We start from the raw sequence: 205,560 nt of genomic DNA, 5'->3' as shown, positions 1-205,560 counted from the left end.
CAACAAAGCTTGCCGAAAGCGTTGCAAAAGCTTGCTGTTCAAGCACTGTTGAAGCCTGTGCGAAACTGGCCTTACCGTTTCAAAACAGGGATATTGTAAAAAGTTCAAAACTTTATTGTTCACACGTCTGTTGTAGGTCAGTGGCCCACTGGTAATAAATCATGAGTGAAAGTCTGAGATACACCTTAAAAAAAACAACACAACACTACAGTTGTGAAAGGCTGGCTGAGCACACAATCCAACCATGCATTTATAAGCTGGGCTCAGTGTAGAAGGCAAATAGAACATGCGTATTATGCTGGTCTCAAAAGTATTGATTTAGATTAATGTATCTGAACAAAAAAAAGGAAAGTTTTTATTTTCGATCGATTTTATAGACATTAACCAAAAAGGTGTACAGTATGATTGACAGATATAAAGTACATGGTAGCTGCAATATTATACAATTAGCTATGTAAAATGGTCAAATCTGAATGACAATACCTTAAAGAAACATTGCAGTGTATCAGTAAAACAATAAAGTGACCCTGTCCCTATCTGGAAAAAAATAAATAAAACTAGCAGCAGCCTGTTAAAAAATAAAATAAAAATAAAAAAAACATAGCTGTTTGGTGGGTGACAACTCCAAACTTTACTTTTTTGGATACCAGTTCCAACTGTAGTTCAACAGGGGTCTTCAAACTATGGCCCTCCATTTGTTCAGTAACTACAATTCCCATCATGTCTAGTCATGTCTGTGAATGACAGTTATACAATGCCTAATGGGATGTGTAGTTCTGCAACAGCTGGAGGGTCGTAGTTTGAAGATTCCTGTTCTAGAACTTTATGGAGTGTCAAGGGCTTGGTCCCCCTCTGTGCGATGTGGTCCCCCCAAGGCTGCCCCTACCTCACTAATGTGTTCTGTAGTGATGTTGTAGCTGGCAGGTAGGAGAACTGTGCACAGGGGGACCAGGTAGGGGAGCGACTATTGTAATTCGCCACCCCACAACAGGAAAAAAATTATTAATATTCTTTTGACAGGCTGCAGCTGTGTTTTTTTTTTTTTTCAGGCAGCGAATGAGTGACTTAAATAGTTCAGTTGCAAGAGTAGTTCTGGAACATTTGATAATTTTTTCCTTGCTTCTTGGACCTTCAGTATTAGATGCAGATAGCAGTAAGGACCAGTGCAATGAGAAGCAGTAGACAAAATAATAAGGGAAGAGTTAACACATAAATGCTGCACTCATGACTTAACTGTACTGCTTTTCATCCAATTAACTGTCTCCTATGTGTAAAGTGCATATACGTCAACACAGATAACTCACTTGCAGCATTTCTCAATGTGTCCTGGTAACAACTCCTTCATGTTTTCCAGGCCTCTATGTAGAATTGCGGCTATGCTATTACATACATACATACATATATATATATATATATATATATATATATATATATATATATATATATATATATATATTTATAGAGAGAGATTTTATAATTATATATACGGTATATATATATATAAAATCTGGCAATGGAGATGCTGTTAGCCGTGGATGGGCACATTTACTGATATCCCACCTACAAAGCTGAAGATGAGAGATCCATGTGTATGGTTAGGGCTACACTGGTGATTAAAGCTCACTAGTACCAAGCTATTAAACTACTTTTTTTTTTTTTAATGTCTGAGACATCAACATATGATATCGAATAGTTCAACACATCTACCTGCTGCTGGCACTGTAGGATTGAGGTGGCGCTGAGTGGGTGACCCATAGGCCATAGTTATACCTCATTTATCTATTAAACTACACGTTGGCAGACATCTCATTGATTTCAGTATAAAAAAAAAAAATTGTGTCATTTTACACATGTATGCCAACCTGCATTGCAGTATACAATTAACAGCTCCTTTCACCTTAGAGACTGAAATATTGAGAGACAAAATATACAGTATGTGTCCGATAATGCCGTATTAACTGCATAAATCAGGCCTATTGCAGTCACCCGTGATTCCACAAACAGCGGAGGGCACAGCAGACAGCAGCGACTGACAATCACCAGCTCTCTGCTCAGGGATCAGTGAGAACTGAGTGATCAGCGGTATTTGATCGCTCAGTTCTCAATCTTAGAGCCAGCAGGGGGCCGATGCTGCATCCACCTAGGCAAGTAGAATTCTTAAAATAAACGTCTCTTAATAAAAACACACTATTCTGTTATTGGTATTTATACACAGCACTGAATAGTAAAATGTGTGAATTCCAAGAAAACAAAATTAGGCAGGGTTATGTTAGATAATAAAACCGGTTTCTGTCTTTTTTTTTTTTTTTTTATAGCTATAATTGTCTGCTAAAACAAATCATTAATTCAGCTAAAGAGCTGTGCTCAGATGGAAGTGGCAACACCAGTCAAGGCAGCCAAACTAATATAAAGAAGAATTTGAGCAGGGGTTCAAAGACGTGTGGCCAGGGGCAAAAGCAAGTGGTTGAGCTATAACTCCCTGTCACAATTAACAGGCAGTATCCTCATTGAACACATAACATGAATGTGGCAGCCCCTCAACCTCTCTGCAACTGTGTGCAACGCACATAGTAGTGGAGTGGTGGTTCGGCCTTTTTTTGTAGGATTAAAACAGGAGGTGAAGAGGCGACACATCTGCCTGCCAACCACACATTGCATTTTAGAGGGGTGGCAAGGTCTGCCGCAAACAAGAACAAGCTTTTAGGTTCTGAAATACAAATGGTTGTTCAATAGCTGATTTATATAATAAAAAAGGGAGAATCTAAACAGCAGCTCTAATGTGTTGCTATGAGACTATTCAATTTTGATTTCAAACATCTCGATTCTGTTGACAATTTAAATGTAGTAAAAATGTTAGCAGTAATGCTAACCTGCAGGTCCGTTGTTATGCCTGTCCTTGTGGGGCCCAATGGACCCCTAGCTCAGGCAGTATATGAGGGCTCAACTTTGGCCCAAGTTGTAATTAAGTTATACCCTAAGGCTGGGTTCACACTACTGCGAATTGGATATAGGTTTCTCCGCATCCAATTCGCATGTCAGATTATGACATGTCTGGAGCGGCTCCGGTGCGAATTGCACAGGAGTCCTGTGCGTCTTTCTGGTCTGTTTCAGGTCAGAATTAAGCCAAAAGTTCAGGCAGAAATCAGACCTGAAACAGTAAATGGAGACACACCGGACCCCTGCTGTGAGCCGCTCCATGCTGCGGTGTGAACCCAGCCTAAAATTAAGCCCTGTCGCTGGTCAGTTGACTGTGAAATGGAATGTTCACTGCCTACAGAGTCTGTCTTTTTTCAGCTGAATAACAGGAGGCGGGAGGAGGTAGGCTTTAATCTTTATTTGGGCAGAAGTCAAGGGCCAAAGTCTAGACCTGAGATCCAATGCTCCCTTCAGGGACAGCTCAATTTGATGAAAACTTTTTTTTTTTTTTTTTACATTTTTTAAAAACATGTCATACTTTTCTGCTCTTGGTTTTGCACAGAGCAGCCCTGATCCTCTTCTTCTCAGGTCCCCCTCTGGCACTCTTGGCTCTTTCCCCCTTGATTAGTGCCCACAATAGCAAACTGCTTGCTATGGGGGCACTAGTGCATGCTTGCTCTTGAGCCCTGCACCAATTCGTCCATGAAACAGAGCTGCGGCTCAGCCCCGACCTCTGCTCTCTCCTCATTGGCTCACTTGGCTGTGAGAGATAACTGTGTGATAATGTAGATGGATGACAAGTACGGTGGCGAGGAACAGGGGGTGATAGAGGGGAAATGGCTTACATATTTATAGCCCCCTCCCCTTTCTCTTTCTAGCAGTGTTGCCAGATATCAAGTAAAAAAAATGAAAAATACCTGTCTTTAAATTAGTCCAAGTGAATTAATATGTTTTAAAGACAATAAATAGCATAATATATTAATTTGCATTTCTCAAGGAGAATTTAATCAGAAACAAAACTACTAAAACAAACCAATTTAGCCGTCCTGGCTTTGCAGTTCAAAGTGAAGGTGCTCTTTAAAGTTTGAGAGTACTGAAAACAAGCAAAAACAAACATACTGTCCAGTGGCAGCAACCTGCACATATAGTCCTCTCAAGCGACATATACACAAGGCTGAAGCTGTGATATTCAAAATAAATACAGAATAAGAATATGGTCAAAAGGAAACATGGCACATCATGTGCGTTTCAACTAAACGGCTTCAAAGACATTAGAAAACATTTTCTTTTAGTAATAAAACCCCATAAAGTGGAATATAATTATATCATTATGTACATATATATATTTATTAAAAAAATCTCTGACTACATACGTAAGCGGTTTAACTGTACAAAAACCCTCAAACCTAAGTTTTGGTGGAGAGAGAAAAAAGGCATACACCACAGAATAATTGTTCCTCCTTTATCACTGGTCTCTGCAAGACATCAAAAATCCTTGCAATACTTGTATGGTTCTTTAACCGTTGGGCTGCAGTTCCTGCAAATTCCACTTGTAGCTTGGTGCCTTACACAAGTCCATTCTTGTCAGCTGTGAAGACTACACAGAAAGCCGCAGCAGGTTTCCTTTCTTGCAAGCCATTGGAGTACCTTGGAATTGAAGCACCATTTCCCCCGTATGCAGTTAAAAAAAAAGAAAAAAAAAAAGAATGCAATATGCATCATACTTCAAGAAACAAAGAGTACGGTGATCCTTTGTGCTTCTGAACACCCTCTCGACTCCGCTCAACTTTTTTAATGATTTCCGATACAATACATACAGTAGACGTCAATCCCATTAGGAACAGCAAGTCTGAAATGTAGAACAATTAGATATGATATTGCTAAAACCGTAATGTAGTTGGGTACACAGTGATAGGAGCATTTGCAGTTTAACTTCAATTATATATATCAAAATGGCAAAACTTTTTTTACTTTTCGTTTTGGAGACTCAAACACGTGAGAAGGTGAGAGGAAATCTGTCCAAACTGAGGGCGAATCTCTTCTGTCAGAAGTCAGCTTCCCCTTTAGAAAATTTCCCATCACCACCTACTCTTAAATCTTGGATTTTTTCATCTTTTTCATTCTGTGACATAAATCACCATGCAAATAGAGAGGATCTACCCGAAAGAACAGATAGCATTAAAAACATAACAGAAGAAAGTGCCAGCACTTAACCAATCAACCTCAGGATTTTAGGAGTTTTTTTTGCAAGAGCAATTTACAGCTACACAGAGTAAACCTTAAGGCCCCTTTCACACAGGGCTGTCTGTTTTTACTCCGCTTGCTCAGCATGGAACGTTGATCCCCGCTGAGCCGGCAGATGACAAGTCCATCTCTGCACTCTGCAGGGACGGACCTGTCAGATATCTGCTCTCCCCTATGGGGGGGGGGGGGGAATGGGATGATTACAGACAGACAGGTGGATGGAAAATAGGGTTTGAATCAGTCTGGATTTTGCAGAGCGTATCGGATGTCAGCGGATATGTCGCCTCGGACATCCGACGCTCTATGGAGCGAACGTTCAGATCCGCTCCGGTCCACATGTGTGAAAGGGGCCAAAAGAAACTTTTTTTTTTCCCCCATTTTGGATAGAGCAAAGGAGAGTTATAACTGTAAGGTTTATTTTTGCCATCTTTGTCCTATTTTGGAGATTTACCGTCACTTCCTGCCCCATAGCCCAACAGGAAGTGAAAGGAAAATTTCTGGAAGGCAAGCCCTTGGGAACTCCAGGTCACCAGAACTAGTGTCCCCAGTGAAAGAGTCCCCCTTTATTACTTTTCTAGGGACAAACCAAAATTTGGGATTTTATTTTAACTTTGCCTTTCAGTGATAATGGTAAACAGGACAGATAGAGAGGGTGAATCTTGCTAATGGGGGCGCAGACAGAAATATACAATGCCTTGAAAACGTATTCATACCCCTTGAAATTTTGCATGTTTTGCATTATTTCAACCAAAAACTTAAATGTTTGAAATTTTATATGATAGACCAACACAAAGTGGCACATAATTGTGAAGTGGAAGGAAAACGATAAATGTGTTTCAAAATTTTTTGCAAATAAATATGTGAAAAGTGTGGCGTGCATTTGTATTCAGCCCCCCCCCAAGTCAACACTTTGTAGAACCACCTTTCACTGCTAAAACAGCTGCAAGTCTATTTGGGTATGTCTCTACCAGCTTTGCACATCTAGAGAGTGAAATATTTGCCCATTCTTCTTTGCAAAATAGCTCAAGTTCTGCCAGATTAGATGGAGAGCATCTGAACAGCAATTTTCAAGTCTTGCCACAGATTCTCAATTGGATTTAGGACTGGGCCATTCTAACACATGAATTTGCTTTAATCTAAACCATTCCATTGTAGCTCTGACTGTATGTTTAGGGTCCTTGTCCTGCTGGAAGGTGAACCTCCACCCAGGGGAGGGCTGGGCCAGGGGGCAGGGATGCAATTGCCCCCTGGGCTGCTCTGATATGTGGTGGAAAAGGCTGCTGTGTAGTCAGCTCAAAACCGCAACATGCACAGTTCTTGAGCTGGCCGAGTCCAGTACGGTGAGCCAGCGATGTCTTCATGTCAGGGCTGACAGCACAGCCCCGCCCCTCCCTACTCCACACCATTGGCTGGCAGAGGCTGGACCTGCTCTCTGCTCATTCTGAGCAGTTGGCTGGAATCCAGTGAGGCTCCTGGGAGGCTGGGACCATCCAAGTGAGCTCCTCCTCTCTGCAGCCAAAGAGTTTTTTTCTAGCAGCCTGTGCCAGTACCTTGCCCTCCTAGGGCTAGGTGGTATGGCTCTCACTGACATGCTGCTGTTTGGCTGCAGTGCTGGTGTACTGGCAGTCATCCTGCATGTTGCCCCTGGGACATAGAGGATGCACATTTTTACTGCATGTTCTGAAAGTGCACAAAACATCCTGCATGCTGCATGTTGGTGCACTTTCAGAACATGCAGCAACAATGAGTAACCTAAAAGAAGTCTGAGGGGGTGTGACACCCGCACTGCAGCCAAACCGCAGCACACCAGTGTGAGCCTAAATGCTTGTATTCACTTGCAGCAGCCACTGCCACTCCTCTGAAAAGTGATCCATGCTCAGGTCACTTTTCAGAGGCATTTGACAGGCAGAGAATAGTTGATATCACATTTCATCCCTGCCTGCTTTAACCCCCCTAAATGCCAATCTCTGCAGGTAATGACACAGTTCACTTTGTACTCCACCTTATTTCCATTACTCTCTGTAGGTATTAGATGTGGTCTCACCTTTTTGTTTGCACATCTAATGCCAAAGGGTTCTTTCACACTGGGGCTATGTGGGCGGTAGTGGTACAGCGCTGCTCGTTTTAGTGGCGCTAGTGGGGCACTTTTAACCCCCACTAGTGGCCAAAGAAAGTGTTAAAAACGGGCGTGTTGCATTCATTTCAATGGGCTGGGCACCTCTCCCAAACCGCCCCAATAATGCTGCTTGCTGGACTTTTCAGAATGTCCTTCAAGCGCACCGCCCCAGTGGGAAACCTGGGGTGGCATAAGAAGCGCTTTACAGGTGCTATTTTTTAGCACTAAAACACCTGTACAGTGCCTTCAGTGTTAAAGGACCCTAAAGAGAGTTCTGGAAATAAGGTGGAGTTCAAAGTGAATTTCTACACCTAAGTGGAGCCCCCCTTTCAGAAGATTTGAGGATATTATTAAACCCAGAGACTGGTGGACTTAGGCCACAGTAGACAGATTGAAATTCTGCCGGTTCAGCAGACATTTCAATCTATCTCTGTGCAGACTGGTTGTACAGAATTTGACTCCATCAACTGACAGTACAACCAGCGTGTCTTTATGTTTTTTAGCGATCAGTGCTGGCTGCTATAGCTGCCAGCAGTGATCACTGTATTCTGATGGAAACTTTCACCTCAGAGCACACACCGACACACGGCTCTTACGGAAGCTTGGTAATTCAATTTCTGGGCTTCCCTAACATTACAGCCCTGTGGGGCTGTGACCAAGTATGGGCAAGAGCTGGGATATGACATTACTTACCTCATGTCCCTGCCACTCCTAAACCTGCTCCACTGCAGCACCTGGCCCACAATGCCCTTAATCTGGCCTGTGCTCCGGAATGCACCTGCATGTGCATTTCTTACTATCCGCAATTGAGACAGGAGGAACCTGCACCCTGGTGAATCTGGTGTTCATGCTGGGGAGACAGCAGGACTTGCGTGTTTAGCCTGCTGCGCTCACTGTGACTCTCAGCTACTCTGCTTGCTTGGCTTGCCCAGTGGTGTGGTGCTCACTCACCAGAGAAGCTCCGGACTCCACAGGTAGTGCTTAGTGTGGTGGCAGTGACAGCACAGTCTTTAATCTTCATCTTCCTGCAGTCTCATTGGTCTGTGTACTGGGTGTGGGGAAGGGGCAAGCTCTTTTTCTCAGTCTCTCTGGGGGCAATCATGCAGTCTCTTTCTGAGAGACTGCTACATTCTCTGAGAGACTGCTCCACTTCACACTGCCTGTACAGAGACTGACTGCTTCACAGTGCCTGCACAGAAAGTGACTGCTCTCTCTGTGCAGGCAGTGTGAAGCGAGGTCTGTGCAGGCAGTGTGAAGCGGGGTCTCTCTCTGTGGAGGCAGTGTGAAGCAGTCTCTCTCTGTGGAGGCAGTGTGAAGCAGTCTCTCTCTGTGCAGGCAGTGTCAAGCAGTCTCTCTGTGCAGGCAGTGTCAAGCAGTCTCTCTCTGTGCAGGCAGTGTCAAGCAGTCTCTCTCTGTGCAGGCAGTGTCAAGCAGTCTCTCTCTGTGCAGGCAGTGTCAAGCAGTCTCTCTCTGTGCAGGCAGTGTCAAGCAGTCTCTCTCTGTGCAGGCAGTGTCAAGCAGTCTCTCTCTGTGCAGGCAGTGTCAAGCAGTCTCTCTCTGTGCAGGCAGTGTCAAGCAGTCTCTCTCTGTGCAGGCAGTGTCAAGCAGTCTCTCTCTGTGCAGGCAGTGTCAAGCAGTCTCTCTCTGTGCAGGCAGTGTCAAGCAGTCTCTCTCTGTGCAGGCAGTGTCAAGCAGTCTCTCTCTGTGCAGGCAGTGTCAAGCAGTCTCTCTCTGTGCAGGCAGTGTCAAGCAGTCTCTCTCTCTTTGGGGCAATGTGGAGCAGTCTCCCTCTCTCTCTGTACAGGGAATGTGGTGTAGATGGGTGGTGAGCTGATTCAGTGGTTCAATGGGCCACTTGACTGGACTTGCCCCCCAGGCCTAAGGCTGCCAGCCCTCCCCTGCCTCCACCCCAGTCTCAAGTCTTTTGTAGACTATCAGACTTTCTTCTAAGATTGCCTCCATCCATCTTTCCATCAACTCTGACCAGCTTCCTTGTCCCTGCTAAAGAAAAAGCATCCCCACATCATGTTGCTACCACCACACTTCACGGTGGGGATGGTTTGTTCAGGGTGATGTGCAGTTAGTTTTCCGCCACACATAGCATTTTGTTTTTAGACCAAAACATAAAATTTTGGTCTCATCTGACAAGAGCACCTTCTTCCATGTTTGCTGTGCCCCCCACATGGATTCTCGCAAACTGCAAATGGGACTTCTTATGGCTTTCTTTCAACTATGGCTTTCTTCTGGCCACTCTTCTCTAAAGGCCAGATTTTTGGAATACAGGATTTATTGTTCTCCCACCTGAGCTGTGGATCTCTGAAGCTCCTCCAAAGTTACCAAGGGCCTCTTAGCTGCTTCTGATTAATGCTCTCCTTGCCCAGCCTGTCAGTTTAGGTGGACGGCCATGTCTTGGTAGATTTGCAGTTGTGCCATACTCTTTCCATTATTAGATGACGGACTGAACAGTGCTCCGTGAGAAGCTCAAAGCTTTAGATTTTTTTTTTTTTTTTATAACCCAAACCTGCATTAACCACTTGCCGACCGCCGCACGACGATGTACGTCGACAGAATGGCACGGGCAGGCATAAGGGCTTACATGTACGTCCTTGCCTGCCCGCCGGTCGGGGGCCTGATCGGGCCCCCGCCCGGTGCCTGCGGCGGTCGGTATTCGTTCGGGAGCGATCCCGGACGAGGGGACGGCCATTCATTCATGGCCACCCCCTCGCGATCGCTCCCGACGAATGAAAATGTCCCGTGACATCATTTCCTCTCCTGTAATGTAAACACAGGAGAGGAAGTGATGTATTCTCTCCTCTGTGTCGGTATTTTTCGTTCCGGCACCGAGGAGAGAGGTTCGGTGAGTTGCACCAACACACCACACATACAGTAGAACATGCCAGGCACACTCACACCCCCCCTTTACCCCCCAATTACCCCTGCCCCCCCAGTCACAGTGACGCCAATTGATTTTTTTTTTTTTTGCATTGGTGTCATTTGTGACTGTAATAACTGTTAGGGCAGTTAGGGTTAGCCCCCTTTAGTTCTAAGGTACCCCCCTAACCCCCCCAATAAAGGTTTAACCCCGTGATCACCCCCCGTCGCCAGTGTCACTAAGGCTGGGTTCACATTGCAGCGGTTTATGAGAACGGATGTGATTCGCACCGCACTGCAGTGCAAATCACATCCGATCTCTGTGCGATTCGAGTTCAGCCATACAGATAGTATGGCTGAATTCGTGTCGCACCCGCCGCAAACTCGCACGGGACCCTTTTTTGGTCCGCAGCAGAATCGGATCGCATGGGTGTTCACACCATGCGATCCGAGTTTGCAGATCGCACTGCGATATGCGAACTGATCTGGGGGTGTCATTAACATTTCACTGACACTCCCAGCAGTTCGCATAGGGCAGTGTGAACTGCCGCCGGGAGGCATGTGATGCGGGAACCCGCCGCGGATTTGTGGCGTTCCCGCATCGCTCCAGTGTGAACCCAGCCTAATAAGCGATCGTTTTTCTGATCACTGTATTAGTGTCACAGGTGACGCTAGTTAGGCAGGTAGGTATTTAGGTTCGCCGCAGCTTTTTATAGCGCCAGGGACCCCCATATACTACCGCATAAAGCCCCCTGATTGCCCCCTAGTTAACCCTTTCACCAGTGATCACCATATAACTGTTACAGGTGACGCTGGTTGGTTAGTTATTTTTTTTATAGTTTCAGGGCACCCGCCATTTATTACCTAGTCTCACTAGTGTACCCCTAAATTTAGGGGTGTCTACTTTCCAAAATGGGGTCATTTGGGGGGGGGTTTGTGCCATCTTGGCATTTTATGGCCTTCAAAACTGTAACGCCCTTAGAAAGCCTGAAGGCGGTGCTTGGTTTTCGGGGCCCCGTACGCGGCTAGGCTCCCAAAAAGTCCCACATATGTGGTATCCCCGTACTCAGGAGAAGCAGCAGAATTTATTTTGGGGTGTCATTTCACATATGCCCATGGCATGCGTGAGCAATATATCATTTAGTGACAACTTTGTGAAAAAAATAAAAAAAAGTTTGTAATTTTCCCGCAACTTGTGGCAAAATATAAAATATTCCATGGACTCAAAATGCCTCTCAGCAAATAGCTTGGGGTGTCTACTTTCTAAAATGGGGTCATTTGTGGGGGTTTTGTGCCATCTTGGCATTTTATGGCCTTCAAAACTGTAATAGGTAGTGAGAAGTGAAATCAAAAATTTACGCCCTTAGAAAGCCTGAAGGCGGTGCTTGGTTTTCGGGGCCCCGTACGCGGCTAGGCTCCCAAAAAGTCCCACATATGTAGTATCCCCGTACTCAGGAGAAGCAGCAGAATTTATTTTGGGGTGTCATTTCACATATGCTCATAGCATGTGTGAGCAATATATCATTTAGTGACAACTTTGAATAATGACAAAAAAATTTTTTATTTTTTTTACACAATCGCTTGAGGCAAAAAAATAAAATATTCAATGGGCTCAACATGCCTCTTATCAATTTCCTTAGGGTGTCTACTTTCCAAAATGGGGTCATTTGGGGGGGTTTTGTACTGCCCTGCCATTTTAGCACCTCAAGAAATGAGATAGGCAGTCGTAAACTAAAAGCTGCGTAAATTCCAGAAAACGTACCTTAGTTTGTAGATGTGACAACTTTTGCGCAAACCAATAAATATACAATTATTGACTTTTTTTTACCAAAGACATGTGGCTGAATACATTTTGGCCTAAATGTATGACTAAAATTGAGTTTATTGGATTTTTCTAATAACAAAAAGTAGAAAATATCATTTTTTTTCAAAATTTGCGGTCTTTTTACGTTTATATCGCAAAAAATAAAAAATCGCAGAGTCAGTCAAATACCATCAAAAGAAAGCTCTATTTGTGGGAAGAAAAGGACGCAAATTTTGTTTGGGTACAACATTGCATGACCGCGCAATTACCAGTTAAAGCAGCGCAGTGCCGAATTGTAAAAAGACCTCTGGTCATTTACCAGCAAAATGGTCCGGTCTGAAAGTGGTTAAACTTCTGCACGACTTTATGCCTGACCTGTCTGGTGTGCTCCTTGAAGTTCATGATGCTGTTTGTTCACCAAGGTTCTGTAACAAACCTCTGAGGGCTTCACAGAACAGCTGTATTTATATGGAGATTAAATTACACACGGGTGGACTCTGACTCTGGGACTTCTGAAGGTAATTGGTTCCACTAGATTTTAGTTAGGGGTATCAGAGTAAAGGGGGCTGAATACAAATGCAAGCTGCACTTTTCACATATTTATTTGCAACGCATGTTGAAAACCATTTATCATTTTCCTTCCACTACACAATTATGTGGCACTTTGTGTTGGTCCATCACATAAAACTGGGGTGGTGTGCTTGTGTGACGAGAAAAAAAGTCCTGCAAGCAGCATCTTTGGGGCAGTGTAGGAGCGATGTACACCGTCCCTGCCCATTGGAATGAGCGCCGCAACACTGACGCTTTTAACCCCTTCTTGGGGGTTTATGCATCCTGCTAGCGGCTGAAAATCGATGCTTAAACAGTGGTAAATCGCCGCTAAAACTAGCGGCGCTTTACCGCTAACAGACCCGCCGCCCCAGTGTGAAAGTAGCCTAAAAAAAGTTTTGCCTTTAGTTACACTTTAACACACCAATGTTTTAGGGCCACAGTGGATCCCTTTCTCAAGGTGACAGAAAGGGGACAGCTGTGGGCTCCAAAATGTTGTTGAGCTTGAAATATCGTTGACAGTGTCACTGATGGCTGTGCACTTGTACACAAAGGAACGGAAGGGGTGTGGTACTGAATGGATGTTACTAAGCAATAAAAACCTGTCTGGGTTTTTAAAACTTCCATGCTATCTCAAAAGCCAAAAAAAATAGGGGTTTAACTTTATTTCCCCCCCTATTCTAAAATATCTACAGCGCCTATAAAACGTATTTTTCCTTTCTACCGAAAGATAAACTCCAGGCAGATATAAAAGACAAATTAATGCAATAATTAGTATGTACTTAAATGTTTTTTTTTATAATGGCAAGCACTTAAGTACTTGAGTTTGATGTGGTATCAGTTTCTTGTAATCCAATGTACAGCAGAGCCCAGACTGGGGGGAGGGAGAGGTTACATAAGCAGACAGTCAGTCAATTGTTCTGCAATGCTAATGTGCTAACAAAGGACATGCTGAAATACTAAAATGAAGCGAGAGCAGAGAAAAAGAAGAGCTACTGCTTCTCCTTTCATTGTCTAATCGCAAGCTGAAGAAAAGACAAGACCTGTAAGGCCGCGTACACACGCGGGGACTGTTCGCTCAACTTTGTCCGTCAAACAGTTTCAGCGAACAGTCCGCTCAAAATTAGCATGGACGGACTTGCCCACACACGACGAACGAACAGTTTGCTGAAACCGTGCGCGATGACGTGAACGGCACGTACGACAAGACGGAAAATACGACGTCCTATACACTGCATTACAACTTTCGGCGTGTAAATCCTTTCTGAGCATGCGCGGAACTTAGTTTGACGAACAAGCCTACACACGAGGGGACTGTTCGCTGAAACCAAGTTTCAGCGGACAGTTTTTCGGAATTTCCGAAAAACTTTGTTCAGCAGACTGTTCGCTGAAACTGTCCGCTGAAAGCCCACACACGGGCGGACTGTCCGCCGAAACACTGTTCAGCGGACAAAGTTGGGCGAACAGTCCCCGCGTGTGTACGCGGCCTAAGTGTTATTGAACTGCAACAGAGAAAAAAATATTGGGTGTCTGCCTTGCCAGACAGGGCTATGCTGCATGGAGGAGCTGTGTAGTTTCAGGACTAAATAGACAGCAATACAAATACTTTGACATGGAAAACAGCTTTCAGATGCATTTCATTCTATGTAATCCGCTGTTTGCCTGGAGTTCAAATGTAATTACTTGCCGACTGCAATAGCTATATATAGGTTGCGGTTTGCAAGTGGCTTACTGGGGTTATGGCTAAAGGAATCAGCCATAAACCCCTGCTTTTTTTTTTTTTCACCCAGCGGCTGTTTTTTTCATGAAAGCGCTCCAAGCAGCTCACGAGCCATTGGAATGCTTTCAGAAGGGGGGGGGGGTGTGTTCGCTTAAGGAGCTTACTCTTTTCACCAGCACGCCTGAGAACTGATGAGACAGTGCTGCCAGCTGGTCATGGAGGTGATGAAAGACCAGATCATCTTTGATCGCCTCTGGCTTTTGGAGGACCGGAGCGACATCATGATGTCACTTCCGGTTCAGGGTGGGAGTCGATTTTTTTTATCTTCTGCTTTTAAAAGGTAAAAGTAGAGATTTGGGTTTATTTTTACTACATATGTCTCCATAAAGAGGACCTGTCAACTTTTTTTCTATTTACAAGGGATATTTGCATTCCTTGTAATAGGAATAAAAGTGATAGAATTTTTTTTTTAAAAAGGGACAGTGTGGAAAAAAAAAAAGTTTAAAGCCTCCATACCTCTGTGCACAGAAGCGAATGCATACATAGAGCGAGTACGCATATTGAAAGGGTTTGCACCACACATAAGGTATCACCGTGAACATTAACCACTTCCCTACTATAATGTCCTCTGCTTCCCGGCAGAATAGGGGGCACGTGCCGCATCACAGAGAAGCCGTGTGTCCGGTGGAAGCGATATCCGCCAGGCATTTGCGATCGCTCGTTACAGAGCAGGACCGTGGATCTGTGTGTGTAAACACAGAGATCACGTCCTGTCAGGGGAGAGGAGAGAAATGGTGTGTTCATACGAAGTATGAACAGCGATCGGTCTCCTCTAGTCAGTCCCCTCCCCCTACAGTTAGAATCACTCCCTAGTTAACACATTTAACCTCTTGATCGCCCCCCTAGTGTTAAACCATTTAATATACGCTTATTGCGATTTTTTTTTAACCAAAAATAAGTAGATGAATACAGATCAGCCTGAACTGAAAAAATTTTTTTTTTGTGTGTGTGTGTTTTTCTAATTTGGGATATTATTAAAAATAGTGTTATTTTTTCCCAACATGTCGATCTTCTTTTGTTTATCGCGCAAAAAATAAAAACCGCTGAGGTAATCAAATACCACCAAAAGAAAGCTCTATTTATGGGGGGGGAACTGATTAAATTGGGTAGCGAATTGCATGACCACGCAATTGTCACTCAAAATGTTACAGCTCTGAAAACTGAAAATTGGCCTGGGCAGGAAGGGGGTGAAATGCTCAGTATTGAAGTGTTTAAAGTGAGAGCAATAATTCTAGCACACACATTTAAAATCTGTGAATGAATTACAAGTTTCTTCTGCCACCATGACTGACTTGTATTTCTCAAAGGACTACGAGTGCAGTACTTAGCATACTTGTAGTCCACTGACACCAAACTCCAGCTCACCAATTTACAGCCCATATAGAGTAGAGGAAGAGTTGTCAGGGGCCTGACAATGCCCCTACGATCTGTTTATTGTGGGTGCAATGATTTACAGTATCCTGTAAAAAAATAAAAACTCATGCACATTTTTTCCTGCAAAAACTTGCATTTCTTCAAATAAAGGTAAATCCAGCCTTTAAATCAAAAGGCTTCAATAGTAAAAAGTTTAATCTTTTTCCAATACCTTGGATGCTGAGACTTTCAGTCTGGAAAACTTTCTGTAAAGGTGGGAAATAAATGACGAGTAACTGGCCCATGATAGAACCAAGAACCGCATAACAGAACATCTTATTGCTGCACAAGCCAATTTCAAAGACCGATTTTGTCTGTGGAAGACATAAAGAACAACGACAGAAGAATATAAACCAAGATTTTTTTTTTTCAGAAGAACATCACTTACAATATATATATACATATATATATATATACACACATACACACACACACACATACATACATACATACATACATACATACATACATACATACACACACACATATACATACACACACATATACATACACACACATATACATACACACACACAGCCTCATACCCAAGCCTATTCTCAATGCCCAAGAAGACGACCCACAGCAAGATTGAGCTGGGCAGTTAGAGAATTTATGAGATTAAGTATTTTTTTCCTTTACTCTCTTTAAAATTCCCCAAATAATCTCCAAACATCTGGAGTGGGATTTGTGGTGTACACCAAAAATATTTTTTTAATCTCTAAAACCATTCATCTCCACTGTAGCTTAACACTCAAGTATTTTTAGAACATCAGCACAAACACAGCGACCTGACAGGCATTATTAAGAGGTTTAGAAAGGGTCATGCAGAGACTGCCTGAGATAAATATATTATTGTATTGCTTATTTACTGTATATGGGACCGGCGCTATAGAATAATGTGTGTTGTCATTGTTTAGCAAGTGAAAAATGTACACAGAACTGAAATACAGCTACACATATTTAATATCCATGGTTTGTAAAAAAGAAATAAAAAAAAAAATGGATGTATTTGTTTTAAAGTGGTATTAAACCTAAAATACATTTTATTTTTTCCCTTTTGGGAAAAAAGGTTTTACATAATTGAAAAAAGTTGCCCATTGTAAGCACCCTTGTAAGTGTTAAATGGCTTGTCCCAATCCTCTAACTGCTACTTGGTGGATTAGGGCCTGTACACACTGCCACAGTGGTTTAATGTGCGGAAGCCGTCCAGTGAGTCAGCAGTAGGGGCTCACTGAAGTGCATCACACAGTTCCCTTTATTATTTTGTACTAACTTTACTTGATGTGCAGAAAAGTGTTACTTCATTCAGGTCACTGTACAGCAGTGCATTGTGCTGCTGTACAGTGACATGTGATCCTACCCTGTACGCTGCGGAAAAAAGCAGTATGTCTGCATTTTATTGCAGCCTACACCTCTGGGGTGTGTTGCAGTGTGAATAGGACACAAAGAAAACAATTGTTTTCTGTGTATCCTAGCAGTGACCCGCTTTCATCCAGTGCAGTAAACCGCAGCCTATCATACTATGTGTGATGAGGGTCTTAAAGGAAGTTGAAAAGTCAGACTTGCTGGCTGGATCACCAGGTAAAAATAAAGGGGGGAAAAAAAGCCTTAAAAGGGAAATCGAATGCATGACATGCAAGACATGGGACATTCTGCTGCTATACAAATCAATAAGGTTCAACTTTGCAAAGTTTCATTGGGTGTATAGCTAAAACTCCCCTCTTAGACAGCTGTAACTGGAAAAGGTGTCCCTCACCTCTATCTTGGGGCAACTTTAAAAGTTAGAATTTCCCATCAATTTCCCTGTCATGACAATGGTCAAAGTACAAATAAAAAGGGGGAATCTGCTTAGTGGGGAACAACAAATACCTGGGAGGGATTTGAATCCTTCCCTACTCAAAAAAAAATAAAAAATAAAAAGTTCTGGCTATACATACACTTTAAACTCAGATGAACTCCATAGCCCTGCATGAAACAGAAGCTGGACCTTCATTTTAAACATGTTGGAAAGATTTCTCACCTGTGACCTTGAGCTTAAGGCATTGAACATGTCAAAGAACACGAAGCACGTGAAAGTCATTGTTGTGTCTCTTGGAGTGATAACATTATCCCGCAACTGTAAAAAAAAATAAAAAAATAAAAAAAAATGGTCATGGATAACCTTGTTTTCATGTGGGATGCAGACTTATAAAAAAGAAAAAAAAAAAGGAGATATATATAGGTTTCTGTAGTCCTAACACACTTCCTGTCCCACGTTAACACTGCACCTCCATAGCTACAGCAGAGTCGAAGAGCATGGTCAACCCTGGGACAGGTAGTGTGTTACTGGCAGAATCACCAGGTGATAATAAAGGAAATAAAATCTAAAACAAAACAAATGCAGCTACCACATCTAAGGGCTGGTAAGCTTCAAAATACTAGACATTTACTCTTGTGTTTAGGATACACTTTAAATAGGACAGTGCAATAAAACTTCAATCACTATAGGATTTGTACAGCAGCAGCACTATTATTGCTGTTTTTGTGTCTTTGGTGCGTTTCTCTCCACCTCCCACCCCACCCATTTTGTCCATAGTTTGCAGTCCCCAACAAGGCACTCACTGCTTCACTCTGCTGTACAGTCTAGTTTCACTTTTCCTGCTGAAAATGGGGTTAGGCAAGTCATTGTCTTATTACACTTCAAAAAGACTATAAAAAAACACTGTTCTTATCTGAAGTAAATCTACATTGGATTCATCTTCTGTGTCTCAATTGTTAAGCTGCCTGTGAATTCTGCCAAGCTAGCAAGTGACCATACCATCTTCTCAGAAGGAGTCTCTGGAGATAAGTCATTGCACAGATGATGGTTTTAAAGCACAAACACAATTTGGGGATTAAGTATTTTTTTGATTTTTTTGTGTAACTTTGAATTTATTAGAGTAATGAGTTTATCGGGTATGAACTTCTTTACACAATAGCACTTTATGGTGGACTCATATTGGTATGTGTTGTATGTTTTATGATTTATAGAGAGCGCACCATTTTTTAATTTTTAATATTACTCATATCTTGTATTCGGCTATAGTGGGAGCTGCAGTCTCGATTATCATAAGACACCAAGCGCAGGTAACTTGACTATTTAGCACTAGAATAAGTATAAACTTGAAATTGTACAATGCACCATCACTTGACATTTTTCAATTTGTGCCATTTTGGTTGTGACCTAAACCGTGCAATTATCTCTAAGAACATGCAAAAAAAATTAAAACAAAAACTAAATCGATAACCAACACTAACGACAAACCCCCATTTGTGCAAACATAGAAAAATGACAAACCTCTCTCCAGAAGACAAATAACGTTCCGCACACTATGATGATGGAAGAGATCAGAATTTTTATGATCAAGTTTTTGGTCAATATGCTATCCTTTGGGTTTCTTGGTGGTTTTCTAATAACGTCCTTGTCAACAGGCTCTACCCCAAGACTTAAAAACAAGAAAAAACAAAAAAAAGGTTAGAGTTCATCAGAGACCAAAAACCTGCTACACAATTTAAAATAATGTGAAATCCAAATTTCCTAATCGGCACTTTATAGACATCATATTCCATTTAAGAAAAGCAAGCAATGGCAGAAGGTGAATGTAAAATGCAAAATAAAAATAAAAAATTGGATCAATAGTAGAGCCCGAGTAAAATCTGCACTAAATCATATAAATACTCTTAGCCCTTGTACACAAGGTCGGACATTCCGACGGAAAATGTCCGATCAGACCGTGTTGTCGGATAATCCGAACGTGTGTGGGCGCCATCGGACTGTTTCCGTCGGAATATCCGACCGACAACGTTTTAGAGATGGGCTATAAAATTTTCCGACAACATGATCCGATCAGACAAAGTCTGATCGTTTGTAGAGGATTCCGATCGGACAAAGTGCCACACGCATGCTCAGATCAAATTCCTAGACCAAATCTATTGGCTACTAGCCTGAACGTAGTCCCGTCGTAACGAAATAACGTCATCACGATCTGAACGATCGGATTTTCCGACAACTTTGTCCGACCGTGTGTATGCAACACAAGTTTTGGACAAAATCCGATGGATTTGGTTGTCGGAATGTCCGACCGTGTGTACAAGGGCTTACACAAACCTGTGTGTGACTGTGATAAATAGCAAAACTGTGTATAAAATGTCAGGAAATAATCCGACATTGCAGAAACTATTTGGGACCCATTAGGAATCTGTGGCGTGTGCTGGGATAAACCCAGCAAAGTATTCGAATTCTCAGAAGCACAGAGAATGGACTGTGCCAAGAAACAAGCGGTGTACACCCTTATTAATATTTATATCTACCTAGCTGATGGGAACCTCATGAATACAAAAAGGTTCATTTAGAAGAAGCAACATTATCTGTAATACAGAGAATAAAAGGTTTATATATTGGCCCTGTTCAGATCTAAGGCAACGCTATGAGAAATGTCTGTTCAAACATTGGCGATGCTATATGAAATCAACATATCTATACATGTTTGAAAAACAAAACAGTTGCAGGCCTTAGGCTCCTTTCACACTGGTGTACTTTTGCCATGCTTTTCCAGTGCAACAAAAGTACACAAAAAACGATTCCCCTTTAAATGCTATGTAACTGTTCACATCACTGAGCTGTGGTGCTCTGTGTTTTGAAAAGTCCTGTAGGTTGCATATTTCGTCCAGTTTTTCAAAAAAGCACCAAAAAGGGACCTTCCATTGTAAGTCAATGGAAATGCATCAAAAGCACGCTTTAACTGCATTTTTGGGGCATTTTCTGTTGAGTCATATGTCCATGTGTCACAGGTGCATGCTGGGAGTCCAGAAACTAGAAAGCGCACACAAAAAATACATTGACCACTTAAGGACCAAGCGTCTCTTTTTAGATGTGGGGTGTACAAGTTAAAACAGGTTTTTTTTTACTAGAAAATTACTTAGAACCCCCAAACATAATACATTGCCATTTTATTCTCTAGGGTGTTAGAAAAACAGTCGTTGCAATACTTTTAGTCACACCATATTTGTGCAGCGGTCTTTAAAAAAATACACTTTTTTTAATAAAAAATAAAGACAACAGTGAAGTTAGCCCAATTTGTTTTTTTATATTGTGAAACATAATGTTACACCGAGTAAATTGATACCCAACATGTCACGCTTAAAAATTGTGCCCACTTGTGGAATGGCGACAAACTTTTACCCTTAAAAACCTCCATAGGCGACATTTAAAAAATTCTACAGGTTGCATGTTTTGCTTTCCAGAGGAGGTCTAGGGCTCTACCGATCGCAGCAATACCTCACATGTGTGGTTTGACTACCGTTTTCATATGCGGGTGCTACTCGCGTATGCGTTCACTTCTGCACGCGAGCTTGGCGGGACGGGGCATGTTTAAGAACATTTTTTTTTTTACTTATTTATTTTACCTTTTATTTTTACACTGTTTTAAAAAAAATTTAAATAAAAATGGTGTCACTTTTATTCCTATTACAAGGAATGTAAACATCCCCTGTAATTGAAAAAAAGCATGACAGGACCTCTTAAATATGAGATCTGGGGTTAAAAAGACCTCAGATCTACACAAAAAATAAAAATTGTTATTTAAAAAAATAAAAATAAATAAAATGGCCCTTTAAGAGCTATGGGAGGAAGTGACGTTATGACTTCCGTCCTGCAGTGTCATGGAGACGGGTGGGGGCTTCCCCTCACTCATCTCCATGCACAGCACTGAGAAGGATCCGACCGCCTCCGCTGCTGCAGTAAGCAGCGGAGAGCACCAATAAAAGTGATCTTGTGGCAAATCCACCACAGAGACCACTTTTATCCTGTACCGGACCGCCGGCCGAACGTGGGGATATCGCGGTTATAGCAGCTAGCCAAAGAAGGGAGGTACATCAGCGTGCGGCGGTCCGGAAGTGGTTAAAAGTATTAACACTATAAAAGTTTTTGAAAAACATACCATTTTTATTTTTTTTTGAATACCAGTAAGGGTGGTGAGCAGCAACTTATTATTAGGACTGTGATAGTGGTGCAGACAATCTGACACTAAATGACACTGAGTGGGAACTAACTGAAATCACCAGTGACACGAATACAGTGATCAGTGATAATACTATACACAGTCACTGTACTAATGACACTGACTAGGAAGGGGTGATCAAGGGGTTTTCAAACACAATTTTTTTAAACTTTAAAATTTGTGTTTTAAAAACAATTACGCAAATATCTCCCCCTGATGCTCACTCTGACCAGCCACCCCCTCTCAGGGGAGGATGCCATATGCCATTTGTAGAGATCAGTAGGTCTTTCCAGAGCTTGAGGGAGACCCTTTTAGCTCTTTTTTGGACCCCCCCCCCCGACCATAGCCCGATGCACAAAGCAGAGGTACTACCAGAAGAAATCACATCCACTGCTTGAACAATAGTCCAGCTACTGCCGCTGCTATTAATGCTCAGCCTGATGCAAATAGGAAATGTGTCAAATAGGAAATGTGTCAAATAGGAAATGTGTCAAATAGGAAATGCCTGCATCACCAAAACCTCTTTCATGCTCTTCTTTGCTCTTTTGTCCCTCCGACAACTTTGCAGCCAGCATAAACAGAGTTTTTCTTTTTTTAAAACACACTCCAGCGCTGGAGGACACCAATGCCGTGCTAAGCCCCGCCCCCACCATCGCATTGCGCCCCCCTTCCTTTTTCAAAAAAAGGTTTTCCCACACAAGCACGGGCCTCCGATCCTACGGGATCAGCTGAGTGAGGGTGGGATGGTGTGGAGGAGACCTGGAAGCCGCCGCTGTGTAGGGGCGGTGAAAGAAAATGCCACTGCCGATCGTTTCTATTTCTCCCCTATACTAAGCCTTTTGAAAAGGGAAAGAGTTCAGCTCAGGTGGGGGTGTCTGGAGGAAGTGAAACCCCCCAAACTTACCGGAGGTCTGCCTGCTAGCTGGAGGAAAAAAGTCTGCTGCTCCTGTGACAGAGCGTGACTTTGAGCAAAGCATGAAAAGGCACGTGCTCCATACAGCCCCCAGTGGTGACACTTAGGCATGACAACATTTACTTTAACCACTTGCCGACCGCCGATGTACGTCGACAGAATGGCACGGGCAGGCATAAGGGCTTACATGCATGTCCTTGCCTGCCCGCCGGTCGGGGGCCCGATCGGGCCCCCGCCCGGTGCCTGCGGCGGTCGGTATTCGTTCGGGAGCGATCCCGGACGAGGGGACAGCCATTCATTCATGGCCACCCCCTCGCGATCGCTCCCGACGAATGAAAATGTCCCGTGACATCACTTCCTCTCCTGTAATGTAAACACAGGAGAGGAAGTGATGTATTCTCTCCTCCGTGTCGGTATTTTTCGTTCCGGCACCGAGGAGAGAGGTTCGGTGAGTTGCACCAACACACCACACATACAGTAGAACATGCCAGGCACACTCACACCCCCCCTTTACCCCCCGATCACCCCCCCAATTACCCCTGCCCCCCCAGTCACAGTGACACCAATTGCTTTTTTTTTTTTTTTTGCATTGGTGTCATTTGTGACTGTAATAACTGTTAGGGCAGTTAGGGTTAGCCCCCTTTAGTTCTAATGTGCCCCCCTAACCCCCCAATAAAGGTTTAACCCCGTGATCACCCCCCGTCGCCAGTGTCATTAAGGCTGGGTTCACATTGCAGCGGTTTATGAGAACGAATGTGATTCGCACCGCACTGCAGTGCAAATCACATCCGATCTCTGTGCGATTCGAGTTCAGCCATACAGATAGTATGGCTGAATTCGTGTCGCACCCGCCGCAAATTCGCACGGGACCCTTTTTTTGGCCCGCAGCAGAATCGGATCGCATGGGTGTTCACACCATGCGATCCGAGTTTGCAGATCACACTGCGATATGCAAACTGATCTGGGGGTGTCATTAACATTTCACTGACACTCCCAGCAGTTCGCATAGGGCAGTGTGAACTGGCGCCGGGAGGCATGCGATGCGGGAACCCGCCGCGGATTCATGGCGTTCCCGCATCGCTCCAGTGTGAACCCAGCCTAATAAGCGATAGTTTTTCTGATCGTTGTATTAGTGTCACAGGTGACGCTAGTTAGGCAGGTAGGTATTTAGGTTCGCCGCAGCTTTTTATAGCGCCAGGGACCCCCATATACTACCTCATAAAGCCCCCTGATTGCCCCCAGTTAACCCTTTCACCAGTGATCACCATATAACTGTTACAGGTGACGCTGGTTGGTTAGTTATTTTTTTTATAGTTTCAGGGCACCCGCCATTTATTACCTAGTCTCACTAGTGTACCCCTAAATTTAGGGGTGTCTACTTTCCAAAATGGGGTCATTTGGGGGGGGTTTGTGCCATCTTGGCATTTTATGGCCTTCAAAACTGTTACGCCCTTAGAAAGCCTGAAGGCGGTGCTTGGTTTTCGGGGCCCCGTACGCGGCTAGGCTCCCAAAAAGTCCCACATATGTGGTATCCCCGTACTCAGGAGAAGCAGCAGAATTTATTTTGGGGTGTCATTTCACATATGCCCATGGCATGCGTGAGCAATATATCATTTAGTGACAACTTTGTGAAAAAAAAAAAAAAAAAGTTTGTAATTTTCCCGCAACTTGTGGCAAAATATAAAATATTCCATGGACTCAACATGCCTCTCAGCAAATAGCTTGGGGTGTCTACTTTCTAAAATTGGGTCATTTGTGGGGGTTTTGTGCCATCTTGGCATTTTATGGCCTTCAAAACTAATAGGTAGTGAGAAGTGAAATCAAAAATTTACGCCCTTAGAAAGCCTGAAGGCGGTGCTTGGATTTCGGGGCCCCGTACGCGGCTAGGCTCCCAAAAAGTCCCACATATGTGGTATCCCCGTACTCAGGAGAAGCAGCAGAATTTATTTTGGGGTGTCATTTCACATATGCCCATAGCATGTGTGAGCAATATATCATTTAGTGACAACTTTGTGTAAAAAAAAAAAAAAATTTTTTTTTTTGTCATTATTCAATCGCTTGAGGCAAAAAAATAAAATATTCAATGGGCTCAACATGCCACTTATCAATTTCCTTAGGGTGTCTACTTTCCAAAATGGGGTCATTTGGGGGGGTTTTGTACTTCCCTGCCATTTTAGCACCTCAAGAAATTAGATAGGCAGTCGTAAACTAAAAGCTGCGTAAATTCCAGAAAACGTACCTTAGTTTGTAGATGTGACAACTTTTGCGCGAACCAATAAATATACAATTATTGACTTTTTTTTTACCAAAGACATGTGGCTGAATACATTTTGGCCTAAATATATGACTAAAATTGAGTTTATTGGATTTTTCTAATAACAAAAAGTAGAAAATATCATTTTTTTTTCAAAATTTGCGGTCTTTTTACGTTTATATCGCAAAAAATAAAAATCGCAGAGGCAATCAAATACCATCAAAAGAAAGCTCTATTTGTGGGAAGAAAAGGACGCAAATTTTGTTTGGGTACAACATTGCATGACCGCGCAATTACCAGTTAAAGCAGCGCAGTGCCAAATTGTAAAAAGACCTCTGGTCATTTACCAGCAAAATGGTCCGGTCTGAAGGTGGTTAAAGGAGATTTCATAAGAAAATTTAACAATTAAAATTCCACTTACCTTTCTCGCCGCAGGGTTTTCTGTGGCAAAACCAACAGACCCAATCTTCACCCTTCACGGTGGGTTCCGTTAACAAACCTTCAGGAACCGGGGACCCTCTGGGAACCCACAATCCTGGACCTGTAAAAAGCACCCCGCCAGTAAAACTTTATGGCCTTAATACCAAAAGTACTGGATCCCAGGGTCCAGCTCTCTAAAAAGAGAAGCGTTACAGGCAAAACCTTGTCTCTTCGGACACGAGACCGTACCATTCAATTTGGCCTAAAAGACACTTCGAATGGATCCGGCTGCATACCTAGCCCCAGCAAGGATTGCTCCAGAGGAGCTCAGCACAGCACATTCACTTCACTCGTGACCAACACCTTAGATACTGGCGGAAAAACAAATTACTTCCAGTAGTGGGAGGAGTTATATAGGGAGGCAACTTCCTGTTTAGGGTGTGCCAGTGTCCAGCACCTGAAGGTTGACTATAACCCACATAGTAACTACTATGGCTCTGTGTTCTGTACGATAAAAAAAAAAAAAAAAGTATATATATATATATGTATATATATATATATATATATATATATATATATATATATATGTATATATATGTATATATGTATATATGTATATATATATATATATATATATATATATATATGTGTGTGTTTGGGGGGGTTCCAAGTAATTTTCTATCAAAAAAATGCTCATTTTAATGTTCATACTTAATCAAATTCTTCCTTTAATTCTCCCATAATGAACAATGAGACAAGGAAGAATACGACTGGCTGTTATTGGCATTTAACAATCTTTCCTCCGGGCACATGAAGGCTCGGTGTCTCTTTAAATTTAACAGTCCAGTATACAAGTCAATCTTACCTTTGGGCAGGAGGACCATCCATTATAATATTTATCCATAATATCTGCATGGCATTGAGGGGGTTGGGGAAATTCATTAAAGTTGCAAGAGATATTAAAGTCAGCGCAGCAATACTCCTAAAAGGAGGAACAAAATATTAGCAAAAGTGTAAAAGGTTGGATTTAATAATCTCTGTTTCAGCTGCTATTCAATGGCAATTGACTACAGATAATCGCAATACAGTCCCTGTGTGTTCTTCATCACAACAAAAACATTTTTCACTACATTTAACAGAGCAGAACTGATTTTCTATGGTAGAATAACATGGGGTCAGTTTCATCATGTGTACAAGTTGGTGACGGCAGTTCAGGTTTACACAATGTAGGACAAATGGTAGTGTGACGGCAGAAATGTCAGACTATAACAAAAGGAACAATGCTCTACTTACGTGCTAAGCTGAAAGCGAACAAAGTTTTTAATGTTATTGTAGATTCCTTTCCCTTCTTCAATGGCTGACCTGTAATTACAGCCGTTTGACATCCTGTTATTTTCTAGGAAAAGAAATCTTACACAACACCATCTGCACTCGCTATATTACAGCAACAAGAAGATGACACCAGCTGTAGTATACATACATAGAAAAAGATCCACATCTTGTCAATGTTATTTTCATACTAACAAATGACTGTCATGAACTACTGTATACAACACAACATAATATCAGAAAATATACGAAAGCAATATTACGGCTCTTTCACATGTGCAGACGTTAAGATCCGCCTGTCAGTTTTTTCAGCGGATCTGAACGGATGCTCCATATAGCTGTATGGAGCAACGGATGTCAGCGGTGGCATGTCCGCTGACATCCAATTCTCACCGATCCAATCTGCAAAATACAGATGGCTGGAAACCCTATTTCCCATCCGTCTGGTGGATCGGATGAAAAAGAACAGGCGGACCGTAATCATCCAATCCCCCCATGGAGAAGAGCAGAGATCTGACAGGCCCGTCCCTGCACAGTGCCTCATTTACACTTAAGGTCAGGCGGCTGTAAAAATAGGGAGTTGAGCTGCAGTTTCTCCAACTTCAAACGAGCCTCAGCAGCTTAGCAATACTGTATGGTTGCTTGAGCGGGAAGAAATGATACAACCATTTCTATTACTGTGTAGTTGTTCTCAACTCATTACCATACTGTGGTATTGGGATAGTGTGGTATTATACTCACATAATTGTATGAAAATCATCCTCCACTAGGATCATATCAGCAGCCTCTTTACAGACGTCTGTTCCAGTCTTGCCCATGGCAACCCCAATGTCTGCAGCCTTTAGTGCGACAGCATCATTCACTCCATCACCAGTCATGGCAACCACTGCGCCAATATTTTGTAGACTCTGGGGGACAGTAAAAACTATTTATTACACATAACTTAGGCAAAATCTGTAAAAAAAGCAGTTAGTTGCTTAGTTGGCGTTTTGCTACTTGGGTCACAGTATGGGATAGAGAATAGCCCCCGCTTTACTGTGACTATTGACGGACTTATCTGAAAGAGAAAGGGACTGGTTTTATAGGTCACAAGAACCCACAATAGTCACAAACAGCAGCATTGCATGACTCAAGTAGCAATTCCTATTCAATTCCCCTTCAAGGATTCTGATTAATTCAAGGATGTTAAGAGAATTCTCAATTTTCTGCAAGACTTAGGAATTACCTTATCTGTAGTTACTACTGATACTGAAGGCCATTACATACCTTTACAATTTTTAACTTGTGCCTTGGACTGGCTCGGTAGAAAACAGACACCTATAAAAAAAGATTTTAAATTGAGATTACTTAGCATTCAGTCATGCTCGGGTTGTATATCATTACAAAGTTTACTGTATGAACTTATCAATTGGCACATAACATTTTATAATTTAATACTGTGGTTCTTTCCTAATGTGACTTACAGGAAGTATGAAAAACAAGGAGCGCATTAAGAAATTGTCAAATTTTGTTAAATATGTAAAAATAAAGCACGCTTAGTATGTGGGTGGCCGGCATTCCGCAATTGTGGGGGGGGGTCTGCTTCTAATTTTGACTATCCTATCATCCTGGATCACAAACCTTCCTCACTGTGCTTTCTGCTGCACCATTGACATGGTTATATCTTCTTAGTCCACTCCATAAAATTATCCGAAATTTGTGCTTAAAGTAGAACTATAGGCAACACTTTTTTTTTTTTCATTTTGGATAGTGTAAGGAGGGTTATAGCCCCTGTCACTTTATTTTTTACCTCTGTTCCATTGCAGAGCTCTCCCTTCACTTCCTGCCCCATAGCCAAACAGGAAGTGAGAGGAAAGCTATGCAAATTAAGGCAATCCATTGCTCCCATCCTCAGGCCCTCAGAACTAGCGTCCCCACTCAAAAATTTCAGGGCGGATCTTAAACAGCAAGGAGTGTGGCCTTGACAGAAAGAGGTGGGTCATATTTAAATTGAGGGGTGCGCAAGTTTAGTCAGGCCTAGGGCAGCACAAAACCTAAATACATCACTGCCTGCAACTCCACAGCCATTGTGCAATTTGTGACAGAAGATGCTGGATAGCGTATATCAACAGATTGCATTTGTGTTATAGGGCTCTTATAGATAAGCGCTATTGTTGCCTCCTGATGTCTTTTTTTGTTTATTTCTTTTATTAAATTGCAGAATGGCAATTTAGATTGCGGGACTGCCCTGCAACAATCGTTTGGCTCACAATAGCAGTGCGTCCGCACTGATCGTACTGGGCAAGTTAGACAGGCGGTGCCACCCGTCAAACTCTGCATATAAGGAATGGATGGTTGCACACCGAGGTAGTGACGAATCTCTTAATTGTAAATTCCATAACATGAATAACACCACAGGACAGGGAAACAGGTACAGGTAGACACGTTTCACACAGTGACGCTGCGTTTATTCATTACCCTGAAATGTACCATTGTCATCCCTTAAATAGGGCTCCCCCCTCGTGTAAAACACAGGCGAGAACGACGTCAGCGGAACATCTAAAATCACTCTCAGCTGTGCACCTTGTTAGAATAATGGAATCACATGAAGTCAATCAGAACTTTGGCTACTACATGCCGAGAGCAACAACAGACATCATCGCCAGTCAAAAGAAGAAAAAGGGAACGTGGGAGGGACCAAAAGAAAACAATGTCTAAATAAACATCCCATCTAACGTCCCTGTCTGGCCCTATAAACAATCTCTATATGAATGACAGAAATAAGGACACATATGATAAAGGCAAACAATTATTGAATAAAATGCTAAATGCATAGAATTATATTGTTGAAAACCACAAACAAAATTTATCAACATAAAATTGTTAAGATAAGAAAAAAGGAAAAAAATTTGTGGACAAAAACAAAAATATAAAACACACACACACACAGTAGGTCTCAACTACTAAATTATCATAAATTAATTTGTATTGAAGACACCAACCATATATTGCATTTAGTTGAGGGCTTGGATTGGGAGGCAAATGCATCCTGGCTGACATCAGCCTTTACTCCTAAATACCTCATCATTTAGCTATTGAGGCAGTCTCCTTTTATCGTGAGTGTATGGTGGATCTATCCATTGAGCATCGGTCATGCATACTGGATATTTTTGAGTACCTTTTGTCACACAATTTTTTCATTTTTGATAGAGTTTTCTACCTCCAAAGATGTGGGGTCATGATGGGAGCCAAGTTTTCACTTTCCCTCACCAACCTATATATGGGTTGGTTGGAGCGCTCCCGCATCTTTGAAACAGAGAACCCCTTCCGACCACAGATTAGGCTGTACTACCTGAGGTATACAAACGATCTGCTACTAGTCATGAGAGATGGAGTCACTAGTCTTGCACGTTTTCTTAATTTTTTAAAATTCAAACAATAGGAATTTATCGTTGACAGGCCAAGCCGATCATAACAGAATTTGTTATCTGGATGTCAGCTTCACTCATAGATTCCAGGGTCGCAACCTCTCTATATAGGAAACCCCTGTCGGATAATACGCTGCTCCTTCTTGCTTAGTCTGGATATCCAAGGCACACCATTAAAGGAATCCCGGTGGGTCAATTCCTAAGAGTCAGGCGAATATGTAGTAGTGATATAACCTTTGAACAGGAGGCATTGTCCCTATATAGACGTTTCTAGGTTAGGGGCTACCCTGGATGGATGCTTGAACTGGCTTGGACTATTGCTAGAAACAAAGAAATGATCTGCTTGCCCACACCAGTAGTCCTCATATCTTTTAAGAAAGCCACATGGGACAACAAATTAACTAACTATCCCTACCCCATACAGTAGAGAATTTGATTCTATTAAACTATTAAGCATTTATCGATTCTGTATGTGGATGATGCCTGTTTTGACATTTTAAAAATAGGGATCAACATAGTTTCTCGTCGGGCAACCAGACTGGGCAGATATTTGTCCCCAAATCTTTTTTTTTTTAACAATAAACTCGTGAGCTCCCTCACTTGGTTGCACTGTAAAGGTAACTATAAGTGCGGTGCTACTGAATGCCCTTGCTGTCCATATGTTCTTGGAGGCAATGCATTCCACTCTGAGGTCACTGGAAAGGAGTGCATCATAGACTCATTTTACAATTGCAATACCAGTCATGTGGTGTAACTCATCACATGCAGTTCTTGCCACGTACTGTAGGTGGGGAGAACCACAAGATGTTTACAAGACAGATTTTATGAGCATGTGTACAGCATTGATGAGAACAAAAACACAAATGTTGGGAAGCACATCAATCTTTTCCATGGAGGTAACAAGTCAAGTTTAAATGTGCAAATTATACACAAGATCAGGGCACCCAGTAGAGGGGGCGATGTTCATCGGTCATTGTGCTGTAGAGAGGTATATTGGATCTTCCATCTGCAGACTCGCATCCCCAAAAAGGTATGCACACCGAGTGGAATGCAAGTCAATTTTAATTGATAGTTTGCTATGCCTCTCTTTCACCTGACTGGGGTACAAATCACCTACTTAATAAATGCAGTGGACACATCTTGACTTGTTCATTATACTTTCTGTGGACATCTACCTTTTTCATTATATCACAAATCTTTTTCCTTTTATAACAATTTTATGTTGACACATTTTGTTTGTGGTTGTCAACATAATTTAATTCTATGCATTTAGCATTACATTCAATAATGATTTGCCTTTATCATATGTGTGATATCCTTATTTATGTCATTCATATAGAGCAGGGATATGCAATTAGCGGACCTCCAGCTGTTGCAGAACTACAACTCCCATGAGGCATAGCAAGAATCTGCCAGCCACAAGCATGACACCCAGAGGCATGATGGGACTTGTAGTTTTGCAACAGCTGTAGGTCTGCTAATTGCATATCCCTGATATAGAGTATTTATAGGGCCAGACAGGGATGTTAGATGGGATGTTTAGACCGAGACTGTTTTCTTTTGGTCCCTCCCACGTCTCCTTTTTCTTCTTCTGATTGGCTATGATGTCTGTGTATCTGTGTATGTCTATGTTGTTGTTGCTCTCAGCATGTAGTAGCCAACGTTCTGATTGACTTCATGTGCTTCCATTGTTCTAACAAGGTGCACAGCGGAGAGTGATTTTAGATGTTCCGTTGCCGTAGTCCTCAACTGTGCTTTAGACGAGGGGGGGGGGGCACTATTTAAGGGTTGTCCGTGGAACATTTAAGGGTAATGAATAAGCGCAGCGTCACTGTGGGAAACATGTCTATCTGTACCTGTTTGCCTGTCCTGTTGTGTTATTCATGTTAAGGTCCCATCACTCACCTGGAGCGCCATTTTCTTTTCCTACTGTCAAACTCTGCAGTCTGAACTAAAATGGCAATGGCTGTAAATCAAAGCACTGTGGCCACAACTCAGTCGTCAGTATGACAGAGCCCTTATAAGAAATGATTGAATGTAATGAGGATATTTACCAACCTTTGGTACTATCTGAGAAAGCTGCTGAATGTCCATTGCATCTACCTCTTCTCCAGACAGAGACTGCAAGCCATTGGAGTAGAAGCCCAGACGGCCAGCTGCAACAAAGAGAAACAATGTTCACTAATGCAGTCTTTGTGTTTTCTGAACTACACGTTCTAGAGACAGTAATCATATTATGTAAATACATTCATAGCATGTGCATGTGAGTATAAGACTGAATTGGTACAAGGCTCAGGGCAAGCACAAGTAGCCACATAAGCTAACTCTGTAGGATTCCAGCAAACCATGGAAAGTTCTTCCATCCAGCAACTCCTTAAGCTGGCTATAGACATTCTGCCAGGTGAGCAGTGACCAGGTGAATTTCGATCTATGGACTGGCCACATGCTGATCTATGGGAATTCTCGTTCCAAAGATGATCTAACAATCTGCTTATCTTAATTGGGACTGTTGGAAAAACAGAGTAGCAGGGAGGATTCCTTCTTCCACTTCAAACGTGTGGATGGGGGAATCCATAAATGTATTTTTTTGATCAGTGAACAGTCGATCCTAATGCTCCCAGAGAATGTTCAATTTAGTGTGCAACTCATTTAACCAATCGCTATGTTTTTGAGTGGAGACTGGCGCAGCAATGGTAATCCGGCCCAAACACATGTGAAACTATATATATTTATACACACTGGGGAAAATAATTTTTGATCCCCTGCAGATTTTGTAAGTTTGCCCACTTACAAAGAAAGGAAGGGTCTATAATTTTTACCATAGGAATATTTTAAATGATAGAGACAGAATATCAACCAAAATATAAAACATGACACAAATGTTATAAATTGAGTTGCAGTTCAGTGAGTAAAATAAGTATTTGATCCGCTGCCAACCAACAATAATTATGGCTCCCATAGACTGGCTACAGTATGTGCTCATGTTGTACACAGGTTAGTCCTGTGTACAATTCAAGAAGGTGCTCCTAACGATAACTCGTGAACGTCAAGGAAGGAGTTCAGTTCCTCCTAGAGTAGTCTACCTTAGAGGAGAATAGGCCACTATAATAGGAAGCAAAGTGAGCATTGAGGGTCATTGGGTCAACCACAGGGACACCGTTGGTAACATGTATATGGGCAATGAAGGATATTGGTTACTGCTCTTTAGCCAACCAGGCCAATAGCCATATGTTTTTTTTTCACCCTGTTCAAAAATGCACTGTGACTGCGCCAATTGTTGTTTCTTGGCTTTTGTCACCCCGAGAAGCATCACTTTGCAGTATGCAGCTTGCACATCAAGGTAACTGATCGGGTTTTTGGAACGAACATATTGGGATTCAAAAGTCTGTGCTTTAGCCTTAGCCTCTTCAGTGGTGAAAGCAGCGTTTTTTCGGGCTCGGGAGATGGAGGACTGGTAGCATCTCCTAACATAAGCCTTGAGGGCGTCCCAGGTATTGTCCATGGGGGTAGACCCTAGCTTTGTCAACCAGAATTCATTTATGTATTTGGAGATCTCAGTCTCTTTTGTGGCATCAGATCCAGTAGCGAGATAGTCGCCTTAGTCTCTCCGATGGAAGTATCTTGGTTTGGAAACTACAGAGCACAGGAGCGTGGTCCGATATATCCCTCGGGAGTATATCTACCTCGCGGACCCGGGAGACCAATCCACCACTGACATAGTTGAGATCTATTCATGACATAGCACGATAGGACATGGAGTGGCAGGTATATACCCTGTCCGTCGGATGCCTCCACCGCTAGACATCTGTCAGGCCGTAAAGAGATGCCCACTGACACAGAGGAGAGTTCACACCAGCCCCCCCCGAGACAGCCTATCCAGAGATGGGTTCAGAGTCATATTGAAAATCGCAAGCGATAATAAGATTATCAGTAGGGTATACAGATAGGAGTCAGGTATTTCAGGATAGCAGGTGAAGAGCAGTGCACCTGAGGGTTACCTGCACTGAGCCATAGGCCCCTTTCACACAGTCAGTCCGACCCAGTTGGACCCCCCCATTCACCTCTAAAAAGTAGCAGATGTAAATGGACTTGTGTCCGTTTACAAACGCCTACCTCCAATCCGATCCGCAAAAAAAAAAAAAATAGTAGAGTGGGCTCTATAGAGTAGAGTGTACTGCCAAGCACCTGCTCTGCTCATTGTGGCCCGCGACCGGTTACCAAGTCGTTTAAGTGGCCCTCGCTCTTCAAAAGGTTAGGCACCCTTGCCATAAGGGAATAACAAAGTGCAGATGTCAGGGGAACAAAAACATTGTGGACCCAGAGAGAGGTACACATCACTCGTCACAAAAGCATTGCAGTGGAATCATAATACACCCAATCTTTAAGCCAGGCAAGGACTAGGCTAGACCGCCAGAGAAGCTACTGCAATAAACACAGATTAACATGAAAAAAAAAAAAAAAACACCCAAAGCCCCCTTCCCCCCCACCCTGCACGTCCGTTGGGGAACTAATCCCATGACCATGCTCTAACAAATCCCAAACACTAGGTAATTCTATGGGGGCAAGGAGAGAAGGCGGTGACCATCAGGAACCGAGTCAAATCTGTTTAGTCAGTTCAAACCTCAGGCAGCAACCCCAAAACCTGAACAACAACATAGAATGGGGGGGGGGGGGGGGGGTAGTAGTAGAGATCAATGCAGTCACACTTAGCATAGACTAAGGGCACAAACTTGATAGGTAAAATGAATTAACACCATATAACCAGAACCAGCAGATCTCCAGAAGGGGAGTGTAACTCCCGATTCCCCTGATTGGGAAGTTGCAATACCATTAGGTAGGTCCTGCAGGGCCCAAGTGGGTCGGTCAAAGATTTGGAGCATTAGCAGCATTCAGTCTGAGAAAAAGTTTGAGAAAAAGGCCGTTGCTTAAGGGGACATTGCCATGCAGTATAGGGTGTAAGGACAGTTGGTAATCCTGAAAGGAAACGGCGGTGCCGGTTGGCCCCGTAAGACAAGGGATGCAGTCACACTAGCACACTGTGAAGGCGGTCAGGGAGTGAGCCTAGCATTCTTGGATCCGTAAAAAGGGGAGAAGCCGCCAAAAATCAGGACTGTGTCATCTCCTCAGGGGAGTCCGATCAGCAAGGGGAGTCAGGCTCACATCCAACAGTAACATATGGGCGTAGAATGACAACCCTGGAAGAACTTGCCGCAGTTGAATCAAACCAGGGGGCAGCCTCCACGGGGTGGGCGGGAGTCAGCAGGTTGCATGAGCATTATGATGCATCCAGTGGTGGGAAGCCGCCACCATAGATGACCAGGGGAGAAGGGAGACTAGCTGGTAAACATGAGAACATCAGTATAAAGGCACCAAGATACAGTTACCGGGCTCTGGGTAGGGTCTCCAGCCATTGGGAAGCTTCCTCAGAAGATGTGAAGTAGCGGGTAGAGTCATCGTCTACTATGTGCAGGCGAGCAGGAAACCGCATGCTGTATTTCAGGCCTTTGGTGCGGAGTTGAGCTTTAACGTAATCAAAGGTTCTGTGGAGCCTCTGGGTTTTGATCGAATAGTCCGGAAAAAGCATAATCGCTGTGTTCTCGTAGCGGAGCTCAACCACCTTCCCGGTCTTGAGTTTGGTAAGCGAAAGATAAAAGGTGCGTGGGGGTGCTCCTGGCTGTCCCCGCAATGGGGGCATCCCGTGGGCCCTCTCAACCGCATAGTGTGGCGAGAACGCTGCTCCAAGCAGGAGGGTGCAGAGCATGTTCCCTGAAGGCCACGGGATCATGGCCTGCGGCTCCCTCTGGAAGGCTCACCACCCGGAGATTGTTCCCGCGACTCCTATTTTCGCTGTCCTCCGCTCGGGACTCAAGGGCCTTCTTCCTCACCTGAAGAGTGTGAAGGGAGGCTTGGTGATCCCTAATAGAGTCCTCAGAGTCACCCACGCACCGCTCGGCCTCCCCCAGCCAGTCGCGGAATTTGTCCATGTCTCTTCGCATCAGCCCAAAGTCAGTCTGCAGCAAGTCAATCTTGGTCGCTAGAGTAGTTTTACAGCTGGAGGTGGCCTGCATTTGAGCCTGAAAGCGGTCCTCCTCTACTGTCGATTGATCTGGTGGCGGAGTCTGGGTTGGCATGTGCACGCTGTCAGGATGTGCCTGCTTCCTGTGCTGTGGAACAAAATATTACAGCGCACACATGCAAAAAAGACATTTACCTCCTGCTTCCTCTGCTTTGGAGACGCCTTGGGAGAGGAACAGCTCTTTCGTCCAGAACCGGATTTGACCCTTCTCATACCAGGAGACCACCAGGTAGTGTTGGCAGAAGATATCGATTGTAAATCCCGTATTGATAGGATAAAATGAACAGGTAGGAGCAGAGCTCCGATCACACGAGTCTGCTGAGCCTATCTCAATGACATTCCTTCTACTTTCCCCAGACACCCATCAATTTCTGTCTGTAGGGAACAATAAAGGATGTGGTGTAGCACAGAAAGCCACATACACAGACTGCACTATGGTAAGAAAATTGAAACGTCATGCAGAGCAATTCCTGTGGACACTCAAGTCAATGTTGTTCATCCAGTAGTTTGCCAAAATCAAAAGTGTCTGGTTGCTAATTGTGAGCACCTATTATGATTGAATGGCTCAAACGTGACTTAAAAGCTACCCTTTGATGTTTATATAAATCATGTAATAAAATTTATATGCATATATTTTTCATGTTGAAGTGTGTATATATACACACATATTATATTATATACAAACACACTATATATACAGTGTGTATAACAGCAACCCAGTTTCATTCAAACATAGTAGGGCAAGACATAAGGCACGTTTTAGTTTGGCTTTTTGAGCCTCATTTTATTCACAGACTGTGCTGAAGGTTTAAGGAGGAATACTTGGCTCATAAAAGTGAGTTCAGTGTGGATCATAAATTGCTTTGTAAAATAAGCTATCATAGGCTTATATATCATATCAGGCACCTGGTTCATTTTGCTGTACGCATTCAAAGAGACTAATTGACCTTGGCAAGTGCAGTCATGTAAAAGCACTCAGTATAAGAAGAGCTTCCAGTAAGTGATTCCACTTAATGTGATCTTCACAACTTAATATGCATTGTGCATGCTTGGAAGGAGAGGATTCACAATGAAATTGCCAGCCATCTCTACAACATTATTACAGCTAAGAGGACACCTATGACTGCAATTAAACTGTAATGCATGAAAGGCCCAAGTGTTTAATTACTTCTGTGTAATTACAGTACAGCTATCAATTCCTGCTGGAAGGGTAAAAATGAAGGTATATTTGCTTACCTATGGCCACAGCTGTTTCCTGGGAATCTCCAGTGATCATCTTAATGGCAACTCCAGAGTGTATGAGTGTAGCGATTGCTTCCTTAACACCTGTTCGCGGAGGGTCAATTATCCCCACCAGACCCAAAAACGTCAACTGACCCAATTCCGGACCAGAAGCCAGAGCAATTACTAAAAAGATGCAAAGACAATTGTAACTGAAATTACATGAATTATCTTACATGAATGTTTCTAGAACATTTAGCAGCAAATACTTTAATGAACTTTATCAAGAAGGAATGTTTATCAGGAATGGATTTAAACAGAAAACTACCAAAACTATTATTTTTAAAATACTTATCCGATACTTGTATTGGATCCACCAACCCAGAATATATAATAAATAAAGCTGCCCTGTGAGGAATAACATAGCTCAAAGAAGAAAAAAAAATCTTCACCAAATGTGATGCATTCATGCGTTCCTGACAATCGGCCAATGGGGCAGATACAGTACAGTTCAGGTATCAAGCTGCCCACTTTTTATTTTTTTTTAATTTTGTTATTTTTCCATACATTTTTATTCAAGAAAACAAGGAATAGTACAAAACCAACTATTTTATTGTACTATATTATTAATTTTTCATATAGATGGATAGATGTTCAAAAATGAAAATAAAAATAGATTATTAATAAAAAATTGTACCCAACACTAATTTTATATAGATTGCGCTTCATATTCCACTGCAGCCTGAAGATGGCAGTGTTCATCTGCAGGCTAAAGGCTTACTTTAGACAATGAACCATCCATCTTGCATGTTATCACCATATCATAGGGGACGTAAGGGTCAATTCACTAAGGTATAACGCAGTCACATAACTCACTAGCATACACTACCGCATATGGTAAATTACCGCAAGTCCAATTCATTAAAAAAAAAAAAATAAATTATTACCGTATGCGGTAAAATAATAACGTGCCGGTAAATAAATATTGCTTATAAAATTCTTAAATCCAATTTACAAACAGGGACCAGAGAGTAAAAAAAAGTGTACGATATTTACCACGAGGGTTAAAAAAAAAAGAATCCTGTTACTTTAAAGCATGTTATACAGCACAATGCTTGTGCTCTGTCATTTGGCCCCTTCTATCACTTGAAAATACCTGGTTGATCCTGCCTGCTTCTGTCACCCCCCCTATAAACTGGCCACAGTTTATCATGGCTACTGAGCCCTAACACCATGGTTAGTTTAAATGCCTCCATCTGCAGCTCCCCTCTGTCCTCTCCCCTCTGTCCTCTCCCCTCTCCCAGCCTGTCAGCTCTGTCTGCTCCCCAGCCCTTCTGCTGCTAAAATAAAGGTGTTTTCTTCTCCTCTTCTCCACTGACGTCAGCTAGGGAATCCTCAGCACCTCCACCTGCAGCTGTCAGATCAGGAGAAGAGACCAGCTTGCAGTCAAGTGAGTGCCAAGTGGCACTCTGAAATATGTTTTTAGGCAGCATATTTTTTTTATAAAATCACATACACTGTGGAACATCATGTTATCTAATAGAGGGAACTATAGGACAAAAAAAAGCTTTACAGCCACGGATGAAAAAAAAATAAAAAAAATAAAAGTGTCGGATTCCCCCCTTCGGGTTTGGTATAGATCTTAAAAGGCAACCCCCCACACCCAAAAAAATAAATGGCATTCCCCCCAAAATCCCATACCAGACCCTTAGCTCAGCACTGACTTGGGGGGACCCTGTTTTTTTTCCATAATTTTAAATTGTTGGCTTTTGTTTTTTCACATTCAGCTGTCAGGCGCGAGGAGTCATCCGTTAAGGATGCGCGGCTGCCTTCCCGGCCTGCACCTTAGCAGCCAGCTCAATGCGATAAATTACCGCATTAAATAATGTGGCCATTACCACTAAATTGAACAAGTACTGCATTCGGCATTTAATGCAAAATTCTTAACAAACTGAACACTGGCACAATTGTTTTAATTAAAAATTTTAGAGTCAAACAAGTGAAGCTGCCTCTGAATTATTTAATCTTCCATTTGGGCTGTTTAGTTGGTGTGGCTCACAAACAGCCCAATTATTGGTAGAAACAACCTACACACATATGGGCACCTATACACTACCTTTATTTTTATATGTGCAGATCGCAGGAGTCACAATTCCTACCAACTTTTTCCATAAATCCAGATAGGCTAGCCTGTGACTTCTGTGTCCTGTACAGCTTATTAGAGGGGGGGGGCAATGGACAGCCACTGAGAGGTCATGATGGGACTTGCACCATCACTTCATCTCTTCTCAACCTGAAGCAAGCTAACAGAAAACATACCTCGTAGCCCTGCAGAGCCTAAATATGCCGTCTCTTGTTGGTAAAGGTCTCTTTGCTGCTGGTTTAGAGGTAAAGACTGGCCTTTGCTGCTATAGCTTGTGCAATATCGAATTATTTGCTCATAAGCACCCTTCATAAAGCATATTTCTGGTTTATCCTGAAAAAAATAAAAAAATAAAACACATTTTGTTGGTCTTTTTAAAACACACGTAGTTAACACATTCTTGACCCCTTGTGACCATGCTATAGCCGAATGACTGCTACAGCGCAGCCGCACTTTGCCAGGAGGCCGCCATATGATTTCCTCCCGTGCTCGCGCGCCCCTGCAGCGCACATTGGCAGCAATCTGTGATCGCTGCATTCATCTGATGCAGCTGATCACAGATTGGGGTAAAGAGTCAATCACAGCCACTCTTTATCACATAAATAGCTGTGTCCAATCACAGCTGATCACGTATGTAAAAAGGATTTGCCGGTTACTGGCAATCCTCCCCTCATGCCGACAGCGCGCAAGGCAGGAGAGCCAAAAAACTTCAAATCCACACAGGGGACATCTGCACTGACAATCAGAAAACTGATCATCAGTGTCCCGATTATCAGTGCAGCCTCAACAGTGCCCACCAGTGCAGCCTCATCAGCGTACATCAGTGGAGAAAAATTACTTGTTTACCAAATTTTATGAACATTTTCAGTCTTTTTTCATTTGTTTAGCAAAAAATAAAAAACCCAGTGGTGATTAAACACCACCAAAAGAAAGCTCTATCGGTCTCAAAAAAAAATGATAAAAATTTCATATGGGTACAGTGTTGCATGACAGCACAATTGTCAAACAAAATGTGACAGCGCTGAAAGCTGAAAATTGTCCTGGGCAGGAAGTGGGTGAAAGTGCCCAGTAGGGAAGTGGTTAAACGGTTAATGTACAATGTGCGTTTTTCTTGGCATTCATAATATATCCAGTTTAAAACCATGCATACACAGTTTGCTATATCATAACATTAGAGGTGCCATTTACTGTTTTATGTGTAAAATGGTTTAAATTGACACATCCAATATAACATCTAACATTTCAGTAAAATTAGAGAATGAAAAAGTGCAGTGTCTCCTGTGTTCAAGGGGATTGTACCTAAACATTTATTAAAAAACCTGTGGCATGAGTATTAAAGATGCACAGGCGGAGCCAATGGCACCAGTCAGTCATGCTGTTGGAGTTTTTCACTTTCCTAAAGATGCACAATTTTATACACACACATAAATATTATATATATATATATATATATATATATATATATATATATATATATATATATATATATATATATATATATATATATACATATATATATACACACACATACATATATATATATATATATATATACACACACACACACACACACACACACATATATATATATATACATATACACAAACATACATATACACACACACACAGTATTAAAGGGGCTGTAAAGGTAAAAAATGTTTCACCTTAATGCATTAAGGTGAAAAAACATCCGACAGCGACGGTCTCCCCAGCCCCCGTTTTACTTACCTGACCTCTCGAAAGTCCCTCGCTCACCTCCGACATCCTCTTCGCTGCTCAGCCTGGCTGTTGATTGGCAGGAGTGGATGGATTGAAAGCAGCGCAGCCATTGGTTCGCGCTGCTGTCAATCACATCCAATGACGCGGTGCGCTGGGGAGCAGGCCGAGTGATAGTGAGTGGCTATAGCCACCGGCTGTATCATGGGAGCGCGCTCGCAAAGTGCTACTCACCCTGCGAGGGAGCTCGCATGAATGTGAGTAGTACTTGCGGGGGGGGAGCAGAGACAGCCGCCGAGGGACCCCAGAAGACCAGGTTCGGGGCCACTCTGTGCAAAACGAGCTGCACAGTGGAGGCAAGTATAACATGTTTGTTATTTAAATAAAAAAAAAATAAAAAAATTCTCTTTACAACCCAAGTACAGAATTGCACAACTCTAAAGAGACAGAAGAAAGAAATTGTAAGCGTTCGTCAAATTGCATACTTGCTGAGTTTTGTGTACACATTTTACAGCCATCCATTTCTGCTCAGAGCTGAACGGGTACTCTGCTTTTCGGATATAATCATGACGGAGTCCTTCAAGTCCCATCTGTGTACAAGAGACAAATGTTACAATGGCAACAAATAATCAAAAGATACAAATACTCAGGAAAGACAGGAACATCTTGAGTATGCTGTCCAATTCTGGTTACCAGTCCTGAATGGCGACTCCAGATTTAGGGTCTCTAAAGACATGTGGCCTGACAATGAAGTTGGATGAGAAGTGGTTTGATTTTAAAAGAAATGTTCACCTTTGTAAAAAAATAAATAAATGCACATCTTTTTGCAGGTAAAAAAATAAATAAAAACAATCTACCAGGTTTATTTTTTTTCTTTACTAGGAGCCTGTAAAGCATTGCACTTGTGATCGGTAGATCGCAAGTGTAATGCAGGACTCTTGAAGACTGCTCATACCTCGTACGGGAAGACAGATACAAAGTGACAGGAAGAGATAAACTACTAGAGAGCTCAACAGTGTCCTGGTAGTTCAAGGAGAACTACAAGTCAACAGTTGCAAAGACTGTAGGTACTTGTAGTTCTCACATTCACAGTACTCTGAATGAATGACGGGGTCAGGTGGACAGAGCCCCGTATGGCTGCATCTTGTTTAAAAATTGTGACAAACGGGAGATTGGGGGCTGCTGCTTCTGTAACATGTTACACCCCGAATATGGGTGTAACATGTAACCCGTTATGAAAGGTGAGGTTAACCTTTAACTTCATTACTGTTAGGGTGGTGAGGATGTTGAATTCCCTTCCACAGGTTGTGGTGTCAGGAGAGAGTGTAAATATGTTCAAAAAACTTTTAGATGGGTTTTTTAGCAAACACAATGTAAAGGGATATGGAAAACAGTAGATACACACTCTGGTAGAACTGAATGGACTGATGTCTTTATTCAACCATAACAAATTATATCTCAGTGCAGCAAAGATGAAAAAAGCCTGTTGGGAGCTTGCTCGCACAGTGTGTTACACACACACACACACACACACACACACACCTTACACAAATTTGCATAAACAAAAACAAAAAAACAAATGCAGTGCTCACCTTCTAGTGTACTTCATTCTCTAATCCACTGAATTTAAACATTTCCCTGGATTGCGGCAATAAAGCATCTGTTGCCCCTGCTGTACCATGTACTTGTATGAGAAAGTATCCTTTTCTGGTTGTATTGCTTCCTTTATGTGAAATCCCATGTGTTCCTGTCAGTCTTCTCTGCTTTCCTATTACAAACTGACCACACTAAGCAGGAGAACAAACTATGGTAATTTCTCTTGCTGTGCTGGGAACTCAGTGTACTCTCCTTCCAATGATCAGACTTGTCTTGACATGCACCCGCTGCACAGCCATTCACTGGGAAGCTCAGTGTGTTGCTGCCTTTCTTCCCCCTAGCTCTTATGCAGCTGAGAACAGAGGGAATGTGATAACTTATAAAAAACGGGAAAAAAGCTATTTATAATTTTTTTTATATCTATATACAAATGTTTTGCCTTTCATTTCTGTTTTAAACTGAATGGGTTGTTTTACAATGTGGTCTTTTAAAAATCATTTTTAAAGAGGAATTCTGCCCTCAGCAAAACAATTAAAAGTTAGCAGCTATAAATACTGTAGCTGCTGACTTTTACTATTAGGACCCTTACCTGCCCAGGGTTCTCGCAATGTCGGCACCCGAAGCTCATTTTTGGATCGGCTCTCAGGTGCTGCCACTGCTATTCAAGTTAAGGGAAACCAGGCGTGAAGCCTTCCAGCTTCCAAGGGTGGATCCCTACTGCGCATGCGCACTGTGCTTTCTAACAGGAAGGACCAGCGGTGAAGGAAGGAGGAGGTGGCTGAACCTTCGAGGGATGGGTGCTGTCTCCCGAAAGTGGGGAATGGTAACTGTCAAAAACAGGTACCAATCCCCCTCTCCCCTCTGAAAGGTGCCACCAGATGGGTAGGAAGCATACAAGCAGAAGTTCCACTTTTGGGCAGAACTGCGCTTTATGTACACTAGGAGGTGAGCACTGCATTTTTTTTTTGTTTGTGCAATTAACAATTACGTCATTATGTATCCAAGCTCCTAAACATGAAGAACTGATAGTGTTTTGCAGTGCATCACTAGTCCCGTTTAATATATGCACAAGCAGGGCTAATGTCACACTATTTGTATGTTTTTTTTTTTTTTTAATACAAGAGAACAGCTAAAATGACAAACCCTGCATTTTCCCAAGATGCAAGTTACAAAAATACAAAAAAAAAATGCAGTGGGTATTTTTTGTGCAGTCAAAGGACATTGAAATTGAATACAAAACTTATGCCATCGTTACCATTTTGAATGGCACTAGTACAAAACATGAACACACACTATAATGGCTCAGATTTTAGCATGCGTTTTAGGATTTAAGGAATTCTATAATCACTGCATACACTTCATTTTGTGACGTCAGCACTGCAATAGCAATACAAAGAATAGTTCCGTTTGACAATACAATATAAGCTTACACGAAAAATCCAATTTCAGGATACGAGTACTGCCTGTCTGCTATCCATCTATTTCCACAACTTTCGGGATTCCCTGCATGCTTTGCAGCTTCTCCCTCTACTGTTTATTTTCAATTTCTATGGACTACTTTATTATTATTATTATAATAATTGAATTGATGTCATTCTGAATTTAGATGGCAGTAAAATAAATTGTGTATACAATAACAAACAGATGCAGTTATAATTAATCTCCTTTAGTATTGATTATACTGTAATGTATTATATTACTTTTACCACAAGATGGCAGTCACCGCATATAATTAATTATACACAAGGTTACGGTCTATGCACAGCCATCTTTAGACACAATCCAGAATACCGGGGGAAGAGTCCGTTGTTTAGGCAAGCTCTCGCACTCCAGAACTGTTGATGAATTTGGGTAGATTTGTCCAGCCATGTTAGATATGTGTGTAGCCAGTCTATAGTGTCAAATACAATTGTATATGTAGCCATCCCATAGTTCCCAACCTTTTGAGATGGGAATGAGGGACACCTATCAACAAAAGTATGCAGGCATAGGACACACCCCTTGCCACGCCCCCCTTAAAGGAGAATTGGACAAAAAAAAACAAGCAGGTAAACAATAATTGACTTCAGGTCTGCTCCACGTAGAATATATTAGGGCTGAAACAACTAATCGATTAATCGACAACTAATAGATTTATGAAAATAGTAATGGATTAATTTCATAATCAATTCATTGGCCAGTAACATAATAGGGTTAAACAAACCTAAAATGAGCCTTTATAGTACAAAAATATAATCACTACTGTAAATATTACTTTCACTGTACTACAGTAAAAACAATAACCCCTTCCAGTAGTGCTTATCTGCTTTTTTTGTACTATAAAGCAGGGGTCATCAACCCCCGGGCCGCGGCCCACTGCCGGGCCGTGGCCTGCTTGCAGCCGGGCCGCGAAGGCTGCACTCTGATGAGCGGCGGCGGAGCAGGCAGAGAGATGACATCATCTCTCACCGCCCGCCCGCATTACCGCTGTTCCGCGCTCAGAGCGGGGCCGCTATATGGAGGCGAGCGAGCAGTGAGATGAGATCATCTCCGCCCGCCCGCATCGCCGCTTTTCCGCACTCACAGCGGGGATGCTATAACGCTGGAGTTGAGGCGGGGGAACAGAGAGATGAGCTCATCTCTCACTGCCCGCCCGCTTTACTGATACACTATTGAAGCTGAGGCAGGTGAGAACATTGCTCACTACTGGCGCCCCACTGCTGTTCTTCCTTACTATCCATTAGTGCAGGCTTGCCTCTGAACTAATGTGCACACCTGTGCTGCCACCACTGCAGTGACAACAGTCATGTGGTGGCAGGTGACAATCCACATTTGGTGGCAGGTGTCATGGCAAATGACAAGCTGCATCTGATGGCAGGCGATGCCGCAAATGACAAGCTGCATCTGATGGCAGGGGACGTGGCAAGTGACAATCCAAATCTGGTGGCAGGTGACGTGGCAAGGGACAAAATGCATCTGGTGGCAGATGACATGGCAAGTGACAAGCTGCATATAAAGGCAGGCGACATGGCAAGTGACAATCCGCATTTGGTGGTAGGTGACGTGGCAAGGGACAAATTGCATCTGGTGACAAGTGACATGACAAGGGACAAGCTGCATCTGGTGGCAGGTGACATGGCAAGGGACAAAAAAGCATCTGGTGCCAGGCGACGTGGCAAGGGACAAAATGCTTCTGGTGACAAGCTGCATCTGAAGGCAGGCGACGTGGAAAGTGACAATCTGCATCTGGTGACAGGCGACGTGGCAAGTGGCACTCTGGCACATTCTGCGTTATGGTGAGTTGAACTATTTCATTATATATTACAATGTAATAATAGAAATAATGCGCTTCAATCATCCTGACATCATATCAATGATGGTGCCGGGATGATTGAAGTGCCAACGCCAGCCATCGCCCGATAAATTGCCCGCGAAAAGCTGCATACGCCCCCCTGGGCCTTGGCACAATTTTCTTCAACTACGCCGGTCCCCGGTGCCAAAAAGGTTGGGGACCACTGCTATAAAGGGCTAATTTTAGTCTTTTTAACCAAATTATGTTACTAAACGTCTAAGGCCTGGTTCACATCTATATATGTTTATTGGTGCTTTTTGCAGAAACGCACTACAGTTCATTTACATGGTTTCCTATGGGACACGTTCGTTCACATCTGTGCTTTTTTCAGCCGCTGCATATTTGGAAAGGGTCAGGGACTTTTGACGCAAAATGGTGCTTTTTTTGGTTCAATATACTTCAATGGAGAAGCTGCAGAAAAGAATAATGCGTTTTTGCAGAAATTTGTGTTTTTTAATCTGCCCAAAAAAATGCAAAAAAACGCAAATTGCAGTAAAATCAAGTGCGCAAAATCAAATCGCACAGAAAAAAGCACTGCAGAAACAGATCAAAAGCAAAAACTGCATAGGTGTGCACCGAGCGTTATGCTGGCCACACGGATCAATTTTCAGGTGAGAATATTTAGATGAAAAATCTTTGTACATTCGCTGAATGAAAGAAATTTTCACTTCATTTCTGAACAAAAACCACATACACTGTCTGAAAATTCCTTTGACCGAGAAGTTTTCTATTTCCAAATTTTTCCTGTCACTGTGGTTGAAAATGAACGTCAATTTGACCCACTTTTTTTTTTTGTTTTTTTTTATTTTTTTTAAGGTTATAAACCTCTTAACCGATTAATCAAAATAATAATGGGCCAACTAATCTATTATGAAAATAATCGTTAGTTGCAGCCCTAATATGTATAAAACATTGACTATGTTCGGCTCGGAGGTAAAAATTCTGCCCAGGAGCTCTGCATTCTCCTGCAACAGGTACAAGTAATAGGCATACAACACATAAAACACAACACAAAACAAAACACAACACAAACACAAGGAAGAGTAGAAAGCATTGGGAAAGCACTTTGAAGAACCATGACAATTCTGAGCATGCAGCTTGGCTTTTATTATGGACATGGACTGGTGGTGGTCCATATTCATAAAGATGTGTTCCATTTAGTGCTTGATCATTCAGATTCTAAAATCACTACAAGTGTCAGTGCCTCCATATTTGAAACCTAGGATTACAGAATATGGGCAAAGGCTGTGCTGTGTGCATCTATGGATGCACACAGCTTGGCACGGGAGTGAGTCTGCCGTGTGCCCCCTAGGGTTGCACCAATATCAGTACCAATACTAAGCATTTTCACAAGTACGCATGCAAATGCTCCAATACCTGAAATAAATACCTTTACAGTGTAATTTGAGTCTATACAAACTGAATGGGCTAAAATCGCACTGCAAAGAATTGCATGCGATTTGAACAGGAATGCTGTGCGATTCCTGTCCAAATCACATGTGGTTTCCCGCACCATTCCTGTGTGAACCCAGGCTTGTCGGGTTCACACAGGAGCAGTGTGGGAAACATGCAATTTGGACAAGAATTGCACCGCATTCCTTTTCAAATCCTATGCGATTATTTGCAGTTTGATTTGAGCCCATTCATTCTGTATGGGCTCAAATCTCACCACAAAGGTAACAGTACACTGTACTGGCGAGTACTTGAGCACCAGTATTGGTACTCATGGATTAAAAAATAAAAAGGCATCTGTGCAACCCTAGCGCCCCTCCATAGCAAGCGCATGCAGAAGGGGAGCAGAGCGTGCCAGTGGGGGACCCCAGAAGAGGAGGTTCAGAGACGTTCTGTGCAATACCATTGCAAAGAGCTAGTAATTAGAACATGTTTAATATTTTAAGAGAACAAAAAAAAAATAGCTTTACACCTGCTTCAAGTCTGATTTGTTTGGCTAAGCCCAGTCTCCTTTGCATAACCTTGTTAAGCTGAGAATTCTAGATTGTAAAAGTTACGTGTCTCTTTTTAAATAATGCTGTGAGGCAGCTGAAGGGAAACCACAAGTACAGATATAAACAATACTAAATCTAATTTTCTATCTGCTACAACATTTCTATAACAGAAATTTCAACATCTGTGTCTGTCACAGCTCGTTCTACCACATTCTAAGGCCCACCTTAGACCTTTGCAGATGGACGGACATGCAGATACAACCTGACTCAGTAATAGCTTAGTAATTGCCATACATAAACTAGCAAGATGCAGCTTACACTGGATTCTGACAGGCCTAACATATTACAAAAAGATACAAAGCAATGTCTAACCCGCCCTTTCTCCCCCCACACAAATTTTGTGACTTGGTTAAAGTGAACTAAAAGCAAAGTTCACCCTTTGAAAAATAAATAAATAAGTGTATGTGAATATATACACACACACACACACACACACACACACACACACAATCTCACATTTTTGTGAATATTTTATTATCTTTTCACGTGACAACACTAAATAAATGACACTTTGCTACAATGTAAAGTAATGAGTGTACAGCTTGTATAACAGTGTAAATTTGCTGTCCCCTCAAAATAACATAACACAGCCATTAATGTCTAAACTGCTTGCAACAAAAGTGAGTACACCCCTAAGTAAAAATGTCCAAATTGGGCCCAAAGTGTCAACATTTTGTGTAGCCACCATTTTCCAGCACCGCCTCAACCCTCTTGGGCATGGCATTCACCAGAGCTTCACAGGTTGCCACTGGAGTCCTCCTCCACTCCTCCGTGACGACATCACAGCTGGTGGATGTTAGAGACCTTGCGCTCCTCCACCTTCTGTTTGAGGATGCCCCAAAGATGCTCAATAGGGTTTAGGTCTGGAGACATACTTGGCCAGTTCATCACCTTTACTCCCAGCTTCTTTAGCAAGGCAGTGGTCATCCTGGAGGTGTGTTGGGGTCATTATGTTGGAATACTGCCCTGGAGAACAGTCTCCGAAGAAAGGGGATCATGCTCTGCTTCAGTATGTCACAGTACATGTTGGCATTCATGGCTCCTTCAATGAACTGTAGCTCCCCAGTGCCAGCAGCACTCCTGCAGCCCCAGACCATGACACTCCCACCACCATGCTTGACTGTAGGTAAGAAACACTTGTCTTTGTACTCCTCACCTGGTTGCTGCCACACACACTTGACACCATCTGAACTGAATAAAACTATCTTGGTCTCATCAGATCACAGGAGATGGTTCCAGTAATCCATGTCCTTAGTCTGCTTTTCTTCAGCAAATAGTTTGCGGGCTTTCTTGTGCATCATCTTTAGAAGAGGCTTCCTTCTGGGACAACAGCCATGCAGACCAATTTGATGCAGTGTATGGTCTGAGCACTGAAAAGCTGACCCTCCACCCCTTCAACCTCTGCAGCAATGCTGGCAGCACTCATATGTCTATTTCCCAAAGATAACCTCTGGATATGACGCTGAGCACATGCACTCAACTTCTTTGGTCGACCATGGCGAGATCTGTTCTCTGTCTTGTTAAACTGCTGTATGGTCTTGGCCACTGTGCTGCAGCTCAGTTTCAGGGTCTTGGCAATCTTCTTATAGCCAAGGGCCTAGGGCATCTTTATGTAGAGCAACAATTTTTTTTTTAGATCCTTTGTCATGAGGTGCCATGTTGAACTTTCAGTGACCAATATGAGAGAGAGAGAGAGAGAGCGATAATACCAAATTTAACACACCTGCTCCCCATTTAGACCTGAGCCATTGTAACACTAATGAGTTGCATGCCACCGGGGAGGCAAAATGGCTAATTGGGCCAAATTTGGAAATTTTCACATAGGGGTGTACTCACTTTTCTTGCGAACAGTTTAGACATTAATGGCTGTGTGTTATTTTGAGGGTACTCACTACTTTACATTGTAGCAAAGTGTAATTTCTTCAGTGTTGTCACATGAAAATATATAATAAAACATTTACAAAAATGTGAGGGGTGTACTCAGTCTTGTTATAGAGTAAAATATTATATAGTTTTTTTTTCCACTTGAGGCTAGAAAGTATTGCACCCACAAACCCACTAACATTTTATGGGTGGGGCTGCAGACTATCACTATGAATATGAATGTAATGACGGGAGAAGAGGTCAGCCCTCTCAGCGGTGACCGGGCACCGCTGCGAGGGCTTACCAACACATTAAGCCTTTGTCTTGCAGGGTGTTTTTTTGGAGGCTGCCCCACTAAAACAGTTTAACGGTGGGGCTGCATCGTAATGTGAAACATGGCAAAAAAGATTACGTTATTCTTTAAAAGGCATTCATTAGTAAAATAGGCCATGTAGCATTCAGCATGGTCTTGACGTCAATGTGGCTCCAGCCACTCAGTGCCTGAGCTTGCAGTCCCGGAAGAAACAAAGGGAGAAGAGGTCGGCCCTCTCAGCAGTGACCGGCGCAGCTGAGAGGGCTTCAATATAAGATGAGTATTTTATAATGTGCTAGTATGCAATGCATACTAGCACATTAAGCCTTTGTGCCTTATGATTTAGCATTTGAAAAAAAAAAACTGTATACTAAATGTACTTTTAGCCAGTAGAAGTATACCTTGTTATACTCATTGAAAACCGTACACCTGGCACATATCTACCACCCAAGACACCCTCCTAATCAGCTACCAAAAATAGATTTTTTTCCTTTTTCGGGGTGGAATGCAAAAAAATCTTTTTTTTTCTTTTCCCTTTAGGAGTTTAGATTCTTCTGTTACCTTTGTGCTGGTCATAACCTGAGCTTTTAGTCAATCTTCAAAGGTCTTCCTGTGAAGTTCATTCTTTATATACTCCTATGGTGAATCTACTCTTGCCCCAGGTGCAACAATTGGGGGGGCGCATAAAATTATTACTGTGCCCCGGCCATGTGCAGCATGCCTCCCTCAGTAGGGAAACTAGACTTCCTTGGTTTGTAGTGGGGTCAGTGTAGGAATCGGGTAGACCAGTGTAGGAATCAGGTAGGCCAGTGTAGGAATCAGGTAGGCCAGTGTAGGAATCAGGTAGGCCAGTGTAGGAATCAGGTAGGCCAGTGTAGGAATCAGGTAGGCCAGTGTAGGAATCAGGTAGGCCAGTGTAGGAATCAGGTAGGCCAGTGTAGGAATCAGGTAGGCCAGTGTAGGAATCAGGTAGGCCAGTGTAGGAATCAGGTAGGCCAGTGTAGGAATCAGGTAGGCCAGTGTAGGAATCAGGTAGGCGAGTGTAGGAATCAGGTAGGCGAGTGTAGGAATCAGGTAGGCGAGTGTAGGAATCAGGTTGGTTAGTACTACTGTACGGGGACTCGAAGTGCTAAAAATCTGCAGGTTCGTGGGCAAAAATTTCTTGCCTTGTCCTGGGTGCCGACAATTCACGCTTCACCACTGACTGCATATATAATTTGAGGAAAATATGTGCATAAAGTAGTTTACCATTTGTCAATAAAAAAGAAATGTCCCTGGATTTCATTTTCAAAATTTGATCACCTTAGTATAGAGGTACGGGCAACAATGCTGTAGGAAATGTGTGCAGGAGCCTGACATTGCAATGCTCTCCAGGCTCCCATTTTAAAAAAGAATACACATTTTTACCTGCAAAAAAGATGTGCATTTATTATTCTGTAAAGGTGAACTTGGCCTTTAAAGTTGTTCATTAGCGGCAGCAAACGTTTTCTTTTACCAGACTCGTAAAACAACAGTAAACCATGGTTATCTATGACTCAAGCCTGCTGTGGGGAGTGGTGGCTTCCCTTTTGAACTCAGAGTAATTACCAGTAAATACCTCGCAAGCAATTAAAGCCAACAGCTCAGTACAGTTTTTTTACATTAGCTGCAACAAATTTTATATCTCTTTGCACACTGGTAATAGAATTATTATCTGTGAATCACGCCCAAAGACTAAAATGTCACAGTAGCCGTTTTAAATATTTTTTTAATTTGCCGGAGTCAATAATTTACCTTCATAGACAGCGCAATCAAAGCCCCTTCTGTTGGCTTGCCTATTAATGTATTATTCCTGATTTCTGCATCATTACACACACATCCTGCCTGTAACAAGAAAATGTTTAAATAAAATTTATTTTAAGCATACAAAGGGAGTAACCACGTATATATTCACACTCTTGGCTTATTAATGTATCTACATACTTATTAGATTAGATATTATAGTTATAGTATTAATAGTAGTTTTCAAAGTGTAAGCATGTCACTGGTGTAGATTACAGGCTATATTTTTCACATTTGTATGAACTTTTTAAGCAAATGAAGATAGGAGGGATCATCATTTTCTTTATTTTAGCCATGCGCTTTTATCTGGCTTGTGAAAAGTAATAGAACTATATTCAGAGATCAGGGGTTTACTACAGTGGGTCCCATCCATAGCAAAATCCCTAAGCATATCTGAAGCTTAAACTTTGTTTACATTTATTTATTTTTTGAACCCCATCTCATTTCTATTGCGGTCTGTGTTCCCGCAGGGTAGATTCCCCACAGGAACTTTAACAGTTGCCCCATTGGAAGGTTCCCCTTTATTCCGGTGACAGCAACTTACTGGGGATTTCACTTCACTTTGGAGAAAATTCTGTGTTCTGTTATGACCTAAAGTTTTGCCTATAGTTCTACTTGAAAAGGAACATCACAAAAACAGAACATAACATGGCAAATACAGTAGTTGTATTTAGAGGTGCAGCGAATGGAAATTTTGGAAATTTCGAAACCAAAAAATGCAGGATGCACTTGGGCGAAAAACCGAAAATGACAGTTTCCAAAAATATTTATATGTAATTGTATTATATTTGACTTTTTAATTAATATTATCAATTTAAATTAATATGAATTGATCATCAGCCATAATAGGCATTTTTAGTGCAAGTAAAGCTCAAGAAAAATGTATCCCTTTAAATTCTATGTGTACACACTGGTCCATTGGGCTTCCAATGTGGTGCTAAAAATCCTGCTTGCTGCATTTTTGGTCAGTTAACCACTTAAGCACAGGACCATTTTGCAGCTAAAAGGACCAGGCCCCTTTTTGCGATTCGGCACTGCGTCACTTTAACTGACAATTGCGCGGTCGTGTGACATGGTTCCCAAACAAAATTGGCAGCCTTTTTTTCCCCACAAGTAGAGCTTTATTTTGGTGGTATTTGATCAGCCCTGCGTTTTCTATTTATTGCACTATAAACAAAAATAGAGCGCCAATTTTGAAAAAAATGCTATATTTTTTACTTTAATAAATATCCCCAAAAAATATATAATTTTTTTTTCCCCTCAGTTTAAGCCGATACGTATTCTTCTACATATTTTTGGTAAAAAAAAAAAAAAAAAAAAAAAAAAAAAAAAAAATCGCAATAAGCGTTTATTGATTGGTTTGCGCAAAAGTTATAGCATCTACAAAATAGGGGATAGTTTTATGGCATTTTTAATATATATATATATATATATATATATATATATATATATATTTTGGCGGCGATCAGCGATTTTTATTGCGACTGCGACATTATGGCGGAAACGGACAATTTTGACACATTTTTGGGACCATTGCCATTAATACAGCGATCAGTGCGATTAAAAATGCATTACTGTAAAAATGTCACTGGCACTGAAGGGGTTAACACTAGGGGGCAGTGTAGGCGTTAAGTGTGACCTAATGTGTGTTTCTTACTGTAGGGGGCGTGGCTTGGCATGTGACATCACTGATCGTCGTTCCCTATGACAGGGAACAGACGATCAGTGACAAGCTCACTAGGAAGCACGGGGAGAGGTTTGTTTACACATACCTCTCCCCGTTCTTCAACTCTGTGACCCGATCGCAGGACACCTGCGGCGATCGGGTCCGCGGGTCCCGCGGCCACAGAGCTCAGGACCAGGTTGCGAGTGCGCCGCTGGCGCGCTGTGCCATTCTGCCAACGTATATCGGTGGGAGGTGGTCCTTAAGTGGTTAAAAAAAAAAAACCCGCACCTCCTAGTTTGAATGCATTAAAAAACGCATCTTTAATGTACCTGTGTTGTTTTTGAGTCACATGACCTATGAAAAACACACTATAAGCACATGCGTTTTCGGTGCCATTATCGGCACATTTTTCTCTTAATCGGCCTAAAGCTGATCACACCATTTTGGGTGGCTGAAATTTTGGTGCATCTCTAGTTGTATTGATAGTTTTTTCCTTATGTGAATCCTTTATTTCATGTCTTTATTAATGCACTTCTTCACAGATTGCAGACCAAGCCGGCCATCAAAAGCAATAGTGACAATGGTTGGAACAAATCAAAGCACTAATCTTTTATTCATAGGTTCATTTTTTTGCCCTCACAATTTACCTTGCGTTATGGATGCGAGCGATACAGCTAGCCGAGGCACAAGACAGACAATCTAGATATTCGTAATAAATAATGTATTATCCATACAAGGGGTCATTGTGATAAATGTCTTACAAGAGAATGTGTAGTTGCAATTCATTTATTTAACTGCAGTTCTGTCTCTAGGTCAAACGCTTGACCTGGCATTAATCAGATTGCCTATACAGTAAAGATCTAGAGACAAAAGATAAAACAGGGAAAAAAAAAAACACAACTTACTTCAACTACTTTGCTGATGGATGTACTGCAAAAACCATGAATAATATCACCGTCAACAGTAACTTCACCAAATCGATTGTAGCCAACACCAGAAACCTTGTAAACACATAGCAAAATTTATTAAACTTAATATAGTTGAAAAAGGACCAACAGTCAGAAAGTCCAACCTAGAACGCATTTTTTTTTTCAGTCTATATGTATTTAGACGTTATAAAATGTTATAGATATTTGCTTTCAAAATAAACATTATTATGGGGTTTAGCATAAGAGAGAGACCAGAAGTTAAAGCTTGACTGGTGATTTGCTTTGGCTGACTGAACCCACAGTAAGCTGGTTTATACACGGATCAAAAATCAGCAAGTTCAGCAGGGACTGGTGCCTGGTGGACAGAAGGGAGGCCATACAGGATTCATTGTTTTCATTCAACCACCAGATTGAACAAAACAAATGAGCCAATTGCCCAATCCACAAATTCGATACCAAGCCTTCCTGCAGTAAGATTTTTTTCTCCCTTGGTAGAATACAATGATCAGTGTTGCCAGCAACTGCAGGTGGCACTGATCATACAGGAAAAACATGGCAGGCAGGCTGTACACAAGTCAATTGATAGCTGGTCCCTGTCCGAATTTTGATCCATGTGTGGGCTGGCTTAAGTCATCTGAACAGTGACTGCAGCCAATCAGCCACTGGTGTTGCCTGTCGGAATACAACAAACAGCAGCGGGAAATTCATACATCTGCTCTGTTTAGTGTGGATGGGAGAATTTTTTTTTTTTTTATTTTTTTTTTTTTTAGGAAAAACAAGTGTTCGTCTATATGGCCAGCTTTAAGCAGCCCTGCAGGAATTCTTTTAAATTTTCCATCTATTCAATTTTCTGCCCTTGTTTTAACTTGGGATAGTTTTCTGCCAGTAAATACCTTATACAGCCCACTTCCTGTTTCTTGCCTGGTAAAAAGCCTAGGCTTATGACATCATGCACAGCCCTCTTCTCACTCTTGTGAGAGTTTGCCAGGAAGGGATGGGGGGTTGAGTCAAAAGATGGCCAATGTGAGCTGCCTTTGTGTGACTGTATACATCCAGGACGTGAACAGGCAGCAGTTTCAGCTGCCCACATTTAAAATGGCTTCAGCCAGACTTGGTGGAGGGAGATTTCTGCAGCATATTTGGCAAGTACAGAATCAGAGTATATATAGAATAATAATCAAAGTGGTTGGAGGAAGGCTTCAGAATGGCAAAGATGTTTTTATTACACATTATGTATGCAGCTCCTCTTTAATACTTCACATGTTAAAGCGGGAGTCCGCCGGGACTCCGCGTTTTTTTTTTTTTTTTTTTTTAAAGCCAGCAGCTACAAATACTGCAGCTGCTGACTTTTAAAATAGTGACACTTACCTGTCCAGCGCGCCCGCAATATCGGCACCCGAAGCCGATCTCTAGATCGTCTCTCGGATCCTGCCGCCGCCATCTTGGGTATGGGAATCAGGAAATGGAGCCTTTCGGCTTCATTTCCCAGTTCCCTACTGCGCATGCGCGAGTCGCCTCTGGGATCTGTGCGTTTCCCAGCAGGCAGCGGGGCACTTGCGGAAAGGGGCGGGCACTTGTGGAAAGGGGCGTAATCTACTCCCCTTTCCGCAGAGAGCTATCCCGGAAGTGGGTGCAGATACCTGTACTGTACAGGTATCTGCACCCCCCTCCCCCTGAAAGGTGCCAATTGTGGCGCCGGAGGGGGGGAGGGTTCCGATGAGCGGAAGGTCCACTTTAGGGTGGACCTCCGCTTTAATGGATTGAAAAATATATAAAATTAGGTTGCAATATTTCATATTTACCCAACTAAAATAGGAAACATTCTCACCATGAAAAAAATCTATATGCGCAAAACCATTATACATACCATTAAATATTTTTTTTACAATACAAAAAATAAGAATTTTGTCAATATAGTTTTCCATTATTATTTTACAATTCATGTCCAAATGTGTTTGAGTTTACAAAATTAGACTCTATATAGGATAAACCACACTACAATAAGCATGACATTTTTAACAAAAAAAAAAACAAAGATCTATAAAATAAAGAAATATGTAGAACTATAGAAAAAAGATTTTTGACCATAAAATCATTTTTTATAGTGCAGTACATTTTATAGGGTTCCGGTCGCACTGTACGCGGCAATTAAATGGCCCACCACTGCCATTGTGCCGATGTATATTGGCGTGTAGGGGTCAGCAAGTGGTTAAAGAAAGTCAATGTAAAAAAAGAATAAAAAATGTGTGTGCAGTCATTGCTGCCCTTCACCTAAAAAAAGCTAATTTCCTGAAGTCTTGGGGATTCTCAGACCTTAATAAATGACTGACCTTGAACAAGCATGCAGCCACTGAAGGAAAAACATCTAGATAAAGGACTCAAACTCAGAAGCTCAATTTGACACCCAAGAAACTAACATTTTCAGGAGAGGCCAGCAGCATTTACCTTTCAGAATATAACCTGTGTATTTATTAATAGCTTGTAATTATAAAGAATGTATAACACAATTCTGTGCAACAGTTTATTAATGCACGGCTAAAATGTGAGATTTTAAAGCTTGCAGGAATATTTGTTACTTAATTATTTAAGTGCATTTAAAATGCCCCATCATATCAGTCAACAGGCAACTCTAATTTCATATAGTTAAAAACCCATTGACCTGTTTAACACATACCTCTGCATGAATTCCATCAGATGTAAAAATGTGAGTTACAGTCATCTCATTCTTTGTTAATGTTCCAGTTTTGTCGGAGCAGATAACATTACAGCAGCCTGAAAGAAACATTTGTCACAGTGACAACAATCTGGATCCAGAATGTGGGAGAAAAACAGCTTTGCAATTATATTAAGAAACGACAAGCTGCAGAATACTAACAAGATCAAAGCCTGTTAAGAGGGTGACATATTCAAGGTCTTAAAAAACACATTTAACATTTTCACTACTTTGTTACTAATCATGAACACTATGAGCTTCTAACCCAGCATTTCTCAACCTTTTATAACTATGCACAAACGTAAAGTACCCCATTTTAAAATGTACAAAAATAAACTACACAACATAGCAACATCCACAGAGTTAGGACACCCAAAAGGTAGAGGCGATTTATTCTTCCAAAGCAAATAAACCATTGCACATTGGTACCAACTAGTATTCCAGTGTTTTTCTTCTCCCACAATCTCTCTCCTTCAGCTAATGTGACCCCAGTGCAGAGAGGGGCAGAGGAGGTGCAAACAAGGATACTGTGCAGGTGCCCAATGTACTCCTTATCAACCAATGATATCACTGGTTGTTGGGCCTCCGGTGGCTGGAAAGTCGTATTGGTGCACAGAGAAACCTGTGGCTTTGTGTAACTAAAAGGCAGGCTTCATTCACCCACTACTTGTATGCAACTTTTGGGCAATATTTAGGAATTTTCTCAAGGCACCCTGGTTGAAAAAGGCTGTTCTAACCTAGCCCTGCCTCAAGCACCAAATCAAAAGCTTGAATATTAGGTGGCAGGGGTACAAAGAAAAGGTAAGTATATGCTGTTGGGGATAGGGGGATTAAAAAAAATAAAAAAAAACCTGCTGCTTCGGCCTGCACAAGGTTTCCTTAAAGTGATACTTAAGGTTCCTTGAACTCCCCCCGCACGAGCTTGGTGAGCGGACACGTGTGGGCGTGTCCGGTACCTTAGGTCTTGGGCGGCGGGCTGGCCGGCGTGCGCTGTGAAGACGAGAGGAGACTCTGGTGTAGAGTTCCCTCTCCCCCGCTCTCCCATCTTTGCTTGCCGCTCTACGCCTCCATCCCAGACTAGCTGTCAGAGCGGCTGATGAGATGAGATGAGTGGCACTGGAGAATAGTCCATAACAATAGTGCTGCCTGCTTAGTCTTCTGAGGAGGAGAGGGGAAGATTTGGATGACCTGGATGGATTTATGGAAAGCTGTGAACCAGCAACCAGCAACTAAGATAAGTGTCCTTCCTTCCTTTTGCTCTTAATTTGAAGTGAACTACTGACTGGAACTGCTGTATTTTGTACATATGCTGATTTACACAAATACAAACATGTTGCTATAGTAGTGAATCTGTTGCGGCAGGCCTATTGCTGGGGCTGGAGGTCAGAGGTAAATCAGCATTGCCCTCTTTGTGTTGGGTGAGTGGGACTAATCTACACAAGGAGAGACGTTACAGTATTTTTTTTTTTTTTCTCGCGATATATTCTTCCGGCTTCATTAGCTGATAGTGGGGCTTGGGACTCACAGATTCACCCGCAAGGTGGGTTTGTACGTGGTCATCTAATTTAAGAATGTCAAGAAAAAGATCCCCCGAGGAGCAAACACCTGCAGAGGGTCAACAAATCACCCGTGCCGCTAAGGACAAAACCAATCAAATGGCGGCAATGTCAGCAGCGGCGAAGTTGGAGCGATACGCTCATTCTGGCCCAACCTCACCCAGCAATTTAAGTTCTCAGCAGGCAAATCTACACAATAAAGACACCAAAAATTCTGCTGCTGACAGAAGGAGCCAAGGCCAGTCTCTGACCAATCCCACCGTAACAGCTGCTAAACTGGGGGGTAACAAGGGAGGGGGGAGGAGGCAAATCTGCATTAGCAACAATAAATCTGGAAACAACGCTAAGTAGTTCTCAGGTATCGATGGCAGACAACCAGGAGGAGGAACCTACATTAAGAGCCATTCTGAATGCAATTAAGGATTGTAAAGACTCGATATCCAGTTTTGATGAACAGTTAAGATATATAAAGGAGGAACTATTGTCTATGAGGCAGGAATTGAATAGGACTATCCTAAGAACCACTGAGCTTGAGGAACGAGTGGGTGCGATGGAGGATGAGCTGAGGCCTGTAAGGCTGGAAATTGATTCACTTAAAAAAATAGTTACTACACAAGCGGATAAACTTGATGAGATGGAGAATAGGAATCAAAGAAACAATATTAGGGTGTTAGGCCTCCCTGAACACTGTGAATTTTCTTGAAGGGTGGTTCCGAGATTCTTTTGGGGCAGCAACATTTACCCCAACGTTTGCAATAGAACGGGCACATCGTACCCCGGTAAAAATTCGCCATATGGGGGAGCGCCCTAGGCCTATAATGCTTAAGATCCTTAACTATCAGGATAAAGTGTCCCTATTGCGAGAGGCCAGAATAAGGGGAGATATTAGATTTAAGGGAGCTAGGGTCTCTTTGTATCCTGACTTTTCCCCTGACCTCCAGAAAAGAAGAGCCGAATTCATACCAGTTAAACGAGAAATGGTTAAATACAAGTTAGATTATGCGCTCCTCTATCCTGCACGCTTAAGGGTGACTGCATTAGGAAAAACGTTTTTTTTTTAATACGCCAGGAGAAGCATCCCAATGGTTAGATGAAACTAAAAAGGATTTATAAACGCACACTGCAGGGCAGCTAGGTGGATTTCAAGGGATTTAGGGGTACACATTTTGGGGGGGTAGGTAGGAACAGGGGGTATGCTGGTTACAGTTTGCTGTATTTGATATAGTGCACAATGTAGGTGGGGGCAGGGGCTGAGTAATAAGGGTGTGTGGAGTGTAATTAAGTATTTGTAGTGGGGGACAAAGGGTCCCCATGAGCGGGGGTAGATTTTGGGTGAAAGCACCCAGTAGGATTGGTATGGGTGAGTGGTGGGAGTGTTGTGAGAAGGCCACAAATATACCCCTAGGGGGTAACCCTATGGGGCGAGGGGGGGGGGGTGGGAGAGGGGGTTTGGTAAAAGGGGAGGAGGGAGAGATGGGATGGGAAGGTGGGGAAAGGGAAGAGCAATAAAAATAATACAAGGATACACAAATTTTGAGATGCACTATTTAGAGGGGGACGTGAGAAAATATTATGTAGTATATAGGATACACGTATGTAAAGCTGAGGGGAAAAAGGGAAGGAAAGAATTTTTTTGGTATTACTATATTTGTATATTTCTTCACTTTTTTCTTTCTTTTTTTTCTTTTAGTTTTTCTTGGTTAAAACCACCCAATGTGTGGGGAAGAAAAGGGGAAGGTCCTCTTTTTTTCCCTTTTTTTTTTCCGGCATTAATATATTCATACACTTTCTTCATCGTTTTTTCTGCTAATTTCAAAACTGCCCAATTTTTAGGTTATTAAGCAGTGATGCAGGGGAAAAGAATTAGGATAGTATCGTGGAATGTGCGGGGCCTGGGAGATCCGACCAAAAGAAAAGTAGTTTTGTCAGCTTTAGAGGGTAAAGGACCCGGATTATTATGCCTCCAGGAGACCCACTTAACGGGCGATACGATTCGGTGCCTACAAGGTCGGAAATTCCAGACCCAGTTCCATTCCATATTCTCAACCTATGCAAGAGGGGTTAGCATCCTGGTTGACAGGGCGGTCCGTTTCTCTTGCTATAATAGCTGTATAGATGTAGAGGGTAGGTATATTTTTTTATATTGTCAAATTGAAAGTAATCCCTACGTAATAGCCAACATATACGTCCCTCCTCCATCTAAATTGGAGATTTTATACAAGCTATTAGCCTTTGTAATAGATAAACCTGATATCCCGGTGATAGCAGTAGGGGACTTTAATGAAGTCTTGGATAAATCCTTGGATAGGTTCCCAACTGGAAAAACACCAACGGTGAAAGACGAAACGAGGTTAGCTCGTTTCCTACTTGAAGCTGGCCTATGCGATGCATGGCGCACTCGGTACCCGGGGGAGCGACAATACTCCTGTTACTCCGCAACTTTCTCTACATTATCAAGACTTGATATGGCTCTGGTTAATAACAGTGCGATGTTACGAGTGGATGAGGTAGAATATGGCCCGAGAGGAGTCTCGGACCATTCCCCCCTAATATTGACACTTTGTGTAGGTAAGAAACAATATTCTGGCCAATGGAAAATGGACCCCGTATGGTTGGAATTAATGAAGGATACAGATCGGGTGACAACCATGTTAAAGGAGTTCATTGATGTTAATATGGGTACAGCATCAGTGGGGGTCATCTGGGACTCTCTAAAGGCCTTTTTAAGAGGTCTTTTTATTCAGCAAATCGCTAGAAGCAGGGCCGAGATGAAAAAACAGGAAGAGGAAGCTACCAAGGCGGTATTAGAGACAGAAAGACAGCATATTATGAATCCGAATCCTACTACACAGAAGGCTTGGCTGGATAAACAGCAAGAATTTAAGACAATTACTAGGTATAAGGTGGACAATAGACATATACTGCAGAAGCAAGCAAATTTCGGGGAGGGAGAAAGAGTGGGGCGAATGCTGTCACTCTTGGTTAAAGTAAATACGGCACCCTCAGCGGTAATATCAATTAGAACCCCAGAGGGAGAGATTACCTCTGAACCATCCATTATCAATAACATATTTTATCATTACTATAGCTCACTATATAAATCCCAAGGGGGAAGTGAAGGGGGAGCTATGGCGGCCTTTTTGGGGAATCTGAATATGCCAACAATAATAGCAGAAGACTTAGCAGTTTTGGAGGCCCCAATTACTATGGAGGAACTCCAAAGAGCGGTGGCAGAGATGCCTAACTCAAAGGCACCAGGACCCGATGGTTTACCAACCGAGGTCTATAAGAGATACGGGGAGGTCCTGCTCCCACAATTATTGGAGACATTGAAGCAGTCCTTGCAGTGTGGAGCCTTGCCTTCCTCGATGTTGGAAGCCACGATAGTGGTGATTCCTAAAGAGGATAAAGACCCAATGGACCCTGCCTCATATCGTCCGATCTCGCTTTTGGGGTCGGATGTTAAAATATTAGCAAAGGTGCTCGCAACACGCCTAAAAAGAATTGTCCACAAGCTCATTCACCCTGATCAATCGGGTTTTATCCCGAATAGATCTACTAGTATCAATATCCGTAGACTGTTTTTGAATGCCCAGATTCCAGTAGATAATGGAGGCTCCAGAGCAGTTTTGACTCTGGATGCAGCCAAAGCATTCGACAGCCTTGAATGGGAATACCTATTCAAAGTGCTTATCAGATTTGGGTTCGGACCAAATTTCCTTAAATGGATAAAACTGCTTTATACAGACCCAAGAGCGAAAATTAAAATAATGAGCTTTCTGAGACTTTTCTATTGGAACGAGGTACGAGGCAGGGGTGCCCTCTCTCCCCCTTATTGTTTGTTTTGGCAGTGGAGCCATTAGCCATCGCTATTAGGGCTAGCCCTGATATACAGGGATTTAGGAGAGGACAGGTAGAGGAAAAAATTGCATTATTTGCTGATGATATTCTGCTTTTCCTGGGGGATGCTCAGGCCTCGGTGAAAGCGGCAATGAAGATGATTAGAGAATTTGGTCTCATATCAGGACTGACCATTAATTGGGATAAATCCGCTTTGTTGCCGCTGGAACCGGGGTTCATTTGCGCTCCCCAGGATATTCTGAATTTGAAACAGGTTGAGAAGTTTAAATACTTAGGGGTAGTCTCAACGGCTGGCGGATGCGTTACGAGAGGACGTAGCGTCCGCCCGAGGGGAGGGGCCTGCCAGCGCTAAGCTCACCGCACCGCACCGCTGATCAACACCAAGAGATGGCTAGGAGCGGGGAGGTGAGAGATCCCAGCCCAGCCATACGGAAGCCCTCGGTGCGGTGCTGCTAACACCTCGCGTTCGGAGCACGGAGCTTCCCCAGCTGCCGCATTACATCACATCGGCCAGTCCACCCCCTCCCCCCCCCCCCCCCCCATCGCTCTAGTCCACAACGGACCCCCTCTGGCTACACAGCAGGACTCTGGAGGCATATGGAGGAGACTCTTTAGAGCCTGGATCGGATAGGAGAGAAGCGTGACACAGCATGGACAAGGACGGTAACATTTTTTAAACCACAAAAGTGTTGCAGTGTAATTATATCTACTCAGGGGAATCAAATATCATACCTGGGAGGTTAAATGTTTGCTGGTTAAGCAGATAAGGAAGTCCGACTGTGGATATGATTCTCTGGCTGCATGCTCCCTCCGACTGTTTTGAATGTAAAGTACCTATAGTGAGAAACCATTGCAAGGCTGTATAAACCAAATTAGGATCGTGCTTGCATTGTATTGGCCAACGCTCAGTTTACCAGGAGAGGCTAATTTGGAAGGTGTTCTCCCTAAACAGTGGTGGAGCCGCACGATCAATATGTATTACCTCTCCAAAATCTATCTTAATAAGGCTGCATAGACTATCACAGGTACATGCGACATGTCTACATGCGATACAATACGGGAGAAAAACAGTCGCATAGTTCAAACGAGGGGATAAATACCTGGTGTCAGGATAAAACTCGCTTAGATAGGTAGAGGAAGTGTATGGTTTCTATTCTTGAGATAAATGTACCGGCTGACGAGATGGTTTATGTTAAATGAGCAATATAAATGAGAAAATCAGTATATATACATCAGAGCGCGGAGTTAATGGTGTAGGATTGTAAAAGGCCTTTTTATCCTCACCCTCTTGCGGTTTCGGATATTCATAAGAGCGGATCAGATTTTTTGATTGGACTTTAAAAAAAAAAAATAAATAAATAAAAACCCAAGAGGAGAAGTTATGGCTGGAGGAATAAGCGCATAGAGATTTGCAATGCTATCATAAGTTCATCTTCTTTTTTCTCTCTTCTTCCTGTGTGTCTCTCCTTCCCTTTGCCCCTCGCCGTCAGGATATACTGTTTCCGCAACAGGAAATCGAGCAGATCACCCGAATCGCTCCAAATTTTGTATATTATACAGGAAGAGGGAAAATTGCATGACTTGACCATAAGGTTCTTTTTATTTTTCCCCCTGTGTATATTAGATCACGATAAATTTTTCCTTGATATTAGGATATCGTTTCCTCCCTTTTAAGGGATTGCCCTGTCCTTAGCGGAGAATAGAGGGGAGCTCCCAAATGGCTGGATGGTCCACCTTCCCCCGAAATAAGATATAGACGACCTTTGCCCTCGTTCTGCGAAATCAAACAAGACACTCTATGCAAGGCCGGCCATTGAAAGATAGGAGGTGCTAGGCACTTGACAAGCCTCAAGGTGACTCGTCAACACCAGGACCCATAGGTTTTTAACCTAGGAGAGGATTGGCGCGGTTGGAGGAAGATATCAAGACAAAATATAACGGGGTGCAGTGTATCATTCGGTGAGAAGAAGCTATTGATAAAGGTCCCCCAAGGGGTGTTGACAGGAGTACACAGACATAGCGGAACGGAAAGTGACTGGGAGAACAGCAAAACGGAAGAAACAAGGATAGATGATCTTCCACCCTCAAAAGGAGAAATGGCGGAGATGCTCTCAAAATTAGAAAATGCAATTAAAACGGACATCAGGGGGCTTCGAGAAGACCTAGGCGGTCTGCTGGAGAGAGTAGAAGCTACAGAAAACCGTGTAGATCTCCAAGCCATAGAACTAAACAAAATTAAAGATCAACTAAGAACACTTCAACTAACACAAAGGAATACGCTGTACAAATTGGAAGATCAGGAAAATTGAAGTAGAAGGAAAAACTTGAAATTGCGCTCAATCCCGGAAACAAAAGGTGAAGATCTAAGAGCAATACTAAATAATATTCTCGCCCCCTGCTGGGGAAATGAGATGGGAGCTCTACCAAGGATTGATAGAATACATAGAATTGGTAAAACAAGAATTAGAGATACGGATAAACCAAGAGACATAATAGTGCGGTTCACATTTTTTGAGGAAAAAGAAGTAATTTGGAAAAAGTTAAGGGGAAAATCCCCTCATGTACTTGAAGGAAGAGAAATACAGATATTCCCGGATATGGCACCCGAAACGTTACTAAGGAAAAGACTCCTGAAACCTTTGATAGAGGAATTGCAAGCTCAGAACATAAAATATAGATGGGGGTTTCCCGCTTGCTTAATAGGGAACAAAGACGGTAAATCAGCGAAGCTGGTCTTCCCGGAAGATCTGGAAGATTTTTGTGAGAAACTGGAAATACGCCCGCCTATACTCCCCGGGTGGCAGATGGAGTAATGGGCTCATCATAGGGGGGAAAATGGGTTCGGGGAAGGGGTGGGAGGGAAAAGGGGAAGGGAATAAGGAAAATACAAATGTAAACAAGAATGTGAGATTCAATACCTCCCGTCTTTTGGGGAGAGGCGGGAGAGGCGCAGGTGGAAAAGCCCCAAACCCTCTCAACAAATAGATTAGGAGATGGTAGGGGTTTGTACGGCCATTAACCTAACAAAGGCCACTAATAGGCCAGGGGAGTTGGGGGGGGGGGGGAGGTAAGGAGGGAGGTGGGTAGGGGTTGTAAAAAAAGGTGGGAGGGAGGGGTGGATAGGGGAGGTTGGGAAGGGATAAGGGGGGGAAAGGGAAGTAAAGGGGAGGAAATGTGGACCACCTTAGTAAACAAGATAAAAAGCACCTAGGTAGGGTAGAGAAACGTAGGACAATTAGATGGGTAATAGTAATAAAGATGGTTTGAAATTCATGTCCTACAATGTGAAGGGCCTGAACACCCCAATCAAAAGACATAAGATTCTAGCTGAACTGAAGCGTTATGAGGCCGATGTTATATCTCTACAGGAGACGCATATCTCCCTCGCATCAAACATTAGATTGTATTCCAATAACTACCCGGTCTGGTTCTATAGTGATACTATTTCAGCCAGAAGTAGAGGGGTAGCGATAGGGTTCTCCAAAAGAATAAGGTTTCAGTTAAAGGAAAAAATGTGTGATGCAGAGGGAAGATATTTGTTCCTAAAGGGTACATTAGAGGAATTGGAGTGTACTTTGGTTAATATCTATGCTCCTAATAGTAACCCAATTAGTTTCTTAAATAAGATATTATATAAACTTATGGACTTTAAAGTAGGGTATGTAATTTTGATGGGAGATTTGAACTTCTGCCTCAACCCGGATGTAGATAGTTCTTCGGAGGTACAAAAGATGAGAAGCTCAGCGCACAAAAATATAGTTTCAAAGCTATATAACAACCAATTAGTGGATGTTTGGAGAGCAAAAAATCCGCTGTCACGTGATTATTCCTTTTATTCATCAGTCCATGGAACGTATTCACGCATAGACTACATATTCTTAGACCATAGGCTTTTGGAACATGTGATGGATTCAGGGATAGAAGTGATGACTCTGTCAGATCACGCCCCGATAAAACTATCCCTAAACATCTCAAGGATAGGGAGGAATTTCCCTGAATGGCGGCTGAATGAAGAGTTAATGCTTAGGGAGGAGGATAGGATAAAAATTGCGAGCGAGATCGATCAATATTTTACATCTAATGATACTGAGGGAATTAAAAGAAACACGCTGTGGGATGCACATAAGGCCTACATTAGGGGAATACTGATATCTTTACAATCTAAAAAGAAAAGAACGAGAGCCGAAAAAATCAATAAATTAATGATAGAGATACACTATTTAGAACAAGACCATAAAAAAATAAGTCTACCCCAAAAAGACCTGGTATTTAAAAAGTTACTAACGGCAAGGATGGAGCTGAAGGACCTTTTGGACCAGGAAGCTGCAAAGGCATTTAAAGGGTTGGCCAAGGAACAATACTTATGGGGAGATAAATCAAGTAAGTTTTTAGCTAGAATGTTAAAAAAGAAAAAGGGGAAAAACTTCATTGGGGAAATTAAGAATAAAAATGGAAAAGTGCTCTATACTACCAAAGATATAGCAGAAACTTTCAGACTATACTTTGAACAGATATTTGCAGACAGCAATAAAAAGGTCAAATACGGAGACAAAGAGCAGAAGATCAGGGAATTTCTTGGGAAAACTACTCTGACTAAAATTACCCCCATGGAAAGGGATATACTTGAAAGGCCAATCTCGGAAGAGGAAATAGTTAGAGCACTATTAAAATCAGCACCAGGAAAATCTCCGGGACCAGACGGTTTCACAACATTATACTATAAAACATTCAGAGAGGCCCTTGTTCCTCAACTATGTCGATATATGAACGGCCTAGGAGAAGAATATAGAATGAGTAATGAGGATTTAAAGGCTACAATTACTTTAATACAGAAGGAGGGCAAAGATCCTACACAGTGCACCAGCTACAGGCCGATTTCGCTGTTAAACGCGGATACAAAGCTTTACGCTAAAATTCTAGCTGAGCGAATGAAGGGGTTAATGTCTGCACTGGTTCACCCAGACCAGACGGGCTTTATAGGGGGACGAGAGGGAAAAGACAACGGCATAAAGACACTCCTTCTGCTTCAAAGGATGCGACAGAGTGGAACCCCCAGTCTGCTTCTGTCGTTGGACGCACAGAAAGCCTTCGACAGAGTAGACTGGGGGTTTCTGTTTAAGACACTAGAGGAGATGGGGCTAGGATCTAAGATGTTACAGAGGATAAAGGTACTGTACGAGCACCCAAAGACACGTATAAAAGTAAATGGGGGTATGTCGGAGCCTTTTGAAATGGAGAGAGGTACAAGGCAGGGCTGTCCGCTTTCACCCCTTCTGTTTGTGCTCTCTTTGGAGCCACTCTTGGCGGCAATAAGGGGGGACCCTGGGATAGAGGGGGTGAAAGTGGAAAAAGCCGAATATAAATACTCCGCGTTTGCGGACGATATCTTAATATACCTAAATAACCCAAAGACATCGATGCCTAAATTATTTAAGCTACTCGACCAATACGGGGAGGTCTCAAATTTTAAAATAAATAGGTTAAAATCGGAGATAATGAATATTAACATGAACAAGAGAGAGGCACAAAAGGTACAACAAAATTGGAAATTACCGTGGAAGAGCGAGCTTAAGTATTTGGGGATAAAATTAGCAAAAACAGTGAGAAAAATGTACCGAAGTAATTATATCCCGTTACTGGACGAGATACAGGCAGAATGTAAAAGGTGTAGCTATAGGGCACTATCATGGCTGGGAAGAATAAACTCATTAAAGATGATAATATTTCCTAAGATCTTATATAGGTTTCAGATGCTCCCTATTTCTCTGCCCAACGTTTACTTGGCAAAATTAAAATCTATATTAATGAAATTCGTCTGGAAAAATAAAAAAGCTAGGGTGGCCCAAGCGACACTTCGACAACCAAAGAACAGGGGTGGAGTAGCTGTACCAGATGTGCAGACATACTACGAAGCTGTTGTAGCGTCTAGAGTGAGTGAATGGAGTATAAGAGATAATATGGAGAAAAGATGGGTGAGTTTGGAACACGATTTATGCAGAACTAAATTAGATAAGCAAATTTGGAATCCTCCATGGGAGAGAAGGGTATTTTTGGAAGGGAATAATATTACACAAAACACATTGCGGATTTGGGATAAGATATATAAGCAATTTAACGGAAAATACAATTCACCACTTATAGCATTAAAGAATAATCATTTTTTTTTACCAGGGTGTCAGGAAATAGGAGGAAATTGGGTTAGAGAGGAGGTAAAATTAAAAGATGTAATGAAAGGGGAGAGATTAGCACCATACCACGAATTGGCACAAAAAAAAGAGATGATGATAATTGATGAGTGGAGGTACGCTCAGCTTTCTAGTTTCATTAAAAAGCTCCCTGTACGGGATAGAAATGCGGAAGATCTGACCCCTTTGGAACAATTATGTACATTAAAGACATCAAAGAAAATTGTTTCGAGATGGTACAGAACGTTGATAGAGGGAGTAGAGCTGGGGGTACCTGCGTACATCAAAAAATGGGTGAGGGAATTAGGATCACAACCAGAAAACACAACACTAAGGAAAATTTTTAAATTAGTGCATGGCTCGGCTGTAGACGCTGGAACGGCGGAAATGAGCGCCAAATGTTTGATGAGATGGTATTATACCCCAGAGAGGAAAAGTAAATTTCAGCAGGACGCTGCCAGGGAATGTTGGAGAGGCTGTAGAGAGGTGGGTACGATGGCACATTTGTGGTGGAGTTGCCCAAAAATAAAACCCTATTGGAACCAAATCATAGCCCACATTAAGGAGATTACAGGCAAAGAGGTGAAGGCTGACCCCTGGGTAGTGCTATTTCATGGGACAAGAAGTGGGCTTAGACAATATAAGGAATCAGTGATACCCCATTTGCTGAATGCAGGTAAAAAATTAATACCGAAGAAATGGCAAGAGAAGGAAGCCCCGTCAATGTGGGAATGGGTGGATTCAGTAGAAAAGACTTACAAAATGGAATGTCTGAGAAGTAGTCGGGAAGAGCAGAACATTACCCCAATTATAGGGAAGTGGAAGAGCTGGGTAGATTTTAGGAAGAAATGGCTCATTTTAGAGGGGTTGAGGAAGCCCTAAAAAAGGCACAGTCAGGTACTATAAGGTGCTAACTAGATAGAAATTAAAGTACGTATGGTAAAACAGGAAAAGGTGGTCCACAGATAGGCAGGGGGGGGGGGGTTAGGGGAAAAAAGGATGAAGAAAATGGGAAGGTGTGACAGAGAGGGTTGAGTAGTTTAATATGTGAAATAGTAAGTTTGGTACTAACACTCCCAATAATAAAAAAAAAAAAAAAAAAAACTTTTCACCACTATGATGTGACTGTTGGCAGGGACGCTGAGCGGAAAGCTGAGGTGGTCCCATAGCATTTAAATTGATTTACACTGAGTGGAAAGAAAAAAAAAAAAAAAAAAAAAATACTTAGGGGTGTGGATTACTAGGGACGTAAATTCTTACCTGGAAGATAATTTATCTCCTCTCCTAGTAAAATTAAAACAAAAGGCCGATATCTGGAGTCGCCTCCCCCTCTCGATGGCGGGCCGCTGCAATCTGGTCAAGATGGTATGGCTCCCTCAAATTTTGTACTTCCTTCATAACTCACCAGTATGGATTGGGGAAGGATGGTTTAAGAAAATAGAATCCTTATTCAGACTTCTTATATGGAAAAAGGGCCCCTCGAGGATTAGCTTACGGACCTTGCAGTTGCCATTGGAATAAGGGGGGTTGGCGATCCCATATCCTAGACTTTATTACTTAGCGGCCCAGCTACAGCACTTAGCTGGAGCAAGGGCAATAAGTGAAGTTAATCCCTGCCACAGGCTATTAATGCTAGGCTGTCCGCACAATATGCTTGTGGAGGCGTTAGAGGCAAATTAATTTAATATGCACTGCCCAACAACTACTCAGGTCGTTAAACTCTGGAAAACAGTTAAGGCCTTATTAGGATATCAGAAGATATCCGTGTTGGCTCCCTTATGGGACAATAGAAACCTAGATGAGCTATTTAAAGTTGAAAGATGTAGGGAATGGGAAACTCAAGGGATACATAGGCTAGCGCAAATTGTCCAGGGTTCAGCTATTAGATCATTTTCTGACCTAAGATCTGAATTCTCTCTATCAAACCGCTCATTCTACAAATATCTCCAGATCAGACACGTAATTCAGGCCCAATTTAGATCGCAGGAGATACAGTTGATCCAGGTCCCGGTGATATCTCAAATCATGTCTCGAGATACGCTCAAAGGCTTGATTACGTTTATATACGCTAGGCTGGGGGACAAATTGTTAGATCGAAGCGGTATGATTAAAAGTAAAATGAAATGGGAGAGCGATGTGGGTCCAGTGTCCATACCCGATTGGGATTGGATAATGGAACAGGGAACCAAGGTTTCTATTTCTCCGGCACAGAAAGCTTCTCAACTCTTCTTTTTTCACCGGGTATATTATACACCCAGGAGAATGTTTAAAATGGGATGGAGGGATAATGATCAGTGCCCCAGATGCGGACAGGTTGGAGATTTCATTCATATGTTTTGGAGGTGCCCGAAACTTTTTAGATACTGGACACGAGTTATAGATCATGTGAATGAAATTTTCGGGTTGACATTAGAGGCAACAGTGAGGACTTGCTTTTTGGCTATACCGGAGGGATACAATATCTCTAAAAATATATTTGCACCAGTTACTAGATGCCTTTTTCAGGCAAGGAGGTTAATTGCCCAGAACTGGCAAGCATACTCTAGCCCACTACCAGAAATATGGTTGGCCAATATAAGAAAAACTATTGGTAATGAAAGGGTTTTCTTTTTTAAAGGTAATGGTAAGGAGTTCAAAAAGATATGGGGCTCTGGATTGGGAAGACTAGGGATTCCCCTATAAGTAACCGGGATAGAACAGGCGCTTTTTAGCTTGTACATTTTTACTACCTACTCTTATTATGTATTCTATTGCTTAAGTGTGTCTTCTTATGAGCTGGGGATGGGGGGGGGGGGGGGGGTGGGGGGGTGGAGGAGGGGAGTAGGGAGAGGGAAATTTGTATTAGATATGAGGTATCAGGACAATAGATATCGTCACGGGGTGTAGTCCACAAACACTAGGGGATCTTCTATTACCTCTGTATTTAAATTAAACGACAAAATTTTTTTATGTGATTACATTAAGTTAAATATTTGTACAACCAAATATGCCACGATGATGTGGAATTGAGAATGAGACACGAGTGAGCGACAAGCTGAACCTAGTCTCTGGTATAGAAACACTGATGTGGCAAAAAAAAAAGAAAAAGAAAAAAAAAAAAAGGTTCCTTTAAAAAAATAAAATAAAATAAAATAAAACAACATGTCATACTTACCTCCACTGTGCAGCTCGTTTTGCACAGATCAGGGGTCTCCAAACCTTCAAAACAAAGGGCCAATTTATGGTCCTTCAGACTTTAGGGGTCTGGACATTGTGTGTCAGCGGGAGGAGTAAACTTAAACCGTTGTTGATGTGAGTGGGGTGGAAGAGTGCCCCACCCTTTGGGTCAGTGGGGTGGAAGAGTGCCCCACCCTTTGGGTCAGTGGGGTGGAAGAGTGCCCCACCCTTTGGGTCAGTGGGATGGAAGAGTGCCCCATCGTTTGGGTCAGTGGGATGGAAGAGTGCCCCATCGTTTGGGTCAGTGGGATGGAAGAGTGCCCCATCGTTTGGGTCAGTGGGATGGAAGAGTGCCCCATCGTTTGGGTCAGGGGGATGGAAGAGTGCCCCATCGTTTGGGTCAGGGGGATGGAAGAGTGCCCCATCGTTTGGGTCAGGGGGATGGAAGAGTGCCCCATCGTTTGGGTCAGGGGGATGGAAGAGTGCCCCACCGTTTGGGTCAGTGGGGCTACTGTGGCCCCTACATATGTAATGAGTGCATGAACAAAGCTGGTTACAAGCCTACTAAAATGCGAGTGGAATGTTTTCCTTTTAACATGAATAAAAGTCTTGATAATGGACCAGACAAGTGCACTCTCTCTTTCTTATAAATATTGTGTTTAAACCCAAAAGCAAACATTATATTGCAGCTTTCCAATTCTTATATGTAATGCTGTATTCATTTTCTTTTTTAGGCTTCCCTTCTTTTATTTTCACCCGTGATCTGTTTAGTACGTTTTTTGTTTTTCAACAGAACAAAACTCTCCTGAAAATGTATCAGTTAGGAGTGTTTGGACAAACAATTTCACTGACAGGGGTGCTTGATCAGCTTTTATTTATTCGTGTAAAACCTCTATCCCAGAATGAAGAAAACTGCCTGTATAACTAGAGTGTGACTGAAGTTTGGCTTCAATTTGTTTGTGTATCTAATCTGCTAATACATCTAATACTCCCCTCCCCCAGATTAACAATGCTGTTGTCCAAAAGTGCCCCTGTACTCATTCATCCAGAATGGAGGCACTCTAATACAGAGGGTGAGGCAATAGAGGGAGAAAAGGCCGTACAAGGAAAAAAATAAAGTCATCACATCTAAGGATTGGTAAGTTGCAATATACAGTATTATATTTTTAGTTTAATAACACTTTAAGTTTTATTCAGACCATTCCTGTGCAGCTGTCAGAGGGCTGCAAGAACTGTCATCTTAAAATATTAAAAAAGCAGCGTCTCGATGAACATTAAGGCCGGCCATAGACGGAGCGAATTTCTTTCCTGCAACCACGGGTTGCAGGAAATAAATTCACTCAATTCCCCCCATCAACACTGGCAGGGGAATCCCTCCTGCAGAGCCATTGTGTTCTCCTAGCAGGGGGAGCGGGGGAAGTCTCCTACTTCCTGAGAAAACAGTGATTGTTCCTAGAGACTATATGAGCCGCTAGCAATAATCGCATGTAAAATCTGGCAGGCTGGTTGTACCCAAGTTGATCTATAAGTACATTCAGCCTGTCCATACATGGAGATTTGAACCGTCTATTGCCGGTTTAGGATGGACTGATGAGTGCAGAAATGTTGAGGTCTTATTGCTTTTATGGTTATATATTAACACATCCTGTTAATAAAAAATAAAAATAAAAAGAAGTTTGCAGAACTGTCATGGTGAGCACAACACACAACTGCAGTGCAGGCTCATATTCTGTTCTTTCTTAAGGTGTCTGAATTACAAATCGATAAACTCTGCAGCATAAACAACCTTCTTTTAGACATCTACAGCAATCAATAACCCAAGTAGTGCAAACGAATATCCAAAGAGCTGTGGAAGACATAAAAACAGCCCAAGTAATAAGATTTAATGTCTACTAGAGTTCAACAAGGTGCTATGAAATCATCTGTTTGATGTATAATCATCGGGTATCTTCATGAACTGTGAATTAATGTCTCCTTCCTGACACCATGCCAACTGTTTACACTTTCAGGCCTCTGAAAGTTGAGTAGTAAATAGCAGATACTAAGCACTACTACTTATTGAGGCAGGAACAGACAAGATAAGTGATATTGTTTAATTGGCAGTAAATGTTAGTCAACATTGCAGCAGATTAATGAAGCAAAGCTTCTCTGAGAATTAATCTAGCCTAAGGGTGATGAAATGCCTGCAAGTGACTACAAAGTACTGCAGGTGTTTCATCACAAATGGCGACCCATCACATTTGGCTACCCGCTGGACTGCGCGACACCGCCATATGCGTTCCACCCGAGTCCAGTTTCCAGCCCCACCATTCAAGTGGACATAGAGTTAGATTAGAATTATGCCGAGCGAAGCCAGGAAATGCCCGAAGCGTGGCGAGCGAAGCGTGGCGAGCGAAGCGTGGCGAGCCCACGAGGGGCCCTGTGTTGGAACACATATGGCGGCGTGCATGAGCACTCCGTCGGGTAGCAAAAAAATTTGATAGGTAACCAAATGTGACATGACACAGGCAGTAGACAGACAGTCCAGAGCAATAGAACATATGAAATAATCAAAGTCCAAAAAAAAGTACCACTCTATTAGGGCTGCAACTAACGATTATTTTCATAATCGATTAGTTGGCCGATTATTGTTTCGATTAATCGATTAATCAGTTAATAACCTTTTTTTTAAAAAAAAAAAAAAAAAGCGGGTCAAATTGACGTTCATTTTCAACCACAGTGATGGGAAAATTTGGAAATAGAAAGCTTCTTAGTCAAAGGAATTTTCAGACAGTGGATGTGGTTTTCGTTCAGAAATTACATTCATTTTAAAAACAGAATGTTAAGTGAAAATTTCAAACAAAATTCTTTCATTCAGCAAATGTACAAAGATTTTTCATCTGAATATTCTCATCTGAAAATTGATCTTAAGGCTCGGTGCACACCTATGCAGTTTGCCTTTGATCTGTTTCTGCAGAGCTTTTTGCTGTACATTTTTGATTTTTGCGCACGTGATTTTACTGCAATTTGCATTTTTTTGGGTAGATTAAAAAACACAAATGGCTGCAAAAACGCATTACATGCTTTTCTGCAGCTTCTCCATTGAAGTATATTGAACCAATAAAGCACCATTTTGCATTAAAAGTCCCTGACCCTTTCAGATGTGAACGTGTCCCATAGGAAACCATGTAAATGAACTGTAGTGCCTTTCTGCAAAAAGCACCAATAAACACATAGATGTGACCCAGGTCCAAGACTAAGTTTAGTAACATAATGGGGTTAAAAAAAAAAAAAAAAAAAAAAAAAAACTAAAATTAGCCCTTTATAGTACAAAAAAAGCAGATAATCACTACTTTAACTGGTTACATTTTTTACTGTAGAACAGTGAAAGTAATATTTACAGTAGCGATTATTTGCTCTTTTTGTACTATAAAGGGCTCATTTTAGTTTTTTTTTTAACCCCACTATGTTACTGGCCGATTAATCGATTAATTTCATAATCGATTCGTTGACGATTAATCGATTAGTTGTTTCAGCCCTAAACTCTATGCAATACTCTCAGCCCAGTCAATCAATGAAGCAGCGCCTGCAAACACTGGGGGATGCTGGGTGAAGGCTCTGAATTAGGATTGAATAAATGCAATGGACGGAGATGAGACCCACAAGTTGTGTATTAAAGTTGTGTATTAAAGTGTTACTAAACCCACAACAGTAAAACCTGTCTGCATATACAGCATAGCATGCTTGTTATACTCACTGTGGAACTTAAGGGGTTAATCCTCTGCATTGTGTAAAAAGGCTGGTTTATCCTGTATGCTCAGATCCTTGCCTCCTGCACTGTCTATCTGGGGAAGGCCAACTAACACAGGCAGAGTAGCTGACCTGCACATGCTCAGTTGTGTCTCATGCTGGAGAGAACATTTACTTGTCCTCAGGAGATAGCCAGGTCACATGATATTGACATCACACCTGTGGGCGTGTATACCGGCTGCAGTTGAAATCTCCTCCTTCCTGAACTCTCAGCACTGGAGAAACTCTGCAGTTTATCATGTAATCTTGGTATACAGATCCAAAAGGGTATATAATGGCAGTATTTTAATGTAAAAAGAAGATTTATAAGCTGTGAGCACTGTAGGGGGGGCAGATGAACTATTTTCATATTGCTGGGTTTAGTAACACTTTAATGTTTGTCCTGTAAAGTATCCTGAGCAAGAAATAGCTACTGCAAATTGTGGATCTGAAGTGATAACTGCCATGATTATTTTGGAACAGGAAGGGTCTTTGCTATTAAACATTAGAGGTCGACCGATATATCGGCCGATATTTGCAGTTTTTTAATTAATCGGCATCGGCCGATTGTGCGGATAAAAAGGCCGATTTAGAACAGAGGGACTTGGAAATTACTTCTGTAATAGAAGTCAGTGTAAGTTTGCCAGAGTGTTGAGAGGAGGACTTTCCTCCTCTCTGGGCAGTATGCCAAGAAAAGAACAAAAAGATACAATGTTTACACTTGAATGAATGAAATCATCTCTGTGTGTAGAAGTTCTCAGTTTAACCATTTAAAGACTAAATCTTTTCTGACACTTGTTGCTTACAAGTAAAAGTCCTGTATTTTCTGCCAGAAAATCACTTAGACCCCCCAAAAATTATATATATTTTTTTTAGCAGAGATCCTAGGGAATAAAATAGCGGTTGTTGCAATATTGTATGTCACACGACATTTGCACAGAGGTCTTTCAAATGCATTTTTTGGGGAAAAAAATACACTATTTAAAAAGAAAAAAAAAATGTAAAAAACAGTAAAGTTAGCCCATTTTTTTTTTCGGCCAAAAGTTTTGACTACCTGTTTTTATTTAATATATAGGTTTTTTTTTTTAAATCTAAATCATACATACAAGTAAACTGATTGGAGGTTTGTTTTGTTTAATAAATGTTTAAATGTAAGAAATTTTCTGTATCACTTATGAAGGCCGCTTTCACATTGGAGCGGGCAGGCGTTGATGGTAAAACGCTGCAAGTTTTAGCGGCTCTTTACCATCATTTTAGCGGTGCTATTTGGCTGCTAGTGGGGCACATAAAACCCAGCTAGCGGCCGAGGAAGAGGTTAAATGCGCCCGCGAAGCACCGCTGCCAAATCGCATTGCATGCGCTTCGACAGTGGTGCCCATTCATATCAATGGGCAGGAGTGGTGGAGGAGCGGTATACACCACTCCAAACGTGCTGCTTGCAGGACTTTTTTTTAAGATCCTGCCAGCGCATCGCCTTAGTGCCCGTTCACACTACCGCGACTTGTCAGGCGACTTAGTCGCCTGACAAGTCGCGCTCCCTTCTGTACTATGGAACCGTTCTAATAAGAGCGACTCAGAAAAAGGTTCCTGTACTATTTTTGGGGCGACTTCAGGCGACTTGCATTGACTTCTATACAGTCGTCGTTTTGCAAGTCGCTGCTGAAGTCGTGTGCAGGTCGCGTCTGAGTCGCGCTGCAAGTCGTGTCGCCCCTGTGTGAACGGGCACTCAGTGTGAAAGCACTCTGTCTTTCACACAGACTGCAGGGGAGCCGTTTTGCAGGCACTTTACAGGTGCTATTTTTAGCCCAAAAGCGCCTGAAAAATGTCTCAGTGGGAAAGGTGTGTTATATTTTATGAGATCAAGGGGGATAAAAAAAAAAAAAAATCGGCCTAACATATCGGCTATCGGCCGCCATGATTTCTAAATATCGGCATCGGCGTCGGCCAGAGAAAAACCCATATCGGTCGATCTCTATTAAACATTTACATTTTCTACCTAGCTATACAGTCTGCTTGGGCTGCATTGCCACTTACAGCCTCAGACACTGAGAAGGATAAAAGGAATTGTGTGATTACAGAGCATGTAATCACCATAGTCAGAAAACCACAAGATGGTGGAGGATCAGATGGAAAAAGTTGAATACTTTGTTAAAGTAACACATTTTCCATCTACCACCATTGTGGTGGGCTTAGACAAGCAGATGTCTCACGGTAAAGAATATCCTCAAATGGCATCTACAGCCCCAGGATCGAGTGTGATCCTCTTTTCAGGAAAAAAAAACAATAAATGCGATACACAAGCACACTCTCACAATTTTTATTTTTATTGTTTTACATGAAAAAGCCAACTAGCAACTAGTGTGCGTTTTATGTATTTTTTATAATTGTCATCTTTGGGAGAAGGATGTACTCCACACCTATAGTAAATCCCTATTCACCACCTCACTGTGTAGCAATCACAAAGATTTTACAGACTGTTTCATGATTGGAAGTGTTCATTTACACAACACTATATGGCCTGCTGCCAAAAGCAATATTTGATTTGGCAACATTGATTGCTTTTGTTTTGTACAGCCAGTTTCCTGGTCCCCATAACAGACTGTAATCTAAGACAGCAGGGAGAAACATCAGGTCTTCAAATCAGTTACTGTATCTTTTCTGTTATCACTTCTCTCTCATTACCGCATTTAAAGTGTTACTAAACCCGCAACAGTAAAATCAGTTTGTATATGCAGTAAAGCATTGTTGTTATATTCACTGTGGAACCTAAGGGGCTAATCCTTTGCATTATGTAAAAAGGCTGTTTGAGCCTGTATTCACGTATCCTTCCCTCCTTTCACTGGCCCCTGATAATTTCCGGATAACACAGTCTATGGAGTCAGGCTGCACATGCTCAGTTTGGTGCGTAATGCTAAATGTTTTTTTTTTTATTTCTTGGGAGAGTGCATGTGATCGGCACAGGACCAATCAGCACAATCAGCCAATCAAAGAACAGTCAGAAAACGCCTTCTATAAGCTTTAACCAGTGCTCGGCTGGACATTGATAAAAAGGTCACAAGACTGCTATATACTGCTGATGAGAAAAAGGTATTTAGCTGTTTATGTTTACTAAAATAATTGCATTTCCATGTTCTGTGTACTGTGGGAGACCAGTTATAGTGAATGCAGGGTCCTGGGTTAAGTAACACTTTACATTACTCAAACTTGCATTTGGAAAGCAGTTACCAAGTGGACTAATTGACACCAGATATGAAATCCATTTACTGCATACATAAAGGTTGCTTTTAGACTGAATCTGACAACTACTGTATTGGTTGCAAGTAACCTTTATTTCTGGGTGAAATACAAAATCTCAGGAATATACAGTGGGTATAGGAAAAAAAAAATCCAATGGAAAGATAATACACCAACATGTCCGAAAAAATGTAAAAAACATAATGAATGAATTGGAAAAAGGTTCACCTCCTTGTGCCATTATTTTGTTGAACCACCTTTTGCTTTAATGACAGCCTTTAGTCTGTCAGGATATGTCTCTACTAACTCTGCACATCTAGACTTTGCAATATTTGCCCAGTCTTCTAGCAGAACTGCTCAAGTTCAGTCAAATTTGAACTTGTTTGTCCATTTGTGGACTGCAGTCTTCATTCCACAGACTTTCAATGGGGTTTAGGTCTGCGCTCTGACTAGGCCATGCAAGGAGATTCACTGTGTGGTCATTTTTGCTGTGTGCTTTGGGTCACTGTCACATTGGAAGGTAAACCTTCTTCCCCTAGGCAACTTTCTGGCAGAGGGCAGCAGGTTTGCCTCAAGAATTTGATGGTATTTTTTGCCACATCCATTTTTCTTCTATCCTGACAAGTGCGCTTGTCCCTGCTGCAGCGAAACACTCCCATAACAGGATATTACTACTTTAACACTTTACTGTAAGAAAGGTGTTATTTGGGTGGTGAGCTGTATTGGATTTCCACCAGACATATCATTTGTTGCTGATGCCAAATAATTGAATTTTAGTCTCATCTGCCCATAACACCCTTTTCCATAAAGCCTCAGAATCTTCAAGGGGCATTTTGGCAAAGCTCATTTGTGACTGCATGTGGCCTTCCTTGAACTTGTGATTTTGTTGTCACATGCACACAATGACCGCTCTTTGTTATAAATCCCTGCAACTGCTTCAGAGTTACTGTGGGCCTCTTGGTAGCCTCTCTATTTCATCCAGTTTGGAGCGACAACCTAATCCAGGGAGGGTCTGTGTTGTACCAAATAAAACTTCTTTACAGACTTCACTGTGCTTCTAAGCATTGATAAAGCCTTTGTAATTTTTTTTTGTACCCATCTACTAACTTGTGCCTGTCCACAACTTTCCCCTGAAGATCTTTTGCCAGTGCCGTGCCACCCATAGTTGACGGTTTGCTTCAGTTGCACTATCAAAGACTGAAATGCTGCAAAAAAAAGCGCTTTTCATGCTGAGCTAATCAAAATGATTACAGCTGATCACAGTTGAAGGTCAAATGGCTTTATGTGCCATTGAGAAGGTGATTGGCTACTACTGATTGAGTTTACAAGCCATTTTTTTTTTTAGGAGAGAGTGATCCTTTTTCCAACTCCGTGCTTCCATTTGTGATTTTTTTTTTTTTTTTTTTGTATTTTTCTTCTGACATGTTAATGTTATAGCTTTCACTTGGATGTTATAAGTTGCACTAAGTAAATACTTCTGGCCAAAACGAAAAAAAAAAAAAAGCTTTTTCTTCATTTCTGCCTGCAAAGCAACAAAATGCAAATTTAAAGAGGGGTGATTCTTTTCTATATCTACTGTATACGATTTATAATGATTCTACAATATCCAAGAGTCCAACTTGGGATCCAGACCTATCAGACTTAGTCCTCACTGTAGAAGAATGTAATGCGAGTGTGGTGGTTGTGGCGCTGCTCTGCGGTAGTGAAAAAACCTTAAGTGACATGTGTTAATATAAATGATAATCTTCAATAAACCAATTAAGATGCCTTGTGTTTAAATCAATGTGTAAAGTGGCACATGCTGATAGATCTTGATAAATGGTAATTTTCAATAATCCAATTAAAGTGCTTGTACTAGAAATGACAAAGGGCTGTTGCTAAAACCCTAAAAAACAAATGCATTAAGTGACACGTGCTAAATAACCCAATATAGAAACTTTCACAGATCAAAATAAAGTAAATTGACACGTGCAACTGTAACCTGGCTATATTAACATATTAGTCCATACATAAAAAAAATAAAAATAACCGAAAAAACTTGGAGCTAAAAAGAAACCAGTCCTTCAAAAATGATCAAGACAGAAGAAAACAAATCAGGTGACTTCTGACTGTTCCTCTCTGTGCCTTGTGAAATAATGAACTTTATAAGTGCAAGTGCTCCAATCTGTGCTCTTCTTGCATATTTACCCTTACCAGAGAGCTCTCCCTAATATGGGGGGTTGTGCTTTCACAGGCTCTCTGCTGTATGCTGCAACAGACCTCCAGTGTAGGTGACTCTTTATAGCCCCCTCTTCTCGTTACTCAGTATATATGGAAAGAAAGTAATAATCCATAGTGCAAAAAGGTTTATTTCCCACAAAAACATAGGGTATGCACTTAAGATATGTTAAAACATTGTAAGTGCATACCTTATATTTTTTAGGGAAATAAACCCGATTTAAACGTTTTTAGGTGCTCCTTCTTCAACCTTGACTTCCACCACTGCCATTCTCAAGAGAGAGCGGAGAGCGGGAGGCCGGATAGTAATGCATAGAGGGCAGGAGACACAGCCGCACAATGTAGGGCGGGAGGCACAGCTGCACAATGTAGGGTGGAATCGGAGCTGCATGAGTTAACTTTCCTGATTATCAAGCAGGTGATTGCTTTGCTAGGACCCCAGGTGGTCCTAGCAACCAATCATCAGCTAGTTAAAATAAAAAAGTTAACCCTGTCAGCTCCCGCTCCCACCCTCCATTCAGTGGGACTGTGCCTCCTGCTCTCCGATCTTTGTAAGGTAGGAGAACATTGGCAAGATCACATGGCTGTGAAAGGGGGGGGGGGGGTTAGATGTAAAGGGGAGAAATGCCGTAAAGTGAGGGCAGTGCTGTGGGGGAAGATGTGAACTGAGCCGGGGGGGGGGGGGGGGGATAATTTGATGTAAAAGGGGAGCAAGTGCTGAGGGGGTGATGTGAAGTTGCAGTGGCCAGTAAGCTGAAGGGGAAACTGATGTGAAGTGGGGGACTGAGAACACCAATGTAAATTCAGGATTGTAATATAAATTAAAATGAGGGGGCTGTGATGGGAAGGATGTGAGACATTGCACAAACATGCAATGTGGACATCTGCTAGAAGAAAAATTTTACTTAATGGACCTCCATGAATTTTACCACTGGGTATATGGGTTTTATTGAAGTTTAAAATAGCAACAATGGATGAAATCCTTTTCATAGGTTCTAAACTTATGTGCAGAAAATTAATCTTGTGGGAAGTGTTAACTCACAAAGGCAGGTATAATAACTCAGCTTACGTTTCCGATTATATGTTAGAACACTGGTATTATACTATATCTGCAAGTTCAAGTTAAAGTGAAGCTATCACAAAACATAAGTAGGTAATACTATACAGGGCAGTAGAAGATGTAAGAAAAACTCTAGACTGCCTTAACAAGAGAAATCTATACAGTACTGCATAGGGTCACATAAATGTAGAAGGTCTCGGGTTGTCAGCTAGAAAAAGATATTTGGCCATTATGCTGACTTATTTGCTTCAATACTTTGAGTCAGTGAGCCAGTGCAAATGCACATCTCAAAAAAGTCAGAAACAAGAGGTCTTTAGAGCAGTGGTCATCAACCCTGTCCTCAGGGCCCACTAACAGGCCAGGTTTGCAAGATAACTGAAATACATCCCAGGTGATATAATTTGCTGCTCAGTGATTGCAGTATTCTAGTCTGCATCTCCCCCAAAGGTAATACATAAAACCTGGCCTGTTAGTGGGCCCTGAGGACAGGGTTGATGACCACTGCTTTAGAGCATATTTGTTCTCGGCTAGTGACTGAAAGTGCTGAAGGATTCAGAATGACAGTCAGGCAACAAAAATTGGCATAACAGCAAGCCGACATTGGCAACCTCCATGTTATCTGGAGTAAAGGTTTCCTTTAAGAGCGGTTCCATAAAAAGCCTACATGCACCTGGGAGGTAAATCAAAGAGGAACGGGATATATAAAAGTAGTACCGCTCATGGATTTGCATTTCTTTTTCATAGGTTCCTGTATTAGTTGCGCATGTTTTATTGAGGACAGATTCCCTCTAAGTCAATATTAACACTCTAATGTATTTTTAAACACTATGTCCCTATAACTGTAAAGTACCGACTACTCAGTGAATCATTGATCTTCATTTTCAGCAGCACTGAAGACTGCAGATAGTACACTAGGCCTGAAGGGATTCATAAAACGCAGAACATGATATGCTAATTTCATTTGGGATTCATACCAAGTGTTTCTACAATGGGTAATTTCTTCACGATAGCTCTTTTTTTCACCATTCTCATCACGCCAAGCGCCAGTGTTACAGTTACCACAATGGGCAGTCCCTCAGGAATGGCTGCTACTGCCAGACTGTAAACAGAAAAAAAGGAAACAATTCGATTTTATCTTATGCTGTTTTTTTTTTTTTTTTTTTTTTTTTTATTAAGATACATTTCAGTATTTCTAACTATCTAACATAACACATATAAATCACAAAACACAGATCAGACAGTGGACATTTAATTGTATTGCTTGTTTACATGTGTGGCTAGCATAGCTTCTCCTTTGAAAGTGATGTGTGGTGAATCACTTTTCAGAGCGTATTTGACAAGTGGCGAGGAGGCAATGTCATCTCCTCACTACCCGTTTTAACCATCAAAGTGATGCATCAATGCATTAAAATGCGTGCATTGGGCACGATTGCAGTGCGGCCCCATTCACTTGAATAGGTTATGTTCAGCGGTAATACCATCTGCTGAATGGGATGTGCCATTTAACTTTTGCCATGGCCATGGAATGGGTACAGCCCCGAGTGGCTGCATTGCTTTATTTAGGTGGGCAGTTGGGGAGTGGCAAAAAAAAAAAAACCTTTGTGCAGCACTCTCAATCTCCCCTAAAACGTACCAAACTTCCTCCAGAGACCTGAGTGAGAGCCTCGGTTCTTCTCCGAGGACTCCCCCTCCTCACTGTGTAAGACAGCAATGAGACCCATTGTCAATCGCAGTCAGTGAGCCAATGAGGAGAGAGGGGGCGGGGCTGAGCCGTGGCTGTGTGTGAATGGACACGCAGAGCCACAGCTCAGGAGAAAGCCAGCTGGGAAACCCCAAATGCAAGCGGCTTGCTCTTGGCAGGAAGGATGGGCCAGGAGCACTGGTGGGGGACACAAAAAGAGTAGTATCGGGGCTGCTCTGTGCAAAAACATGGTACAGAGCAGGTATGACATGTTTATTTATTTTTTGATGGAAAAAAAGTTTTTTGAATGAACAATGCATTTTAGTTTCAAATAAACTGGTTACAATTGATTGAAAATCAACCAGTATATGATGATAAAAAAAAAAAAAAAATTAAACAGGGGTTACAGTCGGTAAAATCCGCAAGTCAAAAGGTCAATATATTCAAGGGAAGAATTTGAGATGCCTATATCCACTGATGATTCCAACATCTGGCTTTACTAAAGGTAACAATTGTTTATGCATTATATGCTAGGGTTTGTGACAGGTTTAATTTAGAGATTGTTCCTGTCTACAAAGGAATTGCTGGTGCAGATATGCAAGTCCCCTACCTGACTCCAATAGTGAACATATCGAGGATATGCTTCCCTTGCAGCCATCCTACCAGCATTATAACACCTAAAAAAAAAAAAAAAAAAACACATACATCATAAAAGAATGATCATCTCTGGAAATATAGCAGGTGGTGTTGAATTTATAACTAACCATGAGAAATACAGCTTATGAACAAATGAAGATAAAGATGAGAGGCATTATAATAAATGTGTTATCTCTCTAAGAGAGATGCCGTGCTTTAATTCATAATAATGTTTGATGTTCTATACAGGAAAATGGAAAGCAGCCAAGATGACTGAGCCAAAAATACCTCCTGACATCCTGAAAACAAGATATTATTTTCTGCTGTGATAATTGACTGACAATGACTGTGAACTACAGATGATAAACACTTCACATTGCTAGGGAGGGAGGCATAAGGCTGTACAGCATATATACTCACCTATTATACCAAATGAATACAATGAGAGCTGCTTTCCTAAAATATCCATACTCTTTTGCAGCGGAGTCTTCGGTGCCTAGAGAAAGAAAATGTTATCTCCATTATGAATCAACAAACTGATGCATAAACGCAACGTGAAAATGGCCCGTGTGTGTTTTCCTAATTGGCCATCTGGCAAAGCAGAAATAGGAAATGTGGGGCTACCCACATGCCCAAGGCTGCATAACAACATGGTTCACATAGGCAACAAATGTCTTACTGTTTGCTAATATGACTGGCATATTGCTGCACAGAGCACATGATTACTGAATGCAATGACTAACCCCCACTGTCAAAGCCGAAGTACTCTAAAGGACAATATAAAAGTTTAAAATGATTCTAAAAAGGTGTGCTTTTTTTCTTTTTAAATTTTATCCTCTTCAATCATCTTTTTGGATCCCGCCAGCAGTCCTGGCTCCTTATTACTGCTGAGTGCCCCCAATAGCAAGCCTCTTGTTACGGGGGCACTCGAACAGGCTCGCTCCTGAGCTATGCTCCTCTGAATGGACATGTTCTTCAGAATGAAGTCTGAAGTGGAAAATGTACATCTGACAAATACACACTGCAATAGGAGCTTCTTCGATTTCTCTCTATGGAATTTGTGCTGAAGGATTAGTATGATTTAGCTGCAAGGGTGTCCAGATAAAATGTTTCCGAAGGTCAGGACTTCACATGATCTGCTCTCCCAGTACAAACAATGGAGGCAAATGTATCAACTAGTTATAATTTATGAAGTCAGCAGGAGTTTATTGCCCACTTCCTTTTAATGGAATATAAGAGAGGTGTTCACGTCAAACCGGGACTTTTAATTTTACAGGTATTAAAAAAAGGGATGCCGGCGTGGAGGTACTACACGCAGTAGTAAGTGGCAAGTGTGTCCTATGTCTGACAGGCTGCACACGTCACGTGCCAGAGACTGTTAATCAAGATGGCAGACAACAGTGTTGGTGCGTGCATGGAACAGCGAGTGGTGAAGTTTCTTATGAACAAAGGTGTAAAACCCGCAGATATGTACAGAAGACTTCAAGCACAGTACGGTTGACATTTGAATGGTGTAAACGTTCCAAAGATGGCCGTATGTCCATCAGTGACGATCTCGGCCCTGGTGGTTCCCAGCCCACAGCAGTCATTCCTGTGAACATTCAGAGCGTGGCGTGTCTGATCCTGGATAATAGACACAAAAATTTCAAACAATTGCATTTGCAGGTAAAGTGATGGCAAGTATTTTCTGGGACAAACCCGGCATTATTCACGTGGTCTTTCTATCCTGTGTTGCCACTATCAACAGTGACAATTACGCTCTTGTTCTGAGTGATGTGCATAAGTAACTGTGGAAAAAAATTGCATGGTTTGATTGATCACTAAGGGCGTTCTGTTTCTCCAGGACACTGCACAAGTTCATACTGCTCACAGCACTACGTGCACAACTCGGCTGGGAGGTATTGTCACATCCCCCTTACAGCCCAGGACCTCGCTCTGAGCGATTTCCACCTGTTTGAACTGTCAAAAGAGTTCCTCAGAGGTCAGCATTTCAGCACTAAGTGAAGCAGGCTGTCCTAGGATGGTTTAGGCATACTAACAAATCTTTCTATGCCAAAGCTTTCCAGGCATTAGTTGGGATTAGTGTATAAATGTAGCATGTCGAAAAATAAATGCAGTTTTCACTTCTTGAAATTTGTTCTTTTATTAAAGAAACGCAAAAGTCCCAGTTTGACTTGAATGCTTATCTTAATTGCCGCCACAATGCTGAGCTGTCGATATCAGCAAGTTGTCGGATAACTTATTTGTGAACTTGAGCACACCAGTGGCATGATTACATGAGGTTGCCATGTTGAGGAGAAGTTCTCTAAACTGAAGAGAATATCACAGCCTACTGGTGTTGTGTCTTAACCAAGGGCATTTTACCAAGAAGCATATTTTGCTGATGCAGAATTGTTATGTAAAAGGGCAGCGAAGGTATTGTTAATGCAGTCAACAGCTACATAAAATTAAACAAAATCACAAGACAGGCTCCAATAAGCAGTGGAATATGACAGCTGCTTGGAATCCTAGGAGTTTTAGTATGAAATTTAGATTACCTGGTCATTCGTATAGATATGAGCCAAGAGCTACTTTAGGCGACGTGTTTTGTGTCTTTATAAACAGCACCTTCTCAGCTCCCCTCTCTGGCCACACCTGTCTCCCATCAGAGAGAACAAGGCTTAAATAATAATTCCAGGCATTGGTATGTTAAACATATTTACATTGGTCCAAGATGGACTAATGTAACTATGTATATACCATACCTGCCCAGTGCCCATGGAAGCTGGAAATCAGACACCGCTACTCAAGTGATCTCAAATTGCTTTCAGGTCCTGTGCCGAGTGGCTGCACCGCTGCTAACTGAACACCGGAGGTCGGCCACATGGCACTGTTCAGAGAATTCTTTGCATTTCTTGAATGAATGCAAAGCTCTCTCACCTATTTTGTACATCAAAAAGGTAGGCTGTACAATTATAACTACAATCTGAATGTATTCTTTGTACAATATAACGCAAGATAGATAGATAGTTATGATGCAGGAAAAAGCAAGACCCCTTGCTATTTACATTAAACAGGACTCTCAAAGCATGAATACCATTGCCTCCATTAATGTAACATCAGACCTCAAATGCAGCCTAACTCTTGTCCAGGCTACCATCACTGAACATCATTTGAAGGTTGCATAGAGTTAATCAACTGCTAATGATGACAAACACAAGGGTGTCTGCTAAAGGAGTAAATGGGCTGCACATTATGACAGGTGGTTAATTATTCTTTAGGGATGATCCCCCTAAAGTGTTGCTAAAGCTAAAAATATATTTTTTTACCTTAATGTATTCCTTGAATTAAGATAAAAATGTTTTATTCTCCCCCTTCCCTGCGTGAAGGGGAAGAGAGGAAAAAAGATCCAGCTACATGCACAGCTGCATCTCTTCTCCCCTTTCTTTCTCTGCACACAAGGACTCATACAGCAACAGGAACCATTGGCTCCTGCTGCTGTCAATCAACTGCAGTAAGGAGGAAGTGGTGGTGGGCCAAGTCTCACCGTTTGCGTCTATGGAGCATGACTGGCTATGGGTAAACACTAAGAGGCGGGGACACAAGAAGAGGACGATTAGGGCCGCACTGTTTTTTTTTTGTTGTTTTTTTTTTTACTTTAAATGTACCACATTTCACAGACTGCAGGATCCGTGACATTCCAAAAATTGTATCGCCATGGCAGCCTGAACAGTGTAATTCTGCATCTAAAGCTCAACATTACAATAAGAGAGAGGAATCATATGGGAGACAGGATGCATTTCAAATGTCAGTTACCTGTTAATATTAAACCTTCCATTGGTTCATAGGCATAACTCACCTCTTCTGCTTGCATCATTTTAAAGACCTCCCCAAATTCTGAATTTTCTCCAGTGCCAATGACTATTCCCTGCACCAAGCAAAAACACAGATGACTCAGTGAGTTAGATGCATCCATGAAAGATTGGAAGAAAAAAAAAAAATATATATATATATAATAATAATAATAATATATATATATCAGAAATATGGAGAGTGCCATTTCTGACTACCTGAAAATGCTAGCCGACTGGCTGTTCCTGGTTTCAACATTTACATTACAAATTGAAAACTAGCACATGAACATTATAATATGCATACTTGTTCCAGCATTTAAAGTGGAACTTCAGTCATTTTTAATCTTTCCATCTATTAAATCTTCTGCCTCTGTTTTAACTTTGGATAGTAAAACATTTTTTTTTCTACCAGTAAATACATTATACAGCCACTTCCTGTTTGTCTGGAAAAAAGCCTAAGCGTATGACATCTTGCACAGCTTTCTATCTCACTCTCCTGAGAGAGTTGGGGGGGGTGAGTCATCAGAGGGCCAATGAGAGCTGCAGAGCTGGAGGTGTGTCTGTGTGAATCCAGGAAGTGAACAGGTAGCAGCTTCAGCTGCCCACAGTTGAAATGGATGCAGCCACACTCAGTGGAGGGAGATTTCTGCAGCATATTTGGAAAGTATAGGATCACAGTATGTATAAAATAATATGTAAAATGGTTGGATGGAAGCTTCAGAATGGCAAAGATGTTTTTATTACAAATTATGTGAGCTGACTGCAGTTCCTCTAAGACATTATAGAACAACTTAGTGTAGTTGTAGCTTTATTTCAACTGTGGGCAGCTGAAGCTGCTGCCTGTTCACTTCCTGGATTTACACAGAGGCACACTCCCAGCTCTTCAGCTTTTATTGGCCCTCTTATGACTCATCCCATCTCCCTTCCAGGCAAACTCTCAAGAGAGATCTTTGCATGATGTCATAAGCCTTGCCTTTTTACCAGACAAGAAACAGGAAGTGGGCTGTATAAGATATTTACTGGCAGAACAAAAATGTTTTGCTGTCCAAAGTTAAAACAACAAGGGTAGAAGATTTATTAGATGGAAAGATGAAAAATGACTGAAGTTCCGCTTTAAATATGCCACATAAAATCAGCTTCAATTGTAACCATGTATTGCCTTTCATTAAAGGGATATTTCACTGAAGATGTCATGGTATAATTTATATATGGAATTTTCTTTTCAACCTGTATGGGTAACAAAGTCACAATGTCTTGCACATACAACATGTGTTAGCTGGAGAACACAGCGCAAAGTGTGAATTACAGTTAGACCCCTTTCACAATGAGGTGCTTTACAGGCGGTAAAAATAGCGATTACATAGCGCCTGTAAAGAGCCTCTCCTCTCACTCCAGTGTGAAAGCCTGAGTGCTTTCGCACTGGATTGGTGCGCTTGAAGGCAGTAAAAAAAAGTCCTGCAAGCCGCATCTTTGCAGCGCAGTAGGAGCGATGTATACACCTCTCCTAATGCGCCCCTGCCCATTGAAAACAATGGGGCAGCACCACCAACCCGCCGCTTTGCGGATGCTTTTAACCCTTTTTTTGGGGCACTAGCGAGGGTAAAACCGCCCCGCTAGCAGCCGAATAGTGCTGCTAAAATGACAATGCCCGCCCCAGTACGAAAGGGCTCCAACATATGCATCTTGTTAAAACAGGTGTTAAAGGTTAATTTCACCTTTCCTAATATGCTACACCCATAATCAGGGTGTTACGAATGGACTGCCTCCCTGATCTGACAGCTCCCCCTTTTTCACCCCTAGCTATGACAATTAAAAAAAAAAAAAAAAAAAAGTGTATCTGTCAGCTTGTAGTTTTCTGTGTATAGGTTCCCTTGTAATTGAAGATGGCCGTGTTCATACATAGGTCCGAAAATAATGGAACATACTTGTTTCGGGTTGAGTTCTGTCTTGCCATTTGGAATGTTATCATTTGAAAACAGTTTTCTGGCCATAAACTGATAGATATTTTTTTCTTTTTTCCATTCAGGTTGCGAGAAATATACAGCGCCGATAAATGAATCTCCTGCTGTGGCCATTGTATTTTGGCAGCTGGTCCTGCCAGCCATCAAAATACCCGCATAGCGGGTGAATCTGACTGGATGCAGCAGCTGTTCAGCAAAAAACTTTCCAGCAGGGCCCTTCAAAAGGAGTGGGGACAGCATTGCAACCCTCTGAGCAAATATTGGGCAGCTCATCAGGAATTAGTTGAAATTCACAGAGCGTATGGTCAACTTTAGATACTTAACTGCCTTTGTAACAGATAAACACATCACAGGAACTTTCATAATTTTGGTTTCAGATTTAAAGGCCAAGTTCTCCTTCTGAAAAAATTAAATGCACCTTTTTGCAAGGAAAAAAAAAAGTGCATTTATTTTATTTTTTTCTAAGGAGCCTGAAGAGTATTGCACCTGTCAGACCATAGGGTGCAATGTCAGGCTCCTCAGGCTACCTGTCTGGCTGTACCTCCGATACAGGAAGGCAGTTATTTGAGAGCAGGAAGATCACTCACCAGCCCCTTCGCAGTTCACTTAGAACTACAAGCCTTGTAGTCTATTTACTCACAGGAAACTGAACGAATGACATGGCTGTGTAGGTGGAGCCCCGCAAGGCTGTGCGGTTTCAAATTGTGACAGCTTGTGCGGGGATCCCCTGCCTGCTGCCGGGGGAGTAAATGGGGGTGAGAGGATGCTGAACAGGTTACACCCTAAATACGAGTGTAACGTGTTCAGAAAGGTGAACCCCCCATCCCTTTAACCCCTTATGCAACTACCTTATGCAACTACCATCCACAAAATGGAAATTTATTTTGGGGTAATCTGCCATTAAATCCTATTCAGTAATCGATAATCATCCACTGGAAGTCTGAATCCTCACCCACTATAGCCTTTTGGATCACTACCATTAATCATGCAATACCGTTATATAAGTTGACATATGAGGCCAGAGGATGCCCAAAAAAATTCCTTAAGATTTGGGGCTCTTGGGTCAGCTCCGAAAGTACCATACCACCACTTCCTTGAAAGACTAAATGAAGCCCCCTGATTATTGATTAGGTCCAATTAAGCAGAATAGACATGTGACCTTTAGGTTGTCACATACCCACTAAATGTATACCAGTTTACCAGATTATGTATTGGTTTGAGCGATGTTTGCTCCATATAAAGTTTGTTTTCTGTATTGTTTGTTGTGTATGAAAATAAAATTCTACTTTAAAAAAAAATAAAAAAATAAAAAAAGAACCCTATTCATTAAAAGGCAAACCAAGGTTTAGCTTAAAAAAATAGTTTGATTTTTTTAGCTTTAATAATTAAAATTATATATATATATATATATATATATATATATATATATATATATATATATATATATATATATATATATATATATATATATATATATATATATATATATACACATATACACACACACACACACACACACACACACACACACAAGATATACAAGATATACAGTATGTGTAAGTTTCCCCAATTTTCCAAGCTTCTATAATTACTATTCATTTTTGAAGTAGTTGAGAAAATATTTACATAATCAATTTAAAATTACTTTTAAATGTAGATAGCCCTCTAAAATGTCTGCATTACACAAACTACTGTGCAAGTCAAATTTATAGAACTAAAAAAAGGAACCCATGTATGATAAATCGAGCTGAAGTGCCCAATGACAAATCAACCAACATCCACTTGCTACTTGTTTCTGCGGTTGTTTCTAGAGAACCTCCGATCTCAATAAGAAATTAGAAATGTACTTTCTAGGAGACATACACAATTGTAAGTTGCTGCTCAAACAATGAGCAGTATACAGGATGAGAAAATTGGACAAATGATTATCCATTTTTCTTTTGCATTCCAGTCTCATATCAAAAATGAAGAAGTTACTGAATTAACAAAAATTCTCATACAACAAAATACTTCAGAAGTAATGCAATGTATTGTGTTGAAATGTATTCTTTTGTGTTTCCGAACATGCGTGCTCTTGGTCTACCAATTTTTTTTTTGGCCAAATACATTACATATTAAAAACTAAAATAGTTCTGTTATCGCACAAAAAAAAAAAATCTTTGCGTTTGTCCCTTCAGATAATTTTGCATGAACGGTTGTGATCGGCTCTGTAAAGTGGTGTACTGGTGACCAGATTTTCGTACAATCACTTCAAAAGCCGTATTTCTGCATTCGATTTTCTCATCTCGTGTACTAGGTATTAAGCCACATTACTGGATGCATGGCTAGAATAGGATTTAACAATGAAATATACATAAACACTCTCACCTTTGCTTTGCCATATCTAACCAAAGTTCCCATAAAGGCGATGTTGCTTCTGGATGTTAAATCCCCATTAGTAGCTGCTGGTTGTGGGGTGGTAGATTTAGAAGACGGAGAAGTTTCGCCTGTTAAACTGGACTCATCCACAGACAGATCCATTGCCTTGTAAAAGAAAAATGAAAGCACTGATAAATCCGTACAGGAACACATTCAGCACCTATAAATGAAGTAGAAGGCTTTAAAAACAATAAAACGCAGTTATGGATTTTGAAACTATTATTAGCGCATAATTGCAAATATTTAGTGCACGTGTATTTTTAAATGCAACTGGTAAACCACCCAAATTTATTTTGAAGTCTTCTCTAATATCCTCTACTAAGTCAAGAGATGAGAACAGACTGAGCAGAGAGATGACCTTATCAGTGTGCTGCTGTTTCTTTGTTATTTGAGAGAATAATAAGGTTTCAAACTTTTACAAGTAAGGTGAACAATGCCTGGATTACACCAAAGCTTTTAAGCAGATACACAGTTCAAATTCATGTAATAAAACTGTTATATATCAGCTTGCCTAGGGTAAGGCTGGCTGCACACAGTCCAAAACCAGTGCAGTTTAGCAGGAATAATCTGACTTTCGGACAGTGCGCACATTGGTCTAGCCAACAGAAGCCGATCTAACACCCGGCATTTGTGGATGGGTCATGCAGGAAAACCAGCATCCATTCAGCACTTGCAGCCAATGGCTGCGACCCTGATCTGTCAATCCTGGTGGTCGTGGGAGGGCCTCCCTGCTGTCAGAATTCAATAGAACAGCAGGGGATATTGGTGCACTAACATCACTTGTGTTGATACCACGGTTTTCGGGGGTTTTTTTTCTCAACCTACTGGGAATCCAAGTAAGAGTTTTGTTAAAGATGACAAGCAGAAGTTCATTAACACGCAATAGTGTAAGCTCCCTGAGCAGGGCTCACCTATTCTTTCTGTATTGAACTGTATTGTAATTGTACGGTCTCCCTTTATATGGTAAAGCGTTGCACAAACTGTTGATACTACATAAATCCTGTATACAAAAAAATAAATAAAATGAATGAATTAAGTCTAAACTATATTTTTTCTATCTATTAGAGAGCTGTACGATTCTGGCCAAAATGAGAAACACAATTTTTTTGCTTAGAATAAAAAGATCACGATTCTCGCAACGTAAAATCTTTCACATTATACAAAAAAAATTTTTACGAAAAAATTGCATTTGAAAGACAGCTGCACAAATACAGTGTGACATAAAATATTGAAACTAACTATTTTATTCGCTAGGGTCTCTACTATAAAAATATATATAAAATGTTTGGGGTTTTTTTTAGAAAAAAAAAAAATTATAATTTTAACTTGAAACCAACAAATGGCAAAAAAGGTTTACTGTTTAAGTGGTTAAACTTTCCTCCTTTACACACATAGGCCTCTTTCACATGAAAGATCCGTTCAGGTCCACCTGTCAGTTTTTTTGGCAGACCTGAACGGATGCTCCATAGAGGTCTATGGAGCGTTGGATGTCAGCAGCGACATGTCCGCTGACATCCGACCGGCTCCGATCCTAAAAAGTGTGACGGAGGAAAAAACTACTTTTCCATTTGTCATCGTATTCGGATCGGGCGACGACGGACTCTACGGTCCGTCGTCACCCGATCTCCCATAGGGAAGAGCGGCGCTCTGACAGGTCCGTCCCTGCGCAGTGTGCAGACACGTAGCTGTCATCTTCCTGCTTGACGGAGCAATCCCCTCTGAGCAAGCGGATGTCCACGGGGTGGATCAGCACGGATCTGCCCCGTGTGAAAGAGCACTAAATCTATTCCTTTGACAAATTGTTACAACGTTTACACTTAGTTCCCCTGCTAAAGAATGTTGTGATTCTTAGCAGACTGCCCGTTTTTTTTTATTCCTTTCTTTTGACGGCTGTGGCTTCAGAAGGGCAGAGAGAATTTTTTGCATAGCAAGAATCATGAAACTTTTGTCAAGATCACAATGGGGAAAAATAAAAAATCAAAAAAAAAAATCGCGATAACGATTCTTGACGATTAATCGTGGAGCTCTACTAGCTATAGAGACCTAGGTTTCCCAAATTAAAAACAAAATTTCCAAGTCTTTATTTAATAAAATAATCCTTTAACGAGTAATACAACATTCAAAAAACAAACCTTTTTTTCCCCATAACCATATTGTAATCTAAAAATAGATTTTTTACACTTTGCTTATTAAAATAAAGTGAAATACACTATGTATTGACAACGTATTATAGATTCCTCATGATAAATATATACTAACTGCTTGTTCAGCTAGCTACATAATATACAAGCCCAGCACGATGGGAATCCACTGCTCCTCAGCAGTTCACCAGTTAATAAAAGCAATTTTGCTTCTTTAGTTGGCAGACAAATTTATTTTCTTCTGGTGTCCCCTGGGCTTCTCGTACTTGACAATTTGATGTATCTGAAAGCAACGGGCTAGATGCACTTACTCTGTATGCATTCTGATCAGCTATGAAGAGTCACAGGAGAAGGAATTTGTACATATAGAACAACATTCCTGCTCTGTAACTCAACTATCCAATGTTCATTTCTCAACTATAATCAAGTTCTAGGAGTGTCCAGGGTAAAAAAGCAGGAAACATGGATCAAAACAGTTTTCATTTAGATAAAGATCTGGTAAAATGCATCTCTTAATGAAAATACTGCCTAAGGTTGCCATAGACAGAGGACAGCAATCAGACAATCCAACTCCTGAATGATTGTCTTGCAGAATGATTCCACTAGCCTTGTAGACATGTTCTTGGGGTTACTTGGGGCGCGGATTTAGATCACATTGACTAGATTGCATCAGCTCTGTTTTCTTAGATATGGTTGAATTTATTTTTTAGTCCCTTTTTGAATGGATTTTGTTGATCAACTTGGTCTGTTACCCAATTTGTATTTTTGCATATAAGTCAGTCGATATAGTGCGCGTGTTTATTTACTTACAACTGTCATTTTACATCAGAAACATCTAACGTTATTAAAGTGAAACTTTACCCATAAACAACTTGTTTCAAAAATAATGTTCTTTAGCAAGAAACCTAAAGTCCACATTAATAATTATGCTACCAAAATCAGCACGTGCTGTAAATTGCCTCCAGCATTGCTCATTTCTTCTTGCTGGAGGCTGCCATTTTGCTGAAGCCCCTGAACCACAGTAAACTCAAAGCGGAACTAAACCCATCAATTTAACAAAATTTTAAAAACCAGATACATTCCTGAAATGCCACGATTGCCAACTGTCACATTTGCTCAATTCCTCAGCCAAACTGTCAAACCATTAAATGGCTGGTGGTGTAACTGATCACATGTGCAACACCATGACAGTTATAGGTCAGACAGAAGCAGCTTCCTTGACTGTAAAGGCTTAATTGCACTTTAAGGCTGTCAGATAGGCCTCTACAAATTCAGTAGTGCCTGAAAATGGAGAGCAACTGAGCATGTGTAAAGCAGGGTGAGGCAGTGTATTACTGAATTTTAAACAGTATAAGCATTTATGTTTAATGCTTTACATGGCTATACCTGCAAAAGGGGCCAGCCTGAAGTGATCCAGCAGGACTTCATTTTCTGACTAAAGATTCACTTTAGCAGTATTATAGTTATGATTGTATAGGTGTGTATATTGACACTTATGTGGTTTCATTTTTGTCGATCCAGCACCGTAGAGGTTATGTCTACATCACGATCATCCAGACATATTTTGCTTATATTTACATCCTCAATTTTGGCAGGCCACCAGAGTGAAAAAAAAAGTGGCATATGGCATTCATGCTGCATCTATAAAAAACTAGAAGTAAAAGGCAAACATCAGTGCCATATTTTTGGAATCAGTGGGTCAAATAAACCCAGGAACAGGTCTAACATTCAAGGCACCAAACTGTGCGTTGGCTAGGGCAAAAAAAATCGATTTGAATCTTGAATCGAGTTGAGCGGTAAATTAGATAAAAATTTTCAGCAAAATCGATTTTTTCACCGACACCGCGCAGGTCCTGAGGAGCTGCGGGCAGGAGTTTTTAGGTCTAGTCTGCGAGGTCAGGCGCCACAGAGTAAGCTGAAGCCACGGCCTCGCCTAAAAAGTGCTGCCCGCAGCTCCTCAGGACCAGCGCAGTGTCCTTAAAAAAAAAAAACTCAGATTCGAATCGTGAATCAGGTTTTTTTAAAAAAATAAATAAATGTCGTAGATTTTTTATTTTTTTTTTGAGAAAACCTCCCAGCTCTAGCGTTGGCTGGTGTTAAGATATAAAAATGCACAATTGTACATGCTGAGCATGCAAGTTTAAAGCGGATCTCCAAGCTGGTCTAAAACGAATTTTTACCTTCACTACCAGATATGCCCACTGTATAAGCTGTTTGTAGCCTCTGCTATATACAGGATACAGCGCTGTGCTCTGGCAGGGGGTGGGAAGTCCCCGTCCCACTCCCAGGAACAAAATATTCTATAAATACAAAGCTTCCCCTGATTGGCTGAGGTGGAGAGGCAGACAGTTGACATCACAGCTTGGTCCAAATAAGCTTTAAAGCGGTAGTAATCCCGCTGAGGGTTTTATTTTTCCACACCTGCAAGGCAAAAGGCATAATGAGCTAGTATGCACCGCATACTAGCTCATTATGAAATACTTACCTTAGAACGAGGCCCCGACATCTCGCCCGATCTTCCGGGTATCACGGCTCCAGCGCTGTGAGTGGCCAGAGCCGCGATATTGTCCCTCCCGCCCAAAAGCACGCGGGAGATTTCTTTCCGGCAGGATCCAGCGTCTGCCGGACTTTCAGCCGAGAATCCCCTTGCAGTCAGCGACGCATTGCGGGGGGAATATCTCCTAAACCGTACAGGTTTAGGAGATTTTTTTTTACCTACAGGTAAGCCTTATTATAGGCTTACTTGTAGGTAAAAGTTGTAAAAAAAGACTATACAACCACTTTAAGCCAATAACTCCTCTTCCCCAGATGCAGGCCAAATCTTGGGTAGACCAGATCACTGACTGGAAAAATCGATCCTGGGCGATCACCAAGATTTTTTGGCTCAGGAAAGTTCGTATAGGTTAGGGTAGCTCACAGAAAAACAGTTATCCAACCTGACCATTAACAGCTGTTCCTAGGTAATGTGTGAAAATTTAAAGTACAGGTTCACCTTTAAAAAAAAAAAAAAATGCAAGTTTTTGCAGGAAAAAAAAAAAAAGAAATAATAAAAAAAAAATAGCATTTTTTTTTTTTTTTTTTACAGGAGCTTGAAAAGTACTGCACCCACAATCAATTTTCACCGTGTTACACCCTAAATACAGGTGTAACATGTAACAAATTGTTTTGTTACTATACAAGTGACTAGACAATTTCACTAGATACAAAGATGGAGAGATAGATACAAAGATACATACAGTGGATATAAAAGGTCTACACACCACTGTTAAATTTTCAGATTTCTGTGATGTAAAAAAATAAATAGATGAGACAAAGATAAATCATTTCAGAACTTTTTCCAGAGCCGCAGAGCTGTAGGTGTGCCTCTCTGTAAATCCATGAAGTGAACAGCCAACAGCTTCAGCTGCCCACAGTTAAAATGGTTACAGACAGACTCCGTGAAGGGAGATTTCTGCAGCATATTTGGCAAGTACAGAATCACAGTATAAATAAAGTAATATGCAAAGTGGTTGAGAGGGAAGCTTCAGAATGGTAAAGATGTTTTTATTATAAATTACGTGAACTGCAATTCCTCTTTAATGTGACCTATATACTGTATAACTCAGTTGAACAACAAACTGAAATCTTCTAGGTGGAGGGAAGTAAAAATAAAATAATGGTCGCATAAGTGTGCACACCCTTAAACTAATACTTTGTTGAAGCACCTTTTGATTTTATTACAGCACTCAGTCTTTCTGGGTCTTGACTTGCCAATATTGGCCCACTCTTCCTTGCAAAAACACTCCAAATCTGTCAGATTGTGAGGGTATCTCCGATGCACATCCATACTCAGGTAATCCCACAGGTTTTCAATTGGATTTAGGTCTGGGCTCTGGCCGGGCCATTCCAAAATATAATACTTCTTCTGGTGAAGTCATTCCTTTGTTGGTTTGGATGTATGCTTTGGGTCGTTGTCATGTTGAAAAATGAAGTTTCTCTTCATGTGCAGCTTTCTAGCAGAAGCCTGAAGGTTTTGTGCCAATATTGACTGGTATTTGGAACTGTTCATAATTTCCTCTACACCTTAAAGTGTTTGTAAACACTTTACAGCCACTACAGGTAAGCTTAGATTAAAGGCTTACCTGTAGGTGCTTGAAATATCTCCCAGACCTGCATGGTCTAGGAGATATTTGCAAATTGCCTACGGTGATTTCTTCTGAGCATGCTCCGGAGTTAGAAAGGGCACGCTGTGCCGTTTCTAGCTCGGGACATGCCATTAAAAGGTGGCTCCTGTGAGCATGCGTGGGAGTGATGTCACGTGGCATCACGTGACTAAGGCCAGTCACAGAGCTAGAGTTTGCGGGCCTGGAAGGAAGAGGGCTGAAGAATGGATGCTCGCCACTAGGAAGACGGGGACTTGCAGGCTTCTCCTGCAGGTGTCACATAATGGGCTACGCCTATGCAATGCATAGTAGCCCATTATGCTTTAACTTTGCAGGGAAACCCATCAGGGTTTACTTCCTCTTTAACTAAGACCCCTGTTTCAGCTATAAAAAAAAAAAAAAAAAACAGCCCCAAAGCATGATGCTGCCACCACCATGCTTCACGGTGGGTATGGTGTTCTTTTTAGTGATGAGCAGTGTTGTTTTTGTGCCAAACATATCTTTTGACTAAAACACATTTTCCCCACATGCTTTTAGGAAAGTTCAAGTGTGTTTTTGCAAAATTTAGCCAGGCTTGGGTGTTTTTCTTTGTAAGAAAAGGCTTAAATCTTGCCACTCTACCTCATAACCCAGACATATGAAGAATACGGGAGATTGTTGTCACATGTACCACACAGCAAGTACTTGACAGATATTCCTGCAGATCTTTTAATGTTGCTGTAGGCCTCTTGGCAGCCTAACTGACCCGTTTTCTTCTCTTCTTTTTCATCAATTTGAGGGACTCCAGTTCTTGGTGTTGCTGTTGTGCCATATTTTCGCCATTTGGTGACAACTGTCTTCACTGTGGGCTGACATTTTAACCCGGTGTGCAGACTTTTTATATCATAGAACAGGGCTCGACAAATCCCAGGCGCCAAGTCGCCATTGTGAATAGAAATTGTGCCCTGGCGGCTGGGCTTTTGCCAGTGACAGGTGTCTCTGCTACAGGGCGGGCTGTGGGGTCTTGGTCGGGAAAATGGAGGCTCCTTTCAGGCCCTGTAGGCCCTCCAGACACAGAGCACGTCTAACAACGTGATTAGCGGCAGTAGTGGGGATGGAGAAGGAAGAGAGCGGCGCAGCAGCCGCTGACATGGCGAGAGGTTCCTCCTCCCTTCTCCACACTTTGTTGGCAGAGCAGCACTGCGGAGTGTGAAACTGTATGGAGATAGAGAGAGAAAGAGAAAGAGAGAGAAGCTGTCAAAATTGAGGTTGGATGTCGGGGGTGGGCAGGACCCAGCGATCCAACACCAGCCAATGGGATGGGATCTGGGCGGGCCACTAAGTGTATGTGGGCCCCACCCCTTAAACAGCCCAATCATTGGCTAGATAGCTGCTGGGTCCCGGCCACCTACGACACCGCGCTGAATTTGTCAGCTCCTCTCTCTCCATACAGTTTCACACACCGCGGCGCTGCATCCAGTTTCACACAGTTACACCATCAGCTGTGAAACTTGCCATTGCCAACCAGTGCCACCTGCCAATGCCAATTAGTGCCACCTGCCAGTCAGTACCAGCCATTGCCCCTACCACCTTCCAATGGCAACCAGTACCACCTCAGTGCTGCCCATCAGTGCCACATATCAGTGCCCATTAGTGTCACCTGTCAGTATCCATCAGTGCCCCCTCTGTGTTGCCCATCAGTGCTGCCTATCAGTACCACCTGTCAGTTCCCATCAGTGGCACCTCAGTGCTGCCTATTGGTGCCCATCAGTGCCACTCAGTTCCAACCTCAATACTGCCTCATCAGTGCAGCCTATCAGAGCACACCAGTGGAGAAAAAAATAAATAAAAAATATTTGCAAAATCTTATAACAAAAGAAAAGTTGATTTTTTTTTTAAATATAGGTTATAGAACAGGGATATGCAATTAGCAGAACTCCAGCTGTTGCAAAACTACAAATCCCATCATGCCTCTGCCTCTTGGTATCATGCTTGTGGCTGTCGGAATCTTGCTATGCCTCATGGGACTTGTAGTTCTGCAAACAGCTGGAGGTCCGCTAATTGCATATCCCTGTTATAGAATATAGAATGTTCTTTTTCGCTTGGCATCAGGCATGAGCAATTCTTATTGCCCGATGCCCCAGACATTCAAGTTCTGGGCCCTGGGCAAAGGATTTAAAAAAAACTGGCTCCTAACTTTTTCAGCTAGCTCCTAGATTCTAAGCAAATTTGTCAAGCCCTGTCATAGAAAGATAGATAGAATGGGACTGGGAGCACAGCCAAGCAGGAGATACAGTATGTATAAGCTAAAAGATAAAGTAAAGTGGGACTTGTAGAGCTTGAAAGGTGAACATTCTGTGATAAAGTTTATTTTGATGAGGCACAAGCTCATCTTCCTCGGGAAGAAGGTAGACAAGCCTGCGCCTGGTCAAAATAAACCTTATAACCCTTCTCCATTCAAGCCCTGCGAGTCCCACCTTATCACTTGGATTATACCTATATAAAAATACAGTATCATTTTTGTAAGATTGCATTTCATTATTTTATTGTCTAAAGACTTTATCACCTTTAAAAAGTAGGACATGTCCCTCCTAATAAGTCATACACTGCCCTGGCTTAGAAGTAAAACGCAGCTGTCAAGGTTAGTAATTTATTTTAAATACATTTCTTAAAGGTTTCTATAAAAGACGGTCATAAATCCATTCCCCGTATCTGCTGCCAGTCTCTCCTTCAAGAATCCTCATTCTGGCCTTTAAGAATTGCAATTTGAGAACTGCCCATTCTGTGCCTTTCGCAAGGGTTATGAAATTGCACCTTTGAAAAGATTGTGTGCTGAAAGTTGTTTATTTGGAAAGTTTTTCAACATTTCCACTAAATTATTGTATAAATAAGTCTGATCTACTGCACAGTATCAATTTTCTGCTCAGTTGGTTTTGCAACTACACATAGCAGGTGAAATTGCACTCAAATTCAATAGGCTGAAACTTTAGTGTTAAATAAGGTACAATGTCCGAAGGCATAGATAGAACAGAAACTCCAGTCAAATCATTGAAACACGGAGAGAATGATCAGTGTGTTTGGGTATCACACAACTACTTACTTTAAGTCTAGCAATGTCAAACTTTGTCTTATTCCAGATTTTTCACACCGCTAACATTTGAGTGGAGTGGTGAGATCTTATAGCATTTAGCCATACTAAAGTGCACGTCTGTATTATTTAAGGATTATTTTTTTGCAAAAGGAAAGGTGATGAAACTATTTTTAGGGCACCTAAAGTCCTAAATAGAACATTATTCTACATAAAAATGTTTGCATGGTTCCAACAAAAGTGGCTTTAAGCAGTTCGCCTCAAGATAATGATTGTGCTTATGGGTTAGGCCTCATTCACACGACCACTCAGCCTGCATTCTGATCTGCGCAACGGACCACATGGCTGCTGGTCAGCGATTTCAACGATCAAAAAAAACAAAAATAATTGTGCGCCACCAACAATTTTAACTTTACGCCACAGATTTTATAAAACACAATACTAATTTATCTTTATCTAGACTGATGCCTCTTTCAAAGTAATACCATATAATCCAAATACACTCTCCCCTCTGTAATAGAGAAAATGGCAGCGCTAACTTACATAGATCAATGACACAACCATACTGCAAAAAGTTCCTGAACAAAGTTGGGATGATTAAACGCATCAGTACAATGGCTGTACGGCAAGTGGAAGGGGCGCAATACGTTCTCTCTCCTATGTGATTGATCTGTGTAAGTTAGCGCTACCATTTTATCTATCAATGACACAAATATACTGCAAAAAGTTCCTGAACAAAGTTGGGATGATGAAACACGTCAGGATGTGGCTATATGGCAAGTGGAAGGGATGCAATACGTTCTACCGGAAGCTGGACGGTGGTGCGATTGATGAGCAGTCGGTGAGACACCGAGTCCATCGACCTGGCTATGCCTGTCTAGTCACTGTAGCGACTTTGCACTGTATTAACTCTATAAAGTTTTTTGAAAACTGACGTTTTATTAAATTTCCAGATTACAACAGAGATACAGGGAAGTTAAAAGAGAAAATCAGTAATAAGAGAAAGTCACATGTAAAGATACTTGTCATGGTATGCATTGATACACACTCTGCCTTTACATTTCACTTGCAGTGACAAGTAAACCCGACTACAGAGGCCGGGTGATTGTGAAACATTAACGTGAGAAGAAAAACAAACCATAGCATTACATAACCATAGAGGCAGGTGTAAGGCAGGATTCCGTGCCTGAGTAATACCGCTGATCCAAACGATAATCAATTGTGTGACCTAGATTGGCAGGAGAAGGGAGGATAGAGGATAGTAAAGAATGTAGGTAAGGACAAGAGAGCAAACAGACAGACACAGGACAAAGGAAGAGTAAGTGATAGAGAGGGAGAGAAGGAAGCACGCCCACTACACCCCCGAACCCACGCACCCCCCTAGGGGGATATCCATCCTGGCTCAGTTGGCATTGGAAGCCTCCATCCTATCCCATAACTCCCATATCTTGTCATGTTTGTCAAGAGAATTATTTAGGGAGGCTGTCATATATTCCATCCGCTTAACGTCCCTAATTCTGGTATGCAGTTCAACCAGTGAGGGAGGTTCCCTTTTTTTTCCCATTGTAGGGCTATTGAGCATCGCCCCGCCCGTCAGCACTTGGGCAAATAGCTTTTTAGAGGTTCATGAGAATGAGGTAGGAGGGATGCCCAATAGGAACATTTTAGGATCCAATGGTACTTGCACTGCAAAAACAGCTTGTAGTAACGATTGAACCGTTTCCCAGTACGGGATAATACGCGGGCAGGTCCAGTAGATATGGTACAGCCTGCCCACCTCTCTGCGACAGCACCAGCAGTGAGAATCGGCCGATGGGTATATAGAATGGAGCAGTTTCGGGGTTTGGTATCAGTGAAGCATGACCTTGTATTGGTTTTCTTTGTATAGGGTACATATGGAGCTCTTAGATGCCCATGACCAGATAAGTTTCCATGTCTTCAAAGGTATGACCTCCCCCAAATCCCGATCCCACTTGTCCATATACGTATGCCGCGGACCTGCCAGTGACGAGTCTGCTATCAAAATTTGATAAGTGCGCAATATCATACCTTTGGGGGGACGAGCACTCTAAACATAATTTTCTCAAACTCAGTTAAGGGGGAGAATTGCAGGGTCGGCGTGAAGGACTGTGCAAAGTGGCGAATTTGTAGGTAGCTAAAGAAAGCTTGTCTGGGCAGATGAAAAGCATCTGTCAGTTCTTGGAAAGACCTTAATGTTCTAGTTCTAGAGTCTACCAACTGGCCATATCGGAACAGGGTCCTATTGATCCAATGTTGGGACATCTGTGAAGTCAAGCTGTCGGGTACGTTGGGGGAAAAAAAAAAAAAAAAAAAAAAAGGAGGTGGCCAGGGATGCTGTCGAAGTAAGTGGATATACTGTTTTGGCACATCGCCACAGTGTACACACAAGCACCATTGGTCCCAGCAGTTGGGTCCCACTGAGGTTAACATCCGTACTCCATAGCATGGAGTTTGGATGGGTTGGGGCCAGCCACAGCTTTTCGATTTGAGTCCATCGTTTATAGGCATGGAGTGTGCTCCAGGATGCAATTGGGCTGCTAAATAATATTTGGCTATGTTGGGGAATGCGAGTCCCCCTTGGTTTCCGGGGGGCATGTAGTATGGACCTAGTGATTCGATGCCTCTTATAGTTCCAGAAGAATTTTATTAGGTCTCCCTGAAGTGTCCTAAGGTGTGCTGCTGGGATTGGAATGGGGAGCGTCTCATAGAGATAAAAGGAGTCTGGGAAGGATCACCATTTTAATGGTCGCTAGACGACCAAGGAGGGAAAGCTTTAAGATTTTCCATTTGGCAAAGGGAGGCCCTAATAGTGTAAAGCTGTGGGAAATTGGCCTTGTATAAGGTGTCAGAGGTGGGGGTAAGGTAGACCCCTAAGTATTTTAGGAAGGACGATTTCCACGCATAATCAAATGATTGGGAGATGGCTGAGAGTGTCTGCAGAGCTATATTGAGAGGGAGTCAGTCTTGGAGCTATTGATTTTGTAGCCCGAGAGGGTACTATATTTTTCCAATTCTACATGCTGGTTCAGCAGGGAAATCTGTGGCTGGGCCAGGGTTAACAGGACATCATCCACGAATAGGGATATCTTAAAATCCCTCGTACAGACCGGAATACCATGGATATTTGGGTTCTGCCTTATATGGGCAGCTAGGGGCTCAATGCACAGGGCGTATAGAGGGGGGATAGGAGGCATCCCTGTCTAGTCCCGTTAGATATGGGTAATGTGGGAGAAAAGGCAACTTGAGTCCTTACTAGGGTCGAGGGAGACGAATATAGGTGAGTGATGGCTTGGAGAAAAGGACCCTCCACCCCCACCCTCCGGAGGGTGGCGAACAGGAAGGGCCAGCCCAGCCTATCAAAGGCCTTTTCTGAATCTAAACTGGAGGAGCAGTGCCTCCGTCTTGTTCATGTTCGCCACCTCCACAAGGTCGATCACTCTCCTGGTGTTGTCCCCTGCCTGTCGACAGGGGATGAACCCCACTTGGTCCGTATGTATCAGTAGAGGCATGAAATTGTTTAGCCTGTTAGCCAGCAGCTTAGTAAAAAATTTCAGGTCTGAATTCAGGAGAGTGATCGGCCTATAGTTCGAGCACAGCGTATGGTCCTTTCCTGGTTTGGGGATCATTGTTAAAAAGGAAGTTTGCATATCTCTTGGAATTGTTGTGTTAGTCATAAAGGAGTTAAATAGCTTTGTGATCCGGGGAAGAAGTGGTGGTATAAAGGTTTTATAATAGAGGTATGGAAGGCCGTCTGGACCCGGGGCTTTGTTGTTCGGGAGGGTATTGATTGTTTCCGCTACTTCCTCCTCCGAGATAGGAGAATTCAGGCTATCCAGGGCAGTGGGGGTGAGCGACGGGAGGTCGCAGTCTGTGAGATAAGTGCCGATAGCTTGGGCTAAGGCAGGTGGGGGAGGATTGTGTGGGAAGGTCGGGTCATTATATAGGATGGTGTAGTAATCATGAAAAAGTTGCGCGATTCTAGATGGGTGAGATTGCAGGGAGCCGTTTGCGTCTTTAATGTAGGTAGGCGAGATGGCTGCCGCCCACTCATGCAGTTGCCTTGCTAGAAGGGTGTGTGATTTGTTTGCTTTATCATAGTAGGTTTGGCGTAGGCGGAGAAGGGCTTTCTCCGTCTTCCCAACTTCCAGATTGGGAGGGTAGGAGAGGACAGCAGACGAGCTTCCAAGTTTCGGAGCTGGCTAAGCAGGAGCTGTCTTGCCTTGTTTGCATTCCGCTTTAGGGCAGTAGAGTGCGCTATGCACTGACCCCGGAACACCGCTTTGTGTCCTTCCCATATGGAGGTGGGAAGATACCTGGGGGGTGGCGTTTTCAGTAAAGTAGAGCTTGCTCTAGTTCTGTTCTAGAGGGGTCATGCTTAAGCAGAAACTCACTGAGACGCTAGTGGCATACCCGGGAGGAGCCTTGGACGAGTTATCAGGGATAGAATGATCGTGCATGATCTGACCACGAGATGGTTTGAATATCCAAACTCGTGCATGCGCGTAAAGTCGGGGGGCGTTGAAGAAGTGGTCTAGGCGCAAGTGTGAGTTATGTGAGTGGCATTAGAAAGTAAATTGCCTAGCGGACGGGTACATAGCACGTCAGGCATCAAACAGGGCGTATTTTCTAGTTAGTTGGCGAAATAAAGTAGATTTCTTATCAGCTTTTGGAGAAGCTTTCCCAGGGCCGAATGATAGCTTATCCCGGTTTGGGGAGTAGGTTAGGTTGAAATCCCCTCCTATAACCAGATACTGGTGGGGGGCTGCATACAGTCGTTTATATACTTTGGAAAGAAAGGGGATCTGGTTAACATTTGGTGAGTAGATATTACATAGAACTCTATAAAGTTTTGTTGGCTTGTGAATATTAATTTGAGGCAGATGGGAAATAAATGGTGTTTTTAACATATTACATTATTGGAGTTTTTTTCCCCTTCCTTATGAGCAAAAATGTTATGCATATGAACAAGTTGGTCTGGAGTCCTGATGATGGATTGGATTTATTAAAAAGAGATGATGCGCATTTTGCCAAACATGAGGCAATACAATCTGGTGAGTGTCCTACTGGGAGCTGGCAACACTTGAGCACATGGTGTGGTGGGAAGATTGCACATTGAGAAGATTTTCACAGTGTCCATCAGGCCTATAAAACTGTGGACTAATATGTGTATTTATAGAAGAAAAAATAAAAGTACTTTGTTTATTTCCCATTCTTGGCAACACCAGAAGCACACTAAAGGATGGATTTTCTTGCAGACCAAAAAATTAATCGATTTTAGGGGTTGTTCCTGATTTAGCCAATCCCCTGTTGGATGGAACCTCAGTCCTGTAAAAAATTACATTCTTACTTTTTAAAGCACAACACTGGCAAAATGGGGAAAAAAATCCATCCTTGCAGTGGGTCTTCCCATGGAAGGCCTTTTATGGTATTATAAACATACTGTGTATCTGAGACTTGAAAGATCAGTCAGAAAGACCTGAAATGTGAGATGGTCGATAGGGTCCATGGAATTTAATTTTATACCACCTTAATTTGGAATCACTGGAATAAGTCAATAATATGTTTATTACAGGTACTTGTATTGCACTGTCAATTTTTACAGCACTTTACATGTATATTGTACATTCGCAACAGTAACTACCCTCAAGGAGCTTACAATCAAAGGTCCTCATTTCACATCTATACACAGATACATACACTAGGGCCAATTTAGATAGCAGTCAATTAACCAACTAGCATGTTTTTGGCATTTTGAGAGGAATACCAGAATAACTGGACGAAAACCCACACAGGCACAAGAAAAACATGCAAACTCCAGGCAGGTAGTGCCATGGTTGGGATTCCAACCAAGTGTGCTGCTAGGCGGAAGTGCTAACCACTAAGCCACTGTGCTGCCCATAATGTGGCAGCCTAGATAATTGTAAACATTTTAAAACACGGTAAAGGCTGCAAAATCCTTTTCACAATTAGGCACATTCGATTTCTTTCATGTTGTCAGATTCCAAATATAGCAACACTCTTTACAGTTCCAAAGGTATAGATGCTGTCATAAAAAAACAGATCATTAACCACTTGCCGACCGCCGCACGACGATGTACATCGACAGAATGGCACGGGCAGGCATATGGGCGTACCTGTACGTCCCTGCCTTCCCGCGGGTGGGGGGCCCGTTCGGGCCCCCCCCTGTGCCATTGGCGGTCGGTATCCGTTCAGGAGCGATCCGGGATGAGGGGGCGGCCATTCGTTCATGGCCACCCCCTCGCGATCGCTCCCGACGAATGGAAGTGAGGCGTGACATCACTTCCTCTCCTGTAATGTAAACACAGGCAGAGGAAGTGATGCAATCTCTCCTCCGTGTTGGTATTTTTCGTTCCGGCACCGAGGAGAGAGGATCGGTGAGTTGCACCAACACGACACTACACAGTAGAACATGCCAGGCACACTCTCACCCCCCCCCCCTTCACCCCCCCAATCACCCCTGCCCCCCCAGTCACAGTGACACCAATTGCATTTTTTTTTTTTCTGTTTGCATTGGTGTCATTTGTGACTATAATAACTGTTAGGGCAGTTAGGGTTAGCCCCCTTTAGTTCTAAGGTACCCCCCTAACCCCCCAATAAAGGTTTAACCCCGTGATCACCCCCCGTCACCAGTGTCACTAAGGCTGGGTTCACATTGCAGCGGTTTATGAGAACGGATGTGATTCGCACCGCACTGCAGTGCAAATCACATCCGATCTCTGTGCGATTCGAGTTCAGCCATACAGATAGTATGGCTGAATTTGCGTCGCACCCGCCGCAAATTCGCACGGGACCCTTTTTTTGGTCCGCAGCAGAATCGGATCGCATGGGTGTTCACACCATGCGATCCGAGTTTGCAGATCGCACTGCGATATGCGAACTGATCTGGGGGTGTCATTAACATTTCACTGACACTCCCAGTAGTTCGCATAGGGCAGTGTGAACTGCCGCCGGGAGGCATGCGATGCGGGAACCCGCCGCGGATTCGTGGCGTTCCTGCATCGCTCCAGTGTGAACCCAGCCTAATAAGCGATCGTTTTTCTGATCGCTGTATTAGTGTCACAGGTGACGCTAGTTAGGCATTTAGGTTCGCCACAGCTTTTTATAGCGCCAGGGACCCCCATATACTACCGCATAAAGCCCCCTGATTGCCCCCTAGTTAACCCTTTCACCAGTGATCACCATATAACTGTTACAGGTGACGCTGGTTGGTTAGTTATTTTTTTATAGTTTCAGGGCACCCGCCATTTATTACCTAATAAAAGGTTTAACCCCCTGATCACCCGGCGGGTGTCATTTGTGACTGTAATAACTGTTAGGGCATTTAGGGTTAGCCCCCTTTAGTTCTAAGGTACCCCCCTAACCCCCCCAATAAAGGTTTAACCCCGTGATCACCCCCCGTCGCCAGTGTCACTAAGGCTGGGTTCACATTGCAGCGGTTTATGAGAACGGATGTGATTCGCACCGCACTGCAGATCACATCCGATCTCTGTGCGATTCGAGTTCAGCCATACAGATAGTATGGCTGAATTCGCGTCGCACCCGCCGCAAACTCGCACGGGACCCTTTTTTTGGTCCGCAGCAGAATCGGATCGCATGGGTGTTCACACCATGCGATCCGAGTTTGCAGACCGCACTGCGATATGCGAACTGATCTGGGGGTGTCATTAACATTTCACTGACACTCCCAGCAGTTCGCATAGGGCAGTGTGAACTGCCGCCGGGAGGCATGCGATGCGGGAACCCGCCGCGGATTTGTGGCGTTCCCGCATCGCTCCAGTGTGAACCCAGCCTAATAAGCGATCGTTTTTCTGATCGCTGTATTAGTGTTATAGGTGACGCTAGTTAGGCAGGTAGGTATTTAGGTTCGCTGCAGCTTTTTATAGCGCCAGGGACCCCCATATACTACCGCAAAAAGCCCCCTGATTGCCCCCTAGTTAACCCTTTCACCAGTGATCACCATATAACTGTTACAGGTGACGCTGGTTGGTTAGTTATTTTTTTATAGTTTCAGGGCACCCGCCATTTATTACCTAATAAAAGTTTAACCCCCTGATCACCGCTAACACCCACGCACAAAGCATACACCTCCCTTAGTAATATAGTATCTGATCAGATCTATATTAGCGTCGCCAGCAGTTTAGGTTTCCCAAAACGCATTGTTAGCGGGATCAGCCCAGATACCTGCTAGCACCTGCGTTTAGCCCCTCTGCCAAGCCCAGACCAGCCCACCCAAGTGCAGTATCGATCGATCACTGTCACTTACAAAACACAACACACATAACTGCAGCGTTTGCAGAGTCAGGCCTGATCCCTGCAATCGCTAACAGTTTTTCTTGTAGCGTTTTTATACAGTCGCTGACAGCCTAGGTGCTTTTTTACATGTGAGTCTCACTAGTGTACCCCTAAATTTAGGGGTGTCTACTTTCCAAATGGGGTCATTTGGGGGGGGTTTGTGCCATCTTGGCATTTTATGGCCTTCAAAACTGTAATAGGTAGTGAGGAGGCGGTGCTTGGTTTTCGGGGCCCCGTACGCGGCTAGGCTCCCAAAAAGTCCCACATATGTGGTATCCCCGTACTCAGGAGAAGCAGCAGAACTTATTTTGGGGTGTCATTTCACATATGCCCATAGCATGTGTGAGCAATATATCATTTAGTGACAACTTTGTGAAAAAAAAAAATAAATAAAAGTTTGTAATTTTCCCGCAACTTGTGCCAAATATAAAATATTCCATGGACTCAACATGCCTCTCAGCAAATAGCTTGGGGTGTCTACTTTCTAAAATGGGGTCATTTGTGGGGGTTTTGTGCCATCTTGGCATTTTATGGCCTTCAAAACTGTGATAGGTAGTGAGGAGTGAAATTACAAATGTATGCCCCTAGAAATCCTGAAGGCGGTGCTTGGCTTTCGGGGCCCCGTACGCGGCTAGGCTTCCAAAAAGTCGACCACATGTGGTATCCCCGTACTCAGGAGAAGCAGCAGAATGTATTTTGGGGTACAATTCCACATATAACCATGGCATGTGTGAGCAATATATCATTTAGTGACAACTTTGTGTAAAAAAAATATATATATATATATATATATATATATTTTTTGTCATTATTCAATCGCTTGAGGCAAAAAAATAAAATATTCAATGGGCTCAACATGCCTCTTATCAATTTCCTTAGGGTATCTACTTTCCAAAATGGGGTCATTTGGGGGGGGTTTTGTACTGCCCTGCCATTTTAGCACCTCAAGAAATGAGATAGGCAGTCAAACTAAAAGCTGCGTAAATTCCAGAAAACGTACCTTAGTTTGTAGATGTGACAACTTTTGTGCAAACCAATAAATATACAGTTATTGACTTTTTTTTTTACCAAAGACATGTGGCTGAATACATTTTGGCCTAAATGTATGACTAAAATTGAGTTTATTGGATTTTTCTAATAACAAAAAGTAGAAAATATCTTTTTCAAAATTTGCGGTCTTTTTACGTTTATATCGCAAAAAATAAAAAAATCGCAGTCAGTCAAATACCTTTAAAAGAAAGCTCTATTTGTGGGAAAAAAAAGGACGCAAATTTTGTTTGGGTACAACATTGCATGACCGCGCAATTACCAGTTAAAGCAGCGCAGTGCCAAATTGTAAAAAGACCTCTGGTCATTGACCAGCAAAATGGTCCGGTCTGAAAGTGGTTAACAGTGTTTTGCATTGGCTTCTTAGCAGTGGTAAAAATTAAAGTGGTTTTAAATCTCAGTCATGAAGTTTGAGTAAAGCACATATATCTGTAGTGTTTACTCATTTCTCTCCAAAGCTCTAAGTGTCCTTCCTCTCGGGTGCTTCCTTCCCCTTAACTTCTTCTGAGATGTTTTCCTCACACATGGCATGGCGTGTGTGCGTGTGTAGCTCAGAACCAACCTTGTCTATTCACAACAGTTCTTTTGCTGTGTGAAGGGGGGTGTTCCTTTCCTCCAATTAGCTCTCACACACACTAACTGCAGTCTCTCTGCCTTCTCATCTGTGTTACTGACACAGATGAATAAAGATTTTAACATGCTCTGCACTTTTGAAAGGGTGTAGAGAACAGAAGTCTGCAGATAAACAAGTAAAACCTATGTAGGAGGATTTGTTTTATCTCTGTATATCATCTATGGCTGTTCATGTCACTGGGTATGTGTAAGGGTTTACAACCACTTTAACAATAAACCGACAAACTAATCCAAGTAAATTCTACATTAGGATGCAAAAGACAAAGAACAAACCTCTTTAAATAATGCCATTTAAATTAAACTATGACTGACTAGAGAAAAGGATGCAGTCAGGAAATAAAAAATGACTGGATTTCTTCCATGATTTCACCCAACTGCTATTAAAAAAAACACTATTCAAGTAATAACAGGCCGATAAAGAAAATGAAATACATCTTACACAACCAGAACTTCATGATCAAACAGTCAAGAAGACCGTTTTTCAACTCACCCCCTTCCTCTAACAAATCAGTTTTTTTTTTCTCTGGGTGATAGTACTTTGTGGCAGGCACCCGCTTCCATCTTGGCAATTCTTGCCTAGACAAGAATTACCTCAGCTTGGCCCGCTTCTGGCAAGCCACATCAATGCACAGGGATCAGAGGTCAGAACTCAGAAATGCTTCCGTTTGAGTTACCTGTATTAATGGACTCCTGAGGCTTCATTTTATGTGAGCCGACATTTTTATGTGACCTATGCCACCATCCTACCGTAGAATTTTCTACAAGAATTTGGAAGTCATTACACATTATATGTGCTCTACTATGTTTTATAGCTGGAGTGAAGTTATAGTACCGTATTTATCGGTGTATAACACGCACCCCAAGTTTAGGAGGGAATTTTAAGGAAAAAAAAAACCCATACATTCAAATGCCCATCAATGCAGCCTTATCAGTGTCCATCTGAAGCCTTGTCAGTGTCATTTGCAGCCTTGTCATGCAGCCTGTGCATCATTGTCCCCTCAGTGTTAGGTTCTATTTTTAAAAATAATAAAAAAAGCAGCCGAAAGTCCGCGAGTACGCCGAAGATGGCCGAGAACTACCGGGCACCGCCGAGATACACAGGACATCTCGGCGGCGCCCGGTAGTTCTCGGCCATCTTCGGCGTACTCGCGGACTTTCGGCTGCTCTAGGCCCTTCTTGCTGGTTTTTGGCCGCCGAGTAGGGCCAGGAGGAGGCCGAAAGCCATTGAGAAGGGCCGAAGGCGGGCGAAAGCCACGAGAAGGGCCGAAGGCGGGCGAAAGCCACGAGAAGGGCCGAAAGCTGCCGAAAAAGACCGAAGGCGGCCGAGAAAGGCCGAAGGCGGGCGAAAGCCGCCGGGAAAGGCCGAAGGCGGCTAAAAGCCGCCCAGAGCCCAGAAATCGCGGAGGATCGGCGAATAACACGCACCCGCGATTTTCCCCTGATTTTAAGGGGGAAAAGTGCGTGTTATACGCCGATAAATACGGTATATCTTAAAAAAAATCTAAACATTTTCTGTTTTTAGAGGTGAAGGGTTAACACCTGTCAAGTTTTGTAGCTTTTTGTCTACCAAGTTTTGGTTCTAAGCGTTAAACTTTTTGCTTCATATGCCTATAGAACATTGTTCCACAATTGTTGAGCAGTAATCTTTTTGGGGCACTTTCCATGGATACCACCCTTGTTGAGCATTTTCTTTCTGATCCGTTACGAACCAAGGTGTTATCAAGGTCAGAAGATACTTGCAGATCCTTAGCTGTTGTCTCAGAGATTTTTAATATACATTTTCCCACTGTCCAGCATGCCCATCCACTATTAAGGGACTGAATTTCCTCTATATGAAAACTATCTGTACAAAAGTCCCAAGTCTTTGATAACCTTTTATATAATTTTCCAGACTTTTGAGCTCCAATTGCTCTTCTGAAATTTCTTTTTAAAGAGCTTTACAAACGTGGAAAGATTTGGGTATTTTTACTGGCAGGACAAGTTGAAATCTAATTTGTTCAACACTTAACACAACGGATTTAAATATATCACCTAATTACCCTTTTCAAGACTCTATGAACCCTCTGCACACTGCTATATACCCTCTCTCGCAAACTTTTAAATTTCCCAGATGTCATTAGAGGTTTACTTCAGTTTCTCAATGTCGTTGACTGTTTAAATCAAGGGTTAACTTTTTTTTACTAATGTAAAACAATGTGTGTGTTTGTTAAATAAGAATACTAAAACTTGAATACTTCTGGCTATGAGTCTACGATGCTACAGCTCTTGGAGAGCCTGTACACTTTGTTATCTGTTATAAATGGTTTTTCTTTACGGTCAATACACACATTTACGAAAACAAAAAAATTCAACCACAATTCAGAGGTGCTTACAACACATCTTGACAACCAGCGTAAATTGCAAAATACCTCTAGTAAATCTGCCAGGACACAACTTTTTTTCTTATAAGATTTACCCTAAATCCATCCTAACAGCTATGCAAGCAGCAACTTTCTAAACGTCACTATGTACAGTACATAAGTATAGGCACAACCACGTTGTGGCTTCAATGGAGTCTGCTGATGGGTGGTTTAGACATCAGACATTGTATTCTAACGGCACTACCTGCCTGGAGTTTGCATGTTCTCCCTGTGTCTGCATGGATTTCCTTTGGGTTTTCAGGTTTCCTCTCATATTCCAAAAGACATGCTGGTAGGTTAATTGGCTCCTGTCTAAAAATGGCCCGAGTATGTATGAATGTTAGTTAAGGGCCTTAAATTGTAAGCTCCATGAGGGCAGGAACAGAGGTCAATGTACAATACATGTGCACAGCACTGCGTAAATTGATGGCGCTATACAAGTCCCTGAAATAAATTGGGAGGATGGAAGACAGATCCTAATCTCCACTACACTAAAGCAAAGACACTTCAGGGAGATCAAGTCTAAAAACTACCAGTTCACAGTTTGTCTTTTTTTATTTTTTACCCTGGTCATTCTATGCTTTCTGTTTTAACAGTTGAAAATATTTAACTTTGGAGCAGTGTGTTGCCACTCGACTGTACAAGCATGGAATACTGTTCACTGGTGGGAGTCACAAATGCATCTAACTCCCAGTGATCTTAAAGCAGGGATAGAGCCTAGTTTAAAGGATTAACTAATCTGCATATAAGCAGCTCCTCCAAATTCAGAACTTAACACAAATTGCTATCAACATGCAATAAGAAATCGTATTAGCTCTGCCACTAGAAAGTGTTGTTTAGACAAGAGCTCTCCTTTACAGTAAACCTTTCCTCACAATGATCTATCGAATTTGGCAGACTAAACGCAAACCAGGTTCCCACAAACTGTACATGCCTTTCATTATATTCCAAAGTATCCAGATATACCTGAAGATACTCCAATACACACATCCTGACTTGATGAGAAATACCCTCCTTCCACAACTCCCAATAATAATAGGTGGCTGTTTTTTGATCGCTCTAAAAATCTATGCATAGTGGAATGTTTTTTCCAGATATGGCAATCAGGCTGATCAGAGGCGATATGTTGCCTCCTGGACACCTGTATTTTTGTTGATGAATCCCACTGCACCATGCTACAAAATGTGCATTAGATGAGATTTTGGCATGGTCCTATTAACTTGAATGGGATGCGGTACTGCGTACCATGAGTAATATGCTTTATGAAATTTGCCACACCGTGACTGTGGCAGTGGGTACAGACATTTCTCTGGCTAGTGGGCGATTAGCAGGCAGTAAAAATGCAGATCAACCTCCTGGTTTCACTGTCCCCTGTATGCCTGTGTGAATGAGGCCAAGAGGCCACACATGATTTAAAGAGGAAGTAAACCTGAGGTTTTTTTTTTTTTTACCTGCAAAGTAAACACAAAAAAAAAAACTAACACATTATAAAACACTTGCCTGCAAAGGAAGCCCTTGTTGTCCCCGCTCAAGGCCGCATCCATCTTCACGCTTCTGCCTTCCGGGTCTGCAGATTCTGGCTGTGATGCTGGCTGGAGCCGCGTGACGTCACTCCCGCATATGCGTGCGGGAGCCGCCGTTTACAGCATAGGCTTCTGAAGAAACGACAGGGACAGCCATTCCTTCAGAGCGCATGCGGTGCTCGTTTAGGAGATATTTACAGTACCTATAGGTAAGCCTTATTCTAGGCTTACAGTGCCTTGCAAATGTATTTACCCCCTTAGCATTTTCGTGTTTTGTTGCCTCACAACCTGGAATTAACATGGATTGTTTGAGGATTTTCATCATTTAAAAGGGATTGTAAAGTGAAATAAAAAATAAAATAAATCACAAACATGTTCTACGTACCTCCACTGTGCAGCTCGTTTTGCACAGAGTGGCCCCGAACCTGCTCTTCTGGGGTCCCTCGGCGGCTGTCTCTGCTTCCTCCCTCAGATGCTTCTCACGTTCATGCGAGCTCCCTCGCATGGTGAGAAGCATCTGCGGGCACGCTCCCGTGATACAGCCGGCGGCTATAGCCGCTCGCTGTATCACACGGCCCCGCCCCCAGCGCTCCGCGTCAGTGGATGTGATTGACAGCAGCGCGAGCCAATGGCTGCGCTGCTTTCCATCCATCCACTCCAGCCAATCAGTGGCCAGGCTGAATGGTGGAAAGGACGTCAGGGGACGAGCGCGGGACATTCGAGGGGTGAGGTAAGTAAAACGGGGGGGCTGGGGGCGCCGGGACTGTCAGATGTTTTTTCACCTTAATGCATAGAATGCATTAAGGTGAAAAAACATTTACCTTTACAACCCCTTTAATTTACAGAACATGCCCAAAACTTTGAAGAATTTTTTTTTTTTTATTGTGAAGCAAACAACAGGACAAAATAATAGAAAGAGTCAATGTGCATAATTATTCATCCCCCTAAAGTCAATACCTTGTAGAGCCACTTTTTGTGGCCATCACAGCTCCAAGTCGCTTTGGATAAGTCTCTATGAGCTTGCCACATCTTACCGCTGGGATTTTTGTCCATTCCTCCTGGCAAAACTGCCACAGCTCCTTCAAGTTGGATGGTTTGCGCTTGTGAACAGCAATCTTTAATTCGGAGCACAGATTTTCTATTGGATTGAGGTCTGGGCTTTGACTAGGCCATTCCAACACAGTTACATGTTTCCCCTTAATCCACTCAAGTGTTGCTTTTGTTTGGGGTCATTGTCCTGCTGGAAGGTGAACCTCCGTCCTAGCCTCAAATCACACACAGAGTGGTGCAGGTTTTGCTCAAGAATATCCCTGTATTTAGCACCATCCATCTTTCCCTAAACTCTGACCAATTTCCCAGTCCTGACTGCTGAAAAACAGCCCCACAGCATGATGCTGTCACCATGGTGTTCTTTGGGTGATGTGATGGGTTTGCGGCAGACATAGCATTTTCTTTGATGGCCAAAAAGTAAAATTTTTGTCTCATCAGACCAGAGCACCTTCCTCCATACAGTTTGGGAGTCTCCCACATGCCTTTTCGCAAACTCAAAACGTGCCATTTTGTTTTTTGCTGAAAGTAATGGCTTTCTTCTGGCCACTCTGCCATAAAGCCTAACTCTATGGAGCGTAGGACTTATTGTCGTCCTATGTATAGCTACTCCAGTCTCTGCTGTGGAACTCTGCAGCTCCTCCAGGGTTACCTTATGTCTCTGTGCTGCCTCTCCGATTAATGCCCTCCTTGCGGCCGTCTCTTGGCATGTTTGCTGTTGTGCAACGTTCTTTCCATTTGGTTATGATAGATTTGATGGTACGCCTAGGGATCATCAAAGATTTGGATTTTTTTTTTTTTATATATAACCCAACCCTGACTTGCAGTGTTTGGTTAGTGGTGCCTCTTGCTTAGGTGTTGCAGCCTCTGGGGCCTTTCAAAAAGGTGTGTACATGTAATGACAGATCATGTGACACTTAAGATTGCACACAGGTGGATATCATTTCACTAATTATGTGACTTCTGAAGGTAATTGGTTGCAGCAGAGCTTTTTTTGGGCTTCATAGCAAAGGGGGTGAATACATATACGCACATGCAAATTATAAATTTTTTATTTCTGAAAAATAGTTTATGTATACATTTTTCTAATTTTACTTCACCAACTTAGACTATTGTGTTCTGATCTATCACGTATAATTCAGTTTAAAAAAAAAAAAAAAAAAACATTGAACTAAAGTCTGTAATATAACAAAATAGGTAAAAAGCCAAGGGGGTGAATACATTTGCAAGGCACTGTACCTAGAAGTACAAAGAATACAGGAAGGTTTACTTCCTCATTAGGTTTCTCTGAAGTGGTCAATAATTCCATATTAGTTTGCTCTGAATTTTGGGGGTCCCAAAGCATTCTCGAAATTGATAAAAGGTAAGAGAAAGCGCCTAATAAAAGGTGCTGGCAATAAATTCATGCCGACACAATATAGAAGAAAAATTCAGCAGCTGAGCTTCCTACTTTCTGTACCACAACAAGTTCAACATACGGAACCCCTTTCCTCCCATCTTGTCCATCATCATAGGCATCTAAACATTGATAATTAATCTGCTCAGCTGCAATTTTATACAGTTAGCGCATACATTTACATTAAAGTAAAACAGTTGTTAACTCAACCCAGAATGCCTTCAAAAATGTTATGTGTAATGGGTAGGTATGGTACAAATTGCTCTAGAAAATACTATTACCTTGCGATAAACACAAAACAGAAAACATACCTCAAATAGCCGCAGATCAGCAGGAACCCTGTCTCCAACGGACAAGCAGACAGTGTCTCCAGGCACCAATTCCCTGGCAAGGGTGTGCTCCAGTCTCCCCTCTCTTATACTGGAAAAAAGATGAATGTATAAGTCTCCGACGCCTTGCTATAACCCCTTAACTAGGACAGTCATAATACAACAGCAAAGGCAATACATTCACTAAAATAATACAGCAGAGGATTTCAAGCCACTTTATAGGACAGTTTAAGACCAAAACGTAAACTATAAAATGCAACAAACATGAATTCCATAGAGTTTTAAAAAAGCAAAACAACAAGATAACCCTACCAGTGACATCCTGGTGGTACCAGTTTGCTTAGTTCTTCCAAGGATTTCTCTGACCGGTACTCCTAAATTTCAAGGAAGTATTATAAAAAGGTATTAAATGCATTGTATAAATAAGTTCAATCCAGTTTTGCATAATAGTTTAAAAACTAACAATCGTTATTTATTAAGTAGAGATATTCTTAGTAAACTGCTAAGGAGAGGAGTCTGCCCAACAGTGCAAGACTAAAAAGGTAAGGCTGGAGTTCAAAGCGTTAAAATATAGGGTAGTCATTTTTGCTGTAAAGCTGAACTTTTTATTTACATTGGGCCAGCTTGGTTACCTGTAATTAGAAAGTCGCTTGCTCAGCACCATAGAGAAAGCGGCTTGTATTCTTTTCAATGCATATAAGGCTTTTCAGATTTTGGGGAAGGGGAGAAGAGGGGGTCTGATGATGCCATAATCTACCTTTGTACGGTCAGAGAATGCAAAAGTATATAACACACTTTATCAATGGAGGAGGAATCGAGTGAGCAACGTCTGTGCTCATTGTGCCAGAACAGCAATTTGGGCTGTGGAACTGCTCTGTGTCTCTCCTCCCCTGACGTCCTGACATGAGGAGGGCAATATAGCTGGCTGGCAGCAGCATCCAAGTTTACTTTCTTTTACTTGTAAGTGAAATATAACATACAGTATATAAAAAAAGTTGTAAAAAAAAGGAAATATGTATATTTACTATAGCTAATCAAACAAGCAGGCAATTGTGAGGACAGGTAGGGTTGTGAATAGCAGTACTTTCCGGTTAAACTTAGAAAGCGGGCCTATGCAGACGAGTTCCAAGACAATCCAAATGTGGCATGCCTGGTCATGTGACATGCAGCAGTTGCACGCTGTTTGTACCAACGTAAACAGAGACCTTAATATGAGCTGCCCCTCTGGCTTTAGGCTACACGATATGAACAGGAGGACCACAGGACCTGCAGTTGGCAGCCGACGAGCAAGTTTCTGCTGACTTTCACAGTCCCACTGCCCCTGCTAATGCCTGTCTATTTCATTAAAGCTGACCTAACTACAGTTTTCACATTAATCTGCTTACAAAGCTTGAGTTCTTGTTTTTTGTCAACATGAACCAAAACGACCTAATCTTTTGCACAGAAGGTTGATTTATTTATTTTTTAACCATCATTTGCTCAGATTTTCCACAGAAAGTTGAAATGGTTTGGACAGATCTCATTTCCCAATAATCCCTACAAAAGGCAAACAATTATATAATCATCTTTTTACCATACATTAGCTGCATGATGATGAAAACAATCTATGCACATAGGCCATGATAATAAAGCTTTAGAAACGGATCCTGTTCCATTAAAGCATGAATAACAGCACAGCGCTTGTGCTGTGTAATTTGTAATTGTAATTTGGCCCCTTTTTTACCTGAAAAAAACTGGCTGATCCTGCCTGGCTATGCCCCCCCCCCCCCCCGTAAACTGGCCATGGTTTATCATGGCTGCTGAGCCCTGACACTGGTCAGTTTGTGTGCCTCCCTCAACTGCAGCTATTCTCTCTGCTCTTTCTCATCCTCTTCCCTCCCTGCCGGTCAGGTCTGTCCACTCCCCAGCTCTCCCCTCCTATCATAACTACAATAAAAACATACAATCCCCGCTGTAAAACATGTGCCCCAGTGTCTGTTTTATATTTAAAAAGATGCAGATGTGTACCTATATCAGAGCATCTCCCAGCGCTCACTTGACTCCGCAGCTCTCTCTCCTCCCCCGGTGACGTCAGCGGGAATTCTCAGCTCCTCCCACTGTAGCTGTCAGCCAGGGAGAGGAGAGAGCTGAAGAGTCACATGAGCGCTGGGAGACGCTCTGATATAAGTTACAGATCGGCATCTTTTTTATATAAAAAACACAGACACTGGGGCACATAATGTTATTTTACAGAGGGGATGGTATGTTTTTATTGTAGTGGCTTAACAACTCCTTTAAGTAAAAAAACAAAACCACGCACAAAAACCACCTTTCCCTTACTGAAACCACCCAACACCTCCTCCATGGGGAAAAATAGCAGACCATTTTGTTTTTTTCCCCACCATGGAAGGATGTTTTTTTTTTCTTTATCCAGCTTACCCCCTCACTCCTGTTGTACCCTGGCTCTTGAAGTCTTCCGAGTAATGCACATCACACATCCCAGAATGCATTAGCTTCCAGGCAAACTAGGTGTATGTCACCAGGGGACTGGCTGCATGAACCTGGATGTGGCAGCGAAAAAAAAAAAAAAAAAAAAAAAAAAAAAAGAAGAAGGATGGTGGCAGGGGACCCGCTGTGTGTAAGCCGAGTAGTGAATCATAGTATAACAATTCTGGATTCGCTGGGCAGGTGAGGATGTGAAAGCAGGTACCTGGTTTTGGCAGGCATTTGCTCCCACTTCCATTCAGATTATCGCAAAAGTTCAGCCAACTCTTCCTTGCCCCTGCAGCCCTCTGGGACACATCACAGGTTCCAGAAGATTGCGGGGCCATTCACAAAGTGCAGCGTGGCTCACGCATACGCAGCAGGAAACCTGCCGTGGAGCCGGAAGGCACATGCAGGCAAAGACGATTGAAGAATCAGCTTGGATGAGGACATCGCTAGATCCCTGGATGGGCAAGTGTCCTTATATTAAAAAAAAGTCAGTAGTTGCAGTATTTATAGCAGCTGCCTTTTTTTTTGGGGGGGGGGGGGGGGGGGGGGCTGGGAGCTTCACTTACAGCAGAAGTAATGATAAAACCATTTAGAAGTCATATTAGAGACATCAAGCAAATTGACATAGCATAAAGACACAGGAAAAAATGCACCTTACCTGAACAAAGGCAACTGTGACGACAATAAGTATTGCCTGCCAAAATACAATACAAGACAAGGTTAAGCTATATAAACCTGTATGATTATCTGTGCCAATGGCAGGATTAACTACTTTCACTTGAAATTACTGTAACATGCTGGAAATGAGTGCCACTTCTCTGTTAGCAGATTGCCACTTTAAAATCGAAAGAGAAGCCAAAACTCTATTTAACATTTAAACGTATAGAGATCATTCATCAAACATGTCCATTCAACTGCTAGTAGTTTGCCCAAAACTCCATTACAGCTATACAGGGAGCTCATTAATTAGGCCAATAAAATGGAGCATGCTTTTCGAATCCTAGTGGTACGAGCTCTCTCTGCTGAGCAGAGTTCTTTATCAGACATCAGAACCACTAGATTCTGCTCCGGGCACTTTTAGCGAGCTTGAATACAAAGCTGCACAAAGGGCACCTTGAAATAATGCAAATGTAATCAAAAATATACAATTACTTCATCAAAAAAACACATACATTTCTAACATTTTTTTGTCACTTTCATGCCCGCTAACGCTGCAATAAATCACACAATGAAATAATTTGAATGTAAGAGAACAAAGTGTAAGAAAATGTTGATTCCTGAATATTCATTAGCCTGTCCAGAAATAACGGCTGAACAATCGTGAAGTGCTTTGATAAATGGCACAGAAGTATGAATTCTTGCTTAGCTGAATAGCGAATAAATAAGCCAAGGCTAAGAAAACCACAGCAGTCATTACGGTGTGCTCGGGGAGACTCAAAACACTTCAGGGACAAAATGTTTTCTGCAAGTTTTCACAAGAAATTGGCCATGTCCTCAGAAAAGATTGCTGCAGGCTTATAAAAGATCTGCAATTATTTCGAAGAGGCAAGGGTCCAATCTTTTTTTCTTTTTCAAATCAGATAAAAACACTGCTCTATGATTAGCTAAGAGAATGTGTATGCGTGCTGTCATTGTTCATTGCACCTACTGAAAATGAGGGATGTTTAGCCGTCAAGCCGGTTCAACGACAAACATGTTCAGCGTCGCGGACTTAATTCGGAAGTTCAAATCAGAAGTTGATTTTGCTGGATTCTTGGTCAGTGACCCAGCAAATATTGAAGTTAAAGAGCACGAGAACCAGAAAACTAGCACTTACAAAAAGGAAAGGTAACCAATGACAGCCCATGCTCTCAGCACAGACTTCCTACAAATCATACTTCATTTCTGGGTAGACGTAGTTAATCGCTTATTTTCCTATAAAAACCAACAGCCAGCTATTATTACCAATGCCAATAAACCAGTAATCAGAGAATTCATGGTTCACTTACCACGGTGATACTGACGGCATCATCAAACTGATGCATTAAAATGCTGATTACAGCAGAGGCCAGCAGGAGCATAAGAAGTGGATTTTTAAACTGTAAAAAAACAAAAAACAAACAAACAGATAAATAAGTGGTGGTACTGAAAACAACTTTATTAGGGTCTACAGGCAGCAACAGTTTAAGGGGGGGGTTCTAATCAACTAAACCAAAACGTAACCACATTTCATATTACACCCCGAATACCTGAGCAATGTATTTCTTCCACAAAGGTTCATCTTCCCCGATATCAAATTCATTCCATCCATGGGAGGTTCTCCTATGGCACACTTCAGCATTGTTTAAACCACTCTGAAGATCAGCCTGCAAAGTAAACCCACACAAACGTAAATCTTTTACATTGCCTAATGTGCAATTCTAATTTAAAAAAGTTAACATCAAACAAAAAAGGGAAATGTGTAGGGCTATTAAAGGTTTTCAAAATTCAAATTCAGAATCTATTCAAAACATAGGTCAAGTCAGATCTTTCTGAGTTTAAGCACCCCAATACCGTGCCATGGTCGAAGTATGGCTACAGCACGGCTATTGTTCTGGGAAGGAGTCCACGTTAGTGTCCGTGCCCATTTCCATGTGAAGCCTGTTAAATCCTACACCCAGGAGGCTGTATGACACCCCACTAATTATCACCCCCCCCCCTCCTCCCACCAATTCCATGCCATCCCTGCTGCAGCCCCTCTCTCCTCTATTCCTGGACTTACAGGAGACACTGAGGGCATAGGCTCCCGTTGCTGTCAGTCAAACTCCTATGAGGAGGGGGTGGGGCATTACTTATCAATGTTGTGTGCGTCTGTGGATGCATGTAGCCCAGATCAGGAGAACACACACACACACACAGGTGCCCCATAGTACTAGGCTTGCTAAGGGGGCAACCGTAGAAGGAAGTGCACTGACATGGAATCGCCAAAGAAGATGTAAGGAACTGCTCTGTGCAATATAATTGCACAGAACAGGTAAGAATAAATTTTTTTTTTTTTATGTAAAAACAAAAAAAGCGAGACACATTTGCATTTAATATCACCAATGCAAAAAATACCTTCTATCCCTCAAAGCCTCTTCCAATTAGTTTTTCTTTTTTTCTGCTGTGACGTAACTTGATTTCCTCTTAGGCCCCTTTCACACTGAGGCGCAGGTAAACTGTCAGTAAAACACTTTTGCTTTTGAAGCGCTTTCCATTCATTTCAATGGAAAAGGGCGTTTTTTCACCACCCTGCCAGCGCACTGCCCCAGTATGAACGCATTCATTGATTTTCATGAAAAAAGGTTTGTGAGCTTTTCAGGAGCTTTTTTTTTAGCGTGAAAGAGCCTGAAAGCGTCTCAGTGTGAAAGGGGTCTTAATGGGCATACAACGCCCACTGAGAGCAGACGAGTCCTTGATTACATTAAGGATTAAACTGGACTCCCCTTTTGGATATCGTATATGGGCCTGAGAACCGGAATCGTATTTAAAGGCGCAGTACCCCTGTAGGGGTGTATTTCTTAGAAGAACCATATCGCATATGGATCTGAATATTGGAATCACACAAAGACTGATCTGAAGGCACTGTACCCCTGTAGGGGTGTATCTTTCTGGTGAGTGGGGAACCTTGTGGGGGAGCACGCAGTCACCTGAAGAACATATTTGCAAGCACTAAAGTCACTTTCTTTCTCCTGGATTTGCACAATCGAGGATTTTTTTGATTTTCCATTTATATTTTTTATTTTTCACGTGTGGACATTAATAGACTTTTTTGCTTTTTCCTTTTTTCTGTTTTCGTTCTCCTTAATTTTGGCTTTAACGTTTATTCATCATTGTTTTGAAAAAAAAAAAAATGTTATTTTTATTATCTTTTTAATTTGAATTCAAATTTATTTTTTATTATTTATATGCACATAATTTATTATTTTTTGTTTATGATATACAAGTAAGCTGGTTGATCCATATCCCACGCACACACACCCTTTTTGGGGTCTTTTTGCGATTTTGCACAATTAGATATATGAGGTGGAGTTTTTGTTTACAAATTTTATAGCCATACTGTGTGGTTTTTTTCATAAGTTTGCACTTTAGCCTGATCATTTGATTGTCTGTAGTTGATTAATTCAACACACAGTGGAAATTGTGGGAATTTAGCGTAACTCGCATTAAGTATCATATGTGGCACTTATCTTTGCACAAAAGCACTTTATATGGGTATTTGTAGGCCTTTTTTCACAATTTACTGAATTTTTATTGCGATTACTCGATTACTCTCAACTAATATAGAAAGGTTTATGTATATTAACAATCTACTGATTTGAGGTGACACTTGGTCTGGTGGAGACAAGGGTGGTCGTCCTCTTCTTCAATATTAGGTAGCGCCGGATACCCCACATTTTCTTGAGATTATTAACTATTTTGAAAAACCCTTGCGGGGATTTCTTGGTTGGGGGGCTGCAACACATACATACATACATACACATATATAATGTTCTTTATTCTTTCTGCTTCCTGTACTACATAAGCGCGGCTGTGTTCAATCTTTTTAATTTGTTCATTCTCTATGGCCTCGCTGTAAGCAGGAACATAGCCACCCTCTCTCGCTCGCTTCCAAGATGGACTAGGCTATGTACTATAGGATTTGTAGTGGGCATAAAGTAACGCACATGACCATAAACTAACATGTACTGCTTGTTCCAAATAAATAGGACTTGAGGGAGAGGAAATTTCAGAGATCACCATGAAAATTAGAAGGGGGTAGAAAAACACAGATTACAGGGCCTTTAAAGCAGAAGTTCCACCCACATTTTTCACTCCTCACCATACAGCACTAATGTGCATCCCTAAAATGAATTGGCTTTTTTTTTTCCCTGTTCACTTACCCGATTTATGCCTGTATCCAATTTCACTTCCTCCTTTAGGGGCCACGGCACTGAGTGTCATTTCCAGCTTTGCACTGGCTCCTGGGAGATCTTGGTCAGCTTGACAGGAGCCTGCAGGGTGTGCAAAGCATACTTAACATCCCCATTCTGTGCAGTGCAGTTTTGTTCAGCTTGACATGACGCTGCTCCCATAACATTTAACATTGGCGTCTATGGACAATCTTGGTCAAGCTGACCAAGATTTCTCATAGAAGCCCATGTTAAATGGTACTGGAGCCGTGCCATGATAAGCTGAACAAAACTGCACAGAATGGGGACGTTAAGTATGCTGGGCACACCCTGCAGGCTCCTCCCAACATCACACACGTTCACCAGAATAGGAAGAGAGACGTCCATGTCCGAGCGGCAGCAGCCACCGCCCATGGAGGCCAATGACGCCCTCCCCGCAATAAGGTGAACCAGATGGAAAAATTAAAACATGCCAGTGTCAGTGTGCATGGCATGAAGGTGTAAAGCCGATTCACGGTAGAGACCAGCCCGCCCCCCGATCCCACACACACACACACACACACACACACACACACACACACACACACACACACACACAGGGGGATGGCGATTGCCATTTACTCACCTCCATCCCTACAAAAATGTGGACTAAAAAAGGGAAAACCTAGGACTTTAGATGAGACATGTGGGTCACATGTCTCCATCCCTGAATATGTATGAAGGGGGGGGGGGGGGGATTTTGGGACTTTGAAAGAGGTAAGTGCATATGGCTATAAGAGGAGTCAATATCCCAGAACAGGTTTTCATTGGTAAAAAAAAAATAAAAAATAAAAAAACACACACAAGGAACATGGAACATGGCAAAATGACATACACGCAGCAATGAACAAAAATTGTCAATCACACGTTACAGACCATATATGGAAACAAACATTGATGGCAACCAACGTGTGATACGAAACTAATCCTGTATGTAATAAAAACATTTAAAATACATGGTGGGTGAACACAAGATCATGTGATGAGTAAAAGGATTTGCAAGGGAGTAAGTGCATCGAAATAATCCCAATGTGTTTCGGGGGTTAGCTCAAGAGTAATAATTCTAGCCTTAGACCTCCTAACTCAAAACATGCAACATGTAGAATATTTTAAACACCACCTATGGAGATTTTAAGGGTAAACGTTTGTTGCTATTCCACAAGCAGGTGCCATTTTTAAACATATGACATGTTGGGCATCAATTTACTCAGGTCTAACATCTTTGACAATCTAAAAAAAAAAAAAAAAAATTATATATAAAATGTTTGGTGGTTCCAAGGAATTTCTTCCCAAAAAAACGTTTAACCACTTCAAAACCAGGCACTTAAACACCTTCCTGCCCAGACCAATTTTGAGCTTTCAGCGCTGTCGCACTTTGAATGACAGACAATTACGCGGTCATGCTACACTGTACCCAAATGAAATTTTTATGATTTTTTTCCCACAAATAGAGCTTTCTTTTAGTGGTATTTGATCACCTCTGCGGTTTTTATTTTTTGTTAAACAAATAAAAAATACCGAAAATTTTGAAAAAAAAATAATTTTGTTTTGTTTGTTTGTTTCAAAACTTTGTAAATAAGTAAGTTTTTCTCCTTCACCGATGGGTACTGATGGGGTTACACTGATGGGCAATGATAAGGAGGCACTGATGGGCACCGATGAGGTGGCACCAATGAAGTGGCACTGATGAGGTGGCATTGATGGACACTGATACGTGGCACTGATGGGCACTGATAGGCGGCACTGATGGGCGACACGGATGGGCACTGATAGGAGGCACAAATTGGCACTGATAGCTGGCACAGATTGGCATGGATGGGCATGGGTATGCGGCACAGGTGGGCATGGGTAGGCAGCACAGGTGGGCATGGATGGGCACTGATAGGTGGCATGGATGGGCACTGATAGGCGGCATTGTATTATAATATACTGTACTAATGGATGCCATTAGGGGGGGGGGGGGCTGTGCTGATAATCGATCAGCACAGGCCCCCCCCTGTCAGAGGAGCAGTCGACTGGCTCTCCTCTACTCTAGTCCGACAGACGCGAGTGGGGAAAAGCCGATCACCGGCTCTTCCTATTTACACTGTGATCAGCCGTGATTGGACACGACTGATCACGTGGTAAAGAGTCTGCGTCGGAGACTCTTTACCGAGATCGTAGTTGCAGGGTGTCAGACTGAGGGCGCGCAGCGGGTCATAATCCTGATCACGTCATATGACGTCCGATCAGGATTATGAAACCACTTTACCACCGTCATTTTGTTATAGGGCGGGCGGCAAGTGGTTAACTTGTAAACACCAAATCTCAGAACGAGTCTCGGGCCTGAAATTGTTCAAAATTAAATTGGGTATACTGTGAATACTCTGTATTATAGGAGGTTGTAAGAGCCCGACACCAAAGTGCAAGTGGAAGAGTGAGTGGAAGTGAAAAATCAGTGTGGAGGAAAAAAAGATCAGGTCAAATAAAAAAAAATAAAAAAAAATAAAAAAAAAGGTAAAAAGAAAAAGGGAAAAGAAACAACAAGAGTAGGCTTCTGTGGATATGAACAGAAAAAAAAAATGACCATGTAAATACCTGTTGGTGATGTGGAAAAGTAGATTCCAAATGGTGCTTCCAGATACTGGCATGTTCGAATTTTCCCATCTGGGTCACCTTATGGAGGGAGGGAAGGCGGCTTTAACCTCCATGGGCGGTGGCTGCTGCTCGGATGTGGACATCCCTACCTACTCCGGGCTCATGTGTGTGACGTTGGGGGGAGCCCCCACAGGGTGTGCTGAGCATACTTAACATCCCCATTCTGTGCTAGCCAGTCCACATGGCAGCACCTTTTTGTGCAAACCATTTGGAATCTACTTTTCCACATCACTAACAGGTATTTACATGGTCAGTTTTTTCTGTTCATGTTCAGAGGCCTGCTCTTATAGTTTATTTTTTCCCCTTTTTTTGACCTGCTCTTTGCTCCCTCCACACTATTTTCACTTCCAATCACTCGTCCGCTAGCACTTTGGTGTCGGGCTCTTACAACTTCCTATAGTACAGATCATTCACAGTATATCCAATTTCATTTTTAGATATGAAGCCCACTCACATCAACATCTGGATTTGTCTGGCAGAGACAATTTGGGCAGCCTCTGATTACTCATCTCCCATGTTCCAGACTTATCACAACGCAAGGGATGAGCAAATATCTTTCCCCTTTCTTTTTTTGTACATATCCTCCCAGCTGAGGGGTACAACATTGGATCATACTGAGCTACTCATGTTTTGTTTTATAGATATGTGTGCATCTCCCCCTGAAGAGTGGTATTACCCAGGAAACGCATCGGGTTTATATGGATGCACTTACTGGATGCACTTACTCCCCTGCAAATCCTTTTACTCATCACATGATCTTGTGTTCACCACCCATCATGTATTTTAAATGATTTCATTACATACCACAGGTTGGTTGGTTGCTATCAAAGTTCATGTAATTTTGTCATGTTCCTTGTTTTACCAATAAAAACCTGTTCTGGGATATCAACTGATTTTATAACCATATGCACTTACCTCATCCAAAGTCCCAAAATCCCCCCCCCCCCCTTCATAAATATACAGGGATGGAGACATATAACCCACGTCTCATCTAAAGTCACAAATTGTTCTCTTTAGTACACGCTTTCTTGTAATAACCGATGCGGCTAAACAGCAGCTCGGCTGTTATTAAAAGGAGTGGGAGGGAACATCCCTCCTGCAGCTCGCCTGGGCTCTCCTGTCCCAATGGGAGACCCAAGCCACTAGCCGACAAGTCCATTGGCTGGTGTAGTAACCCGGAAGTAAAAGCACTTCCAGTTTACTCGGCATTTAAAAAAAATTCACAGTATTCAAAAAAGCCAATCTTGGTGTTTTGAATACTAATCAAGTGCAGACACCAGATCCCTCCATAAAGAGTACCTGTCACTGCCTATTACTGTCACATTACATTCCTTGTGACAGCAAAAAAAGTGATCAGACGTGATCAGACAAATAATTCTAGCCCAGGACCACCTCTGTATCTATAAACAGGCAGCCGTTAAAAACATTTTTAAATGGTCGCAGTTAAGTTCTGCTTTAAACTTAGCTTGGAGAGACTTTGAGGTCTTGTGATCAGCCTAGGCCAAGGATTCAAACTTACAACATGATTTCTGTGAAATGCCATAGATAAAACCCAACCTGCAATTAAGGGCTCAACACAGGTAGTAGCAAGCAGCACAAGCCTCCCAGTTTTATACTCTTGCTACCTGAACTTTTTGCCCAGATTAGCTTCCCCTAAGCCTTGGGCATTAGGTTAGGAAATTAATCAGGCATGATAAATGCAGTAAGATTATAAATATATACACTTCATTAACCGAAAGAGTCCTATCCAGCAAATACATCCGCCTATGCACTCCAGGATTACAAGCATGCATGTACTGACTGCTTACAGCCACACATTGATTGTCTCTTATAGTGGTATCAACCCTAAAACCAAAAATTTCATTTACTGCAGCTATCAATCCTAAAATGCTGCATTAATTTTCTTTTTTTTTAGGCTCCCCACCCCCTGTTTTCACCTGGTGTCCTGGCCAGCAACACCTCCTGTAGTAGAGTGCCCCCATTCTGGATGAAGGAGCACAGGGGGTCACCTTTGGACAGCAGTATTTGCAGTCTGTGGAGGGGAGTGTTAGTGTATTTAAATCTTCTAGTAAATCTAATTAATTGAAGCCAAACTCCTGCTCACACTTTATACGCAGTTACAGCATTTTTTGGGGGGGGGGGGATAAAGGTTTTACATAAATAATACTGATCATTGTAATCTCCCCTGTCAGTGTTGAATGGTTTGTCGCATCCCTGTAACTGCAAAATAATAAAATGTCTGCTTTTTTTGTTAATACTGCTGTAATCAACAGGGCGAACTATGGGCTACCTGCTAAAAAATTTCATCCACAGACTTTTCTTCAAAATGCAGGTGCCCCTGTGATATGAGTATTAATATACCAAAGGGGTCGGGGATTGATAAAAAAAAAAAAATAAAAATAAAAAAAAAAAACAAATTCATACGCATACATTGAATGGTCACAGATAAAACTCAACCTGTAACTGCTACCGAGAAGCTAGTGCAGAAAAAAAAAAAAAAATGTACCCTCTCTGTGCTGAAGAAGGTGCATTAGGCAGCACAAACTGAAGACAGACCTTTTTTTCCTATTATTCAGTGCAACCTTCTGACATCATTTGTGCCTTTTTTTTTTTTTTGTGAAAAGAAAACTGAACAATCCTGCTGATTCAACTACACAGGTTTTGACCACTGCCACCTATTTAAATAGTATCCAAAGAATTAAAAAATATTTACAAAAATTGTATTCCTAAAAAATTTTGCATCAGTTTAAATTGCACACAACGAAAATAAATAAAAATGTACTCCTAAAAGTGACACGAAATTATATCCTTATTCTCCATATAAAAAAATCCACACACATCCACTACTTTATGGCCCTGCAACCATTTTCCTTTAAATCGTTTCTTACTGAGATTTTGTGCTCCTTGTAAAGTCCTCCATAAGCTCCTGATCCTCTGCGCTTCCTCCCCTCACTTCTGTTTATTTAGAATGTGCACTGCTCTAAATACATTACAAATCCCTATAAATCCCACAGTCCATCTCAAGAGTGAGCAAAAAAAAAGAAAAGGAGAGTGGCTATGGTCCTACATCCAGTGAACCATGGAGAGCAAGTGTAGCCACCATCTAAGAGGAAGTTGCATGACAGCAGCAAATAAAAAATAAATGTAAATTACATACTTGAACAGAATTAGATTTTTTTTTCCACCAGACCAGACCTATTATTCCAGGTAGTCTACATTATACAGATACTGTAAATGCAATACAGAAGGTTTAAACTAAAACATAAACCGCAGACAGAGAAGGATAGTTCTACAAACTAAACAAAGAGCAAATCATATCGGAGTTCCTGCATGATTCGCATTATCACATTAAAGCGGAGGTCCGCCCACCGCTGCAAAAATTAAAAGCCAGCAGATGCACATACTGCAGCTGCTGACTTTTAATAATCGGACACTTACCTGACCTGGAGTCCAACCATGCCGGAACCGCAGCTGATGTTTCCATTGCTGTCGGGTGCATGCCGCTTCCATTGCGAGCAAGGGAGCCCGGAAGTGTAGTCTTACGGCTTCATGCCGGGAACCTGACTGCGCATGTGCAAAACTCCGCTCCTCTCTCCTACTGTCCCAGTGGCCGGGGAAAGAGGAGGGAGCCCGGGCGGGGACGTCAATACCCGTGGCTGAGGCTCCCAGAAGTATGAACAGGATACTTGTGAATGACAGGTATCCTTTCCCCCCACCCCCCCACCACCCCGAAAGGTGCCAAATACGGAACTTCGAGCGGAAGTTCCACTTTTGGTTGGAACTCCACTTGAATTCAAGAAGAAGAAGTGGAGTTATTTTTTTAATACATCTTCAATTCCATGACAGAACCAATTTGAATTTACAACGAAACAGAAGATCTGCAAACAATTAGAAAACAAAATCCTACCTTAAGGATCCAAGCAACTTCACTGACTGGTAATTCACTCGCTTTTTTCGAAGATAACACAGGAATCATTGTATCATTTTCAGGATTCGAGGATTCATGAAATTTTGACGCCTGCAAGAAAAAAATAAAAAACACACAATTGTAGTCTTCAGCATATTGTTCATTAAAAGTAGTACAATTATAGGATCATCCAAAAGATTTTAAGCAAAACTCAAAATAAAGAATATGAAAAGAAAAAAAAGAGTTGATAAAACCCCAATCAATTGCGTTAGATAAAATTACACTTGGCAACTCAACATTTTATCACATTATAATCCTTCCTTTTATTCCATAAAAATTATTGGCATAAAGCAAGCTTGCCAAACTTTCAAGAGCCTCATTCATAGTATTTATGCACTTGTGTATTCCAGGCTGAGCTACTGCAACTATCTGCATCCAGTTGTGATATTAACTACCAGAATATGCTGGATTTGTGCTTTGGTCAGGAAGGGTGTAAAATCTTCCGGGGCTGAAATGGTTAATGAAGACATAACCACTGACAGCAAAGTCAGTTTTTGGACCTCTGCAGACTACAATGAAATTAGGCAATGTAGCCATGTTTAGGACTCAAACCAGCCTGTGACTGTCCAATGAAGGAGCAGCAGCACACTGTTGAAGTAGTCCTCCTTATAATACAGGATTTATATAGCACCAACAGTCTGCAGTGCTTTACAATATAAAAAGAGACAATACAATTCAATGCAAGAGGGTTAGGGGGTTCCTGCTCCTGTGAGCTTACAATCTAACCCAAAGTAGGCATATTCAGTGTGGACAAGGCACTGTGCAGAGCAATGGAGCCTTAGCTGGCTGTTGTCTCTCGAAATCCCTGCCAGCAGTGCTATACTGAGGGGTTATTAGGGGCGGATATAAAGACAGAACCAGGAACTCGTACTAAATGTATGTAAAAATACATTTAATGATTTATTAATAAATATATGCATATCAAATGATTACCTGCCTGGATACAGCTTTATTGAGACCGTTCAAGCAGAAACATTACATGCCTCCTTCTGTCTGAGCACTTGCGGTTCTTTAGCATTATTAGATTGCCTTAAATAGGAAAGTGCACCACACAGCTATAAGATTGCTGAGATGATTAAACATGCAGGGAAAGCTTTATTAGTTGCAGATTTGGATAACATAAAAGGAATCTAATCTCAAATCTGAAAACATTTCGTGCTGATCATCCGAAAATGTGAGGTTTTGTACACACTGGGGAAATAAGTAGTGTTCACATAATCTGCCATCAGTAGTCTTGCAAGGGCATCATTCCTGGCATTAATGTGCCGATAGTCTTTTAGAAATCCACAGACCCTACAGCTGATAACATGACTACTGCAGGTACTGAATTATCAAATCCCATAACCCGTCTACCCAAGTGACAAAGACTGCATAATTCACTCACTGCCTCCAGCCATTCTGCTGAGCCAGCACACCAAATGCTTTTTGCATTCGTTCTACCTGTTCCAGCATCTGGCACCATACATCTTCTTACAGCAATGAGTTTTCTAACCTGACTTGATATATTTCTATGTCCCTGCAAGCTTTAATGCTCGTTAACTATTTAAAGGATGGAAACCAAGTATGCACATTGCCTTTCACAGACCATCCACTGAGTAGCATGTGGCATCTGTGCCACGCGGAAGTTATCAGAGTGATGAGCGCTCCAGTGTGTCCTGCATAGATTTTTTTCTAACATGCTAGAGAAAGAACTCACCAAATCTACCATCCACTGACCCAGAGTTCAAACTACAACACTTTGCAAAAAGGGTCACACTCCCTTAAAGCAGAACTTTACTCATAACTTGATAAAAAAATAATGTTGTTTAGCAAGTAACATTATACATTCCACATTAATAATTATGCTACAAAAATTAGTATGTGCTGTAAATTACCTCCAGTGTTGCTCCCATTTCTTCTTGCTGAAGGCTACCATTTTACTGAAGCCCAGAGCCCCTGAACAGCAGTAAATCTTAAAGTAAAACTAAACCCACCGATTTAACGGTTTAAACGCTGGTATTGTCACATTTACCTGTGTCCTCAACCAAACTGCGAAACCATCAAATGGCCGGTGTCATAATTGATCACATGTGCAGCACCATGGCAGTTGCAGATCAAACAGAAGCAGCTTCCTTGGCTGTGAAGGATAGGAGAGATTAACTCTGCTTTAAGGCTGCCAGCAGATCGGCCTCCACAAATTTAGCATTGCTAAAAATTTGTGACCAACTGAGCATGTACAGAACAGGGCGAGACAGTATTACTTGGTTTTAAACAGTATAGGCACTTATTTTTAATTTTTTACATAGCTACACCTGCAAAAGGGGCAAGCTTAAGCCATCAAGTAAGACAAATTAGAACTATAGGCAAAAAGCAGAGTTAGGCCGCGTACACACGGGCGGACTGTTCGCCCAACTTTGTCCGCTGAACAGTGTTTCAGCGGACAGTCCGCTCGTGTGTGGGCTTCAGCGGACAGTCTGACGAACAAAGTTTTTCGGAATTTCCGTAAGACTGTCCGCTGAAACTTGGTTTGAGCGGACAGTCCACTCGTGTGTAGGCTTGTTCGGCAAACTAAGTCTCGCGCATGCTCAGAAAGAATTTACACGGCGAAGGTTGCATTGCAGTGTATCGGACGTCGAATTTCTCGTCCCGTCGTACGTGCCGTTCACGTCATCGCGCAAGTTTTCAGCGGACTGTTCGTTCGTCGTGTGTGGTCAAGTCCGTTCATGCTAATTTTGAACGGACTGTTTGTCAAACTGTTTGACGAACCTAGTTGGGCGGACAGTCCGCCCATGTGTACGCGGCCTTAGACTTGCCGGTAACTACTTTTCTGAGAGTCTTCCTGGACAGCCGTGAGACCTAGGGCAGGACAGGAAACATGTTAACACCCATTAGATAAAAGGGGGGTCCTCCAGGCCTCATGTCAGTATTTCTCAAGAACCGTAGGACGTACCTGTAAAAACGCATGTATAATACACATAACTTCAAGGACAAAACCGAGTGGGAATCCAGCTGTCCTGGAAGACTCTCAGAAAAGGAGGAGTTACTGGTAAGTCTAACTCAACTTTTCTCTAAGCGTCTTCCAAGACAGCCATAAGATGATGAGCCAGAATTTACCAGTCTAGGGAGGGACAACTGCCTGAAGGACCTTTACGACCAAACTATATAGAACTACAGCTGAGGTGGGAGAGTCTGTCCATAGGACAACAATCAGTCGTACACTGCACAAATCTGGCCTTTATGGAAGAGTGGCAAGAAGAAAGCCATTTCTCAAAGATATCCATAAAAAGTCTAGTCTAAAGTTTGCCACAAGCCACCTGGGAGACACACCAAACATGTGGAAGAAGGTGCTCTGGTCAGATGAAACCAAAATCGAACTTTTTGCCCACAATGCAAAACTATATGTTTGGCGTAAAAGCAACACAGCTCATCACCCTCAACACACCATCCCCACTGTCAAACATGGTGGTGGCGGCATCATGGTTTGGGCCTGCTTTTCTTCAGCAGGGACAGGGAAGATGGTTCCAGACCTGAATCCAATCGAGAATCTGTGGAAAGAGCTGAAAACTGCTGTTCACAAACGCTCTCCATCCAACCTCACTGAGCTCGAGCTGTTTTGCAAGGAAGAATGGGCAAGAATTTCAGTCTCTCGTAGTGCAAAACTGATAGACACATACCCCAAGCGACTTGCAGCTGTAATCGCAGCAAAAGGTGGCTCTACAAAGTATTAACGCAAGGGGGCCGAATAATTTTGCACGCCCCACTTTTCATGTTTTTATTAGTTAAAAAAAAGTTTCAAAAATCCAATAGATTTCGTTCCACTTCACAATTGTGTCCCACTTGTTGGTGATTCTTCACAAAAAATAAAAATGTTATATCTTTATGTTTGAAGTCTGAAATGTGGCAAAAGGTTGAAAAGTTCAAGGGGGCTGAATACTTTCGCAAGGCACTGTATATAGTTTGAATACCATGTCATAGATATAAGTTATAGATCGTTGAAATAAAAAACACAAAACCTATTTCCACCCTCCATGTCGCTAGTTCCTCCATGCTAAAGCTGCCAATGGGGCCCGATCTTGTGACTGAAAAAGCGTGGCGTCAAAGTAGGCAAGTATAGGCATCTTTTTATTTCACAGGGTAGAGTCCTAGAATGGGAGTACGAGTCCATAGAGCAGTCTTTAGCCACCTGAAGTCAATCCAATAGCCAGAATTTGCGTAGTTGAATCACTAAAAGCCAATCTGCGAGGAGTTGTGACAGGTACATCATTAACATTTGCGTTTAGTTAACAGTAACTGGAAACTCATGATCTGTCAGCAGTTTGTCACTGTCTTTGCCAAAATGATTTCTACACATCAACCATATCATTATTTCTCTCTACAACCACGTGGAATGCAGAAAGATAAAAGGTTGTTTTATTTTTAATTTTTTTTCATGAGGGAAACATGGAATCTGTCATTTCTGACCTCCTTGTTATACAAATGTTTCTTGCTTGGCTGTCATACTGACCTTCTTGCTTTCGTATTTAAAGTGATAAGTCTTGTTTTTTTCCTATAAAAATAACAAACATGTTATACTTACCTGCTCAGTTACATAGCAACTTAAAAGCCCCGATCCTCCTCTCCTTGGGTCCCTCTTCTGTGCTCTTGGCCCCTCCCTCCTGTTCACTGCCCCCACAGCAAGCAGCTTCATTCAGATACGGACCCCTGACCCGGCCCCACCCCCCTCTCTCCCAATTAGCTAGTTGACCTTGACAGCAGCAAGAGCCAATGGCACCCGCTGCTGTGTCTCAGCCAATCAGGAAGGAGATTCCCGGATGGCTGAGACACTCGTGGACATCACTGGATAGAGAGGCACCTCAGGTAAGGGGGGGGGGCTGCTACACACAGAAGGCCAGACCACTTTATGCGATTCGGCACTGCGTCGCTTTAACTGACAATTGCGCGGTCGTGCGACGTGGCTCCCAAACAAAATTGACATCCTTTTTTTCCCCACAAATAGAGCTTTCTTTTGGTGGCATTTGATCACCTCTGCGGTTTTTATTTTTTGCGCTATAAACAAAAATAGAGCGACAATTTTGAAAAAAAAGCATTATTTTTTACTTTTTGTTATAATAAATATCCCCCAAAAATATATAAAAAAAAACATTTTTTTCCCTCAGTTTAGGCCGATATGTATTCTTCTACATATTTTTGGTTAAAAAATAAATAAATCGCAATAAGCGATTGATTGGTTTGCGCAAAAGTTATAGCGTTTACAAAATAGGGGGTAGTTTTATGGCATTTTTTTTATTAATAATTTTTTTTTTACTATTAATGGCGGCGATCAGCGATTTTTATTGTGACTGCGACATTATGGCGGACACATCGGACATTTTTGACACATTTTTGGGACCATTGTCATTTACACAGCAATCACTGCTATATAAATGCAGCGATTCCTGTGTAAATGACACTGGCAGTTAAGGGGTTAACCAGTGGGTGGCAGTGTAGGGGTTAAGTGTTCCTAGGGGTGTGTTGCTAACTGTTGGGGGCTGGGCTTTCATTTAGTGAACACTGATCTCTGCTCCAATCACATGGAGCAGAGATCAGCGTCACTAGTTGCTAGGCAGAACGGTGAGATGCCGTTTACAACGGCATCTCTCCGTTCAGCTGCCCCGTGAGACGAGCGCGGGTATGCCCGCGGCGATCGAGTCCGCGGGACCCGCGACCGGACTCCCAGGGGTCCCGACCAGCACGAAAGCGCTCCGGCGGTGGCACGTTCGCGATGGCAGGGCGGCATTAGAGATTGGACGTACCTGTACGCCAATATTCCTGCCCGTGCTATTCTGCCGACATACACCGGTGTGCACTGGTCGGGAACCGGTTAAGTACGGTAACTGTTCCAGAACAGGTAAGCAAAGCTCTAAGTTAGGCCTAATTCGCTTAGCTTTATCCCAAAAGAAACAAAACAGTTTGCTCTAACTGCTTATCAAGTATTAGCTGAAGTTTGGCTTCAATTTGTTAGTGTATCTAAATCTGCTAGTACGTCTAACACCCCCCTCCCACCCAGACTGTCCATGCTGCCACCCCCTGCGCTTCTTCATCCGGAGTGGAGGCACTCTAATGTAGATGTGTTACTGGTCAAATCACCAGGTGAAAACAGAAGAAGAAAGCCTAAAAACAAACAAACGCAGGCACCACATCTTAAAGCGGGAGTCCGCCGGGACTCCGCGTTTTTTTTTTTTTTTTTTAAAAGCCAGCAGCTACAAATACTGCAGCTGCTGACTTTTAAAATATTGACACTTACCTGTCCAGCGCGCTCGCGATGTCGGCACCCGAAGCCGATCTCTAGATCGTCTGTCGGGTGCTGCCGCCGCCATCTTGGGTATGGGAATCAGGAAATGGAGCCTTTCGGCTTCATTTCCCGGTTCCCTACTGCGCATGCGCGAGCCGCGCTGCGCAATAAGGACGCTCCCCGCTGCCTCTGGGATCTGTGCGTTTCCCAGCAGGCAGCGGGGCACTTGCGGAAAGGGGCGGGCACTTGCGGAAAGGGGCGTAATCTACGCCCCTTTCCGCAGAGAGCTATCCCGGAAGTGGGTGCAGAATACCTGTACTGTACAGGTATCTGCACCCCCCTGAAAGGTGCCAATTGTGGCGCCGGAGGGGGGGGGAGGGTTCCGATGAGCGGAAGGTCCACTTTAGGGTGGACCTCCGCTTTAGGGAGTGGTAAGCTGCAATATATATCATGTTTGTGTTTAATACCTCTTTAGGCTCTATTTTTTTGTTTGTCTATTTTCACATGCATTAGCTCACTGACATGCATCAACGTCAATATACATCACTTGCACCAGTTTAAATGTTTTCTGCAAAATAACATGAACAGAAATTCACGGACTTGCTTGAAAAGTATTGTTCTCAGAAGCATGAAGCTATTAGCAGCTTTGAGCTGCACCATATATTACCATTATATAAACATATTTTTGCACATTTCAGAGTTTGTGCTGCATGTGTTGGCCATTTTTTACACTTCATTACCGATGTCATCTGTTCAGAAACGCCGTGACTTTGGGGTGTTAATGGAACACAAGTAATCGAGGCAGCTCAATTTTGCTCATTTGTTTCCTAAGCAACCCTGTGTGGGGTGATGTTGACATGGAGCACTGAGCAAAGGGCAGCAGGAGGAGGATTGTAATGTTCACATTCGTTTTCTTTATGGTCGGTTCAAGTTGTTGTAGGTACGTGTTTGTTAAACAGGGATGGCATCTGTTGTATGTAAACCTTATAACCCATGGTGGTGATTATTGCAGCAGAATCACCTTTTTATTTTTTAAAGCGACACTAAATGTTTTTTATTTTCTTTAAAATAAAAAGGATTTACTTACCTGCTCCGTGCAATGATATTGAACAGGGTGGTTCCTTGCCTTCTTTTTTTGGAAATAAACCCCCCCCCAACCTCCACGCTGGCGCTGTTCATTTCGTTCTGCTATAGGTGCCTCCTAGCAAGCTGGATACATTAACACCGCTGTGTGCATACATAGACACACGCACAGCGCCAGTAAGCCATGCTCCTGCTTCCTCCTTACAGGAGTTTGAACAACAGCACAAGATTGTTACACGTTATTGTTGTCATGGACGTTTCCCAGGTAACAGATTTATAGGTTGTGCACTTGTTGCCTCTACAGTATATTAAAGGGGTTGTAAAGGTTTGTTTTTTATTTTCTACATAGGTTCCTCTAAGCTAGTGCATTGTTGGTTCACTTACCTTTTCCTTCGATTTCCCTTGTAAATGTTTTTTTTCTTTGTCTGAATATCTCCCTTCCTGTTTCCCCTCAGTAAACTTCTCACCATCATCTGAGCTGGTGGTTAGTCAGCCAGAACAGCTTACTGAGGAGGAACAGGAAGTGAGAAATTCAGACAAAGTAAATAAAAGAAAAAAAAAACATTTATAAGGGAAATCGAAAAAAAAGGTAAGTGAACCAACAATGCACTAGCTTAGAGGAACCTATTTAGAAAATAAAAAACGAACAGGGAAATCTTACAATGGGGACCCTAGTTATGGTGCTCAGGAGGTGTCCAAAGGATTCCCTTAACCATTTCCCGGCCGGCGCACGACGATGTACGTCAGCAGAATGACACGGACATGGCTGCTGTTCCTGCTTCTCAGTGCATGGGGAATGCCAGCACTGCTGTGTACTTCCGATCTCATGCCCGCAAGCCGCATGGTAGCAGAAACTGCTCCTTTCCCCACTGACAGCCTGGCTTGAATGTGTGGGGAAGAGAGGAAGCCGCGCTCGTGGAGGGGCAGAACTTGTGTTCCAAGCTGGCCCACAGGCAGTACCCTGCGGGGTCACTTCTGGGGCGTGACATCAGCAGCAGGCGCCAGACACGCTAGACTCCCACTACAGGGGAGGGATGGACTCCTCTGCCATACCTGCACAGGCAGCAGAAGCAGGCCCTAAACCAGCACCTCAGGTAGGCCTGAAGTGGTTTTTACTTGCTTGCACACCCTGCGAGTGTTCTCCCCCTTGTAACCAGTAGGGACTAGGTGAAGGGGGCACATTTTCCTTCACTCCTGCAGGGGGTGTTCTGGAATGTATGTTGCGTAAATTACATTGGGGTTATTTGTTCTCTTGCAGGCCAAGACTCAGGACAAGGCCCAAGCGCAGTCACCAAAAAGGAAATGTGCAGTTTGCGGAAACAAATTGAGCTCCTCACGGAGAAAAGCAGTTTGCCACACCTGTATAGACAGCCTAGTTAAAGTGGTTGTAAACCCTTACAAACCACTCTGACCTACAGGTAAGCCTAGATTAAGGCTTACCTGTAGGTCCAAGAAATAGCGCCTAAACCTACACGGTTTAGGAGATATTTGCCAAAAGACAGACACTGAGCGCACTGCTGTTAGCGGCGATATGCCGCGAGTGGGGGCTCCCATGCACATGCGCGGAAGTGACGTCATCAAGGCTCCGTCAAATGACAGCGCCGGAGCAGCGAGAACCACCAAGAAGATGGAGGCTCCCTACACAAGGGGACAGCGGTGACTTTGCTGGATCCTGCGTCAGGTAAGTGACACATAATGGACTACTATGCGATGCATTGAAGTCCATTATGCTTTACCTTTGCAGGGAATCAAAGAGGAAGTAAACCCATCAGGGTTTACTTCCTCTTTAAGGATGACCCAGTAGTCTGTTAGAGAGGAGCTTACGTCTACGGTTAGCTTGTTTAAAACTCTGATTGAGAAGATTCAAGTACCATCAGAGGGTTCATCTCCAGTTAGGACTTAAGCCAGTCCTAGCTCTCCAAAGCAGAGTGCGGAGAATGAAGATTCTAAGGCTGAAGCCAGATCTATCCATTCTTCTCTGGAAGAATCAGGGTCAGATGCAGGGCCCAGGGATAGAGAATCCTTAAAGGGCTCAGAGGGACCCCAGAAGAGCAGGTTCGGGGCCACTCTGTGCAAAACGAGCTGCATAGTGGAGGCAAGTATAACATGTTTGTTATTTTTTTTTTTTTTTTTTAAATCACTTTACAATCCCTTTAAACCAGCTCTGGCCTCCACTTGTGTAGCCAGAAATTTAGAAGTATGGTTGAGGGATGACTTTCTTCTACACTGAAGCCGGCCCTGAGACCCGATCATGTTATTGGACAAGAGCAGCACCTTCTGCTTTTAAAAAGCATCCTTTAGCCATTTTGTTTTTAACTTTATTGAAATGTCACAAGAGGGTCATTTACTAAACATGGAGTGTGCAAAATCTGGTGCAGCTCTTCATAGAAACCAATTCACTTTCTGTTTATTTTTTTATTTTTACCAAAGCTTAATTGAACAAGCTGACCGTTAGAAGCCGATTGGCTACCATGCTCCGCTGCACCAGTTTTAATAAATCTCCCCTTTGGTGACATTTCATTCATTTCTATGCAAGGCAAGCTGAGCTGGTCACCACACATGGTGTGAGCGAGCCCTTGGAGTGGGCTTGTTCTCCGAGTTCAGACAAATATAAATGCATATAATCAGGCGGGGGGGGGGGGGGGGAGGATAATCAATTTATCTCCAGTTGCAATGATCAGGCAAACATACCACCTAAAAAGGAACACCAATGCAGTTTGCAATGGCCTCTGGGAGATGCCAACGCTTCCATGTTACAACACAAAGGAATGCTCCGTGGAGAACAGAAAATGCCATTTATATTTTCCTTTTTTTTTAAATCCTATTTTAGCTTGGAAATCTATAGGCAATAACTGCAGAGAAGTTGGTGAGGGAGCAGGAGAAAAAGGATGGCTACTGCACCTGAATGTTAAACAGTAGGTATAATGGAATAATAACTTCAAAGCAGAGACCAAGCAGTGCGATAACAGAATCCTTTAACACCAGGGATTGTAGCTGCTTCTATTAATTACTATTACTAGACAGCTATTTGCAGACAAACTATCCACACACTGAGCATGCATAATAAGGTTGGTGGATGAGTGTACGGGTCACACTAGTTTGTAACAACGATATTAGGTCATTTCATATTTATTCCATTTACTTTTAATCACTGTAGGGCTCCCTTGACAATCGGTGTGAAAGTTCATTACAGCCTGACAATATTACCCAGTCAGTTCTTCTATTCCTAAAACATTTAGGAATGCAGTGACAAAATATAGCATATACAGTGGGGCAAAAAAGTATGAGATCTTTTGTGTGGAGCCCCAGATCGAGGGAGATTATCAGTGGTCTTGTATGTCTTCCATTTTCTAATTCTTGCTCCCACTATTTATTTCTTCACACTATCACAGATAGTATGGCTGAATTCGCAGCGCTCCCGCAGCAAACTCGCACGGGACCCTTTTTTTGGTCCGCAACAGAATCGGATCGCATGGGGGTTCACACCATGCGATCCGATTCCTGTGCGAGTCGGCAGATCGCACTGCGATATGCGGACGGATCTGGGGGGTGTCATTAACATAACATTGACACTCCCAGCCGTCAGCATAGGGCAGTGTGAACTGCCGGCGGGAGTAATGCGATGCGGGAAAACGCCGCGGATTCGCGGCGTTCCCGCATCGCAGCGGTGTGAACCCGGCCTAAAAGACAACTGTCCACAACCTCAAACAGGTGCCATTAATATAGGTAATGAGTGGAGGACAGAGGAGCCTCTTAACCACTGGGCACTTAAACCCCCTCAATAACCAGACCAATTTTCAGCTTTCGTGCTCTCGAATTTTGAATGACAATTACTCGGTCATGCAACACTGTACCCATATGACATTTTTGTGCTTTTTTTTTCCACACAAATAGAGCTTTCTTTTGGTGGTACTTATTAATCACTGCTGGGTTTTTATTTTTTTGTGCTATAAAAAGAAAAAAAAAAAAAAAGACTGATTCCTATTACAAGGGATGTAAACATCCCTTGTAATAGGAATATGGCGTGACAGGTCCTCTTTACAGTGAGATATTGGGTCAATAAGACCCCACATCTCACCTCTAGATCGGGAAGCCCGAAAAAAAAAAAAAAAAAAAAAAAAAAAGATTCTGACTTCGATCGTAGCGGTGAGTCAGTAAAAGCACCGAAGAGCGGCGGGAGGGGGGGACATCCCCTCTCGTCTCCCATAAGAATGATCAAGCAGTGGAACAGCCGCTATGATTGTTCTTATGGTGTAGGGAATCGCCGGCTGAAAAAGCGGATATCTGAATGATGCCTGTAGCTGCAGGCATCTTTCAGATATCCCCGCACAAAGTCAAGGGAGTCATATGATGGCCGGCGGGTGGGAAGTGGTTAAAAAGCATTTTATTTTATTTTTCAACACAAAGCTATCCATTTATACAACATTTCTAAAACATAGCATGTACATAAAAATAAAACCCAAAAATAGATTATCCTACTGCTCCCGAGTATGGCAATACCACATGTGTGAGACTTCCACAGCATGGCCACATACAGAGGCCGAGTACAGCAGAGCATGGCTGGGTATCACCGAGTATTGCAGGGTTAATTGTCAGTGAGCAGTGCTGTGGGCACTACAGATCTAGCCCACAGCGCTACTGCCACCGATCTCTCCCCCTCTCACACTATACCGAGCGGTACAGAGAGGGGAGGGAGGAACCGGCTTCATGACATGACGCCGGTTTGTTTACAAGTGATCGCTCCATCATTTGAGCGCCCGTTTACCGTGATGCGCCGGGTCCTGTGGACTGGGCGGTCATGGATGTTCTCAAGTGCGTGCCCCAGGGGGCGCACGAGAGTGGAATTCTGGGAGGATGTCATAGTACATCCTCCCAGAGTTAAGCAACCGCCCTGCAGATGTAATTCGGCTATGGGCCGGTTGTTAAGTGGTTAAAGAAGAAGATACAGGTCTGTGAGAGCAAGAAATCTTGCTTGTTTGTAGGTGACCAAATACTTATTTTCCACCATAATTTGCAAATAAATTCTTTCAAAAAAAAAAAAAAAGAAAAATCAGACAGACAATGTGATTGTCTGGATTTGTTTCCACATTTTGCCTCTCATAGTTGAGGTATGCCTATGATGACAATTACAGGCCTCCCAAGGTTACATACGTCTTGTTATAAGTTGACAACATGCAGTCTCTGTCTCGCAGTTGTGCGATTGTTTTGTTATACAGGCTTCCTATGGAGACAAGTGGCAATTTCATAACAAAATCTTCAGGCATGGTTCACTGTTACCGTTAAGAGTTCCACCATCAAAAGCGCAATGCAGGCATCATTTTAATGCTCGTATGTATTCAGAAAGTGGTTACAAAGAGGCTGTAGGATATACGCAACAAAGGGTGAAAAGAAAAAAGAAAAAAGAAAAAAAAAAAAAAAAAAACACATTGCACATAGCAAATAGAAGGTCATTCAGTTGGCTTTAGAGCCTGTCTAAAAGGTAAATACGATTCTCCACTCCCCACCTCACAGACCTGGCTCCCTTGATTAAGGTGGACCTTGCATAAAATGTTTTTATAAGTAACCCATGTTACAGACTGACAATGTAGAAGCAATAAAAAGAAAAAAGGGACAAGGTGTTGGCCCCTTATTCATTCACTTCCTGTAATAAAGACATAATAAAGATTATAACAATAGTAAAATTAAACACAACATCAACTCCGATGTCTACGATTGTTATAGCAGCGCTACTATCATAAAGTCTATGATTAGCTTTCATGTGTATATAACACACAGGGTGAAAAAACTGTTGACAGATGATGCGAGACAAGTCCCAGAAACCACAGATAACCTGTGTCACACAATAGGTCTCCCCACACCCACCAAAAGGATGGATATATCGGACGCGGATAGAGATACCACAGCTAACCTCAGGATCAGGACAGGTGTCACAGATTGACACGTGGATTCCACGGATAGAAAAAAGGCTCCAATAGTGTAATTCCATTTACATTTATTCAGTAAGAGTCATCAGCCCAAAAGCAATTTAAAACTATTGTTTGTGGGCTGATGACTTACTGAATAAATGTAAAACAGGATTACACTATTGGAGCCTTTTTTCTGTCCGAGAAACCAGTGGAATCCACATGTCAATCTGTGACACCTGTCCTGATCCTGAGGTTAGCTGTGGTATATCTATCCGTGCCCGATATATCCATCCTTTTGGTGAGTGTGAACCCCAAAGGGGAGTGTGATACACGGACTTCGGTGTGGGGAGACCTATTGTGTGACATAGCAAGATCATCATCTGTGGTTCTGGGACTTGTCTCACATCATCTGTCAACAGTTTTTCCACCCTGTGTGTTATATACACATGAAAGCTAATCATAGACTTTATGATAGTAGCGCTGCTATAACAATCGTAGACATCTGAGTTGATGTTGTGTTTAATTTTACTATTGTTATAATCTTTATTATGTTATGCGTTTGCATTTAAAGCAGTTGCTGAGGTGCCATTGGTATGCAGTGGTAGATTTATTACTGCAACTGAGATAGTTCTTTTATGAAAATCGGACACATCTATAGCGCTGAGATAGTGGATATAATATATACTGTAATTTTATTTTTGATAACGAATAAGGACAATATACTTTTACATTCATGATAAGTATGGTATTATTTCAATGAAGATTGCAGAATTAAACTAAATAAATTACTTTTGAAACGAGCCGCTTCAGCCCCGGAAGATTTGGCTGCTGAATGACCAGAGCATTTTTTTGCGATTCAGCACTGTGTTGCTTTAAAGGCTTCTTTCACACTGAAGCGCTGTAGGCGCTGGCGGTAAAGCGCCGCTATATTTAGCAGAACTATTTGGCCACTAGTGGAGCGGTTTTAGCCCCTGCTAGCGGCCAAAAAATGGTTAAAACCACCCGCAAACCGCCACTGCAGCGGCGCTTTGCAGCACTGCCCCATTGTTTTCAATGGGAAGGGGCGCTTTAGGAGCGGTAAATCCACCGCTCCTACAGCGCTCCAAAGATGTGGCTTGCAGGACTTTTTTGACCGTCCTGCAAGTGTACCGCCCTGAGGGCTTTCACACTGGAGACAGCGGCCATTTCAGGGCGCTTCGCAGGTGCTATTTTTTAGCGCTGTAGCGCCTGACAATTGATCTTTTTTTTTTTTCCCCTCACACATAGAGCTTTCTTTTGGTGGTAATTGATCATCTCTGCGGTTTTAAATTTTTTGCTCTATAAACAAAGAAAAAAAAAGCAACAATTTTGAAAAAATAAATAAATACATTTATCAGTTTAGGCCGATATGTATTCTTCTACATATGTTTGGTAATAAACAGAATTGCAATAAGCGTATATTGATTGATTTGCATAAAAAGTTATAGTGTCTACAAAATAGGGGATATATTTATAGCATTTTTTTTATAATTTTTTACTAATAAATGGCGGTGATCTGCAATTTTTATCGGGACTGCGACATTATGGCAGACATATCGGACACTTTTGACACATTTTCAGGACCACTGGCATTTATACAGAGATCAGTGCTATAAAAATGCACTGATTAATGTAAAAATGTCACTGGCAGGGAAGGGGTTAACACAAGGGGCGATCAAGGTGTTAACTGTGTTCTGTCTGAAGGGGGGATGGGACTGTCTAGGGGAGATGATAGATCGCTGTTCATACTTTGTATGAACAAACAATCAGTCTTTTCTCCCCACAGAGAACTGAGATCTGTGTTTACATACACAGATCCCGGTTCTCTTTGTGTCTACGAGCGATCATGGGAGCCTGGCAGTCATCGCGCCCACCAGGCATTCGCATCGTCTCCGGGGGGCGAGCGCGCCCTTAGTGGCCACAGGGCGAAGCGACGCAAGGTAGCGTAATTTCGCCCAGCTGTGCAGTAAAACTGTGGCGGCTGGTCGGCAAGTGGTTGTACTGTATATGGGACTACGATCATCTGCATCAGCAACAGGAATGTTGTACACCTTTTATTAAAAAAGCCAGAAGGAAGCAGCTCTTATTCTGACATGTTCTGCGCCATGTTTCTTCGAGAAGCTCCGTGCATACCACCAAAACATGCCAGACTGGAGCTGGCTCTTTTAATAAAGGAGGAATATTATTTTGCATCTCAGTGTGCAGTATTCTCGTTGTTAGTACAATTGATTGCTTCAGTGAAGATGAGCTAAGCCAGCACCTGCAGATTTGACTGTAGAGTCTGATCTTACTTGAAGCAGCAAGAGAAATATTGGATATATGGGTCTGTACAGATTGGGTTTTATGGATTACTTTAAAGCAGGGATAGGCAACCTTTCAGAGGCAAAGATCGACCTGAACATGAAAGATCAAAGATTACCGGGTTTGGCGCCCTTATTTAATTTATTTAAGGAAACTTAGAAAAATATAATAAAAACAAATGTCACTGTAAAAATATATTTTAAAAAAATTGCCCTACCTTTAAATAAAAAAAATAAAAATACAGTATCAGTAAGGCAGTAGATGGAGTCAGTTTTATTATTATTGTACTTTTTACAATATATTTTAAATATAAAAAAAAAAAGTCTACACACCCGTTAACCACTTGCTTACTGGGCACCCTTCCTGCCCAGACCAATTTTCAGCTTTCGGTGCTCTCACACTTTGAATGACAATTACTCAGTCATACAACACTGTACCCAAATGAATTTTTTGTACTTTTTTCCCCACAAATAGAGCTTTCTTTTGGTGGTATTTGATCACCTCTGGGGTTTTTATTTTGTGCTCTATAAATGAAAAAAGACTGAAAATGTTGAAAAAAAAAAAAAAAAAAACGCATATTTCTTTGTTTGTGACAAAATTATGCAAATTACAAAATTATGCAATTATTAATGTACAAATACCCCCCAAATGACCCCTTTTTGGAAAGTAGACATTCCAAGGTATTTAGTAAGAGGCATAGTGAGCTTTTTGATGTAATTTTTTCCCACAATTCTTTGCAAAATTAAGATTTTTTATTTATTTTTATTTTTTTTCCCACAAAATTGTCATTGTAATAGGTTATTTCTCTCACGTGGCATGTGTATACCACAAATGACACCCAAAAAAAAAAAAATCTGCTACTCCTCCTGAGTATTACGATACCACGTGTGGGACTTTCACAGCCTGGCCACATAGAGAGGCCCAACATGCAGGGAGCGCCATCAGGTGTTCTAGAAGCATAAATTACACATCTAACTTGTTGACTACTTATTACACTTTTGAAGACCCTGGAGCACCAGGACAATGACATGTGGCACTGATGACAGATGGCACCGATACGTGGCAATGACAGATGGCACTATGTGGCACTGATGACAGATGGCACTATCTGGAACTGATGACACTGACGACAGATGGCACTATGTGGAACTGATGACACTGACGACAGTAGGCACTATGTGGAACTGATGACACTGACGACAGATGGCACTATGTGGAACTGATGACACTGACAACAGATGGCACTATGTGGAACTGATGACACTGACAACAGATGGCACTATGTGGAACTGATGACACTGACAACAGATGGCACTATGTGGAACTGATGACACTGACAACAGGTGGCACTGGGAACAGATAGCACTAACAGGTGGCACTGGGAACAGATAGCACTAACAGGTGGCACTGGGAACAGATAGCACTAACAGGTGGCACTGGGAACAGATAGCACTAACAGGTGGCACTGGGGGCAGGTGGCTCTGGGGAGGATGGCACTGGCGGAGGATGGCACTTTTTTTTAACTTACGGCTGCTGCAGCCGTTCATCTCTCTCTTCTCACGCGCTGTCTGTGTGAGGAGGGAGAGCGGCGCTGAGAGATGATCTCATGTTTACATATGAGATCATCTCACATTGGACACGCTGATTGCGCTGTAAACGACCGCTGTGATTGGCTGTTTACAGCGATCTGTAACTGGCTGTGTCCGAGGGACACGGCCAGCACAGAACTTCCCCGATGCACGCTCGCGGGAGCGCGCATTGCGGAAGTAAACAGGAGGCCGTTCAGGAACGGCCTCCCGGGAGTTAGCGTCCGCTCTGCAGCCGCATTTCGGCTATAGGGCGGGCGCGAATCGGTTAAAATGTGAGGTTTCTGTGAAGTAAAAAAATAAAAATAATGAGACAAAGATAAATAACTTCAGAACTTTTGGGGGGGAGGGGGGGTGTAGAAATAAAAAACTAAAATAATGTGGTTGCATAAGTGTGCGCACACTGGGGACGTAGCTGTGTTCAGAATTAAGCAAATTACATTCAAGCTCATGTTAAATAATAGGAGCCAGTACACACCTGCCATCTTTTAAAGTGCCTCTGATTAACCCCAGATAAAGTTCAGATGTTGTAGGTCTTTCCTGACATTTTCTTAGTCGCATCCTACAGCAAAATCCATGGTCCGCAGACAGCTTCCAAAGCATCAAAGGAATTTCACCGTTAAAAAGTATCAGTCAGGAGAAGGGAACAAAAGAATTTCCAAGGCGTTCGATATTCCATGGAACACAGTGAGGACAGTTATCAAGTGGAGAACTGGACGTCTCTCCAAAATTGAGAGAGAGAAAAAAAAAAAAAGAAAAAAAGGAGTTGCAGGAATATCTGACAGATACTGGCTGTGTGGTACATGTGACAACAATCTCCTGTATCAAAATATATGTTTGGTGCAAAAACAACACTGTACATCACCAAAAGAACACCATACCCACAGTGAAGCATGGTGGTGGCAGCATCATGCTTTGGAGACCTTTTTCTTCAGCTGGAACAGGGGCCAAGGTAGAGGGGATTATGAACAGTTCCAAACACCAGTCAATATTGGCACAAAACCTTCAGGCTTCTGCTAGACAGCTGAACATGAAGAGGAACTTCATCTTTCAGCATGACAATGACCCAAAAGCATACATCAAAATCAACAAAGAAATAGCTTCACCAGAAGAAGAATAAAGGTTTGGAATGGCCCAGCCAGAGCCCAGACTTTAATCCAATTGAAAATTTGTGGGGTGATCTGAAGAGGGCTGTGCACAGGAGATGCCCTCGCAATCTGACAGATTTGGAGTGTTTTTGTAAAGAAGAGCGGGCAAATATTGACAAGTCAAGATGTGCCATGCTGATAGACTCATACCCCAAAAGACTGAGTGCTGTAACAAACAAATACTTTGTTGAAGCACCTTTTTTTTTTTTTTTTAAGGGTCCACCAAAAATATTTCAGTTTGTTGTTGAACTGAGTTGTACAATTTATAGGTCACATTAAAAAGGTGGAAAAAGTTCTGAAAGGAGTGCCGTCTTTTTTTTTTACATCACAAAAACCTGACATTTTGACAGGTGTGTAGGGGTGTGGTGTGTGTGTGTGTGTGTGTGTGTGTGTGTGTGTGTGTGTGTGTGTGTATTAAATGCTGGAGCAGGAAAATACCAAATTGGTTTCAGTAAATGCTATCCTCACCACCCCTCCTCCTGTACATGTCCCAGGGGTCGACAAGGAGAGCTCACTCTCTACCTGTAACCTGCACATGTGCAAGGTTGCCAATCCCAGCTTTAGCCACTTGCCTACTGGCCACTTTTACCCCCCTTCCTGCCCAGGCCAATTTTCAGCTTTCAGCGCTGTCACACTTTGAATGACAATTGTGCGGTCATGCAATACTATACCCAAACAAAATTGTTTTCATTTTTTCACACAAATAGAGCTTTATTTTGGGGGTATTTAATCACCACTGGGTATTTTAACGAATAAATTCCAAATATTGTGGGGGGGACCTTCATAGTTTGTTATAAAATAGGCTGATGAAGCTGCACTGATAATCAGGATATGGATAATCAGTGCCCTGATTTTCAGTGTACATGTCCCTTTTAGAGAAGCCGGTTATCGGCTCTCTTCTCTGCTCGTGCTGTCAGCATGAGGAAAGGAGTGCCAATAACCGGCTTCTACTTACATCTGTGATTGGACACAGCTAAATCACATGGTAAAGAGCCACCAATTGGCTTTAGCTGTCCACGCTGTAACCGTCAATCAGCAAAATGCGGTTAAAGAACTCTACAAACATCACTTACTTCCCCCATTAGTGACATATCCCAATACAATGCCATAAATCTTTCAACCCTCATGGGGTTTCCACACCTCCAGACATGCATTCACACATGTAGAAAAAAGTTAAAGTGTCAGAAGCCATGTATAACTAGTCCTCAGCATGGGCTAGTATAAAATAACACCACACTGGCCATGTGCGATACCTTCAATTAAAAAAAAAAAAAAAAAAAAAAAAAAAAAACTTTAAGATACTCTGGATACAGATAATAAAATTAAAAGACCCATTTAGCAACTCCTATTTACTGCCTCAGTTGTGCGTAATAATGGCATGTTTCACGGGCATAACCCCCCTTCTTCAGAACCTGGTCAGCATTGTGTGCAGCTAAGCCAACAACTAGGGATTGCTGATCAGGTCCTTGGTTATCTGTATCCAAGTATTGAGGACTTGGATTTTATCATTTAGGCCCCTTTCACACTGGGGCGTTTTTTTAGGCGTTACAGCGCTAAAAATAGCGCCTGTGTAGCGCCTGAAAAAAACCGGCCCCTTTCACTCCAGTGTGAAAGCCGGAGGGCTTTCACACTGGAGCGGTGCGCTGGCAGGACAGTGAAAAAAGTCCTGCTAGCCGCATCTTTGGAGCGGTGAATATCAATGGGACAGCGCGGCAATACCGCCGGCAAAGCGCCGCTGCAGCGGCGCTTTGCGGGCGGTTTTAACCCTTTTTCGGCCGCTAGCGGGGGTTAAAACCACCCCGCTAGCGCCCGCAGACCGCCGCTAAAACGACGGTAAAGCGCCGCTAAAAATAGCGGCACTTTACCGCCGACGCCCGCACCGCCCCAGTGTGAAAGGGGCCTTATAGTTTTTTTTTTTTTTTTCCTCAAGTACCTTTGAGAGCATTGTTATTACACAAGGCTTGCTGCAGCCTATTTTATATTGTTGCAAAAAGATTTTCCAGCCTGACAAACGCTGCAAGGCCATGGATCATACCTTGTATCTAGAGCCCTATGGGACCATTTGAATAACCTCTGGGTGTCTGTCAATATTAACCAGTGCGACTATATCCTAACACTTGAGTTCAATTATATACAAACTGCGATTGCTCAGCAGGTCATAAGAGTCGGCGATGTGAGGGGACAAGGCAGAGTGTGGATCACACAGACACCCAATGATATCAAAGCAGGGCATGCGGATGCAACATACTTTGCCAGCTATCTGGTTCTGAAGATAAGCTGATTTGTATATTAGTAGCTCTTACAGCTTTAGAAACAGACAAATTTGTTAAAAGGTTATATTTAATACTCTGCCATTAGAGACTATAGAAATGTTTTTGTCTCATATTTGTTAATGTCTTTTTTTTTTTCCATACAGCAGAAAGCAGAAACAGACATGTCAGGAAGTGAAGCATTTCTATGGAGACATTGGTGTCTCTGAAAAACGGGGTCACTCCCTTTGTGATTAAGAAAACAAAAAAGGGGGGGGGGGGGGGGAAATGTGCTCTCTCATAGCAGTAAATGTTCATACATTAAAATCTAGCTTTACAAAAAAGTCAAACAACCCAAAAAGAACAGACTGACATCCGGGACATGGCAAAAAAAAATAAACAAATTGCTTCTAAAATATTGTGGTTGATGAAAATGAACTACAAATGACCGCTTAGGTGGTACTTCATACCCACTCCCATAACACCTTTCTCTACATCTGGCGGATATACCTAATCGTGAGGTCACTGTGGAGGAGAATGCATCAAGTGACAAATGAGTGGTATTTAACGTGGGACCCCCTACCCTCACGTGTGACTTTCAAAAAACAACTTTACAGGCATTTGAGCACTAGCAATGGGAGCAACATCTTGCTGCTTCAGCTACAGAGGGACAGTTTCCACAGAGACAGGCAGGCGGCCTCCAAACCATTCTGCCACTGGCATTTGTGGCCAATCGCCAGCAGGAGGATTTCTAGCGGCAGAGTCACCCGTTTGACACGAACCTTAAAGACACCAACTTGTGCAGAAAGATCTGGAATATGTGAATGTAGATTAAAAGAGAAAATGAACGAAAACCCCAAGATTCTACATCTACACTTAGTACAATGTTAGTACCAATAGTTTCCTCCCTACCACTGGATTTTGGCCAATGGCAAAGCTCCACTTTTATAAAAGCTGAAGAAAATAAAGCTTGAATAAGTCAGCCCTGTGTGTGCAGCTGAATTGATTTGTACAATGAAGGACAAAGTGCTAATTCTAATAAAAATGTACTGATTATCTTTATGTCAGAAGGTGGTGTTCTACAATGACCAGACACAAACATTGAAACAAAATGAACTCAAATCTTTGGAGGAGCGACTTCAAGCTTAAGGCTGGGTTCACACTGCTGCGGGGGGAGATCCGGATGTGATTCGCACAGCAAATCACATCCGATCTCCGTAGCACTGCGAGTTCAGCCATACAGATAGTATGGCTGAACTCGCAGCTGTCCCGCAGCAAACTCGCACAGGACCCTTTTTTGGGTCCGCAACGGAATCGGATCGCATGGGGGTTCACACCATGCGATCCGATTCCTGTGCGAGTCGGCAGATCGCACTGCGATATGCCGACGGATCTGGGGGTGTCATTAACATAACATTGACACCCCCAGCCGTCCGCATAGGGCAGTGTGAACTGCCGGCGGGAGGTGAGCGATGCGGGAAAAGGCCGCGGATTCGCGGCGTTTCCGCATCGCAATAGTGTGAACCTAGCCTTAATCATATCACTTACCTGTAATGAAGGCTGTCCCAGGTTGCGAGTCATTGGGTTCCTGGAGAAATCTCCTGTGCCAGGATCCCTTTTCTCTTCCCATCCTTTGCTGCAATGATTAAACAGATTCAGGTCTTCAGGCAGAACAGTACAGGTGGTCTGATGAGAACTTGTCCCTTTCTTCCACCTCCCCCATTGAGAAAATTGCTTTCATTGATTACACTGCTTGTAACACTGTCTGGTCAGACTCTTCCCTCCAGTCACAAAATGTGTTGCAGACAGTGTAAAAGACCTTCTCTCAATGGAGGATCAGGAAAGAGGAGGTTGTCCCAATTGGACCTTCTGTACTGCGGTTTTAACTGAAGACGCAAAGCTAGAATGGTGTTAAATCACTGCAGAGCCAAAAGTTCAGACCCAGGAAGAGGACAGGTATCCTTGCAGTAAACATTTCTCCAGCTGCCTGAACACCACAAGACATCCTTCATTAGACGGAAGTGATGCGAGTAGAGTTGTAAGGATTTTTTTTACGTTTTTCTAATTACGTCATTGATATTCTCACAACAGACCCCCAAGTGCTTATTCAGCTTGTTCGTGTAATTGTAGCTCAGAATGGGCTGAAAACTATTTGCACATGAAAATAGAAGATTTAAAAGATTCCCAACCATATAATAAATACAGGAAAAGAGAAAGGGGGGGGAAGAACCATAATGCACAAGTTACAAATCAAATGAATAAAGTGCTAGTTGGGAAGAAGAGGAGCCAATTTTGTTACTATGAATCCCAGCACAAATAAGAGTCCGACTAACGATAGACTGGACGCAAGGGATACATGGTTTGGATTCAACAAATGGACCCTCAAAGCTGTCAGCAATGTCAAGCAGAGCACGAGGGGAAGCCATTCAGCAAGGCTGAATGTTATTTTCTGTAGGTTGGCTGCTACTACTAGCTCTAAAATTGCAGTGGTATTTTTTGTAAAGGCAACAACTGAAGCCCAAAACCAAACAGTTTTTTTATAGTTTTGAAATGAATTTGAAACAGGGCTAATCCCAACTTTTTACTGCCGACTGTGTCCTCAGGCGATTTGCCCAACAGAAGTGAGAATTTTTCTCCCAACATAATAATAAAAAAAGATTTGGCGCTGGAGTATTGAACAGATCCCAACTTCCCCCTCTGTAGATGTATACTTACCAAGAACCAACACCTGCAACCTCCTTTGTTGACATCCAGCACCACAAGTCTTCTCTCTGGCCATCTCTATGCAATCAGACTCCATAGACCAGTGATGGCGAACTTTGGCACCCCCAGATGTTTTGGAACTACATTTCCCATGATGCTCAGCCACTCTGCAGTGTAGTTGAGCATCATGGGAAATGTAGTTCCAAAACATCTGGGGTGCCAAGGTTCACCATCACTGCCATAGACTTTTATGGGGCTCTACTGCACAGGTGCAACCATGGAGAGAGAGGACTGGATGTTAAACACATACTTGCAATGCACACCGGATGGACTTATATGGTGTGAACAGGAAACAGAACAAATATTCACTCAGTGTCCTTGGGTTAAGCCTGTCCTGATATATCCAATCTACACAGCTCACCACATCGGTTGTGTGTGGGGCCCAAGTCCTAGTTCACCTTGGAGCGATGTTCTTCACCACAAAAATTGTTAAATCTTTTCAAGTGTGCCATGAAAACTTTTAGATCATTTTGGTGCGCCGCAAAAAAGTTTGAGAAACACTGCTAGCCAGAACCTAGACTTCCTGCACTGTAAAACACGGGTTTTACTCAACAGCCAGTCCTAAAAAGGTATACATTTCAAGCAAGGATAGGCATGCTCTCCTAGGGCCCCATTTGACAGCATTCTGGCCTAGCAACTTACTCTTCAGGCAACTGGCACTGAAGATTTAGGAGTCAGGGAGGAGTCTTATCTGTTCATCCATACCTATAAAATATCAGAATTTATTACTAAGTAGGTGATCATGGGTAAGGCAAGAGCAGATCCCGTAGAGCGTTTGGCATTTTTTTCTGCCTCTAAAAACGCCCCTTCATCTTGGCCTTCCTGTCCATGCACACATTGGAGTTTTGAGTACAAAAAGAAATACACAAGATGTGTTCTATACACACTCCAGCCCTGTTTTGTGTTTGTTTACAAAATGACAGACAAGTCTTAAAGATGTGCTCAAACAGGAAACGGCTGAAAAACACGGCAGTGTAAATATCACAGAATAGGCATTTATTTCTTTTCTGCTGCTTTTGCAGCCTACGTCGAGATCAATTCTACCCGCAGAGCTTGCAGATCACAAGACATTACCAGAGACTCTGTACTCTTGATTCCTCTTTGGAGGTTGTGGATATCATTTCAAAACATGGAGGAAAGGAGAGTACGGTATACAGATCAATAGATCTCTTTGCTCTGGTAATAGCCGTTTTCTCGAAATGGAACACAGTGGGTTTCAATTACAACTGCTTCTGTATACATCCATAGGTTCCTACATAATACTCTAAAACAAACACAAATCCAGTTTCTATGTGATGCACAGGCCTTGTAAAGTGTAAAAAAAATAAAAAATAATAAATAGGCATGTTCCCCTCCCAAACACTTCAGCTCACATCGGGGAAGATTTCAATAGAGCTGTGGGCTGGACTAGGTGTGGCCATGTGCTAACCGACAGGCTACAGCAGGGATCACTAGATGGCAATGGCAGACCATGATCCGGATACGGACCGAGCTACTGTCCAATCCAGACCTGCGGTTGCACCATTTAGGAGCAGCTTCTTAGCCCCTGCACTCTGCCACTGTCATTCTCAAGGCAGAATAGCAATGAACAGAGAGCGTGAAGCACAGCTGCACTGGATGGAGAGCGGGAGTGGAAGCTGCACAAGTTAAAAGGGGTTGTAAAGGTAAACATTTATTCACCTTAACGCATTAAAAGGTGAAAAAACATCTGACAGTGCCGGACCCCCCAGCCCCCCCCCCTTTTACTTACCTGACCCCTCAAAAGTCCTGCACTCGCCTAAAACATCCTCTTCGCCGCTCAGCCTGGCCGCTGGTTGGCTAGAGTGGGTGGATTGAAAGCAGCCATTGGCTCGCACTGCTGTCAATCACATCCAATGATGCAGCGCGCCGGGAGCGGAGCCGAGTGATACGGTGAGCGGCTATAGCCGCCGGCTGTATCATGGGAGCGCATCCGTTAGTACTTCTCACCATGCGAGGGAGCTCGGCTGAACGCGAGAAGTACTTGCGGGAGGAAGCCTAGACAGCCACCGAGTGACCCCAGAAGACCAGGTTCGGGGCCACTCTGAAAAAAAAAAAAAAATTCCCTTTACAACCACTTTAACTTTCCAGTTTAAGTAGCAGGCATCAGCTTGTTAATATGGAAAGTTAACCCTGACAGCTCCCACTCCCGCTCTTCATCCAGTGCGGCTGTGCCTCATGCCCTCCGCTCTTTGTAACGTAGAGAATGAGTATGGGCAAGAGTAAATGACTGTGAAGTTGGGGTGTATGACGTGAAGGGGCAGTGCTGTATGTATCCAGGGGTGATAGCTGTGGGAGATATAAGGGGGGGGGGGGGGTTCGAGTTCATACTAATGTGAAACCAATGTGAACGGGGGGGGGACTGAGAACACTGATGCAAGAACAGGGTTGTGATAATAAAAAGGTGCTCCTGTAAATACATGGAGGCAACTCGGCTATAAATACAGAAAGCTACAAGGTGGTCACAGTAACAAAGTGGAACTCCAGTCAACATACAGAATTAAGTGTGAGAATCCGTCAGGTTTTAATTGACTGTGCTACTGGTGATAATGGATTACCATAACTGGAAGTAAGGAGGAAAAACTTCAAGAGGGCCATAGATGTAAAAACAGTAAGAAAAACAGAATGTGCTACCGAAAACAAACATAGGCTTCACACAGTACATTTCATAATGGTGGTAGGGAAGGACTTCTATACAACATGGTTCTCAATGATTTTCAAGATCTAAAAGTGGAAGAAGAGCCCAACTATGATTTTTATTTTATTTTTTTTTATTTTTTTTTAATGTTCCCTCCCCACTCCCTCCTATCCTGTATGAAATAAAAAATGAGAAAGAATATCTGTGTACTTACCCATTTTTAATCCATCCCAGTCACGTGATATGCAGCTCTGGCTCTCCCAAGTCAGTGAGCAACTGCTGCTACTTTTGTTGATGGCCAATACTCTTCAAATTAAGCTATTGTATTTATAAAACTAAATTTTCAATATTTTTAATCTGCAGCTTTTATGAAAATATCGGAAGAGGCCACCATCGGGTGTTTCCTGCAGTACGATGACAATGCTATCCCTATACATGGACTTTAAAAGTAGGACAGTCTCAAAAAAGAAATGATTCTGTATGTTTGGTTTTCTAATATCCAGTTATTTGTATATTAGCAGACCTCAATGCGAAGTTAGAATTTGTAAGGAAACAGCTGCACCGTGACAAGCTATAATACAATATTTTACTTTGACGTCCTTATAAAAGCCACTGGCTACATGTAAGATCTTTTCTTTTCGTGTGCCGCCAATCCTGCAATCAAACAAAATAAAGACTTTAAAAAGACTTCTTTTATCCTCTACACTACAGAGTCTCTACCCTGCCTCCTGGAAGATGCCAGCCGGTGGCTGAACTTTTACTATCACCTTCTGCACCCACCCTTGACAAATATAGTTAATCACCTATGATCTGGCTTTGTTCCTCATTTTAGCAGCCAGTGCAAACATGTGAAGGGAAAGAATGTTTCTCACTATACAAAGTAACACAAAACTGAACAAAAAGTACTAAAAGCAGAACCAGAGTCAAAAAGACAAAAATGAATAGCCCATTCAAAACAATAAAACAAACATTTGTTGCAATATTCACCATCAGTACTTTGTCTGCCACTAGATGTCCTCAGTCCTGATAGCATCCAACCACCTCCTGGACAGAGGCTGAGGTTTGATAGTTCTGAACTGAGAAAGGCTCAAAGCTGAGCACTTCTGTGTTTATTCCTCATAGGGATAATCAGCAAATGGATGTCTGTACATCTCCTGCTGCTCTCCATCCTGACATTTGTCATGAGGGACCCATATGGCTGCTATTGGCGCACTTTAAAAGACACAAAGGTAGGCAAGGAAAGATGGCTGCTAAGTTTACTGTTATATTAACAAGCACACCTGTGGCACTACCTAAGAGCTCCCGAGTTTGTGGGAACAGTTTGGGAATGTTCCAACATGACTGCACACCAGTGGACAAAGCAAGGTTCATAAAGACAGGATGAGCGAGTTTGGGGTGATTGAAGTTGACTGTCCTGACCTCGACCCGACAGAACACCTTTGGAATGAATTAGCGTGGAGACTGCGAGCCTGACCTCACAAATGCACTTCTGAAAGAATGGTTAAACATTCTTTTAGACACAATCCCAAACCTTGTGGACAGCCTTCCCAGAAGAGTTGAAGCTGTTATAGCTGCAAATGGCAGGTCAATTCAATATAAACCCTACGGAGTAAGACTGGGATGCCATTAAAGATTATGTGCGTGTAAAGGCGGGTGTCCCAATACTTTTGGTAATATAGTGTACATGCCAATACACACACTTTATAAAATGCCATTTGAAAATGTAATAAATTTGCAGGAAACTGCTCCAGGCATTCTCAACCTGACACAAACACTTTTCAGCCATCATCTGTCACTCCCAAATTAAAAACTGTTCAGGAGTACAGATGACCTATTTCTATTCATGGTTGCAAAGTATGTTATGAGTACATGATCCTAAACCTGCAGCATTTCATTTAATCAATAGGAAGGTATGCTGGAGATTAAGTCCCATAGTGTGTAATCAGCATGGAATGGCATGTAAAAGCCTTTGACCCATTTCAAACCATTTGACCTCTCTGAATACAGTGCAAGGTAACACTCCATTAAGGAGAAGGGGGGGGGGGGGGGGGTGCGGAGACACATTTATATAACCGAGCACTTTTTCCATGTCTGCTGAACATCTAAACACAAAATCAGATGGTGGTGGTAATTTAGGCCTGGGGGCGAGGTAATATTTGTTGTGCTTTGTCTACTGACACTCTTTACCTGTGCATTACACTCTTCTGACCTGTGTGCTCTGTGTTACACACTCCTTACCCTTGCCCTCTGCATCTTATGCACTCCTAAACCCTGTGCATTACCTGTTCTTTGTGTCACTCCTGACCTTATAACTTGTAAGTTGCACAAGCCTGACCCCTGCACTCCCTCAGTACAATTTAGCCACATTGGCAATTCGCCCCATCTAATTTAGTTCTGGGTCCCCAAGGCCGAGGACAGACCACACCCAAAGTTAACTTCCTAGCTCAAGTCCCAGTTTGTGAACAGGAGGTTGGCAGCTGCTTTAGTGATCACTGCAAGAGTCAGCCACAGTCTGTATCACATGTTTTTACATAGGCTGGCCAGGGGAGGTAAAAAAAACGCAGGTAGCTGAGATGCCAAGGACCAAAATACAGCTGAATGAGGCTGTCCATATGCTGTAAACACAACAAATTTAGGCTCCTTTATTATGAGGCAGCAAAAACAGGTGGTTGCTCTGCCTTTCTACACCCCGACCGCCCACCTACAAGTGGATATGGCGCCGCTGGGATAAGGACTTTGCATCACGTTCATAATTAAACTGCAAAATATAAAAAATAAATACACCCCACAGCCATTTAATAGGCTGCAAAATCACCTCCTGAACGTCGTACAGTGGCTGCTTAGCAGCAGTATGAAAGGCAATCCAAAGTTGCACCAAATCAAACAGTCCACAAGTGTTATAAAACTGCTAAACCCAATGCGATTAAAATGCAATATGGTAATTAAACTCAAAATTGCATGAAAAGTGTCAATTATGACAATGCAATAATATCACTATATAAAATCCAAAACTGTACATTAGATCCTTATTTGTGCTGTAGTCTACCATTAAACTGCTTTTATTGGCACATCTGCAACTTAGGCTGCCCGTACATTATGCAATTTTCTTTCCTTCAACCATGGGTAAAGAAACAAACAACAAAAATGCTTCATTTCCCAATCAACACATTTAGTGTTGATGGGGTAATCCCTCCGGCAGCACCATTGTATTCCGACAGCATGAGGCTTCCCTGCCATTGTACTAAAGTCAATAGATCAACTTCCAGACAACCAGCCTTTCCATAGATGGATCGAAATTTGGCCGGTGCCTGCTAAACTGCATGAATATCAAAATGTCTATGGCCGGCTTTACATCATGGCTTACCAGCATAGCTACAGCAAGAGAAAAAAAAAAAATGTACTAGTCAAATCTCAACCTTGTTACTGAACTAATCAGATTATCAACCAGAAAAATGTCAGGAATGTTCATGAAATACAGACAAGGATGTATAAAATGACAATAACCAAAATTCACATTTCATAAATAAAATAAAAACTTAGACAGTTCTCTAAAATATATTTCATATGCAAGATTTATACAAAGAAGTACATTGTTAAGCTTGAAACTGAATCCCCATCTGCAACTCTGACCTTTCTTTTTGTACGGATGTATTATTTTTCTTTTCACTCACTGCATTAGCGGTTTATCTAAAAATAAGACAAAAAATAAATAAATGACACTGTTCACATTTTGGTGGTAGCTAATGATCAGCTGCGGTGATGTCAGCCATTCGATCATTGCGCATTGCTCTGCCATAAAGATGCTGCAAGTCAGACATACAGAGGACAGCGCCACTGACAAGCAATCCAATAACTATCCACTTTGGTCACCAATGTTCACTAACAGCATTAATCCTCAAAAGCAAATTACATTAAAGTGTTTGTAAACCTCAGATATAAAATATGAACAAAGTATATCTCTCTATATTGTGTACTTGTCACTATTAAGAGCACCAAGTGCCATTTCTGTCTGCTGCTTTGTTCCTGTGCTATCAGCGTGAATCAAATTATCCTGAGAGAAAAATGTTGACAGGGGAAGGACCTCCAATAGATTGACAACTTCAGCTTCAGTGGTGTGCAAAGTGTCATTTTAACTCTCTGCCTTGTTTTCTGAAAGCTCAGAAAACGCTTTATAATTTTAAATTCTGAATGTCTGTAGAGAAGAGAAGACTGCAAATAGACAGGTACAATTAAAGAGGGAGTCCACCAAAAAAAAAATAATAATAATAATTAAAAGACAGCAGCTACAAATACTGCAGCTGCTGACTTTTAATAAATGGAGACTTACCTGTCCCACAGTCCAGCGACATCAGCAGCTGAAGCCGAGCAATTGCTCGGCTCTCGCGTGCTACCGCCTCATTGAGGGAATCAGGAAGTGAAGCGTTGCGACTTCAGTTCCCTAGTGCGCATGTCACGCTGTGTGTTGTAAGTGGTCCCCGCTTTCTCCTGGGACTCGTGCGTTTCTCAGGAGACAGCGAGGGGTTGCGGGAAGGGGCATCACGGGAGTCTATTCCCGGAAGTGGGTGCAGATACCTGTATTAGACAGGTATCCGCACCCCCCTGAAAGGTGCCAAATTGTGGCACTGGAAGGGGGGGGGGGAATCAAATGAGCGGAAGTTCCACTTTTTGGTGGCACTCCACTTACATATTGGAGGATTTGATTCATCTCTATATCACCTGAGGACATTTCCTTTACTGGTTATATGTAAGGGTTTACAACCACTTTAATAGTTAAAGTAGAATTCCATTTAAAACCTAACTAGCCTTAAAACTGCCCCTCGGCCCTCCTTACACCTATGACTAACCTGTGTGTGTAAAAAAATAAATAAAAAGGGGGGAGGGGGAGGATGCATATACTTACCCATTTTCAGTCCAGTCATGTGCTCTCCCCTGCATCAGTCCACAGCAGCTGCAGGGAAGAGGTCCGACAACAGCTAAAACTTAGCGTGGAAATACAACGCAGATGTCATTAGGAATTATTGGCAACCCCGTACATCTGCTAAAGTGTAGCGTTACTCTGCAGGTTGGGAACGCACGTGTTCCCCAGCCACAGAGATGTGAGCCTAGCCCATGGGTGCTCCACCTGTGGCCCTCCAGCAGTTGTGAAACTACAAGTCTCATCATGCCTCTGCCTTTGGGAGTCTTACTTGTAACTGTCAGAACTGCAATGCCTGATGTGACTTGTAATTCCGCAACAGCTGGAGGGCCGCAGGTTGAGTACCGATGGCCTGGCCTAAGAGGTCATCACACCTGTACTTCCTCACCTCTCAACTGTGTAACCCACTGCTGGTCCTCTGGTTTTAATAGGTATGGAGAAGTGCGCTATACAGGGACTCCCTTCCATATTACATTTTACATGAACAGGTAATACATGAGCATAAATTAGCTGTCTGTAAATGCTCACTAGATTTGAACATTCTTTTGTAGCTGGTCAATCACATTTGGCCCCTTTGTTTCTCAATCGGAAATGTCGGGGCTCCATTTCAGCCCTATCTACAGATACTACCCTTATCACCGATATTAAAATTTCACCAAGTATGTGTGCCTTGTAACAAATGACCTTCCCTCAACTGCAGCAGTAAGTGTAAATGATTTCTGAATCCAAATTTTAGGCAAGTATAAATGAGGTAGAAGGGGAAAGGGTAACTTTTACAGACATATTGCGGCACATGCATGCAGTGTTCCTTACAATGTATGTCAGCCCTGCCGAAAATGGCTACAATACTTAACAAGCCCTCAAAGTTAGAAGGTTTTAGCCCCGAGACATGTCGTACTCTGGTTCATTTAAAGAAACAGAATGGACTTTTATACTCCGGGCTGCTGTTATTTTTGTGGTGTTCTTATACAACTGGAACAGTCAAACGTCCAACTTTTCAAGTGGCAACCTTTTCTCAAGTGCTACAAGAAGGAAGATCCATAGAGTGCTTACCAACCTGGTGGTGATATACTAAAGAAGGAGCATGCAGCTTCAACAAGCCAGCACTTATTCTTCTATCCAGAGAGGGTAAACCCACGCAAACATTTTATTGAGCAGGCATCCGTATCGATTCGTTCAGCTTATTACAAATCTTTAACACCATACATTCACACTCTGTCACTCAAGTATAGAAGTCCATTACGTGTGCATGAGATAAAGCTCATAGTAAGGTGTTAATTACACTCACCTCTGTGCTCCTAATCATTGAATCTGCAGCTTCAACATTATGGTGCAGAAATACTCCCAGCAGCTGCATTCTGCTCTCTGATCTCCTACAGAGTGTGCTGGGCTCACAGGACTCTATGCCTGGTATCTGGGGGATCAAAGGATCAGGGCACTGCAGGAAGAAAAGCTTCTGGACCGGTACCCCTAAGCTGCAAATCTGTAACCATGAATCACAGTGGGTGGTGTCATTAACCCTATACTCACCTCTGCTAGTTGAAGCACCAAATCTTAAAAAACAAAAAAGCACAAATGGGGACTAAAATTTACTTCTGCAATACATGATTATTCTCCTGTGTTTTAGCCATTTAAAGCGGAACTCCACCCAAAGGGGGAAGCACCCCTTGTGTGCATCCTTCCCCCTCCACTGTCACATTTGCCACTTTTTTTTGGGGGGGGGGGGGGGCAGGTCCCCGGTTTTGACAGATACTCGCTCACACATCTGGTCAGATGTCCCGCAGCGATCTGTGCAAAAGTTCTAACAGCCCCGCAGTCTTCTGGGACACAAAGTGCAGCATGGCTCATGCATGCACCATAGGAAACCTGGCTGTGATGCCGCACGACTTCACTGTCTGTTTCCCTTACTGCAACTGAAGCTGATTTAAAGAGGAAGTAAACTTTGTAGGTTTTACTTCCTCTAGTTCCCTCCAAAGGTAAAGCATAATGGGCTACTATGCATTGTGTCACTTACTTGAAACTGAAGCCTGCCACGTCATCGCTGGGAGTACAACCCCTTTAAGAATCGTCTCATTTCAGGACATTGCTGGATCCCTGTGCAGGCGTGTCCTTATTTTAAAAGTCAGAAGCTCCTTTTTTGTAGCTGCTGACTTTTAAAGCGATTGTAAAGTCTCTTTTTTTTCTAGTTAAAAATGACAAACATGTCATGCTTACCTGCTCTGTCCAGTGGATATGCACAGAGCAGCCCAGAACCTACTCTTCTCGGGTCCCTTTTTGGCTCTCCTGGCCCCTCCCTCCTGCTGAGTGCCCCCCACAGCAAGCAACTTGCTATGGGGGAACCAGAGCAGAGTCACAGCTCCCCATGTTCATTTAGACACTGGGCCGCAGCCTGGCCCCACCCCCTCTCTCCTCATTGGCTGACTGAGTTTGATTGACAGCAGCGGGAGCCACTGACGCCATGCTGCTGTCTCAGCTGGGCAGCCGAGACATTTCTGCAACATCACATGGCGTGGTACAGCAACATGGCGTGGTTGAAAATGTGTTGCCACAAAGCAGGGTGACACAAAGTGTTGTGTTTAATGTTGAGAAGTGTAAAACTGACAAGAGCAGTGTTTCAGATGCTGTTGAGGCTCTTGGTCTGTCCAGGTCTCATTGGGACAAGGTAGTCCAACAGAGCAATACCTACTGGGATGATTTGGCCAAGAGACTAACAGCAATGCTGGAAGAAGCTTTTAAGGCTAAAAGTCGTAGATGGGATGGCTGCTGTGCCAGGAGAGGTGCCTGCAGAACAGCCTATAGGCCCAGGTGCACGGGTTGTTGCAGAGACTAAACCTCTCATGACTGAAGGTCTGAGTGAGTGTAAACGTACAGTGGAAATGGTGCCCACAATGAAAAAAATAGAAAATGTGCATTTTGTGACAGACATGATTAATGAAATGTTAGCATCATGGAGTGTACAGCCAGTATATATCCTGCCGTCCTCTCCTGTGTTTGGAGAACTGGTACCATGGGGTACGGCTGAGTGGAGCTGGATATTGCAGGCTGTACTGTGCAGAAATCGCAAATGCTTGAATCATTTAATGCGATGTTTGGTGTTAATGTGGAAAGTTCATTCACAGTGCGCTGGACTGCTCCATACAAAGCTTGGGTACGAGAGGTACTCTGGAGCACTGTTGGACAGGTCAGATGTATTGAAAAAAGGTGTTGGCAAATGTGTTGCAAGAACAGTCGCTGTTAGAGTGCTCCCATAGAGAGTAACGGCTTCCATGTGTGTGTGTGGTCCCTCCTCAGACACTGTCCTAGCAAGCGATGGTATCAGAGTTCCTGGTGGTTTTGAACTGGGTAATTTTGAGAGAGCGAATGCCAGGGGCAACCACGCAGGTATCAGCGATTCCCCTCTCATACAATGATGGTGGAACCCCCTGAGAGGGAAGATTACTGTTTGTTTGAACTTTTGTGTTACCTTTAAATAAAAGTGGGCAGCCATGCCCTTGAAAAAGCAGTCTGGAGTGGCACGTTTCTGGAAAACTGCATGCACCGCTTGAACCTAATCACCCCGGAACATGCATACAAAAAAAAAAAAAAAAAAAAAAAAAAAAAAAAAAAAAAAATGTATATAATGCCCCCCCCCCCCCCTTTTTTTTATCTTTTCTTTACATCTTCCTTGATTTATGCCTAGGTGAGAATTATGTGTTCTGCTGTGCACAGCCTCCATGGATACTTCTGACATGCATCCCAGGAGGCCATAGGGTATCCTCTACAGCATATCAATAGGCCTCCAGAGAAGAGGACAGCATGGGGCCAGGAGGATCCCTACAAAAAACTGTGGCCGTATGTTGTGAGGAACACCAAAAAAAAAAAAAGTAAGGGGGGGGGGGGGCATAGGGGAGAGGGAAAGAAGTTCCTATTGAAGCCCTGTGGTAGGTTGACAGCAGAACATTTTTGTGGACTGAGTGTAGTCAGCCCTGCCCAGTGCCTTTTAGTAAACTACTTCATCGTTTCTACTCTCAGAAGTCTACAACATAAATGCTAAGCATTCTGTTTTAACTTTTTTTTTCCCCCAGATACTTCCTGGTTTCTTGCCTAGCAAAATATGCCATATGTCTTCAGGAGGGGAGAAGGGGATTTCTCAGCCAAGCATACACTCCTGTCTGCATGCTTGAGCTAAGGGCAGATGGATTCCAGGAAATACATTTTACATGAATCATCTGCCCTTACTCAAGAAGGCCACGATCAGAAATGCTAGGGGGTGTTTTTCAAAGTGATTTCTCAGCAAAATAAAGCATGGAGACATGGATGGGTGAGTTTGCTTTGTATATTAAAGCGAATTGGTTTTTGAGTTTGTTGTGCTCAGATACAACTTTAAAGTGGTTGTAAACCCTTACAACCAACTTTGACCTACAGGTAAGCCTAGATTAAGGCTTACCTGTAGGTCCAAGAAATATCTCCTAAACCTACATGGTTTAGGAGATATTTGCCAAAAAAAGACAGGCACCGCTGTCTACAGCGCAATGCACCGTAGACAGCAGCGCGCAGGCGCACTGAACACGCCGCAGTCAACGGCGATATGCCGCTAGTGGCGGCACCCGTGTACATGCATGGGAGTGACGTCATCGCAGCTTTGCCAAATGACAGCGGCGGAGCAGCGAGACCCACCGAGAAGATGGATGCGCCAGACTACAAGGGACAGCGGTGACTTCGCTGGCTCCTGTGTCAGGTAAGTGACACATAATGGACTACTTTGCGATGCATAGTAGTCCATTATGCTTTACCTTTGCAGGGAATGAAAGAGGAAGTAAACTCATCAGGGTTTACTTCCTCTTTAAGCTCACGAACAGGTAGAAAGTAAGGCTGGCTATACACAAGTCCTTTTTGTTTTTTCTTTTTTGTTCAGCCAGGAGGTTGAACAAAAATAAAAAAATAATGGCTCGCTTCCCCCATCCACACACTTGATCTGTTCTGGTGACCTGGGGGTCCCCAAGAAATTCCCTTAATTTCCAGGGATTTCTTCTCACTTCCTGTTTGGCTACCAGACAGGAAATTAGAAGAAATATGCGCAATGGGATACAGATGGCTCTATTCAAAATGAAAATTTTGCCTATAGTTCTACTTTAATAATCACCTTTAAGGCAAATAAGAGAAGGCCATTGTTACCATTACAAACACTTTAAAATGTCTGCCACAAATATATAAAATTGTTGAATGCACAAGCTGCTATCCTTGTGTGCATTCCGTGTGCTAGGACACCTAGAATGTTCCTGCTCGTTTCAGATCAGTGGCTGAAGGAAGGACCTAGGATGGGAGCCCCGAACATGCTTTTTCCAAATAGCAGGACATCAGTGGCCTCTCCCATACTAGACTGAGCAGTCCCTTTAGGAAGTATGTGGGAGAGCAGTGAGGAAGGCGATTAGCAGGATCAGAGTGCACACAGGATTCTAGTAAGTAGAATCTAGTGTAAACACACTTCCTCTGCCAGCCCAAGTGTCCTCAGACACAGAACAAACAGAGCAGGCTTCATCTCCCACACACATGCACTGCCTCTCACAACTAACACTAGAGCAGCTGTCAGAACACTACAGGAAGAAAAGCCTCCAGACTGATACCCTAAGCTGCAGATCTGTAACCATGAAGCACAGTGGGGTGTGCCATTAACCCCGCACTCACCTGAACTTCTTCCAGACTGATACCCTGTTTCCCCTAAAATAAGACCTAGCGTGATTGTCGGTGTTGGCTGCAATATAAGCCCTACCACCCAAATAAGCCCTACCCTGAAAAGAAGACCTACAAGGACTTTAACTAGGGCTTATTTGGGGGGGTAGGGCTTTTATTGCAGCTATCACCGACAATCACACTAGGTCTTATTTTAGGGGAAACAGGGTATTAATGAAGCTCCAATGTATAATCATACATATAAAAAGGCACTGCTGGGCACCCAAACCTATATAAGCCACTACAGACGATTTCTTTAATGCAGGAGCTTAACCTTTCACACGATAAGCCCACTCGGATCCACCTGTCCGTTTTTCTGGCGGAACCGAGCGGGCCTCCCATTGATTCCTATGAGCAGGCGGATGTCAGTAGAGATATGTCCGCTGACACACACCTGCCATCCAATCCGCTAAAATCAGACATATGTCGATACGTCATCATCTCTCTGGCAGATCGGATGGGATCTGATGAAAAACGGACACGCTGTCTGTTTTTGTCCAACCTGATCTCCGCTGAGCCGGCGGATGACAACGGAGCGATCTCCCAATGTGCTGGCGGACTCCACTGAGTGGATCCGCCCCGTGTTAAAGGGGCCTTAAGAATGCTATCCTCACCTTTCCTTAGTGCCTGGTGGAGTCATGACCCTGAAACAAGCATGTGCATATCAGGTGCGGGGACACTAGAACAGTGGTCCCCAAACTATGGTCCTTTTCTTGATTATAAGTGGCTCTATGGGGCACAATTGGCATCAAATATATAGCACAATTCCTCCCACCGACACTATTGATGAGGTTCTGTAACGACCACAGACAAACAATGGGGCTCATTTCCTCCCACGACACCAACAATGGGGCACAATTGCATTCTTTAACACCACTAATGGGGCAACATTCCACCTACTGACACCAAAGAGGGGCACTATTCTTTCTACCGACAAAAAAAAAAAAAAGACACCATTCAATTCATTAACACCAACGAAGGGGCACCATTGCTCCTACTGACAATCAATTTGGCACCATACCTCCCCGCTGCCACTTAAGGATGGGGCAATATTGCTCTGACACCAAAAATGGGAGACTGTGGCTCCCATTGACACAAACAATGGGACACTATTACTCCTACTAACACCAATGATGGGGCAATATTCTACCCACTGATGCAAACAAGGGGGCACTATTCCATCCACTGACATCTACAATGGGTCACTATTCCTACTACTGATACCAATGTTGGGGCAATTTGCACCCACCATGGGCCACCTCTCCTACTCGTCCCACTGACGCCCAACCGGGTGCCCCCCCCCTTCTGCTTCTTGTCCCACTGACGCCCAACTGGGTGGCCCCCCTTCTCCTTCTTGTCCCACTGACGCCCAACCGGGTGGCCCCCCCTCTCCTTCTTGTCCCACTGACGCCCAACCGGGTGGCCCCCCCTTCTTGTCCCACTGACGCCCAACCGGGTGGCCCCCCCTTTTCCTTCTTGTCCCACTGACGCCCAACCGGGTGGCCCCCCCTTCTCGTCCCACTGACGCCCAACCGGGTGGCCCCCCCTTCTCGTCCCACTGACGCCCAACCGGGTGGCCCCCCCTTCTCGTCCCACTGACGCCCAACCGGGTGGCCCCCCCTTCTCCTTCTCGTCCCACTGACGCCCAACCGGGTGGCCCCCCCTTCTCCTTCTCGTCCCACTGACGCCCAACCGGGTGGCCCCCCCTTCTCCTTCTCGTCCCACTAACACCCAACCGGGGGGGCCCCCCCTTCTCGTCCCACTGACACTCAACCGCCCCCCCTCCTTCTCGTCCCACTGACACCCAACCATGGGGGAACTATTTCTCCAACTGACCATAGGCACTGGATAATTTTGTGCTCCCACTGACCCTGAGGTCACAATTACAGTCTGCACCCCATCAGGTCTGAAGGACAGTAAGTGGCTCTTACAAAGTTCGGGGCCCCAGATTCCAAAGAACCACGCTTATCCCTGATTGGTGAGTGCAGGAAGTACTAGTGATGACATCCCTGACCATCCCCTCCCTCAGTGGTCTATGTAGGAGATATGGGGGGGGGGGGGGAATCACACAAAGCCCCCCCCCAGTGGTGTACACACACACACACACACACACACACACACACACACACACACACCTTCCTCACCGGAGAGCCGCCGGGCTGAGCTGTTCCTCCTCCCCGGACAGCAGTGCCGTCACCTCTTGTCTTCCACACAGATGTCACTGACCCGTCCGCCACTACTGCCGCTCCAGCCTCCGCCACAGACGTCATAGCCCCTTCAGCTGCCTATGGTCAGGGGGGGCCCCCAGCGCAGAGCCCCGCACCGCATTCAGGGACTTGTTGCTGTAAGGAGTCCGCTCCGCTCCTGAGACACAACAGTACAGGTCACCCGAGTACACCGCCACACACACAAAGACAAGCCGTGCTGGGCAGACGCTACTCCACACCCGCTCCGTTCTCTCCGGTACCGGGAGACCACAATCTATACCGGAAGCTCTAAACCATAGATTGCAATACACTTCCCTAGCAGCGGATAACCCCGCCCACCGCTCCGCTACTAACCAGTCAGCGCTGTGTGCGAGGGGGCTGGGAGGAGCGTTCTCTACAGACTTCCTCTCCAGGATGGCAGGCGCGCTGTGATTGGTGGCTCAGTAGAAAGCTTCTGTGAGGTTGTGCTCTTCTGGAAGGTGGAAGAACAACAGAGGGCGATAGAGCGAGGTGTGTGTTCGATGATAGGAATATCTCAGCATTACCAGAGAGGAGCACTGTAATAAATATTACCAGAGCCTGTGTTATGTGTATAGTTTTCATGTTCATTACTAACATGTCCTAATGGGAGGCACACTTTGAAGAGGGGGAGGTGCATGGAGTGTGACTTCACAGCCTGTACTGTGACATCATTGTGCCACAGACACACCCCCATCCAGACATGCAGCCACCAAGGCCCTACAGACTAGAGTTGGGCGAATGGTTCGACCCGAACGACACTGAAGAAATTACACTTTGCTACAATGTAAAGTAGTGAGTGTACAGCTTGTATAACAGTGTAAATTTACGGTCCCCTCAAAATAACTCAACACACAGCCATTAATGTCTAAACCGCTGGCAACAAAATTAGCCATTTTCCCTCCCTGGTGTCATGTGACTCATTAGTGTTAGAAGAACTCTCTGAGGATCTGAATAAAAGAATTGTTGCTCTAAATAAAGATGGCCTAGGCCAGTGATGGTAAACCTCAGCACTCCAGATGTTTTGGAACTACATTTCCCATGATGCTCCACTACACTGCAGAGTGCATGAGCATCGTGGGAAATGTAGTTCCAAAACATCTGGGATGCCAAGGTTTGCCATCACTGGCCTAGGCTATAAGAAGATTGCCAAGACCCTGAAACTGAACTGCAGCACAGTGGCCAAGACCATACAGCAGTTTAACAGGACAGGTTCCACTCAGAACAGGTCTCACCATGGTCGACCAAAGAAGTCGAGTGCATGTGCTCAGCGTCATATCCAGAGGTTGTCTTTAAGAAATAGACATGAGTGCTGCCAGCATTGCTGCAGAGGTTTAAGGGGTGGGGGGTCAGCCTGTCAGTGCTCAGACCATACTGCATCAAATTGGTCTGCATGGCTTTCATAAATCTCCTATAGTGCCACAGACCCTCCCTACCATAAACTCACAGTACAACAGACACCCTCTCCCTTCCATAAACCCTCACAGTTCCACATACACCCCACACCCTTTCATACCCTCCCCCGTGCCACAGACTCTCCCACGCTCAAACCCCCATGGTGCCACAGACACCCTCTCCCTTCCATAAACCCTCACAGTGCCACAGCCCCCCCCCCCCCCCCCCCACACACACACTGTTTTACAGCCCCCTTCCCCATTACAAAAAAACCCCATTCTAACATAAAAACATGAAGTTATTTCCAGACTACAGATCTGGGCACTATGCAGCAGAGTTGCCACAGGCAACCCAGAATGAGCTAACTCCTGATCAGAGGAAGCATTGTTGCTGTATCCCCGGGTCTGGTAAGATGGACATTACTGCCATCCATAGGAACTGCCTGCCCTGTTATTCGTTGGCCTTAATACTGCCTGCAGACCCTATTCACAGCTGCAATGTGCAGCAATGATTAGAGATGAAGATTTAGGACTTAGTGCTGGTTCACACTGCAGCGGTGTCCGACATCGGATGTGATTTATACCACACTGCTTTGCAAATTACATGTGATATCTGTGCGATGCCATTTTAGCCATACAGATAGCATGGCTGAATTCGCATTGCATTCGGACCATACTCGCACAGGACCCCTTTTCTGATCTGGTGTTCACACCCATGTTATCCGATTCTTGTCCCAATTTTCAGTTTGCACTGCGATATGCAAGCTGATTTGGGGGTGTCATTACCCTTAAATTGACAATCCCAGCAGTTCGCATAGTGCAGTGCGAACTGCCACCGGGGGACATGAGATGCGGGAACATGCAGTGGATTCCTGCATCGCTGCAGTGTTGACCAGCACTTAGGCTCTGTTTATATAGGTGCGGTGCGAGAACCCTGCAAATCCACTGCGGATTCCGGCATCACATCTGACTCACAGGTGGTTCATACTGCCTTATGCAAACCGCTGGGAGTGTCAATACAAAGTTAATGACACCCCCAGATCGGTTCACATATCGCAGTGCGAACTGTCAATTCAGACATGAATCGGATCGCATGGGTGTTCAAACAAGGGTCCTGCACTACTTTGGTGCAAATGTGATGCAAATTCAGCCATACTATCTGTATGGCTGAAATCATATAGCACAGACTTCACATGTTATTTGCACTGCAGTGTGGTGCGAATCACATGTAAGGTCGCACAGCACACTGGTGTGAACCAAGCCTAAAGACCGCCCTATAACTGTAGCGGCCCCAGGGCTATGGCCAGCACTACCATATGGTGGCTTAAACCGCCAGCTCAGGCCACCAGGATAGGGGGGCAGTAAATTCCTTATCCCCAGCCACTTGCTGGGGATTCAGATTTTTACAGTGCTGAGTGTTTTTTTTTTTTTTTACACACTCCCAGCCCCTATAGCAGCTGGGATTGTATGTACTTTAGTAAAGCTGACTGTTGCCTTTCATGTGGAAGTGATACGAGTGGCTGTGAAGCCGCCTATCACTTCCACCACTGTCACAATGTGCAACCCCTTTCCCCATGTTTACCGGACACCACTTTCCCACCTGCAGGCCTGGTGCTTTCATGGTAAGTAGCACTGCGAAGGGCAGTGGGAGCCCAGCAGACCTTTGTCCACTCAGCCACCCTCCTGTAAACAGACCGTAAAGTGTCATGTATGACGTCAGGAATTTGCTGGGCGGGGGGGGCAGAGAGCGGGATTTACCTATTCTTGTATTGATTTTTCTGCTATTGATATAGAGCTGCAGTTCTTTTCTGCTTTGTGAACTGAACTTTTTGTCAGTTATGCAAATTCCAAATTATAGACAAATAGGGGGTTATTTATGAAAGGAAAATCCACTTTGCATTACAAGTGCAAACTACAAGTGCAAAGTGCACTTAAAATTGGAAATGCAGTCGCTGTAAATCTGAGGGGTAGAGCTGAAATGAGGGGAAGCTCTGCTGATTTTATTATCCAATCATGTGCAAGCTAAAATGCTGTTTTTTTTTATCTTCCTTGCATGTCCCCCTCGGATCTACAGTGACTCTACTTCCAAGTGCACTTTAGTAAATAACCCCCATAGTGTCTACCACTAAGCACGTGTGTAATTGTTTATTGCCTATATCCTACAGTAAGGTGAAAGGTACTATACTCTACATGTCTCTGTAGTGATTCAATTAACCAGGTGTGTCAGAGGGGCTGAGGGTGTTCTTGAAGTTGAGGCAGACAGGGAACTCAATATTACCTTCAGGGCTAGTGCTGCACACATTACCCCGGTTTTGATTGACAGGGAACCTTAACGCTGCTTTGCTCAGGCAGCCTTAAAAGCCCTGTCTCACTTAAGCGTGCCGAACATCTGATTTGCAGCACTTTATTTTAAAGTTGACAGGACATCTTAATGCCGCTGTGTGCAGGCAACGTTAAGAGCCCTGTTACACTCACCTCTCGCGTAACCTAAGACTCCTGATGTTCTGTCTGCCAGCCAATGAGGAGTGATGTTGTGTCCATGCACGTCACCCCTCCCATCCACCGGACAAGGATCTCAGTCTGGGAAGGCCTGCTGCGTAGCTTAAGGGCATCAGTGGGGCCTCATGTCTAAAGGCCCGTACACACGGTCGGACTTTTTGACAACAAACATGCAAATTAGCTGTTTTGGAGCAACATCCGACTGTGTGTACGCTCCATCGGACAAACTTTTTCTGTTTTCATCGGACTTTTGTTGGCTGTGCGAACGGACAAACTTTCTGGCAACAAAAGTCTGATGGAGCAAAGTCCGACCGTGTGTACGCAAAAGCATCGGACTTTTGTACAAGGTACAAACACGCATGCTCAGAACCTATGCAAACGATCAGACTACAATACAGAAGTTGACCAAAGGTGGCGCTGGAGTCATTGAACGTCCTCTTTTGAAGTGGCGTCCGTACGTTGTGACGTCACCACGTTCGTGTTTGTTGTCAAAAAGTCCGACCGTGTGTATGCAATACAAACTTGTGGACCACGCCCTTTGTACAAAAGTCCACGGGAAAGTTTGTACAAAGTCCGATCGTGTGTATGGGGCTTAAGTTTTCCCTAAGGCCTCACAAAGCCTGGAGCCGCTTCTGCCCCACAGTACCACAGACACCCGCCATCCATTAATAGAATCTGTATAATATAAATCAACAGGCTGTAAAGTCTCTAACTGCTTTAAAGCAGAACTTTACCCATAACAACTTATAACAAAAATAGTGTTCTTTAGCAAGGAATATTCTATATTAATAAATTTGCTACCAAAATGAGTGTGTGCTGTAAATTGTCTCCAGCATTGCCCCTTTTTTCTTCTTGCTGGAGGCTGCTATTTTACTGAAGCCCAGAGCCCCTGAGCAGCAGTAAATCATAAAGCTGAACTAAACCCATCGATTTACCAGTTTCAAAAAACAGTTACATTCCTGGAATTCCATGATTACTTACTGTCACATTTGATTGTGTCCTCAACCAAACTGTCAAACCATCAAATGCCTGGTGTCATAACTTATTACATGTGCAGCACCATGGCAGTTGTAGTTCAAACAGAAGCAGCTTCCTTGGCTGTCAGGGCTCGTTCACCCCATACGTGCATTTAAGTTTACATCAGTTTTCATGTGCATGTGGTGTGAACAGGACACATAGAGAACAATGTTGTTGTTTTTTTGTGTGTCCTTGCAGAACACATGTAGAAAAACGAACCTCTCTGTGCCATGGTGTGAATGAGGCCTCAAGGATAGGAGGGTTTAATTTCACTTTAAAGGTTGCATTCTATGCATTAAGGTGAAAAACCTTTTGTGCAGCAGCACCCCCCCCCCCCTCCTTCCCAGAGCCCACCTTTTTCTTACCTGAGCCCGATTGTTCCAGCGACGGGGATGAGCACAGCAGCTTCAACAGCTGTCTCGAGTCCTCATTGGATAGATTGATAGTAGTGGGACCATTGGCTCCTGCTGCTGTCAATCAAATCCAGTGACATGGCAGCGGGGGGGGGGGGGGGGCAGGGCCAAATCCTGCTGTCTGTGTCAATGGACAGAGCAGCAGGACTCGGGAGCGCACCCGCACAAGTGCCCCCCATGGAAAGCGTCTCTCTGGGAGGGCACTCGAGAAGAGCACCATGGGGGATCCCAGAAAAGGAGGATCGGGGCCACTCTGTGCAAACCCCTTGCATAGAGGAGGTAAGTATGACATGTTTGTTATTTTTAAAAAAAAAACAAAGTTTACAATCACTTTAAGGCTTGACTTCGACAAATTCAGCAGTTCCTAAAAATGGAGAGCAACTGAGCATGTACAGAGCAGGGTTAGACAGTATATTGCTGGATTTGAAACAGTATAGGCATCCTTTTTTAATGTTTAACACTGCTATACCTGCAAAAGGGACCAGCCAGAAGTCACCTAAAAGGACTTCATTTCCTGACTAAAATTCCACTTTAAGTATCCTCAGTGCCCATTACAGAAATAGGCTACTTTGTGTGGTGAGAGGAGAGCTGGATCTCAGAAAGGACAGCACAAAGGTAAGTATGATCACCACTAGGGATGAGCCCAGTGTTCGATTCGAACCCATGTTCGAATCGAACATCGGCCGTTCGTCGAAAACAGAACTTTGTGGGCCGTTCGCATCAAATTCGTGTGATACGAACAGCCCACAATGCACTGCGTCAGTCGCAGTGCATTGCTGGCTGATGATTGGCCAAGCATGCACTGTGACCCCACATGCTTGGCCAATCACAGAGCCGGCAGCGAGGAGAGCCATAATTGGCCACAGGTTGGATGCCAATTATAGATCAGGGGGTTTAGTACACACCCCACACTATATAAGGCCGCCAGCACGACGGCCTTGTGTAGTGTGTTGCGGCGTTCATAGAGAGCAGGATAGGCAGGGACAGTGTCAGCTTTGCTTTGCTTCCAAACCTAGCGCTGTTACAGTGGGTGTAGTGTGCCTCCTGCACAGCATACACCTGAATCTGCCCCCCCTCATTGCTGGTGTTGTGTAGTTGATTTGTGCAACACAGGCATCTGCCTAATATTCAGTCAGTGTAGTGTGCCTCCTGCACAGCATATACCTGAATCTACCTCCTTGTTGCTGCCGCAAGCAGTTTTAAATGGCTTTTTTTCCTTTACAAATGTCATTTTGTGCAGGGACTGTTCTAAACATGGGAAACACATGCCACTTCACAGGCATACTTTAGACACCCCCCAGGTACGATATTTAACCACTTCCCGACCAGCGCACGACGATGTACGTCGACAGAATGGCACGGGCAGGCATATTGGCGTACAGGTACGTCCAATATTCGATGCCGCCCTGCCATCGGGAGCGCGCCGCCGGCGGCGCGCTCCCGCGCTGGTCGGGACCCCGTGAGTCTGATCGCGGGACCCGCGGACTCGATCGCCGCGGGCATCCCCGCGATCATCTCACGGAGCGGCCGAATGGAGGTAATGCTGTATAAACAACATTTCTCCATTCTGCCTAGCAACTAGTGACGCTGATCTCTGCTCCATGTGATTGGAGCAGAGATCAGTGTACACTAAATGAAAGCCCAACCCCCCCACAGTTAGTAACACACCCCTAGGAACACTTAACCCCTACACTGCCACCCACTGGTTAACCCTTTCACTGCCAGTGTCATTTACACAGGAATCACTGCATTTATATAGCAGTGATTACTGTATAAATGACAATGGTCCCAAAAATGTGTCAAAAATGTCCGATGGGTCCCCCACAATGTCGCAGTCACAATAAAACTCGCTGATCGCCGCCATTACTAGTAAAAAAAAAATAATAAAAAATGATTAATAAAAATGCTATAAAACTATCCCTATTTTGTAAACGCTATAACTTTTGCGCAAACCAATCAATAATCGCTTATTGCGATTTTTTTTACCAAACATATGTAGAAGAATACGTATCGGCCTAAACTGAGGGAAAAAAATGTTTTTTTATATATTTTTGTGGGATATTTATTATAACAAAAAGTAAAAAATAATGCGTTTTTTTCAAAATTGTCGTTCTATTTTTGTTTATAGTGCAAAAAATAAAAATCGCAGAGGTGATCAAATACCACCAAAAGAAAGCTCTATTTGTGGGAAAAAAAGGACGTCAATTTTGTTTGGGAGCCACGTCGCACGACCGCGCAATTGTCAGTTAAAGCGACGCAGTGCCGAATCGCAAAAAGTGGTCTGGTCTTTGACCAGCAAAATGGTCCGGTCTGCAAGTGGTTAAAGTAATATTTCACTTTTTTTTTTCACTTTATGCATCATTAAAATGACTGCTCCAGAAAAAAATGTCACTTTAGCACTTTAGATTTCGAACGTTCGCGTCCATTGTAATTAATAGGGTTCTAACGTTCGTGCGAACTTTCGGTCCGTTCGCAGGTTCTGGTGCGAACCGAACCGGGGGGTGTTCGACTCATCCCTAATCACCACACTGCACTTACTGTACTTCCCTTTGTTCATATTTATAGAGCTCCCATGGTTTCTGACTTGTTGCAATGGGCAAGCAGATTTTTTTTCTGATTGACTCTAATCACACACTCAGAATTTCTCCTATACAAATGCAGGCTGTCACCAGCATGCCATGCCTTTCATTGCTATAGCAACTGTGCCCGATACTATGACTAACTCTGCCCGTGCCTACATACAGCTTCATTATAGTTTTCAGAGCCGGCTGCCTGGTGACAAAATCTGGAAGACGTGTGTATTCTCCCATTCATGGGAATAATTACAGCACTGTAATAGTCAAAAGAAGAACTTCAAACAAATATACTCATGTACCTCAATATACAGAAATCTGGAAAATTTGTAAGTAACCAATATGGAAATCTAGGATTGTACATAGCTGATATAAAGGCATTTGTTTTATACCTACATCCATCATATCTCAAATAGGATGACATCATAAATAATAAGATACATCATGCGTTTTAATTGTCAGCAGGCCGTTTCTATACAGAGCTGTCTATCAGTGGCGTCTGGTGGGTGTTTTTTTGGGGGGGGGGGGGAACAACCACCCCCTGGGCAACCAGGGGCGGCACTACCCCTCCACCCGCCATCTGCCAATTGGTCCGTCACTTACCCCATCTGGGTGGCAGGCTGCGGGCAGCGGCCCTGTTGTCCTCGAGCACCGCGGACCCCATCTAGGTAGCGAGTGGCAGGCTGCAGGCAGCGGTCCCGGTGTCTTCTCCTCCAGCATGACGGCTTCTGCCATGCAAGCCGCCGTGCATCTCTTCTCTCCTCCTCCTAGGTGTCCAATAGGATCGCCTGATGTTTTGACCAGTCAGGAAATGGGTCTCACCACCCGCTTTCTGATTGGCAGGGAGGAGATTTCGGGTGAAAAAGGCAAATATTCATTCGCTATTGTCACACAACTGGGTGGGATTGGGGCGCAGTGCTCTGTGCTCCAAGCCCACCCTTTTTTGAAGCCTATTAGAGCCTCTGGCCCTGATCACAGGCTTCAAAAAAACACCCACCCCCACTGAAATCCATAGTCAGGCGCCCTGTATGTAGATCAGGGGACCGGATGCGTGGATAGGGGGGCAGTGCCCATGTGCCCCTAATGGACAGGCCACCACTGCTGACTATATAACATAGAGGCTGAAACAGCTAAATGCTATCCTATCCTCATCCTGTGGGAGATATGGAAAGAGTAGAAGAGATTTTCTTTCATTTACTCTGGTCATGGACCATTGCTGGGATAACAATGGCAACTTCTCAAAAGCCATGACTACTGACCAGTGCTGACAGCGGGGTAAGAGCTGAATGGAGTCCAAAAGCTATGGTGCCAATATCTGAAAATTGATCACACCTGAAGTACTGACGGCCTATCTAATTTCTTGAGACCCTAACATGCCATAAAAGTACAAATACCCCCCAAATGACCCCTTTTTGGAAAGAGAACATTCCAAGGTATTTAGAAAGATGCATGGTGAGTTTTTTGAAGTTGTCATTTTTTTCCCACAATTCTTTGCAATATCAAGATTTTTTTTTTCACAAAATTGTCATATTAGCAGGTTATTTCTCACACACAGCATATGCATACCACAAATTACACCCCAAAACACATTCTGCTATTACTCCCAAGTATGGTGATATTACATGTGTGAGACTTTTACACGTGGACACATACAGAGGCCCAACATGCAGGGAGCACCTTCAGCTGTTCTGGAGCACCCAGGCCAACTCTGACATTTCTGTCCTACATATAAAAATCATCATTTATTTGCTGGAAAATTACATAAAAACTCAAAACATTATATATGTTTTTTTAGAAAAGACACTAGAAAATACAATGGCAAGCGTTGCAACTTTTTATCTGGCACAGTATTTGCGCAGCAATTTTTCTAACACGTTTTTTTTTTTAAACAGTTTTGTGCTTTAAAAAAAATGGAACAGTAAAGTTAGCCCAATGTTTTTTCATAATGTGAAATATGAAGTTATGCCGAATAAATAGATAACTAACATGCTCTCGGGTCCCGGCGCCGCCATTTTGGCTAAGGGAAACAGGCAGCGGAGCCTTGCGGCTTCGCTGCCCGTTTCCTACTGCGCATGCGCGAGTTGCGCATCGCTTTGTGAATGGGGCGCGCTGTGTTCTGGGACACACAGTTCTCATTACCCAGAAGACGCTGCACGGAGGAGAGAAGACAGAAGATCTCCGCGGAGGAGGAAGAGGCAGATTAGGACGATGTGCCTAGCAACAGGCATTTCTGGTAAGTTAAAAAAAACAAAACATTTTTTTTCTTCTAATTTTTAATGTATTTTTCTTTTCAGGGTGGCCCTCCACTTTAATGACATTGGCTGTATGTTGGAGGTCCTTGTCCTGCTGCAGAATAATTTTGGGGCCTAATTCACACCTCCATGATGGTATGGCATGATGGATGAATATTTTTCAGCATTGAGGACACCATTAATCCTGACCAAATCTCCAACTCCATTTGCAGAAATACAGCTCCAAAATTTGCAAGGAACCTCCACCATGCTCCACTGTTGCCTGAAGACACTTAATATTGTACCGCTCCGCAGCCCATCAGCAAACAAACTGCCTCCTGCTACTGCCAAATATTTCATATTTTGACTCATCAGTCCAGAGAACCTGCTGCCATTTTTCTGCACCCTCGTTCCTATGTTTTTGGGCATAGTTGGGTCAATTAGCCTTGTTTCCACATTTGAGGTATGGCTTATCTTCCGTGAAGATTACTTCTGGCCAGACTTCTCAAAGGGAAGTAAGCATGATGTACTTTTCATCTGCTGTATTATGTTTCCTTGGTCAACCACTGTGTCTGTGGTCTACAACACTGCCCAATCAACGGTCATACCATTGGGGAGGCATGTGATTTATTCTGCAGCAGAACAAGGACCCCAAACATACAGCCAATGTCAATAAGAACTATCATCAATGTAAAGAAGAACAAGGAGTCCTGGAAGTCATGGTTTGGCCCCCACAGAGCTCTGATCTAAACATCGAGTCTGTCTGGGATCTGGGAAATCTAGAGCTTGGACCTTCTTGTTCCAAGCCAAAAGGATTTTGTTTTGCAGCAGTCTCGAATGAAAATGAACATAAGGAACGGCCTCGAATTAAGCCACCATCTTTCCCAATAACCTCATGCAAAGCCCAATAGGAGGATTCTTCTTTGCTCTGACCACCTGAATCCGCTCCTTTATGGTGCTGATCTTTACCTGGGGCAAGAATACCCTTTTCTGGGCTGTATCTATGATCAGACCCATGTATTCTAATCTCCTTGATGGTTTTAAGGAAGATTTCTCTAGGTTGAGAATCCAACCTAGGTATTTCAGGTAGTTGACTGTGGCGACCATACTTTTGTTTAAGCGGGCTACCGACTGTTCTATCAAGAGCAGATAGTCTAGGTAAGCTATAATTGTTATACCTTGAGCCCTTAACCTCTTCCCGCCGAGCGTACGCAGATGTGCGTACTCGGCTTCCGGGGGGTATAACGGGATGATGCCCACACCTGCTGGCATCATCCCAGTACCGTTTTTTAGAGCGGTCGATTGGCTTTCCAGCCATAACAACCAATGAAGCTAAAAGCCGTTCGGGTGTTATGCCGGAGGAGCGGGAGGGGACGTCCCCCCTTCCCGCCACCTCCCGCCGCTCTTACCGATGCTCCCGCTCGATCGGGAGCACCGATCTCACATCCGCCGCTTCCAGCGGCTAGGGAGGGACTGGAATGACGCCGTAAGTGGGCTTTGCCAGATAAGCTTGCATGTCGTTCCTGTTTCAATGAGGCCACTAGAGAGAAGGAAGCAGATGCAAGAATGGCTACGGACCTCATTAGGGAGTCTGTACGGGAATCATTACTGGAGTCAGCAATGCCAGCTTTGAATAGAGCGGTTCCCAGCACATCTTCTGCGGAACCTCACCTCACCCAAGCATCAGAGTCTTCCTCGGAGGGTGAGAGTCAGGAAATGTCAGCCGGCTTTGACTTTTCTCTTGTGGAACCCTTTGAAAAATCTGTTAAAGAGGCAATTGGCTGGCAGGAGGACACAACAAATCCCCCTAAGGTGCGGAAGTATTTTCCGAATTTAAAAAGGGATCCGGAAACATTTCCTTTCATTGAAGAACTCGAGGATCTCATCAAGGACGAGTGGGAGAGATCAGATAAAAGAGCTAGCCTTTCCAAAAATGTATCCCTTAAAGGAATCAAAAGTGAAACCCTTAATAAATGCTCCCATCGTCGACTCTTCGTTAATGCGTCTTGCCCGTCACGTGACATTACCGATCGAGGATGCGGTCTCTTTCCGGGATGTTCTTGATCGAAAGATGGATTTAGAATTGAAAAAAGCTTATTCTACGGCTGGGGGAGCCTGTAGGCCAGCGATTACCAAGGCGGCAGTGGCCAGAGCCATCTCAGGATGGGCATCCAGAGCAGAGAAGGACCTTCAGGATGGCGTCGAGATGGGGAAAATAATATCTTCTCTGCAGGAAATCAGACTAGCAGGAGATTTCATGGCAGAGGCCTCGATAGATGTTATAAGATCTTCTGCCAGATCAATGCTGGCTTCGGTAACGGCAAGAAGAGCTCTATGGCTAAAACCATGGATAGCAGACCCGGCTTCCAAAACTAATTGGTGCAGGATTCCGTATGATGGTTCGAACCTGTTCGGTGCCAAATTAGATTCGGCACTCTCCAAGGTGTCAGGAGGGAAATCAGGTCTGATTCCTTCCGATAGAAGACCCAGGGCACAGAGAGGTCCAGCTTTCAAATGTAATCTGCCAGACAAATACCTGGAATCGAGATCCTATCGTCCGGGTAGGGAATTTAGAAGGGACTGGAAGAGCACAAAACCTTCCTTTCTCAGGTTTCAGAAGTCCAAGGCTACCCTGGCTGGGGATCAGCAAAAGTCATTTTGAAAATTCGCCCGCCCACCCGGCTCAGGTGGGCGCCAGGCTAAAAAGCTTCTTCAAAATTTGGGCGAACTACATAAAGGACTTATGGACATTATCCACAATCAGATTCGGTCACAGATGGAAATTCAAGAACAGTTTTCCACCAAACCACTTCCGGACAACCAGACTTCCGTCTTCACTATCCAAGAGGAATCTATTAATAAAATATATAACAGAGCTGAAACAGAAGGGAGCAATTCTAGAGGTTCCATCGCACCAAAGAGGGAAGGGGTTCTATTCCCCTCTGTTTTTGGTGAAAAGGAAGACGGGCGACTTGCGACCCATGCTGGACCTCAAGAGACTCAACAGAGGCATCAAAGTGGAATCCTTCAAAATGGAAAGTTTACAGTCCCTTCTCCTAGCAATAAATCTAGACGACTGGATGTTTTCTATAGATTTGTTGGACGCTTATCTTCATGTTCCAGTTCACCCGGTTTTTCAAAAGTTTCTGCGATTCACTATAAAACAGCACAATTTGCAGTTCCGGTGTTTTCCGTTCGGCATCTCCTCGGCTCCCAGGACATTTACCAAAGTTCTGTTGCCACTAGTGGCTTTTCTCAGCGAGAAAGGATTACGAGTTCCCCACTATCTGGAGGACATCCTGCTGTTAGCAGAGGATCAGGAATCTCTGATTCTCCACCGAGAGATTCTCCTTGCGACACTTCAGAAGTTTGGGTGGATAATCAACTGGAGGAAGAGCAGTTTACAATCTACACAGAAAATGGTCTTTCTGGGGGAAGATCTAGACACCAGGTTGAACAGGATACAGCTTCCGCAGGAGAAGGTCAAGCCTCTAATACGGAAAATGCAGAGACTGTTGTCAACAAATCAGTTGCCAGCCAGAGCCTGCCTGAGTGTGCTGGGGTCCATGTCAGCAACCATACCTATGATACAGTGGTCACAGTGGCACATGAGAACTCTCCAGAACTCATTTCTCAGGCAGTGGGATGGAGTATCGATGCATCAGATCATCTTTATCTCCAGATCGGTGAAGCAGTCGATATGGTGGTGGACACACCACAGCAATCTCGGGAGATACATACCAATAGTCCCTCCGGATCCAGAAATAGTCACTTCAGATGCCTGCCAGATGGGTTGGGGAGCCCATTTTCAGGATCAGGCAGCCCAGGGACAGTGGCATTTTCAGGTGTTAGGCCTAGTCTCAAACATTCTGCAGCTCAGAGCAGCTTTCCACGCCTTGAGAGCTTTTGCACCACTCCTGAGAGGCAAGAATGTGGTTATCTGCATAGACAACAAAGTGGCAGTGTCCTATATTCAGAAGCAAGGAGGTACCAGGAGTGTCACTTTGATGGAGGAGGTTCGGCCCATTTTAGAATGGGCCCAGATTCATCTTTCGAGTTTAAAAGTGGTGTATGTTCCAGCAACGCAAAACATATTAGCCGACTACCTAAGTCGAGAAACTTTATCCAACAATTGGTCCCTGAACCCTCTAACCTTCTCTCTTCTGACGGAGGTCTGGGGGATGCCAGAGATAGACCTAGCAGCCCCTCCAGCAAATACCAAATGCCTCAGGTTCCTATCAAGAGGGTCGTTCCCATCGGCAGAGGGGGTGGATTGTCTGAGTCACCCATGGAACTTCAGGCTGGGATATATTTTTCCTCCAACCCCGTTAATTGCAAGGTTTCTGTCCAGACTCCGAAGATCCTCAGCGACGGTAATCGCAATTATTCCACTATGGCCGAGGAGGGCGTTGGGTTACCACACTTCTGCAACTCAGCCTGCAACCTCCTATTCCTCTTCGGGTAATTCCGTATCTTTTGTCCCAAGGTCAGTTCCTGCATCCAGCACCGGAGAGGTTGCACCTGATGGCCTGGAGATTGAGAGGGCTAGGCTGAGAGCCCAGGGTTGCTCTCAAGAGGTCATATCAACTCTGATGCAAGCCAGGAAAGTTACGACCAATGCCATTTATTTTAGAGTTTGGGAAAGATTCTGCTCCATGGCTCAGCAGAATGGCATTTCTCCGGAGCCTGCTCATATTCTGGAGTTTCTCCAATCAGGGGTCAACAAAGGCCTGAGTCTAAGTACACTCAAAGTTCAAGTGTCTGCCCTATCAGCCAAAACGGATACGAAGTGGGCTTTTTATCCATTAGTAATCCAGTTCTTGAGGGCTTATCTGAAGATCAAACCTCCCAGGAAACCAGTCTTTCCATCTTGGGATTTATCAGCAGTTCTCCATGCTCTAGCTTCACCTCCCTTTAATCCATCTGTAGAAATCTCTCTATGGGACTTGACTTTAAAGCTGACTTTCCTTATTGAAATTACATCAGAAATCCAAGCATTGATGATCTCGGAACCTCATTTAGTTCTCTTTACCGACAGAGGGTGTCCTCAGGTCTGGTATGGATATTTGGGGGGGATCCCTACGTCATTTAAAAAAAAAAATTTGACGCAAGGTTCCCCTTAATATCCATACCAGACCTGAAGGGCCTGGTAATTGAATTTGGGGGAACCCCACGCTTTTTTTTATTTTTATTGATGACTTTCAATGACTGTTCTCTGTATTACGGGGAGCTGACAATTCATTATAGCCGTGAGTGATTTTAAATGACTTTTTTTTCCCTGCAGAAATTACACTTTGTGCAGAGACAGTTCTAAGCACGGGAAACATGTGCCCTTTCACAGGCATACTATAGGCACCCCCCAGGTATGAAATTTAAAGGAATATTACAATTTTATTGTTTCACGTTAAGCATTATTAAAATCACTGCTCCCGAAAAAACAGCCATTTTTAAAACTTTTTTTTGCATTGATACATGTCCCCTGGGGCAGGACCCAGGTCCCCAAACACTTTTTATGACAATAACTTGAATATTAGCCTTTAAAATTAGCACTTTTAATTTTGAACGTTCGAGTCCCATAGACTTTAATAGGGTTCTAAAGTTCACACGAAGTTTAGGTCTGTTCGCAGGTGGGTGTTCGGCTCATCCTTAATCCTATGCATTAAGGTGAAAAAACTTCTGACATTGACAGTTTTACTCATCTGAGCCCATTTGTTCTCTCGGCAGAGGCGCACTCACCCTCTCTGCCCAGGATTCTCGGCTCTTGTTAGCATAGATTGATAGCAGCACAGCCATTGGCTCCCGCTGCTGTCAATCAAATCCAATAACGCAGGGGCACAGGGGGGCAGGGCCGAGTCTGACATTTTGCGTCTATGGACGCAAATGCTGGACTTGGGAGCATGCCCGCAAGGTAACCCCCCCCCCCCCCCCAGGAGAGAGCTTCTCCTAGGGGGTTATACAATGCGGGGAGGAGCTGATAGCGCCACTGGGGGACCCCAGAAGCTGAGGATCGAGGCCACTCGTGCAAAACAAACTGCACAGTGGAGGTAAGTATGACATGTTTGTTATTAAAAAAAAAACAAGGGTTTACAATCACTTTAAAATCTGTTGTGAGTTGCAAATTTTGTTGGGATTTAATGTATATGGATTGTACCAGTGTGGAAGCGATTATATATTGGTCAGATTTCACTACCTATTTTTTGTTTAGTTTATGGTAACTAATAAATATAGTGTGAACTGAACATGTCCCTACAAAAAAAGAAAGTGGATACTTACTGTTCTTACTGACCACAATGCTGAATTCCACTCTGATCGTGGGGAATCATTGCCTAAAATTTTCTTCAGAAACCGACACTTCCAGTAGTGCCGACATCCTGGTCCCTTGCAGAGCTCAGTGGTTTCTCCTGCCAACCCTACAACACTACTATATCCTGTAATGACGTACACTCTTCAGCTCGCTTATGCAAGGAAGGCCGTAGCCTTTAGGTGGAAACAAGAGATTCCTCCAAGCTTGGCAAACAGTAACCTGACACTATATCTTACATTGTACACTCGTAGAGAATGTACAAACACATTTGCAAAAGTATGGGCAACTTGGATACACAAACCATCAACATTGACCCATATTATTTGTTGTCCCCAATAGGTTATTATTACCATGGAGCCCAAAATCGGAAATAACTGGGTACTAACATTTATAGGTAAAGTTGATTCAGGAAAAATCCGATTGCCTCTTGGGGGGATCAGGAAGGATTTTTTTTCCCCTGCTGTAGCAAATTGGATCATGCTTTGCTGGGGTTTTTCGCCTTCCTCTGGATCAAGTTATGATTAAGCACCAGCAAGGATGTGAAACGCATTAGCTACAGATGTTGCTTGTGCCTCCTATGCTGTATGGACTGTCTTTTATACCAATAAAGATTATTGCATTGGAGTGCTGTTATCTGGAATTTCTTCACTACATTCCTCTGGATCAACTGTGGGTGAAGGATTGTGTATATGGGATTGTATGTGTTTCTTTTTTTTTATTGGTTCAAATAGATAGACTTGTGTCTTTTTTTTAACCTGACTAACTATGTAATTACACTATATGAACGCACTGACAAGATTCATGGTTGATCTAATTTTACCTTTCAGTAACCAAAAATGATCTAATGCCCTGTACACACGGTCCGAAATTACGACGGAAAAGGTTCGACCGGATTATATTGTCGGAAAATCCGATCGTGTGTGGGCTCTGACTTTTTCCATCGGAAATTCAGATGGAAAAAATTTGAGAGCAGGATCTTACATTTTCCGACAAAAAAATCTGATCTGACTTTTTCTGATCGTTTGTAGAGAATTCCAATCGGACAAAGTGCCACACATGCTCAGATCAAATTACGAGACCAAAGCTATTGGCTACTAGCCTCTACGTAGTCCCGTCATAAAGAACGAGCGTCATCACATTCCAAACAATCGGATTTTCTGACAACTTTGTCCGACCGTGTGGATGCAACACAAAATGAATGGGAGAAAAATCACACAGATTTTGTTGCCGGAATGTGCAACCGTGTGTATAAGGCATTACAGTGGTCCAACCCTCCCCTATTGGGACAAGGGCACTTTTCAAATTAAAATTGTTTTGTTTTTGCAGTTTGCTGTATAAAGAAATGAAAAACTTCACACACAGTGTATATATAAATATATATATATATATATATATAATTTCCTGGGCAACTCAGCTGGGAGGTATTGCCACATCCCCCTTACAGCCTGGACCTCGCTCTGAGTGATTTCTACCTGCTTGGACCCCTTAGAGAGTTCCTTGGCGGCCGGTGGTAATTAGAGCATCCCCTTCCCCTGCTCACTCTGTGGGCATCATGGCGGCGGCAGCTACCCTTGCTCTCCGCGGTCTCCACCGTCATATTGTAACACACCCCTGTGGGCTCGTAACACAATGCTATGCGCCCCGAGCCCATCCTATTCTGAAACCTTTTAGAGCCTCTGGCTCTCAGCAGGTGCTTAAGAAAACCACCCCCAAAATCCCCCTCATTGGAATTCATGTATCCTGATAGACGGGGTGGCCGTGAATGGGGGGTCTAAAATGACCCTAATGGATGGGCCTTGGAGGTCAGAATTTTAGCACTGATGACGAAGTGAAGCAGGCTGTCCTAGGATGGTTTAGGCCTACTGAAAAATATTTCTATGCCGCAGCTTTCCAGGCATTAGTTAAACACGGGGATAAGTTTATAAATGTAGCAGGGGTATATGTGGAAAAATAAATGCAGTTTCCACTCTTTAAAATGCGTTCTTTTGTTATATAAATTCAAATGTCCTGGTTTGACGTGAACACCTCTTGTGTGTATGTATGTATATGTATATATATGTATATATATATATATATATATATATATATATATATATATATATATATATATATATATATATATATATATATATATATATATATATATATATATATATATATATATATATAAAACTGTGTTTATATACTGCAGTTTTAGATGTGAACACAATCCCCTACTGCCACCTGTTGGTGGTTCTAAGTATAGCATGAACCTGTGTTCATCTTTAGGACTTCCTCAATTCCTCCATATGGATAAGACACAATAACACACATGTTCAGGATAGAATGGTGATCATGCTGTACCGCTCTCCTTCACCTGTTTTTCACTGCATAAATGTGACTTTTTTGGCCAAGCTTGCCATGCATACATTTATGCAGTGCAGTGATAAGCTAGCTAGCTAGATCAGAATATTATGTTTGGTGTCTGCATCAATTCCAGGCTGACAAATCCATCCTTAGATACAGGTTTACAATAAAGCAGAATTCCAGGTATGAAGTCCAGCTTGTAAACATGTATGATCCATACCTGGAAGATCTCTGTGGAAGGTGGAAATCACTGTAGTAGTCATTGCTATTACAGTGTCCGCCTCTAGTTTCCGGGTCGTGTGCTGAGCGACTGCCCTGCTGCTTAAAGAACAAGAACAAAGAATGCGTTCCTCACGTAGCACAGGCACCATTAAAAAAAAATTGGGGGAGATTTACTAAACTTGGAGACCTCAGAATCTGGAGCAGCTGTGCATGGCAGCCAATCAGCTTCAATTAACCGCTTGCTGACCAGCTGCCACAGTTGTACTGCGGCAACATGGCTCGGCTGGGCTAATCGCCGTTATGTTATGTTGCTCCCTCTAGTGGCCACTAAGGGCGTGCACGCAGCTTGCCCCCGGAGCCGATGCGAGTGCCTGGCTGTCTCAATGACCGCCAGGCTCCTGCGATCGCTGGTAACACCGCGAGAACCGGGATCTCTGTGTGTAAACACAGAGATCCCGGTTCTCTGAGGGAGAAGTGACAGATCGTCTGTTCATACAAAGTAGCCCCAGCATTGTCACTCATTTGTCACTCTATAGTATTCACCTTTGCTCCTCCTCTAGCAGTTACATAAAAGATCAAGGGTCAGAGGAGCTAGGCCAGCAGAAACATTAAAGAAATTGTAAAGGCATTCTATGCATTAAAATAAAAAACCTTCTGTGTGCAGCACCCCCTAATACTTACCTGAGCCCCATCTCTGTCCAGCGATGTCCACGAATGTCTCGGCTGTCTGAGACTCTCCTTCCTGATTGGCTGAGACACAGCAGTGGTGCCATTGGCTCCCATTGCTGTCAAAGTCAGTCAGCCAATCAGGAGAGAGAGGGGGTGGGGTCGGGCCACAGGTTTGTGTCTGAATGGACAAAGGGAGCTGTGACTCAGCTCGGGTGCCCCTATAGCAAGCTGCTTGCTGTGAGGGGCACTCAACAGGAGGGAGGGGCCAGGATCACAGAAGAGGGACCCAAAAAGAGGAGGATCTGGGCTGCTCTGTGCAAATCTACTGCACAAAGCAGGTAAATATAACATGTTTGTTATTTTTCTTGAAAAAAAAGAGACTTTACAATCACTTGAATTGCACACTCCCAGAAGAGGGGAGGGCTAAGGCAATGCTAAGAGGGAGGGGAGGGGGTTATACTAGGATGGAGGGGGCTGTTCTAGGAAATTGACTCTTCCTGGAGTAGTCACATTTTCCAGCAAATTCAAAGGGACATAAAAGCGAATAAAACAATGTTAAGGAAAAACACACTGCAAATAAGCATTCAAAATACTCTGTTTTTCTGTGCTTTTAACTATTTTGTAGGTTGGCAACAGGGTATCTTTAGGTAGACCTTCAGTCAAAACTGAAGTGTGCTGCCCCAACAGGCTTAGAATTTATATAGACTTTTTTCTTAACTATTTTCTATGGACGTTTATGTTTAGTTCACATGCTGCCAGTGGTAATGCACTTGTTTTCATATGTTCTTTTTCCCTTATGTTATGACACACTTCCTTTTTCCTGTGATTGTACTTCCTGTGTCATGGATGCAGCTAACAAACCACATGTAGCAGGGCACATGTATTCTGTATTGTAAGCTACAGACAATATCATCTTTTGAACTCATAAATACTAGACCTATTCATCAGTTTATATCCTGTCATCTGCTGTAACCTGATGTTCAGAATAAAAGCACATTTGTGGATGGAATCAGTATTTGGTGAGTTCAAGCTATCTGATGAGGATTGTCCTCAGTGATTATATCTTATACAGGCCAGGCATAGAGGTCTCACAAGGGATAACTCGCTTCACAACAATCACAGTCAGAATATAGAGGGTCTGAGAAAGGTTTAGAACATTGGTTGAATTTTTAATTGCTCCCTGTTTCCTCAGCGGGAATATTTTTGCTCTCTTCCTGCCCCAGTGACCTCACAGGAAACGAGGCAAAGCTCCCAGATAGGGATATACACAGCATTAAAAAGCTGGAAAAGATTCTAACCCCTCCACCTAACCCCGATCATCCAAAAAAGAGGCCTTGTGTCTTCTCGCTGGCCAGCTTGCCCTTCGCTTTCTGTCTCACTCACCACAGAAACAGATGAAGAAATCTCTCCAATGAGGACATAAAAAGAAACTGACAAGATCTTCCTCTTTTTTACTGCATTGGAAATGATCTAAAACGTGCTTCAAAATAAACTCTACTAATCTCATGGGATGTGTCTTTGCAAAATCAAAAAACACAAATACATTCCCTTTTTTCATGCACCCATAAACCTCCCCAAGTACAAAGGAACTGAAATCAGGGGCCTCACTTTACTATGAATTAAAAAAAAAGTGCAATCAATTGACTGAAAATGAATTAAACCCAGTGGCAGCCCGTGCATTAAGGGCTCACGGGAGCCACCTGAATTACAGCAGCAGGGGGTGGTTTTGAATCACCTGATTAGAGCCATAGGCTCTAATAGGCATCAAAAAAGCTGACCTGCGAGCGCCATGTTGGGCGCTCGCAGGTCACTTAGCTGTGTTAGAAAAGTGAAAGAATATTCACTTTCGTAATACTAAACCACCTCTCTGCCAATCAGGTGGTCAGAGCTATTACCCGGCACCTGATTCGCTGAAACAACAGGCGCTGTGATTGGATGGAGTTTGATGGCACAGTGGTGGCAATTGATGGGCACAGTAGCTGCGTTTAATTGCACAGTGGCTGTGTTTGATGAGTACAGTGGCGGCAATTAATGGGCACAGTGGCTGAATTTTATGGGGCACAGTGGCTGCATTTGATGGGCACATGGCTGCATTTGATGGCACTGTGGCGGCAATTGAAGGGCACAATGGCTACGATTGATGGTACAGTGAGGCTGCAACTGTGGGTTTTTTTTAGGTTTGCTTGCGCCCCCCCCCCCCCCCCAAAAAAAAACATTTTGGGCACCAGCCGCCACTGATTAAACCTAAACCAAATAGACATCAAGTACAAGCAGGGCTCAAGTCCTGCCGGAACGCATTAGAACAGAGTTCCTGTACTTTTTCCACAACAGGAACTCAGTTCCCGTTAGAAGCCGCATCCTGCAAATGTCTGAGTAACTGGTTGCTAGGATGAGCAGCGCCTCAGAGAGAGAGCAGCCCAGTCACAGACACAACACCAGACAGAACCACACTTACTGCTGGCAAGGATCCAGCCTGTGCCCACTGCCCAGTCAGTGCCAGACAGTCCCAGGGCCTTCGCCGACTACTCCCGCAGCCGCTGTAGCACATTGCCAGCAGTGCAGCCCAACTCTGAGCTCCCAGACTTCTCCAGTTCAACTTCTCCTCTCCTGAGCTGAGCCTCCGAGTCCTCCCACCCACAAGGTCCGCCATGAGTTTGCCGCCCGCCAGAGCCATTGACAAACTTCCAGGTTAGTGTGTTACACACACTTTGTTAGTTACAGTGAGCATGCTCCCGCTCCATTCTGCTGCTGTCCCCCACTCCCCCTCCATTCTGCTGCTGTGTCCCCCACTCCCTCTCCGTTCTACTGCTGTCCCCCACTCCCCCTCTGTTCTACTGCTGTCTCTCCCACTCCCCCACCGTTCTACTGCTGTCTCCCCCACTCCCCCTCCATTCTGCTGCTGTCTCCCCCACTCCCCTTCCGTTCTGCTGCTGTCTCCCCCACTCCCCCTCCGTTCTGCTGTTGTCTCCCCCACTCCCCCTCCGTTCTGCTGCTGTCTCCCCCACTCCCCCTCCGTTCTGCTGCTGTCTCCCCCACTTCCCCTCCATTCTGCTGCTGTCTCCCCCACTCCCCTTCCGTTCTGCTGCTGTCTCCCCCACCCCCCCTCCATTCTGCTGCTGTCTCCCCCACCCCCCTTCGTTCTGCTGCTGTCTCCCCCACACCCCCTCCGTTCTGCTGCTGTCTCCCCCACTCCCCCTCCGTTCTGCTGCTGTCTCCCCCACACCCCCTCCGTTCTGCTGCTGTCTCCCCCACTCGCCCTCCGTTCTGCTGCTGTCCCCCATTCCCCGTACGTTTTACTGCTGTCCCCCCCACTCCCCCTCCGTTCTGCTGCTGTCTCCCCCACTCCCCCTCCATTCTACTGCTGTCTCCCCCACTCCCCCTCCATTCTACTGCTGTCTCCCCCACTCCCCCTCCATTCTACTGCTGTCTCCCCCACTCCCCCTCCATTCTACTGCTGTCTCCCCCACTCCCCCTCCGTTCTGCTTCTGTCCCCCACTCCCCCTCCATTCTGCTGATGTCCCCCACTCGCCCTCCGTTCTGCTGCTGTCTCCCACTCGCCCTCCATTCTGCTGATGTCCCCCACTCGCCCTCCGTTCTGCTGCTGTCCCCCTTTCCCCCCACGTTTTACTGCTGTCTCCCCCACTCCCCCTCCGTTCTGCTGCTGTCTCCCCCACTCCCCCTCCATTCTGCTGCTGTCTCCCCCACTCCCCCTCCATTCTACTGCTGTCTCCCCCACTCCCCCTCCATTCTACTGCTGTCTCCCCCACTCCCCCTCCATTCTACTGCTGTCTCCCCCACTCCCCCTCCGTTCTGCTTCTGTCCCCCACTCCCCCTCCATTCTGCTGATGTCCCCCACTTGCCCTCCATTCTGCTGCTGTCCCCCACTCCCCCTCCATTCTGCTGATGTCCCCCACTCCCCCTCGGTTCTGCTGCTGTCCCCCATTCCCCCTCCGTTTTACTGCTGTCTCCCCAACTCCCCCTCCATTCTGCTGCTGTCCCCCACTCCCCCTCCGTTCTGCTGCTGTCCCCCTCCAGTTTTCCTCTGTGTCCCCCTCCATTCTGCTGTCCCCCTCCGTTCTTGTGGGGACTATTCTGTTAGTTTGACAAGTTAACTTTGTTTTTGTAAACTGGACTTTACAATAAATGCTGCACTGTATTTTCTGTGAAATATATATGCATATGAGCGTATCCTTTTTTTTTTTTTTTGATGGGGGAATGGATCTTGGAAGGGAATTCCCACACTTTTTCCCCAGGACTTGACCCCTGAGTACAAGGACATATAGGGCAACTTGGTTTCCCATAAATAAAGTAAGAGGTCAGTCCTGAGACTGATTATTAGCTAACTTGTGTTCCGCTGTTGGTTTACTTACTGGGAATTATATTCACCATGACAACCTGCGCTAAGTTTTGAGAAGTACGACCAACTACTGTGATCAGTTATTGCATGGACTTGTTTTGTCCCTGAAACTAGGATGTGAGCCGGATTCTATTTAATAAGATTGCTTTTTCAGAGTGGATACTATTTCATAGCCATGATGTTAACTCTGTAACCTAAAAAATATATTTACAAATCAGTTGATTTTTGTATAAGGATGGCATATGACAAATAGAGTGGAATGTGGTTTGCTGGCAATCACTCTTGCTTTGCAGTGCCAGTTTCTGGGGTTAAATCAGAACTTAGCCCAGATTTCAAAAACAGAAAGGATTTGTAATGCAGAAGAGACAGACGTCTGTAGGTGGCCCTGTTACAGCAGCTGCTGTGTAGAGGAAATAGAGGTTGAGAGCAGAAATCCCAACCGGCAAAAACATTTCAGGGAGGCGGGCGTGGCTTAAGCCGTGCTCAATGTTGGGCGTGGCTTAATGGTCTGATTTAATAGAGTCTGAGATGACTTACATGTGAAGAATGTAGTAATGTAAAATAAGGAATATACAGTGCGGAGTGTATGGCAGTGGGTAGTATGTGCATGTGAGGAGTGTGGAGTGTACAACGGTGAGTAGTATGTGCAGGATGATCTCAGTAGGGCAGTGGACAGTGTCAGTAGTCCTTTATTTTAATTATATTTTTTTTTATTGTATTTTTTTAATTATTTTTTACAATTTGCTTTTTTATTTTTTGTTTTTCACAATAATTAGGGGTGTGTAGTGGACAGTGTCAGCAGTATGTCAGTAGTTTTTTGTTTTTTTATTATTTTCTCAATTTTTTTATGATTTTCTTATTTACTTTAAATCATTTTTTTTATATTTTTTTCACAGTGCTTCTGGGGAATAAAAGGCAATTTTTGGAGTGAGGCTGTCCAGAACTTCTTCCTATTTTCCATTGTTTCTGGGGAAGGGGTGGAGAGTATGTGGCGGTGATGGTGTCCCCTGACATCTCCTCTTTGAGACAGGAAAAGGGACTGAGTACACAGATTCCCCCAGTCCCTTTCTCAGCATTGAAGATGAATGGACAGAAGACAGCGGCTCCTGTCCATTCATAAACTGAGCAGAGTAAACACACAGGTTACTCTGCTCAGTTTTCACAGAAGCGGTCTCGCTCACTGTGTCCAATTCAGAAAAGGAAGGGGCCGGTAAATGACCGGTCCCTTCCTCCACTTGCCATCCCGACAGATCCCCACAGCTGGCAGGAGAGGAGAGAAGGGAAGCTGGCTGCGGTGGATGAAGGGGGCGGAGGAGGAGGACAGGGAGCCGGAGAAGAACAGGGGGGAGTGAAGGACACGGAGGGGAGTTGTGGAAGAACGGGGGGGGGGAGCAGAGGGGGAGAAGAGCAGAGGGGGGCTGGAGGTGGAGGATACAGGGAACAGTCGGGGATGATCAGTGTGGCAGGAGGGAGAGCTGTGATCACCGATCTCCCTGTATAGCTGACAGCCACGGGAGGGAGAGAAGGAGAAGCGGCTGTCAGCTATACAGGGAGATCGGTGTTCACAGCTGTCCTTCCTGCTGCACCGATCATCCCCGGCTGTGAACCAGGGACAATCCAGGATCAGCCCCACAGCTGGGATATTGGGCAGCACAGGTTCCTGCTGAACAGGCCAAATTGTGATCCATGTATGGCCAGCTTTACTGCTTCAGTGCAAACAATATTTTCTGAACAGGTCTTTCCAGGATGCTTTGTGTGCTGGAGATAATGATCACCAGGACAAATAGAGGTGGTGAATGTCCTTGCACTTACAATATTGCAGTATAATACACATTATATATGCCAGAAAAGGTCTTGTCTATGTGACAGTACAGATTTTGCACACAAAATCTACAGAAAATATCCATAGCACATACCTCCCAACATTTTGAGATGGGAATGAGGGACACCTACTAACAAATGTATGTAGGAAAAGGACACGCCCCCTGCCATGCCTCCTTAAAGGAGAATTAACCAAAAAAAAAAAGTTTATTAAATCCACAAGGGACTTTTTTTTAACCACTACTATTCCTTTATATTGGCTTTTAAAATGTACAAATGCAGCAATTTATAATTTGATGAAAAGTTTAGCACCGGGAAACACTTTTTGAAAGTTAAAGAGTACATTTTATATACAACTATATAGATCAGACCAAAATGAGGGACAGATGAGGGGGAAAGAGGGAAAGAGGGACATTGCTCCAAATCAGGGACAGTCCCTCGAAATCAGGGACAGTTGAGAGCTATAATAGCATGACCTCAGTGAGACGTTATTTCTGGTTGGTTTGCACCATGTAAACATTAGTAGAACATTTGGCTCTCAAATGTAGTCATGTATGTTTTGAGCTGAGATCCATAGCAGGGCTGCAGTGTACATAATGAGCGACCTCAGATGCTTTACTAGAGGTCTAGATAACCTCAATGCAATGCCACTGCTTTTATTTGCAGAACTGGCAGGCTCCCAAATTACACAAAACTTGGAGACAATTTCTAGTATGAAGTAGCAGGAAACAATATAATATCTATACAGGGAACTTACTGCTTGAGGTTTTGAAATGCTAAAAACTGCAAAAAAATGTGGTTATTTTCTGTAAAGGGTCGTGTTCCAAACTAATATTTCAATATAGTGGAGTCTAGGGGGTTGGGCAACTGACAACTTTTACGTGATTGTTGGAGATCTTGCCATAAGATCATTTATTAAACCAGAATTAGTACCTGAAATTTGGTAACCAAAAAGCAACCTTCTGGCATCGGTTCTGATTAAGGATCTGTTCTTTCCCAGCATGACCCTGTCCCTGTGCACAAGGCCAAGTTTATATAGTTTTAGCTACTTTTACATGATAAAAACAACCGATTGAACTGTGTTTTTACTGTCCTCCAGCAACACACTACAAGCAGAAATGGGGGGTTATTTACGAAAAGGAAAATCCACTTTGCACTGAAAGTGCACTTGGAAGTAAAGTCGCTGTAGATCCGAGGGGGACATGCAAGGAAAATAAAAAACAGCATTTTAGCTCGCCCGTGATTGGATGATAAAATCAGCAGAGCTTTCACTCATTTCAGATCTACCCCTTAGATTTATAGAGACTGCACTTCCAAGTGCACTTTCAAGTGACCTTGGAGTGCAAAGTAACAACAAGGGGTGTTGGCGCTCAGCAAACCAATGTGAATAAAATGATTAGGGATTGAACAATTGATAAAATTAATACAAAAGAGAAAAACCATTAATGGCATAAATATGAAGTAATTGTAAGGCCAGTGTCCAAACAGAAAAAAGTTAAAAGTACTTGGGATGTAACAAATGTCCAATCACTGGTTCTTGCTTGATAGATGGGCAATAGATGCATGCACTGCCACGGAAGGCTGCTCTTCTCCAGAGTGAAGCCGACTCAGAATCATCAGAAAAAAAGTAAAATAGGAGAGCGCAATTCAGTTAAAAGTGCTTTAATTGGTAGTAGAACATAATAGTATCACTTACATGTATAATGCAAGGAGATGTACACGAAAAGAAAGCTGTAGTCAAAAGCGTGTGTCCAAAAGTTCATACTTCCCTGTTGTAATAACCACAAGGCGCCAGGGGGGGGAGCCCGGCTATGTCTCACATAGAGAAATGCAGAGCGGCTCGTGGATACAGCGTGTGACGTCGGCGACTGCAGGAGTAACACAAAACGCTTTTCAGAGCATGTGCGAAGTCCGTGGGGCACATGCACATGCCTTTCTCAAGTGTAGCCTTGCATTATACATGTAAGTGATACTATTGTGTTCTACTACTAATTAAAGCACTTTTAACTGAGTGGCGCTCTCCTATTTTTCTTTTTTTTGCAGTGCAAAGTGGATTTGCCTTTTGTAAATAACCCCCATGGTGCCAGTCGGTAGAGTACACTTTGCCATGGCTGTGATACTTTGTGCTGCAATTTCAACAAGACATGCCAAGTTTGAAAGGCAGCACCGCCTACTCAAACCCTCTTATGTAAGTAAATGGGGGAGTGGGACCACACTGCAACCACAAGCCAAACGCTTGCAAAATTACCATTTGTATAGCTCCCAACTGTCCCTGATTTCAAGGGACTGTCCCTGATTTGGAGCAATGTCCCTCTGCCCCTCTTTCCTCCTCATTTGTCCCTCATTTTAGTCTGATCTATATAGTTATATATAAAATTTACTTTTAATCTTTCAAAAGTGTTTCTCAGTGCTAAACCTTTCACCTAAACGCAAAATTGCTGCATTTGTAAGTGTTAAAAACCAATATAAAGAAAAGGGGTGGCAAAAAAAAGTCCTTGTGGATTTAATTCTCCTTTAAAGGGGTGTGTCAGTGGGGCGTGTCCTATGCCTACATACGTTTGTAAGTAGGTGTCCCTCATTCCCATCTCAAAATGTTGGGAGGTATGCATTTGCAAAAGAAACATGTAAAAAAAATCCTCCGGGACTGTGACATCGTAAGGGGGTGGGGTCACCATGTGACATCAACTGGTGACCCCGCCCCTTGTCCCTATATAAGTCGCCGCGCACTGCGTCCCTGGCATTGTGGCCGGAGAGAGCGTCGAGTCAACATCTCCAGAAGAAGAAGAAGAAGAAAAAGAACAGAAGGCGGCGGCGGCGACGACGACGACAAAAGACTGGGCCACCGCTAGTAAAAGAGCTGGAAGAAGAAGCGGTGGCCCGGCAAGAAGAACCGAAGAGGGGGACAAGACCCCCGAAGTTGGAAGAAGAGGGCGGCGCCGAAGAAGAAAGCCGGGCTCCTCCGCTAGTAAAAGAGCTATCAGAAGATAGCGGAGGAGTCCGGCGAGAAGACCCCCGAAGACGGAAGACCCCCGGAGCTGTGCAATAAACTATTTTAACCCTGTGTTGTGTTTTTTTTACTTTTTTTCACAGGTGAATGGGTAGGGGTACATTGTACCCCATACTCATTCACATAGGGTGGGGGGGACGGTATCCGGGGGCCCCCCTTATTAAAGGGGGCTCCCGGATTCCGATAAGCCCCCCGCCCGCAGACCCCGACAACCAACGGCCAGGGTTGTCGGGAAGAGGCCCTTGCCCTCATCAACATGGGGACAAGGTGCTTTGGGGTGGGGGGCGCACGCAGGCACCCCCCATGTCGAGGGCACGCGGCCTGGTACGGCTCAGGAGGGGGGGCCACTCGCTCGTCCCCATCCCCTTTCCTGGCCGGCCGGGTAGCGTGCTCGGTTTAAGGGTCTGGTATGGATCTGGGGGGGACCCCCACGCCGTTTTTTCGGCGTAGGGGGTTCCCCTTGGAATCCATACCAGACCTAAGGGCCTGGTATGCTCTCGGAGGGGGAACCCACACCAAATTTTTTTCATAAATTTGGTGTGGAGTTCCCCCTTCAGAGCTAATAATTCTGTCAAAGTCGCCTCCGTATAGACGGAGATCCGACTTGGAGGCGACCTCCATTGAAATCAATGGGTACCAGTCGCCTACAAGTCGGATTGAAGTAGTACAGGAACCTCTTCTGAAGTCGGAGCGACTTCAGTAGCGTGCATTAAGATGGCTCTCATTCATTTACATTGATTTTTAAATGTTGTCTGACTTGAGGCGACTAGGGGCGACCTGAAGTCGGATCTGAGTCGCCCCTGTGTGAACCGGCTCTGAATGTCAGCAGGAGGGAGAGGTGGAGAAGCGGGGGGGGGATGAAATTGGTTCTTTTATATGCAGCCACCCACGTGCCAGGCCCTGGCGTTCCACCACCGGGCTCAGAGGAAAGGGGGGCCCTTCACGGTTTCTTGCATTGGGGCCCTAAAGGTTCTAGTTATGCCTCTGAGGTACACCAAATCAAGTTGCTCTTTTGTGAAGGAATTTCATTCCCTGTGTAAAGACATTGTGGTATAGAGGCAACGTCCAAAAATAAACAGAAACAGTAGATGCGATTCTTTCGTCAGTGGCCAGGGGCAAGGTCAACTTGTCACAAGGCATTTTTTGCATATTTTCCATATTTGCTTTGAGAGTCACAAATGACTACTGGTTAACAAGTTCTGCTTGCAATTACATTGTGGCTGTGCAGTGTAGTTTTCCCCTAATTTATCCATAGCTTTCAACTGTCCCTGATTTCGAGGGACTGTCCCTGATTTGAAGCAATGTCCCTCTGTGCCTCATTTCTCCTCATTTGTCCCTCATTTTGGTCTGATCCATAAAGTTGTATCTAAAATGCCCTTTTTATCTTTCAAAAAGTGTTCCCCAGCGCTAAACCTTTTCTTCCAAATTCTAAATTGCTGCATTTGTACATTTTAAAAGCCAATATAAAGGAATAGTAGTGGTAAAAAAAAGTCCTTGTAGATTTAATGAACCTTTTTTTTGGTTAATTCTCCTTTAAACCATTCAGCCCCGAAAGATTTTACCCCCTTCCTGACCAGAGCACTTTTTGCGATTCAGCACTGTGTCACTTTAACTGAAAAATTACGTGGTCGTGCGACGTGGCTCCCAAACAAAATTGACATCATTTTTTTCCCACAAATAGAGCTTTCTTTTGGTGGTATTTGATCATCTCTCCGGTTTTGATTTTTTTGCGCTTTAAACAAAAAAAGAGTGACATTTTTTTAAAAAGAACGCATTATTTTTTACATTTTGCTATAATAAATATCCCCCAAGAATATATAATTTTTTTTCCCTCAGTTTAGGCCAATACATATTCTTCTACATATTTTTGGTAAAAAAAAAAAAAAATCGCAATAAGTGTGTATTGATTGGTTTGCGCAAAAGTTATAGCGTTTACAAAATAGGGCAGGGATATGCATTTAGCGGACCTCCAGCTGTTGCAGAACTACATGTCCCATGAGGCATAGCAAGACTGACAGCCACAAGCATGACACCCAGAGGCAGAGGCATGATGGGACTTATAGTTTTGCAACAGCTGGAGGTCCGCTAATTGCATATCTCTGAAATAGGGGATAGTTTTATGGCATTTTTATTAATATTTTTTTTTTTACTAGTAATGGTGGCAATCTGTGATTTTTATTGTCACTGCAACATTATGGCGGACTCATCGGACATTTTTGACACATTTTTGGGACCATTGTCATTTATACAACAATCAGTGCTATACAATTGCACTGATTCCTGTGTAAATGACACTGGCAGTAAAGGGGTTAACCACTAGGGGGCAGGGTAAGAATTAAGTGTGTCCTGGGGCGTGTTTCGAACTGTGGGGGAGTGTAGCTACATGTGACACCTCACTGATGTCTGCTCCCAATCACAGGGAGCAGAGATCAGTGACACGGTTACTAGGCAGCTGGGTTAAATTCATATCTCCCAACATTTTGAGATGTAAATGAGGGACACCTACTAACAAACGAATGTAGGCATATGACACGCCCTCTGCCACACCCCATTAACCAGTTCTGGACCGGCGCACGCTGATGTAAGTCGGAAGAATTGCATGGACAGGCAAATGGGTGTATAGGTACGTCCCTTTAAATTTGCCACTGGCCGGGACTTCCGTGAGTCAGGTCGCGGGTCCTGCAGACTCGATCGCCGCGGGGATACCCACGATCGTCTCACGGAAGTCCCGGCCGGCGGCAAATTTAAAGGGACATACCTGTACGCCCATTTGCTTGTCCGTGGAATTTTTCCGACTTACATCAGCGTGCGCCAGTCGAGAACCAGTTAATGGGGTGTGGCAGGGGGCGTGTCATATGCCTACATACGTTTGTTAGTAGGTGTCCCTCATTCCCATCTCAAAATGTCGGGAGATATGAATTTAAGCACTCTACATAAAAAATAAAAAATACAAGAACTTTGATAGGCCACTTGCTATCAGATAACATATTTTTTGAATATGACAGTCATCACTGCTCATCTTACTATTTCATTCATTGGGAGTTTATAAATACAATTACAATTTCTGAAATACTTATCTCCATTGTTAAAGTACAATATAAAATAATGCGACAGAGCTCTTGAATCTGTGCGGATTTCAGCCTACTTAAATCTAAGTTCACTTTTTGAATAAAATTGACTTTGCAGACAAAGAGCCCAGCAGGTTAAAAAAATTAAAGATGAACTAAAGGCTTAAAGTGATATTAAACACACCCTGTTTAATTTACATTATCCGTTCTGTTCTCGTATATGGATGATGGCACTGTAATTATTTTAATTAAAAAAAAAATCTGAAGCCCCATACACACTATTAGATTTTGAAGGAAAACATCAGCAGAAACTCTGATAAGTGTGTATGGGGCTTAAATTCCCTTTTCCTCATGGATAAACAGCTGTCAGATGACCCTGATCATTCCCAGCCTGTCTGCAGGGTAACATAAGCAGGAGGAGCTTCTAGTCCTGTGCTGCTGCTTTGTCAAAAAACAAAAACAAAAAAAAAAACAGCCTTTGCAGAGTAAAAATACATAAATAATATCAATAAACAGTTTTAAATGGTCAATTGTACAAATATACATTTGAAATTAAATCTTTATTAATTCGTGAAAATAACATGGTGTGGGTGGATTTCTGCCAGTCACAGGCTGTGCCACGCCCCTCCAGCCTAGGTCTTAGAATACCAGGGAGGTGAAGCCACCATTAATCTGCATGTAATATCTTGACCTCGTTGTGTTTAGCTGGTTAGTGGGCATGGAGGAGAGAGGAAGTGGACTGTTATTTACCACTGTGTATTTGCCCACATGTGTGACTCTATAGTCACACGGGCTGCTCAGATGTGATAGTAAGGAAATGCTCAGCACAGAAACTCACTGAAAACTGAGCATTATTCTCTAGGGTGTTAGAAAAAAAATGTATAATGTTTGGGGGTTCTAAGTAATTTTCTAGCAAAAAAAACGTTTTTAACTTGTAAACAACAAATCTCAGAAAGAGGCACGGTCTTTAAGTGGTTAAAACATTTACAAGTCGATCAACAACAATTTAGATTCCTTCTGTATTGAATTGTATTGTAAGTGTACTGTCTGCACTCATGTTGTAAAGCGCTGCGCAAACTGTTGGCACTATATAAAGTCTGAAAAATAATAATAATAATAATAATAATATTAATAATAATAGATCCCACACATCCATGACTACAGAAATCAAAGTTAATGTTCCCCTGTGTGATTTCAACACCGGAGACAGATAAAAGCACACACTGGCTGATTTTTAGACAAATACTTCCAATAATAAATAAAAAATAAATAATTCAATGCATTCAAGATGTTACCTTCTCTTCTGAAGCTTCTTCCCTGAATAATAAATGCTTGCTCCATCGAAAAGGGTACTGCATAAGGTAGGTGAAAGCTGGCATCGTTGAATTCCTGACGCTGGAACCGGTAATTGCAGCCTCTGGTTAAGTAATAAGATCAAGCAAATTCCCAGTCGTGACCTATATATATTAATCCAATTTTCCTAGCTCATATAATACTGTGCTCCTCGACCACATGCTAAACAGTCTCTGTGCCTGGGTAGTTTTTAAAGTAAGTTTAAAACCAGACAATCAAGTTAGGATTTCACAGTGAAGACTTTGTCACGCCTACTGAGTTTAAAGTTAAGGAATAATTGGATTATTTTACAAAGCAGGTGTAGTAGACAATGCTACTGAGAAACTGGAATGCAACTTCGCTTCTTTAATAAAGATAAAAAAGGGCCCAAAATAAAATTCAATAAACAAATTTGACAAGAAAAAAGGTCCCAAAATGATTAA

General features: G+C 43.1%; 1 protein-coding gene across 4 annotated transcripts; it reads right to left on the bottom strand.

Annotated features, from left to right (window-relative positions):
* Positions 1 to 329: 329 nt before the first annotated feature.
* Positions 330 to 205,303, bottom strand: ATP2C1 (ATPase secretory pathway Ca2+ transporting 1). 4 transcript variants are annotated; one of them, XM_077491507.1, is made up of 28 exons: positions 171,784 to 171,863; positions 162,646 to 162,702; positions 132,996 to 133,106; positions 123,752 to 123,868; positions 123,512 to 123,601; positions 122,182 to 122,217; positions 119,364 to 119,425; positions 119,034 to 119,142; positions 92,943 to 93,098; positions 88,620 to 88,688; positions 85,202 to 85,277; positions 84,756 to 84,822; positions 83,439 to 83,563; positions 57,389 to 57,486; positions 54,691 to 54,786; positions 52,072 to 52,161; positions 41,675 to 41,779; positions 39,650 to 39,806; positions 37,346 to 37,516; positions 32,092 to 32,189; positions 27,893 to 27,943; positions 27,368 to 27,534; positions 26,591 to 26,659; positions 26,163 to 26,279; positions 19,010 to 19,157; positions 17,714 to 17,809; positions 15,866 to 16,007; positions 330 to 4,765 (listed from the first exon to the last, which is right to left on the bottom strand). In XM_077491507.1, the coding sequence occupies exons 3-28, from the start codon at positions 133,062 to 133,064 to the stop codon at positions 4,635 to 4,637; spliced, it is 2,712 nt and encodes a 903-aa protein (XP_077347633.1). In that variant the 5' UTR covers positions 133,065 to 133,106; positions 162,646 to 162,702; positions 171,784 to 171,863; the 3' UTR covers positions 330 to 4,634. The 4 variants fall into 4 exon arrangements, with proteins under 4 accessions (XP_077347633.1, XP_077347632.1, XP_077347630.1 ...); XM_077491506.1 differs by lacking the exons at positions 162,646 to 162,702; positions 171,784 to 171,863 and adding an exon at positions 205,081 to 205,303; XM_077491504.1 differs by lacking the exon at positions 162,646 to 162,702 and having other exon boundaries at positions 171,775 to 172,177.
* Between the last annotated feature and the right edge of the window lie 257 nt (positions 205,304 to 205,560).

The sequence above is a fragment of the Lithobates pipiens genome, unplaced genomic scaffold (assembly GCF_037356315.1).
Source record: "Lithobates pipiens isolate NorthernLeopardFrog02 unplaced genomic scaffold, aLitPip1_a1.2 Scaffold_19, whole genome shotgun sequence".
NCBI lineage: Eukaryota > Metazoa > Chordata > Amphibia > Anura > Ranidae > Lithobates > Lithobates pipiens.
Note: the sequence above shows the minus strand (reverse complement) of the source record. Positions and strands in the feature narration are given on the sequence as shown.

What these genes read in the sequence shown, in the direction of transcription:
- ATP2C1 (XM_077491504.1), bottom strand. Translation starts at nt 171,909, where the DNA reads ATGACGTCTGTGGCGGAGGCTGGAGCGGCAGTAGTGGCGGACGGGTCA. An exon ending in GTTCGCTTTCAGCTTAGCAC is followed by an intron (nt 26,280 to 26,590) that starts GTAAGTAGAGCA and finishes TCCTCCTTTTAG; the next exon opens with GAGTATTGCTGCGCTGACTT. An exon ending in CCTTAAGCTCAAGGTCACAG is followed by an intron (nt 16,008 to 17,713) that starts GTGAGAAATCTT and finishes TGTCTTCCACAG; the next exon opens with ACAAAATCGGTCTTTGAAAT.